A 252,142-nucleotide genomic window follows, 5' to 3' on the forward strand; every position below is an offset into this window, starting at 1 on the left:
TTAGCAATGTGGTTGGCGCATGCGCAGAATGTCTGTGAAATTGGCCGCCTGGCGAGTAGCCTATACTAGCTGCGCCGGCCCACGAGCGAGCTGAGCAGCTGGCACTGCTCGAGCCCAATGGGGCAGCTCTCTAACGGCCTCGGTAGCATATGGCTCAATAACCTGTCCCTTCTTTTGGTAACTTCATTCCATAAACTCCTTTCCTCACCAATTCTTTCTATCACTTAAGAATTTCTTACTGTATCTGACCTCTTAGCATTTCACTTAGTTCCGCGTTTCAGATGCTTCCAGTTCTTTTTCTCTGGACTGTGAATGGTCGACGTTTCATTTCCTTCAAACTGTGCTCCAAGCATACGATTTCAGCAATTTCTGCCTCAGTTTCAGGTATCTTATATCTGTTCTTTTACTGAAGAAAAATTTCTTCACCTGTGCCAGTCTTCCTCTTGTATCTTCCTTCCTTCGGCAGTCCTATTTGTGCTTGACTCATATTCTGTGCTACATATGCTGTCTATTTCCTTCAACAGAATTTGTAAGTCTACCTCACTTCTGACCTTACAAGTTATGTCGTTGGCAAACATTGTCATTAGGATCTTTTCCCTCATCATAATCATCTTCATCATCATCATCAAGGATTGTTCACGTAGTCTCTTTAATGGACGTCCAACGTTTCCCTTTCCTTCTGCGCTGGGGCGCCCGCAGGTTTTTGTCTCAGTAGGGGCAAAAAATTTTCACCGCACAAACATATATATATATACTCGTATATACATTCTCAGATTTTATGTTTCTGAACCGTATTCTGCCAATAAATTGTTTTCTTACCACTAATAATTGTTTAAGCGCTTAAAAACACTCCTCATGCAGTGAACGCAGTTGGATTTAAATTAACAGTCCGGAAAAAAACGGTTCACTACACTCAATTGTGTGAACCTGGTCAAATTCACTTACATTACTGTGAAAGCTTCTTTTATGCACTTAACAATAGTGTTCTGCAGCTGCGTAGTGTACTAACTCTGAACGATTCTTTCATGTGATACAGCTGTATTTTGGAATAGGCCTACGCATTCTAATATGCTTACTGAATTACTATTGTTCTCTGAAGAGCATTTGTCGTTTCATGGTAAGCCATATGTTATCCCCTTATATGCAATTTAGAAATACTGATGCACTTTTAGTACCATGCCAGAGTTATGAACATAAAAAACTAACATTATAACTATACCCCATATTCCACAAGATTTCGGGATTGCAGCCGGATCTCGTCGACTTCTTTCCACGATATTTCGGCTGACAACCTTACAGCCATCTTTAGGCGAGTGTTTGACACTGGAGATTGCTAGTGCATGTCGCTCTATTTACACGTAAAAGTGCCGCAAGACGTGCATGCGCAAGTTACCGTTGCATGCGCGCCACCTGTCGATTCCAAGGCCCTCCACAATATTACTGCATCTATGGAGCGCAAGCGAGTGCGTGGTACAAGTAAAACATGCACGCCCCCTGTTGGCAGACCTTTTAGTTTACATTAAAGAAATCAACGGGTCCCAGGCTTCATTCAATTAAAAGCCGCCATCACTATAGTAAAACCTGTTTTTAATTTTAGTTCGATTCTCCTTTAAAGCTTTTCATTGCTCTAGTTCATCCTGTAATTCTGTTTACATATGTGTTATGTCATTTTACGTCATTTTATCGATATTTTCCGGTTATTTTAGTGGTAATTTTACAGGTATTTTAAATCATACATAACTGAGCCCTGAAGTTACAAGTGTTTTTTATATTCGTAAACTGATTGAATTCTCACTAGTGGCAACTGCCCCCACTGCTTCCCCCCCCCCCCCCCTCCCCGCCCCCCTGCGGGCGCCACTGCTTCTGCGTTATGTAGTATTGCAGTTTTAGTTAGCCTAATGTAGCCTAATGGCGGACATAATTTGGACATGATTTTTCCAGTTAAGTCTCTATTTTTTAGTTGAAATGGGCTCAGCATTTAGTTCTTGTATACTACCGGTGCTTCTTTTAGGTCCAGTAACCAATATCCAATTACCAAGGGGAGGAACTTCATCATAATTGTTCAGATGTTAGGGTCCAACATTCGCTACCATACTGTAGCAAATGCAAGGCTATTACTTTGTAGAGTTTAACTGAAGTTTCTTACCGTGCACCATATTTTAACGTACGTTGTGTGATTCCATATCTTAACGTTTCCAATTTTAGCTCTACATCGACTGACTTGGGAAATTTAAAATTGCACCCTAGATATTTAAACTCTCTTGCTCGTTCAGTTGTATGTCCATCTATAACATTTTTGGCTCTTATGGGTTCCAGGCCCTCAAATGTCATCACTTTTGTTATATCTGTCGATGTTCTCACTCCCTATTTAGAGGCAGTTTGAGTCAACTTGCGTACTGCAATTTGAAACTCATCTTCAGATTCTTGTATTATAAGAGGATCACCATGCAATAGCAGGGTGTTGAAATTAAAATTATCGCTTCTTAATGTGTCGCTTAATGTAACCAACCAATTACGAATGATCTCGGCAATATAAACATTGAAAAGCGCAGGGGACAGTGGGCAACATTATCCAACTAACTTATTAACATCGGCGTATTCTGTCCTGTTTGATACAGTATGGATCCTTACTTTATTATTTTTGTACAACGACTGAATTGCCGTAATCAGACGTGCTTAAACTGTCATTTCCTTTAGTGATTCCCACGGCATTTTCAGTTTTACCTTGTCGGATGCTTCTTCATTATTCATAAAAAAAAAATAAGTTGATACTGTAAATTCTTGCCTTTCCTCAGTAACTTGTGCCAAAGTGAAAAGAAAGTCAGAACAAGATCTATATTTTCTAAAACCATGTTGTTCCTCTAACATATGTGCTTTCACAATTGATATTCATCTCTTAATTATTTGTAATTTTAGCATAAATTTTCTAACAGAAATTTAGCAGATTTAATACTTGGTAATTCACACACTGTGATATCGAAGACTCACTCTATTTGCCCGGCCGTATAGGCTCGGGCAACAAGCGTTCAGCCGCACGGGATTAGCCGAGCGGTCTTGGGCGCTGCAGTCATGGACTGTGCGGCTAGTCCCGGCGGAGGTTCGAGTCCTTCCTTGGGCATAGGTGTGTGTGTTTGTCCTTAGGATAATTTAGGTTAAATAGTGTGTAAGCTTAGCACTTAAGTCCCATAAGATTTCACACACATTTGAACATTTTTTTGAACAAACATTCCTAAATTTCAAATGTCTGTGCCTTAGTTGATCAGATGCATATTCAATCAATTCCATGTTTATTTTATTACTATGGTTGACTTTTTGTTGTTTGTTTCTTGGATCACCCTTTGCAGTTCTTCCATTGTTACAAGATTTATGAGATCTGCAGAGTCATTGGTGCTGGTATTTACTTCTGGTTCTTCTTCATTATCAAACCATAAATATTTAAACTACTTCAGGCATTGCTTTGCGGATATTATATTTAGTTGTAAAGTATCTAGTTCTTGTTTATTCAAATTCTTCGTAATGTTGTGTGTTTTGTGGTGTCTTCCATGAATATCATGTTATATTTCACTTACATATCAAGCCTAACTTTCCTGGTTAATTTTACCTGTTTCTTTCCCTACTAAAACAAGTCTTCTCTGTAATTCGTATTATTACATAATGACAAAGTTTTTAGATACGCCGCCTCTTGTGTCTTTTATTAGTTTGCTGATAGGGTTGTTTCAAATCTTATTCCCTTCTTAGAAAACTTCATTTTCTTTGTTCTTAATGCTTCAGCGGTTGCTTGCGTTATAATTTCTTTAATACTGCTCCATTCTCATTTATGTTGTAATTTACTGCTTTCATCTGACTATTTTTATTTATCCTCTTTTGACGTAATAGTTTGAGACTATGTTGATGTAGTAGATACGCCTTATAAATTCTTACATCGGACTGTGTGTTATGAGTAGTTTCACCTATCTTTTTTTTAAAAAGCAGTATCGCCTCTTACTTAGAAAGTGGTGTCTGCTGATTCATCCAAGCTTCTGTAGACTGTTGTGTCTTTTATTGTTACAGTGACCTTTTATTTACAGACTATAGTCTGTTACTGAAGTTACACCTCAAGCTGCCCTTGCAATGTACTAAAAGTTATGATTTTTAAACAAGCGTTTGTTATACTTAATTCATAATATGTGGAAAACTCTATTAGCTTCATTTCATTATTATTCTGTCTAATTTCACAACCTTTACTAGGGCATTCAAGTCTCCAATGAAAAGTATATCACAATTTTATCTATTTTTTCTGTAGTGTTCTATAACAGGCTTAAAATTCATTAGCATTTTATGTTCTTCCTTTTTCCAGTGCATACCCTCTGAAGTTCTATTCCCGTTCAGGAACTTTGGTTCTCTTTCTTCGTTGCTTCTTCGACGCATACATTGAACAATGGTGGCGATAAGCTGCAAGCTGCAACTTCTTGAGCTTCAATTTTTATTACTCCCACTTGAGTTTTATAGATGGTTTAGGTAACTCATCTGCCTCTGTGAATAATTCCCAACCTTCTAGGCTGCAGTGAAACATTAATTTCCAAGTACAGTTATCCATGTTGCAGTAGAGCCACTACATTAGGTCTGCTTTAGGTTTTAAAGAGGTAATGCAGTTTGTAAAATTTTCACTTCGTTGCACATCTTGCGAACAGTGATTTGGTTCCTGTATAGATGAAGTTTGATGTGTAACTCAACTAGCGAACCTGGTAATGCTTCACAATGGTTAAATATGTACGGAAATTGGATATATATCCTGATCTCCTTCTCCTCCCTCTCCTTTCCTTTCCTCCTCCACCTCTTCCTGTCCACCTCCTCGTACTGCCTCTCTACGTTCATTTCCTCCTACCCTTCTCTGCCCACCTTCTCCTCTTCCTCTCTCTGATCACACAGCCATGCCCGAGGCAGGATTCGAACCTGCAAGCGTAGCGGTCGCTCGGTTCTATACTGTAGCTCTTAGAACCGCTCGGCCACCCTGGCCGACCATTGTGACTGCAAATTCAGTTACTGTAGCAATAGAATCTGATAAGCTATAAATATAACTTTTTTGTTTTCTATGAAAACCGACTGCGTGGAGAACGTGTCAGTGTATTTTGTTGTATTGTAACGACACTGCTCGTCAGGACGCTGCCATTATTTTAGCTTCTTTGTTGTAGATATTTACCTTACGTGCCGTTACATAATAAATGTGGGTATTGTAAACTGAGTGTATTTTAAGAGAGAATTGTAATCAGGATCAGTCCATGTTAACTAGAGCGAAAGCGCGCTTAGTAGCACAACAGAGCACTAGTTGTAATAATATAGAAATGGCAGATACACGGGGTAGTCAAGAAAGTCTATGGGACGAGAAAGGATTAGCTATGTTAGCAGTACAAGGCACTGGTGAGGAGAATACCTATCCAAGGGAATTTTTTGAGGATGATAGACACAGCCAAGCCCATGGCGGGCAATCTGATAGCGAAGATGAGGAACAGCGACACACTGAGGCAATCGTAGAGATGTTGTTGTTGTTGTCTTCAGTCCTGAGACTGGTTTGATGCAGCTCTCCATGCTACTCTATCCTGTGCAAGCTGCTTCATCTCCCAGTACCTACTGCAACCTACATCCTTCTGAATCTGCTTAGTGTACTCATCTCTCGGTCTCCCTCTACGATTTTTACCCTCCACGCTGCCCTCCAATGCTAAATTTGTGATCCCTTGATGCCTCAAAACATGTCCTACCAACCGATCCCATCTTCTAGTCAAGTTGTGCCACAAACTTCTCTTCTCCCCAATCCTATTCAATACCTCCTCATTAGTTACGTGATCTATCCACCTTATCTTCAGTATTCTTCTGTAGCACCACATTTCGAAAGCTTCTATTCTCTTCTTGTCCAAACTATTTCTCGTCCATGTTTCACTTCCATACATGTCTACACTCCAAACAAATACTTTCAGAAACTACTTCCTGATACATAAATCTATATTCGATGTTAACAAATTTCTCTTCTTCAGAAACGCTTTCCTTGCCATTGCCAGTCTACATTTTATATCCTCTCTACTTCGACCATCATCAGTTATTTTACTTCCTAAATAGCAAAACTCCTTTACTACTTTAAGTGTCTCATTTCCTAATCTAATTCCCTCAGCATCACCCGATTTAATTTGACTACATTCCATTATCCTCGTTTTGCTTTTGTTAATGTTCATCTTATATCCTCCTTTCAAGACACTGTCCATTCCGTTCAACTGCTCTTCCAAGTCCTTTGCCGTCTCTGACAGAATTACAATGTCATCGGCGAACCTCAAAGTTTTTACTTCGTCTCCATGAATTTTAATACCTACTCCAAATTTTTCTTTTGTTTCCTTTACTGCTTGCTCAATATACAGATTGAATAACATCGGGGAGAGGCTACAACCCTGTCTCACTCCTTTCCCAACCACTGCTTCCCTTTCATGCCCCTCGACTCTTATAACTGCCATCTGGTTTCTGTACAAATTATAAATAGCCTTTCGCTCCCTGTATTTTACCCCTGCCACCTTGAGAATTTGAAAAAGAGTATTCCAGTCAACATTGTCAAAAGCTTTCTCTAAGTCTACAAATGCTAGAAACGTAGGTTTGCCTTTTCTTAATCTTTCTTCTAAGATAAGTCGTAAGGTCAGTATTGCCTCACGTGTTCCAACATTTCGACGGAATCCAAACTGATCCTCCCCGAGGTCTGCATCTACCAGTTTTTCCATTCGTCTGTAAAGAATTCGCGTTAGTATTTTGCAGCCGTGGCTTATTAAACTGATAGTTCGGTAATTTTCACATCTATCAGCACCTGTTTTCTTTGGGATTGGAATTATTATATTCTTCTTGAAGTCTGAGGGTATTTCGCCTGTCTCATACATCTTGCTCACCAGCTGGTAGAGTTTTGTCATGACTGGCTCTCCCAAGGCCGTCAGTAGTTCTAATGGAATGTTGTCTACTCCGGGGGCCTTGTCTCGACTCAGGTCTTTCAGTGCTCTGTCAAACTCTTCACGCAGTATCGTATCTCCCATTTCGTCTTCATCTACATCCTCTTCTATTTCCATAATATTGTCCTCAAGTACATCGCCCTTGTATAAACCTTCTATATACTCCTTCCACCTTTCTGCCTTCCCTTCTTTGCTTAGAACTGGGCTGCCATCTGAGCTCTTGATATTCATACACGTGGTTCTCTTCTCTCCAAAGGTCTCTTTAATTTTCCTGTAGGCAGTATCTATCTTACCCCTAGTGAGATAAGCTTCTACATCCTTACATTTGTCCTCTAGCCATCCCTGTTTAGCCATTTTACACTTCCTGTCGATCTCATTTTTGAGACGTTTGTATTCCTTTTTGCCTGCTTCATTTACTGCATTTTTATATTTTCTCCTTTCATCAATTAAATTCAATATTTCTTCTGTTACCCAAGGATTTCTAGCAGCCCTCGTCTTTGTACCTACTTTATCCTCTGCTGCCTTCACTACTACATCCCTCAGAGCTACCCATTCTTCTTCTACTGTATTTCTTTCCCCTATTCCTGTCAATTGTTCCCTTATGCTCTCTGAAACTCTGTACAACCTCTGGTTCTTTCAGTTTATCCAGGTCCCATCTCCTTAATTTCTCACATTTTTGCAGTTTCTTCAGTTTTAATCTACAGGTCATAACCAATAGATTGTGGTCAGAGTCCACATCTGCCCCTGGAAATGTCTTACAACTTAAAACCTGGTTCCTAAATCTCTGTCTTACCATTATATAATCTATCTGATACCTTTTAGTATCTCCAGGGTTCTTCCACGTATACAACCTTCTTTCATGATTCTTAAACCAAGTGTTAGCTATGATTAAGTTGTGCTCTGTGCAAAATTCTACTAGGCGGCTTCCTCTTTCATTTCTTAGCCCCAATCCATATTCACCTACTATGTTTCCTTCTCTCCCTTTTCCTACACTCGAATTCCAGTCACCCATTACTATTAAATTTTCGTCTCCCTTCACTCCTCCTGAGTAGTCCCCGCCCGGAGATCCGAATGGGGGACTATTTTACCTCCGGAATATTTTACCCAAGAGGATGCCATCATCATTTAATCATACAGTAAAGCTGCATGTCCTCGGGAAAAATTACGGCTGTAGTTTCCCCTTGCTTTCAGCCGTTCGCAGTACCAGCACAGCAAGGCCGTTTTGGTTAATGTTGCAAGGCCATATCAGTCAATCATCCAGATTGTTGCCCCTGCAACTACTGAAAAGGCTGCTGCCCCTCTTCAGGAACCACACGTTTGTCTGGCCTCTCAACAGATACCCCTCCGTTGTGGTTGCACCTACGGTACGGCCATCTGTATCGCTGAGGCACGCAAGCCTCCCCACCAACGGCAAGGTCCATGGTTCATGGGGGGAGGATCGTAGAGATACGGGAATATAATGTAGGGAGTCCAAGTGAACGCAGAAGAACTAAGAATTGTGGTAGATCGCTGTCAGTAGAATCCTCACGAGACAGCATATCAGGGGCGCTCGGTGATGACTTTTTTGAATACCAAGAAATGGAAAGGAAAACTGGGAGAAGATTACCTAAGAGTAGAGGAATGGAAGTCACAATAGGAGAGAAGATTTAGATAACACACGTGTGTTGGACATCCTTACATACCTAAAAGCAATGGGCAGTGAAATGATAAATAAAATTCAAAACGTTAGTGCTGAAATGCAAAAGGTCAGGTCTGAATTGGGAAAGCAAATAAAAAAGGGGAATTATGAAGTACGCTCTGAAATCGGGAGTAAAATTCAGAACGTTAGTGTCGAAATTCAGTCAATAAAACATGAGACGAGGGAAGTGAAAAATGAGGTAGTGACGCTCCGAACAAAACTAGAACTACAGATTGCGGAGGCCAGAAGAACCGCGAACGTACAAATCCGATTGCTATTGAAACATCAGAGAAAACAGAAAATACGACAAAGATAAGTAGATGTGCATTAACGAAGTTGAAGGGGCGCGAGAAACAAGTGGAAATAACGCAGCTGCAAAAGACGGAAATTGCACCAAATAAGGCATTTACCGTGGATTTCTTCCAGTTTAAACATAACATAGACTGCGAAATTAAGCAATTATCTCAAGAAGTCAGGTCGCAACCAAGATAAAAATCACCTCTCAGAAAAGAAGTAGTAGGCGATTAGGAAACAACAGAAACAGAAAGATCCAGCTCAAACTCTACACGATCATGTCCAAGCCTAGACGATATTAGAATGTGCTCGAATGTAAGAGTTACTCGTCAACTACAGACTATAAGTGTATCTGCAGAGCAACGAAATATCGCTACAGATATGGGCCCCGCGTCTACACAGGGCACGACTCGATCGCAAATTGCGAATACGGAGAACAGCAATGAAATATTTCATATGCATTATTGTTATCGGATAATGCGCACCACGGAACATTTTTCCAGCAAGGAAAACGTAACAGGGAGTAGAAGAGAGGATGCCCAAAGTAATGGTAGATCGGAAACGTTAGCGGCAAGTGAGAATGTGATAGACCGAACTGTAAGAACCTCTAATGAAATTTTCGATTTTAAGCATTTTATCTCTGTACGAAAGTTTGAGCATTACAAAGACGAGGGTAATGTTTTACACCCGAAAACCTTTATTGGTAAATTTAATTTATCATTACCTCCTCACTGGCCTCTGATGTACAAACTGGACTTCGTATGTTCACGTATCTAGGGAATAACGGCCGAATGCATCCGGAACAGTGCAAAAACGTGCATGCCATACAAAGAGTTTCGTGACGCATTTTTAAACAAATACAATACTGGTCCAAGGAGACACAGGACAGGATCAAGCAGGAAATAATGCTGAGCAGAGACTTGGAGAGTTCAGGATTCCATAGTCCTGTGAAGTTTTTCGAAAACTTGACCAAGAAAAATCAGTATTTGGACGATCCAAGCACACTGGCTGTGATTATAAGATTATGTTACCTGAAGTTGCCAATTTCCTACCAGAAAACGCTCGTCGGGCGATGTGGAAGTGATGCAGAAGGTCGAAAGGTCTCCTAAGAGAGTTGGAGTTCGCTTTCAACGAGCAGCAGGCGCGAGAAAAACGTAGGCAGGGAGACGTGCAAGGTGGCCATAATTGGCAAAACAATGTAAATCTTCCGCCTCACCAAAACATGGACCAGAGAGATCGCAGTGGGAATATTGGACAGCGGGGAACTATGGACGAGAATATAGGCAATAAAATGACCGGAGATTAGAGCCACAAAATAATGGCGCATCATGGGGCGACAATAGAGAAACTCGTCAACGGTCGGACCAAGGGTGGAGTGGAACAAACAGGAACAGGAATCGGGAACAATCAGTTGAAATTAAACCACCCTACCCTGGGAGAGCATTGCAAAATAGCGTAGAATAACGAGGAAGAATTAAAGTGAGTTGGTATGGCGACAGTATAGTATTGCAGGCGTATATAGTTAGCAATTAAGTTAAGTATTACACTGAAGATATCTGTAGATTTATCAAATTTTCTATAATATTATCATGTTAAAAGAGGCACTACAGTACATAAAAGGGCAGGATGTCGTGAGTAAGAAAATTAGGGCATGTTTCTTGATTTAGGTTATAACTATGTGCAAAGCAAGCTGAGCGTACAACTTTAGAAGGTGTTTAGAGTCTAAGATGTGCTATCTGTCCATGAAGGAATAAAGTGAAATTGCGAGACGTGTGGTACTGCAAAATGTTATAAAGATGTGTGAACAGATAACAAATCGTTAACCAATTAATGGGGAACGTGTTTGGAGAAAACGTCGGCAATTTTTTTTAAAAAAAAGGAATGTATGTTTTACATGATTAGCAATAGGATCATAAATGAGTAACTTGCTTATAGGGTTTGCTGTGACACACAGGTGTGTCGTCCAAGTATGATTTGTCTTAATTCAGAGAAACGGGAGTTAAATAGGTGGCCAGCTCCACATATCTACACGAGAGGGAGAATATTCCATGGTTTCGCGAATATGATTCGTTTGCGGAATTACGTTGGTGGGGAGCTGAGTCTTCGGAGGCCAGCAGTGGAGAGACAAGGTCTTCCGTTGTGAGCTCCCGTGTGTGACGGTTGCTCGATATCAGCTTTGTCGATACGGACGGACTTACTGTCTTTGCTCTCAGGACAGTTTATAGTTAGAAACAGTGAGGCACTGTACTGTTGCGGACCTATACGATTCTGGACTTCACCTCCGGGTTGGAAGTCGTCGTTGAGTACGCAGCGTTCAGGAATTCAGAGGACTTCCTCTGCCTATACTTACGTTGATACGTTATCTGAACGCCGTCCTTGCGGCTAGGAGTTCGCATTTCTCATCTGTAGGACACAGAGAGGAGAAGACAGCATTAGAGTATATTAGTCAGGGGACCGCCTTCTGCCGTCCTAGTGTTTTAAAGAGTTTATTTGTGGCTGGAGTTCTTCCATCATCGCAGATGAGTACGAAAACCATCACTTCGACGCACCGGACGCCGTACATACGGTGATGTCGCAAATTGCTTCGGCTTATTAGGGCTATAAAAGCTAAACAGCTGTGATCACGTTAGTTTATTTCCACTGAGGTTCCACACCACCGTAGATCATCTTTTAAAGTAGTGTCCTCTAGTGTTTGGTACGTAGATGATGTCAGTCATTTCGTATTATTGATATTAGACTGTGTAGTCATAATAAGGGGCACAGTTGGGCAATTGATTAGTAATCTTCCTTGGGAATGTAAACTTTGTAATATTAAGGTTTTTTTTAATCTACAATAAATATATAAGCAGGAACAACGTTTATCATTTAGTAGGATTAGTTGCCTTTATCATTCATTTATGTTTAGATTGTAATTTATAGAATGAAGAGATCCTAAGATCTGCTTCAAGTCAGACAGGGCCAAATCTTCATTTTAGCTTTTTTTATTCTCTGTTGCACACATTCAAATGGTTCAAATGGCTCTGAGCACTATGCGACTTAACTTCTGAGGTCATCAGTCGCCTAGAACTTAGAACTACTTAAACGTAACTAACCTAAGGACATCACACACATCCATGCCCGAGGCAGGATTCGAACCTGCGACCGTAGCAGTCCCGCGGTTCCGGACTGAGCGCCTGAACCGCTAGACCACCGCGGCCGGCGCACACATTCATTTTACACCCGCCTGGAGTAGCATCTTGGGATATTAAGCTGAAAAAAGTGTACGTGTAATAATTAATGTCAGAGGTTCTCCACTTACCCCTCATGACAAATTTCTTTTTCGGAAACTGAATGGAACGTATAAGCTCCCCAGTAATTATAGTGGACCAAATAGTACAGTTTTTGCTGCTGAATGCCTGAAACTTAACATTTCAGATGTTTTGGTAATGGCTTCTTTCGATATTCTAAATTTGTACACCAGTATCCCAATCGAGGGTACCATTTCCCTAATCAAAAATAACATTTTGCATAATGCTACTATGAGCAGGGGGGTGCTAATTGAGTTTCTTCCGGTTCAGTCTGTCATATAATTACTTAAGATCTACCAACAGCCAGATGGCCTTGCTATGGCAATTGCCTCGCAGACTTATTGGATGACATTTTTATTAATAATTTGGAGAGTAGAATATTTAAACTGAATGAGAATATCCCTGCTGCAATGTTTTTTATGAAAGATATGTTAATGATGTTTTCATGAATGTGAAGGCACTTACGACTAGGTTGCGCCCATTTTTAATTTATTCAGTGAGCAGCATCCGAAAATTAAGTACAAGTTGGAAGTTGGATAGGAATTACTTTTTCTGGATTTGCTTATTATGAGAAGTGATCAGAGCATTGGCTTCTCAATTTTTCGGAAGCCAACGCAGTCTGATGCCATAATATGCATCCCGTTAGACACAAGATAGACTGCTTTCGCACAATGGCAGCACGACTGTTCAATTTACCTGTAGATGAGGACGAAGTTAATAAAGAGTTAAACGTTTTGAAGCAGGTTGTGGTGTCTAATGGCTATAAGCAGTCGCTGGTTCCTGTTTGCACAGGAAGCGTGGGCAGATGAAAACACTATGGACAAATGATATAAGTAGCTAATGTTGCAATGTAGGGGACCAGTCTCTGAAAGGTTGGCCTGCTCCTTCCCAAAAAGACTTAGCATAGGATTCCGTACGAGGGGGCAACTAACGTATAAATTGAAACTTAGGCTCAGCAACCTGAGAGAGGGTCAGGCGGTAGAAAATATAATTCATCCGTCGTATCTGAGTTGCAATGCAGATCCTCTGAATTATTTTATATTGGACAACCGGGTAGAAGTTTTGTCAACCATTTTAAAGAACATGCAGGTCCTTCTAATAGGACCACGTTTGGATAGAATTTAAGAAATCAAGGTCATCAGGTTGGTACTATAGACAACACACTTAGGGTTTTGCATCACGCATCGAAAGGTAAGCAGTTGGATGTTTTGGAGGAACTCAAGATTTTAAAGAGCAAAATAAAGGAGCTAGATAAAGTGCTGAAGCGACAAGTCGATTTTCGGTTTAGTCGGTTCTTTTCTCTGTTCCAAACCGACGTATAGTCTAGTCTCTCCTCCTACCAATAACCCCGTTGTTACTTCCACCAACCCCTGGAGCTTCGGCCGCCGCCCGTTTCCTCTACCCCATTTCCTTCACCCCTTTCTGCCTCCCCCCCCCCCTTCCACTCATTTTCTAATATTCTTTTAGTGACATTCTGGTCCCTGGGTCCATCTTCATGTACTGAGTTCAGTTTCCAGCGTTTTTATGTATCTGGCTACCGACTGTAACTTGTGCTTCCCCCGCCCCCTCGCCCCTTTCACCTGCCTTTCTCATCTCATAAAAAATACATTCCATATTTTACAGTACGTGGTTCGGTTAATGGATCGTCATTATGTTCCATTGCTGATATACCGAGGCGTACAACTCTTGATTTCAGTATGCACTATTGTCTGTGATGCCTATAGGCTGCTGCTGCTTGGATAATAAGGTTTCTGTGTTTGTTGTGCCTTTCCGCTGCATATATGGAATGTTGTTTACAGCAGATTATGAAGCTCGGTTTACTTGTTGATTATGTGGTTCAAAAAATGGTTCAAATGGCTCTGAGCACTATGGGACTTTACTTCCGAGGTCACTAGTCCCATAGAACTTAGAACAAGTTAAACCTAACTAACCTAAGGACATCACACACATCCATGCCCGAGGCAGGATACGAACCTGCGACCGTAGCGGTCTCGCGGTTTCAGACTGCAGCGCCTAGAACCGCACAGCCACTTCAGCCGGCGATTATGTGGTCTTCACCACTAAATAATTAATTGTTTGCATTCATTTTTGTTATCAAATATTATCTGTACGATTACTGCTGAGTAACATATGGTTTCTCTGATGAATATGGTAGTTCTTATGTATTTGATTCTATAAACAAATGACGAATAGTTGTTTCTGGTTGTAGCATTACATGGGTAATCGTCTGAGTTGCCCACGAAATCTTTAAGCAATAATCTTGTTGGGATGTCCAATAAAGTCAGATATACTTTGTGTCACGTGAGAGTAGGAGAGTCAAGAGCAATCTTTCTTGAGCGATAGACACTGTATAAGAATCAATAGGTAATGAGGTTTTTTTGACATAGCAGAATATAATGCTGCGTTGAGCGTGATTTTTTTCTTTGAAAAAGATAATAACTTCTGAGTTGCTCATGTGCATAGACAAGTTGTAATCGAGTGCAGGTCCACTTTAATTTTAAAGAATTGACCTAAAGCTGATAATCCATAATCCAGTGTTGGTCTGGAAAACATTCTAGAGAGCCACGGCCAGAACAAAAATGGCTCTGAGCATTATGGGACCTAACATCTGTGGTCATCAGTCTCCTAGAACTTAGAACTACTTCACCCTAACTAACCTAAGGACATCACACACATCCATGCCCGAGGCAGGATTCGAACCTGCGACCGTAGCGATCACGCGGTTCCAGACTAAAGTGCCTAGAACCGCACGGCCCCACCGGCCGGCGCCACGGCCAGACTTTGTTATAAACAGATTGCGCGCGGACTTTGAAATAACGGTGCGAAGTTTGAGATACGCGGTAGGCTATCGCACGTTATAGTCGTGTGAAGGATTAATCGATAGACCCCGTAATTTCTTGACGTTAACTTGGTAATAATTATTAAAGAATTATTGGAGGTTATAGTAATCGTCCTTGGTGCTTACAGTAGATAGAGTTCTATTGACTGTTTGAATACGACATATATTTAGTGTTAGAATACAACATATATTAATCACGGAATAGTCGATTGATTGATACGTTGGTTAGCAACCAATAAACAGATTGTAATGGAATTACAGGAACGATCTTTTCAATCATTGGTGACCACCACACGCACACCAGAAAACTAGCTACTCTCGTAACGGAACGGATGAGTTTCGCTCCTTGGGATCAATAAACTTGGAATTTCATAAACTGTGTCGTGTTCCTTCGATTTAGTAGATCGCTAAACATTATAGTCTACACTACAATTTTCACCTTTTGAAAAAGAGAGCACTTAACTTTTTAGAGAAATGTTTCAGCTTCAACCATCAATCTTCCAAAAACGGAGATAAGGGTGACACTCACACATAGCGCTACGTCATCGTGATCAATCACATATGTGCCCCCTTCTCCCTCCCTTTTGTCGAAAACCCTATATAGGCGCGGTACGACGAAGGAAGAAGGAAGAGGGTTTGGACAGCCGAGGAGAAAAGAAGAAAATGATGACAACGGAGCAAGATAAAGAAAGAAAGAAAGAGAGGGGAGCTCACATGGTCCAATTTCAATAATTTTCTTTTATTACTACTGGTAATGTACCTACATTCTTGCCATGCTGTCCACTTGACCCCCCCCCCCTTTCTTGACACCTTCATCTTCATGCTCCTCCGCCCTAGCCCCCCATTTCCCAGTCCTCCATCCTCCCCCCTCCCCTTCCCCTTGCAACCGTACTTCCATCCCACCTGCCCATGAGTATGGTTATGCTACATCTTCCTCAGGATGGCAAGTAAATGTTTGATGCTTTATAAAAGACAACTTTGTGGCTTAATGTCTGTTTTTACGTGGGTCATCTTAGAAAAAGTTTTTTATCTTCGCATAATTTGTAAAGCTTGTTGTGGTAAAGTTTTTTATGCTTGTATATTGTGGGAAAAGTAGATTTTTAATCTCCTGTTGTTTTGATTTCTTTTAATACTAATGTTAGTGTTCACATTTAATGTTTTTTTATGTACCAACATGGCATACAACTTTATAATACGTGCTGTAGGTAGTGCTGTGGGGTTTCACTGTTCAGTGATTTCAAATATTTGTTTTAGAAAAGATTTAAGGAAGTATTATTTTTTTGTTAACTTGTACAGTTATTGTAACAATTGTTGTATTCTTGATGGTTGGAGTACATTTTCATAAATAGAAAAAGATTTCCTGTATCCTGATAGGGCGCCCCCTCCCAAGGGACAGCAGAAGGAATAAACTGTTAGTTTTCTCTATGTGCTACAACTGTTCATTTCATGATTTTGACATGGTTGTCACTTCTTTGGAAATGCCATTTTCGACTATGTTATGTAAGTCTTGAAACTACATGTTCTGTATTTTTAACATATGCTTAAAATTTGGTGATACCTGTATTACACGAGTGTAAATTTGATTTTCTGCCCCGTAGGATGATTTGAAAATGGTTCTCTGTCCGAAACTAGTCCTCGAGTGAATAAAAAAGTAAAATTTGCAACTTTGGACTGTTTTTTCTTTCTTCTGATTAACATAAGTTGCTGATCCACAGCTACTCCTAAATGCTGGAAGATCCCAACCAACATATTTGTCAGCACTCCAGCCTAGAGAGAATCCGTGGTTCTTCTCACCCCCCCCCCCTCATTCTACCGTTATGGTGCCACCTCCAGCAGCACCAGAGATGGGTATGCCACCAATACCAGTACCCGCACCACCCCAGGTAGCCGATACCAGCACTAGCAGCAGGAAGGCCAGTGTTGCTCCCAAGGAGATTAGGATAAAGGAAGAAAGTGTTACCGATGCACGGAATAGGTACTGGCGGAATCCAGTGGTTATGGAAGTGTGCCATCTTGCGAAGATCAAAACATGAGTTACTCCATTAAAACCCTATGTGAAAGATGAATTCTCTAACTATTACAACACAACTGACAATTACCCCTGCGTATGTACTTAGATACAACATACCTTCATGGATAACACTGATAGACAGTTGATAACTTAATTTGTTGATAGCAAATTTCATTTGTTGAGGGTGGACTACATCGTGGTAAAAGAGCCTATCACTGTATCTTATGTCTGAGTCTTAGCTATATTATTTCACAGTACAATAGCCTTCCAATGATTTAACCGAGTGAGGTGGCAGAGTGATTAGCACACTGGACTCACATTTGGGAGGACAATGGTTCAATCCCGCTTCCAGCCATCCTGATTTTAGTTTTCCGTGACTTCCCTGAATTGCTCCAGGCAAATGCTAGGATGGTTCCTTTGAAAGGGCATGGCCAACTTCCTTCTCTAATCCGAAAGGACTGATGACCTCGTAGTTTGGTCTCTTCCCACAAAACAAGCCAACCAAAACATTCCACTCATTTGACTAAGAAAATTGACTATTTTCAGCATTGAAATTGTTCACTTTAGTTAGAATAATACAACAATATAGCATTAAAACTGTTTGAATTTAGGGGCACTTAAGCAATCCCATTAAAATGGAAAATGTCACTTAACGTCAGGTAGAGCCTCTGTCTCCTCACTTGTTTTCTTCAATCCTAAGAATGTTTGTGTCATTGTACACTTTACCAATTTCGCTTGACAATTTTGCACAATCAGGAAAACATATATATCGGTTATGATTTACAACTTACTATTACAAACACTACAGCACAAACATTCAGTTATGGTGGGAATTTCAACAACAAAAGGGAATTTCAACAGCAAAACAATTATACTCGTAGACTTAAATAATAGTTTTATTTACAACAGTACTCCAGTGCTTTGTGAAATGAAATCTTTATTTTACTTCTTCAAACAAAACAAACTTGGAACTTGTTAATCAACATACTTCACAGTAAATCTTGCAAAAATAATAAGATTCATGTTTTTCATCTAGCTTTATTTTTCATAGCACAGATTTTCAGCATTCTCACTACATGAGCCATAATAGACTGTAATGGCTTGTATCAGTACTATCACATGATTGTCAAGTGGCTGCTCATATCTCATGTGGCCACTCAAATTCAGAAATAAAGTCTTGTTTACACCCACTACTGCACTAATAATTAAATAAATGGAATTCTGTAGGCATACATATTGCATCACTTGTGAAACCAGGTACTTCACTGCATCTTATTTATAGCCCTGACATAATCACATCTACATCTACGTGATTACTCTGCAATTCACAATAAAGTGCCTGGCAGATGGTCCAATAACCACCTTCAAGCCGTCTCTCTACCGTTACACTCTCGGACGGCGCGCGAGGAAAACGAGCACTTAAATTTTTTCTGTGCGAGCCCTGATTTCTCTTATTTTATCGTGACGATCATTTCTCCCTATGTAAGTGGGTGTCAACAGAATGTTTTCGCAATTGGAGGAGAAAACTGTTGACTGAAATTTCATGAGAAGATCCTGTCGCAACGAAAAACGCCTTCGTTTTAACGATTGCCACTCCAATTCATGTATCATGTCTGTGGCACTGTCTCCCCTATTTGGCGATAATACCAAACGAGCTGCCCTTCTTTGTACTTTTTCGATGTCATCTGTCAGTCCCACCATATGCGGATCCCACAACACACAGCAGTACTCCAGAATAGGGCAGACAAGCATGGTGTAAGCAGTCACTTTAGTAGACCTGTTGCACCTTCTAAGTGTTGTGCCAATGACTCACAATCTTTGGTTTGCTCTACCTACAACATTGTATACGTGATCATTCCAATTTAGGTTATTTGCAATGCTCTTGTAGAATAAAGGTTAAGTGGTGATGTGTAAGATCACAAAGCTGAGCCATATTTCAGAGGTAATACAGAACATGTTGTCTGGGCGAACTAAAATGACAACTCCTCATTTACATCTGACACATTCTTAAGCACTGAAATAATCTCTTCGGTTATGTAGTCCTTCTTCTGCAGGGCTTTTATCACATCAAACAGATTACTATTTCACAGTCTAAGGTGACAGTTTCTCTGCTGAAAAACCACAATTTTCTTCCCCTACTGACTGCTTACTTCATACACAGTGCTCCACTTTCTCTTGATGTGAACAGCATTATCACCAGGCAGTGTGACTTAATTGAAGGAAACGTATTTTGGCAATTCTAGAAAACAAACATATGCATAAAATATTAGCATTACATTTCAAGCTTTTGGTACACAGAAATTGTTACTACTTTCCAGAGCAGCAGTTCCCGAAATTAAAAAAAAAGGTCTCCCAACATAATGACTAGCACAGAGTGTGATATACATACAAAAGAGAAATTCGTATGATGAAAATTTTAATATGAATGACTTGTTACCTAATCACAATATTCACTCACTGAATTATCTCAAACGTAAAAACTGGATTAAAATATACTACCCATGGATAGCTGCTGTGACTTCAGCTGCCAACAGGAGAGGAAAACAAGTCTAACATCAAATTAGTTATGATACACTGAAACATTACAACCATTAGCGCAAATTACATTCTACATGTACGGGAAAATGCTAAGCACTGCGCCAGCTGCGATGTGAACACTTCATGTCGAAGGCCGATTAATGTTAAATTTGCACAAACACTCAGAACACACTGTGCTATTTTCGTTTGTTGCCTATCTTTTCGATACAATGGCTTGGTCCAGAAGCTTTTCCTTGCTGTCTTCTTTATGAAGCTAAATAATTATAAATAAAAGTTTGAAGCCAGTGATTGTGAACAACGAAGCAAACTGGCCACATGTAAGCTAAAAGTATAAATTTAGCTAGCCAGAAAGTAACAGCTAACGTTCTGCTTCCGTTTGTGCACCTGTAGGCGACACAAGTAACTAATTTTTGGTAAATTTACGTTATTATGTCGACAAATGAGACAGCAATATACTTACGCTACTCACAATGTTTTGATCTCCACAATACGGCGGAGTGCATAAGTCTCTGGCTCCTCATTGACAGTGTTAGGATATCTCTGTAAATTTGAACTTCTTTGGTCGCTCCACAGCCCACGCTGTCAACATCTCAGGAGACACAGCTCACAGGGAGCGAGCTTGCTAGGATGATGCACGAACTCAAAGAAATCAGGACTCTGTTCGCTGATTTTAGACTGGTCAATATTGTCAAGAAAATTAGGGAGACCGTGACAGCAGTCTGAGCAGAGTCTGATAAATTCATCAAGGGGATGATAATTACAGGAGTTTCCATGTCACAGCTTGATGCCCCTTACAAACAGAAGCCCCTGCACTTCAAATTGAAATGTCAGTGACATTTCTGATAAGAAAATACAATTTCACTCACTATAGATCAGCAAGCTATAGATATCGGTTGCATTAAGAAGATGCTTCTATCACTGACCAATCCATTCGAGGTGTCCAACTCCTCTGTCCAAAGGGCAAACAGGCTCGATCATCTCCGTTGTGGCGGTGGAGTGGGTGTCCTTGTAAGCCAGAGAATTAGCCATCAAACAATTGATATGTCAAATTTGATTATGGTCAAGGGAAAAACAGGTAACCATGTACTCGCCATAGTTTCACCATTAACCTCCCTCTGCAGCTATGTCAGAGCACAAGCCCTTCAGACACTGACAGGCAATTTCGAGCTTGTAACAGTGCTGAGGAACTTGAATACCAAAGATAGCTATTGGGATTGCAACTCCATAAACGTCAGTGAGAGGAAGTTGAGGAGTTTTGTCAGCAGTGATCACTTCTGAGGAGCCTGCTCACATCCCCTACAAACCCCAGTTAGTTATCCTAGATACCTTCCTGTCCAAGGGCCTGCTGTGAATTGCGGCCACAGCTCATTATTACCTGGACTCAAACCACAGCCATGTTGTCTTGGAATGTGCCAGTGTCGAAGATCCAGACAGAACGATGTCAAATACAACATACATCAAATATGGGACAAACAGTAGTTGAGTATTTTACAACTATTATCCAGACCTGTGTTCAACAGACATCTGGAACCTAGTTGTCACTAAGTGGCATGTGAGGAGGGATTGGCAGCATTAATAAGATCCTTCCGATCGTTGTTTGCTTAGGTGGCTCGAAAGAAAGGTGAAGGATAAACTACGAGAGCACAGAGGCATCTGCTGGAGAGAAAGACTCAGAGATGCAGAACAAAACCCTGAACAGTATATGGAAGATCATGAAAGCACAGAATGCTAAACTCAGGGTATAAAGGTCACTCTGAAGAGAAAATGGACTAGTTTATGTTCAAGAGGATACAACGCAAAATCTTTGATGATATCATTACATTCGCAGTTCCAAACTCAGTTCATTATAGATAACGAGAATGAAAGGTAGGGGAGGAAAACAGTAGGACAAGTGGCTCAGCAGATTAGGCCAGAAACAGAGTTCACACTGGTTTCCAGTCGCCTCATGTGTGCCTACATCAGATGTCTAGGGAACAACAAATCCCCCAGTCCTGACAAAGTCCATGAATTCTACCTAAAACACCTACCTCCTTCCATGATCACCTACATCACCACAACCCACAACCAGCTCTTCTCCCTAACCTACTGTCCAACCTCCTGGAAAACTGCTCAGATTATAACTTACCTAAACTTAATAATTGCATTGAATAATGAAAATTAAAACCAACAGTTGTATTGTAATTCAAATATCGTTAATCCAAAACGTGCTACAAGTTTCGATGCAAAACGACTTCATCTTCAGGCCCCAAGTGTAATCTGCCGTCAACGCATGAACCACAATGACAAGGACCAATGGAGCCTTCAAATCGAAACAGTACAACTTATTAATCAAGTTACACTAGCATGTACAACTAAAAAAGTTGAGCGCAGCAGGGCCAAAATCAACTGGATTCAGTAACTTCCAGTAAAAAGCCCACCAATGGTCTGACCATTATAACTGGAAGTTACAGAATCCAGTTGATTTCTGCACCATTGGTCCCGACTTTGTTGGTTACGCATGCTGCTGTAACGTGTTTAATAATATACACTGTTTCCATTTGACAACTCTGTTGGTCTTTCTCATTGTGGTTCGTATGTTGATGGCAGATTTCTCCTGGGGCCCGAATAATACAGTTTTTGCGTAGAAACTGTAGTATGTTTTGAATGAACGATGTCTGAATTACAATACAGCTGTTGGATTCAATTCTCACTATTCAAGTACTTCATGTCTTGCTGTTGCCCCACTATCCTCGATGTGTTACCAGAGACTTAATAAGAACCTCTCTCTTCCCCCAAGCTACAAACCCATTTGACTCCTGTGCTTTCTAGCGAAAATACTGGAATGTCTTTTCCACAGAACCCTCGCCGAACGTCTCAGACTATAATGTAATCATCCCTGAACAGTTTGGCTTCCGTCCAGAACACAGCACCATCGATCAATCTCTGCATTTGATGGAACCAATATGATGAGCGAGGGATACGGAAATAAGTACAGAAGCAGTGTTTCTCGACATCAAGAAAGCATTTGACGAAGTCTGACATGATAGCTTAATTTACAAATTGTCCCAGTTAGACTTTCCAGGACACATGATCAGTTTGACAGATTCATTTCTTGCCAGGATGCAGTACTCTGCTAGATGTGGCAAACACCCCAGTACGATCAGGAATGCTGTGACCAGGGTCCTCCAGAATCAGTTCTGGGTCCCATTATATACACTCTCTATACCAACGATGTTTGTAAATTTCCACTTTGTGAAATTGCTCTCTGTGTGTCGTGCAAAAGCAGCAGCAGCAATATAAACTTCATAGCCTGAAAACTGAAGCAACATCTTGACTTTATTACCCAATAGTGCATTATTTGGTAAAAGATAAACCCTTGAAAGAGTATCTTAGTCATATTCCCGAATAAGATAGCTCCCACTGATAGACAAATCTTTGTTGCTTGAAGGCTGTTGGAATGGAGTGACTCAGTGATGTACGAGTATCTGAACTTACAGATCGACAGGCGCCTGACGTCTGTAGGACAGATTAATAGGGCGAGAAGCAAGGGTTGTGCTGCTTTCTACCATCTGTATCCGCTGCTAAAAGGTAAGGGGTTATCAACCGATACAAAGCTAAGGTTGTAAAGGAGTGTCATGCCACACAGTCCTGCAGGGATCAGAGCGAGTATATATCTAAGCAGACTGCAGTCTTTCCAAGACAAAGTACGTCCTATAATGACAGATGCCGACCAATACAAGCCAAATGCACACGTTCAGTACCTATTAGAAGAACCATTCATCTTCACACACATAAAGAAAAAGTCTGAAAACCTCTATGAGAAGGTTTCCACGTCGTCCCACCATCCCATTCATCAGTTAGCTACACATTACACCGACACTTCAGATAAGAGACCTATATCCAAACTCAAAAGACAATTTAGGCTATAACATACATAGGCAATAACAACTTAGGCCATAACAGAGTACAGACAACAATTATACATGCACACAATCATTCAGGTTTATGAATACGCTATTTTCATTAATCATTAAAGCAATGCTGGATTGCAGACGGGTATAACACTGTGGTGCTTCTATGAGACAAGAGACAGACACTGAGATTTTGAGTTGTCAGTAGAGCAACAGTAACAGCACAGTGGGTCGATCAGGAGAGCTCAGTGACGTCGAACATGGACTAGTCATTGAATGTCACCTGAGAAACAGATCCATCGGGGACATTTCAATCGTTCTACAGCTACCCAAGGCATGTAATTGTGAGGTGGAAAAGCGAAGGAACAACCACAGATAAACTTAGACCAGACAGACCTCATGTACAGATAGACAGACACCGTCGTGCGATGGGGGGGGGGGGGGGGGGGGTTGTAAAAAATCACCTGAAATCAGCAGGATGAATCATCCATGACTTCCAGAGCGCTACCTGTAGTCCAACTAGTACAATGGCTGTGTGTAGAGAATTAAGAAGAATGGAACATAAGCCACGTATTTCTATTGTCAGTGCCAAGTGACGCTTGCTGTGGTATAAGGAGCAACGCCCCTGCATTGTGAATGACTGGAAATAAGTGATTTGGAGCGATGAATTACGCTATAACTTCTGGAAGTGTTTGGGTTTGTTGAATGCATGGATAACGTTACCTGCCATCGTGTGTAGTGCCGACAATGTGTTACAGTATGGAGGTGTCTTTCGTGCGTAGCACGTGATCCCCTTATTGCTCTTAAGAAACGCTAAATGGGGAAAGATGTGAAAAAAATTTGCAGTACGGTATTGTGTACTGCGTACAGTTGAGAAGCAGTTCGGAGACGATGATTGTATCAGGGCGACAATGCACCCAGTCGTAAAGCAGCATCTGTAAGGCAAAAGCTTGTCGACAGTCACATACCTGAGTTATAATCTTTCTGAGCTAGAATCTTCTCTGGCTTCGACTCTTGAGGAAGAATGGCTTGCCATGTAGACATCCAGACATCTTATTGCAAGTTTCCCGAGAAGAGTTCAGGCCGTCATAAACGCTAATGGTGGACGTACCTTATATTAATGTCCACTAACAAGTGTCTTAGTGCTTTTGATGGATTATTATAGCAGAGAAAGAGCGAGAGCGGGGGGGGAGCGGGGAGGAAGGGGGGGGGAGCCACGTGAAATAGCTGTTCCTTTTTACGTTGTACTGCTAAGTTCACGTCTGTACCTTTACTACAGTTATTCATCAATTATAAAGACTTGCTTTAAGTGATCACGTATAAAAAGATCTTGAGCTAAATTTTTACGAACGAAATTTCCCGCTCTAAAGGCTGACATCTTGTTTAAGATTTAGCAGTTGGCTCCCTTGCTTGTTATGTTCTGCAAAGATCTTTCCTAATTTTGCATTAATTTCTTCGGCATTCATTGTTTTAAGTGTCAAATTTAAATTATCAGACGCAGCGTCCCGGAAAAAAACATTGTATATTGCGACGTCTCTTAGTGCCAGCGATCGGAATTAATTCTGCACAAGAGGTTTGTACGCCACGAACAATTTGGATGCTGTTATATTCAGTTAAACGTAAAAAAATCAGATATACGGCGAGGCATCTGAATTCTCCTGTGGACCCATTTGATTGTGTTTGTGTATGTCGCTGTTTACTACCCATTCTTTTGTCTCAAAATAGCTTTATATTACTGCTGTTGATATGTAGGTAGACACACCCTTAACAGCAAATGTTGATTTCGCTAAGCCCTGTAGCTATCGATATTTTGAGGTACTAGCAGTTTGTAGCTTTCTTGTCCTATTTAACAGTTAGTGTGAAGACATTATGTATAAGGATTTGTCATTAATCGTAGGAAGAACGGATTAAATGATTTTTACTTGTTAAAAAAATATGCACAGTGCGCTGTAGAAGTTGACTGCACCGGCAAACAGTGTAATTCTGCATATTCGCTGTCGAATTTTATCCTACATATTATTCGCTTTTAGCAGAAATACGACTTTCGTTGATCAAAAATAGAAATGCAAGCTACGTGATTGTGTTCGAAAAAACTGGGCCAGGTTAATTTAATATATGAATGAAGAGGCTGGTATATCTGTAATTTTGCACACAGTGTTAGTTCCAGCTGAGATTTCAAACTAGTAATAACTTATTAAGTAGTCTACTAAGCTTTGATTCTCTTTCATCTAGTTCCGGCACGTGTATTCACTGTTTGAAACCAACAAGAAGAATTAAAGTTTTCACCCATCGTCTCTGACTAAAGCACACATCAAAAGCTATTGAGTATTGTTGCTTATCTATATGACCGGCAAATATGGATATGTTGGAGCATCTTAACTGGTTCAAGAATTTTATTTTGACATGACTAATATTAGTACTTTTCAGTACTAGCATATACTAGTTAATTATGTATGATTTTATAATGCACATTTTGAATCAGTTTTTCCTACAATTTGGGAACAAGTGACAAATTCATTTTTTATCTTGGAGTATTTTTCAGTAGCCCTATTGCAAAATACTAGATATTTACAAAAAAAGAAACAACAAGTTCATTTGAGTCATATGATAGACAATCTGCATGTTTTAAGATTGTTTCCATTACACAGTAATTATTTTAGGATCAAAACTCATTACTTTTTAGATGTTCCATTCAAAGCTACTACCTAAGTAACAACTGATTACTGAAATGGAACAAGGGTATATGGATACATCATTGTTGATCCAATTGAAAAAGAGTTGAGTAAATCAATGTGTATACAGTTTTACCTACAGTATCTCAAGTCTTTTACTGTGTCTGTATTTTTTTGTTAATTTTTGGGGGGTAGGTGTAGATAATAGAAGGTGAAAGCACTTCCAGAGAGAGAGAATGTCTGCAAATAAAGTGCAGTGAAATGAAACGTGACATTAACCAATAATTGCTACACAGTGGTGATGCAGACAGTGATGTTTGATTGTTAGGATTAACAATGATGACATGCACTGAATTTTTACATTCCTTCCCAAAAGAGAACTGGAGAGCTGAGGTGCCAAGAATATGTGTGCACTCTGTATATACACTACTGAATAGATATAGTGTCCATTAACACATTGACTGCTGCACACTTAGTGATGGGATGTTTATCCACCAGGTTAGGTACATGGCGTTAGCTCTGCTGTGACTGCCACCGGCCCATGATGTCAATCATGTGATTTTGCAGTGGTTGCAGGTGGCCACACAGCAGTCAGTGTGTTAATACTATTAGTCTTACCTAAAATTTATCCTTGGTCTTCTGAGTAGAAAATTCTTTGCACACCTAAAAGTTGGCTTCTAGTTCATTGGTAACTGTCTGCTGCAGTATTACGGAACACATTTGTAGTTTATATATTCTCCTTTTTGATCAGTACAAACAGCTCACTAATGAAGTGCATCAATTTTGAAAGTGCTTGTTACTAGGGTATAGTGTATTCTCTTCACACAATATCTTATGAAAGGTGTTATTGAATCCTGAAAACCATTTTTTTATTGCTGCACTTTTTCATGATAGAGACAATATATTGTTAGATCTCCAGTTGCACTTGTCTTGGCCCAAGGTAAGTAATTTGCCAATTTAGAAATCAACAAAATTCTCACAAAGACAGAGAAACAATGTCAAATATCACCAGATTAGTGCGATATGTTTTTCTGTATGTTGTTTATAATAATATAACACATGTTGTGAGCCTTTACACAGACAAATCAGATTTTGGAAGATGTTGCTTAGTGCAGACATTGGCAATAGGTTCTGAAGTAAGTCACATATGGCATTACAGAAATGTCTGATTCCACCCATCTGCTTTGACCCATGGCATCAACAATATGGTGGAAACGGCTCCTTCCAACACATACAAAATGACAACAATGATGTCATACATACACAGGTCAACAAACCCTAACAAAAAATAAAAATGACACAAAAATGTCTCACTCCAAAAATAAAATGAAATTAAGAGGATAACTGCAGAAAATTGGGGGTATAGGATGGTGACAAGCTAAATATACAACAGTAAAAAAAAACACCACACCATCCCAAAACAAATAATATAAAAGAAAAAATTTAAATTACAGTGTTCTGATACATTAATAACACACAAGGATCAGACATTTCCCTTGAGCTATGTAGCTGAACTGCAGCTGTCGATACCAGAAAACTAACTAACACCTATAACTCCAAAAAGTGGAATTGGACATTTCTGTTGACCTACATAGCTCAACCAAAGATACTGATACCAAAAAGAACAACACCTATAACCCCAAAAAATGGAATAGGGCATTTCCCTAGACCTATATAGCTCAACCACAGATATCAAAACCAAAAAAACACCTTCTACAACTCCAGAAATGGAGTCAGATATTTCTGTTAACCTATATAGCTCAACTACAGCTATCTATACCAAAAAACCAGCACCTGCAACTCCAAAACGTGGAGCCAAAACCCCTACAACTCAAAAACCCAAATACCCCATATTCACTACATCAGTTAAAATGCAACTGACATACCATAAATATACAATATACAGAACATCACATTTACTATAGAAAAAAACTGAACCAAAAATTACTTACCAACAAAAGCCTCTGGCAATACTACCCAGGTTGTCCACACACACTCTCGTACCAACAACACCACATATACATGTCCATGGTTCGAGCTGCCAGAACTCTCATCAACCTCAAGTTGTTGCCACAAATGTGACACCTAGTATATTCAGCAATAAGACTGAACATCTGCAGAAACTGTATGTCAGACATCATATTATCATCCATCTCGGAATGTAATGATACACTCGTGAACTTCAGTCACATCCATACCTAACAAAAAAGCCATAAAAAATTAGACTTCTTTCTGCACAAGTTACACCAAACTAATCAAACCTAACAAATATGCCAAGCACATGTGCAAAACAAAAACAAAAATTAATAACTCACTGAAAACATTCCACAGCCCATGTTACCGCACAAGTTATCTGAACTCAAAACCACAACTCAAATGAATCCAATACCACATGTTAAACTCGGCATGTCCACATCTACCACTAGAGGGCATGATCACATACAAACACATGACATCTACAAACAAAACCACTCAGAAACTCCATGTCATAGTGATGTCACGCTCAACAACACCATTATGTCATGGGTCAAAGCAGACAGGTGGAATCGGACGCTTCTGTTGACCCATAAGATATTAACAAAACTATTTGTTTTATGATAGTTTGTTGCTTGTGAGGGAACCTGCAAAGGGTCTGATTCATAAGCAGCTACAGTCATTTAGTGCCTTCCAGGATCATAATTTGTGAAAAAAATTTATATATTGTTTGTTTGAGACTTCTAGTACCGCATGGAATGGAAGTAGTAGTGCTTCTGTAGAATGTTGTCACCAGTGATTAAGCCTTCATGCACCACAACACAGCAGTTCAAAAGCTGCAGTATATAGTGTTGGAGGAAATGGAAGTACTGTGCAGTTAAAATAAGAACTTATTTGTCATCAGGGAAACGTTCAAAATAGCTGTTTCTGACTTGAAAGGTGTTTTGTTTCTCGACTTTCTTGAAAGTCCCACTAGAAAGTATGTCCCACTTATTGCTTTTCATTCAGTTCAGTGATTGGTGTTGCCCTCCAAGAAACATGTTTCACTAATGAGCATTTTCAAGCCTTCAGAGGTTGCCATCTCTCTGTACAAACCGTATTGGCCTGATAGAGCATCTGGACAGGTGTGTGCCTTGGTCTGCACAGATGTCGTCAGTGAGTAGATTTCCTTCTATACCACACTGGAGTAGATAGCAGTAAGAGTGTGCACCATCCCAGGGATGATCATTTGCAACATCTATTTACCCCAGGCTAGACAAGACCATCTTAATGCAACAACTCCCAGCCCCCCACCCCACTTTTTCTCCCAACTCTCTCCCTGTGTGGGGGTATCCCTTCATCTGAGTGAGCCCTTTCAATCTTCTCAGTGACAGTACCTGTACCCACTTTTGTACAGCCCATGGAATGTTTCTGATTACTGACCTTACAGTCTCTTCCCTCTGTCTCATATATTCACTATAGTGGTCATCATATGATGATCAGCTTTACTGTATGATTAAATGATGATGGCATCCTCTTGGGTAAAATTTTCCGGAGGTAAAATAGTCCCCCATTTGGATCTCCGGGCAGGGACTACTCAAGAGGATGTCGTTATCAGGAGAAACAAAACTGGCGTTCTACCGATCGGAGTGTGGAATGTCAGATCACTTAATCGGGCAGGTAGTTTAGAAAATTTAAAAAGGGAAATGGATAGGTTAAAGTTAGATATCGTGGGAAAAAGTGAAGTTCGGTGGCAGGAGGAACAAGACTTCTGGTCAGGTGACTACAGGGTTATAAACACAAAAGCAAATAGGGGTAATGCAGGAGTAGGTCTAATAATGAATAGAAAAATAGGAATGCAGATAAGGTACTACAAACAGCATAGTGAACGCATTATTGTGGCCAAGATAGATACGAAGCCCACACCTACTACAGTAGTACAAGTTTATATGCCAACTAGCTCTGCAGGTGATGAAGAAATTGAAGAAATGTATGATGAAATAAAAGAAATTATTCAGATAGTGAAGGGTGATGATAATTTAATAGTCATGGGTGACTGGAATTCGGTAGTAGGAAAAGGGAGAGAAGGAAACGTAGTAGGTGAATATGGACTGGGGCAAAGAAATGAAAGCGGAAGCCGCATGGTATAATTTTGCACAGAGCACAACTTAATCATAGCTAACACTTAGTTCAAGAATCATAAAAGAAGGTTGTATACATGGAAGAAGCCTGGAGATACTGACAGGTTTCAGATAGATTATATAATGGTAAGACAGAGATTTAGGAACCAGGTTTTAAATTGTAAGACATTTCCAGGGGCAGATGTGGACTCTGACCACAATCTATTGACCACAATCTATTGGTTATGACCTGTAGATTAAAACTGAAGAAACTGCAAAAAGGTGGGAATTTAAGGAGATGGGACCTGGATAAACTGAAAGAACCAGAGGTTGTACAGAGTTTCAGGGAGAGCATAAGGGAACAATTGATAGGAATGGGGGAAAGAAATACAGTAGAAGAAGAATGGATAGCTTTGAGGGATGAAGTAGTGAAGGCAGCAGAGGATCAAGTAGGTAAAAAGACGAGGGCTAGTAGAGATCCTTGGGTAACAGAAGAAATATTGAATTTAATTGATGAAAGGAGAAAATATAAAAATGCAGTAAATGAAGCAGGCAAAAAGGAATACAAAAATCTCAAAAATGAGATCGACAGGAAGTGCAAAATGGCTAAGCAGGGATGGCTAGAGGACAAATGTAAGGATGTAGAGGCTTATCTGACTAGGGGTAAGATAGATACTGCCTACAGGAAAATTAAAGAGACCTTTGGAGATAAGAGAACCACTTGTATGAACATCAAGAGCTCAGATGGAAACCCAGTTCTAAGCAAAGAAGGGAAAGCAGAAAGTTGGAAGGAGTATATAGAGGGTCTATACAAAGGCGATGTACTTGAGGACAATATTATGGAAATGGAAGAGGATGTAGGTGAAGATGAAATGGGATATACGATACTGCATGAAGAGTTTGACAGAGCACTGAAAGACCTGAGTCGAAAAAAGGCCCCGGGAGTAGACAACATTCCATTGAAACTACTGCAGCCTTGGGAGAGCTAGTCCTGACAAAACTCTACCATCTGGTGAGCAAGATGTATGAAACAGGCGAAATTCCCTCAGACTTCAAGAAGAATATAATAATTCCAATCACAAAGAAAACAGGTGTTGACAGATGTGAAAATTACCGAACTATCAGTTTAATAAGTCACAGCTGCAAAATACTTACGCGAATTCTTTACAGATGAATGGAAAAACTAGTAGAAGCCGACCTCGGGGAAGATCAGTTTGGATTCCGTAGAAATGTTGGAACACGTGAGGCAATACTGACCCTACGACTTATCTTAGAAGCTAGATTAAGGAAGGGCAAACCTACGTTTCTAGCATTTGTAGACTTAGAGAAAGCTTTTGACAACGTTGACTGGAATACTCTCTTTCAAATTCTAAAGGTGGCAGGGGTAAAATACAGGGAGCGAAAGGCTATTTACAATTTCTACAGAAACCAGATGGCAGTTAATAAGAGTCAAGGGACATGAAAGGGAAGCAGTGGTTGGGAAGGGAGTGAGACAGAGTTGTAGTCTCTCCCCGATGTTGTTCAATCTGTATATTGAGCAAGCAGTGAAGGAAACAAAAGAAAAATTCGGAGTAGGTATTAAAATCTATGGAGAAGAAATAAAAACTTTGAGGTTTGTCGATGACATTGTAATTCTGTCAGAGACAGCAAAGGACTTGGAAGAGCAGTTGAACAGAATGGACAGTGTCTTGAAAGGAGGGTATAAGATGAACATCAACAAAAGCAAAACGAGAATAATGGAATGTAGTCGAATTAAGTCGAGTGATGCTGAGGGAATTAGATTAGGAACTGAGACACTTAAAGTAGTAAAGAAGTTTTGCTATTTTGAGAGCGAAATAACTGATGATGGTCAAAGTAGAGAGGATATAAAATGTAGACTGGCAATGGCAAGGAAGACGTTTCTGAAGAAGAGAAATTTGTTAACATCGAGTATAGATTTATGTATCAGGAAGTCGTTTCTGAAAGTATTTGTTTGGAGTGTAGCCATGTATGGAAGTGAAACATGGACGATAAATAGTTTGGACAAGAAGAGTATAGAAGCTTTCGAAATGTGGTGCTACAGAAGAATGCTGAAGATTAGATGGGTAGATCACATAACTAATGAGGAAGTATTGAATAGGATTGGGGAGAAGAGAAGTCTGTGGCACAACTTGACCAGAAGAAGGGATCGGTTGGTAGGACATGTTCTGAGGCATCAAGGGATCACCAATTTTGCATTGTAGGGCAGCGTGGAGGGTAAAAATCATAGAGGGAGACCAAGAGATGAATACACTAAGCAGATTCAGAAGGATGTAGGTTGCAGTAGGTACTGGGAGATGAAGAAGCTTGCACAGGATAGAGTGGCATGGAGAGCTGCATCAAACCATTCTCAGGACTGAAGACCACAACAACAACAACATGATGATCTCTGTAACAGTGATCACTTTCTAGCAATCCTGTCACTTCCTTTTCGTCACAGCACTCCTCATGACATGCCTGTCCCATATTCATCAGTGCAAAATCATTTGAATGCAAAAGGCAAACATTTACTGCTTCCTCACCCACACTACTTGAGATGCAGATCACACTTCTATACTATGTATTTACCAGACCCTGGCATCATCCAGCTATACTGCAGTTGCCAGATTTTTGATACAGCCATCAATAGAGCACTAAATTTTATCAAACGGACCTTCCCCAACTACATTATAATTTGCAGTAACTTGATGAGTAGTCTCCAGGCCATTGATTGATGTTATGCTCATTACCCTATGATATCTGCTATTCATAATCTTGCCTCTGATCTTAACTACCTTGTGAGTTGTCTTTCCCTGTGTTGCAAGTCATGAGGGTATCCCGGGGAATTAACAGGCAGGCTGTTTGACTAGAGAAGCAATTACTTGTCTAACATTCACTTTGACAATCCCATACACACATTTGTGGCTCCAATTATAAGGCGTCTGTTCACTCATAGGTAGAACGTCACCTGATGGGCAGTTGCCCCCTGTAGTAAACTCCTCCATGTCAAGGAGCTACATGATGTTCCTCCCTCTGTTCTTCCTAGAAGTAATCCATTGCTTTATTACCTTGTGCTTCAGTCATACCAGACTAATGCACAGTTCTATCTAATGTAATGAGTCACCCTCATGTTGTTGTTGTGGGCGAACAGACAGTGTCTTAACATCTTGATGGAATGTGTCTATTCCAGTTCTCCCTTCCAATGCCAAGCATGGTCCTCCAGATTCCTTGCCTCTAACGTTGGCGGATGACATACAGTCAGTTGAAATTGTTCTTAGTTTCCTATGAGAGAGTGGTTTTTTAATCTTGTTGCATTTATTTTAAACTGCTTTCTGGGCGGTGGCAGATTGAGGTGCCTCCCACTACATGCTGGACCTGTAGGCCCTCGACCATATGTCCACTACCAGCTGGCCAAGTCACTCCTTCTTTACTGTTTCTAATTACTTTTAGATGCAGTAGCCCCTTTTTGCCCTCACGGGCCTGCTTAACTCTTTAGGATATGTAAGAATTCATTTAGTATATTGCATCAAAACGTCAGTTCAAAGGAACATGGCAATCACTGACACTAAACAGATTAATATTGATGAGTACACATTACCACACTACAGCAGAGAAATAAAAAGAAAATGGAGGGTGGCAACATACAGGGGAAAAGCTAATTCTTGGGTCCGTAGAGTTAACGAATATTGTGTTAAACAACTCTTTGAATGATCGGCCACAATAGTGGTTTGGGGAAAACATCAGCTAGTGCTGCTGATGGTTTACAGAGCACCAGGTTTCCTCACCGGTGTACCTGCTTTCCTGGTAATTTAGTTAGGTTGCATTTTAGTGTTTAAGCACATGTAGTATTAAGTAGTCTAGTTTTGGAGTATTGTTAATCCAGCATATAGATAAAAGTTTGAAGAATTACTTTTCCTTGGTTTATATTCGCCTCAATTTGTTCCACATGTCTAAAAGTCCTTTTATATAATGGAATCTACAGAATGCACATAATTCCTTAGCCTGTGTTTTAACACAATTCTCGATCTTTCCTTCCCCAGAAGAATGAAATATTTGCACACAGGCATTGATTCTTGGCCATTGGCTCTACAAATGTATAGGATTAGCTCATTTGGTACTTGACACAAAAAATGTCCTGCAAAAGTCATTCAACTAGACTTGGACATACTAGCATTACATGTTGTCCAGTTTTCAGTTAAGTTAAACTAATTAAGTTGAAATAATATTTCTAAATAAGCTAGCTTGAATTTATTCAGCCACTTGTTGCAAAATAATTACGAAGTTAGTTTCTGATTATCAATGCAGCGGTTGCATGTTCTTTGAGGGTGTTGTATCTCGTTGTATCCCTAGTTCTTTGGAACCTCATGGTATTCTGATCAAAAATTTAGTCCAAACAATCTTTTGATTGATTAAAAATCATTATCTCACATATTGGGATTACTCCTAAAACTACTGAACTCAGTATGATCAATAATGTAGTATGCAGAAGCACAGTTACCTCACACATATGTAATGTGTGTGTGTGTGTTGGGGGGGGGGGGGGGGGGGTTGCACTCCGTAAAAGAATAAATATATAAATAAATGCTCATTGATAGTCTGTCGATTTAACTGCACTAAGGGGAAAAGTGTTGCATCTGAAAGGAAGTGATAGAGTATGTATGGAGAAGTTATTGGATGAATATGCAGGGTTATTTAACCCACCTGGACTACTGGCAGCCAAATCTCTGATGACATACCATTCCCATTGATATGAACCTCCTGTATCAGGAAACCATAGCCTGTCCTCACTATTTACCACTGGTGATGGAGAAGTTCATTGACCAACAGCTTCGGGATGGAATTACAGAAGAAAGTACTAGTCCCTAGTCAGCACTGTTAGTAATTGTACCCAAGAAGTTCTTGGATGGAAAAAAAATTACAGGTTCTGAAGTGATTACAGATTTCTAGATCAACAAACAGTCACTGATGCCTACCCCACGCCCAATATCACTGAGACATTAGATAATCTATGGCAATGCCATTACTTCACAACATTAAATTTATGAAGTAGCTGTCACTACTTAGAAGTAGCACCAGAAGATTATTCCCAAAACAGCATTTGTGATCCCATTTGGACACTTCCAGTATTATCAGATGTGGATTTGAAAAATGCGCTAGTGACTTTCCAGCAATTGTTAGACAGGGCTGTATGGGGCCTCTGATCAAAGCAGTGCCTAGTTTACCTAGATGACGTAATAGTACACTCTGAGGGCACCCAAGAGTACTTGTTGCGACTGCGGGAGATATTTGAACATTTGTAAGCAGGACAGCTGGCCCTCAGCTTACAGAAATGTCACTTCATGTTGCAGGAGGAATGCTATTCGGGTCTCATTATTGCCCACGAAGGGGTATATACTGACCCAATACTTGTTCAGGCCATAAAAAATGTTCCGAAGTACAATTACATCTTGCAATGGAAAATCCAGGCTGGAATAATGATAATTTATGAAAGGATAGTTTACTACACACCATATTGTGGAAATGTTGAGTCACAGGCAGGCACTACAAAAAGAATGCTAAACAAGTAAGCTTTTGGCCAAAAACCCTTCTTTCGAATTAGACCTGGCCTCAGCAGCCAGAGGCAATGGACATGTGTGTGAGTGTTGCATTTGCTTGAGTGTGTGTGTGTTTGTGTGTACTAATTCAGAAGCAGGCTTTAGGTCAAAAGCTTATTTGTGTAGCAGTTATTTTATAGTGCCTGTCTATGACTCAACATTTCTGCTATATGGTGAATGGCAGTCTATTCTTTTATAAAATTACAGTTATATTCGGGATCACGAATCCCTATAGAAAACATGTTTGAAACTTTGAATAGGTAGCTAGACCCCCCCCCCCCCCAAAAAAAAAAAAAGGAGTATAATTTAACTGGACTCTGCGGTGTCAGGAAGCATTTCAACCGTTAAAGGAATTAGTGATCATTGGTCCTGTTACCATTGTTACACCTTCGAGCGGGCTCACATATCTTTTGTGAATACCTGCTTGGCCACCAGGGGGCCCCAGCCCTTGCAGCAATACTTCTCTTCCTGTGTGGCAAGACTGTCCTTCTACTATCTTTTTTCCTCTCTACCTATCCTTTGGGTGGTCTTCTCGGTGCCAGTTGTGATTGAATCTGGTCTGTGATATTAGACACTTGTTTTCTTCCCTTCCAGCATCCTAGTTCTTTTCATTTGTGTTGGATTTGACTTGATACTTCTGTTCCTAATTTTACAGAAATGGGGATCATGAAGGGAAGGCCACCTAGCTTATGTTCCACTTTTTATGCCTTTCACTTGTTGCACTTTTTCTTTTCCTGTAAAGGTACTACCCCAAAACCCAGTACAGAAGCCATTCAATTGTGGGGGAGGGAGAGTTGTCAAATACCTGCACGGTGGTAGCCCCTGGACCACTGTTGGTACCTAAGCTGGAAACACCCCATGCAAATCAAGCAGTATGTGCCCATCATGGCTGGGGTACTGGAGCTCCAGGAAACAGTTTACTGGCCAGATGACCACTGCTGCGGCAGGGGGGCAGCGTACAGACTGAGTGGTACCATGGTGGAAGATTCACACATGAAGCAAGTTAAATTTTCTTCTGTTACTGGCCGCAAGATCCTAGCAGTCTCTTCGCATGGGATAGATTATTAAAATGCAGAAAGATATGATCCCATGATGTTTCCTTCCCTGGCTACATCACGGAAAGGTGGACGAGCCAGACTTCTGGGAGTGAAATGCTTCACCCAATATTTGGTCTAATCTTGGATTGTTGGAGATAACTTTACTACAATGAAACTATTATTTTTTATTGAAAACATTGGAGACAAGTTTGGAAAGTTTAGTCTGAATAAAATGCGAAATGATTCATTACTGATTAAAACTTCCCCTGCTGCCCAATCTTCAGATCATCTAGGCGACATATTTGTGACCTTGACCTCTCACAAAACTTTCAAGATGGTCCAAGGAATCATCTTCCACAGAGATGTTATGCTGAAAGCAGGTGAGAATCTCTGAACTAACCTTGCTGCAAGTCATACATTTTATTGGATGTGTACGAAAAGGGCCCAAGGATAATTGTACTCATACAGGTGCCTTTGTTAGCTTTTGGAGAGAATGCCCTCCTGGAGAAGGTTAAGATAATGGTGTACAGGTGTGATTTGAAACAGTATGGCCCACCACCTGGCCTGTGTCATCCCACTGCAAGGTAGACGCAAAAAGCAGCAGCTGTGAACAATCATTCCAACAAGGTAGTCCTTGTGAATATCCATCTTCGTGGAACATCACACCCCAGTCCTGCCAGTTTACCCGGTTTTCAATAAAGAACTGAAGATCCAGGAATACAAATCTGTTGACCGCCTGTCCTACACTGAGGCACAGAAGAAACATGATCCATTATGTCAACATCATCACCATTTCCCACACCCAACCAAAGAAGCATTCCTGTTCTTCAGCTTCTATCAGTGACAGGGCTCCCTCTTGGGATCCCTCTCCCAGGCAACCCTCAGACTAGAGGCCTGACTCCAAACAGTGGCCGAAGAAGCCACAACCTGCGAGTCCTGAGGCTGTCTGCTCACCATATGTCCCTGTGCTCATTGCAGATAGCCTCTTTAATGATCCACACACAGTAGCCTCTTTAATGATCCACACACAGCAAAGGCTACAGAGGAAATGAAGAATAAGAAAAATAGAGACAAGGCTCCTCTGGGAAGTCTCCCCCCTCCCCTCTCCAGATTCACCAAATCCTGCCATGCGGTCGAATTCTGAGTCGATGTTTGTAAATGTAGTTCCATCCCCACTGGTGACAGGCAGTTAATCTGGTGTGACCAGTCCTCCAGGTCGCTTCATGCCTAACCTGGCCACCAGTCACCTGATCATTTAGTGGAATTGTAGCGGGTGCTACTGTCACCTTCCAGAACTACACCACCTTATTTCCTCTCCTTCTGTTGTTGGCATTGCTCTCCAAGGAACTCATTTTATGAACAATTATTCTCTAAACTCTGTGGTTATTTGTGTTCTGTCAGAACTGTGCTGGTAATGAGAGGGCATCTGCAGGGGTCTGTACATTGGTTCGTATAGAAGTCATTAATGAACTGAATCCCCTTTGCACCTCGTTGGAGGCAGTAGCACTGCAGGTGCAAACAATGTCTGCGATTACTATTTGCAACGTTTACCTACTTCCAGGCAGGCCACTTAATTATGTTGAATGGACCAAATTAATCCAACAATTTTCCCCTATTTTTCCCTTGTTGGGTGACTTCAATGCACATGACCCCTTTATGGGGGAGTACCCTTCGTCTGGTAGGGGCCTTGTGACTGACCAGCTTCCGACAGATGATGACCTGTGTCTCGTCAATGATGGTCCTCCAACCTATTTGTACCACCTACTGTACCTTTTCAGCTATTGATCTAACCGTGTTCTCCCTAATTTTGTGGCTTTTCTACATAGGTCACCACATGATGACCTTTGTGACCGTGATGACGTTCCAGTGATCTTGTTATTTCCTTGCCATCTCCAGACCAACTACCACATTGTGCACTTCACAGAGCCAACTGGTCTTTGTGTGCCTCTACTGTTACATTTACCACCTCTCTGTCGGATTGTAGTGATGACATCCTGCAAGGTGAACCAAACACATTTCAGTAGCTATTCAGGATAGCTGACTACCACTGCAACAATTCAAACGACAACCTTTGCAGACCAACCTTATCACTTATAAGCAAATTTGTGCTAAGGTTCGCTATCTAAGGAAGTAAGAAGGAAGACTGGAAGTGCTGTCTCCATATCTTAAGTGCCTCCACATCTTAAGTGTGGACTAAGCAGCATTTCTTTATGGGCAGCCAACAATCCAGCTATTCCCGGTCTAGTTCTGCAGAGTGGTGTTTGTACCAGTTCATCAGTTCTTGCAGAACACCTTGTGACCAACTTTCAGACAGCATCAGCGTGAACTACTCCAGTCTCTTGCCCCATCCCGCAAAACAGCCCCAGGCCACGATGCAGTTCACAATTAGGTAATCCAAAACCTGAATGTTAGCCAAAGGCAACATTTCCTTAAGCTCTTCAACTGCCCTTGGTTCCAAGGTGCCAGGCAAGAACCCAGTATCTCTTGACAGTTGCTGACCAATTAGCCTGACTAACGTACTCTGTGAGATGCTGAAAGTATTTCTGGGTTATTGAATCTCGAGGCCTTTTGTCCACCTATCAATATGGTTTCCAGGAGGGATGATCTACAACTGACCGTCTCTTTAGGTTGGAACAGCAATTCAACAGGCTTTTTCTAAATGCCTACACCTTATCGCGGTTTTTTGTTTTTAGTTGCATAAGACATATAAGGCATACAACAATGATTGGCATCATCATTCTACTCGCTATCTGCGACTGGGGCTTTCGAGGCCCTCTGCTGACTTTTTTTCCATCAGTTTTTATCTCACCGGTTGTGCTACCATCTTTTACACCAGTGGCTCTAAAACTGTGAATCAGATGGGACATGCTTTTACATCTCCCGCCAGTACAAAAAGCCATTCACTGCCGAGAGCATGTAGTGTGTTTATGACACGGCTTACAGCCAATATAAGAGCACTCCATTTTATTAAATGGGCCTCCCTTGATCATTTTTTTGTGTATGTACTGACTCAGTATGCAGTCTCCTGGCTATTGACCAATGCTGTTCTTGCTACCCTTTGGTCTCCGCTATTTGTGGCCTTCTCGTTGGCCTCATTGTGCTGCCTGCTCAGTTGTCTTTCTCTGAGTCTCAAGTCATGTGGGTACTTGGGGAATGAACTGACCAACCGCTCAGCTAGAGGAACATTTACTCACTTTCCAACCCAGGTGCGGATTCGTGGGTGCACGCAAGATCTCTGTACGCATGGAAATGGAACAACCTCTGGTCAGCTACTGCCCCATCTAATACACTCTGCACAATGAAGAGACAACTGCAGCATAGTGTTCTTCCTTCTGCTTCTCCCAGAAAAAATCCACATTGGTCATACCAGCCTAAGACATAGTTTTTTATTTGTGTGTGTGTGTGTGTGTGTGTGTGTGTGTGTGTGTGTGTGTGTGTGTGCCTTAAGAGCAGCTGCAGGATGGTTGGGGATGGGGCATCTCCCGCTGTTATGTGAAGGCCAGGGCATCCCTGACTCTGCCTCCTTGACTAGGCTACTTTTCCATCCCTCTTTTAGTCTGTTGTAATCGCTTTTATATTAGGTTTACCTCCTTTCTGCTGTACCCAATTTGCTATTCTGGTTGTCATACTTTGTTGAATAGTGTGATAATATTATACCAACAGCTGTTATTTCAATATTGTTTTATTAGGCAATCTGTTGTGTTGTTCCAATCAAGTCATCTTCAGGCCTGTTGCATGAATGGCACCAAGTACCACTTGTGCATGTATACGACAAGGCACAAATAATCATGTCTGGTGCCTTGTCTTATACATGCATGAGTGGTACTTGTTAGTGGCACTTGGTGTCATTCATGCAACAGGCCTGAAGATGACATGATGGGAACTTCAAAACTGGTTGCCTAATAAAACAGTATCAAAAATAACAGCTGTTTGTACAGTATTATTATATTTCATCAGCCAGCCACTCTCCAATGCTTCACTAACATAGTGTTAACACTTGTTGAATAGTGGGCACTCTGGACTATAATGGATAAGAGGTGGGAAGCTGTGGTTGAGCCCCAGGGACACCCACTTTCTGACTTCACTATTTCTTACATCTTGGTTTTATTATTAACAGTATGAAAGATGCCCATTACCTTTTAGCCTTCTCACTTTTACTATTATGAATCTCCTGACTAGATCAGAAAACATTCCCATTGGATGTCTCTGCTTCCAGATGCACTACTTGTGAGTCAAGGGACTGATGGCCTCATTGTTTGGTCCATTACCTCTCCCTGTGAACCAAACATCCATCATTTTTCGAGACTATCAAAAACAGTTGTGATCGATCAGCTGTGTTCTGAGTCAAGGTGGATGGGAAACAGCCTCGCCTCCTTTTGCTTCCAGGCAAGCCATTGAAGCAAAAAAGCTATTGAACTACAGAAAAAGAAATGCTGGTGCTAATTTTTGGCATTACATATTTTCTTTATTATCTGTACGGGAGTCATTTTAAGATCATAATGGACCACACCATACTAAAACGGCTTCTGGAATTAAGGGATCCAACCAGTAGTCTAACATACTTGGTCTTAAGATATAGTGAATTTGGTTTTGAGGAGCTCCAGCCCCATGGTAATGTTCATGGGTTAAGTCACAAAGCACACACTGTAAAATCCATTGGAATACACAGAACAGTGGTGCAGGGCTCAGGCTTCCAATCTTGATTGTCAGTGGTATCCAAAACAAGCACTTGTCAGCTCTGATGACAGACCCTTTGCCAGCCAGTTTAGGCCCGAAGTATTGAGGTGAGCCCTTGATTCTACTTTAGCTGGGCATAGCGGACGACAAGCCAAGTAACATTGCACTGAGGAAAATTAACTAGTGGCCACAGAGAAAACAATGTGTTGAATGCTGTGTAAAGAAATGTATTCCGTTCTCTCAAAGAGCCGAGTTGAGTTGGCAGAAGTTCCGATTACAAAGACTGCCTGAGGCAGAGAAACCATTTCAAATGGTAGGATTTGACGTCCTTGGACCATTTGCAGCAACACCAGTGGGAATTCCTTATGTATTAACCGTAACTGATCATTCCTCACATTACTTTGCCATGGTTGCCATAGCAAACCAACAACACAGTGGCGAACACTTTAGTTAACCAGTGGCAACCAAATTCCAACTTCATGTATGAATTATTTAAGTAGCTATGTCAACTATTGCACATAAAGAAGTTACAAACTAATGACTTTCACCTACAAGCGAATGGTAGAACAGAGAGAGTTCATAGGGCATGGAGTAAAAAGCCAAATTATTATGCAAATAGTAGACGTGATAATTAAGACACACTACTACAGTGTGCCCTAAGTGCATACGATTCAAAACTCCATGAAAACACGAGTACAAGGTTGTTTTTAGTCGGAAAATGCCCTCTCCTTTCAAATTATGCCAACCTACCTGGGAGAGGATTCATTCTCTGATCAGGACTTCAGTAAAAGACTAAAAGGTATCTGATGTCAGGTAGGAAAAATGAATATGAAGGCTCTGGAGTGACAGGGAAACACCCACAATAAAAAAAGCAAAATTATGTAAGTGCCACATTGAGCAGTTATGTTATTAAACCCTCACATTCCAAATGGAAAAATTAAAAGTGCATTGCACATTACTAAGAGCCCTGTCAGGTATTCAATGTGACATCCCCAGTTAATGTTGAAATCCAACTTCTGACCTGAATCACAGTTATTCATATAAGTAGAATTCACCTCTTTCAAGGTGAACCAGAAGCATTGCTTCGATTGCTAGCAGCTTCTTCTGAAGAGGGAAGGAGGTTTGGTTGAGAAACAGAAGAAAGAAAGGTAGAAATAAGCCAGTGACACAGAGTGTACTTAATGTTGTTCTGGCACATCCCTACACCTTAAGATCATGAGGTGGTCATACGAGCTGAATGTTTGTATGTACTTATTAGTTATTAGGTATTATGATTATGCTTATATTTGTGCTGTTCCTATGAGGGAAGTTCACGGGGAACATTTGCTTATAGGTAGTAGGTTAGAGATTTATTAGTAGAACATTTCTGTGTCTAATTAAAATGAAAACATCAAATGTTTTGTTTTATATGTAGTTGGTATAGAAGTAAATAAGCAAACTGGAAATAAGTTGGTAGTAAGTGAGAACGAGTGAGTATACATGTGATGCAGTTTTGCATCCAGCAGTCATCCGCCATCATGCTGTGGTAGTCACGCCAACATTTTGATCCACAAGGAATGTTTGCATCAGCACATGCCGGAGATCACCTGCTATCATATGCAGTCTGTCTATTTGGGTTGAAGATGTAACACGTTTTGTAGAGCTGTAAAGATGTTGCATTTGGGGACGTTTTTCTAACATGCAAGGAACAGTTTCTGGAGGGGCTATGCAGAATTAAAGCAAAGTTACTGGGTCCATTAGAACTATTAGGGCCAGTGGAGAAGGAATCCTTACCATTCTACCACCATATGACCAGCATAACCAGTATGCAAGCAGGAACAAGGTCGAGGGTAAGAATGAAGACACCATTAACCTGTCCTGTAAAGAAAGTTTATTTCGGTGCTTCCACCATCCATGCCTGCCCAGTAGCCTGGAAACCCTACAGAAATTTGTGTGTTTACTGGTACATGAACTACTTCTAATATCATCTGATAGAACGTTTGATGCTCTACTCACGTCTGCAGAACTACTACGGTGCAGAAGTGGGCAAGTCACTGTTTGCTCCACAAAATGAATACACACTGTACCTGAGTCACACAAGCATACTCTGTTTTGCTCCAAGAAGTCTGCCGCCAAAAGCCTCAGGGAGGTCACTAGAGCTGAAACCAGATTTTTCCAGAACATAGGGGCATGCTGGCTATACTCAGTACCTGAAGCAATATTAATCATTGCCTCCTGCCACCGAGGATGTTTCACACTATCACCATAGTGTTCACTTTGGGAATGATATGGTCATTTTGGCATGTTGATGAAGCTAAGAAAATGAACTTTCATGAATGAAAAATATGAAAGTTCATTATCTTACCTTTCTATTTTTCGCTGTGCCCCTCCCACCTCTGTTACATACAGTGCACTTGGCTTTTCACTCTTATTAAATCGTACACAATGTTTTAGCAGTAATCTCTGTCTTGCATACTATCCTGTCTTCCACCTTTAAGCTCTCAGATTTACAAATCTTGTTCATTGCAGTCCCCAACAATTAGTTTTTCTTTCTCATCCTGTCCGGTAAGTCTCACCTGATCTGTGGTTCTGGGTACTTTTCTGAAATCTTCCCCTTTTCCTAGACCTTTCCAGTCTTTTTCCTTCACCCTTCTTCGTTCCCCTTCAACTCTTCTGCCAGAAGAGCGAGCCACTGGCTCCGAAAGCTTGCCTAATTATAACCTCCTTTTATGTATGTGTTCTGCCGCCGCTTGGTGAGTGGATTTTTTATCTGTCCCATTACATTATATTGTCAAAAATTGATTATTTTTGTTGTTATAAATTTATTAAAGGATGCCCTACTAATTATCGATTTTTTGTAATACTGTGTGAATAAATGGCAAATACTTAAAAGCTTTTTTTGACACACATGGAAGTTGGGTGGTTATTTTGTGACAGAGCTGTTCTCATTTTGTGTGAAGTTTATCTTTTTCTTGCAGATAAACCTTTCCAAGGAAAAATGTGGCTTCAGACTGGCTGTTTGGCAGGCATTTTACTAAAAATCAGTATCTGCAACCTGTGTAAAATTTTGCAATACAATGCTTTCTCCTGATTTCTTCAGATGAGTGTCGCTTCCCTCCTCCAACTACAGGGAAACTTCTGTTTCCTCTTCTACACTTTTTCAAATCCTTGCCATTGGAAGGACCTTTGCTGTTCGATATTTATGTCTGACATATTAATAATAAGCGGATGTTAGGGATGGGCCACGGGTATTTCTGATGGATTCTGGAACATCTGCAGTCTCAGCCCATGAATTAATGGAGACAGATTCTTGAGATCCATGAGTTTTCCTGCAGTTTTCACATGACAGCAAATTCTACTTACTTACAGTATGGTGAAGGAATGAACCACTGATCAGATAAAAAAATCTTATAAAAGTGTACTGTAAAAGACTTTGTGGAGAACAACCCAGGAACAATACAAAAAGAAGAATATAAAATGTGGGATGAAACATTTCTAGACAACGTTCCATCTGTGGACCTAATTTTAATAAAACCTTAGCTACAAAATTTGAGATCAAGTTTCATAAAAGGGCTTACAAAGGTGTAGGCTATAGAAAGAAACAAAAGAAGAAAAGAATGGAGTGTATAAACTAATACAAAGTTGCTTGTACTATTTTCATGATAGTATTATGCATTGCTAGTACTTTATATTATGAGTTACTTTCCCTTACAAAGGATCAAGAATGCTCTGTTCCTAGTGATTTGGAAAGCAGAGAGCAAATCTGCTTGTGTTTGGTCAGTCATTTGTACCTTCCAGGTGCTGCCTGTTTCCCTATTGCACTGAGCCCTGTCGGCTCAATACTCGGTCGGGTACCCAAACAAGCCACGGCCTCAGTGGCACATTGTGACCTGTGCACACTGTTCCCAGTGCAGTGTATCTCAATTACCCATGATACAGGCAATGGAACAGAATGGACTGGTTGGTTGCAGGCTGGTAAATGTGGTGCGAGGCACAGCTCTGTTCACGACGACACAAAACATTGCTCTGACCACAACTGACACTTGCAACATGTAGATGACCTTGCACGTGTTCATTTCACGGTCAGATACAGCAGCACAACCCGCAGGCTTCCCTAGCATCTGTACTTACATTCAGGCTTGCATTTTTTGTGATGTTTCCATATTTTTTGTCCAATACATGTACTTAGTACCAATTGGTGACATTCATTTAAAGGGAGGAGCACTTATGTCCCATGTTCGGAACTGAATGCACTTTGTTTGCTAGTAATGAGGCAGTTCTTTATTCATTTATAGCCTGCCTGTTATTTTTGGGAAGAGGTCAAGTATACAATTCAAAAGTGTATACAGTGAGTTTTATCGCTGAAATGCTGGAGTGTCTTCTTGCCATTACTGAAGAACTGATATTCAGATTTCATTTGTAAGTTGAGTAAAATGGTTGTGGATGGGGCAGAGGGACATCAGGAAACAAGGAGGCAATGTGTTTTTGCATTTTTATAGCTTCAGAGAGGTCCAAAAAATGAAATCACTCTTTGGTATATATTTGTAAAAAGCTGCCTTGCAGTTAATATTTTTGACACTGATTGCTGTGTTCGGATGAGGGCTGACTTGGCATCCCTTCGCTCACAGCTGCAATCGGCGCTGACTTCGGTCGTGCAGCTTGAGGCTGTTGCCAATGGGCACCACTGTGGGGAGCCGGACTTGGGTATCATGGGGATGTCAACCTCGTCCCGTCTGTCCCCAGATCGGTCTGCCGCTGTGGTTGCCCCGGTTGCTGCCCGCAGTGGGGCTGAGCCCTCGCCTGTGGTTGATTGGGAGGTCGTTCCAAGGCGTGGCAGGCAGCGAAAGGCGTCCCCAGAGGCTGATCAGAAAGCCTCCCCGGTGCGTCTGACAAACCGGTTTCAGGCACTGTCTCTGGCTGAGCCAGATGCAGCTGCCTGCCTGTTTCAGAGGATCATTCTCAGCCTTCAAGGTCCGGGCAATCGCAGAGGGTGGGCTTACTGGTAGTTGGGAGCTCCAATGTTAGGTGCGTAATGGGGCCCCTTGGGGATACGGCGGCTAAGGAGGGGAAGAAATCCAGTGTGCACTCTGTGTGCATTCCGGGAGGAGTCATTCCTGATGTGGAAAGGGTCCTTCCGGATGCCATGAAGAGCACAGGGTGCAGCCAGCTGCAGGTGGTGGCACATGTCGGCACTAATGACGTGTGTCGCTTTGGATCTGAGGAAATTCTCTCTGATTCCGGCGGCTATCTGATTTGGTGAAGGCTGCCGGTCTTGCTTACGAGATGAAGGCAGAGCTCACCATCTGCAGCATCGTTGACAGAACCGACTGCGGACCTTTGGTGCAGAGCCAGGTGGAGGGTCTGAATCAGAGGCTCAGACGGTTTTTCGACCATATTGGCTGCAGATTCCTTGACTTGCGCCATAGGGTGGTGGGGTTTCGGGTTCCGCTGAATAGGTCAGGAGTTCACTACACTCAGCTGGCGGCTACACGGGTAGCGGAGGCTGTGTGGCGTGGACTGGGCGGTTTTTTAGGTTAGAAGGCCTCGGGAAAGTGTGGGATGGGCTGCAATGTCAAAGGGTGCTTGGCAATTACAGGACGTGCTTGGATCAAGGAACAGTCGGAATTATAGTTGTAAATTGTTGTAGTTGCGCTGGAAAAGTCCCTGAGCTTCAAGCGCTAATAGAAAGCACAGAAGCTGATATCGTTATAGGTACAGAAAGCTGGCTAAAGCCTGAAATAAGTTCTGCAGAAATTTTTACGAAGTCTCAGACGGTGTTCAGGAAAGATAGATTAGGCAGAATTGGTGGTGGAGTGTTTGTGTCTGTCAGTAGTGGTTTATCTTGTAGTGAAGTCGAAGTAGATACTCCGTGCGAATTGGTATGGGTGGAGGTTATACTTAACAGCCGAATTAAGTTAATAATTGGCTCCTTCTACCGACCCCCAGACTCCGATGATACAGTTGCGGAACAGTTCAGAGAAAGTTTGAGTCTCGTAACAAATAAATACCCCACTCATACGGTTATAGTTGGTGGCGACTTCAACCTACCCTCGGTATGTTGGCAAAAATACTTGTTCAAAACCGGTGGTAGGCAGAAAATGTCTTCCGAGATTGTCCTAAATGCATTCTCCGAAAATTATTTCAAGCAGTTAGTCCACGAACCCACGCGAATTGTAAATGGTTGCGAAAACACACTTGACCTCTTGGCCACAAACAATCCAGAGCTGATAGAGAGCATCATGACTGATACAGGGATTAGTGATCACAAGGTCATTGTAGCTAGGCTCAATACCATTTCTTCCAAATCCATCAGAAACAAACGCAAAATAATTTTATTTAAAAAAGCGGATAAAGTGCCACTAGAAGCCTTCCTAAAAGACAATTTCCATTCCGTCCGAACTGACTATGCGAATGTAGACGAGATGTGGCTCAAATTCAAAGATATAATAGCAACAGCAATTGAGATATTCATACCTCATAAATTGGTAAGAGATGGAACGGATCCCCCGTGGTACACAAAAACGGTCCGAACGCTGTTGCAGAGGCAACGGAAAAAGCATGCGAAGTTCAGAAGAACGCGAAATCCCGAAGATGGGCTAAAATTTACAGACGCGCGAAATTTGGCACATACTTCGATGCAAGATGCCTTTAATAGGTTCCACAACGAAACATTGTCTCGAAATTTGGTAGAAAATCCGAAGAAATTCTGGTCGTATGTAAAGTACACAAGCGGCAAGACGCAGTCAATACCTTCGCTGCGCAGTGCCGATGGTACTGTTATCGACGACTGTGCCGCTAAAGCGGAGTTATTGAACGCAGTTTTCCGAAATTCCTTCACCAGGGAAGACGAATGGAATATTCCAGAATTTGAAACACGAACATCTGCTAGCATGAGTTTCTTAGAAGTAGATACCTTAGGGGTTGCGAAGCAACTCAAATCGCTTGATACGGGCAAGTCTTCAGGTCCAGATTGTATACCGATTAGGTTCCTTTCAGATTACGCTGATACTATAGCTCCCTACTTAGCACTCATATACAACCGCTCACTCACCGATAGATCTGTACCTACAGATTAGAAAATTGCGCAGGTCGCACCAGTGTTCAAGAAGGGTAGTAGGAGTAATCCATTTAACTACAGACCTATATCATTGACGTCGGTTTGCAGTAGGGTTTTGGAGCATATACTGTATTCAGACATTATGAATCACCTCGAAGGGAACGATCTATTGACACGTAATCAGCATGGCTTCAGAAAACATCGCTCTTGTGCAACGCAGCTAGCTCTTTATTCGCACGAAGTAATGGCCGCTATCGACAGGGGATCTCAAGTTGATTCCGTATTTCTAGATTTCCGGAAAGCTTTTGACACCGTTCCTCACAAGCGACTTCTAATCAAGCTGCGGAGCTATGGGGTATCGTCTCAGTTGTGCAACTGGATTCGTGATTTCCTGTCAGGAAGGTCGCAGTTCGTAGTAATAGACGGCAAATCATCGAGTAAAACTGAAGTGATATCAGGTGTTCCCCAGGGAAGCGTCCTGGGACCTCTACTGTTCCTGATCTATATAAATGACCTGGGTGACAATCTGAGCAGTTCTCTTAGACTGTTCGCAGATGATGCTGTAATTTACCGTCTAGTAAGGTCATCCGAAGACCAGTATCAGCTGCAAACCGATTTAGAAAAGATTGCTGTATGGTGTTTCAGGTGGCAGTTGACGCTAAATAACGAAAAGTGTGAGATGATCCACATGAGTTCCAAAAGAAATCAGTTGGAATTTGATTACTCGATAAATAGTACAATTCTCAAGGCTGTCAATTCAACTAAGTACCTGGGTGTTAAAATTACGAACAACTTCAGTTGGAAGGACCACATAGATAATATTGTCGGGAAGGCGAGCCAAAGGTTGCGTTTCATTGGCAGGACACTTAGAAGATGCAACAAGTCCACTAAAGAGACAGCTTACACCACACTCGTTCGTCCTCTGTTAGAATATTGCTGCGCGGTGTGGGATCCTTACCAGGTGGGATTGACGGAGGACATCGAAAGGGTGCAAAAAAGGGCAGCTCGTTTTGTATTATCGCGTTATAGGGGAGAGAGTGTGACAGATATGATACACGAGTTGGGATGGAAGTCATTACAGCATAGACGTTTTTCGTCGCGGCGAGACCTTTTTACGAAATTTCAGTCACCAACTTTCTCTTCCGAATGCGAAAATATTTTGTTGAGCCCAACCTACATAGGTAGGAATGATCATCAAAATAAAATAAGAGAAATCAGAGCTCGAACAGAAAGGTTTAGGTGTTCGTTTTTCCCGCTCGCTGTTCGGGAGTGGAATAGTAGAGAGATAGTATGATTGTGGTTCGATGAACCCTCTGCCAAGCACTTAAATGTGAATTGCAGAGTAGTCATGTAGATGTAGATGTAGATAACGTCTTCTAAAAAATGCCAAACTGCAGACCAAGTTATAGCTGTGACTGTATCTGGCTTAATGGCATCACATGATACTCAGATTTTTTCACATAGTTTGCTGATTGTAGATGGTTTCGTCAATACACAAAATCTTTGATGGCACCCACATGCAGATGCCCATAAATGTCAAATTAGAACAGTGAGGTGAGTATTCAATAGAACCTCTTCGACTTACACGTTATACTGGTAGAGTGTCATCCAGGTACAAACTGACAGTTCAGTGGTGTGTACTTGAGACTTCATTTTGTTGAGTATAAAGCATTTTATGTCCATAAATGATTTCTATTGCTAGCAGAAACATTGTCTGAAGTAGTTATGCCTGACTAGTTACAGTACTCTGAAAAAAGAAAGGAGCATCAAACGTTTCAATTACAGACAACACACACGTATTTCCAAATAGATTCACTGTCTTGTGCGCATGAACTTCAGGATATTCATGAGCTCAATAGACAGAATTGTGGCAGCTCACCTTACCAGTACCGTTGAGTTTAAATTGTGTGTCAACAGATCACACACGAATCCTTGTAAATTCCACACATAGCAAACTGTGAGCTCAAACTACTCTCAGTATTTAATCCGACTTATTCTCATCCACTTTATGTAGCAGGCTTAGAATGTGCATTCTCCACTTTTCAGTCCTATGAAGGTGTCGTGTACTTGACCGTTTTATCTCACTTTCATGCACTCCCTGGTCCACTGAGAGGATGAAGTATGGCATCAGTGGACACTGGACTTGAAACTGTTTATGGTCAACTGGATCTTGCTTTCTGTACATCTTTAATAGTTCTGTCAGCTTCAAACTTATCACAAACACAAGTAATTGAGTGATCTGTTTTTGGCTGTGTTTCAAACCCTTTCTGCCACTGCAGTTGTACCTCACTAATGTTCTCATTCTTCTGGCAAGATTTCAATACAGTCTTTTGTTCCATAAGTGATAATGCCACCTCAGCCATCTAGCTATAATAAATTTAATGGTCATACTACATTTACACATGAGATTATTTACTGTAAGTCATTAGTTTTGAAATGGTTGAATTACAGGCATTTTCTTGAACCATCATCTTGAGTTGTGAACAAACACAAATCTTACATTCTGTCCTCTCTCACTCGCCCATTGCATCCTGCAAAGTTTCAAATGAGAGCTGTCATTTCAGTACATTGTGCTCTTCATATCTGCTTTTTTTAGTACGTTCTGTGGTTTTGTCAGAATGTTATAACAGGTTGCTCACAGTTGCTCCATTCTTTACTTACAGCATTTGACAAACTGCTCAAAGGTGTCTGACAATGGCAGATAGCCAAGAATTCTGCCTGCGTTGGAGCAGTTATCATCAGAAACTGACTGAAGCTCTGCGGACACTTCTGGACCGAGAATTATTCGTTGATGTTACTCTTTCTTGTGAAGGCCAGTCAATCCGTGCCCATAGAGCTATTTTGTCTGCATGCTCGAACTATTTTCAGGTAAGTCATTCGTTTTAATAGATAATTTGCTACATCTGTTTATTTCCAGTAATTACAGTTTATAGTGATCTTAAATTTCTTAATTTTAAAATATGAATCTATTTATATTCAAAGAAAGATATTTTTGGTTTAATCATGTTATTATTATTATTATTATTATTATTATTATTAATTTGGTGGATGCGGCATTCAAATTCCTACAAGTGGCTGCCTTGCAGCTTCCAGACTAGGATTAGTAGTATTAAGTATTTAGCCATCTTGACTGAGAAATTTATAATGTTGGGCAAAATGTGTGTAATGTAATGAATGAGAACATAACAAGAATGTAATATCAGTCTTTCGAGACAAATAATAAATAAGTTAGTCAGTTTTCACTTTAAATACATTTGTCAATGAAATTGTGTATTTACACATTTTTATTGCATTTAATACTCACTGTTTTTGTTTGTCTTTAAGCCTGGCACAGACACAGTCTACTCAAAGTAATGTGACCACCTCACAAAGCACTCAATAATCACCCTTTGCAGGGTAGACGTGCAGAATAAGTCAATTAAGTTCTGGAAGCTACCAACAGGGATGTGTAACCATGCTGACTCCAGTGCCATGACTAGTGTCACTAGGTTTCACAGTTGAGGATCCATTATGTGAACAACCTGATCAAAGTTGTTCCACAGATTCTTGATTGGGTTTATGTCTGGGAAGTCGATGACCAGGGGAGTAAAGTAAACTCATCCTGGTGTTCTTCAAACCATGCACAAACACTGCAAGCTGTGTAACATGTAGCATTGTTACTCTGGTTGATGCCACCATGCTGAGGAAAAACAAACTGCCTGTAAAAATATAACAATGAAAACAATCAATTTTGACAAACTAATTTAATTGGATGGATAAAAAATTTACTCACATAGCAGCAGCAGAACACACTTGTAAAAGAAAGTTATAATTGAGCAAGCTTTCGGAGCCAGTGACTCCTTCTTTAGGATATGGGTTGAGGGGGAAGGAAGGAGGTGAAGCCAAACAACTGGAGAGGTCTAGGAAAAAGGGTAGATTTCAGGAAAGTCACCCAGAACCCTGGAGACATTAGTGAGGTACAACTGCAGATGGGATGAGAAGGAAAGACTGATTGCTGGAGACTGCATTGGATCAGATTTGAAAAAATGAGAGCTTAAAGATGGAAGAAAGAATAATATGCGGGACAGAGATGAGTTGATAAGAATGAAAAGAAAAGCGCATTGTACGTAACAGAGGTGGGAGGCGGCGGTGAAAAATAGACAGGTAAGACAATGGAAGATGTAAAAAACTAAAACATAGTGAAGAAAACAGTAGTCACTGTGAGCAAATGCTGACACAGACAAAATTAATGTAAATTAAGGCCAGGTGGATGGCGAGAACCGAGGACATGTTGTAGCGCTAGTTCCCACATGTGGAGTTCTGAGAAACTGGTGTCTGTTGGAAGACTTCATATGGTGTGTGTGGTGCAACAGACACTGAGATCATGATTGTCATGTTGTAGAGCATGCTCTGCAACAGGATATTGCGTGTTGCCAGTATACATCCTCTGCCTATGCCCATTCATCCTAATTGATAATCTGGTGGTAGTCATGCTGATATAAAAGACTGAGCAGTGTTTACGTAACAGCTGGTATATGGAACACCTGAGGCAATACTGACCCTACAACTTATCTTAGAAGAAAGATTAAGGAAAGGCAAATCTACATTTCTAGCATTTGTAGACTTAGAGAAAGCTTTTGACAATGTTGACTGGAATACTCTCTTTCAAATTCTAAAGGTGGCAGGGGTAAAATACAGGGAGCGAAAGGCTATTTACAATTTGTAAAGAAATAAGATGGCACTTATAAGAGTCGAGGGACATGATAATGAAGCAGTGGTTGGGAAGGGAGTGAGACAGGGTTGTAGCCTCTCCCTGTTGCTATTCAATATGCATATTGAGCAAGCAGTGAAGGAAATTAAAGAAAAATTTGGAGTAGGTATTAAAATCCATGGAGAAGAAATAAAAACTTTGAGGTTCGCCGATGACATTGTAATTCTGTCATAGACAGCAAAGGACTTAGAAGAGCAGTTGAACAGAATGGACAGTGTCTTGAAAGGAGGGTATAAGATGAACATCAACAAAATCAAAACAAGGATAATGGAATATAGTCGAATTAAGTCGGATGATGCTGCGGGAACTAGATTAGGAAATGAGACACTTCAATCAGTAAAGGAGTTTTGCTATTTGGGGAGCAAAATAACTGATGATGGTCGAATTAGAGAGGATATAAAATGTAGACTGGCAATGGCAAGAAAAGCTTTTCTGAAGAAGAGAAATTTGTTAACTTCGAGTATAGATTTAAGTGTCAAGAAGTCGTTTCTGAAAGTATTTGTATGGAGTGTAGACATGTATGGAAGTGAAACATGGACGAGAAATAGTTTGGACAAGAAGAGAATAGAAGCTTTCGAAATGTGGTGCTATAGAAGAATGCTGAAGATTAGATGGGTAAATCACATAACTAATGTGGAGGTATTGAATTGAATTGGGGAGAAGAGGAGTTTGTGGCACAACTCGACTAGAAGAAGGTATCGGTTGGTAGGACATGTTCCGAGGCATCAAGGGATCACCAATTTAGTATTGGAGGGCAGCGTGGAGGGTAAAAATCGTAGAGGGAGACCGAGAGATGAATACACTAAGCAGATTCAGAAGGATGTAGGTTGCAGTAGGTACTGGGAGATGAAGAGGCTTGCACAGGATAGAGTAGCATGGGGAGCTGCATCAAACCATTCTCAGGACTGAAGACCACAACAACGACAACATTTTGCAGGTGGCTCTCCCTTGGATAATACATGTTTTGCTAGTTACTGGGCTGGAATAGGGGGTAGTAGGAGGTGTGTAGGGCAAGTCTTCCAGTGGGGAAGGTCTCAGGAGTAGGTGCCTTTTGAGTAAGGGGATGGGTGCAGAAGAGACTGGGAGGGGAACGAAATGCTGTTCTAGGTGTGGTGACCAAAACCTCAGACAGAATGATCCCACCTCAGGGCATGATTTAGGAAGTCATGGCCTTGTCGAAGTAGCTGATTAATACATTTCAGACCACACCAGTGGCGTGATCCGAAGTTTTTTTTTGGAGGCATCAGCAGTACCAGGATTGGATGTGATGATCTGGGAAATCTGCTTGTGAACTAGTCTGGTGGGGTAATTACATCCAGTGATGGCTGAGGTGAGAATGCTTTTGTATTGCTGTAGAGAGTCTGAATCTGAACAAATATTTTTTCCTCAAACACTGATACTGTACGGGAGGGACTGCTTGACATGGAATGGATGGCAACTGTCAAAATGGAAGTACTGTTATTTGTTAGTTGTTTAATGTGGACAGAATTGTGTAGCTGGCCTTTGGTAAGGACGAGATCAACATCAAGGAAAATGGCACCATGAGTCTATATGGTTAATATATCATCAATGTATTGAAACCAAACCAGGGGCTGAAGACTTATGGATCCCAGGAAATGCCCTTCCAAGTGACCCATGAAAAGCTTGCATAGGAATGAGCCATCCTGTTTCTCATGACCATACTCCTGATTTGTTTTTATGTCTGCCCTTCAAAGGTGAAGCAGATGTTTGTAAGTATAGAGTTGATTAAGGTGAGTGAAGTTTGCCATAAGTTTGGAATCAGGTGGACACTGACTGAGGAAATGTTCAGCAGTAGACAGACCGTGTTCATGGGGGATGTTGGTATAGAGGGAGGTGGCATCAGTGGTGACAAGGAAGGTGTGTGGTGGGAGTGGGGCAGGTACAGATTGGTATCTTTGATATAGGATGGAAGTCTTTGTATTTGGGTTGCAGGTGGTGATCAACTTAGGCAGATATACATTCGGTGGTTACTTTGAAGCCAACTAAAGGATAGCCAGGATGATTGGGCTTGTGGATCTTAGGAAGAAGATAAAAGGTTGGTGTGCATGTTTGGGTGGGGTGAGAAGTTTTATTGATTGAGGTGTAAGTCCTTGTGAGGGGCCGGAGGTTTTAAGGAGGGACCTCAGGTCAGTTTGAACTATAGCGATGGGATCCTGATGTATGTAGAGTAGTCAGACAGCTGGTGTAGACTTTCAATAAAATACTCCTCTCGATCAATTACCACAGTGGTAGATCCTTTGTCTGCTGGGAGGATAATGATGGAGTCATCAGCTTTTAGAGAATGTAGAGCCTGAATTCTGCAGAGGAATGTTTAGGTTCTTGTTGTAGGGACCTAAGGAAGGGTTGTGAAGCAATGCTGAATGTTAGGATATCTTGGAAGGCTTGCAAGGGATAATTTTAGGAACTGGTGGTGGATCAAGTTGAGATCATGGACAGAGTTATGCCTTTGGGAGTAACTCCAAGGACAAGCAGGTTTCAAGAACCAGGATGTGGGACCTTAGTTTTGACAGTACAGAAGCACATTTTCAAAAAGAATGGATGTATTATGAGATGGGATTCATCATGGGAAGATAGGACAGTTTGGAGTATTAGAAATCATGGAAATCGCAAAAAAGATGGGCAGAGGCTGGATAAAAGATAGAAAAACTAAAGAAAACCTAGGAAAAATCAGGAAATTCATACGAAAATCATGAGAACAGATAATGGTTGATAACAGGTAACGAATGGGTGACTGTATGATATAAAAGAAAGGATTGGGGGGAAAAAAATCAATTGGGAATATTGTGAAAAGAGTTTACCACACACGCCATCTGGATTCTTCCGCCAGATACCAGTTTCTCAGAACTCCGCAAGTGGGAACTAGCACTCCAACATGTCCTTGGTTCTTGCCACCCACCTGGCCTTAATTTATGTTAATTTTGTCCATCTCAGCATTTCTTCACAGAAAACTATTGTTCCCTTCACTCCGTTACAGTTTTCTTCATCTTACATTATCTTACCTGTCTATTTTTCACTGCCTCCTCCCACCTTGGTTACGTACAATTAACTTAGCTTTTCAATCTTATTAACTCATGCGCAATATTTAAGCAGTAATCTCTGTCCTACATCTTACCGTGTCTTCCACCATTAAGCTCTCAGGTTTTCAAATCTCATCCGATGCAGTCCCCAACAATCAGTCTTTTCTTCTCACCCCATCCAGTAAGTCTCCCATGACCCATGGTTCTGGATGACTTTCCCGAAATCTATCTCTTTTCCTAGACCTCTCCAGTTCTTTTCCTTCGCCCTTCTTCCTTCCCCTTCAATGCTTCTACCTGAAGAAGAAGCCACTGGCTCTGAAAGACGCCCTAATATAATAGTCTTTTATGTGTGTGTTCTGGCACCACTTGGTGAGTAGATTTTTTATCTATCCAATTAAATTAAACTGCATGTAGAGGTGGACATGTCCCCAAGGATAGATGCATACTTGCATTGATCCACTGTGCCTTCCAGAATGATGAAACACTCAGGGAATGCCATGAAAACATAGCCCAGACCATACAGCTCCATCCTCTGCCCTGGACCCTTCCAATGATCCAACGGCCATCTTTCTGATACAGCATAAAATGAAGTTCATCTGAAAAGGCCACCTGTGGCCACTCAGTGGATATCCAGTTGTGGTATTGGCTTGCAAATTCAGCCTTTGTTGCCAATTAGCAGCAGTCAGTATGGGTACATGAACCAGTCGCCTGCTGCAGAGGCCCATTTGGAACAACATTCACTGAACGGTCAGTAAGAAGACATTGTTGGTAAAACCTTGGTTCATCTGGATGGTCAGTTGCTCAACAATTGCATGTCTATTTGCCTATATACATCTCCATGGCCAAAGCATCATTCACCCCTGTCATCTATGGGCCCACAGTGCCCCACAGTTGCCTCACGTAGGTTTTGGATAGCGCCATTTTGTCATACATGATATACTTCAAACACAGTAGCACACGAAGACTTTATGAACTTAGTTGTTCCAGAAATGCTTCCACCCTTGGCCTGCAAGCCAATGATCATGTGCTTTTAGACATCAGACAAAATTGCTCTGTTTCTGTGTTTCAAGAAAGACTGCATGGTTTTCCTCATCCCCTAAGCATGCTTTGTATACTCTCCACTGCTAGTGTTGCCACATCTGTGAGTGGTTATTGCAGACTGATGTCAAACATAGGCACTGGTGACATTAATGTAACTGGGCCACATATGTATCCAGTTATAGGTTATTCCTTGTTCTTAGGCCTGCTCCTGTTCATATATATGCCTGCTGAATACAATTAGGAATACAATTAGGAAAAATTTACAGTAACACTCCTTGTTGCCAATAGTGTTCTTCCATCACAGCAATACCTGTATATAAGAAAATCTTCTTCTTTCATTATGTTTGAATTTATTCCAGCAATATAGAGACAATTGCATAAAAGTTCAAGTACGCATTGTTCATTGTTTGGTGGTGTGTGTCAGTGCTTTCTAAACTTTTAGATGCTGGAACACACAAACACACCCATGGACACATGCGCGCGCGCACACACACACACACACACACACAAATGTACTGTTTTAATTCTCTGGTTCTTACTACCTGAGATTAAAAAAATAATAATAATTTTAAAAAATCCCTGGGAGGTCCTGGAATTATGTTCCGGTTAAAATTAAGTCCAGGTGTGTGTGTTTCCAGCAGAGAAACCATAGCATTTTTTCTTTTAATTATGGTGAGACCATTTTTTAATAGATCTTACTAATCTTTGTACAATTTTATCAGGCTTGTTATAGTTTAGATAGTGCCCTGACATCTGTCTGCCATAATATACTTTGAAGTTCAGGCAGAGTATAACAAGTTTTATTATCATTGAGGAATAGGTCTTTAGCCTGCAGTATCATAACCCCCTTACAATGCAGGAAATGCACTGTTGATGCAAGTTTTGAAAAAGCCCCATTCATGCGGAGTATCAGCCTGTCAAATGCCGTGCTTGAGGACTCTGGGCAGCAGTTTCTGCAGTCCAATGGTGCAAAAGAGGACAGCCCAAGATCAGTGTGTGCGACATCTTGGTGGATGATATTTGCTGAAGAGTCTCAGACATTCTCATGCTAAAAGTCCCAAGACACCAGTAGTCTCATTCAAGACAGTATACTGATTCCATGCAGAAAGGCATGATACCAATAATTTCCCTTCACTGGCTACATGATACAAAGAAAGTAGGCTCAAAAAGATTGTGAGAAATGTTCCTCTAACCAGCTACTTTGTTCCCTACCTGATGGTGAGTCCTTCCTGATCACAAAACTGATTCTTTTGTCAAACATATTTGAGTGTAAATTTGAAATAACATTAGTTAGTAGAAGGTGAAATGGTTCTGTCCTAATTAAAATGACATTGCCTATTAGATTGCCTAACTTGTACCTATACATGGTTCAGGGTGTAATTTTGTATTGCGACTTCACAAAAAAAACAACTGTGTGCAAACCAGGAGTTACAGGGATGTCCATTTTACATCCCCTATCCAGTCGAGGCCAAAAAGATAAGAGTGTATACTGATGCTTTTATTTTGGCTTTCCAGGGGAGTGTATAACCCGAAAAGGTAAAAGTAATAGTGAGTTGCTGTGATAAAAAGCTGTAACTCCCACCTTCCCTTCCACCCCAAACCTGCAGTTAAGTGATTTAAATGGTTGTTTTTGGGCACAAATGACCCCAGCTGAGGACAGTGTGGGCAGCTACTGCATGGGAAGAGTGCAGAGGGCAACAGTCCCCTCAGTGTTAAGAGATACTCCATTTTGAGGAAGGAAAGAAAGAAAGGCAAAACAGCATGAAATCTTTGACCATCTTTTTTGCTTTGAATCAAAGAAGAAATTTGAATGCCTTCATCCAGTTCTAATTGAGTGAAAATGTACGTGACGACTAGGTTCCTGTTTACAGTAAGGGTGAAGGAAGACTCCCACAATTGCAGGCCCTGATGGCAGTTCGAATAAATCTGTTTGTGAGGGGAATAGTATCACCTGATCACCTTGTTTCCACTACATCTGCAGTGGGGACCTGAGCTCTTCAAATGCAGCCATAAAATATTCCTACTCATGCCTGAGAAAAGGGCTACCTTCCTCTAGACCCACTTGTTAGGCTGGCTCTTTCTTGAAGCCTGCTGCCAGCCAGTGGATGAAGGAAACACAATCTGTGGCAACAGAATGGTCTGCTCATCCTCCCAACCAGAAGGAAAATAAAAGAAGAAAGGAGACAAGAAAAAATCAAATGTGATACATGTTGCTTTTCAGGAAACATACCCCTGCTTTGCCTGCTTCAAAAACAGAGTTGGTTCCAAAAGAGTATCAGCTGCTGTATGTACACTGGTACGTAGACAATTTTAGTGAACAAGTACCACCCACTACAGCATTAGAGGGTGAGTAACACTGGGCAACTGTGGATTTTACCCTGTAATATCCCTTTACTGATAGGGAGCTAACAGTGACAGCTAATTAAACTGATCTTACAGTACAGGCTTTTATGGCCAGTACTTGCATCCTCAGTTATTTTTTATTTTATAGGCCTTAGGTCATGGTCCATGGGATATTTATTTGCATAATGATTGGTCTTCCAATACTGGAAGAGGCTATAGTGCATGGTTGCCATCTATAATGGATTGTCTGTAATTGTTACGGATTTATCACCTTAATTATGCCTTTATGTTAAGTTACTAAAAAATTATGCAAACAGACATTTTACAGTCTGATGTTTTAAAAATATGAAAAATGTGCTGTTTACATTTTTCTTACCATGTGCTACTAAAGTGTTTTATATAATAATGAAAACAATCAATTTTTGACAAAATAATTTAATTGGATAGATAGAAAATCTACTCACCAGGTGGCGGCAGACCACACACATAAAAGAAGGTTGTAATTGGGCAAACTTTCAGAGCCAGTGGCTTCTTCTTCAGGCAGAAGGGATGAAGGAGAAGGAAGATGGTTGAAGGAAAAGGACTGTAGAGGTCTAGTGAAAGGCATACATTTCAGGAAAGTCACCCAGAATCAAGGGAAGGTGAGACTTACCACACGGGATGAGAAGGAAAGAGTGATTGTTGGCACAATAGACAGATTTACTTCGTACTCATGAAGGAAATCATTACAATCTATAAAACATTTAATTTAATTGGATACATAAAAGATCTACTCACCAAGCAGCGGCAGAAAACACCCATAAAAGACAGTTGTAATTAGGCAAGGTTTCGGAGCCAGTGGCTCCTTCTTCAGGCAGAACGGTTGAAGGGGGAGGAAGAGGGATGAAGGAAAAGGACTGACGAGGTCTAGGAAAATGGATATATTCCAGGAAAGTCATCCTGAACTGCCAGTGAGGGGAGACTTACTACACAGGATGAGAAGGAAAGATCGATCGTTGGCAGTCCCCAAAAATCAGTTTTTCCTTCTTATCCTGTGCAGTAAGTGTCCCCTGACCCGCAGTTCTGGGTGACCTGTCCATTTTTCACTGCCCCCTACCACCTCTGTTATGTACAATGAACTTAGCTTTTCAATCTTGTTAACTCACGCGCAATATTTAAGCAGTAATCTCTATCAAACATATTACCTTGTCTTCCACCATTAAGCTCTCAGGTTTTCAAATCTTATGCGACGCAGTCCCCAGCAATCAGTCTTTTCTTTTCATCCCTTCCGGTAAGTCTCCCCTTACCAATGGTTCTGGATGACTTTCCCGAAATCTACCCCTTTTCCTATACCTCTCCAGTCCTTTTCCTTCATCCATCTTCCTTCCCCTTCAACCCTTCTGCCTGAAGAAGGAGCCACTGCCTCCAAAAGCTTGCCTAATTACAACCTTCTTTTATGGGTGTGTTCTGTCACTGCATGGTGAGTAGATTTTTTTACCTCTCCAATTAAATTTAATGTTTTATAGATTGTAATGTTTCCTTCATGAGTATGAAGTAAATCTGTCTATGAATTATTTCACTACCACGGCTTACTAAGAAAAATTCTGACAACTGCTTCCAAACCAGACACTTATATTAAAGGTTATGGTCATTTTGTGAAAAATTAAAATTCTTATTGTGCCCAAGTGATATGGTAAGTTTTGATGTTTTATCGCTATTCACCACAGTTCCTCTTAATGAGGTGATGTCACAGTTGAGAAGTATCTTCACAAAGGATCTCTTTAAACATTATCTCTCATCACATTGCTTTCAGTGGGACAACAAATTCAGTATGCAAAAAAATGGTTCAAATGGCTCTGAGCACTATGGAACTTAACTTCTGAGGTCATCAGACCGCTAGAACTTAGAACTACTTTAAACTAACTAACCTAAGGACATTACACACATCCATGCCCGAGGCAGGATTCAAACCTGCGACTGTAGCGGTCACACGGTTCCAGGCTGAAGTGCCTAGAACTGCTCGGTCACAGCGGCCGGCTCAGCGTGCAAACTGATTGGCTTGGCTATGGTGATTGCACTCAGTGCAGTTGTTGCAAATTTTAGATGGAAAAATTTGATGAAGCAACCTCTCAGGCAGTGAAGAAGAAACCCTTATGTTGGTTTTGATATATTAATGATACTTTTGTTATATGACCTCATGGAGAAAAGTAAGTCACAGATTTACAAAATTTTCTGGGTGATATTAATTCTAATGTCAAGTTGTCTGTGGAAAAATAGAAAAAATCAGATTTCATTTTTAGTTATACAGTTACTTTGAAAACCCAACAGAGCTGTATGGCATGAAGTCTATGGAGTATGGAAAGCCCATTTTCATGGGTAGATAATTTCACATAACTTCCAATCACCTTCCTAAGTAGAAAAGGGAACTGATACGAACATTTGTGTACCATGCTAAAATGATCTGTGAAGTAAAGTACTTGTAGGATGAGCTCCATCACTTAAGAACTGCTTTTGCAAAAAATGGCTTCCCATAACAAAGGGATAAAAATAGTGCACTAAACTCAAAAAAGTCTGGAGCTTCTAGTGAAAAAGAACCAACTGAACATAGATTTTTTCTCTCGTTCATAAAAACATTCACAGTTCATTTCAGCAGAGTATTCAGAAGACATGGTATTCATATAGTGCCCAAAATACAAGAAAGGTGGGTAAATATTTGAACACTTGCCATGGCTGGAATACATAAAATCCCTTGCACATGCTGTCAAGTGTATACAGAAATTGCAGGAAGCAGCACAAGAGAAATTGCCTGATAAGCACATTGATAAATCAACAGTAGCAGATCATGCACAGGAACCAGGGAACTACCAAATCCATTTCTCCAGTACCACAGTGTTACCAAGATCAAATTATTGTGCCATGATGTACAGAGAGGCCATAGATGTTCAAAAGCACAAAAACAACTTTAACAGGAAAGAAGAAAGATTGAAATTAGACAAGTAAGTGGCCTTAGTGCTAAACAAAGCAAAAAGCACCAACTATGCCACATTAAAATCTCCATAACATGTTGGTGCGGTTCTGCAGTCTTCGGCAATCATCTGATCTCACGAACTGTGTGTTGGGGTGGGGGATACATATAAACAAGTCAGCTTACCAAGTATATTTGAGATTGTAGCTGCTGATGATGCCTCCAGCATTGGAATATGGAATATTAGGCAGAGAAATGTGCCTTAGGCCACAGCCTAATGCCCATAAAACAAAAAATAAATTGACCTGTCAGCTTTCTTGTTCTCTCCAGGCCCTCAAACCATTGTGGAGTGATGTTAGAACATCAGACTGAGACACAGTAATGAAAGAAGGTATAACACCAATCTTGAGCTATGTTTGTTAAAGAGCAACATCACTGTAATAACTTCAAGTTGAACAAATATATTTCAAGGAAGACACAATACATGAAAGTCACAGATCAAGTAAACAGAGTAAGATGTGTGTACACTTTAACAGTCAAATCATAACTGAGTCCAAGTCTAGCGGCCGTTGGCTGGCTGGTCGCTTGGTGGCGCTGCTGCTGCATGGCTGGCAGACAGCGCTACATGTAGAGGACGCGTAACTGCGCGGCAGCACTTTGAAAGATCAGCGAGTCACAACAGTTTTCCCCCCTTTGAATTTTTTGCGCAGGTCTTGATGGAAGTGACCTGTAGACTGCTAACGTCCATAGGTGTTGTTTGACTGGCCGTAAAGTCTCGAGGAGGAGGCTTCCCGTACGGACGGAAGTGTCCCCGATGATAACGGGTCGAGATGACAGGAGACGTGAGGGTCGCATCTGCTGGGGCCCCGTGCACCAATCTGCCCATTGTGGCAAGTTCCATTGTTATAACAGGAGACATGGGCAATGTGTCCGTAGGAGAAGGAGGCGAGTAGAGTTGCTCCGACAGATGATGGTCATCTGGTTCCTGCATGGGCACATCTCCTGGTGGCATCAATTCTTGTGCTGGCACCGATATCATGGTGAGAGGACTGCATTGTAAGTAATGAGAGATTTCAGTATCCCGAGTGTCAGGTAGAGCCGAAGGTGGTGTAGTGACATCCGGAACAGGCATTGAAGGCACATGAGGCGAAAGCTTGTCCGAATGACACACTGCAACACCCGTGTCCGTCTGGATTTCATACAGGCATCGACCACGGTGTTGTAAGATGCGGCCAGGACTTCATTTTGGCCGCCTGCCATATCCCCGTACCTATACAAGGTCGTCGGCGGTGAACCGGCCAAGCGAAGGCACCTGTGGCCGTGAAGTGGAAGGCCGCAGAAGATGAAGCAGCTTGCGGGGCTGTCAGCCATGTAAGATCTCAGCCAGGCTGTGGTCACCCATGGGGGTGAAACGGTAAGCAGCCAGAAATTGGAGAAGCGTATCATCAGCAGCAGAAGAAGTTAGGAGTTTCCTCATCTGAGCCTTAAATGTGCGAACCAGTCATTCAGCCTCATTGTTTGACTGTGGATGGAACAGAGGGGCTGTGACATGCATGACGCCATGACAGACACAAAAATCCGCAAAATCAGAAGAGGCAAATTGTGTACCATTATCAGTAACAAGAGTAGAGGGAAGGCCTTCCAAAGAGAAAATGCGAGCTAGAGCATTGGTGGTTGCCGCGTTGGTAGGTGACGTGCAACGGACAATGAAAGGAAAGTTAGAGTAGCCATCAATAATGAGAAGCCAATAAGTACCTAAAAAAGGCCCCATGAAGTCAGCATGAATATGCTCCCAGGGCTTCTCAGGCGAAGGCCACGGTGACAAAGATGACTTCGGGGCAGCGGGCTGTTACACACAAGGGCCGCAGGCACCGAACGTGTGTGCGATTTCAGAGTCAATGCCGGGCCAGTACACATGACGGCACGCCAGAGATTTTGTGCGAGAGACACCCCAGTGCCCTTGATGTAAAGGAGGCACAAGACCAAAGCACGCAAAAACACAGGTACCACAACACGCGGCAAATCATTTTCAGTGGAAAGGAAGATAACACCATCCCTAGCCGTGAGGCGGTAACGCAAAGCGTAGTAGTTCCGCAACAGATCAGAAGTCTTAGCAGGTGGACGATCTGGCCAAACCTTCTGAATACAGAGTAAAGCCCCGGAGAGGGTAGGGTCAGAACCTGTAGCAGCCGCCAGCCGGTCCCTGGTTATGGGGAATCCATCCATAATCCGCTGCTCGGCAACATCCAGGTGGAAACACAATAGTTCGTCCCTATCAAATGCCAGATCAGGACCCGGGGGAAGGCGAGACAGTGCATCAGCATTCGCATGTTGAGCCGTCGGCCGGAAATGAATCTCATAATTGAAACAAGACAAGTAAAGAGCCCAATGCTGGAGGCGGTGTGCAGCCTTGTCGGGAAGGGGCGTTGATGTATGAAACAAGGAAACAAGTGGCTTGTGATCCGTAACAAGGTGAAATTTGAGAATACTTTTGTTGGGCATCCGTGAGCGTTTTGGAGGCATAAGCAATGGGTTGTTCAGAACTGTTAGAAAAACGGTGCGCAAGGACTGTACCAACCCTGTATTGAGAGGCGTCCTTGGCAAGAACAAGATGTTGGCCAGGTCGATAAGTAGTCAGGCATGGGGCCTGTTTCAGTATAGTGTTCAATTTCTGGAAAGCCGCATCACATGACGTGGACCAATGAAAAGCTATGTTTGTATGCAACAGGCGATGCAACGGCTGAGCCACTGAAGCAGCAGATGGTAAAAACTTGTGATAGTATGCTATGTTTCCCAAGAAGGCCTGCAGTTCCTTAACAGATGTAGGCGAGGAATGGCATCGATTGCAGCAAAAGTTTGCTGAAGTGGACGAATAGCATCCCGAGAGAGTTGAAGCCCCAAGTACGTGATAGATGCCTGAAAAAATTTTGATGTCTGAAGATTACACTTAAGACTGGAAGTCTGTAAGACATGAAAACGTGTGCGGAGATTTTGAAGATGTTCGTCAGTGGTGGAGCCAGTGACAACAATGTCGTCCATATAATTTATACACCCAGGGACAGTGAGCAATAATTGTTCCAAGAATCACTGAAAGAGAGCAGGGGTGCTGACAACCCTGAACGGCAATCATTGGTATTGATAGAGGCCGAAACTGCCGGGAAGCAGCGTCGAGAGGAAGTTGATGGTAAGTTTCTGACAGGTCAAGTTTAGAAAAATACTGGCCTCCAGCAAGTTTAGCGAACAATTCTTCAGGTTGAGGCATAGGGTAAGTGTCGATAAAGCATTGAGCATTTACAGTGGCTTTGAAATCGCCACAGAGACGAATATCACCATTTGGCTTAGCAACGACAGCGACAGGAGAGGACCACTCTCTGGAAGTGATAGGAAGCAATACCCCTGAAGCAGTGAGACGATCCAGCTCCCATTTGACCTGATCACGAAGGGCCACAGGAATGGGCCGAGCCCGAAAAAACTTAGGCCGAGCAGTGGGTTTGAGCGTGATATGAGCCTCAAAGTTGTTTGCACGGCCTAACCCAGGAGAAGAAAGGGACGAAAATGTCGTCGACAAGGAATCCAATTGAGCATAAGGAATAGCATCAGAGGACGATATTGACACAGTCATCTATGGAGAACCCAAAAACGCGAAAGGCATCGAAACCCAAAAGATTCTCCACATTACTATGGTCGACCACAAATATGAGAACAGTGCGAATGACAGATTTGTAAGATACCTCAGCATCAAATTGTCCCAAGAGAGAAATCTTCTGTTTATTGTAAGTCCTTAATTGCCTAGTGACAGGTGACAGGAGTGGAGAACCCAACTGAAGATAGGTCTGAGAATGGATGATAGTGGCAGCAGAACCAGTATCCACCTGCATGCGAACATCTCGACCAAGTATTTGGATAGTGAGGAATAACTTCCCTGAAAGGAAAGAAGTATAATTGACAGACAACACAGAATCAGAATCAGCATCATGTTCATGAACATCATGTATGCGGTTGGATTTGCAAACGGATAACACATGACTCTCTCTCTCTCCCTCTCTTCTCCTTTTTTTTTTTTTTTTTTTTTTTCCCCCCCCCCCCCCCCCCCCCCCCCCACATCGCACAGAGATTGTATTTCCCCGACGCCGCCCCATACCTCTATTTGCACCCCAGCGGCGCAAGATATTTCAAAAGACTGAGCAATGGATAGGACTTCATCTAGAGTCGGATTTGCCAACTGAAGGGCACGTTGCCTAACTTCTTTGTTGGGCACCGATCGGATAATAGCATCCCGTACCACGGAATCGGCGTAGGATTCTTTGTGAACTTCATTAACAAATTGACACTTTCTACTGAGGCTGTGAAGTTAAGCAGCCCAAGCGTGATAGGATTGCTTCTGTTGTTTTTGACAACGATAAACATGAGAGGCTACCACATGCGTTTACTTTTGAAAATAGATAGACAGAAGTGAGCACATTTCAGCAAAGGACAAAGATGCAGGATCTTTCAAAGGAGCCAATTGCGACAACAACTGATACATTTGAGGTGAAATCCATGGAAGGAACAGAGACTTACATGTTTGTTCGTCCACAGCATGAAATTCCAAGAAGTGCTATCGAAGACGTTTTTCGTAATCAGACCAGTCTTCCGCCGTCTCGTTGTAAGGAGGAAAAGGAGGTAGAGACAATGACGAGAGACGCCCCGCATTTGACGCCACGACGAAATCTCGAATCACAGTTGTGAGAAGCATTTGCTGTTCTATGAGACCTTGCAATAGTTGCTCTAAAGTAGCCATGGCAACATGTGGGTCAACGATGGAAAACAAAAATCACTACCTCGTCACCAATTGTATTAACTTCAAGTTGAACAAATATATTTTGAGGAAGACACAATACATGAAAGTCAAAGATCAAGTAAACAGAGTTAAGACGTGTGTACACTTTAACAGTCAAATCATAACTGAGTCCAAGTCTAGAGGCCGCTGGCTGGCTGGCCACTTAGGTGGCGCTGCTGCTGCATGGCTGGCAGACAGTGCCACGTGTAGAGGACACGCGTAACTGTGCGGCGGCACTTTGAAAGATCGGCGAGTCACAACAATCACATTCTTGTGGTCTTGAAGTGCTTCTACTGTGAGGTTGAGTTCCCAACTCAGGAAAGGGAAAGCACTATTGTCTGTCCTGAAACCAGGTAAAAACCCATATAAGATTGACAGATGTAGACCATAAGCCTCATAAATGTTCTTTGTAAGTTATTCGAAAAATGGTGAACTAGTAGCTGTGTTGGTATCTTGCCCAACTGTCACTGCAAGTTTTGGAAGACCTGTCCCCAACTGACCACTTAATTCACCTGGAGCCCCATAAGTTTGGCTTTTTCCAGTTGCCAACATCTCATTGATGTCTTCTTTGACTTAAGAGAAGCCAATGACACCACATGGCACTACCACAGCCTTACCATACTGTACAAGCTGTACAACAAGTGGGAGTTTTAGAGCCCTCCCCCCCCCCCCCCCCCCTATTTTTCTTTCGGTGTGTGTGTTGTGTGTGTGTCACTAGCTGTTCACTAGTTGTTTTGTGTTAGAGTTGACATATTACAAGTACCCTCCGTACACTGTAAAATAGTCCCACATGTACCAACACTGAGTGTTATTCTTTTTCTGACAACAATCAGCGGGTTCAACCCCCTTAAGGGGGCTTGCATCTCCCTTGTGAGTATGTACTTGGCCACCACAGGCCCCATCCCTTGCAGCGCTACTTCCCCCCCCCCCCCCCCCCCCCAATACCTTTCTGTTGGATGGTTTTCTTGGTACCAGTTGTGTTTGGATCTGGTTTGTGGTTTTGTACACTTTTTTTCTTCACTTTTACAACTTTTCATTCTTAACTGTATGGTACCCTTGCTGGGTTTGACTTGAAACTCCTTTTCCAAATTTTACTGAAGTGTGGATCATGCAGGGAAGGTCACCTGCGTGGCCACTAGTAAAGTGATCATTCAGTGGAATTGTAAAGGGTACTACTGTCACCTTTCAGAACTAAAACACCTTTTTTCTTCTTCTCCTGCAGTTTGCATTATTCTCCAAGAACAGCATTCACTGATGATCATTCTCCAGCATTCTGTGGTTATCGTGTGTACTGTTGGAACTGTGGGTTCCAAGAGGGCATCTTGAGGTGTGTGTAGTTTGGTTTGCTCAGATGTCATTGGTGAATGAAGTCCCTTTGTAGGTCATTGGAGGCAATAGTGGTGCAGGTGTAAACAACCTCATTGCAAGTGTTTACTTAGCAGGCCAACTGTTTACCAGGCCACTTACTTATGTTGAATTGACGTCATTAATCCAACTACTTTTCCCCTTTTCTCCTGCTTGGGATGTCAGTGTACACAATCCTCTGTGGGGGAGTACAGCTGGTGACATGGTGCACCAAAGACATTGCAATAGCTATTCAAGACCGCTGATTAGTCATGCAACAGTTTAAAGGACTTCCTTCGCAGACCAATCATATCACTTTTAAGTGACGTTGTGATTAGGCTTGTATTTAATTAAAAGCAATAAGAAGGAATGCTGGGAGTGCAATGTCTCCTCTCTGGGGACATATGCCTCCTCATCTCAGGTGTGGGCCAAGCCCCTTGGTCTTACAGGCCACCAGTGTTCAACAGCTGTCCCAGGTCTTGTCCTACAGTGTGGTATTTGTACCAATTCATCAGTTCTTGCAGACCACTTTGCAACAGCATCAGTGTGCTTCCTTTCCAATGACCTTTCCACTGCTGAAACAACAAGTTGAAAACATCTGCTTATGTTTCACTCCTCATCAGGCTGAATCCTATAATGAATGCTTCACTGGCTGAAACTACTTCAGTCCATGATTCAGTTCACAATCAGATGATCCAACACCTGAATGTTCGTCAAAGCCAAAATCTCTTCAGGCTCCTCACCTGGCTTTGGATCCAAGGTACCTTACCCTCGCAATGGTGAGATAGTAATCCTTAAGCCAGGTAAGAATCCAGTATCCCTCAACAGTTGCCAGAAAATTAGCCTGACCAAAGTACTCTGTAAGCTGCTTAAAAGGATTGCTGGGTAGTTGAAACTCGGGGGCCCTCTGTCCCCTTATCAGTGTAGTTTCGTGGAGGACGAACTGCATCTGACCATCTGCTTCAATTAAAATAGCAATTCAGTAGGCTTTTTCTTAATGCCAACACCCTGTCACACTCTTCTTTAACCTACATAAGGTGTACACCACCACTTGGCATTTCATTTTATTCACCCTCTGTGACTAGGGCTCTTGTGGCCCCCTGTTAATCTTTATTCATCAGTTTTTATCACACCGGTTTTCCAAGGTAGACGGTTCTTCGCTCAACTCCCCATGGGTCCAAAAGAATTGCGCCCCACAGGACTCTGTGTTGAGTGTCAACCTTTTCCTTACTGCCATTAATAGGTTTGTGTCATCTGTTCGATGAAGCGTTGTATGTTGACATCTTTTACATTTGATACAGCTTCCCTCAATATGCTCTGTTGAATGCGAGTTCCGAGGAGCCATCCAGTGGACCTCAGCATGAGCTCTCTCCCATGGTTTCAAATTCTCTCCTACAAAAATGCGGGTCATGCATCTTTGCCATTGTACCATCGTCCGTGCTGACCTGGAATTCTATTTAGATACCCAGCACCTGGACTTTCTTAGCACAGTCCCATTTCGCTGCCCCATATTCATCACTTGAAGACTAGCTTCATGTCAAGCTTAATGCTCTTGCCCATGCATCTTTGGCTGAAGATTGTGGTGCTGTTATCCGTATTTGCCGGAACCTGGGAACCCGGTTTCATCTTGACAAGACTATGGTTGGAAGTTTATGGCTCGGCACCTCCTTCAGCTTTAAAAAACTGTTAGATCCAATCCACCATCGTGGTGTGTGTCTGGCCATTCGTGCCTTTGAGACTAATTCCGCAGACAGTCTCGATACTGAAGTGTGGATCTTCCCCCTTCAGATTCAATGGTACCAGCTATTGGTCTCCTATGTGATTATCAGTCGACAATTCCCTGATCATCCCATTCATCCCAGTCTTCATACACATGAGGAGTGTTGTCATCCTGATAATCTTCCTTGGGTCGGACTACCAGTTGGAATGTGCTTTGCTTCCCTCTGCCAAAGTCTCCATCTCCCATTCCCTAGTAGGCTGATGGTAATTAGGTCCTTCTGTCGCCCACCAGACTCATCTCCTGATGTAACCAAAAACTTCAGAGAAAACCTCAGTTCACTAGTACACAAGTTCCAAGTTCTTAACTCCATTTTCAGATGTCCCTTTTCAAAGGAAAACCCATCAGAATGGCCCCAATTTCAACCTTTTACCACTGAAAAGGTGAGTAAAATCAGTATTAGTGTCAGTGGTGTTGAGAAACAGCTAAAATCATTAAAATTGAATAAAGCATCAGGCCCCGATGGAATTCCTGTCAGATTCTATACTGAATTTGCGACTGATTTAGCCCCTCTTCTAACTATAATCTATTGTAGATCCCTCGAAAAAGAATCATGCCCAGTTCTTCAAAAAAAGCACATGTCACACCCTTCTGCAAGAAGTAATCCGTAAAACTACTGGCTAGTGTCCAGTTTCATACTGGCCGGTGTATTTGACGTCAATTAGTTGTAGAATTTTAGAACATATTCTGAGCTCAATCATAATGAGGTATCTTGAACAAATAACCACTTCAATGCCAACCAGCATGGAATTCTGAAAACATCAATCATGTGAAACCTAACTCACCTTTTTCTCGCATGACATACTGGAAGCTCAGGATCAAGGCAGTCAGATAGATGTAGTAGTTCTTGATTTCCAAAAAGCATTTGACTTAATACCACACCTATGCTTATTATGAAAACTTTGATCATATGGGGTATCAAGTGAAATATGTGAGTGGATTGAGGAATTTCAGGTAGGGAGGACACAACATGTTATCTTGGATGGAGAGTCATCATCAAATATACCCCATGGAAGAGTCTTGTATATTAATGACCTTGCAGACAATATTAATAGTAACCTCAGACTTACTGCAGATTTTGCAGTTACCTACAGTGAAGTACTGTCTACAAGAAGCTGCATAAATTTTTAGCTAGATCTTGGTAAGATTTCAATGTGTTGCAAAGATTGGCAAGTTGCCATAAATGTTCAGAAATGTAAAACTGTGCACTTTACAAAATGAAAAAAACGTAGTATCCTGTGACTATAATGTCAGTGAGTCGCTGTTGGAACCGGCCAACTCATACAAGCACCTGGGTGTAACACTTTGTAGGGATGTGAAATGGAATGATTACATAGGTACAGTTGTCAGTAAAGCAGGTGGTCAACTGTGGTTTATTGGCAGCATACTGGGGAAGTGCTATCAGTCTACAAAGGAGATCGCTTACAAATCTCATGTGCAACTGGTTGTAGAATATTGCTCAAGTGTATGGGACCCTCATCAAACAGGACTAACAGGGGATACTGAATGTATACAGAAAAGGTCAGCACAAATGGTCACAGGTTTGTTTAAGCCATGGCAGTGTGTAAGAGAGATGCTGAAGGAACTGTATTGGAAAACTTTTGAAAATAGACATACTCTTTTTCAAGAGAGTCTAGTAATAAAGTTCCAAGAACCGACTTTAAAACATTACTGTAGGAATATACTACAGCCCCCTATGTATCGCTCACATAGGCATTGTGAGGATAAGATTAGAATAATTACAGCATGTGCAGAAGCATCTACATGAATGAAACAGGAAGAAAGCGTAATAAGTGGTACAGTTCGATGTACCCTCTTCCATGCACCTCACAGTGCTTTGCAGAGTATAGATGTAGATTGTGCACCCCACATTTTCTTGTGCTCCCCCCTCTTGGATTGTCCCAGGCCACAGGTTAGATTGACTTCTGCAAGGGTCCTAAAGTCTCAGTTGCCCCCATGTCCTTTCAGCATCTGTTACGTCCAATTCTTCAAGAGCTCCAGGGTGTTAGTATCTTTTACACCGACAGCATTCTGGGTAAAAGTGCTTGTTTTAATCTACCTCTGGTGCATGGCTAGGGTGATTGGAGATGGGGCGTCGTTCACTGTGTACTAGATCTTCAGAATCCCCAATCCTACCTCATTGACCAGGCTACTCTTTCACCCCTCTTTTAGTCTGTTTTATTTGCTTTGATTTGGGCTGCTTCCTTTCTGCTTGGCCCAATTTTCTATTTTGAGTGTTGCACTTTGTTGAATGGTGCATGCTCTTGCCTTCGGACAGCTATTGGTGGGACATTTCTTGTCAGTTTCAGAGCCGTGCAGGCACACCCATCGGCTGAATTCTCTGTCTCTTTAATCTTTTATTACTGACTATGTCCATTGCATTTTAAGCCTTCTCGGACTTACTGTTATGAATCTCCCAACTAAATCAGAAAACATTCTCAATGAACGTCTCTGCATCCAGATGCCCCACTCTTGGATCAAGGTACTGATGACCTCATTGGTTGGTCATTTAACTAAACCACCACCCCAACTACGAGCCTCACACCCTCTCTACCCCCCAAATCAGCCAACCAGCATTTGGAAGCTAGGGAATGTCATCACACTGTCCACATTCATTTGTGACTCTCATACAAGGGTGAGTCAAATATGAACAGTAATTGCATTGTATAGATTTATTGATTAATTATTTACACACCTGAGACCCTTCAGCTTTTCTCTACATGTCCTGCTGCACGCTCCACACACTTTTTCCAGTCATTTGAAAGCCTGAACATTCTGTGTTCGTAAAAAATCCGAGGGCACATCATCAACAAATTGCGCACATGCTCCTTGACGTCTTCATTGTTTGTGAATCGTTCCCCTCCAAGTGATTTTTTTATGTACATAAACAAAAAATAATGGTTGGAGCAGAGGGGAGGGGTTAGGGGGTGGGGGGACAAATTTGGACTTTAAAGTGGTGAAGTGTTTCCCAGTGCATGTCTTCCAATTTGTCCCTTGTCCAATTCGTGGTGTGAGGCTTAGCGTTGTCATGGAGAAGAATGGCATCTCTTGTGTGCATTCCTTGATTTTGTTTTGGTAGGCAGCTTTTGCTGACATTAGCAACTGGCAGTTATAACCTGCATGCACCATATGTCGATCATGAAGAAAGTCACTGAGTAACTCTCTTTTGTAGTCAAAAAACAGAGTTGCATGAATTTATCCAGATGTGAGTTTGGTCTTCACTGGATAGGCTTTATCCATTCTTCTCCACTCCTTGACATTTTTAGTTCTGTAGCGTAATGATGGACTCAGGTCTCATCATATGTGATTATTCACTCCAGAAAATCTCCCTCTTCTTGCCTTCATCGATTCAGAAGTCTCTCACAGATTTCCAACTTCACCTGTTTTTGCTATTCTGTTAACTTCGGAACCCATCAAGCACTAATTTTTCAAAAGCCAATCTATCCACTGATAATGGTAAGAATGCTCCCAATGATGATATTTCTGCTGTGATTTCTTTTACAGCACACTTTCAATCACCTTCAGTAAGCTCTCGGACTGCACAGGTGTTGCCATCTGTGAAACTTGACATTAGGCGTTGAGTATGACCTTCATCTTCTACACTTTCTCAGTCACCTTTAAATTGTCTGGCCCAAGTAAACACTCGGTTCTGGGACAGTGTAACCTTCCCAAACTGTGCTTTCAAGCAAGTTAACACCTCTGGGCTTATGCCCGTAGGTTAAAAACTTTATGATATTATGTTGCACAACAACTGAAGGAACATCTTGTTCACTCATGGCAGTACTGAGGCCATAAAAGGGTAGAGCAGCAAACCTAGCTGGTTCTCCCTCCCTAAAACGCCAACCTCCAATCCTCCACTCCACCTACCATTCAGAACTGCTTGTAAGTACACTGGTGCAACTACTCCTCGTATTTAAATCACCCTCTTGCTTACTACTCTTCCTTAACCATGAGTATTGTGGAAACTTAGCCACAGAGTGCCATAAGAATCTTGCAGTCTAGAGCCTTCCCCCATGGCTTCCAATTTCCCATTGCCAAAACATGTTTTATGGGATTCTGCTGATGTAGAAGTTTGGTAGAGTTGTCTGATTTATTGGGACATTTTTGTGATGCCTCAGTGACATGGCCAGCACATTTGTCAGTTTAAAAAGGAGTGTCAGTCGAAACTAAACACTCTCTGCTTCCTCAGTAACATCTCCTGAGTTGCAGACTGCTTTACACCCTTTACAAAGCCCTAGTTGTTATTCACCATATAGTAGAGATGCTGAACTGTCAAACAAAGCTTTCAACAAACCTAGCCTTCACCGGAATTAGAGGAGGAGGGGGGGGGGGGGGGGGGGGGGGTTAAAAAACATACACTCGCGCGCACACACACTCACTCACTCATGCAGACACAACTCACGCACTCATGCTCACAGTCTCTGGCCGCCTAGGCCAGACTTTGAGTGTGTGTGTGTGTGTGTGTGTGTGTGTGTGTGTGTGTGTGTGTGTGTTGTCTTAATTCCGATTGAGGTCTGTTTGACTGAAAGCTATGTTTGACAATCTTTTTGTTGCGCCCATATGCGATTCAGCATCTTCACTATATTTGAGCAGCAACCGTCCCTTTTGTAATATTGTCACTGTTTTCCTTCTGATCTCTGTGGTTCCAAGAGGTTGTATTTATTTGGACCCCAATACATATTGGGATTCTGGTGAATGAGCTTGTTGGTCAGTTAACAAAGGGAGCTGTCAAGACAGAAACCTTGTAGATGGGATGCTGAGGAGCTTTTTGAGGCTTTGAATAGTAAATGGCTTGTAATCTCTGCTAAGAAAAAGTACAAGCTATAAAAAGTTTAATGGCTATGTGGTTTCTTCGTTTTGCCAATCCCAAAGATGATCTATCACCCTCTGTCAACTCAGTATTAACTGTTCTTGCCTGACTCATGGTCACCTTTAAGTTGCCCATATCTTGTTAGTGCCCCAACTTCATTGCTCTGTAGTAAACACTGAAGCTTGTGGACTTGTAGCATATTCTGTATGTTGTTAGATGACTGCACCCAAGTGGTAGATCTGGTTTCAAGTTTTATTCCCGAGATCAGTTTATGTGTCATCATTTGAAGTTTATCACTGTGGTCTCATCACTTACTTTTACCATTCAATGACATAAGCATTCAGTCAGTCTTCTACAGAGAAAAGGAGGGGTTTCTGGTTGGATGCGGAAGCTGACCTCTCATCACAAGATTTCCCTTTGGGTGGCCTGTATTTGTTTTCAAGGCTGTACTTCCCCCACATCAAGGTATTTTATTGCTTTTTAATGCCTGCTTTATTTTTACTCTTCATCTTACCTGGTTTTTCTCTTCAGATGAAATCGTAAAAGATCATATTGGTTGTCAGCCCTTTCATTCTTGTGGAATTCATTTGGCTTTTGTAATTTAAGGAAGTTTGCCTGCCTGAAATGCCTCACTTCCCTTGTAAACAGTGGTTTATTGGAACACATGTGAAGGATGTTAAAAGTAAAAAAGGCTCAGATATGACAATGATATGTACATGTTGGAGGATTTCTGGAGTTACACGTGTGTCAAACCACAGTCTTTTTGTAGTGCACCACTTGATAATGGCCTTAAGGCCAAAGTTGCAATAGTAAAAATAATTTCTGCTGTCATATAGTGTTAAAAGAAGTACTACATGACTATGAAGCCCATCCATGAGAAGTTAATAATTTGCCATAGAATTGTTAGTTCTGAGGTCAGGTATGATGGATGCTATAGTTTTTCCATTGGAGTCACAGTAGTGGCTTGGGAATTGGGGAAGTAAATAACTCTCGAGTGGTTGTGTAGGCTGGGTAGTAGGGATAGAAACATAGTGAAACAGTAAGGGAAAATAATTGCTTTTCAGGCAGAATTATATAAGGCTGGGAATGATCTGGACGAGTTAAAGAGGGACAACAGGTAACAGAAGAAACTGGTTTAGAACTTCATCTAATCACATTTTGGTGAATGTGAAACATAAGTTTGACCTGTTGCTTCAGTTAGAAACTGAGTCTCAGGGAGGTGTAGCTGTAGGCAGGACACAACAGACTTTCAGTAATGAATTGAAAAGTAAGAATGAAGGGTAGTCAGTAAAGAGAAATTTCTGTTTAGTTAGTTCTCATCTCTAGAGATGGGGACCAACTTTTTGAGGGTGAACAAAGATCAGAATACCAGGTCACAAATTGTTTTAAATCTAGTGCTGGTCTTGGTCAGGTGACAGAGGATTTAGGATCATGTTTTAAAGACTTCATCAATGATGACACCGTGATTACAGTAGGTAGGCCAGACAATAATACTGGCAGAGATACAGAGAATAATCTAGTGTGTGACCTGGTAAAGACTACATCAGTATCGAGACATATTAATGTTGTGTTTGTGTCTGTTTTGAGACACCATGACCAACCTCATTTGCACTCTGTCAGGAGATTTAATTTGGTCTTTGAATGGCTGCTTATGTCATGTGCAGGATCCCATTTTAGTATGATTCCTGTTGATTGCATCAGTAGATGGCATTATGCTGCGTATTACCTTCACATCAGCAAGAAATGAAAAAGTGAATAAGTTGAGCCAATAGCAAATAACTTAAGGATGGAGACACTGTCAAGAAAATACCAGTTATTACAAGTGCGGGATAGGAAGGACAGAAGGAAATAAAATTTTAAAAGAAGTTAAGATTGAAGTGAATCTTCAGATGGAGAGAGAAAATAAATATAATCCTGGAATACTGCACCTGTGCAAAGAGCTGTTGGTTGAAATTTTTCAGCAATCGGTAGAAATTTAGTTCTACCCTTCACCCTTTATTATCAAAGAAATGTGAAAGGCCGGCTGTCATTGTATCAAAATACTAAATTAATGAATTTCTTACCTGCATTGCTGTAGTCATCAAATCTAGTTGATGTAACCTGCCTCTCTGAAAATCATGTAACCTCTGGTACAGATGTGTTAAGTGTCGTAGAATTTAGGTTAACATCTCACTTTTGTAAAGCATAGATGGAGAAGAAGAAGGTGCCATATTCTTCGAGAATTGTCATAAATTTAAGAACATAAACATTCAGAGCAGCATATTGAAGCATATGCGACAGAAGACTTCATAATAAATCCTTCATCCTCAAAAACAATGTGTCCTACATGTAATGTGGAAGGCATGCTGGTGCCACATTACAATCCCATTCCATTGCTTCCTCTCCCTCCCAGCTGTCAGCTTCCTGTCCATTAAATACATATTATGGTTGTCTATGCCCTCAGTCATTGTCAGAGATTTGATGACCATTAAAGTTAGGAATGCAGCTCTGTTGTGTCATTGTGAAGACTGTGGAATATTCAGCTTTCAAGACATTATTAATTCATATCTGTTGGAAATGTTATCTATTCATTTCAATTTTGTCAAACAATGGGAAGTCCAGGATGGAATTTAGACTACCTCTTGTCATGCCCCGAAATAAGAAATGTCCTACCCACTATCCTTCCCAACCTTCCCACAGCAGTATTCTGCCACCCAATGAACCTACACAATATCCTTGCCCATCCCTACTCAATCCCTGCTCCCAAACCCTTGCCTCAGGGATCATGGCGCATACCCCTGTAACAGACCTAGATGCAAGACCTGTCCCATGCAACCTCCACCACACAACCACATACTTCAGTCCAGCCACAAGCATAACCTATCCCATCAAAGGTAAGGCTACCTGTGAAAGCAGTCATGTGGTTTACAAGCTAAGTTGCAACCACTGCACTGTGTTCTGTGTAGACATGACAACAACCAACTGTATACCCACATGAATATCCACTGACAAGCTGTGGCCAAGAACCAGCTGGACCACCAAGTTGCTGAGAACACTGCCCAACACAAAGTTCTTCACTTCAATGACCACACATCATAGCCTGAGCCATCTGTATCCTTCCTATTAACACTAGCTTTTCTGAATTGTGCAGGGTTGCCCCCCCCCCCCCCCCCCCACACACACACACAGTATATTCTATGTTTCAGTAACCTCCCGTGCCTCAAAACATAGCCACTGTGCTCCACCCACCTATCCCCTTCCCTGCTCCCAGCCCAGTACTACACATCCTTCTATTCCACCGACACACTCAAATTCATTTAACTACTCTCCTTTTCTGCCCCTCCCTCGCCCTCCATCTAACCTCCTGACTGCACCTACCTCCCCCTTCCTCTTTCCACCTCATCTCTATTACGCTCCCACAAGCAGGACTTTACCATCCCCCACCCTTACCCTGCCATCTCTTCTGCTCCCCACCTCAGTGTCTACCTCACCCCCCCCCCCCCCCCCCCCTCCGGATTGCTTCCCCCATCATGCACTGTTGCTCACAGTCTAGCCTCAGCAGTCAGAAACACTCATCCTGTGTGTGTGTGTGTGTGTGTGTGTGTGTGTGTGTGTGTGTGAGAGAGAGAGAGAGAGAGAGAGAGAGAGAGAGAGAGAGAGAGAGTTGTGTTTGTGTGAATCTGTGTATATATCGTGTCTTATTCAGAAGCAGTCCTTCTGGCCGAAAGCTTAGTTATAGCAGTCTTTTTGTTGTGCCTGTCTGTGATTCATCATCTCCACCATATGATGAATAGCAATCTATCCTTTTCATAATATTGTCATTTTTAATATATCATTTTTTTCAGGACCTATTTGAAGAAAACAAGCATCCACACCCAATAATTATACTTACAAATGTGAGATATGATGATCTTGAAGCGTTAATTCATTTTATGTATCATGGTGAAGTTACCATAAACACAGAAGCAATGCAAGGATTTTTGAGGATAGCAGAAACCCTTAAAATTCAAGGTCTGACGTGTAGTACTCCTGCATCACCTGAACCTGCACTGTCCTCACAGGTAAGGAAATAAATGTGAACAAGAAATGTAACAAGTCAATATATAGTGATGCCACAAAAATGAACAATTCTTACAGTTGATAATAAATTGAGGAAAAGAAAGAGCTTTGTATATTGTTTATAATGTACCAGGTGTACAGGTATGAAATGAGCGTTTCTTTTGTGAAAATGAAACACTAATTTTGAATTGAAAAGTAAAAACATTTTATTCAAAGTACTGACCGTTGCTTTCTATACATTTTGACCACCATTCTGGCAATTTGTGGGCGCCACGCCAATAGAAATGTTCATCTTTTGAATCAAACCAATCAGACACCCAATTTTCGACTTCTTCGTAGGAATCGAAGTGTTCCTCAGCCAATCAGCCAATGCGTGTCCCTTTGATGAAAACAAATGGTAGTCGGAAGGGCCAAGTCTGAAGAATATGGCGGGTGGGGTAGCAGCTCCCAGCCAAGTGTTTTGATTGTATCCTGAACAAGTTTTGCTTTGTGTGCAGGTGCATTGTCATGTAAAAAAATTACTTTGCTATGTCTTCTAGCCCATTCTGGTCTTTTTTTCGATCAATGCATAGTTCAAATGGATCATTAGTTGTCTGTAGCGATTAGTATTCACATTTTCACCAGGTTTTAGAAGCTCATGATACACCACATCTTTCTGATCCCACCAGACACAGAGCATTGTCTTCTTGCCGAATCGATCTGGTTTTGCAGTCGATGTTGATGGTTCTCCCAGATTAACCCATGATTTTTCCCATTTAGGATTCTTAAAATAAATCCAGTTTTCGTCGCCAGTAACAATTCTATGCAAAATTGATTTTCTTTCATGCCTTTGAAGCAAAATTTGACAAATGATTTTTCGCTTTTCCATCTGTCTTTCATTCAATTCATGTGGCACCCATTTTCCACACTTTTCGATCTTTCCCATAGCTTTCAAACAGTCAGAAATTGTTTGTTTTGCAACATTTAGCATTGCTGCCATTTGCTTCTGACTCAAAGTATCATCTTCACCGAATATTGCTTGAAATTCAGCATCTTCGAACTGTTTTGGTGGTCTTCCACATTCTTCATTTCTTACATCAAAATCATTATTTTTGAACCATTGAAATCATCTTTCGCATGTTGCTTCCGATAGAGCATGATCACCATGTGCCTCGACAAGCATTCAATGCGACTCTGCAGCACTTGTTTTCAAATGAAAACAAAAAATTAACGCTTTCCACTAATCATCACTTTCTGGTACAAAATTCGACATTGTTAACACGATGAAAACATATGATATTGTTTGTTCCATGACTTGATGTATACTAAATATCTTTGACAGATGTCATACCAACCAAACAAACAAAAATTAAGGCTCGTTCACAACAAATGTTCTCTATTGGCACATTTGTATCTTAACGCTCATTTCATACCGGTACACCTGGTAAATGGATTGATTAAAAAATCCCTCAAGCGACAGGAACACACACACAAATGGGTTCAACTTTTACAAACTTTTTTCATTTGTATGTTGTTTGTCATATCAGACTAAAGTTTTGTTCCTGCTGTTAACCTGCTCTTGCAGATACATCATTGTCTAATTCTATTTTATGGCATCTTTTAGACCAAATTTTAATTTTTGAGTCATTAATGGACCTAGAACCACATAAAATTTGGAATTCACAAAAACCCCCAAAACAGAACCCTGAGGTCTCATATTTTATAGTGGTGAAAGGATTTGTTTGCTACTTCAAAAAAAATTATCAGAAGGGGTTCAAGATCTTAGAGTTTTACAGACAGCACTTTTCCCTCTTTTTTTTTCTCCTCCTCTTCAGTTCTGGAATATCTAGCTGGTCAGTTTATTCCTCAGGATCCCCATTGTCACTGACTTGACGTTCTGGTTCAGGTTCTGACTCTACTTCAGGATACAGATTGTCTTTGTATTCATCACTGCAATAGGGGTCCAGCTGTTTTTAAAAAGACAAAATCATTTTCTTGTCATCTCTGTTCGAATTACTGCTCCAAAAAATGCAACAGATCCATTATCTTCAGGAAAGATGAGGTGCACAACTTCATTTCCATCAGTGTCCATTTTGCAGTGTATGTTACCTTCGTAACTTATGTAGAACTCCAAGTGGTTTCATTTAGTTATATGAGATACTCTGATAACACTACTATTTGTCAAGAAATGTAGTCAGTCATTATGTGTTCCCAACTACTTCACCATTTTCACATGCAGTAGCAACAGCAGAGTTAACATTTGTTGTGTATAGACTTCTCAACTCCTGTTTGGAAGAGAGGTAAGTGACCCTAAATTTTGTGTCTAAAGTCCAAATGACCAGTCACTTGCAAATTTAATGTGCCGTACTGGCATGAATAACAAAACAGTTCTCTCGCTCTCCCTACCTCTCTCTTGTATATATTATTATTTTTATTTGGTTTGCCAGATAATTGTGGAAAAGACTAGTAACGACACTAGATCACTTTCTGGGAGTAGACAGTTAAATCGTTTGTTCACAGTCTCACACATGACCTAGAATATTCCAGTTCTGAATGGAACCAAGAAATAAATATGCCCATGCTGCAATGAGTTACTTTATTGATGTTAACTTGCTGGTCCATGTGAAAACTGTTGTGAATAAGTTTTATCACCATCTTCAAAATTTTCTTTAGTATTTTTGATAATCCACTAATAAACCTCCCTTTATTTTGCAACAAATTGCAGACCGGACCTTGCTTTTTTAATAGTTTCTGTATTAGCGTCTTCTTGCTCTAAAGGCATCACAGTTCCAGATGTGAAATGCATATGTAGCTGCGAGATTTAGGAGGAAGGGGACCTCTTGTCGGGCCAATGTTATTTCCATGTAACAACAAGAGAAAAATTTTCAGAAGACTAACTTCAGTTTCTTTTAATGATTTTATTGACTCCTGTGGGATTCAGACAACTTTCAGATATATACCTATGTGTACAGAATGAAATAAATTGCTTTACTGTACAAGAACACAAAAGTAGATATTTTACACATTACCAAATGTTTCTACACATTACCAAATGTTTCGCCTTGTACTGGAAAGTTTACTTTCCGACCAGAGGTCCCTTGTCACTCTTGTCTCACATATTCACTCACTGAGATGCAAAGCATATATGGTATGTACAATTGTAGTATCACAGCCATCATCTGGCGTGAGTTGTGTTACTGTGAGTGTGTCAACCCGAGCGTCAGTGTCAATTTTCGCACATGCACAAAATAGTTCTACGCATTCCAGTAGAGATGCTATGTTTTGCTCTCATTGTGTGCAGAACTTTTATTCCTTGTTTTGTTACTTTTTGTATGTTGGTTATTCTATGCCTTCTTTTTGTTCTTTTTATGGGTTACTATCTACAATGCATCTAGTAATGCAAGCAAACAACGAGCTCACTAAGTGCAACTGATCTGTTCTTGCGTTCCTAGTCTTGCGAGCCCAGTATTTAGCATTCATGAATGTGAGCTCTGTATTTAACGTTCTACATCAAATTTCCACTATTGTATTGAAGATATTCGGGTATGTGTTATTCCTGTAGCAGGCATAGTAGAGGCTCACAAATAAGAGCCAAACTGACGATCGCCTGTGCGCACGTAACTCAAGTAAACAAAACAATGGATGAAAGTCCAGAGACTGTGAACCCAACCATGCCCAGACCAGCCGTGAGGTTACCACCATTCTGTCTGCACAACCCAGCCTTGTGGTTTGCCCAGGTAGAGGCAAATTTTTTTCTATTCTGGTGTGACTGCAGGTGCTTCTAAATTCACATTGGTGGTGAGCCAATTGGAACAGCAATACGTGGCAGAAGTTAAGGACATCATTGTCGCACCACCTGAAGGGAATGCATACAACCACTTGAAGTCTCAACTGATCTTCCATGTTTTTGCATCTCAAATGGAGCACGTTTGACAGGTACTGACCCAAGAGTATATTGGTGACTGAAGACCGTCCCAGTACCTGCAGTATTTTAGAAGCAGAATTGATGCAGGTACTGAATATCATCAGCTGTTGCATATGATCTGGAGCAGTTGCTTGCCTCCCTGTATCAAAGCAATTATTGCAATAGAGTCAGAGATGTCAGTAGATGCTGTGGCAGAACTGGCCAAGAAAGTACTGGACGCCATATCACCTGCACCCATTACAGTACAAACTGGGCTGTGCACGAGTACTACCACCATAGTAGCACATGTGTAGTACAAGGCACTAGTAGTGAAAGTCAATTAGCTGACACGACGGATTAGTCAGCTGGTAGCATGTTGCTGTGCTGGTGGAGATCACAGCCAGCAAAGGGATAGTAGGTGCTCTCGCAGCAGAGCTGCATCTCTCTCACTCACACTGACATCTTATACACAGAAGACATCTGCCGCTACCATTGGCACTTCAGGGAATGTGCGCAATGCAGCACCAAGCTGTACATGTACCCAAATGCTGGTGGGAATTTATCATAGGCTCTTCATATCATTTCCAGCCAACATCACAGCGCCAGTTCTTCAGCAGTCAGTGCACGGACTGTAAGCACCTGATGTGCACTGGCTCCCATTTATGTAACTATCTATGCACACTGCTACATTGGTGCCGAACACATACAACATTTTGCCTGACGGCTGCGAGTTATTCACCTATCTCGTGTACAGCCTGCACAGAATAGAGCTGGATTTCAACCTCTGACATGCCTTCCCATGGGTGAACCAATTATATGTGCGAATTTCTTGGCTTACTGTAACCTTTTGCCAGACATATCCAATGCCTGCCTTGTAGACCAGGCCATCGGGCTGATGGCCACTGGCTTCCTGCACCAGACATCCATCCAATCAGACCAGCTGATAACTGCTGCTGACAACAAATATGCCACACTACTGAAAGACATTCTGGCATTAACAAAGCCACCAGGCTTACCAAAGGATGTCTGACACAACATTGTCTGTCAAATCAAGACAACTGAGGGGCCACTTATCTGCCGACACTGAAGACTAGCGTCAGACTAATTGAAGATAGCAAAGGCCGAGTTAAATTACATGATTAAAGAGGACATTATGCATCCATCTGATAGCCCCTGGTCTTCGCCTCTGCACCTCATACCTAATAAATATGGTGCATGATGGTTTTGTGGAGACAAGAGAGTTTGTAACACCTGCATGATTCCTGACAGATAACCGGTATGCCTGCTTCACAACTACAACTGTGTGTTGAGTGGCTCTTGTGTACACAGTATACTAGTTGGCACCAAGGTCTACACACAGATACTGGTGGCAAACTAAGGACATCCCAAAGACAGCCATTATCACACCATTTGGTTTATTTGAGAGCAAGTTCATGACTTTTGTCCTGAGGAACGCGGTGCAGGCATGGCAGAAGTTCATCAATTCAGTGCTTTTCTGACTGTTGTTTTGCTTTGCATACTTGGATGACCTCTTAGTGTTCTCCGCATCACCAGAACATCACTGCCAGCATCTTGTCCAGATTTTCCAACTACTGAGTGGACATGGAATCATATTGAATGTGGCAAAGCATATCTGCGGACAGCTACAGGTAGACTTTCTAGGCCACTGCATTACCCCCCCCCCCCCCCCCCTCGACTTGCTACCATTGCCGACAAAGGTTGAAGCAATCTGCCAGCTGGCCTGGATGGCCTCATAAAAACATTAAGGCACTGTTTACGCATGCTGAACTTTCATCGACGGTACCTGTTAAAAGACACATGGTCATCATAAAAACTACAACTTGTGGATATTCCTGGCCCAGTGAAAAAGTGTATTGTGACATGTCCACAGCCAAACCACATCCATACCTGCCTCCAAACTTCCATCAGTAAGTGTTCAAATCTCTGCACAACCTGAACCACCCAGGTACAAGGTCTATGCTACATCTATTTCTGGTTCGTTTCATGTGCTCAGGGTGAAGAATGGGTGCAGAGAGTAGGTGAAGTTCTGTCTATGGAACCAACACAGCAAGATTTGCAGGCATGTTCATGCGCCAGTATGTAATTTCCCTGACATAACACTTTTCACATGTCCATGCTGATGTTGCTGGACTGCTGCTGCCCCTAAACAGCAAGCGTTACATGCTCATCATTGTCAACAGCATCACCGTTTTCCTGAGACAATTCTGATTGAAAATATCTCAGCTGAAACCTTGGCACAGGCCTTCATAACACACTGAATATCATGGTTTGGCTGCCCTCTCTGTCATAACCAATGGAGACAGACAAATTAAGTTAAATTGTTCACAAAACTGGCAGCACTTTGTAGCACGAGCCATCATCGGACGACCAGCTACAACTCAGCCAACAACAGAGTGGTAGATCAATGGCACTGCATCCTAAAAGCGGCCCTTATGTGCCATGTGACTTTGTAGACGAGGCTCTGCCAGTTGTCCTCTTCGGGCTTCGGAACATCTACAGACCAAGCCTGGGTGATTCCTTGGCAAAGCTAGTATATGGGGAAACACTGAGACCACCCCGCAATTTCCTAGAAGCCACTCCGTGACAAGAGATCGACCCATCTGTGCTCATTTGGTATCTCAGAGAGCACATAGAGCTGTTCGCACACAAGGACCTCAGGCTATTCTCACATGTGATGTAGTGGACAGCATCAGACAGGCTCTCCAGCCGCCCTACAATGGTCAGCGGGGAGACCGCACCAGGGACATTCTCTTCAATGGGAAACATTTTCCATGAGCCGCCACCACCCGTGGACTGATAACCACCGCCTCCTCCTCCAGCTCGTCCAGTGCCCACCTATGTCCCACAAGTGACTCTGACAACTGCACCACCTTCACCAGCAGCTTCTGTACCACACTGCATCATGAGATCTGACTGTCATGTGCACTTCCCTGCACACTTTCAAGATGGTTCTTCACTCCCACCGAGGGGGCTATTGTCGCGACATCAACCATTATCTGGCGTTGTAGTGATTCGAGAATTTCTGTGTAAATTGTAGAACCACTCAGGCTTCTACCATCTTGAACACACAATATTCTGGATATGAATGTGGGATGGTAGAATCCTACCTACTATGCATCACATTTTAGTGTGTGCATGTTTAAAATCAGTCGGGAGAAGAAAGTAGAAAGTAGATGTGGCAGTCGGACGGCTCCGGCAGGTACCTGTCGGGCAAGCCATAGATGTTTTAGGGAGTTTGTAAGAAAGAACCATGGAGTATATAAGCAGCTCTGTGCTTATTGTGTAATTGACTATTGTTATTAAAACAAGAATAATTGAAAAAGTACTCTTGTAGACTCTTGACACAACCTCATTAGAGGCAAGACTCATTTTATGATTCATGTTAAGAAAGGTCATGGTATCCAAGCCAACTTTCTTTTAACTGTAACTCAAATTGTTTCTAATGTCAGACTGTAGAGAGACTTGCAGGAAGTTACATATTCATGTGGAAAGTGAGATTTTTATTGTGTATGGAGGTCAAATACATCGTTAGTTGACAAAAAGTGGAGTTTGTATGTCTACTTATTTCATAAGTAGAAAGAGTCTAAAAATTCCTGCACCTAGCGTTATTCGATGGAGAAGAAGTAAAGAGGGTTTCCAGCAGCTGGCTATTCAGTAGAGAAGAGTGGCTGCAAATTCCAGGTAAGTCACCTCGTAAAGAAGTGGAAGGTGATTTGGAGGAATAAGTCGATATAACCCAGATCCACACTCACACTGTAAGTCAACAGAACATTAGAGCTTGTGTTGTGTTAGTGCGTGGTTGTCAACCTAAGTGCAAGTGTCAGTTTTTACGCATACACCAAATAGAGTGTGCCCACACCAAAGAAGGAAGAGTCGCGATAGGCACAATAAAAAGATTCACACAATTAAAGCTTTCAGCCATTAAGGCCTTTGTCAGCAGTAGACACACACACACACACACACACACACACACACACACACACACACACACAACAGCAATCTCAAAGAGCTGAGACCACACTGCGAACAGCAGCACCAGTGCATGATGGGAATGGCGACTGGTGGGGGTAGGGAGGAGGCAGGGGTGGGGAGGGGGAGGGATAGTATGGTGGGAGTGGCGGACAGCCAAGTGTTGCAGTTTAGATGGAGGGCAGGAGAGAAGGTGCAGAGGGGGGAGGGGGTAAGTAGCGGAAAGGAGAGAAATAAAAGAAATTAAAAGACTGGGTGTGGCGGTGAAATGACGGCTGTATAGTGCTGGAATGGGAACAAGGAGGGGGCTGGATGGGTGAGGACAGTGACTAACGAAGGTTGAGGCCAGGAGGATTATGGGAACGTAGGATGTATTGCAGGGAAAGTTCCCACATGTGCAATTCTGAAAAGCTGGTGTTGGTCGGAAGGATCCATATGGCACAGGCTGTGAAGCAGTGATGAAAATGAGGGATGTTTGGCAGCATGTTCAGCAACAGGGTGGTCCACTTGTTTCTTGGCCACAGTTTGTTGGTGGGCATTCGTGCGGACAGACAGCTTGTTGGTTGTCATGCCTACATAGAATGAAGCACAGAGGTTGCAGCTTAGCCTGTAAATCATATGACTTGTTTCACAGGTAGCCCTGCCTTTGGTGGGATAGGTGATATTAGTGACCAGACTGGAGTAGTTGGTGGTAGGAAAATGTATGGGACAGGTCTTGCATTTAGGTCTATTGCAGGGGTATGAGCCATGAGGTAAGAGATTGGGGGTTGTGTAAGGATGGACGAGTATATTGTTAGGTTCGGTGGATGGCGGAATACCATGGTAGGAGGGATGGGAAGGATAGTGGGCAGGACATTTCTCAAAAAAATGGTTCTGAGCACTATAGGACTTAACTGCATTGGTCATCAGTCGCCTAGAACTTAGAACTACTTAAACCTAACTAACCTAAGGACATCACACACATCCATGCCCGAGGCAGGATTCGAACCTATGACCGTAGCGGTCGCACGGTTCCAGACTGTAGCGCCTAGAACCGCTCGGCCGCTCCGGCCAGCGACATTTCTCATTTCAGGGCATGACGAGAGGTAATCGAAACCTTGGCGGAGAATGTAATTCAGTTGCTCCAGTCCCGGATAGTACTGAGTTACGAGGGAACACTCCTCTATGGTCGGACTTTGGGAGGTGTGGGAGACTGGAAAGATAATGCACGGGAGATTTGTTTTTGTGCAAGGATGGGAGGATAATTATGGTCAGTGAGACCCTCGGTATATTTTGAGAGGGACTGCTCGCCACTGCAGATACAACGACCATGGGTGGCTATGCTGTACGGAAGGGACTTCTTGGTATGGAATGGTTCTGGAGGAATGTGAATAAGGTGTCTCCCCCTCCCTCCCCCCTGCCCCGCCCCCCTTCAATCCAGATATCAAAGATGTCATCAATGAATCTGAACCAGGTGAGGGGTTTAGGATTCTGGGTTTTTAGGAAGGATTCCTCTATGTGGCCCATGAACAGGTTAGCATAGGATGGTGCCATGCGGGTGCCCATAGCCATACCACAGATTTGTTTGTAGGTAATGCCTTCAAAGGAGAATTAATTGTGGGTGAGGATATAGTTGGTCATGGGTACTAGGAAGGAGGATGTTGGTTTGGAATCCATAGGGTGTCTGGAAAGGTAGCATTCAACAGCAGTAAGGCCATGGACATTAGGAATGTTAGTGTACAGGGAGGTGGCTTCAATAGTGACGAGCAGGACACTGTGTGGTAAAGGGACAGGAACTGTGGAGAGTTGGTCGAGGAAATGGTTGGTATCTTTTATATAGGAGGATAGGTTCCGGATAATAGGTTGAAGGTGTTGGTCTACGAGAGCAGAGATTCTCTCAGTGAGGGCACAGTAACTGGCCACAATGGGGTGTCCTGGGTGGTTGGGTTTATGGACTTTAGAAAGCATGTAGAAGGTGGAGTGCGGGGAGTAGTAGGGGTAAGTAGAGAGATGGACTCTGGGGAGAGGTTCTGGGATGGGCCTAAGGATTTGAGTAGTGACTGGAGATCCTGCTGGATTACTGGAATGGGATCACTGTGGCATGGTTTGTAGGTGGAAGTATCTGACAGCTGATGAAAGTCCTTCTGCCATGAAATCCTTGCAGTTCAAAACAATGGTGGTGGAGCCTTTGTCAGCAGGTAGGATTACAAGGTTGGGATCAGTTTTTAGATGGTGGACTGCGGTTCTTTCTGCAGATGTAAGGTTAGTTTGCATGTTGAGGGATTTGGGGAATGATGCTGAGGCAAGGTTCGAGTTTAAAAAATTCTGGAAAGTTAACAGGGGGTGGTTTGGAGGCAGTGGGGGTGGATCATGATTGGATGGAGGAGTGAACTGAGTTAGGCAAGGTTCAGTATTGGTCTTTGGTTCTCTGCTGCCCTCCATCTAAACTGCAACACTTGACTGTCCGCCACTCCCACCATACTATCCATCTCCCTCCCCACCCCAGCCTTCTCCTTACCCCCACCCAGTCGCCACTCCCATCATGCGCTGGTGCTGCTGTTCGCAGTGTGGTCTGCAGTGTGGTCTCAGCTCTCTGAAACTGCTGATGTGTGTGCAAGTTGCGTTTATGTGTGTGTGTGTGTGTGTGTGCGTGTGTGTGTGTGTGTGTGTGTGTGTGTGTGTACTGCTGACAAAGGCCTTAATGGCCAAAAGCTTTAATGTCTTAAATATTTGCTTTACTCATGCAAGCAAGAAAAGTTGTAGGAAAGGTTTGAAGTTATGGTTAAAGTTTGCTAGAAATTGCTAAGTGCTCTCTTTATGAAATGCTGGATGAATGTAATCTGAGTAATGTGTGATGCTTTTCAAGCAAAAGCTAGTTTATTGTGCATATCAATGTTTATGATGTCTTATCTCTTGAACTGTGTATTGTACAACGATAAAGTTGTGCAGGTACGTTCAGTTGTCTTAGTGAATACTGTTTGCAAACTGTGTTGTGAATAGTGTTACTAGTAAAGAAGTAATAAATTAAAATGTCACACCTGATGCTGCTGTTTTACTGCAAGAACAGCAGAAAGGTAATAAGCAATAAACTTGTATTCTTACATTGTTTTGTGGAGGGTGCCAGGCAGAAAGTTTCAAAAAGGTTTGATATTAGGTGTAAAGTTTGTTGGAAGGCACTAAGTGCTCTCATTCACAGACACTGTATGAGTAAAGTCTGGGCCTTTGCACACTATCAGTTACATTGTCTCCAGACACACACTCAGTTTCTCACTGTTTAATACTTGTGTTATTGGTTGGTTTGTGGGAGTTGAAAGGACCAGACTACAAAGGCCATCACTCCCTACTTGTGTTATTGTGTTAGACTTTCAACATAAGATTATACTTGTTAATGAGTAGATTAGGACAATATTTTAAATTCAGTCAATAATTATGCGAAATATTGAAAATTATATTTTTGTTGTGTTGGAAGCAGTTAGAAAAACAGCCTGCAAATGGCTTTGAGTACAGTGTTCCTGGTCCCAGGATAGTCATAGAGCAATATGGATTACATTAGAGAAGTTACCAAATTTTGTTACTTGTAACTCCTATTGCTCATCTTCCTCTTAGTATCACTTTTGTGTATTCATCCTCACCAATGGGCAGTGAACATTTGAAAAAGGAGAAAATGCTAAAATGAAAATGAGATTTCCCTTGAACTTTTCAGGTGTAATATCTCATTTAAGTTACATTGCCAGTGATGACTGCACTGTCAAACCACTGAATTATAAAACAGAATACAGGTTAGTAGTTGTAATTTACATACAGCTTTGTGTTGTTAAGTACGAATATTGAAGTAGTACCTAACGAAGTAAAATACTTACTTGGTGCAATAACGACACAGTCTGGAATTAACTGTTACCAGAGTAGCGCCATAGTCATTAGTACTAAACAGATATTAAAGTCATACAGAAATAAAGACGAACAGTTGTACGATAGCTGGACAAGTCTAGACTGTTGTTAAGTAGTGCTGCAGCAGTTGTTGAAAAATGTGCCTCTTTGTCTTGTCATGTCACCTACAATGTTCAATCTGTGATAAAGTTTCTTAAAGCACTAAGCATAGTGCCTATCTAAATTAATCATCAGATATAAGGTCCAAAGTTCATTAGGAAAAGGGTGATGCAGTACTGGAGGAGATAATTTACTGAAGGTCATAGAAGTGTTCATACTGGAGAGGTTTGAGGCAACCATTTCTCATCAGTGATGATCTAGTAGAGCTGATGCAGCAGTGCATTATGAAGAACAGTCACTCCATGACTATTGATATAGCAACCATTTTTCACGGGTATGATCATCATTGCACAAAATAATTGTTAAAGAACCTGTTGATCAATAAATGAGTGCTGTAAAACTTGCAGGCGAACAGAAAATGAATCACTTACAAGCCACATTGTCACTTCTGCAGCAGTAAAATGATGACAGTGATGAGTTCCTCGACAGTATCGTCACAGCCAAAGAGATGTAGGTTGCTCAGTTTACTCTGGAAACCAAGCAGCAGTCTATGCATTAGCATGACACTGGATCTATGATAAAGCAGATTGTCTCTATGTGGAAGGTGATGTTCTCTATGTTGTGGAACAGGAAGAGCGTTCTGGTCATTCACTTCTACCCAGAGGTGGAGCAGTGAATGCTGACCATTAGCAGTAAATGCTGACCATTAGCAGTGAACACTGACCAGTGCTGTGAAACACTGCAGAAATTTCAAAGGGCCATTCAAAACAAGAGGTGTAGAACACTCAGTGCAGGCATTGTGGTGATCCATGCCAATGCTTGCCCTCATGCATCTTGGTGCACATCTACTATTCTGAAGGACTTCAGCTGGGAGCTGTTCGATGATCATCCGCTGTACAGTCTCTTCCCCGCCCCCCCCCCCCCCTCCGCCCCCCCCCCCCACCCCCTCACCCCAGCGCCCACCTCAGGAAATCCCAGTCTTCCAACCAGCATTTTTGTAATTATCAAGAACTGAAGAAGACTGTTGTATGCTAATTCCATTCTCAGGCAGCAGGCTTCTGTGACATAAGAATATAAAAGTTGATCTCACAACATGATATGTGTATAATTCTTGTGATGATTATGTCAAAAAACTGCTCAAACATTGCTGCGCCTGTTGCCAATAAAGTTTTTCTTGGGAAAAATGGTGTGAAGGTTCTTAATTTCTGGATAACCCTCATAGTATTCTGCACAGGCAACAGAAAGCACAAAGCTATGCTAAGTACAACAATGATTTCGTGGTAAGGTGAGAAAATCCATCTAGATGCACAACAAATCACACATATTGCTGCAATTTGTAGCTGCCCTGTGGTTACAATACTTAGTAGTATCCTATTGCAAATGATCGTAGCTAGTAAGTTTTACAGTAACTGGGGAAAAGAGAGAATTTTGCTTATTACACTATGTTTTCAGTGTAGATACTGCCTGCATTGCATCACTCTTGTGCTTGTTGCAAAGAAAAATACTGAATATAAAAGATCAGTTTTTCCTAGGCACTAGTGGGAGCAATTTTCTGCAGTTTTCTTATCTCAGCATTGCAGTATAGCAAGACAGAGACCAGCATATACTGCATGTTTTTCTCAGCAATTTGTTTGCACAAAATTTGTTACTACCAATCAGTGCTGGTCAAAAACATGAAGTGCCACACAATATCACCTGTAATATCTTTCAAAGAATTTTAAACTGGAGACCTATTGAAGTACAGCTTCCCAGTGTTATTCCAGGAAGTGGAAAGTGGCTGTTCCTCCTGCATTAATACAGTTAGGTATAAGACTTATAAGTAAGGTACTGCTCGAGTGATGGAGTTCCAGAAGTCATCAGCACTTGGTGCTTGTGTCCTTTAAAGATATGAATACAAGTAAGAAATTTGGTAAATGTAATGACAAGTATCTGTGGCCGTAGTTTAATTCTATCTTATGTAATTTGTTTAATGAAGGTAATTTTTATTTACTTAATTTACCCTATAATTTTACAACTGTGAACTTGTTTTTTAACTCCCCCCGCCCTCTCTCTCTCTCTCTCTCTCTCTCTCTCTCTCTCTCTCTCTCTCTTTCTCTCTCTGTCTGTGTGTGTGTGTTTTTTTTAATAACAGTGGCTGACAACTTTCGGAGTTATTTAAAAGCTGGTATTTACATAATGTCATATCTTGACTGACCAACTTACTGTTTTGGCTAGTGTGGCTTCCATAGAAGTTACTGAAGATAAAGAAAACTGAAGAGAATAAGTAACAAAAAAAACATATTATGAGAACCAAGTAAATCTATAGCTATGTATTATGCACAACTGAATAAGAAGGCCTTTTTCCTTCCTACTTTCTACTTTTTTCTTTCTGTCTCGGTTTTGTTGAAAATGCGACTACTGCTTGCTTGCTCTCTTTTTCCTCATTTTTTCATTTCTGAGTGTTTCTCCTGTAACTATCGCCTTCCAGAAGTGCAACTACTGTATGGACCCCTGGAGAGCATCTGGAGAGGTCTGTACATTTGTTCTCAAGAATTGCATTAGTAAATGAATTCCCCTCTGTACCCTTTTGGAAGCTACAGCAGTGTGAGTTGACACGCCACCAGTCATCACCATTTGTAACAGTTGTTTGCATACAGGCAAACTTACTTGCCTTGAGGTGAACACTTTAATGCAACAACTCTCCCCCAATTTTCTCTTACTTTGGGATCTCAGCATCCCTCCAACATACTCCTGTCCACTTCACTGCAGCTCATGGCTCCTTTTCGGCAGTAATCAACCTTACCATCTCCCCCTGCAATCTCATGGCTTTGCTGAAATGACTGATGAATGATCTTTGCGACAGTGACCACTTTCTGGTGATCCTATCACTTCTTTGTCACTGCAAAATGGACCAGTTACATATTGAGCTCTGCAAAGAGCCAACTGGTGGCTGTATATCTCTGTTGTCACCCTCACTGCTTCTCTTTCAGCTTGCATTGATGAAGTTACGGACGACATCTCAGACGCAATCACCCACACTGCTGGAACTGCTATTCCCCTTTTCTGCAAGACCCCCCTCTGCTGCCAGCAGGTGCCAAGGTGGACTAAAAGACATTGCAACAGCTACTCAGGATTATCAGAGTCCCGGCACTGACTAAGGTGGCTTACTTCAGATCACCAGTCTCAATTTTAAGAGACTTGTTATCATAAAAATACAGCAGGAAGGGATGCTGGGAGTGCTACATCTCCTCCTGGGAATGTATGGTTCTTCATGCCAGATACGGACAAAGCTCATAGTTTACTGCACCACCAGGATCGACAACTGTTTTGAGTCTCCCTTCAGGGTGGTATTTGTACGAACACATCGGCTCCTTCCTGTACATCTTGCAATTTACTTGGCGACAGCATCAGCATTCTTTTCATACCAGAATGAATCAATGACAATTCTTCATCCTCCCCAACCCCCTTCTTGCCACACGGAATTATATAGTGAGCATTTCACTGACTCAAAGTTGCTTCAGGCTCTTACCTCATCACACAGTACAGCACCTGTGCCTGGTTTGATTTGTAATCAGGTGGTTCAACATCTGTATGTGACCCAAAGACTCCATCTACTCAGTGATTTCAGCTGTATTTGGCTAGAAAGTATTTACTTTCACAGGCGTGACAGCAACAGTATCGTCATCCCTATCTTTAAGCCATGCAAAAACTGGCCACCCATTGACAGGTACAAACAGACTAGCCTCGCCAACAAGCTCTGCAAACTGGTTGAAAAGATGGTATTCTGACAATTATGCTGGGTTCTTGAATCATAGGGTCTTTTGTCCCCATATTAGTGTGAGTTCCATCAAGGGCGATAAACAACAGACCCTCATATTAGGTTAGAAATAGTAATCCAGCAGACTTTTTTCTAAACTCCCACACCTCATTGCAGTCTTTTTATTAAACGTGGATAAAGCAAATGATGCCACTTGGCACCATCACATTTTACTTACCTCTGCGAAAGAAGATCCCTGACAGTTGCAGTTGGCTTGGCACATCCTCTTTGTTCATAAACCTCAACCAGTCATATAACCTGATTTTTTTATATGACTATGTCATAGCTCTGTAGATGACTTGTTTTGAGCTCCACAGTGAAAGCTGGCAACAGTGCTTCCTGCTGTCAGTGTTTTGTGTTTTCCGGCTCTGTGATAGTGACCTCCATTGGATCTCCTATCAGCCCTGCACTGTAAGTCAATGACGTCGGCTTTTGGTACATATCCCAATCGGTAACTTTGTCGGAGTGCCAGCTCCAAGGTACCATGCAAAGTACCTCTGCCTGGACCCTTTCCTGTGGCTTCCATTTCTGTCTGTCCCCCCTCCCCCATCCCCAAGGAACTCACAACTCTTCTGTGAGTACATGGTTAGCTAACACGGGGCCCCAGCCTCTGCAGCATTACTTCCTTTGTGTGGTGCAAGCTTATACTTCCCTATCCCTTTACCTCTCCATTGGATGGTTTTCTTGATACAGACCCTTATGTGCACCTGGTTTGTGATTGGGACTCGACTTTCCATTTCCGGCATTTACTACAACTTTTCATTAAATAAACACCTGGTCCTCATTGTTGGTTTGACCTGCCACCAATTTTCAAAATTCTCCAAAAGTGCATGTCGTTGAGGCAAGGTCGCCCAATACAGTGTGTGCTACACCTATGTACCCCTCTATCTTTGGACCCTTCACTTTAATAAGGTAATACACCCAAAACTCAGCATGTTAGCCACCGCAGTCGCATTGTTGGTGACTGAACTGAAAACTCCCAATTTATGTCAATTAGTCTGTGCCTATAGTGACTGGAGCATGGGGACTCCAAGCAGTGGATTACTGGCCAGGTGGCTGTTGGTGAGACTGGGTAGCATCTATGGGGAGACTTCCTGTTGGGAGTGGGTGGCACCATGGTGGATGAGCCGCAAATGAAGTGGATGAAGTTATCTCCCACTGATGGCCATATGGCCCCAGCAGTCTCTATAAAAGGACATCCTCTTTCAGTGCAGAGAGATATGACCCTAAATTGTGCCCTTACCTGACTATGCCATGGAAGGAATGTAGGCCTAAGCAGCCAGCAGAGAAATATTTACCCCAATACTTAGTTTGCGCAGGGACTGATGGAGATTCCTTCTTCACCACAAAGCCTTTGTTCTTTGTAGAAACTGTAGAGGACAAGTTTGGGAAAGTTGCAGCTATCTCCAAAGTGAAGAGTGGGTCAATTTTGATCAAAACAACATCCTCTGCCCAGTCACGGGCACTGCTCAGTGCTCACTTGTAACAAGCTGGGTGACATACCAGTGACTGTCACTCCCCAAAAAAGTCTTAATATGGTTCAGGCCATCATTTTCCACAGAGATCTGCTCTTACAATCTGATGACAAGTTTTGTATACTTTGTCTGTCATGTACATAGGGGGCCAAAGGACAATAGGTTTGCTACCAGTGTCTTCATTGTGGCCTTCGGGAGTGATACATTGCCAGGAAGGTCGATATGGTGGTATACCGATGCAATGTGAAACCAATGTGATGTGAGACCATATGTTCTGCCTCCCATGCGGTGTTTCAAGTGCTTGAAATCTGGGAACATGTCTTCGCACTGCATTCTTCCTGCTCACCCGTGCACTGTTTTCTGGAGAGAGATAAGAAGACACAAGAAGACAAGATTCTCGACCAATTAACTTACCAAGTAGCCAAGAAGTAGTATGACCGGTTGCACCCAGCATGTACAACAGTGTCATATGCTAGAGCCACGACTACACCCCCTTTGGCGATGGTACTCCCGCCTGTTACTCCTCCTGCAGTGGGTCCTCAGAGCAGCTCAAACAATTCCTGCCCCTCTGATGGCTGGGGGCTCCCCTCTTGCTGCTTCCCCCACACTTACTTTGGAATCAGTGGCTTTCCACTCACCAGGGACATTGGTCTCCACCTCCCAGCCAGAGATGAATCACCTTCCTCTGGCTTCTCTTGCCAGAAAGAGGACCCTCGGATCACTTCCTTCCAAGGATTCCATAAGTCTTCATCCTGACACCAGCCAGTGGCTGAAGGAGCCACAGGCTGCTAGTCGCAGGACTTCGAGATCATCATCTTTAACTGAAACTGATTCAGAGAAGCCCTCTAAGCAAAGACAAGAAAAGAAAATCCGCCAAGAAGGAGGGCATTCCAGTGGCTCCCACGCCACCAGGTCGCGGCTGTTCCATTCCCCTGGCTGAGGTGCGGATTCTGGCAGCCCCTGAGGCTCTGGTTCGCACCACACAATAGAACCCAGAACCTATGTATATGGATAATATAAACCCTTAACCAGTGGCAGCAGCTGATCTTAGAGCATAACCTACCTCCTTGGTCCCTTCGTGGCATCACAGTACATCAACAACATTATTCTGTAGTGGATTTGTAGCAGTTTTTTCCATCACCTGACTGGGCTACAACATCTTTTAAGTGTTTTTCATTGCCCTTCAGGAGGCCTCGTTTCCCATTTTCCCATGGACCCCAGCACATTGTGGATACCAGGGATATTGTAAGAATCTTACTGGACATGACAGGGTGTCAGGTGGAGTCTGCACTTATTTTATGGACACTCTATATAGCAAACGTGCCTCTTAAGACAGCTTTGGATGCTGTGGCTGTTCGAGTGCAGTGTTAATCTCCCTCCCAGTGGTGCCATATCTCAGAACCTTTTCTAATCTTGGGTGATTTCAACACCTATAACCCTTTGTGGCATGGAACAATGATCACTGGCTACGGTAAGGACCTTGAAAACTTACTGGCACAACTTGACCTTCACCTCTTGAATACTGGTACCCCCAGACACTTCAGTGTGGCACACAGAACTTTCTCAGCCATTTCCCTTTCCATTTGCAGCCCTTGCCTTCTCCCGTTCATCCACTGGAGAATCCACGATGGCCTGTGTGGTAGTCACTGCTTCCCTCCCTGAGCATCACTCCCTGAATGCCTGCCCAGATGGGCTCTCAATAGTGCTCACTGCGGTGCTTTTGCCTCTGCTGTCACTCTTGGCTCTCGCAACACATTGAGATTTCAATGAGGTGGTCGAGTATACAACTGCAGCCATTATTTTGGTAGCTGATTCAGTGATCCCCTGTTCCTTGTGCCCTCCCCAACAGAAGACAGTACCTTGATGGTCATCAAAAATTGCAGAGGCCATTAGAGATTGTAGGCGGACTCTCCACTGCCATAAGTAGCACCCGTCGATGGAGCACCTCATTTCCTTTAAGTGGCTCCGTGCCAGGGTCTGCCACCTCCTAAAACAATGGAAGCAGAAATGCAGGGAACAGTAAATTTCAGCCATCGGACTATGTTCCTCTCTTTCTCAGCTTTGGGGTAAGATCAGACATCTCTATGGATACCAGACACGTGCAGGTGTACCAGGTATTACCTTGAATGGCACTGTATACACTGACCCAGACACCATTGCTGAACATTTTGCTCTGCATTATACTTGAGCCTCAGAATCTGAGAATTATCAACCTGCCTTTCATGTTCTAAAACAGTGGGTGGAGTGAGAACAGTTATCTTTACCACCTGGAGCCATGTAACACTCCATTCTGCGAGTGGAAATTCATCAGTATCTTAGCCCACTGCCCTGATACAGCCTCAGGGCCAGACACATCCACAACAAAAAGACCAAGCATCTACCAGTGGAGTGGCAGCATCATATCCTTGCCATCTTTAACTGCATTGGGAGCAAGGGTGAGTTCCCACCACAGTGGTGAGAAAGCATCATTGTCCCAGTGCTGAAACTGGGCAAGCACCCTGCGGAGAAACAATGGGTGGGGCAAAAGCAATTATCTTTTACTACACACCACCTGCAGCCATACAGTGCTCCATTCAGCAATTGGAAATTCGTCGGTGTCCTAGGCATTGCCCTGATGCAGCCCCAGGGCTGACTGCATCCACAATCAAATGATCAAGCCACTACCAGTGGACTGCCAGCATCATGTCCTAGCCATTACTGATGATTTTATTTACCTGGAGTCTGCCATCCAAACAGCTTTTGGCCAACGGCACCACCTTGTAGATGTCTTCTTCGACCTGCAAAAGGGTTACAACAGCACATGGCGACACCACATCCTTGCTACCTTACACAAGTGGGGTCTCCAGGCTCTGCTCCTGATTTTTATCCACAACTTCCTGTCATACTGTATATTGGAGGTTGAGTTCAAGGGACTCTGCAGAGTGTCCCTCTCTGAGTAGCCATCAGTGGTCTGGCAGTAGCTGTGGGATCTTCAGTATCACCCTCCTTGTACGCTGATGACTTTTGCCTCTACTGTTGACCCTCTAGTGTGCGTGTTGCTGAACATTGACTGCAGGGCGCCACGCGAAAGGTGAAGGCATGGGTCCTCACCAATGGCTTTCAGTTTTCAGCCACCACAACTTGCATCACGAACCATTGCATCGTACCATTCACCCACAACCAAAACTTTACCTCAACATCCAACTACTCAATGTGGTGGAGACTTATCCTTATCACTTTTTATGACTGGTCTTCGATTCTCTGTTGATGTGGATTCCTTATCTTCACCAGCTTAAGTGAAAGTGCTGGCTGCACCTTAATACACTTTGCTGCCTAAGTAACACCAGCTGGGGTGTAGATCATACTACCCTTCTGCAGCTTTACAAAAATTACTGATACAGTCCTGTCATGATTATGGGAGTCTGGCATATGGTTCAGAATTCCCCTTAGCATTTCAGATACTGGATCCGAAAAACCACTTTGGGGCTCGACTTGCAATGAGAGCCTTTCAAATTAGCCCTGTGAACAGCTTACTTGTTGATGCTGGGGTCTTCCCATTGCGGATCAGGTGCCAACAACAGCTTGTCAGTTATGCTAGTCACATTCACAACTCCCCTAAACGCCCAAACTACCATCTTATCTTTCCAAACAAGGAAATCCATCTCCCACAACAGTGGCTCGGATTAGGGATTATGATCGCAATCCGCACCCAGTTCGTCCTCTCTGACCTCCAGTTGTTTCCACCTCTCCTCTAGATCCATACATATAACACCTCTGTGGTGCATCCCTCAGCCACATACCACAGGTTTCAGAAGTAGTCTATACTGATGGTTCAGTGGTTGCTTCTCGTATGCACTTTGATTACACTCACATGGGACATACTGAACTGCATTCCTTGTCAGATGGCTGTAATGTATACACTGCGGAGTTCATAGCCACCTCTCATGCTCTTGAGCATATCTGTTCCTGTGCCAGTGGACCCTTCCTCATCTGCAGTGACTCCTTAAGCAGTTTGCAAGGTCTTGAACAGTTATCCTCACCATCCCTTGGTCATTGCTATGCAGGATTTCCTCTTTCCCCTTGAACAGTGCTGATGATCTATGAGCATCTGGACCTCAGGCCATGTCGGGGTACTGGGGAATGAACTCGCTGATAGCCTGCCCAAACTGGCTACCAGTAAACCATCTCTTCACATTGGTATTCTGGATACAGACCTCCAGTCGGTATTGCAACATCAAGTTTCAGGAATTTGGACAATGGAATGGCTTACTGTCAAGCAAAGTACAGGTGATAAAAGAGTCTACTAGTCTGTGGAGGTCGTCCATGCAGGCCTCTGGCAATGACTGCACTGTCCTTTGCCAGTTCTGCATCGGCTGTACCTGGTTGACTCATGGTCATCTTCTCCATTGCGAGGACCCACCCCACTGTTGTTGTGGTTCCAGTGTGACATTTTGCTGGGCTGTCCCAATCTAGCCACCCTTCGGCAGACTCTTTAATCTCCCTGACTCGCTACCCCTGGCGTTAAGAGGTGATGCGTCAGCAACTGACTAAGGGGGCTTTTGCCACACTGTTTAATGGGGACCACTTAACCTTATCAGCCCATTGAGGGTTTGGCAGAACGTTGTGTTGCCTCCACTGCTCAGACCAGGCTGTGACTGTCTGGGCTTGGTGGTCCAGCCCATCCTCACCCAACCTGCTCTTCTTCCCCCCTCTAGCATGCAATGTTAAACTTGTTCATCTTTTGTCTCTGTGTGCTTTTCTTGCACTGCCCATGTTGATAGTCTTTCGTAGGAAATTTCTGAGTGGAGTACAACTGGTAATTGGTGAGGGCTGGGGATGTATGTCCAATCATTGCATTCTGCTTTCAGGGGCTTCTGGCTGCTCCCTAGATGGGACACCTTGCCTGCCTTTCTTCCTCTGTCTTCCTTTCTTGTTTTTGTCCCTTATCTCTGCTTCATTGATCGTTGGTAGACCTTGGGATTTTCTTCCCCTGAGTTTTGCGCACTAGGCTCTGTGATCTACAGTCATATACACCTGTCTGTTGGAGAAAAATGGGCTGATGGCCTAGTAGTTTGGTCCCTTTTATCATCCAGCCAGCCAACCAACCAACCAACCATTTCTGTCCTGCGAGAAACACGAGCCATGCATTCCTGCCATTGTACTGTATTCTATTCTGACCCAGAACTCCACTTGGGTACCCAGCACTTGGACATTGTCGCAGTCCCAGTTTTTGGAAGTTCTTTTTTATAAAAAGCTGACATAGATGCCTCGTCTTTGTGAACTAAAGACTAGCAGCATGTGAAAGCTTAATGTTTCTGCTTTCTTGCCCGCACCTCTTGGGGTGCAGATCACACTGCTTTCCTCCATATTCAAGAGGCCGTAGTCTTATCCTAAGGGACTGTGGTTGCCAAGTGCTTAGTGGCATCTTCAGCTCTGAAATTCTTGAACCCAGTCTGTCATCATGGAGTAAGACTGAACACTTGCTCCACTCTAGTCCTGAAGTGGGAGATTTTCTCTGCTCAGTTTCAATGACACCAACTCTTCCTCACTTATGTAGTCACTATCCACCAATTGGCTGATAAACTTGTCAATTCTTTTTGCATACCTGGGGCGCCGACTCCCTGCTGTTCACCTTCAGATAGAATTACTTGAAATGTGCCTTGACTCCCTTTGCCAGGCAGTATCTCCCCTGAATCTCATCAAAATGGGCTCCATATGTTTTCCAGTAAAAACACCACCTTTCTTATAATCAAACCACGAAGTAGGACCAATCTATTTCATGGTTGTAACATTTTGAATCCACAGTTTTCTTGTAGCCTTCATGAAGTTGATGAAACACACACACACACACACACACACACACACACACACACACACACACACACACAAGCATACGCCATCTGTGTGTGTGTGTTTGTGTGTGTGTGTGTGTGTGTGTGTGTGTGTGTGTGTGTGTGTGTCGTTCATCAAGATCCTGAAGTTTGTTGCCTCTTAACCTTGGACATCTGTTTGTTGGGAGTATCAAGTAGCTACCATCATTTTCACTGACAGCTCTAGAGCCACGGATATGATTGGATATGCTTCTACATCTCCGCCTGTCAGAATCAATATTTGTTTGTGGGAACATTTATTGTTTTAGAAAATTAAAGAGTTTTGCTAATAAGATAGATGCCCTTCAACCATGTTTTAATTTGTAAGCTGGCCACGGTGGCTGAGCGGTTCTAGGCGCTCCAGTCTGGAACCGTGTGACTGCTACGGTCACAGGTTCGAACCCTACCTCAGATATGGATGTGTGTGATGTCCTTAGGTTAGTTAGGTTTAAGTAGTTCTAAGTTCTAAGGGACTGATGACCTCTGATGTTAAGTCCCATAGTGCTCAGAGCCATTTGAACCATTTTTAATTTGTAGTGACCTATGTAAGCAGTCTCCATACTACTGATCAGTGTTACTATTGCCACCCTGCGATATCTGCTGTTCATGGCCTTTCTCTCTGACGTTATTTATACAGCCTGCTCAGTTGTCTTTTCTGGGTCACAAGTCGTATGGGTATTCCAGGTGTTAGAACTGACAAATCTGGCTAGAGAAATGATTACTCACTCAAAATTTGCTATGAGGTCCCAAATGGATGCAAATAAGACCTTTCCTCATTCAGAGATGGAACAAAGTATGGTGGGCGATTACCCTCTCAGATAATTTGTACATTATCAAGGGGATACTGGCACGTGGTCTTTTTCTACAGTTACTCCTAGAAGGAATCCACCATCCTGTGTCACTTCCACATTGATCATACCAGTTTAGCCCACAGTTTTATCTTATGCAACAAGCAGCTCTCATGTTTTGGTTGCAGAACTTTACAATGCAGCTCACGTCCTGGCATAATGCTGTCTCCTCCTGGCTCTCGATGCTGATCATGGTCTACAGGATTCTTTGTCTCTAGTATCAACAGATGACTCGTACATGGTTGAACTGATTCTCAGTGGAAGTATATTTTATTTTCATGTATATGATTTTCAGCTACTTTTGGGGCATGACTTGGGTGGTTTGGCGTTTGGATTGGGATGTGTCTTACCACATGCCTGGTCTGGGAGATCTTATCCCCACCTTCATTTCCAACTGTCCCAGTCATCCCTTTTTCTTTGTTTTAATTGCTTTTAGATGCGGATAGCCCCTTTTTGTGCCACGTCTATTTTCCATTTTAGGGATAGTACCATTGACTAAAACAGATCCAAGGTGGGATGGGTGTGGAAGTACGGTCCCTGTCGGATGCAGAGCCCCACCCACCTGTTCACCTATTTTCTCTCAAAATGTTTTATTTTTGTTGGTCCAGCTGATGCCCATTACATTTTTAGCTTTCTCACTTTCACTGTTGTGAATCTCCTAGCTAGAAGGCGTCCTTTACCCCGTAACTGTCTTAATCCTTAATCAGGCTAGTGGGTGGAGTTTCTTCTGCTACAAATGAGCCCTGGAAAATCCCTCATCTGCTCTGACCCACTTACTAGCCTGATCCATATACTAACACTTCTTCATAAGCTATTTCTCAGTCTGGTGTCAATATTGCTTCTAATACCTTGGTTTTACCACTCTTACCTACTTTCGTGATCTGATAAAATTTCAGGTAGCTGTCAGAAACTCCAGATGAACTACCTCTTGAAAGAGGGATTTGACTTTGATTTTTAGTCCATTAATCCCTATCCAAACATTGTTTCTCCCCCCCCCCCCCTCTCTCTCTCTCTCTCTCTCTCTTCCCAAATGAAAATTATCTATTGTTCATTCTATTGTCCACATCTCCTGAGCAGTCATCATGTATGTACCATTCGTAACAGCAGATGTTTACATTATTTTCATTCATATGTAGCTTTTGCCATTAAAAAACATAATCAGAGTCATTGCTGATAGTGGATTGTATACACATGTTTAAAATAACATTGAGAGTCAATGTCTAGAAGATTACTTTCTGAAAAATTCTAATAAAATTTGTTTTCCTCATTATTTACAAGGATACAGATGATGCACCAATATCACCAGAGGATACAAGTACCAATGATAATGCAGATTCTGAATCTAATACAGAAACACAAAAAGAAGGTGCTTCTGCTCCCAAGAAAATAAAAACAGAGTGTGCAAGTCCCCAACCACAGCCAGAATCACAAAAACAGCAAGAAATAAGTAACATTGTAAGTATTAAATGTTAAGATTTTTTAGAATGCTAACATATTTAGAAGTAACAGTTTTCAAAGACAGTGTTTTAGCCTTCTTAATGTGTACTGTCAAGTGTAAACTAACATGCAATTTTACAGTTAATTGTAAAACTAGGTAAAATACAACTTTCAATAAAATCTAAATTATTAGTGCAGGAAATAATTTTTATTTGTAGAAAATATATTTTGCTACAGCAGTACGTGCAGACTGCTTTATTAAACACATATTTTCAGAAGGGAGTATTTCTGTAGATTTTAGAAGAAAGAAATTAAAACACTGATTTCAGTTTATGTTAACACTTTTTATTTGCGTGCTCTTAAAAATCTTACTTACATTAGAAAACAAATTTCAGTAAATTTTCTAAGCAGTCTTTTCCATTTTTCTGTTGGCCTTGTACTTTAGGCATTCTCCACATTAACTAAATTACTTAAAAATTAATGAGATAGTTACACTCATGCAGGAGGTGAGTTAGTCAACTCACTTGACGAAGCTTGAACTTCGCAAAATTCTTTGCTGATGGAAACAGAACAATGGTGAAATCCTGCAAACCAATTGTAAATTGCCTTTTTTATTTTATTTTTAAGGGTGTTGGTTTGTTACCACAGGTTGAACAAAATGATTAAAGGCATTGGTGTTCACTTAGGCCTTTATGTGAACTGTTATAAGGCTCCAGTGAAAACTTCAAAGAGAAGTTTCCATTTTTTCACCCCACTGTTTTTTAAATGCTCTCTGCAAACAAACTACTTGGTCAGATTCTAAGCATCCATTATTTTAACAACAACAAATGACAAATTGTAAAAGACTGTTATTGTCATGTCTTAATAATGCCAGCTTGTGGTGCTTTGTAAACTTAAAAGAGGTGACCTTCACAATTGTTGTATCAGGACATTACTACCTGTATTACATTCAGCTTCCTCTCAGATTTCATCGTAGAAATGACATTTTTACAAGATACACTATGTGATCAAAAGTTCCGGACACCTGGCTGAAAATGAAAAAGTTCGTGGCACCCTCCATCGGTAATGCTGGAATTCAATATGGTGTTGGCCCAACCCTTAGCCTTGATGACAGCTTCCAATCTTGCAGGCATACGTTCAGTCAGGTGCTGGAAGGTTTCTTGGGGAATAGCAGCCTATTCCTCATGGAGTGCTGCACTGAGAAGAGGTATCAGTGTTGGCTGTTGAGGCCTGGCATGAAGTCAGCATTTCAAAACATCCCAAAGATGTTCTCTAGGATTCCGGTCAGGACTCTGTGCAGGCCAGTCCACTACAGGGATGTTATTGTCATGTAATCACTCCGCTACAGGCTGTGCATTATGAACAGTGCTCCATCATGTTGAAAAATGCAGTCACTATCCCCAAATTACTCTTCAAAGTTGGGAAGCAAGAAGGTGCTTAAAACATCCATGTAGGCTTGGATTTAAATGGCGTCCTCTGCCCAGCCACGGGCATTACTCACTTGTGATAAGCTGGGGGTTGTTTCCGTTACCATGACACACCTCATAAGAGCTTAAATATGGTCCAGGGTATTATATTCCACAGGGACTTTCTTTTGCAGTCTGATGGTGAGCTACACGCTGACTTAGAGCAATGAGGAGTTCATTTCATCCCACGCATCCATCAGGGTCCAAGGAATATCAGTTGCCACCAGTGCTCTCAGAGCCGGAAGACTACACCTGCCCCCTTGATAGTGAAGACACTTCCCTCCCAGTTGCTCTCGCACCACCTACTTCGTGAGCACTGTCCCCTCCAACCATCTGGGACACCAGTCCCCCAGTTCTCAGCCGGAGAAGCACAATTCTTCTTCGACTCCTCTCCCTAGGAAGGAGTCCCTTGGGTCACTCTTCTCCCAGCTTTCTGCTAATGGGAAAGATGACACCCATCAGTGGCTGAAGTGCCCAAAAGAAGCTGTTTGTAGGGTTTCACGATCATCCTCAGACTCGGAAACTGAATCTGTGAAGCCCTCCCAGCCAGAGAAACCCAAGGATCAGCGAGAGAAATCCAGAAAGAGGACCCCCCCCCCCCAAGACCAAGGGAATTGCGGTGGCACCCACACCACCACTGCCTACAAGCTCTGCGTCTGAGGATGAGGTGAAAAATTCTGGCATCCACTGAGAACCTAGATCTCGCCAGACCCTCAGACGCAATGGATATAGCCTGTTCAGGAAATAAGTCAGTGGCAGCAGGTGATCCTGAGGTGTAGACTGCCTCATTGTTTCATGCATTCCCAGTGTCACGATCACATCATCCTCCTGTGGAATTGCGGTGGTTTTTTCCACCGCCTGGCTGAGCTATGGCAACTGTTAAGCTTCACATCTGCTTTGCCCTCCAGGAAACATGGTTCCCGGCTATGCGGACCTCTGCCCTTCATGGCTATAGGGGATATTACAAGAACCGCAGTGAATATAATAGAGTGTCAGGTGAAGTTTGCGTTTATGTCCTGAACTCAGTATGTAATGAACCTGTGCCCTTTCAAACTCCTCTTGAAGCTGTGGCTGCCATGATATGAATGACACAGGAAACAACTGTCAGCAACTTATATCTCCCTCCAGATGGTGCGGTACCCCTGAACATATTGGCTGCACCGATTGATCAACTCCTTCAACCTTTCCTACTTTTGGGAGATTTTAACGCCTTGTGGGGTAGCACAATGCTTACTGGCCGTGGCAGAGATGTCGAAAATTTACTGTCCCAACTCGACCTCCACCTCTTAAATACTGGGGCCGCCACACATTTCAGTATAGCTCATGGTAGTTACTTGGCCATTGATTTATCAATTTGCAGCCCAAGACTTCTCTAATCTATCCACTGGAGAGCACATGACAGTCTGTGCGGTGGTGACCACTTCCCCATCTTCCTGTCACTGCCCTGATGTCATGTCCATGGACGCCTACCCAGATGGCCTTGAAACAAGGCAGACTGGATAGCCTTCAACTATGCTGTCACTGTTGAATCTCCCTCACTTGGTTCCATCTATGTTGTGATTGAGCAGTTCACTACAATGATACTTTCTGCGGTGGAAAACGCAATCCCTCTTTCTCTAGGGTGCCCCCGGAGAAAGATAGTCCCTTGGCGGTAGCTGGAAGTCGCTGAGGCAGTGAAAGAGCGTCGGCGAGCTCTACAGTGACATAAGCGGCACCCTTCCCTAGAGCACCTAATAGCCTTTAAGCGTCTCTGTGCTCGCATTCACCTGCTTATAAAACGATGAAAACAGGAGTGTTGGGAGAGGTATGTGTCAACCATTGAGTGTCATATGTCACTTTCCCAAGTCTGGAGGAAGATTAGACATCTTTTTGGGTACCAGGCCCCAACGGGTGTCCCTGGCATTAACATCAGTGGCACACTTTCTAACGATACAAACGCGTTTGCTGAGCACTACACTCTTGCCTCTGTGTCGGGGAACTACCCCCCAGCCTTTCACACCCTCAAACAGCGGATGGAAAGGAAAGTCCTCTCGTTCACTACACGTCACAGTGAACCGAGTAATGCCCCATTTACATTGCCCTGACACAGCTCCTGGGCCGGATCGGATCCACAGTCAGATGATTAAACACCTGTCGTCTGACTACAAGCGATATCTCCTCATCATTTTCAACCAGATCTGGTGCAACAGCGTCTATCCATCACAATGGCTGGAGAGCACCATCATTCCGGTGCTAAAACCTGGTAAAAATCCGCTTGATGTGGATAACTATTGGCGAGTCAGCCTTACCAGCAGTCTCTGTAAACTGCTGGAACTTATGGTGTGTCGGCAGTTGGATTGGGTACTGGAGTTAGGTGGCCTACTGGCTCTATGTCAGGGCGGCTTCTACCAGGTTCGCTCTACCACTGATAATCTAGTGTCCCCCGAGTCTGCCATCCGAACAGCCTTTTCCAGGCACCAGCATCTGGTTGCCGTCTTTTTTGACTTACATAAGGCATACGACATGACCTGGTACATCATATCCTTGCCACATTGTATGAGTGGGGTCTCCTGGGCCCACTCCTGATTTTTATCCAAAACTTCCTGTCACTCCATACTTTCCATGTCCAAGTTGGTGCCTCCCGTATCCAGGAGAATAGAGTCCTGCAGGGCTCTGTATTGGGTGTCTCTATTTTTAGTGGCCATTAATGGCCTAACAGCAGCTGTAGAGCTGTAAGTCTCCCCTTATTTGAATGCAGATGACTTCTGCATTTCGAATTTCTCCTCCAGTACTGGAGTTGCTGAGCAGGGTGTATACGACCCGGGAGATCCGGGACAAACCCAATAAATTTTTCATCCGGGAGAAAACTGGGGAAAACCCGGGAATTGTTTAGAATTCCGGGAATTTTTCAGTTAAATTTTTGTGATTTTGACTGGTAAGAACCAATACTCTAGCAAAGGATGTTACTGTATTCGCTACTGCAGAATAATACTGCAGCAACAAAACATGAACGAGAGGGAAAAGAAATGAAAATAAAACTTAAGTGCGCCAAATACAACAACAAAACAGTGCTCATATAAGCATCTGCCAATAGCAAAGTGTGTCAAAGGCTTTAGGAAGACTAGGCAATGCTTTATAACAACAAATTGCCCCCCCCCCATAAGTGAGATGTCATAACTGTTTAAATTAGATTCGTTTGAGCAGTTGCGGTTGCGATCTTGCGCATGCACTGTTGAGTCGTGTATGAGTAGTACCTTCTCCCGCTTCTGGTTACAGAAGTGTAGCTGGGCACCACTACCTAATATTGCCCCGGTTCGGAAATATCGTAGATCTGGGGCTGATGCACAGAGCAGTCTGAGTTGTGGAGTGGAGGTGGGTCCTCTCCACGTGACCTGTGTTTACGTTCAGTGATTTTGTTGTTTCCTCTTCGTTTGTTGCTCTCACGTTAAATGAGAACAAAACAGATTTTTGTGTATTTTGTTAAAATACGTTCGCATAGTTACGGATGGCCAAAGTATGTTATTAGTTTCAGACATTATTTTCACCTTTCTGACAGTCAAGCATTAATCGCCTTGTGGAACAATGAAATTATTTTTGCCGGTTTGCTAAAGAGATTTGGCTTCCATTTATCTTTTCTGCTGTGGCAGTCAATTTATTTGAAACGAAGTATTTAATTTCACAGTATTGGCTAGTTTCAACTGTTCGCTTCATTTCAAGTGCACTTATGGCATTATGCCATAATAAAGAACTAAACATGAGAAAATATGGTACTGGTACTCCAAGAAAATTTACATACGAGTGTGCATTTTAAGCCAATTTATGCATTTTAGTATGGTTCACAAAATTCTGACACTTTTTAAGTATCCTCTGATGTCTTGTTTCTTTTATGACATAATGTAAGATCTTTTATTGTTTTACACGTACGAACGTATATATGGGCTTCCTGCGTCATCGTAGCTGCGCAAGCGCGGTGACGCCTGATATCTGGTGTTCTCTCGCAACTGCTGAAATGAACCTATTTCTAACAGGTAGCAGGAAAATATTGCGGATGGTGGTTTGAAAAGCATTATATTCAAAGCAAATTTACTTTTGCGCAAGGTGAACTATGTGCGAGAATGTATGATGAATTTTTTAAATCACAAAGTGTTTGACTCTGATTTAAAAATCAACTCTTTGAGGATGACCATATAGAAGCATTTCGAGCCCAGAAATCAGTAATTTACGTCGTTATTAAAAATTTTTCTTGCACATTTGTGTGATGTATCTTAAAGTGTAACACGCGCAAAAAAGATCGACATTATATATGGAAGCTTAACTTTTCTTCCAGCTTATTAATGTTCTAGACCAATATTATCTGTGAATGCTATGTATATTAATTTAAACTATTAACTTTTCTTATTTGTGTGTTCGCACTACTTAAGAGTGATCTTGTTATTGGCTGACTATATCACGTGCCCTATGCTGTCATCAGCTGGCAAGATCACGTGACATGAACTATGACTGGCTTACAAAAGCCCATCATAATCTTGATTTCAATGCTTTGGAAAGTGACATGCGTTGTTTGGCAGGATTGAAATTTATACCTTCGTAATTCGAAAATATGCAGCGTACATCTTGCTGCATATCAAAGGTTTTTCAAAACGTGCCTCCCCCCCCCCCCCCCCCCCCATCTTGTTTTCTAGAGTGCAGGGAAATTCTACATCGGTATATAAAACCATAAATGTTCAAAGGATTGATGAGTTTTGCAGTGCCGAGGAAGAGTATACTGTCGCTTAATACGGAAAAAAGTGCATTTTCACCCGGGAGAAAGTGTATTTTTAACTGGGAAATACGGGAATTGTTTTTTCCTTGTCCATGTATACACCCTGTGAGAGGTGCCTACAGGGAGCCATTCACAAGGCGCAGTCATGGGCCCTAGCCCACGACTTCCAGTTTTCAGCTGCGAAGTCGTGTGTCATGCATTTCTGTCAGCGTTGTACCATTCATCCAGAACCTGAACTTTATCTTAATGTCAATCCAGTCACTGTAGTGGAGACATATCAATTCTTAGAACTGGTTTTTGATGCCCGATTGACTTGGCCACCTCACCTTCATTAGCTTAAGCAGGAGTGGTGGTAGCACATGAATGCTCTCCACTGCCTGAGCAACACCAACTGGTGTGCAGATCGCTCTACACTGCTGCAGTTGTACAGAACCCTTGTTCAATCCCGCCTTGACTATGGGAGTCTGGTTTACATTTCGGCAGTGCCCTCAGAGTTGCGTTTACCCGACCCAGTGCACCACTGTGGTGTTTACCTAGCGACGTGAGCTTTTAGAACAAGTCCGATGACCAGTGTCCTGGTGCTGGCCTTAGTTCCTCCATTGTGGATCCGACATGCACAATTACTCACCAGTTATGTTGCACACATTCGTAGTTCTCCTGAGCTTCTGAATTACCATCTTCTTTTCCCACCCGCAGCAGTTCATCTCCCGCCTCGGCGGCGCAGGTCAGGGCTGTCGATTGCAGTTTGCGTGCAGTCTCTTCTCTCCGAACTGGAGTCCTTCCCTTTAACACCTCTACTTGAGGTCCATTCACATACACCTCCATGGTGTACACCTCGGCTGAAGCTTCGTCTGGACCTTTTGCATGGCCCTAAGGACTCCGATAACCCTGCCGCTCTCCGCTGTCACTTCCTCTTGATTCTTGATGTGTTCTGGGTCTATGAAGTTGTTTACACCGAAGGCTCGATGGCAATGTTGGCTTCACCTATGTCCGCAGAGGCCATATTGACCTGCATTCCTTGCCTGCTGGCTGCAGTGTATTCACTGCAGAGCTTGTGGCAATATCTCGTGCACTACAGTACATCCATTCCTGTTCTGGTGAGTCGTTTCCCCTCTGTTCTGACTCCCTGAGCAACTTAAACCTATCGACCAGTGCTACTCTCACCATCCTTTGGTAGTGATCATGCAGGAGTCTGTCTCTGCCCTGGAACGTTCAGTCGTTCAATGGTGTTTGTGTGGACCCCAGGACACATCGGATTCCCAGGCAACGAACTTGCTGACAGGCTGGCCAAACAGGTTATGCGGAAACTGCTCCTGGAGATGAGCGTCTCTGAAACTGACGTGCGTTCTGCCTTACGCTGCAAGGTGTTTTGGCTTTGGGAGACAGAGTGGCATAACAGTATGCACAAGAAACTGCATGTCATTAAGGAAACTGCAAATGTGTGAAAGTCTTCACTGTGGGCTTCTCGCAGGGAATCAGTTGTCCTTTGTCGGCCCCGCATTGGCCGTATGTGGCTCACACATGGTTACCTCCTCCGTCGCAAGGACCCACCTCAGTGTCGCTGTGGCTCCCAAATGACAGTTGCCCACCGCTTGCTGGACTGCCCTCTTTTGGCCACTCTGCAACGGACTTTTAACTTTCCCAGCACCGTACCTTCGGTGTTGGGTGACAATGCCTCTACAGCAGCTTTAGTTTTATGTTTTATTTGTGAGGATGGGTTCTATCATTTGATCTAAGCTTTAGCACATGTTCTTTGTTTCTCTGACTCCTCCACCCTAAGGCTTTTAGGGTGGAGATTTTAGTGTGTTGCAGAGTGGCTGGCGGCTCCTTTTTTATTCTCATGGTCAGCCAGCCATGGTCATCTGCTTTCTTGTTTTTAATCTCTTCTCCCTATTTCTTGCATCTCTCTGTGGTTTTCTTGTCCTGTTTTGTCCATGGTAGTGTGTGTTGTCCTTCTGTCATTCTTCTGGTTCTTCCTTTCTCCTATTATTGAGCCGTACGTATTCTTTGTTTTCTTCTTTCCCTTGGATAATTGTTCTACTGGGAACATGGAACCAATGACCTCACAGTTTGTTCCCTCCCCTCCCCCCCTCCCCTTTTAAACCAATCAACCAACACCTGTTCAGTCATCCAATGTTTACACTCCTTACAACAAGAGAGGCGTCGTTTGGCATTTACCGGCATGATGTGTGGCTTATGAGCAGCGGCTCGACCATAAAATCTGAGTTTTCTTTGTCATAGTATTTGCAGTGGATCATGAAGCAGTTTGAAATTTATGTGTGATGTTCTGGATAGATGTCTGCTTATTACACTTTACGACCTTCTTCAACTGTCAGCCGTCTCTGTCAGTCAACAGACGAGGTCGGCCTGTACGCTTTTGTGTTGTACAGTGGACCTAGGAATGTTTAGGAGTGTGTAAATCTCGTGCACAGACATAAGACACAAGTGGCACCCAATCACCTGACCATGTTCAAAGTCCGTGAGTTCCGTGGAGCATTCTGTTCTGCTCTCTCAAGATGTCTAATGACTATTGAGTTTGCTGATATGGAGTACCTGGCAGTAGGTGGGAGCGCAATGCACGTAATATGAAAAATGTATGTTTTTGGGCGATGTCTGGATACTTTTGATCACATAGTGTATTACTTACAATTTTTTTAACATGTGTTTGTTCCTGCGTATTATGTCTAACTTTACAATAATTTTTATCTTCATCCCACATTTTTAGATGAATTCTCTAAAAGGAATTGGCGAGCTCATAACATCTTTACCTCAAAGCAAGTTGAACTCTCCTGGTTGTTTCCTGTACAATCAAGGTATGATATAATCTGCACTAGTGCTTTCCACATCACTGTGAAATGTGTGGTAAATAATGGTTGATAGCCGAACATGTAATGGACATGTAATAAATGTCTTCTTACATACTGTGGTATGTTTTTAATTAATCTGTACTTCATGATTACTCTACAATCATTTCACAAGCATTGCAAAATATTCCTCACTGAAATATGGTTGTTGAAATTTTGTATTGGCTTTTTGTGAGTGTGTTTTCTAGTGAGTTTGGTTCATATGGTTCAGCATTATGTATGTGCAAATCTTACATATGCTCCAATCAGATTGTTCTTAGTATCAACATGTCTCCTCATTAAGTCAAGTAGTATCCAGTCAACAACAATTTCAAGAAACTTTGATAGCAGTAATGGAAGGAATGGGATGGCTGTGGTCTGGCTGGCAAAATTGTGTGTGCACAGTAAATAAGACCATGTAACTTCCCACTAAATTATAGGAGGATTAGTATTCTTTAAAAAACAAATGGGGGAAATACTCTCTTTTTACATAATTACCAAGAGATCAGGTCTTCAATGTGGATGATCCACTTATTTAATGATATTCATGGAGAATTATCTTCAACCTTCCACTAACAGAATTTTATTTTTCTTCAAATTCCTCTTGTGTATCCTATTCATCTCTGATATTTAGGTTGTAAATGATTTCTTCCTCCACCTTCTATCTACACCTTTCTGTTTGATCCTTTCCCTCCTCTTATGTTGTCTTTTTAACATTAGAAGAAAGGAACCCTAAGGGAGGTACTCGCACGTTCCTATTAAGAACAGTCAGTGGCCTTTGTTTCCAAGGTACAACTTGCCAGCGCATTCTCTTCATTTCTATCAACCATGTGACATGCATGGATAATGTAATTTGGAGGTCACTGTCCACAAAAGGCAGGTGTCCAGTGTGAATTCTTGACATGCGACATAAGTTTTTTAACTATCAAATAAATCAGCACTATGTATAGTATGCCAACAGTAAAAGAATTTTTTCACAACTATTGTAATTATTTCATGGTTATTTGTTCTTGGGTCATATTTACAAACTTTTCCTCAGAATTCTGTATGGTAGGATTACGCAAGACGCAGAACAAAAATTTGTTATTTAGTTAGGTGTTCAATAGGTCATAATCGCTGTATATATCATGAAAAAATGTGTATAAGACTACTGCTGGTCATTGGTCATTTGCAGGTTTTTCTGTGTAATTGACTTATTATTTCTATTCAATAATTTCTCTGTTGCATAGAAAGAGCTGTTATGGAGCAACATCTTTAATCTTCATTTGAAAACGCTCCTGCATATTTTGTCCCTTTCTGTCCCAAAGCTACCTTCATTAAAGAGTTATGCAGAACATTGTTCCTTCTAGTGTTGCACTTGTGATTATCTTTGTTACTCTTATACTCGGCTGAATTATTTATATCAAATTTCATAAGTTAATAAATGTACTGGGAGGCTGTGGTTAATATTCGCAGCCAATACCTGCAGGATGTATGTCTGTGAACCTCACTCATAATTTTAAGTAAATGAATACCAGGGAAGCTTCAGACTGTAGAAAAATTGTGCAAAACAAAGTCTAATTTTAAAATTAGCCATGAAATATTAAAGGACACAAAACAAGTTTCTTGTAATAAACTTTGTAAATTTTCATTTTAAAATTAGTCATGGAATATTGTAGGAAACAATACAGGTCATCTGTACTAACCTTTGTAAGTTTTGAGAAGTCATATGACTATTCATAGACCTTCAGTATTGAAAAATCTTCAGAAATTTTGCACTTGACCAAAGTAATTAGTTAAATTGATTGAACACACATGAACAACAAGAAAACTAAACTAAAATTCAGAGTAGAATTGTTAGTATTTTGTCCTAAAAACAGCTTTTGACAGACACTGCTTGCACCACTGGTGTTAAACTGCACACTGTACTGGATTGTGAGAGACTTCTACAATGCTATCCCAAAGATCATCAAAATTGGAACATCCAAAGTTAACATATATTTATAAACTTCCCAAAATTCACTGATGACCTTGCTCACCTGTCCAACAATTCAGGAAACCTGAGAAGATGTTTGTTCACTATAGAAAATAGGTCTCAGAATGTTCTTACGAAAACTGGAATTATGTTAACTGTCAACCTACCACTAGTAAACAAAATCACAGTAGAAGAGGAAGTCAAAATCATTGAAAAAATGGAATGTGACCTCAACAAAATACTTACATGGCACAATAGAATAATCAAACTGACAAAGCATATTACCAAGAGTACATAAAATAACAACAGAATCTGAAATAGACACAAAATTAAAACTGTTACACAGCCAAAAACTACATGTGCCAGTGAAACCATTCTGAAAAAAATTAATACTGCAAAAATAGACATAATAGTCAAAATATAAAGAAAAATAATCAGAACAGACATAAACAAAAACTGTCAAGAAAACTAATGCTGAAGACTAGCAAGTAATAAGTCTGCAAGAAAACTGAACTGTTAATGAGCACAATCAGAAAGAATCTTGGCATCAGAACAATTGTAATTAGTGGTGTTTGCAAGAAACTTTACTAAAAATACCTATGTTGGCAAAAGGCATGAACTTCTGTGGTGTTGTAAGTTAGGGCTTTTATGATGCTGTTCTTTCAGTTTTTCATAGAAAGTAAGGACTTAATTCAGCTACAGCCAATTAAGTTTGACCACTAAATGGCTAGTATGTTTTGCAGTGATCAAAGGAAATGTAGCTCAGTTGCAGAAGGAAACAAATTTTTAATAGTTGTATATCTTGGCAACAGTGCAATAAACTAACAATTGATAGTGCGTCCATGGTTAAACTACACATAGACTACACAAGTAAATAAAAATTAAATTTGCAGCAGAAATGAGACACACTGCATTCACATGTCTAAGTGAATCACTTTTTGCATGACCTGATACTAAAACATTAAGTTTTTATTAAATTTCATTGTTTAATAGATACCAGGAATGCATATAATAAAAGATTGGTGGGTAGCATAAGTGAATCTAAACTTGTCACTCCATTAGAACTGTCTCTGTCTGTAGTCACAGAACTTTTATGTTAAACATATTTCATTGTGCAGAGTATGTGTAATGGCTTTTTTTTTCATCAAGTGTTGGTTTTTAGTGAGGTCTTTGTTATTCACTCATTCTTTATTTAAGTTTAATACTTACCTCATAAAAGTAGTTGTCACTCCATTTCATTTATGTTGTCTACTTTTAACATGTCTACATGATCTAATGGTTGACCGTTTCTACAATTCCAATATTTTTTTAAACTCTTTAACTGATGGCACTGTTGACCGTAGTATTACTCAAAACTGAAAATCATGAAAAGGTGTTTATGGAATAGTAAATATAATTATGTGGGATTGTGTCTGTGTAAGGTGGAGAGCTGTGTGGACTAGTCCCTAGGTAAAGGAAGAGTGGGAGAAATAGTTGGATCCACAAACTGACGTGAAGCTAAAGATAAGAAATCATACTGCGAATATAATAGAGGGAAACATTCCACATGGGAAAAATATATCTAAAAACAAAGATGATGTGACTTACCAAACAAAAGCGCTGGCAGGTCGATAGACACACAAACAAACACAAACATATACACAAAATTCTGGCTTTCACAACCAACGGTTGCTTCTTCAGGTAAGAGGGAAGGAGAGGGAAAGACAAAAGGATGTGGGTTTTAAGGGAGAGGGTAAGGAGTCATTCCAATCCCGGGAGCGGAAAGACTTACCCTAGGGGGAAAAAAGGACAGGTGTGCACTCGCACACACACATATATCCATCCGCACATACACAGACACAAGCAGACATTTTATCTGCTTTGGGATTGGAATGACTCCTTACCCTCTCCCTTAAAACCCACATCCTTTCGTCTTTCCCTCCCCTTCCCTCTTTCCTGAAAAAGCAACTGTTGGTTGCGAAAGCTAGAATTTTGTGTGTATGTTTGTGTTTGTTTGTGTGTCTATCGACCTGCCAGCACTTTTGTTTGGTAAGTCACAGAAATCATACTGTAACGTATTTCCAAAAAGTGGAATGCTGACCATAATGAACATGTATATTCTAAAAGATATATTGCTTGTTAAGACTATACCCTAATGTATGTTCTGATTTGCATCAGTACAATACTAGAAATAAAGAAAAAAGTACAGCAGCAGCTGGAGAACAGCGCTGCATGAAGAGAGTCCACAGTGTGTGGGACCTAAATCAGTCATTGCATGCCAGTATAAACTATTGCTTCAACAAAACACTTTCTAGGCATTCGTTGAGTATCATAGCGACAGGCAGAACAAGAGATGTTTTCAAAACAATATATTAATAGTAGCAGACCTTCTATTGTAATCTTATCAGTCCAGTAAATCTCTCTCTCTCTCCACCACAGTGTAGTGCAGAAATATTGTGTGTGTGTGTGTGTGTGTGTGTGTGTGTGTGTGTGTGTGTGTGCACATGCTCAGCCTTTGCTGTTTTGTACATATGTAATTAATCATTCGATGATGAATAAAGTATTATTATTATTTTCAAAATGCTTTAATTTCTAATGGAGTCAGTGCATTGTTTGTAACTGTTTATCTGTATGCAAATTTTAACTTTTCAGGCAACAGTCAAAGTTCACCATTACTTCAGACTCCAAGTGCTTCCTTTAGTCTCACTGGTCGTCCATTTCGTCACCGTGTTATGTGGAATCCTGATCAATTACGGAAACTTGAAGAGTGGTATAATGCAGAACGCTATCCCAGTGGTCAAACTATGATAGAATATGCAAACTTTCTAGCTTCTATGAACCCCAGTGAAGCAGTTCCTTGTCGACAGAATGTTGACTATTGGTTTCAAAACAGAAGACGAAGAGACACACATCCAGAAGTCGTTCAGCAAAGAGAGAAAAAGAAACTGTCCAAAAACATGTGGATGGTACGCGAACTGGGAGGTCAGAATGGTATGTCATAGAAGGGATGTTGCTCATAGGCCATTTGTGTCACTCACATATCGAGGAAGTGGAGCACATTGACTGTATGTATTCCAGACATTGCAGCCTAAAATTATGAGACTTCCATGAGAGTAACAGAGAAAGATATTCTTATGGTACACATACTAGTTTTAGAAATGGTTATACTGCTTAAATAATTTTGTGCATGTTTTAGCAGTTACCAGATTAAAGTTAATAGCAATTAAGGTAAATGAAAACTGCCATAATCTTTTACATTTTATAAAAAAATTTATAGTTTGGACAAGAGCCACATTATTGATGGAACTGTGGGTATACTTACGTGTAACAAAATTGCTTAAAATCAGTGATTTCACTATTAACTACTGTAAAGTGTGTGTGTGTGTGTGTGTGTGTGTGTGTGTGTGTGTGTGTATGAAGCACGCAGACAAAACAGAATGTGTGCTAGTTTCTTAGGCATCACTCAATGGTTAGTTATGCTATTGATAGGAGTAGCAACTACAGTCGTCAGTGACATTAAAAGAAATTTATTTTATTTATGCAAATACATTGTTAATGAACCCAGGTTGGTCCAGAAATCAAGCCAGTTAAATAATGAGGAATGTCCTTTCTTGACTGTTCTCTAGTTCTCATTTAGTGCTTAACAGCACAAAACCATCTGAAGGAATCTCAGTTCAGTAAGCATGTAAGGAAATTTATTTCAATAGGTCTAGTCCATTTTCAGTTACTCATCTCTGTCATCAGCTCATTGAAGAATTCAAAGCTATCAGTATCACTGCTATATTTATAAAATGCCTATTCAGAACTGACTGCAGTCAGAATTTTAACAAACACACACACTCAGAACTTAGACATTCATTTACTTATTACTTGCGACATTACATCTTTTTTACTTAAATCATCAGTGTCTAAAGGCATATCACTCCATATAATGATAGAGCAAATTATCTTAAAAGATACTGTTTGTTACAATTAACACGAATTTTGTGTTTGTGTTTGTTTGTGTGTCTATCGACCTGCCAGCACTTTTGTTTGGTAAGTCATATCATCTTTGTTTTTAGATATATTTTTCCCACATGGAATGTTTCCCTCTATTATATTCATGTTTTAATTAACTATGTTTGGTTTCACTCCTTCTCTCTTCTTCTTATAGTAATAAAATTCCGTATATTAGTGACTACTGCACTACTTCTTCTTCTCTGGTTTTTCATTGTATCATTATTTCACAAAATTATCTTTACAACTGATATGTGAATCTCAATCAGGGTTGCACTTATCTTGTATGTAGTATATATCAGTCTCCTTTATCTTCTTTTCTTCCCCAACCCCCTCCCCACCCCACCTCATTGCCACTTCTTACATTTTATTTTTTTACTGCTCATTAATGTTCTTTATTCTACTCCTGTCTTACTGTAATTGTTTCTTCCATCTAGGCTTTGGTGGAAATATTTTTGTTGGTTTACACAGTCAAGCTGTTGTGAAAGTGCTTAGATGCAGTTTTCCAAACTTTGCACATCACCAGTAACCGATATGACTGTGATAGTGTTTTTTCTGCTATTTTACCAGAAATGAAAGAAATAAAACACACATGGCAGTCTTAAATATCTTTTTATTCAGTTGCAGAGATTGTCCCATTGAAAAAGATGTTACATAGTACTAGTCCTGACAGAAATGACACAAGCACAGCTTTTCTGCTCTTTGTGCAGAATTTCTAAGTTAGTACTCATAAACTGTTTTGTTTGATAAGGCACATCCAGCAAGCAAAGTGTGTGTTTTAATGTGATTTGATGTTGGTGATGCAAGTTGACGGCCATTGATTTTATTGCTTTAGAAAATTGTGTCTCATACTGAAAAATGAATAATTAAATGAACAGAAGTTATTCAATCTCAGTTTCTGGACTTCAAAATCTTGATATATTTGGAAGAGTCCTGATTTTGGATTAATTAATATTTTGGACATGACATCAAGTACTAAGAAAGGGTAATGCAGCAAAGAGTACATTTTGACCCTTCACTATTAAAAGTTGTAAATTCAGAATATCAAGTGTGGTGTCCAGTTAAGAAAAAGTTATGTGCTAGTCAGTACACCTGTGGTTACATGTCATTATTAATAATGTAAAAAACCTAGATTCAGGAAGTTAGCATTGTCAGAATTTCTGAAGTTGTTTACTGAAAAATTAATGTGCTCAGGAAAAGATTATACAAACATGAGATGGCCACTTCTGAATTACCCTCAGAAAAGTTGTTAATGCTCAGAGAAGTAAACAGCAATCACCGTAAGTTTCAATTCAGGTTTTTTGTATAATGAACCACTAAAAGAGAGACTTTTACTGTTTTATTTATTTGCTTGTTCCAGGAATAATAATTGTGACTTCTTGCTATGATGTAGAAAGAGTCAGTTTTACAATTATCATACATTTTCTCAGTGAAAAATTACAGCAACTTGCTGAGTACTTGAATTACCGGAAGCTGCTGCCTCCATCCATCCATATCTCTCTCTCTCTCTCTCTCTCTCTCTCTCTCTCTCTCTCACACACACACACACACACACACACACACACACACACACACACATACATACACACACACACCATATATTATCACTCATATAGAAATTATTGTGTGGAATAGGATTTGTCAAGCATATGTGATTGCAGGTTGTGTTTAAAGTTGCCCCCTTTTTCTTAGTGGCAGCTGTTAATGATACTGAATGTTATTGCTTTGACATTTAAGTTTATAAAACTGTCCCATTTAATTTTATGTCTTTTGTAAAGAATATGGCAGTGTAACGCGTCCATTGATGTATCTTATACACAGTTGTGTAGTCCTTCGAGACATCAGTGGTAATTGGGACAAACAACAATGGGTAAAAGTGTCAATCACTCATTCAGAAAACATGCCGTTATTATAATGCCATCCAGCAAAAAGATAATACAATGTCCATAAAGTGAGGAGCAATGAATGGATTTGAAGAAATAGTGTGCATAGCTCCTTTAAGATTGTGAAATTTTACACTGCATACTTAATTTGCTATTTAGTGTTCATAACAGGTCGATGTCTTTGGATAAGTTATATTCTACAGATATATTAGATAGGGATCCTCATTGTGCCAAAAATAGCAAGAATATTAAGGATATTATGTGATAATGAATGGCTGGAGAAACTGGGTTCTTCCCGCGCTAACTGTCTGTAGATGATATACTGGTTAAATTTTCAAATATTTCACATTTTTTCTATTGGAATGTTACACAAAAATAAATTCTTAGACACTAGGATGTCAATTTTTTTCCAAGGTGTCAGTATTCTGTAATTTCCAACAGTTGTTAAAGCATTTCCATCAGTAATAAATATTCACTATGCAGTGGTAGCCAATGTTATAAGAATACAGTGCACATATTCAGAAATCCATATTAAAAGTGAAGAATTAATAAACCATAAATTTTGGTATTTTGTTGCTAGGAAACGTGCATTGTAAAAATGAATTACTGCACTATCCAGATGTTATCAGAACAGAATAATCATTCATAGTTGATATACTGTATGAAATTCAAAGTTGAGTGTTTCTTCAAGTGTGGGATCTTGAATATTTAAAAATATAAGTTGATTCCACTATGTGAAGTGTAACAGAAGATTATACTCCTATCTGATGCACTCTTGAATTTTTCAGTGTGAGGAAAGTGATATGCCAGAGCTATTATTAAAATTTTCTTGCAGTGCAGTTACAAAGACTGATTCATATCTAATACTCAAATTATCATTTTCTACCAAGTGAGAGTCTCTAGAGACAGAATGTTTGAAGGTAGGGTTTCAACAGTAAGGTATCTTTGTTAGTATAATATACATTAAATGATAGGTTCTGTGCTCACAGTACCAAGATGTGGCTCTATGTTCATAAACATTGCTCCTACAAAAGAAGTAACTAAAAGTATTGTTAATATGGGGTCTTGAGTATTATGTGTACAGAGAAAAAGTGTACAGTAGTTTTGTAGATGAATGTGTGACACAAAAAACCTTGCAGTTGAGTTTTAAAACTGTGTAATTCCTTTATTCTCAGGAATCAGTATAAAAACATTAACTATTCAAATTATTGCAAAAAGTGGAATGACAACTCTTACACGTGTACTCCTTGATACTCTTGAGTTCATTTTTACTGTTGCTAAACATATTTTTCCAGTGAAAAGTATGTATGTATAATTTGTAAAAAAAATGAATGATGTATTGTGAAATAACTCTTCCATGTCTAATATCAGAACACATTTCCATCAATAAGGAATTATTTTTATGAACAGTAAACTATAGAGTAATAGTTACAGAATCTCGCCTTCTGGCACATGTTTTGTTGTGTCTGTAGGACTTTTTGTTGTTTGAAGTTTATGTGAAAAAATAAATAGGTCCACACGACTTCATATGCGCTACTGTGAAATTCATTAATGTCTTGAAAGTGGGCAAATTCTTGTCATAAATGAACAGGATTGTTTTCCTTTCTTGTGAGAAATTAAATATAGTGTATTTTCAGCATTACTCAAAGTACAATGGGAAGTCGCCATCCCATCTTTAGTGAAAAATCAGATGCTGGACAGCCAGTTGTGCTGAAATTGGGTAATAGCTCTTCTTCAGTGAAAGTGTTAAAAGGTGAATAATATTTGCCAGTGGACATATTTTGTTACCAAATTTCAGAGTGCAAGATTATACAGTTTATTGTTGTCACGGAAGAAGACCCCCCTTGCTTCCCATCTGCAATAATAATAATAAAGCAGTTATGTGAAAACTTTGTGATGTCCCTGAAATTCAGCATCATCACAGCCAAACTTCAGTGGAATCAGTATATTTTCCTGTTGATCTTTTATGATGTGCTAATTTGTAGTGTAATTACAGTCTGATTTATTTTCATATTATCAGAAAATTCCTTTTGATTGTGCATAAATTTCCAGATTACTGTGTGTAATGGCAATCTAACATTGCAGTTTTTCCTCCTCCTCCTCCTCCTCCTCCTCCTCCTCCTCCTCCTGGTTCATTCTTTATTTGTGGTTTTTCCCCAATGTCTTGATGAATTGAGACTCATTTGTTGAAACATTTGCTTTTTACTTGACTTCTGTAGCTAATGAGTGTAAACTCACACCAGCAGTTACATACAGTGGAGTTCTTATCATGTACCAACATATTGGAAAAATTTAAAACACTTTTTTTCTTGTCAAATCCCTTTTAAGTTATTGATAAACATGACCACCTTATGTGAATGAACAAGAACAAAAGCCTCCATATATAATGCAGCAAAAGTGTGCGTTCACCCTGAAATTACAAATGTTTGCTGAAGCTGTAGATGAGCTCTGAACTTAATTTTCCTAGTCTGCTTTAGTTAAATTCTTTGTGGTGCATTGGAGTTACATTTATGTTCTCTCTAGTAGCCTGCTGAAAAGTTGTACATCACATTTCCTTATTCTTATGATTCTGTAGTATGCATACACCAAAACATTTTCCTTTTACATTACTTTTTATTTTACATACTATAATTCGACTTTGAATAAGTTGTTTTCTCATTCATAGTGTCTGATGTGCACTTACTTTTATACTATGTTTGTATTTGATACTACGTTTGTGTGATAGTCTTAAGTAATAATGGAAGAATGAGTGAAAGAGTGTTTCCCAGTGTCGCATATGTTAAAATACTGCTCAGTATTTGCATAGTGTTGTATGATGTGTGCACCAAAAAATTAATACTGCTGACAGTGTATTGACATAAACCAACAAAGTACCTGATACATTCTGGAATGACTGTGTGGTTGCATTTTGAAGTAAATGTTTGTGTGTACAAAATGAAGATTTCAAAGAATTTGCATGTTTGTTTTTACATTTGTGTGCTTTTTATAGTTATTTCCAGTGAAGCAAATTATGTATTTTCGATTACAGAGTAGATGAACTCACAGACAATATGTATTTTATACCAAGCCGAAAAACGAGAGAATAAAATTTCTACTTTTCACCTTCTAAAGGTGGTGATCCTGAATGTTACACAACATTGCTCGTGGCACTATTTTATTATTTCCTTAAGGAGTAGTACAAAAGCTACCAGTATTTAAGTGATTAAATAGTATAAATGTATTACATTAATAATACTGATTCAGCTGTCAACTTGAGCTTATGAGTTATAAATGGTTAAATGTGAAAGAAGTTGGGTCGCCATGCCTTGATCAAAACCTACAGTAGGAAGGAAGAATGTCATTTATTTCTTGTGATGTAGTTGTGGATGTATCCTTGTGTCACAAATATTCCATAACTACAATTACAGTTTAAACAATTTAAGTTGGTGATAACTTAGTCCTCTTCCTCACTTTAATAAGGAAATGAAACAGGATTCCTGCCTCAGTTTTTTATTCTATCAGCAAATTGACCCATCACATACTATAAGTACACGAAAACACATGTAGCTAAAGTAAAAGCCTCAGCTTGAAATATTTGAAATGTAAGGAAAATGATTTATGTATAGTTGTATCATTCATTTGTAATGTTAAATTTTATACCTAAGAATAATAATTCAATGCTGCTACATAATGTCAGTGTTGATAGAAGTGAGACTCAAGTTTCTAAACTGTAGATATGATTAGTAAAATATTTTCTTTTTGTAGTTGTGTTGTATTTATTTTTGTGTTTGGACTGACTTCATGTATCAGATCCAGAAACACTTGTGTTTTTAAGGAACTGAACTGCTAGTATACGACATTTGTATATCCTAAAGAAATACAAGAAAATATAAAAATATTGTGTTTCTGTATGCAGTCTTATTTTTCTTGTAGCTAGTTGTTTCAAAAACAAAAATGTCTTCTACACTTCCTGACGTTTCCCATTGCACATTGTTAGTCTACCATAACACGTGGTCACTTGTAAGAAAGGAGACTATTTAATTAGTTACAAGCAATTGTAAAAAGGTGCTGTGCTGTCACACTTCATGTCAAGTCAGTGATGATAGATGATTTGACATTTATAAAAAGAGCTGTAAAAATTATCAAGAGTCAATGTCAGGTAAAACATATTATCAAGAACATTCATGACAAAATATTTCTTATGTTTGTCCAGCTGGTGACCCAGTAGAGCCTGTCACACAGGAAATTCAGTCAAAATGTTTCAATTGCACTGGATGTATTACGAGGTGTTTGTATTATTTAATAGCGAGATGAACAAATAAATTTTAACAGTAAAATACCCACAAACACAGCAGACTGGTGCCAAACAGTTTGGACAGGTCTGTTGCTCCATTACGTATGTAACTAAAGCTGTGCTCATTGCACTCGTCAGATTTCTGGGCTACGCACTTACACTCAGGTGACAAAAGTCATTGCAATAGTGATACGCCCAACTACAGATGTGTGGTAGTATCACATACACAAGATATAAAAGGCAATGCACTGACAGAGCTGCCATTTTTACTCGTGATTTGCATGAAAAGGTTTCCGATGTGATTATCTCCAGACGATGGTAATTAACAGACTTTGAATGTGGAATGGCAGTTGGAGTTAGATGCATGGGAATATTCCATTTCAGAAGTCATTAGGGAATTCAATATTCCGAGGTCCATGGGGTCAAGATTGTACCAACAATACCACATTTCAGGCAATACTTCTCACCACGGACAAAGCAGCGGCATTTGCGTTGAGTTGTCAGTGTTAACAGACAAGCAATGTTGCATAAAATAATTGCAGAAATCACTAAGGGATGTACAGTGAATGTATCCTTCAGGACAGTGTGGCAAAATTTGGCTTCAGATGACACACAAATGCCATTGCCAACAGCACAAAATCACCTGCAGCACCTCTCCTGGGCCCGTGGCAGTATTGGATGGACCCTATACAACTGTAAAAGTGTGGTCTGGTCAGATGAGACTAGATTTCAGCCAGTAGTAGCTGATGGTAGGGTTCAAGCATGGCACAGAGCCCATGAAGCCATGGACCCAAGTTGTCAACAAGGCACAATGCAGGCTGATGGTGGCCCCATAATGGTGTGGGCTGTGTTTACATCAAATGGACTGGGCCCGCTGGATGTTCATCTACTTGTAGACCATTTGCAGCCATTCAAGGATGTCATGTTCCCAGACAATGATGGAATTTTTATGGATGACTATGTACCATGTCACTGAGCCACAATCGTTCACAATTGGTTTGAAGAACATTTTGAACAGTTCAAGTGAATGGTGTGGCCACCCAGTTCACCCAACATGAATCCCATCAGACATTAATGGAAAATAATTGAGAGGTGATTTGTGCATAAAATCATGCTCTGGCCACACTTTTGCAATTATGGACACTTGTAGAAGCACCATGGCCAATACTTCTGCAGGAGACTTAACGACAACTTGTTGAGTCCATGCCACGTCCAGTTGCTGCACTATGCCAAGTAAAAGGAGCTTCAACACAATATTATTTACCAGCCAGTAAGAAAACAGTCATCAAACTTCTTCCAGTGAACATTTTCCGAAGTGCTGCTGGTGCTCCTCTGTGTTGTTCCATAGTGTGCCCTATTTGGCTGGTGTTTGGTTATCTGCACACACAGAGTATTTTGTGAACTTAAAGTATTTTTAACCCAACCGCTCTTGTTCTGGTTTCAGAAGTATCCACATTTTAAGGGCAGTCCAGAAGACTGTTTCCATGTTGTCTCTTATCAGAAGCCAGTCATACCAGACACAGAATGAAAGAAATGCTTCTCATCTTTCTTTTTATCCTCCTCTTCATTTTTATTGTATTTTCTACTTGATATCAGTTTTTTATTTGGTGACGGTTGTAGCCATTCTTTCTGAACATCTTGCATTAGTGGCTCTGTTCATGAGGAATTTGTCATCGTTTCTACCTCCATAGTCAAATAGAGGTGGTTGTTGAGATGTTCCAGGAAGTTTTCAAGTTATTTATGGTCACAGGGTCATATGACAAACATGTTGTCAGTGTATCAAAACAAACAAGAGTTTGATGGGGCTTTGTCGAGGGATGTCTTCGAACTTCACCCAAGAATCAGAATATGAGGTAAACAGCACCACATCAGAGTTGACCATAATCTTACTCTCATTCAGCTGAAGACGCTTAATTTTTCTGAATTCTTAATATGACGAACACAGACATGAAGTGTGAGAAGAGTGACCAAGTACTTTGCCAGTTTGCGCCTGAGCAAACTGATAGTAGCCACAACTGATAGTAACCACAATAAGACGGAAGGGTGTCCAGTACTTGTGGATCTCAGGTAGATTATAATCTGTTGGTAGACAGTTTAATCATTGATGGAGGTAGAAGCCCACACTTTCTTCCAGTGGGTGTCCTTGTCCAGTAGTGCATGGACCTTTATCATATCATAGTTGTCATTGGGACAGCTCATTTTGAGACATATTTTATTTGCCATCTCACTTTGCATTTTGCTTTGTTCAGTTCCACTTATCATTTCACATACAGTGGTGATTGTGCACAGTCAAGTCATAAGTGCCGACATGGCACCCATTATTTATATTGAAGTCAAGTGGATGATAGCCCTCCCAGGGGACACTTTCAATGCTAGGCAGAAGGGTTTGCGTGCCTCAGTGAAGTCAAGAGCCTCACTGGCAGTAGCGTAGCTACTGGCAGGGTCACCCAAGCCAGACTGGTTTCAACTGAAGAGCCAGACAAAGTGTGTCCCACAACACAGAGCAGGGCTCTGTAATTGTAGGGAAGCCAACCTCCCTAGGGGAGTAATCCCTAAAGAAATCCAGGTCCTTGAAGATGGCAGTTGGGCTAGGGGGCGATAGCCCCGACCTGTAAAAATGACATATCACGGAACCTCAACAAGAGCCTCGGATGATGGGCAAGACACAAAAAACATGACCTCAGCAAAGAAAAAGGGCAAAAGATTTGGCAATAGTAACATGGAGTGTATGAACAATGTTGAAAGCTGGAAAAACGAAAGAAACAGCTGATGAATCATGAAGTTCAAGTACAACATTGTAGAGCTAGAAGAAATAAGATGGCAAAGACAAGGAGAGATAGATATGTCCCAGTATTCTCTGCTGTATAGTGGACAAGGCAGAAGAAGAGGACAAGCCGGAACAGGATTCATAATAACAAAGGAGGTTGGTAAAAGTGTTTTGGAATTTGAATCCATAAATGAACTCTTAGCAGACTGAGAGTGAAAGGGAAATACAGAAATATAATGATTATAACAGTATAAGCACCAACAGAGGAAGCAGAAGAAAAACCAAGGAAAAGTTTTATGAAGATCTAGAAAAGGCATGCAGTAAAGTACAAAAGTATGATCTGTTTTTAGTTATGGGAGATTTTAATCCACAGGTTGGGCGAAGTGAATATGGAAGAGTATCTGGGAGATACACATTATATGAAGAAAGTAACAAGAATGGAGAAATGTTATGTCAGTTTGCTGCTAGAAATAATCTAATCATCAGGAGCACATGTTCCCCACATAAAAGAATACATCTTGGAACATCGAAATCAAGTGTAAGTGGAATAGTCAATCAGATAGACTATGTATTAGTAAAGGCATGACATGCCACATAAATTATCGATGTGAGGAGCTGCAGTGGCCCTAACTGTGACCCAGACCACTATGCTGTAAAAGCTGTAGTGAGAGGGAAACTATCTGTAACACCTAAACCTGGAATGGAGAAAAATACAAACTGGGACATAGAAAAACTGAATGACCCAGAAGTTGTGAAAGCGTATCAAGCAAAAGTTAGATACACTGACTCTCAGCAAAGAAATTATGGGAATCCAAGAGAGATGGACTAAGATCCAGAAAGCGCTGAAAGAGGCAGCAGAAGACGTAGTCGGGATGAGAAGAAATGCACGAAATGTGTGGTTTGAAGACGAATGCAGGGTAGTAATAGAACTCAAAAATGCAGCAAGACTGAGAATGTTACAGATAGAAACAAGAAGAAACATGGAGGTGTACAAAGAATTAAGATCCAATGTCCAAAGAATATGCAATAAAAAGAAAAAGGAATGGCTGCACTCAAAGTTTAAAGAGGTAGAAGAATTAAAGGAACAGAATGAAGCAAAGAAAATCTATCATGCCATGGGAAAGATGAGAAAAATTTTCAACCCAAACAAAATGCATGCAAAAACAAAAACGATGAGATAATAAGAGATGAACAAGAAATGTTGCAGAGGTGGGCAGAATACTTTGAAGATATGCTCAACAAAAACTCAGATCAGGCCCCAAGAGGTACACAGGAACAGGAAGAGAACACAGTGGCAAGAGAAATTGAAAGGTATGAGGCACAAAACCCAATAATGCTGGAAGTGGAAACAGTGATAAATAAACTAAACAGTGTACCCAGTAAAGATAGGATTGTGTCAGAACTAATAAAATCAAGGGGGAAACCTCTAAGACATGAAATATTTAAACTAATAAAGAACATATGGGTAAATGAAAGCCTGCTGGAGGAGTGGCATACTGGAATAATATGCCAAATATATAAGAAAGGAGAAAAGCTCAGTTGTGAAAACTATAGAGGCAGAACCCTACTGAATACAGTATATAAGATTTTCTCTGGAGTGCTGAACGAAAGAATAAAGAAGTGTGCCAAAAAGATACTCGGAGAATATCAATGTGGATTCCAACCAAAGGTATATCTGACCAGTTGTTTGTCCTGTTAATTGACTTTAAACAAGCTTTTGATAGTATTAATAGACCAGCATTGTATTAAGAGCTGAAAGAATTGGGCATCTGTGATAAACTGATAAGGTTAATTGAGCTAAGAATGAAGGATTCAAAAGTGAAAGTTAATAACAGAATGACCAGGTAGTTCGACTTTAAGGATGAAGTGCAAGAAGGTGATGGCCTCTCTGCAGTCCTGTTTAACTTAGCACTGAATAGTACCATACAAAAAGTAGATAAAAGAGGAACAATAATGATGATATTGCGATCGTGGCAAGGGATGTAACATCACTTAAAGAAATATATGTACAAATGGAAGCAAAAGAAACAAGAATTGGACTTACTGTAAATGAAAGCAAGACAAAATATATGGTTATGTCCAATTCTGAAGCTAGAAGAACACCACAGGACCTGAAGATCTCTGATAAATGTTCAAAGCTGTTAGATGGTTCCATTATGTAGGTGTCCTCCTAACCAATAATAATAGTATGAAAAAATGTATTAAAGAAAGGATACAAGCAGAGAACAAAGCCTATTATGCAAACCTAAAGATATTCAAGAACTATGTAATTACAAGAACAACTAAATAGAGTGTATGCTATTCCCTTGTGCGACCTGTTGCCATATATGAATCAGAAACATGGTCACTGACAGAAGCAGACAGTAACAGCCTAAGGGCATTTGAAAGGAAAATCTTACGAAAAATCCATGGGCCTGGAGAGAGGCATAAGGATGGAGAGTGAGATACAATGATGAAGTACGGGAGCTTATGCAAGGGAAAGACACAGTGAAATTTATCAAATCTCAAAGAATACATTGGTTAGGACACGTGGAGAGGATGACAGAAGACAGGACAGGACGCCCAAAACGAATCATGAATGCCAGACTGTATTCCACCAGAAGGAAGGGCAGACCAAAAGCTAGATCAGGGATTCTCAAAGTGGTCGATATCGACCCCTTGGGGTTGATATGGGTTTCCTAGGAGTCGACATAAACGAAAACTGATTTTGGGGGTCGACGAGGTCTAAAAATCGACCCCTATTAAATTAACACAAGTTCTTATTTAAAACTTTCAAGATAGGTAGGTACTGTATTGTTTATGTTGTGTTACGTGTACTAAGAATAATTAATATTTTTGTAGGAAATAGCATTGTTGTAGTAATGTAAAGTCTCAAGTTCGTACAAGATTGAAAACTCGGCAAGTCTGTGTGGACAAGTTTGTGTAAGATAATGAGTTCGAGCGTATGTCTTTCAGGCGCGTTTTGACGACTTCCTCTCTATTTGATGCTTACGCGATTTAACACGAATGAATTCATGATCAAGTCCTAACGTGTTCCTGATATTTTAGTATTTTACTATTTTGGTGAGAAAATGAAGTCAACTTTACTCACTTAACCAAGTGCAAAGTTTTCCAATTGGTACCTTAGTAGCTAGGTATTTTGTATCAATAGGGAAAAACTAAAGATAGGCCCCCTTATTCATAATAGTCTGCTAACTTAAAGCATTACTAATTCTCACTCTGTCTTCTTCTATTGACCTAAGTCAGAATGAAAAATAACACTCTGTAGCAGCTGTTTTAAGTTAGCGGACCATTATGAATAAGGGGGTTGATCTTAAAAGTAGGTAATTTGGCCATAGGGGTCTGAGTTAACATTTCGTTTTGGAAAATGGGTCACTTGTCCAAAATAGTTTGGGGATCCCTGAGCTAGATGGATGGACAATGTGTTGGCTGACCTTGCCAAGATGGGGATCTGTGGATGGAAGAAAACAGGTGAGAACAGAGAGATGTGGAGGAAGATTGTTGAGGAGGCCAAGGCTGTAGCGCCGAAGAAGAAGAAGAAGAGGAAGAAGAAGTTGATGAAAGTGTGTTTGAAAGATAGTAAGCACCGCGTTCCTGTTGTGGAAGTTATCTAAACTCCCCATTCCCACAATTTGTTTCTGTAATTATGTTTGCTGGGAAATCGTGGCCGTGCCTACCTGATCCCAGTTCAGGGCCATACTTCAGCAGATGGTGTGTCATAAGAACTCATCTGTTTACATCAAATAAGTGAAGCTGGTTTGACAAAAAGTCTTTCTGGAGGCAGCAGTATTGATATAATGGGATATTATAGCAAATTGTGAAATTCTTTCCACATCATAACAGCATACCACTTCTTGATATGTATGCCATGGCACATATCCTCCCCACAGAAGTATGTAATATAAGAACACAAACTCTTATGGTGACAACATTCAATAAAATTTTCTCAAGCTGGCAGACTTGTCAAGTGACAATGACTGGGCAGCTGGCATGCCATTACACACACAGGCTGCTACCCGTAACATCATAAAATGCAGTACCAACAAGAAGAAGGGTAAGATACTGATGATGAGCAGAAAAAGTGTGTGCACCATTTTGTGTTGGATAAGATAAACCACCTACTGAAGAGAGAGAAAATTAAATGAATCTGTCAAAACTACACTAACCGCCTGGTAGTTAAAGATGAGAGGTTCAGGCTGCCTGCAGTTTACAACATACCCAGTGAATTCAGACTATCTTATAATGGAAAAACATTGAATACTGTGAAATAATGCAGGAAAGAGTGCAGGAGGAGCACTACCTTGAAAAATCTGCTATGTGATGACAGCTGTCTCAGCTTGAACTAATGGTTTTATGGACAACATCTGTGATATATATGGTGCTCTATAACTTAGCACCACAGGAGAGACAGTGTTCTCTTGGTTGAAGTGGTCACAGCGAATGTGGATTCAACATACACTGAAATATGGCGAAACTGTTGGCACCAGTGACGTCTTACTTGAGTAGTACCTGGTCAAAAGATAGTGGCAATTTAATCACTGATAGAGCTAGAAGCCCAAAAACATCATATTGAATGTTAGGACCATGTTCTCATACTTGTCACAACAATATGGAATAAAAGCCAGCCACACGTCTTATACCAGAAAAACTTATCCAACACCATTCTTAAGATTCCGTGTATGCTGATAGGGTAAGTGAATGACTAACTTGCACTACATACTGTCATGAGTATTGAAAATAAAATGGCTACTGTGATTACAGATGTGCCGTACATATGCACTGACTGTTTGCAATAAATTTAGGGCAGCTGTTAAAGTACCACATAGCTCCAAATCTGACTTGAATCTATCTTACTTGTGTAACATTGTTATTCTGATGGTACACCTTTCATATATGAAAAAAAAAGAAACCTCCGTCTACAGGCCACAAGTGGCCCATCGGAACCATCCGACCACCATGTCATCCTCAGAGGAGTATGCAGATAGGAGGGGCGTGCGGTCAGCACACCACTCTCCCGGTCGTTATGATGGTATTCGTGAGCGAAGCCACTACTATTCAGTCGAGCAGCTCCTCAATTGGCATCACAAGGCTGAATGCACCCCAAAAAATAACAGCGCATCCAAGTGCCGACCATGCCCGAGAGTGCTTAACTTCGGTGATCTCACGGGAATTTTTTTTTTTTTTTGTAACCATATATATTTATTTAAATATATTAACAATAATACATTAAAAAAAGACATTTTATTCTCTTAACCTATTATATTCCTAGTGTTGGTTAATATTACTGTCATTTTATAGGTTTTCGTTTTTATATTTTTTCCTTTTTCGTTTTTCCCTTATTGTTGTTCCTTAAGCCCTTTTACGTGGCCATTTGTCATGTTTTTTTGGGGGGGGGGGGGGGGTAGACATTGCAGGACAGGCATAACAGTTGATATTTTGCATTGATACATTGATTTTGAGTTCATGTTTCTGTATGTGATGCTCTTGTGATGCCACCGACACATTGTGTATTCTGGTTTGATCTCTTCCTCTAGTTTACACTGTTAGGTGGGACAGTATCGGTGTATCCACTGGGGCAAGGCCGTTGCCCTTTCATATATGCAACTGATTTAAAGTAGGAATTACGTTTATAGTTACTTCAATAACCCTAAGATATTTATGTAGTAGTTTAAGGAAAATAATGTCTTGTAAGTGTATTGCAAGTTACACAGAAGAAATTTATTGATACACAGGTATCTACCATTTATGTAGCAATTTATAACCTAATTACAACCCACCTACATAGTCAAATGTTAGTGATTTATGCCAGTCTAATAACCTAGTGAGAGTCTCTCCATATCCTAGTAATGTAAGAACTTCTTATTGCCACAATTTGATTAGTAAAGAGAGGATAGGTTGTGGCAAACAGTTCCTTATCATCAGATTGTATTTCAATATCCTGGGTTAAGTTCAGTATTTCTCAAATATTTGTATGAAGTGACTGCGAGTAAAAAGTCATCCCATTGGTCAAGAGAGGACAGGATAGGATGGAAATCAATAATGAAGGCCTGTAGTTCACTAGATGAAGTATCAAATTTGAAGTTGATTTGAAATGGAAAAATTAACAACAAGTTAATCACAAGTTCTTTTAGTATGAACTATAAGCTTGGTTTAATTAAATGCACTCAGTTAATTTTTTTAACATGAATCAAAATATTTGCTGTAGGCAAATTATTATTGTTCAGTCCAGTTATTATTTCAAATGTCTATTTTCATTAGCTTTACACTGTAAAAGGGTGTTATGACATCAGCTAACATCCATTCTTTATTGTTCAATGCATTGTTTGGGATGCCTTGGTTTAGGGGTAGCATCTTTGACTAGTATATAAAACAGCCTGAGTCTTGGGTTCAGTCCCAGCCATTGCTTACATTTTTAATAAAAATCATCAGCAATAGTAGCCAAAGAGTTGTAGCACGATGAGTCATCCTTGCTGTTTCGGTGGCCTGTCACAGAGGGCAAAGAAGCAAAAAAAAAAGTTCAGGGCACCCTGTTGTCCTTGGGGTGGGAAACTACCCCTGAAAGGCAGAATTATCAGCAATGCTCAACAGCATGTGGATACAGTGGACAGTGGAAACCACTGAACTAAAGACAATGTGTATCTACAGGACATATGGCCTGTAAGTGAAAAAGTGTCATCATTATCTCTCCATTGGCAAAAGATTCCATATTAGATTCCATTCAAATCTCCAGGAAGCAACTTCCATGTGGAGAATTACCACAAGAAAAACATTGAATAATCAATGAAAGGGTAACATTCATGAGTCAGAGCATGGAATGTCAGAAGTCTGAATGTGGTAGGAAACAGAAATGAAAAGGCTTAGTCTAAATGCATAGTAGAGGGGTGGGGAATTGGGTCAGTGAAGGGAAATGAAAAGGAAGTAAGGATTTCTGGTCAGACGAATATAGGATAAGAGCAATAGAAAATGGTATAACAGGAGTAGGATTTGTTATGAATAGAAAGGTGGGTCAGAGAGTATGTTACTTTGAACAATTCAGTGACAGGATTATTCTCATCAGAATGAACAGCAAACCAATGCCAAGACAACAATTCAGATATACATGCTGACACCACAAACAGAAGATGAAGAGGTAGAGAGGATACAGGCACTAAACAGTTAACACAAGTAAGGGGTGGTGGTAATCTAATAATCATGGGAAATGTTTCAGGGGAGGAATTGTAACAGATGTTATGGGAGAATATAGGCACAGTAGTAGAAATGAGAGGAGTAAGATTAATAGAGTTTTGCAGTCAACTTCAGCTGGTAATAATGAATACATTGTTCAAAAATCACAGAGATGGTATACTTGGAAAAGGTCTGGAGGCACAGGAAGATACTAGCCGAATTACAAAAGACATTCAATAAGTCAAGCAACACTTCTTTTTTTTCTCAGCCAGTTTCAGTTGAAAAAAAAATGCGGAATTTGTTGTGGGATATTGTGGAATATTTCCACTTCAGTCCTTATAGTTTCATGAAGCTCCAATAGGTGGCAATATTATATGCAGCCTTGAGGATGGCGTCTGTAATGGAGGTGCATTCCAAGCAGAGAGCTGGCATTGAGTTTCTTTTGGTGGAAAATCAGTGCACTGCAGATATTCAGAGGCACTTGCTGAATTTTTATGGCGACCTGGCCGTGAACAAAAGCACAGTTAGCCATTGGGCAAGTTGCACATCATCATTGCAACAAGATTGCGCAGACCTGTTCCATCTTCTGCTTGCCGCCTGGCCGCACAAAGCTGTGACTCCAGCAATGTTGGAACATGCGGACATTCTCATTCAAGGTGGTCTATGAATTACAAACAAACACCTCACTGCCCAGTTGGATATTTCCATCAGTAGTGCTGATACACTTGTCTGCCAGTTGGGATAGTCAAAGAGGTGTGCCCACTAAGTTTCTCACTGCCTAAAATAAGGCCATACAAAGTAACAAAGGATTAACTGTGTGGAATTTCTTGCATGGTATGAGGCTAATCATGACAATCACAGGCGATGCACCAGGGGTTCATCACTTCAAACCTGAAGCAAAATGGCACTCCACCTCTCCTCCGAAGAAAAAGTTAATAGCCGCATGCTCAGCCAGTAAAGGCATAGTGATGGTCTTTTTGGATTCGTAGGGGGCTATTCTGTTTGATGTTCTCCCTCATGGTGCAATGGTCAACTCTGAAGCATATTGTGCTACCACCAGGAGCTTGAAGAAACAACTTAGTGTGTTCATTGCCACAAAATACAAATGAACTTCTCCACCTCCACGACAACACGAAGCCCCACACAAGAGTGCACACCTGAGAGGAGCTTACAAAACCTCATTGGACTGTTCGTCATCTACCATATAGCTCAGATCTAGCACCTTTCGACTTTCATCTGTTTGGTCCAATGAAGAGTGTGATCCACAGAAAGCAGTGATGGAGCAAGATGTTGGCTCTAACATAGACCACTAGGGTGGTACCATGCGGACATACAGACCCTCCCAGCAAGATGGTGTAAGGCTGTCGCATTGAGCAGAGATTATGTTGAAAAAGAGGTTTTTGTAGCCAAAAGAGAGGAATAATATGTTGTATTGAGATACTGAATAAAACTAACTTGCTTTCAGAGAAAAAGTGCTGCATTATCTATTGAAATGCCCTCATATATCATGGTGAGACAGAGATTCAGAAATCGGGTACTATATTGAAGGTGAACCTATGAGCAGATATAGCCACAGACCACAATTTAGTAATGGTGAATAGCAGGCAAAAGTTTTGAAGAATTGTCTCGAAGAATCAACACAGCAAGAAGTGGGATACTGAAGTAGTATGGTATGATGATGGGCACTTAAGTTCTCTGAGACATTAATACAGCAATAACAAATACAACATAGGAAATTCAATTGAAGAGGAATGGTGATCTCTAAAATGCATATCATAGAAGTTAGATAGACAAAAACAGGTACAAAGAAGGTAACTGTGAAGGAAACCTGGATAAAACAAGAAATACTTCAATTAATTGATGAAAGAAATAAGTACACAGAAGCTCAGAAAAAGGCAGTAACACAGCAATGTAAGTCATTTATGAATAAAATAAACAGAAAGCTAAGGTGAAATGATTGCAAGAAAATATGAAGGAATGGTCATCAGAACACCAGATTCAGCATATAGAAAAGTCAAAACAGCACTCAGTGAAATTATAAGCAGTGGTCTCAACATTAAGAGCAGCCGAGGAATTGTCCAGTTAAACATACAGGAGAGGTTGGACACATGGAAATGGACTAGTGCCTCTATGAGGGGGAGGAACTGTCTGCTGCCATGGTAGAAGAAAGGGAAGTCGATTTGGAAGACAAAAGGGGGATTCGGTATTACAGTTGGAGTTTAAAAGAGTGTTGAAAGACTTGCAATCAAATAAGACAGAAGAAATACCTGTAGACAACATTCCTCCAGAATTTCTACAGTAATTGGGGGAAATGCCAACTATACAACTATTGAGTTTGGTGTGTAGTATCTGCGAGAATAGAGACGTACCATCAGATTTTCAGAAAAATATCATTCGCACAATTCAGAAGATAGGAAATGAGGTTAAGTGTGGTAATTACTGCACAGTCAGCATAACAGCCCTTGCATCTAAGTTGCTGACAAGAGTAATAAACAGAAGAAATGAAAAAAAAATTGTGGTTCTCTTGCAGAACTGTCATTCTAGCTTTAGGAAAAGTAAAGTTTCCAGAGAGGAAGTTTGGGCATTGAACTTATAATAGAAGTAGGAGTTAGAAAAATCAAGAAATTTTGGATTTGTCAGCCAGAAAAAGCATTCAGCAATGGAAAATTGTGTAAGATGTTCGAAATTCTCAGACAGACAGTTCTGATCTTGTGTTTGATAATGGAAACAAGTGTTATGAATAATCAAGAAATTTACATAGGATCTGTCGACCTAGAAAAAGCATTCAGCTGTTAAAAACTGTGCAAGATGTTCAGAAATCTCAGAAAAATAGGTGTAAGTTGGAAAGAGAGATAGGTAATACACAATATGGACAAGAACCAAGAGATAACAATAAGAATGGAAGACTAAGAATGAAGTTTTCGCATGAAAAAGAATGTAAGTCAGGGATACAGCCTTTCTCCCCTACTATTGAGTGTCCGCATTGAAGAAGCTATGATGGAAATAAAATGTAGGTTTAGGAGTGGGATTAAAATTCAAGGTGAAGGAATAACAATGGTGAGACTCACTGATGGTATTGCTATCCTGAATGAAGTCAAGGAAGAATTAATGGAAGTACTTAATGGAATGAGCAATCTACTGAACACAGAATAAGGATTGAGAGTAAATCCAGGAAAGATGAAAGTAATTACAGCAGTCAGCACACTGTAGCTGTACATGCATGGAGGTAAAAATATGGGGAGTTCTCATTACATCAAAAACTTTAAGCCTATATCTGTCATCTTAGTTACTCCAAAACATTACCTTCAGGTTTTCTTATTCTGTCCAGGGCAGGAATCACAGAATATACTGAGTCAGGCAAGATTTCCAAACAGAAATGCCACAACATTGAACTTCATCAGGTCCTTTGTTGGAAGGTTTTTGGCGTGTGTGCAGAGTTCTCAAAAGAAACAAAATGAATATTGAATGAATAAGATGATAGCTGCCTGCAGTAATATGCTTCATTAGTTGACAAATTACGAAGCAGAAGATTCTTCTCATACGCAGTCCTTATAGACTGCTTTCTTAATCAGTGATTTACTGGGCTTCAAAACTCATCAAACTTGTCTGCTTTCTTCTTATGTAAATTAAGTCATTAGATGATGTGTGTACTTATTCACAGTTTGCACCTGAGTTGCAGCTTTCTCATTGTTTATCTGTAAATCAAGTTTAGGACAGCCGGCTCTATATTTGTCACATGATGAACATGTGTTAGTTCTGGGATACCTATAATTTACGTTGTAGTAAGTTACAAAAGTCAGTCGATATTGTTCATATGACACAGGATTTTTGTTTGAGTATAATAGGTGTAACTATCAATTGCAAATTCATCTGGTAAACATAAGATTTGCTATCATGAATGCTATAGTGAGATTTTTCAACCTCTCAGTGACTGTATATGTTGATTCACTTTAGATGTATTTTCTCCTTAAGTTTGTGTAGTCTGATGTTATGTTCTCCTTTGATCTCCAAATGTGCTTTTTCCTGTAGTAGCCAATGTCTTTTTAAGAGTCATAAGATGCCTGCTGTTGACACCATGCAATGGCAATAATGCTGGTTGACATACCTGAACATTCTATATTTGTTCATCTCTGTTAATATGCACCTTACAGACATGAAGCTTCATCTGGTCATTTGTTTGGTCTTCTTCACATAACAGGATTTACATTACTAAGTCCAGTCAGCTGAGTTGTGTATCATATGAAGCCATTAGATCGAATGCCTTCATTAATCTATTCTTTTCTATAAATGGGATATTCTGAAAATATCTCTGTCATAAGCATTTAGAGTTGTCACCTGTAACGTGACTCATTGTCCATAATCTTTTTGGAGAATCAAGAATATGCCCCAAAACTTTTCTTTTCCATGTACTTGTATTCTGCACAGTAATGGAAAGTTCATCTTCATTTTCCAAGTTTCTGATGCTTTCATTTCACTTAAGAAATAACTTCATGTACAATCTCGGTAAGAGTAACAAATGTGTTTCTGCTAAACTTACCAAGAAAACCTCTTTTCTTTCCAGCCTGCTTTGGATGAGCAATGTGGTGCTGTTTTACATCGGTCTTTGCTTTATCAGTAAACACTGTAACAGTTCAAACTTCATTTACAATTTGTGAATGACTGGCAAGTATTATTTGAAAGCCCATAATATAACACTATAGTATTATAAGATAAAACATAAAATGAGAAGAATAAAAAGCTCTAAGTAGAAAATGGTTCTTGATTATTCTTCCTCAGAACTGAGAGGCCATGATAGTTTTCCTCAAGTACATCAAAATTTTAAAACAGATTTTAAGCACCTTGTTTGTTTTTACAAAGAACAAACTAACACCACATTATATACTTCAGTTCCTCTACGAGACGGGAGTATGAATTAAGTTTTAAATTTTCATGGACCTTGATTGTTATTCCCGTGTACCCATCATATATACATAACATTTATTACTATGCACATTTGTGTTCAGCGCTGTATCTGATGAGCAGATGTAACAGATTTGAATTCCTGCATGAAGAATGGATGAATAAATGAAAGCAATAGCTGCGTGGTATCCTAATATTATTATTGGTTTATTACAAAGCTTGGTATAGATTTATATACACTTTGAAAATCTCAAAATGAAATTCAAAAATAAAATCATGCAGATTATTCCTGAAAAAAGGCACAAGAGAGGTCTGGGCAAGAAAAATTCAGGGAAATGTAGCAAACAGACTACAGTTAAAAAGATAACAATAATTTAGTGTGAAACAACATCCTATTATATACATATACATTTGAGTAGTGTCTGTTCTGTCGGACAATTCCTTTATTTGCAATGCAGTCTTTTGCACTAACATATAGGAGGTATTAGTTTAAATGCTCTTTTATACCATCTGAACTGCCTAATGGTGACATTGATTGTATTGCAAATAAATGGAACATGCTTTCAAAAATTAATTTATTGTTCTTGCTATTATTTGTCACTTACTGAATAACATTTGTACGTAAGATTTCAAAGTGAGATGATGCGCAAACTGCAATGATACAGAAGCAGCGACAGTTTAATGAAACCTCCATGAAATTCTATTCCTTTGAGATTTCAAGAATCTTTCACTTTGTTGACATTCACCGGTCAAGATAGTATGCCCCACTTATTTCTGTCCTCATTGCACACATTTGTGGACTGACAAAGTTAACATAGGTAAGTTTTTTTGCAAATGTGAAGGTTGTACATGTGCACATGACATGAAAGCTGAAAATGCAATGAATAAGAATCACTAACAGTAAGCAAGCAAACAGGCAATGTTTTCGTAGTTATAGCTTCATCAGCTACAGAGTAAAAGAGGATTTAAATGGATTACAAAATCATCCTCTTCACATCAGCTGCTTCTGTTCTTGGTTATTTGAAGTGCATAAACAAAAAGGAAGTTACATTTATGAGGGCAAATGTGTCATGTTATAGGATAAAATATAGATTTAAGACCAAAAAGAATCTTAAAATGCCTTTTTCACACAATGTTATTATCATATGCTCTGTAATGTTTCCTATTTGAAATAACTTTAGCATGCACATGACAGAAATTATGAATAAAAAGCAATTGTAAGCAATCTCCATATAAACAATAGAGTGTTAAAATTTTGCACACATTTGTGGACTGACAAAGTTAACATAGGTAAGTTTTTTGCAAATGTGAAGGTTGTACATGTGCACATGACTTGAAAGCTGAAAATGCAATGAATAAGAATCACTAACAGTAAGCAAGCAAACAAGCAATGTTTTCGTAGTTATAGCTTCATCAGCTATAGAGTAAAAGAGGATTTAAATGGATTACAAAATCATCCTCTTCACATCAGGTGCTTCTGTTCTTGGTTATTTGAAGTGCATAAACAAAAAGGAAGTTACATTTATGAGGGCAAATGTGTCATGTTATTGGATCAAATATAGATTTAAGACCAAAAAGAATCTTAAAATGTCTTTTTCACACAATGTTATTATCATATGCTCTGTAATGTTTCCTATTTGAAATAACTTTAGCATGCACATGACAGAAATTATGAATAAAAAGCAATTGTAAGCAATCTCCATATAAACAATAGAGTGTTAAAATTTTGGGACAGCTAATATGGCAGCTGCAGCTTGAAAATAATGTACAGCATACGTCTGTAGCGCCATCTCCACTTACTTTTACATCCATGTATACAAGTGTGTGTGTGTGTGTGTGTGTGTGTGTGTGTGTGTGTGTGTGTGTGTGTGTGTGAGTATTGTTTAACCTGCCCCCTTCCCCCAGTCGATTGTATGCCTGTCATCGACCTTACCTTTACTATTTACTCCCACTCTTAAATTCTGCCCATTAACATAGACATTGATAAGGAGATGTGGCTTTGCATGCCTCAACAATACACATTGGCATAACATAACATAATAATCACGTAAATTCAGTCATGGGTAAAGCAGGTGGTATACTTTGATTTGTTGTTGTTGTTGTTGTGGTCTTCAGTCCTGAGACTGGTTTGATGCAGCTCTCCATGCTACTCTATCCTGTGCAAGCTTCATCTCCCAGTACCTACCGTGACCTACATCCTTCTGAATCTGCTTAGTGTATTCATCTCTCGGTCTCCCTCTACGATTTTTACCCTCCACGCTGCCCTCTAATGCTAAATTTGTGATCCCTTGATACCTTAGAACAGGTCCAGAACAGGTCCTACCAACCGGTCCCTTCTTCTTGTCAAGTTGTACCACAAACTCCTCTTCTCCCCAATTCTATTCAATACCTCCTCATTAGTTATGTGATCTACCCATCTAATCTTCAGCATTATTCTGTAGCACCACATTTCGAAAGCTTCTATTCTCTTCTTGTCCAAACTATTTATTGTCCATGTTTCACTTCCATACATGGCTACACTCCACACAAATACTTTCAGAAACGACTTCCTGACACTTAAATCTATACTCAATGTTAACAAATTTCTTTTCTTCAGAAATGCTTTCCTTGCCATTGACAGTTTACATTTTATATCCTCTCTACTTTGATCATCATCAGTTATTTTGCTCCCCAAATAGCAAAACTCCTTTACTATTTTAAGTGTCTCATTTCCTAATCTAATTCCGTCAACACCACCTGACTTAATTCGACTACATTCCATTATCCTCGTTTAGCTTTTGTTGATGTTCATCTTATATCCTCCTTTCAAGACACTGTCCATTCCGTTCAACTGCGCTGCCAAGTCCTTTACTGTCTCTGACAGAATTACAATGTCATCGGCGAACCTCAAAGTTTTTATTTCTTCTCCATGGATTTTAATACCTATGCCGAATTTTTCTTTTGTTTCCTTTACTGCTTGATAAATATACAGATTGAATAACATCGAGGAGAGGCTACAACCCTGTCTCACACCCTTCTCAACCACTGCTTCCCTTTCATGCCCCTCGACTCTTATAACTGCCATCTGGTTTCTGTACAAATTGTAAATAGCCTTTCACTCCCTGTATTTTACCCCTGCCACCTTTATAATTTGAAAGAGAGTATTCCAGTCAACATTGTCAAAAGCTTTCTCTAAGTCTACAAATGCTAGAAATGTAGGTTTGCCCTTCCTTAATCTAGCTTCGAAGATAAGTCGTAGGGTCAGTATTGCCTCACGTGTTCCAACATTTCTACAGAATCCAAACTGATCTTCCCCGTGGTCGGCTTCTACCAGTTTTTCCATTCATCTGTAAAGAATTCACGTTAGTATTTTGCAGCTGTGACTTAGTAAACTGACAGTTCAGTAATTTTCACATCTGTCAACACCTGCTTTCTTTGCGATTGGAATTATTATATTCTTCTTGAAGTCTGAGAGTATTTCGTCTGTCTCATACATCTTCCTCACAAGATGGTAGAGTTTTGTTAGGACTGGCTCTTCCTAGGCCGTCAGTAGTTCTAATGGAATGTTGTCTACTCCCAGGGCCTTGTTTTGACTCAGGTCTTTCAGTGCTCTATCAAATTCTTCGCACAGTATCGTACCTCCCATTTCATCTTCATCTATATCCTCTTCCACTTCCATAATATTGTCCTCCAGTACATCGCCCTTGTATAGACCCTCTATATACTCCTTCCACCTTTCTGCTTTCCCTTCTTTGCGTAGAACTGGGTTTCCATCTGAGCTCTTGAAATTCATACAAGTGGCTCTCTTTTCTCCAAGGGTCTCTTTAATTTTCCTGTAGGCAGTAATCTATCTTACCCCTAGTGAGATAATCCTCTACATCCTTACATTTGTCCTCTAGCCATCCCTGCTTAACCATGTTGCACTTCCTTTCAATCTCATTTTTGAGATGTTTCTTTTCATTTTTGCCTGCTTCATTTACTGCATTTTTATATTTTCTCCTTTCATCAATTAAATTCAATATTTCTTCTGTTACCCAAGGATTTCTACTAGCCCTCGTCTTTTTACGTACTTGATCCTCTGCTGCCTTTACTACTTCATCCCTCAGAGCTACCCATTCTTCTTCTACTGTATTTCTTTCCCCTATTCCTGTCAATTGTTCCCTTATGCTCTCCCTGAAACTCTGTACAACCTCTGGTTTAGTCAGTTTATCCAGGTCCCATCTCCTTAAATTCCCACCTTTTTGCAGTTTCTTCAGTTTTAATCTACAGTTCATAACCAGTAGATTGTGGTCAGAGTCCACATATGCACCTGGAAATGTCTTACAGTTTAAAACCTGGTTCCTAAATCTCTGTCTTACCATTATGTAATCTATATGATACCTTCTAGTATCTCCAGGCTTCTTGCTTGTATACAAACTTCTTTCATGATTCTTGAACCAAGTGTTAACTATGATTAAGTTATGCTCTGTGCAAAATTCTACCAGATGGCTTCCTCTTTCATTTCTTACCCCCAATCCATATTCACCTACTATGTTTCCTTCCCTCCCTTTTCCTACTCTCCAATTCCAGTCACCCATGACTATTAAACTTTCGTCTCCCTTCACTACCTGAATAATTTCTTTTATCTCATCATACATTTAATCAATTTCTTCATCATCTGCAGAACTAGTTGGCATATAAACTTGTACTACTGTAGTAGGCATGGGTTTCGTGTCTATCCTGGCCACAACAATGTGTTCACTATGCTGTTTATAGTAGCTTACCAGTACTCCTATTTTTTTTATTCATTATTAAACCTACTCCTGCATTACCCCTATTTGATTTTGTATTTATAACCCTGTATTCACCTGACCAAAAGTCTTGTTCCTCCTGCCACAGAACTTCACTAATTCCCACTATATATAACTTTAACCTATCCGTTTCCCTTTTTAAATTTTCTAACCTACTTGCCCAATTAAGGGATCTGACATTCCACGCTCCGATCGGTAGAACGTCAGTTTTGTTTCTCCTGATAACAACATCCTCTTGAGTAGTCCCCACCCGGAGATCCGAATGGGGGATTATTTTACCTCCAGAATATTTTACCCAAGAGGACGCCATCATCATTTAACCATCAAGTAAAGCTGCATGCCCTCGGGAAATATTACGGCTGTCGTTTTCCCTTGCTTTCAGCCGTTCGCAGTACCAGCACAGCAAGGCCGTTTTGGTTAGTGTTCCAAGGCTAGATCAGTCAATCATTCAGACTGTTGCCCCTGCAACTACTGAAAAGGCTGCTGCCCCTCTTCAGGAACCACACGTTTGTCTGGCCTCTCAACAGATACGCTCCGTTGTGGTTGCACCTATGATACGGCCATCTGTATTGCTGAGGCACGCAACACTCCCCACCAACGGCAAGGTCCACGGTTCATGGGGGGGACTGGTAGCATGTCTCCACCAAAATTTTTACTGCTGTGCAACAAACCCTGAAACTAACTAATTCATTTATTGGTAGAATACTGGGGAAGTGCAATCACTCTACAAAGGATATTGGTTACAAATCACTTGTGCAACCAATTCTAGAATACTGCTCATTTGTGTGGGACCTGCAGCAAACAGGATTGAGAGGGGATTTGAATGTATACTTCTAAGTGCAGCACAAATGGTCACAGATTTGTTTAATCTGTGGGAGAGTGTCACAGAGATACTGAAGGAACTGAATTGGAAGATTCTTGAAGATAGACATAAACTATCCTGAGAAAGTCTGTTAACAAAGTTTCAAGAACTCGCTTTAAGTGATTACTTAAGGAATATGTTACAACCACCTTTATATCACTCACATAGGGATTGTGAGGGTAAGATTAGAATCATTACTGCATGCACAGAGGCATTCAAACAATCATTCTTCTTGTGCTGCATGCATGATAGAAACCCTAATAACTGTTACAGTGGGATGTACCATTTGCCATACACCTCATAGCGGTTTGCAGAGCATAGTTGTCGTTGTGGATGTAGATGCATCCGCAATGGAGGGGTAGCTGTGGAGAGACCAGACGGTATGGTTCCTGAAGCAGGGCAGTAGCATTTTCAGTAGTCGCAGGGGCAAAAGTCTGCCTGACTGACTGATCTGGCCTTGAAACATCAGTCACCATGGGCTTGCATTGCTGATATTGCGAATGGCTGAAAGCAAGGAGAAGCTACAGGTTTTACTTTTTCCGTGGACATACAGCTCTACTCTATGATGGCATCTTATTGGGTAAGATAATCTAGATGTACAATGGTGTCCTGTTTGGATCTCTGAGCAGGGCCTACTCAGGAGGATGTTGTCAACAGGAAAAACAACACAGACATTCTATGGACTGAAGTGCAGAATGTTAGATCCCTTTATTGGGTTGGTAGGTTAGAAAATTTAAAAAGGGACATGGATAGATTGTAGTGGGAAATAGTGAATTCAGTGGCAGGATGAACGGAACTTCCAGTCATGCTTGTACGGGTTTACAAATACAAAATCAAATAGAGGTAATACAGGATTAGGTATAATAATGAATAAGAAAATAGGAATGTGGGTAAGTTAGTATGAGCAGCACAGTAAACGCATTATCATAACCAAGATAGACGCAAAGCCAACCCCTATCATAGTAGTACATGTTTATATGCAGTTAGCTCCACAGGTGGTGATGAAATTGAAAAAATGTATGATGAGAAAAAAAGAATTATTCACACATTTAAGGGAGAGGAAACTGTAATTGTGATAGGTGATTGGAATTCAGCAGCAGGACGAGGAGAGTGGGAAAAATAGTAGAAGGATTGGACTGGGGTAAGAAAGAGGTAGCCGCCTGGTAGAAATTTGATAAAACATAATTTAATCATTGCTGAAACTTGTTTTAAGAATCTTGAAAGCAGGTAGTATACATGGAAGGACCTGGAGACATTGGAAGGCTTCACACTGATTATGTAATGGCAAGATGGAGATTTCAGAATCAGATTTTAAACTGTAAGACATTTCCAGGGGCTGATGTGGACTCTGCCCACAATTTCTTACTTATGAACAGTCTAAACTTCTTTCTCTGAGTTTCTACACCATATCGTCTCTCCCAAATCCAAGTTTCCATCTACTTGTGTCCTTCAAGTTCTCTCCCAGCATGGCCCTCTCCTGCATCACACACCTCACTCCATCACTCCAATGTAGCCAAAGTCTTCCTAATTTTCTGTACCATAGAGGTCTCCAGCACCATATTTTTGAGGGCCTTCTTTCCTCTGGCACTCTTCTAAGATGTCCATACAATGTTAGGCATTTATTTTTAATTGTGTCTACAATATCTTTTGCAGTTTCCATCTGCTCTTGAAGCACTTCATTTCTTATTTTCTCTCTTGTTACTACTCAACTTTGTCTCTAAAACCCCATTTCCATCACTTTTTCTTCTTATTGATCCTGGATACTTCCCACATTTCAGCAATATACAGAGCAATGCTCTCAAGTATAGTGTCATATATCCTCTTTTGCAAATTTTTTTGACATCATTTTATTCCAAACAATGGAGAGTAACTGCTTAGTTGCCACCTTCCCTTTCATATTCTGTGTTTTATTTCCTCGTTGATTCCACCTTTATCTGAAATGAGTATCACTAAATATTTATATGAACAGTTGCATTTTACTGTGCATAGATCATCCATAAAAAGATCCCTTCCTGTACCTACGACAACCAAGTATTCAGTATTTGAAGAGTTAGTTTTAATGTTCTGCCATTCATATACTTCTTTAAGCTTTCTTAACAATAAGACACATCCTCTTCTTCCTCAGTGAAGATGACCTGATTATCGGTGAAATTCAGAGAGAAGAGGCTGTCATCATCTACTCCAATTCCCATGTTTTTGCACTTCCTTTTCCAATTTTTCAGTGTTTCATTTAAAAATATGAATGAAAAATATAATATATTTCATGAACAATGTCAGTATCATGTTTGAAAACTGTTTTCCTCTAAAAGTTACTCAAATTAAACAGAAGTCTATAATAAAAACATGGATTATACAAGGAACAAAGATTTCCTGTAAGACAAAAAGGAAAATGTATCTGTCGACCAAGAATAGGTCCAGTACTGATGATTTAGCTAAATACAAGGAATACTGTAAAATATTTAAAAAAGTAATTCAGATATCTAAACAAATGCACTGCGAGAAGATAGCAATGTCAGGGAACAAAATAAAAACAATATGGGATATAGTGAAAGAGGAGACTGGTAGAACCAGAAAGGAACAGGAGCAAATAGCACTAAGGGTAGATGACACATTAGTAACCGATGGGCATAGTGTGGCAAATCTATTTAACAAGTACTTTATATCTGTTACTGATAGAATGGGATTGTCAGCAGTAAATAATGCCCTTGAATATGTGGAACTAGCCTTTACAAACAGCTTCAGCTACATGAATATGTCACTCACTTCACCAAAAGAAATAACTTCCATAATAAAATCTTTGAAAACAAAGCATTCTAGTGGTTACAATGAAATATAAACAAAATTAATTACGGCATGTTCTTATGAGTTTAGTACAATTCAAAGTTACTTGTGTAACCAGTCAATTGTAACTGGGACATTTCCTGACTGGCTAAATATGCAGATGTTAAGCCTCTATTCAAGAAAGGGGATAAAGAGATACCATCAAACTACAGACCGATTTCACTTTTGCCAGCATTCTCAAAAATTTTAGAAAAAGTAATGTACAGGCAGCTTCTCAACCATCTGACCACAAATAACATATTTTCAAGAACACAGTTTGGATTTCTGAAGGGTACTGATATTGAGAAGGCTATTTACACCTACAGTGAAAATGTACTTAATTCATTAAATAACAAATTACAAGCAGCAGGTATTTTCTGTGATTTGTCAAAGGCATTTGATTGTGTGAACCACAACATCCTTTTAAATAAATTAGAATTCTATGGTGCCATGGGCAGTGTTGCAAAATGGTTCAAGTCATACCTAGCTAACAGGAAAAAAGGGTGTAAGTACAAGGGACTAGTGAATTAAGTCATCAGTCATCATCAGAATGGGAAGAAATTACATGTGGTGTCCCACAAGGATCCATCTTAGGGCCATTGCTTTTTCTTGTGTACATTAATGATCTCTCATCAGTTACACTGCCAGAAGCACAGTTCGTTTTGTTTGCAGATGACACAAGTATTGCAATAAATAGTATGTCATGTGTAGTTCTAGAAAGATTTGCTAATGATGTTTTCATGGATATTAATAAATGGTTTAAAGCCAACTCATTGACATTAAACTTTGAAAAGACTCACTACATGCAATTCAGAACCTGTAAGAGGTTTCCACCCAGCATATGCATAAAGTATGAATAAGAGCAGATAGAAGAGATTGACAGTCTTAAATTCCTGGGATTACAACTTGATAACAAATTCAGTTGGGAGGAGCACACCACAGAACTGCAGAAACGCCTTAACAAATCTGTATTTGCAATTCGAGTGTTAGCAGACATAGGCGACATAAAAATGAAAAAACTTGCATACTTTCATTCCATAATGTCATATGGTATAATATTTTGGGGTAACTCTTCAAGTCAAACAAAAGTTTTCAGAGTCCAAAAGCGTGTAATACGTATTATTTGTGGAGTAAATTCACGGACATCATGTAGAAACCTCTTCAAAGAACTGGGTATACTAACCACTGCCTCTCAGTATATTTACTCCTTAATTAAATTTGTCCTAAATAATATATCTCTTTTTCCAACAAACAGCTCAGTTCATACATACAATACCAGGAACAAAAATGATCTGCACAAAGACTTAAAAGAACTTACTTTAGTTCAAAAAGTGGTCCACTACTCAGGAACACTCATCTTCAATAATTTGCCAGCAAACATAAAAAATTTAGTTACAAATAAAGATCAATTTAAAAGGAGCCTGAAAGACTTACTAGTGGCCAACTCCTTCTACTCCATTGACGAATTTTTTAATAGAAACAAACGATGTATATATTCATACTATTAGTATTGTTATTTCAGCTAAAAAAAAATTGACCTGTTCCACATCCATGAGCATCTCCTCAGCATGGATCTAATGAACGAAAAACTAATCTAATATAATATAATCATTAAAGAAATAATTCTTCTCAGCATCAGTGCATATGCAGGAGTGATCATTACATCATATCCTTTTAGCTTCATATCCACACACATGAGATATTCATTCACACAGTCCCATTTCTTAATGCAGCATTTCCACTTTTTATGTACTGTGATGGATGTCTCCTTCTCTGCCCACCACTCTCTGTTCACTCCATTGTAAATAGGAACATAATCATCAATTTCTTTTTTGAACTGTGGGTTAAAACTGAAGAATTTGCAAAACGGGAGGAAATTAAGGTGATGGGACGTGGATAAGTTGAAAGAACCAGAGTTTGTTAAGAGTTTCAGAGAAAGAAACAGGCAATTATCAACTAGACCATGGCAAAGGAATGCCGTAGGAGATGAATTGGTAGCTTAAGAGATGAAATAGTAAAGGCAGCAGAGGGTCGAAGTAGTAAAAAGACAGGGCCTAGTAGAAATCATTTGATACTGCATTTAACTGATGAAAAGAGAAAATATAAAAATGAAGCAGACAAAAGAGAATACAATCACCTAAAAGATGACATTGACAAAGCGCAAAGTGGCTGAGTTGGAATGGCTAGAGGACAAATGCAAGTCTTATAGAACCACATATAACTAGGAGAAATATAGATACTACCTACAGGAAAATTAAGGAAGCTTTGCTAGAAAAGAGAAGGAGCTGTTTGAGTATCAAGAGCTAAGATGGAAAACTAGTGCTTGGCAAAGACGGGAAAGATGAAAGGAAGTAAATGAAGATAAGATGGCAGACATAACACTACAAGGAGAATTTGACAGAGCCCTGAAAAACCTAAGCTGAGACAAGATCCCTGGAGTAAATAGTGTTCCCACAGAACTGCTGAGAGTCTTACAAAGAGGCAACCATAACAAAACTATTCCATCTGTGGTGCAAAATATACGAGACAATGGAAATACCCTCAAACTTTAATAACAATAATGTCATAATTTCAATTACACAGAAAGTAGGTGTTGACAGATGTGAATGTTACCAGACCATCAGTTTAATAAATCACAGTTGCAAAACACTGACAGGAATTATTTGCAGAAGAATGGAAAAACTGGCAGAAGCCGACCTCGAGTAACATCAGTTTGGGTGATGGAGAAATATTAGAACACACAAAGCAATACTGACCCTATGTCATACCTTAGAAGCTACATCTATAGCTTTTCTAGACTTAAATAAACCTGTTGATGAAACTGACTGGAATGCACTCCTTGAAAGTCTAAAGTCAGCGAGGGTAAAATATTGGGAATGGAAGGTTATCTACAACTTATACAGAAACCAGATGGCAGTTATAAGTGTCAAAGGGCAAAGTACTTGAAAGTGCAGTTGAACAGAATAGGCCACATCCTGAAAGGAGGATGTAACTGATTATGGCTGACTTAGAGGGGATATAAAATGCGGACTGACAACGGTAAGAAAAGCTTTTCTGAAGAAGAGAATTTTGTTAACATTGATTATAAATTTAAGTCTTAGGAAGCCTTTTCTGAAGTCATTTGTCTGGAGTGTAGTGCTGTGAAATGTGGATGATAAGCAGTTCTGGCAGGAAGAGAATAAAAGCTTCTGAAAAGGTGCACTGCAGAATAAAATTCTGAAGATTACAAGGGTAGACTGTATAACTAATAAGGAGGTACTGAAGGGAATCGGGGAGAAAAGAAATTTGTGGCCTAATTTGACTGAAAAAAGGAATTGGTTGATAGGACACATTCTGAGATATCAAATAATTGCCAATTTAGCATTGGAGGAAAGTGTGTGTGTGTGGGGGGGGAGGGGGGGGAAGCGAAGAGGTGAGTACAGTAAGCAGGTTCAATAGTTGTTCAGAGACAGAGGCTTGTAAAGGATAGAATAGCACGGAGAGCTGTATCAAACCTGTTTTCGGACTGAAGGAAACAACAACTACTACTTTGCCAGAACTTCCCATTCCATACATCTCTCAAGAATTAATTTGCATTATTTCTGTGTTGTCATATTCAGAATATGCTTATACTGCAACACTGATTTCAAAATGGCTGTAAACCACAGCTGAAACAAGTGAATATTGTAATGAATAATAAAAGAAGAGAAAAAACATCCCAATGATGTTCTGCAAAATTGCATTTATTTGTCACAAACTAGCTTTCGGCTTCTTAGGCCATCTTCAGGTAACAAATGAATGCTGCAGTCACAGGTACAATGACAGGTGACTTACACAAATATTATTCAGAGAGATGATAAAAAGGATGACACACAGTGTGTTAACATAGGGACATATATTTTTCTTGTGTAATGTTACTCTGTTATGTATAACTAAAACTTAATTTTTTTTTTAAAAAAAAAAAAAAAGGGGGGGGGGGAAAGAAAATTGAGTCTGGTCATTTAATACAAAATTGGCATTGTGTCTCATATGCTCAATGGTTTCCAGCAGGGTCATCTCCCTACTTTTCTTTACAAAATACAGAACTTCACATTCTGCATCATATGAGTGGTTTTCTGTTAAAAGATGATTAGTGAAAGTTGGATCTTACTTTCTTAATCTTCATCTTTTCCCATGTTCAGATACCCCAACTGCTGCAGCTCTGCTTGATTGACCAATATATTTACATACCCTAAAAAAAAAAAGTTTACCCATTGAGTGGACTGATATATTACCTGGCTGGTCATGGCCAACACTCCAAGTATCTATACAAAATCAAAGACAAGTGAATGAAAGTTGCTCCCGTGGTAGTATGGGCACACCAGAATACACATTTGTTGGACTGCATGCCGTATGAAGATGCAGCAGGCAATGGCTGTCAGGCATTAACGATGTTGGATCCCAAAGCAGCACTCAGGAGTGAGTCAACATGATGCATCTTGGATAATACTACAACCACAGTCTCCAAGAAGATCAAGGAACACTTCATGAGCCATTCAACCATATGTCAGCATGCTGTCATCCCGGCTAGACAAGACACTCTGTAGAAGGAGAGAAGACAATTGAGGCTGTCGACTACTGCATGAAAGGTTTCTCAATTTATGTTGCATTGGTGCAAGTGATCATGGAAGTGTTAACTTTATGATGTAACAAGGATTAGTGGAATTTCTTGTTGACATGCTAACAGTAGTGTAAACAGTTGGATAACTGGTTAAAGGTTTTATTATAGTTTAGTAGTAGTAGTAGTAGTAAACAAATTAATTATCAGAAATAAATGGTTTGTATGTAAAACTTATTATTATCCAAGAAAATATGATTTGAATGGATGGCCTATTTTAGTTTTTCAGGTAATGGGCTGCAACTGTGAATATAAAATAAATGAAAATATAATTTCTCACAATGCTTTAACATGATTTTATAAGGTATAGAACAGTGAAACCAAGCCTGCCATCACTAATTGTACCTCTAGTTTTTATCTCTGTAGAAAAAAATACACGAGCTAATGAAAAAACCTAACAGTACTCCTTAGTGGCCAACTCTGCTTTATCAATGTGAATCTTGTCCATCCATTCAAGTCCTCTGATACAGTTTGCTCCAGGATTAATTCCCATATGCTGTAGCACTTTCACTGTACCAATGTTGCCATCATTAAAAGCAGTAACAGCATCACTGTCCCCCACTTTAGTGTATTCACTCTGAGAAAAACATTTTTTGATAAGCGAGTCCATATAAGATTACTGAATGACTCATTGGGATTTCGAGTCTGACCATGCAGACACTTCTCGAGTCATTCAGGATTTGCCAGGTCTCTGTAAATATGTTTTATGATATCCAGGACTGCTGCTGGGATGGAATGTTTATGGCTGTATCAACCATGAATCAGGTCCAGGAGGGCAAAGGTGGTGTACTGGTTTTTCATCAATTGACAGTGGACTAAGGTAGCCCATACTGCCTGCTTCATTTTCAACAAATCCTCAGTATTATTTCTAATGGCCATGCTGCAGTTCATCAATCATTTTGTCTGTCAGCCTGCCTCTTACAGTTTTACCATCCGAAAGTTTCTTGTCTGTCAAACTTTGTTTCAACTTCCTCAACCTGGTACCCATGCTCTTCTGGACATGACATGACATATAACCTTTATAACACAGAAATCCACAGCCTTCTATATACAAAAATTATTGATTGTAGTAGATCTTGAAGTAATGCATGTAAAAATTTTTAACATTTTCAACTGATGTAGATTATATTAAAAATAATAATAAAATAAAATACTTCCCATGTGAGTTTATAAGTGATATATACATCATTTTATTTGGAAAACTGCAAATTTTATAACGAGATAAAAACCTGAAAACGTGAAGAAAAAAAAAAAACACTTTTCCATTCTAATTCCCCTCAAGTTGTCTAAGTAATCTAGAAAAAGAAGTAGTTGCTCTGGAAACCAACAAAGTTACTTTTTATATTCTAACTTTTTTATGTATATGCTGCTTTTAGTATCTTCAATTTGTGATAGTGGCATGTGTGGTTTTAGTAATTTTATTTGTGAATGAAGTTCATGTACTGCTGAGTTTGTAATTTTCGATTTACATTTTTCTCCATCTGTAAATGAAAAATTGCAGTTTTCAATCTTTCTTTTTATTCCTAACTAGGTTCATTTTTTCCTCTGCTGTAATTATTTTCCACAGAAAAATTATAACAGTAATTTTTGTTTCATTTTACCAAATCTGATGATATCCAAAAGCTGAAACTAGTTACTGGTGAAATGTAGAAAACAAATATTCATGAATTAGTCAAAAGAGCACAAGGCCCACACACAAAGCAATTGCTAGCAGGGAAGAAAGGGAGACAGGTCTGCTACATTTTCTATTTATGTCATGAGCCTTAATCAAATTACCAGAATTGAGAGGGGCCAGCTTGTGCCTATGAAGGAAATATTAACAATATTTTCAGAAGTTACCCACCTCAATAGAATGGACATGACTTTTGGCTACTGGAAGGAGCTTTTAGAGTCTGTCCATACATCAAATAGAAAATTAAAAAGAGTACCAATTTTGTATACTGCCTTTCAGACTGATTATAAAGTGTGTTCATTTATACACTAAGTCCTTGGAGAAGAGTTGCTCCAGAAACTAAGACTTATGTCAATAACATTTTGATAGTTACAGAAGCATTCTTTTTAAACTGTCAATTGGTGCATTAAGTACTAACAAAGAGACGGGAATAACTATCAAAATCTCATTAAAAAAATGTTTTTTTAGATCACATAAATGATTTTTGTGGAATAACATTAATTTGGAAGTATATAAAACAACATGACTTAGTTCAGAATCGAGAGATTAAAACAAATTAACTGTACAATTTGTTAGTTTTCATATAAAGCTTTTCCATGACCAGCTATAAATACACTTGAGCTAATAAAACTATTTAAATGCTGAAGCATGTGGAAGTATAAGAACAACTGTGCTAAGGCCTTTTAAAATAGTCACATATGGTATGGCTGACACAGGTATGCTCCATCACATTAATTTTGCACAATTTCTGTCTACCTGTAGGTGCCTTTAAATAAGGGGTGGAATAAGAATTAATTCACGAGTAAAAATTCTCTGATAAAAGGGCACTGCTAAAAGTTACCATACAATTCATTTTACAAGTAGAGCACTGAAAGGAGGTGTTAGCTATAGTGTGATATGTGATAACAATAGCAAATCAAGTGGCACATCAGTTCCACCACTTGCAAAACATAAGTAATCAAAGACAGTTTACAAGAAATGTATCAGTTTACCTCTTTTCCTGTATTTTATATTGACACAACCACCATCATGTTAAAATGAATGGCTACAAGTGAAGTTACTACCCTTGCAGTACCCAGTGTCCTGTCACTTAGCAAAATCGCAGAAATTTTTGCACCTTTCTTATGTGCTGCTCCTGCCACAGATTGTAACACCTGATCGTACACTTGGCCTTTTATTATCCATGTCGCTTTACATATCTTTCTTAGTCTCTTTATCCTCATTCTCAACATTCATTCCTTCCTCTTTCTGCTCACATTATAAATAGTTGTTGTGACCCAGTATTTATGACCGTAATCTTTCCTGCCTCACTTTTCTTCCTGCTCTTTTTTTCCCCTATTTCTTTCCATTCATTTTTACATTCTTTGTTGAATCTCTCTATACCTACTGTTACAAAAACTCTTTTGCAGTAGCACGTTTTGTTACTTCTCTATGGACTGTGCAGAGAAACAAATGACAAATTTACATATTTGTTAAGTACACGGATAGCACACTCGCCACTGAACGGTAGGCAGCAGAGTACACATTACTATCCAACAAAAAATTTAATTTGCCGCAAATATTGATCACATTGCATAATGCACTAAAGAGTAGAAAAATGTCATTCCCAAAATAATCAGAGATTTTTCAAAGATATTTTAATTTACTGCTCACTGAGTTCTTTAACTGACAGTGGCCACCAAGAACTCTTGCCAATATGACATCACAGTCTCAACTCCAACAGTTATGACTAGGTATGCAATCTCACAGCACAGCCTATGGGGTAGTTTTCATCTCTTTCTTTCCTCTCCGTTCTGGAGAGAGGAGCATTTGGTTGTAAATGATCTAGAGGTTACAATCATATCTATATGGGAATGCCATTGCCACCTTCCGTGCCAGTAAATAGATCTTTACAGTTCTCCTTAATTCATTATTAACATGTGGAAAAAATTTTAGTGGTATACACTGAAGTATGAATGGCTTTTCTCCAGTGAAATTAGCTAGTTTATGCCTTGGAAATTGTATTACTGCAAGTGTCTACAGACACTTCACATCTGGTTCTTCATCCAGTTAAATACCTCTTCTTTGGCAATAAACTTTCACTGCAGGTATGAGAAGATAAAGTGCCAACAATAACAATAAAAACATTTTATTATGAAACATGAATTACATCAAGTAACAACATACAATATTTTTGGTCACTGCTTTTGAAAGACTAATCATCAATACTAAATTAATAATGCAGATCACAAGAATGTTAATACAGTCTGTATGTAGAAGACAGTAGCAGGTTGCTGGATCAATTGTCCACAAGATGACAGGGTTTTCAAAGAAACCTGTTTGAATGGTATTTTATTTCTGTTAAATGATTCAATGACTACTTTGAGCACTGACTAGTATAAATTCCTGAGTATCTGCCTCTTATCCCAGATGCAGATAACAATAACACAGAACAATGCATTAATATTTGAAGGAGAACACAACAATGATTAAATATGAAAATGAGGAACATTTAAATCTGTCTCTTACTCCATGTACATTATTCATCCTGCACAATATAGTATAATAAACTTGTCTAAAAGCCCTTTACAACAATAAGAGCTATCTTATGATATACAGATGAGAAATAATCACTTTGCACTTCACTTAGACTACTTAAACAGTTGAGAGAATCTCTTGCTTTACAGTTCTAATAAGCATCAAACATCCCAATTTCAATTGTATCAAAAAGTGGAAGTCTTGTTACAACAAGATACAAACAATGTGCTGATAATGCAGAGCCTAAATTAAATTAAATTTGTTTGAATGGCATATAATGGTTCTGAACAACATGCACTGTGATTTTTGGCAACTGAGACATGTGGATAACAGTGTTCCTTATACTTTACATGGAAATATGACTTATTTCAATAAATAATTACTAAGCAATGTTATTAAAGATTATTTGTTAATAAATATGCCGTTGTGAGAACTTCATTGATCCAACCTTGCTGCTCCATCAAAGTATTAATTCAAAGAATGGGTTCCAGTCATTCATTCTTAACAAGTTGTGATACAAGTTTTCAAATGATCTGCTTACTGTCTTCTTACATTTTGCTGTAAGATTTGTCATATTTGACACAGCCATATATTGGTGCAACAGTCTTATCTGAAGAAGTCTACATGTCTATAAATAACACATGTTGACATTCATTTTATACTATAACATACAGAACACACACATAACAACAATGAAATAACTTTTCCACACTTACATTATAACAACCTACATTGAAAGTAAATTTTTAAACAGTTGTTAGACATAATCCATCAGAATATCAGTCCCATAAATAATACAGATCTTTGCCTAAAACACCTGAAAAGCTGTTCAAAGTGAAACTTTGAAAATATTTCTTTGGTTAGTAATAGCTAATAAATTAAATTAAACTGAGAATTAAAGTAATTACCTCAGTATGTATTTTATGGGAGATTAAGCTTTTGATTGAATCACCAATGCAACTAAATATGCCCATCATCTCTACTAGCTACGAGGTATTTACATGTGACCATTAGTTTATGAAGGTTATCACAATATATACAGACAAATAAAAGTAACTGCAGTGGCACATTTGGGCTGGCAAAAGTAAATACTTGAAATTCAGCAGTCCAAATTATTTTCACAACATTTGAGACACTGTTTCTTGTAGCAACAAATTCCTAAAACTGAAACAAAAAATATAAGAATATTTAAAATACTGCCTGCCATTTCTCATGTTTATACACAGAGAAGTGAGATTAAATAAAAATCCAGATACACTCGTGCACTGAGGGTTCCATACAAACTTCATTATATGTATAAATGGTTCATTCATCCTAGAAATCTAGAATCTCTTAAGATTTTTGCCTGTTATCAGTATCAATGCTGGCAAGATATTGGTCCTGGAAATTCTAAGGCTTTCAAGAAAGCCTTAGAATTCACGCCTTTCTTATAAGAGTGTCTTATCTTTAGACCTGACCTCAATGTTACCACAAATATTTTTAATTTTTTTGTGTAAATTTATGTTTTACATGATACACAATACAGCCCAAAAGTTTTCAGAACTAGATGTTCTGGGAATCAAGGTATATGGTTCCAACAGTACAGAACCAAACTGAAGATCAATTACCAGCATTAATACCAGGTATGCCAGCACAAGTGATGGACAGTACTGCAGAGAGAACCTAATCTCGTGAGACACAGTGTTCTAAGTAGGACTCACAGCATATACATAAAGCTTCAGAGAAAAATGAACAGTGTTTACAATTAATTTAATACTCTTCACTACTCCTGTGCCATCAACCATATAATTAACATTTCATACATACTTTTTTTTTTTTTTACTTATAATATTGAAACTTTTGTCCCAACAATTCAAAATTTGATACTTTTTCCTCCCATTTTTGTGAAAAGTGTTGCAATTTTACAAATTTTAACACTAATTAAACTTAACATTCATGCTATTTAAAAATCATGCCAACATAATAGCAATTTTTCAATTGTATTTCACCAATAATTACAACCCGAAACTAGAGAGAGACATAGAAATCACAACATTTCTGATAAATTTTTGATTTGCAGTGCTAGCACCTGAAGTATGATTTTGCTAGCTTTCAAGTGACATATACTTAATCTGTTAAGCTATTTCAGACAAGTTTCTTAATTGTATGAAATATAGGTCTGAACACTGAACACTTAAGCCAAATGTGCAGATACATTAAATTAAACAAACCCACAAAGCATGTATGAATTCAATACAACAACGTTAAAGGGATTAAGAATAAATACCCTTATAGGGAAGAGTGGGTTTACTGTGGATGTGGGGGGAAGAGTGGACACAGAATTATTTCAGTGAAATACTCTTTGGAATTTTTGCCTGTTCATGTTGGTAGTTCTGTAGGATGTAGTAAACAATACAAAGAAAATTTGGTGCCAGTCAGGTTATTGTTGCAAGCAAGATAAGTGAAAATTCGTTTTCCGGCCACTATTCGATTTTTGTCATAAATTTCAAGATTATTCCAAATGGTTAGTACTGAACAGATTATCAGTTGTGGTTTATAAATTTATAAAGATTTCCATAACTTTTGCTTGTGTAATGTTTCATCTAAATACAACACATTTGCGACAATTTGATTTCATATCCAAAATGGCCCTTTGGGGCAAGTGTGGACAGTAACCACCGTTAACCCAGCCCTGATTTAGAACAGAGGCCAACATTTAGTTTCATAGTTTTATGTTTATAAATTATTTTATTAAATTATCTATATTGTAGATGGGGAGGACATATATCCAGAAAACTAACAGGGCTAATATTAACGAAGAAAAAGTTCATAAATTTGGTTAAAAAAGGGGAGTATTCAACGAACTGCAGAGAAATTTGGATTAAAGAAGTCTATGCTACAGAAACACATCACCACAGCTAAGAAATATGCTGCTGAAAGCATTCAGATCTGTCCAGGTGAGTTTCCACACAATTATGCCACCATGTAATAATTCTACTGTTCTTTGTGAACCAACTGTCTTAGACAAATAACAGATACAGTTGTGTAACTGCAAAAATCCATTTCTATTCCGTACACTGTGGCTGACTATGTTATATACTTTTTCAGATCCATGTGATGGAAATGATTCTGGAAATTCACACGGATAAATCCAAAGCACTTAATATGACAAAGTCCAAATACAGAGTTCACAAGGTTTTTACAGATCCTAAAGAGAAATTACTAGCTCAATACTTCATGAAGGCATCAAATTTACTTTATGGACTGCCATACAACCAAGCATGTTAACTGGCATATATGTATGGGGAAAAAAAATATCCTAGGAGCTGGAATGTAGGGTGTATGGCAGGAAAGGACTGGTTGTTTGGATTTTTACACAGCCAACAGAAGCTATCTCATCGTAGACCTGAAAATACGAGCTTCACAAGGGATGCAGCACTTAAAGTAAATATTAACCTTTTCTTTGACAATTTTTTGACTATTGTACAAATTTAAGTTCAATCGAGACAGGATAATGAACTAAAGATATTGCAGAATGTGGTAAAAAGCAAGTAGGAATGGTAGCATCACAACAGAGAGGGGAAAATGTCACCATGTGTGCTTTCTATTCAGCCTTAGGGATGACCATACCACCAGTGTTCATTTTTCCACGAGTCCATACAAAAGACATTTCTGGATGGTGCGCCATGTGGTAGTATTGGATTTGCCAACAAATCTGGTTTCATGAGAACCGAATTGTTCCTCAAAGTTTTAAAGCATGTCGATAACAAGATGAGCTGTTCGAAAGACAATCATCTACTCATACTTCTGGACAATCGTGCAAGTCACACCAGTATTGATGTTATCAATATGGCCAGAGATGCTGGAATCACTCTGCTGACATTCCCAGCACATTGTTCCCCAGTATGCAGCCACTAGATATCACTGTGTTTGGGCCATTCAAGGATATCTAAGAATAGCAATGGCTGGCTTGATGAAAACGCATCCTGGTCACCAAGTCACTATTTCAGAGATGGCTATGTTTTGTGAGATAGCATTTCCAGCTTCATTTACCCAAAAAGATATTGTATCCTGCTTCAAGGTGCCTGGATTGTGGCCACTTAATAGGTTGGCATTCACTGAAGACAATTTTAGGCCATCTGAAGTAACTGAGCAGCCTATGTCAAGTTGTGGAACCTCCAATTTTGTATGATGCTTCACCTTCCACTTCAGGTGCAGTACTAACTGAAATTCCAATTCCTGAAGACTTTTTCACCTTCCCAAAAAGTCGCAAGGCAAGAAAGAAAATCGGGGCAAAAGAAATCCGCAGTTTATGCTAGTACTCCAATCAAAGACAAATTGGAAGCAGCAGTAATGAGTAAAATGAGATCAGCTTTGAAGAAGACTGATCCAGTGCAAGAAGGACCTGAAGATCTCTGCAAAAAATAAAATCACTGATGATTAAGATAGTGAATTGGAAACCCTTTCATCCCCTATGCTGGAATCTGAGAATTAGGGATGCTGTGAAAGACAACAATGAAGCCCACAAACTTTACAAATGTTGATAGATGTTGATGAAGTGAGGTATAGTGATTTTGTATTGGTTCATTTTGCCACCAAGAAGACTTTTAAATATTATGTTGGGCAAGTTGTGAATACCATTGGTGAAGAGAAAGTGTGTTTCCTACCTGTGGAAAAAAGGATCTGGATTTGTATTCTCTTTTGTCCCAGTTGAGTCAACAGTGGAGAGGTCAGATAATATTTGTCTCCTGCCTTCTGCAAAAACAACTGGGACACAAAGGCATGGGAGGATGCTCCAGTTTAATGTTAATTTTGAAAAGTACAATATTTGTTTAAAAAAAAAAAGCAAAAAAATTCTTTAGGTTAATACCGATGTTTCATATTTATATAAACTTTTTTTTGCAAACTTGGCTTTACATATATAAAAAACATACTGTCCACTTTTACCCCATGCAATTTCAGTCAATGAACACATTTGCCCCACCATTGGGCAAATGTGGGCAGATTGCAGACATCTTGTGTTTTTAACTCATGGTCAAAATGTTGAAGATACAAAGAATTGCTGTAATGATTCTGGTAGTGTGAATCCAAAGATACTGAATTTAAAAAAAAATGCTTCAAATGGTCTTATTACAAAGTATGAAACAAATATCCACACTAGCCCCACTCTCTTCTAGAAAACTCAAAACTTGTTTTATCTACCAACAATTCTTCACCACGCCAATGAATAGAATAGTCAATTCTTCTTTGAAGATTGCAGTTACTCCTAATACAATGGAATGCAAACATTAACAACATACTTAACCTAACCATTTCAAAATAATTGTGGTGTTGTTGAAAACTGTCATTGCCTAATAAGTTTGATGACCTTCTAATAATTTCCGGGTATGCAGCCGGATCCCGTCGACATTCTGCCACGATATTTCGGCCCAGAGACGTCTGGCCATCATCAGGTGAGTACACAACTACTGAAGAGCCCAGGTGCAGTCGCGGTATTTATACCGATTCTCGTGCACGTGTTGACATGCGCGGCATAGCCCAGTAGTACGTGCTGCCCTCGGTGGTGAAAGTAAAAGATCATCTAGTCATTGAGTATCGAATGACGCTGTCTATTCCGCTGTGAATGTATAATTTTAATAACAGGATTCCAAGTTTTATCCAGTTGAAAGCCGTTGTCACGATTTATAAGATTATCGGCAAGACGTATTTCCACTGACTCCTTGATTACGGAATCCCAAAATCCGGAAACCGGAGCTAAAATTTTTGTTCCATTGTATTCCATTGAATGTCCCATTGAAATACAGTGCTCTGCTACTGCCGATTTTGACGGTTGCCGCAGACGGGTGTATCTTTCATGTTCTGTACATCGTTCATGGACAGTTCTTGTCGTCTGGCCAATATATGCAGAGCCACATTCACAGGGAATTTTGTAGACCCCTGCTTTCTTCAGTTGTAAATCGTCTTTAACGGATCCAACCAGGGCCCGGTTCTTTGCTGGTGGACAGAAGATAACCTTGATTTTATTCTTCTTCAGTAGCCGGCCTATTTTCGACGACACATTCCCGGCGTATGGAAGAAACGCAGTTGATTTAAAGTCGTCATCAGCGTCCTCAGTGCGCTGCTTCTTGTTATGACAGTTGCGCATGGCCTTTCTTATTTGGCGTGAAGTGTAGCCATTCTCTTTAAAAACCTTCTCCAAGTGTTCTAATTCTGCGTGGAGGTTTTCATCGTCCGATATTACATGCGCTCGATGTATTAAGGTACTGAGAACACCGGCTGTTTGTGCTGGGTGGTGGCAGCTTGACGCTTGGAGATACAGATCTGTGTGAGTCGGTTTCCTGTACACAGAATGTCCTAATGACCCATCATTTTTACGGCATACTAGCACGTCTAGAAATGGTAAAGTGCCATCTTTTTCAATCTCCATCGTGAATTTGATGTTCTCATGTAAAGAGTTTAAATGATGAAGGAATTTCTCCAGTTCCTGTCTGCCATGAGGCCATACAACAAAAGTATCATCTACGTACCGTCAGAAGACCGTAGGCTTTAAGACAGCAGACTCAAGTGCTTTCTCCTCAAAGTCCTCCATAAAGAGATTAGCTACCACAGGGGACAAAGGGCTCCCCATGGCGACGCCATCTGTTTGTTCAAAGAATTCGTCATTGAATAGAAAGTACGTTGAGGAGAGTATATGTTCAAACAAGGCCGTCATTTCTGCACTGAATAAGTTACCAATAAGATGTAACGATTCCATTAAAGGCAGAATGTCGACGGGATCCGGCTGCATACCCGGAAATTATTAGAAGAACAAATACGCCGGGAAAATTTCAGAAGTCACAAGTTTGATGACAATTATTCTAAATATACAAAAGTTTCCCTACTTATTTTCTCACATAAAATCTCTTTCCACATTAAGTTTCATTGTATCATGGAAACATACTATAATATTTCTGACACATACTTAAAAATCATTAAGGCCTATAGAAATACACATTTCTTAATTTCTGTGTTGACATAGGAATTTTCCTCAATTACAAGACACTAACACAACCATTTTCAATGGTAAATAGCTTTCAATAGATGAAAATGCAACTACTTTCTCTTCATGACATCTAAATCAATTGTGCCTTCTCCACACTCCCTTATCAGTACAAAACTCTGGCATCAAAATACAACACAGCACAATAATATAGTACACTTCTCCACTGACAATCAGATACAAGCAGATGAATGACATGTTTAATGTTTCCAGCTACAAAATTCTATCATTTGGTATATTTTAATCATGAATAACAACATAAATGCACAGACCATTTAGTTTCTCAGTTGCCTTCCTGTTTCAATTCTTTTGAACAACTCATAATCTTCATTGTCAGTTGGCATTTCATGTCGACACAATGGGCAAGTATTTGTCTGTAAATAGTCAGGAAAAATTTACAACCTTGTTACAGAATATTTACAATATCATACTAAACTGTGACAGTGAGAAAACAAATACCTTTTCTAACCATGGCAGAATGCACTCATTATGAAATGCATGAGTACAAGGAAGCAATTTTAAAGTCTCGCCGATTTCACAAATTCCTAAGCACACTGGACACTGGTACCCTGTGGAAGAATACTGGTGATTATTGAAATATCCACAATAATGAGCAGATGCATGCTGGTAGCTACATTTATAATGCTTAATTTTTGTAATTTTACTTGAGACCTACCTTTGAATTTTAGAAATAAAAGGAGAAAACATGCAATATTGATACCATGAAAGCAAAATAAAAGGAAGATCAAAGTCTAACAGACAATCACAATCAAAATTATGAATGAAGGGACACAGCTAGATAACAATAGAAGAGAGATGAAATTACAATGAAATTCAGACCATTAGCTGCTTACAGGTGTTGATCAATATCAATGAGACAGGTGAAAATGTGTGCCCCAACTGAGACAAACCCGAGATCTCCTGCTTACATGGCTGATGTTCTAGCCGACAGTCATCGTGGACACAGAGGAGAGTGTGACTGCAAGGACTTATTTCTGGCACGCTCCTCACGAGACCCACATTTACAACTTACTGTCCACACACTCAGATTCCCAAAAGAGTTTGAGCAATGTGAGTGTATCCACAATGAACATCATTGGCCAGTAAGCCTTATCTATATGAAGACGGTAGGTGTTCTTTTGGACATGTCTGAAAGAACAGAATCTAAATATAGGTAGTCATATATGGATTTCAAACATAATGTCTTCAATTGTGGGGTCAATGTTATGTAAAATACGACATTTGTGCATCTTGTAGAAAGATGAACCAATGGAGAATCCAGGATGAAATATTGACAAAACTGGTTAGTTTCATGTTTCACGAATAAATTTGCACGATAGATTGTAATGATGTAGAATAAGTCATTTTACCGTCACATTGCAAATTAATTTATGCAAATGGTTGCATTCTGAATATTTCTAAATTGTTTACTTTTTATGTTTTTAAATAAACATGATATTCAGATGATGTGAGTTAGTGAGTCCTGTGCACCACCTTTTACACCTTACAGTAATAGAAATTCTTCTTTGAAATAGGACGAGTTGTCAAGGAGAAACTTTCTCAGTTTGCCTTCAAATTTTACTTTGCTGTCTGTCAGACATTTTATATCAATGGGTAAATGATAATTTCTGTTGCAGTACTATACACCCCTTTTTGTGCTACAGACAACCTTTATAGGCAGTACTGTCATTTTTCCTCTTGGTGTTGTAATTATGTACATCATTGTTCCTTTTGAATTGTAGTGGATTATTTACAATGAACTTCATAAGGGAATAAATACACTGAAGAAGTAGTCAAAATGTCCAACTCAAACAGATGACTACAAGATGATCGTGGGCGAGCACCACTATTATTACAGCACTTTTTTTCACAATAAAAACCTCCTTTCTTAAAGAAGAGTTACCCCAGAACATTATTTCAGTGGCCATGTGTGTGAGGGTTGTGTTTCATAAACCCGTGTGTGTGTGTGTGTTTTCTACTTCAGAAGATGACCTTTTTGCCAAAAAGGCTCAAATGTATAGCAGTCTTTTTGTTGTGCCAGTCTGTGACTCAACTCTTTATGGTGGGTAGCAATCTTCCATAATACTGTTGTCGAGAAATGAGAGTCCCACATACATTAAGCTAACTTCTCTTACCGCGCGAGCGCGCCCACACACACACACACACACACACACACACACACACACACACACACACACACACACTTTTTTTAATGTTCGCCAGCCACTGAGCCTAACAACAGGATCATAAATGCAGGTAATCACTGCAGGAGGGCGAGGAGCAAAGTTATGTACTACATTGTGGTATAGCACAAGGGCACAACAGGACAAGGGTACAATGTGTTCCTTTCCTTCCTAAGGCAGGATCCCTCGAAGTGTTAAGAGGGATGGTGGATGGGGAGACAGGTTGGTTGCACATTAAGCAACACCATGTCCAACACGGTACAGAACTTTTTCATAGAACTTTTTTCCTCCTCAATAATATGGATAAGACAGAAGGCTATTCATCACATGCAGGAGGCATGAAGCCACAGACAGGCACAATGAAAAAGAATACTAGAAATATTTCAGCTTTCTGACAAGAAGTAGAAAAAACACACATTCCAAAAATCACATTTCACACAGGTGGACACTTTTGTCCCTGGGCACTAAGGCCTCACTGCAATTGCATCTGACATTAGAAGCAATCTAGCTGCAGTGGGCAATGGGGTAAGGAAGAGGCATGGGTGGTAAGTTTGAGGGTTAGCAGGGTATGTATGGGGGCAAGATATTAGTGTTGGCTGTAGGAGTGTGCAGGGTCATGGTAGTGATTGGAAAGGGCTGCAAGATGCAACATCACAAGGTTGTGCAGGGAGCATGGTTAGGGGAGAGAAGTAGAAAAGAGGAAAGGATTATGTAGATGCATTGGTGAGAGAGAGAACCTGCAGTACTGAGGCTAAGAGGCCAGTGGGGTTATGAGAATGAAGGATATGTTATAGGGAGAGTTCCCATCTGCACAGTTCTGGAAAACTGGTGTTGGTGGGAAGAACCCAGATTACACAGATTGTGAAGCAGTCATTAAAGTTAAGCACACCATGTTAGGCCTATTCTACATGGTGAGTATCTGGAAATAACGAGCTCACTCACCAACAATTAGGGTATACTTTAAAACAAAAAGTGCCCTTTCATTCAAATATATTTACTTAAGGATTAAAGCACTAAACTTTTCACTTAGTGATACTTTTTCAAAGACATCAAGGTGGTCAGTTTCCGTCATTTCACTCTAATTGTTTACAAATGAATCAGTGTCATCATCAAAATCATTGTCATTCTTGTTTTTGCTTAAGATATCATGCCAAAAGCTCTACAGTCTCTTCCATAGGAAGAACTGTGGATAGAGAACTGGCCATTTCGCACCTACTAGCTTAAACATACTAATTACAACCTCTCTCTTAACACAAGTGCTACAGTTTGACAATTAATTAACAGAGGCTTTCCTAGATGGCAGTACTGTGCAGCATTGCTGCCTAGTACAGATTCAGGAATGGAGCATGTGATAGCTATGAAAAATTGTTTCTAATGAGGCACGACATTGGAGTGGAAAGGGTTGATGCTGTGATTTTGTATTTGTTAGAACTACTAATTTCCTTAATCTCATACAGGCTTATTAACAGTGTTTTAAGTAATCCTATCCATTCTACAGGGTGGTCCAAAAGTCCAGAAACACCCTGATAAAATTCAAATGGAGTAGCAAACAAGGAAACAGAGTCCCTACACACGAGGAATGGGAAGGGGAAACTTTATAGGCTATTCCACCAACATGGTGGCCATCTTGAAAGCCGCCATCTTGGATTCAACTCCAAAATTTCAAATGGGAATGTGGTCATGTGACATATCTAACAGAGAGAGACCTGCACCAGGAAAACAATACCATTGTTATTTTAAACATAGCTTTATTCATTCTAGGGTTATAGCCAATTACTTGCGGCAGCAGTGGGACGCTCGGCAGTGTGAGTATTACATACTGAGAAGTCATAAAATGGAGTCTGAAACGGTGCAAAGTGACTATACCATGCCTGATATGTTACATGTGTTTAACTGTTAGCTGTCATTTACTCATGCTAACGTTTTAATCATTGTTTCCTTATTTACAGGTTACAAAATGTCCTTAACACATGAAGAACACATTGAAATCATCTTGATGTCAGGAGAAAGAAGTGCACCAGTCACTGCTGAGGATTTCAACAGCCAACACCCAACGAGGCAGCCCATCACTCACAGCACAGTTGCCAAGCTATTGGCCAAGTACTGAGCAACAGGTTCTGTCGCAGATAAACCTAAGCCTGGAAGAACAAAATCTGCCACCAATGAAGCAACAACAGTGAGCGTGTTGGCATCATTTAGCAAGAGTCCGCAACGGAGTACTCGTTGCCTGTCACAAGAATGTGGGGTTAGCCGTACCTCCATACTGCGAATTTTATCGCAGCACAAATGGCAACCATACAAAATTCAGCTGCTCCAAAACCTGAACAAGGATGGCCCAGACCGTCGGGTACAGTTCGCAGAATGGGTGACAGCAGCTGCAGATAAACCCATGTTTCCCTGTTCAGTGATGAAGCCAATTTCTTTATCAATGGTGAAGTGAACAAGCAGCATCACTGATACCGGTCCGACACAAATCCACACTGGATTGATGCTTCAAAAACTGTCGACTCACAAAACTTGATGGTCTGGTGTGGTGTGGTGTGTGGGGGTACTAAAGATGTTGGACCGTTTTTTTTTTTTTTTTTTTTTTTTGAGCCCCACCACATTATGGGCACAATGTGTGAGCATACCTGGATGTGCAGTTCCCTCAAAAGTGGATTGGTCGTAGGGGTGCTGTGGAGTGGCCACCACGTTCACCAGACTTGACTCCTTTGGATTTTTATCTTTGGGGCCATGTCAAAGTACTGGTTTATTCTGTGAAAATACGGGATTTGCATCATCAAAAGCACCGCATTGTTGATGCATGTGGTCAAATTCAGCCAGATGTGTTGATCAAAGCTCTTCAGGACTGGGTTCGGATGATAGCATTAACAATCCAACATAATGGACAACATATCGAGCCATTCCTATGACTGTTGGTGGTCTCTCGGGACTGTGTAACATTGGCGTAATGTCTCTTCGGCACATAACACACATGCTGCCGAGCATCACACTGCTGCCACATGTAACTGGCTATAACCCGAGAATGAATAAAGCTATGTTTAAAATAACAATGGCATTGCTTTTCTGGTGAAATTCTCTATCTGTCTGATATGTCACATGACCACATTCCCATTTGAAGTTTTGGAGTTGAATCCAAGATGGTGGATTTCAAGATGGCATAGCCTATAAAGTTTCCCCCTTCCCGTTCCTCGTATGTAGGGACTCTGTTTCCTTGTTTCCTATTCCATTTGCATTTTATGAGGGTGTTTCTGGACTTTTGGACCACCCTGTACTTATCATTATTTGAATTATCTTGGGAGTCAATCAATGTTCAATTTCCACAATCTAACAAAGAAATTTCAAAAGAAAACATTTACTTAATCACATAAGATAAAGCAATAAAGAATATGATCACACAGTGCTTAAATATTACAGGAACAAATGCCACAAACAAACTGTGTAAATAACAATTTACAGTACTGTGCTTGCAAATAATCAGACGAAAGCCTAATAGAGGAAAAAGTGCCCATGCAGCTAATGGTTCAAAACAGAAGTCAAAGTAGTTGTCACTCAGCACAATGAACTGGTTCAGACTCCTTACAAAGAACACTGTACTTTCCTGTACTTGTGCTGCTATTGCTACTACTATCCATATCCATGACAACATGACAAATGAAAATCAAATTAATGCAGAAGTAATACTGTTTTTTGAAACTAACTAAAAAATTACCACAATATATGCATATTTATGGAAAGAAATTGTGTGTGTGTGAGAGAGAGAGAGAGAGAGAGAGAGAGAGAGAGAGAGAGAGAGAGAGAAAGGGGTGGTGGGTATAATATATTTTGTGCTAACCTGTTATTAAATAACAAAGATATCTTAACAGAATATTGATACAATTTAAAATTATGTACAGGGTATCATTACTGATCGTAAGTTTTGAGATTATCAGAAAACTGCTGATGAAGAAGGTAGATGGTGCAACCACTAAAATTTACAAAGAACAAAGCTTCCAAAGAATATGTTCGTCTGCATTTGCTGATATGAAATATACCACAAACAGGGCTCAAAGGTATGTTAATCGTGTTTAAGTAGTTTGTGGGTCCTCAATATGTACCATGCAAGACTATTTTCCCAATGGTACAGAAATTATCTTCAAATTTTAACCCCTAATAAAAATTTTAATTTATCAGATTTTACAATAACAGATTGGAATGAGTACACAATACCAATTGTAAAAAGTAATTCTCTGTTAGCTGATCACTGTTTTAACAGTTTAATGCTATGTTCCTACACAGACAGAAGGAAACGTGAGAACTCGTTGACTTGGTTATTTTCACCAATGTTTTATGGTACCACCTAATCACCGCCACTCATTACATTCCTGCATGATATTCTTATGGAATAAAATTGCTAAAAGAATAATTTCTCCAGTTTGTTGCAGAATTCATGTTGGCTGCTGTTCAAAAATCTAACTTGAAACTGGCAATACAATGGAATATGTAGCTAGTATCATGCACTGCCCTAAGTAGTACATTACACACACTCTCACCCATTCATTCAGTCACTCTGAAACTAACTTCAAGTAATATGTGACAACTTCAAACCTACACTGAAAAGTTTCATTGTGATATTAATATTTTATTTGTTACAAGACTTCTTTTGACCCTTTTACAGTAATGTACTCACCTGAAAGAATAGTAAACAACAAAATGTTACTTACCATGAGTATAAAGTACAGTAAGAAGAATATATGATTACATTTGTAGGTGACTTTGGAACATACAGTGAGCAAAATTTAGTATACAGAGCTTTCATGCCTGGCAGCAACAACAGCTCTGACTTGGCTGGACATTGATTCGAACTGAGCTTGCATGACAGGTCTGTGTATGTCATTCCACACTGCTTCAACTTTATGCCAGAGTTAATCAGTCTTAGTGGCTGGCAACTGGTGGCATATATAGCATTACTTCTACCTACTTTGTGTAGTTTTGCTACAATGTTAGTAATTTGAATATTCAAGATGTAATACAGTATGCCAATTTGGTGTGCATTGAAAGCAATTTTAATGGTCAACAGAGTAGTTGTGATATGAATGAATGATGTCAAATCTCTCCTTTTTGTAAACAAAAATAGAAACATGAGAAAATAAAAGAACACACATTCCCCTTGTTTATGAACACTTTGTTTGCTTAATGCTGCCTATGGCATATAAAGTCTGAAGCTGGTCAATGTATGGCTGAAACTAACTATGGCTGTTATCACATTACGCCATTGTGTCTAAAATAAAAAGTGACTAATATGTTAATCACTCTGTCACAGACAGAATATTGTTTTTTTCTATGACATGTTCCCTATCTTTGATCCTCATTTAAATTCTACATTATAATTATATGGTATCCCTGGATGCTAAACATGGCAGTGATTGCTGCTCTTCAAAGTTAGTGAGTGCAGTTTGCTGTTAAGAATACACAACTTATCAGGCTTGTTGGACTCCACCTGAGTAAGACACCAGGGAGTAAGTATAAGAATATATGTAAGAATCATTTCAATTTACTTAAAAGTTTAAAAAAATTCTCCACAACTTGCATATGAAAGAGTGGTGCACGCACAAAGGAAGGGCAATACACAGAAGCAAAATGAAGCATTCCTTGAGATACATAAGCCAATAGTATAATTCTGTTACTTGTGAATCTTAAGCATTTTCTTGTGCACACTGATCATTCATAATTTATTTTATTTATGCACATTTAGTAATAACTATACTGTTATCAAGATTCTTATGTTGGACGACAGTCTTAACATGCATACAAAGAAGGGCTGCACAAATGGTGACAAGTTTGTGCGACTCACAGGAGAGTCACTGAAATGTTGGAAACTATGAACCAGAAGACACTTGAGATAAACACCAAACATCCTACAGAAGTCTAGTGACAAAGTTTCAAGAAAAAGTAACTCCTTTAATGACTGAAGACAAGATTACACTAATGACAGTGTTCACAGAGGCACTTAAGCTATCGTCCTTCCTGTGCTCCATATATGAATGGAATGAGAAGAAACCTTAGTACGATGGGAAATATCCTCTGTCATGCACTTCACAGCAGTTTGTGGAGTATAAATGAAGATTTAGACAAATATCACAGAAAAAAGCAACTGAAAATATTAGAGAGAACCAGTAGCAGAAAATATCTCCAGTGTTGCAACTGTTAGCTGAAGTGAAGTGTTTGGATTGTGGAATAAGAGAGGAACAGACAGAGCAAACTGGCAACATCCTATTGTCCAGGCACTGAAGTTCACAATTCGGATTGCTCTGCTTTGAACAGCAACAATGTCAATATGACATTGTTATTTGTTGCACAGCCCAAGGTCTAGCTTGGGCCAGAATCTGGTAGTATGATTGCCAGTTCATAGGGCCAATTAAAGTGTCGTTTTTTATTTCTCATTTCCTAGATATATTTATGCTCCTATTCAAAACCCACATACTCATGGCAATAATTCTCTGGTTTTTAAAATACATGTGAGTGCTGATGCCATAAATATTACACAGTGGTGGTAAACAGTTGCCTAGGTGATATCAGTAGTTCAAGCTGATGGGTTGTACTGCATTCTTCACTGTACTGCATTCTTCACTACTTTTCTTCTTTGTCTCTCTCAGTTCAGAACGCATTACAAACCCATCATCTGTCATACATATGAATCAACACAGCACACTAAAGATATCAGTGGATGTTATCAATTTTGGGTGAAAAATTGCTCTGTTATGAAACAGATGCAATATTGTTGTTACTCTCCATATAATGGAGATGCTGAGTCACAGGTATGCATAACAAAAAAACTATCAAAAAGTTAGCTTTTGGCCAAAAACAGTGGCCATTTGTGCGAGTCGCACACGTGCGTGCCTGCGTGCGTGCATGTGTGTTTTATCTATTTTCAACGAGTAGCAACTATTCTTTTTATAATACTGTTACATTCCACCCTAGATTTACTAAACAGATATACTCATTGGCCAGGGTATATACCTCACCGTTAAAATTAAACTTACTCCAAGATCAGGCCTAGTGTATTGCACTTTCCTGGGCATACTCTACCACAGGGCAGCAAACAGATATAGTATGGAGGGGCATGGGACCAGCACACTGCTCTCCCAGGTATCAATTTCCAGATCCTCGAGCTGCTACTTGTCATTCAAGTGGCTCTACAATTAGCATCACAAGGAAAGGAAAAATTCCTGGCAGACTGGTAACTGAACTCGGTTCCTCCACATGGCAGTCAGAGTTGTTGACCACTTAGCTACAGAGGTGGGCGACATACTTTGTCATATCGAAAAGAAAAAACTTTTTCCTAAACACAAATTCCAAATATCAGGATGTCACCTCTTCCATTGTACACATACTTGAAGAATGGAGGTCAGTATAAAGTATTCATGCACAAAAGTAGCAGTTTCAGACGTATGTAAGGCAAGAAAACAAATGTAGAGCACAATGGCCATACCAGCTCCTATTGGTAATTTTATTGTGAAACTTAGAGATTTTGTATGTTAATTGCTTGAATTCTTACTTGCCTTTTTCTGTTATTGACAAATTTTCCAGACTCTGTATCACTTCTTTTGCTGCTGGTGGTGGTGGCTTCTCAAATTGCTCCATTTCTGCCCAAACACTGAAGGCCCTTATTATTGTTGCAAAGCCTGTAGAAGGACGAGTTTCTAGAAACTCTTCAGAGTTACATTCAATAATGTACAAAGGACGTGTGCTGTCATCTGCTTCCTCCTCCTCCTCATCATCATCATCATCACCATCACCATCACCGTCATCATCATTTTCAGCCTCACTGTTATAATACAGTGATTCATCTTCTGAAAGGTCCGTTGTGTATGTACTCCTGTAGGACTGATTGTCGTCATCAATTTGACTATCTGCATGAGATTCATTACATTCACAGGAATCGTCTCTTACAGTCTGATTTGATTCTGACAGACAATTGCCAGTCTCACAATTATTAAGTTCTTCAGTGTTATGTACTGCTGGTTGGCTGTTCTCATAGTTCTCTTTATATTCACTACATCCATCTTGTTTTCTTCTCACATGAGACACTCTGCTTACAGAATTATCACTTCTGCACAGCTCTTCAATTTCATATGATTGACTACCCTCATCGTGTATTTCACTAAACAGATATGGGTGACCATCATGATAAGAATCATCACACTCATAATTACTTTCACAGTTGGATGTATTATGTCTGTGTAAACTGTCACTGCCTGTCACTAGAGTGTGTTCCACATTCTCAGTTTCTGCTAACGAATTCCTTCTGTCCAGCTGACAGGATTCTTTTGACCAACAGCTTCCATTCAAACGATTTCCTTCTTCAGATTTCTTATCTTCATCAAACATGTTACAGCTCTGAAATAAAAGACTTGGATTAGTATAATGAATTTTGTTATGCACTATGAAAAGTAGTATTGAAATAATGTTTTTCACTACCAACATGATTTCTGTTCATTTTCTTATAAAAGTAGTATGTTTTCTCACATGAAAGTGCACATTATTTCTTACCACCACTCGTCAGATTAACTAGTCCTGCCAGGCTAAGGTACCACATGGCGACACCGTCAAAGAGGATCTTCAAGTTAGCATAGGAGAAGACTGTTTGCCTTTGGTGGATTGTTCGAGCATTTCCGGTTAGAGGAAGACTCTGTAGTCGTTTGGTTGGAGGGACGGAGGAAGTCTTCATGCGAATATTCCTTTATCCTTTACGCCCTACTGGTTTTGTAGCTGGTGGCTTCACCCCTTGAGGTGAGAGTTTGACGGCTTGTTGCACAGCTGGATGGGGAGACAACAATGCTACCTTGACACAGGGCAACTTCACAACCTCAGAGCTGAATTGGAGGTCATAAGTCTGTGGGGCCATGTTCTTCATGTGGCGAGGGGTAACAAGAACAGAACTATAGGTGCCAGAAGGGAGAACACAGGGTTTGCGACTAGACAGTCACTTGCAAGCGACTGGGTAAGGCACTTTTTCCTTTACCCTGATCTCTTTGACAACCCGCTCATCAAGATACATGGGACAATCCCAAGAGGTGGTAGCATGGCTGCCACTGTAGTTGGTACAGTGGGGAGGAGGGGGACCATCACTCTTTTGCGCTACCACAGGTTACACATTTGGCTGGTTGTCATCAAGACGTTGTAGTGTGGTTGAAACGATGACACTGGTAGCAGTGCATCAGGTTCGGTATGTGCGGCTGGACTGTGATAATTTCATAGCCTGCTTTGATCTTTGACGGAAGCACCACTCTTTCAAAGGTGAGAAAAAGAGTGAGGGGGGACACTAAGGAGGAATCTACCCTTTTCATTTCCCTATGGACAGCAATGACACCCAGATCAAAGAGGTAAGATTGGATTTTGGCCTCTGTTAGACCATTGAGCAGTGTGCTGTAAATTACACCATGGGAAGAATTCATAGTTCTATGAGCCTCGACATGAACGAGGTAGCTGTGGAGAAGTGAGGCAGCAAGCAGTTGTGCTTGAGAATAAGAAGTAGTCTCTAAAAGCAAAGTGCCACTCTGTAAACAAAGCAGGATTTCACAGGTCTGGCAATTGCATCAACACCTTTATGAATAATGCAATTGCATCAACACCTTTATGAATAATGCAATTGCATCAACACCTTTATGAATAATAAACAGATTTAGCCATGGTTAAGGGCTGACCGTCTTCAGTAGATGAGACTATGAGGAACCGTGGTGCAGCGGGAAGGGTCTTTGAATCATTAGCCTCATTATGTTTACGTTTCACAGATATTGATTATGAAGTTGACTGACTCATTGCAAGAAAATCCCACATGATTGCCAGCATCTCCGACGGCACACTCCTTCCAACTGAGGGCCCCCTTCACAAGGGGGCACACCTGCCTTTGGTGATTGTTCAGACCTCAGGTCACTCCTCCTGAACACCTAACGAAAGGACCAATCAACAATTTGGGAAGGTTGCAGCTCAGGCAATTCCCCTTCCCTGTGCCTGGCCTGTACCTGGGGGTACGTGAGAACCCAACCTGTTGACCCAGGGCTGGGAATTACGCATTACCCAGTCAGCTGTTACGCGTCAGATGGGTGGGCTGGCCTTCGGGAGTGCACAGGGAGGAAGAAGAAAAAGAGGAACCTCAAATGATAAATTGGAGGAACAAGAGGAGAAGGGAAACAAAGGAAGGAGAAGGGAGTGAAAAAACAAAGGTGAGACATTTCTTACGTCAGCGACAGCCAATGCAGAACATTCCCAGTAGCATCCCAGACACTTTCCCCAAGGGAGGCAAAAAAGAATAGCAATAGGATAGACCTGCAGCACGGCGGGAAAAAATGCTGCAAAGGCTGGACCCCGTGGTAGCCAAGGACGAACCTATCAGAGTGGCTAGGCCCCCCTGGGGGGGACCATCCAGGTTGGAGGAGGTCAGAAAGGAGATCCTGGATAGTCACAACCAACAGCTGAGGGTAGGTCAGCAGCCTGAAGACTATTCAAGAAGAACAACTTGCTGGTGCAAGAACAACGGTGGCTGAGGGTTCAAGTGATGGACATCTCTTCTGCAGTGCATACATTGCATCTGTTCAGCAGGGGGCTCAGTTCACTGCACCTTGAATGTGTCTAGGGACATTTGGTTTGTCCTTCAACCATAGAGCCCTCAGTGTGTACTACTCCTGAACCAAGAAATGCTTTGAAAACTACCAGGAATAGGTGGCAAAAAATCTCATGGTCAACAGAATATTTCAGTCCATGGGATGGGTCAAGGTAGATACGAGAACGGGGTAAACACCATGAGGGTGTATGCGATTGGTCCTTGACCAGAGGTGACAGTGAGGGAAGTTGGGAGTTCAGAGTGGAGATACTGTATGCGAACTGCATTTGTGATGCCAGTCCTGGACCTCTGTTGTGGGAGGTGGCTCCCCTTACCAGAAAAAAAAAAGGGAGTGGCAAATGTGCATCGCACAGCTGAGCAGCAGTTGTTGGCACCTGTTCTGTGGTGGAGGGACCCCAGCCTCTGTGAGTAGGCTACCTGACAAGGCTGGTCTGAAAGGCACCTGCCGGGAATTGGACCCCACAATGACGCATTGGTTCCAGCATCCACAATGCTGAAAGCAACGTCAAACTATATGCTAGATTTCCATAATCAAGACAGGACAGGTTCAAAGCTCTGTAAAGCTGCAAAAGTGTAGAGCAGTCTGCAATAGTGCCAATGAGACATAACTGTTGTTACTGAGGCAGCAAAGAGTATTTAGGTGGGACCAGCATGTTAGCTTAACCTGGTAAAGATGGTGAAACCAAGTCAAACAAGCATTAAAGATCAGTCCCAAAAATCAGTAAGACTCCATCACAATGAGTAGTTGGTCATTGAGGTAGAGTTCTGGTTGTGGATGGACATTATGACAATGACATATGTGCACAATGCATATTTTTGTGGCTGAAAACCACAAGCAATGTTTAAGAGCCCAGTACTGTACCTTTTGTATAGCACCCTGCAATCAGCGTTCAGCAACACCCACAGTCAAGGAGCAATAGTGAATGCAGAAATTGTCTGCGTACAAGGAGGTTGACAGTAGACCACTGACAGCTACTAGAAAGAGGCACACACAATATAGAGCACTGTTGGACCCCATTCTCTTGTGTATGGGGGGGGGGGGGGGAGGGGGGGCTGTACTGTGGGGAGCATCAAATTGAACCTGGGAATTCCGGTGTGGCAACAAGTTAACAAGTTCTGAACAAACATCGAGAGCATGCTCCAAAGTCATAAGCATTTTGCAAGTCAAAAAAGACATTGATAAAGCACAAACACTGAGAAAAACTGACTGGATACCAGACTCATGACAGACCAAACTGTCAGCAATAGAACAACTTGGTGAAAATGGCCCCAGGTCAGAGTCAAAAGATCCTGAGACTTCCAACACAGCTGCTGACACACCATACATTCCAGAAACTTTTAGAGAACATTAGTGAGACTAATTGGGCAATAGCTGCCCATCTCACAGAAGTGTTTACCCTCTTCCAGTATTGGGACAATCACACCTTCTCGCCACTGAGGTGGGAACTCGCCATCCCTCCAGATACAATTTAAAACAGCAACAACACGACATTGGCAATCTCTGATTAGTGTTTGTGCATTTGATTGTGGATGTGGTCTGCTTCTAGAGCCATGTCAGGGCAAAGGGCTAGGGCACTCAGGAATTCTCATGCACTGAATAGAGCATTACGTGGCTCCAGATGATGTTTGGTGGAAGATAAAGTGCATTCACTCCACCTGCTGCCTGAGGACACTAGATGCATGCTCACAATTCTTACATGCAGAGGCATGAGCATAATGTTTGGCAACAGCATCTGGGCCAGTGTAGACACCTTTCAAGGAGACACCAGATATACCTGTAGGGGGCTGGTGTCCATAGAGGCTTCAAACCTTGTCCCAAACTTGCACAGGAGTATTACACAGTCGCATTACACAGTCTGATTGTAGTAATCTACTGTTCCCAGCATTCTTGTTTCTGTCATTTTATTAGGTGGTGGTCATGAAGACAGAACCGTTCAAAGGCAATAAGGCTCTCCTACAATGAAGGTAACTTAGAGCATTCAATAACCAATCTACAATGGTCATGGCAATTTTTGAAGTCTACAATGGTCTCCCAAAAAGGGATCCCATGGAATAGGGGATCACAAAGTCTGGTGCAGATACAATGGCTGTGGTTGTGCTCTGGACACACACATCAATAACTCCATGTGGTAAGGTGATAATGCCAATGGCAGAGGCAGAGGTAAAGGCATTCCAGTCAGCACTGTTGCGGCCCATTCCGGTGAACACATAAGCAACTGATGCTGAGAGAGGGACAGGACGATCTGAAAATGATCAGTGTCACTCACGTCAATCATGGACTCTCCAAAAGATGGAAGGAAAAAAAGAAGGGCTGCAGATGGATAGGTCAATGGCCAAAAAACAGCCATATGCCACACTGAAGTGCATGGGGACACCAGTATTCATGGGACAAAGATTGAGCTCTGCAATCAAAGTTTCCATAGCTACTGCAGCCTGTGGCCGTAGATCCACCCTACAAAGGGATGCAATCACTGAAGTTGCCCAAAATGAAGAAGGGTGGGGGAGTTGAAAAATCAGATCAGACAACACAGACATTTAACCATCGGAAGGGAGAAACACATTACATATGATAGTTATTCAGAATGATGAATAAGTGTCCAACATCTTAAAAAAATGTGCACAACACAAAGTACAGTACATTCAGAATAAAGAGCATTCAATCACCTCTAACACAATTTCAGCTTGTATTAATGAGTTGGGACAAAAAGAACTGCTGGTTAATATTGCCAGTCCCAATCAAAGGGTTATAATTTATACAAAATGCATTCTGACAACTGGACGCATCAGAATGGAATGCAAAAATAAACCACATGGTTTACGACTATTGCAAGGAAAGAGCATTGAGAAATTTGGGAAAAAACCCATCTCTGTAAACTTTCAAAAATCGGTAATTCAACATACTTACACATACATAAAGACAGTGCCAACATTAAACAAATTACTTATTGCTGTAAAACAAAAAATCCATTTTCCTTGGCAGAAAGATATTTTACAGAACACATTGTATGAAATGGGATTTGCCTGAAAGATCTCTCCAAGTAGAAGGAACATTCTACTGAAGAGAACTAATGTAATTGACTGACGATGCAAATACTTGATACAAATAAGGAAATTAGGAGAGCAAACAGTAAATTCTTTTGTATCAATGAAACTTAGGTGGACAACAAACAACATTACCCTTAGAGAATGTTGGCAGGGTTATAGCATTGACACCAACGTGGATAATACTTGCGGAAGCAGCAATGGTGAACAAGTATTGTGCTGGCTTATTAATCTACATCAAAGTTATCCTCATCAAATTTTTCCCATTACATATTATAGATATTCCAGTGCTTTTTTCTAGTCCTGAAACACTTCTAGATCTCCAACAATTCACATCAGTGAACTTTGAATCAAAGGCTTCAGTACAGTATTGTTTTGGGAAGTTAATGAAGTGTCAGCAGGTGCAGGTGCATTATTATAGTACAGAAACCACGAAATATTCTGCCACAAATCTGGACTTTTTCCTTTCTTTTTTTTTCTCTCTCTCTCCCCTTTGGACTGTTTCATGCATAATGTGTTGAATTTTTAAGTAGTACTCCTTATTGATTGTTTCACCTTTTGGCAAGAAGTCTTGGTGCACTATACTGTTAAAATTGAAGAACACTGTGACAAGCATAGCATTCACATTTGACTGCTCTTGCGGAGACTTTATTGGTCTTTGCAATCCAGACTGTGATGACTAAGCTTTAGTTTCAACAACATATCCATTAACTCACACTTCATCTCCTATTATGACCCATTTTGTGGCCTTCACCTTTGATATACTTTTGTAAACCCTTGCTTTACTCATAGTAGACTCACCAAAAGTAATATTTGACATTTCTAAGAGTCTGATTCACTTTATTTTTCTTACAGCAAAATTTAATACAAATGCCCTGATCCATTTTTATACAAAATAAATGATCACCGATACTACTAAAACATGTGTAATCTTTTTAACAGGTAGCAGCAGACTAAACATCCAAGAAGCCTAATGTTCTACCAAAAATTTCAGAAATTTTTATCAACACAATGTCAAAAAAAACTCATGCAAATTATTCTACTAAGAAATTGTGTATCCCCATCACTTTTGATCACTCCTTGTGTCGAAACAATTATGGTTTTCAACAACTATGTCAAAAATATACTTCTTATGAAAGTAAAAAGAATAGACAACTAAAACAAGCAGAGGGAAATGTATGTATGTTCAGTACACTAGATAAAAAAATCAGTAGTGTCATATCTCGATGAGGAAATTTAAACTTTCAGCACACGGCAGGAGCTCACAGAAGAACCCCAGCACAAGTTTAAAAGAATAGTTAACCATGCACTGGATAGAGATGTACCCAGTAGAAAAGTTCATAATGGCAGGTAACCTCCATGGTATACAGTCACTGCAATGAAACTTCTACAAAAATAGAATTTACTGTATAACAGGTATAAAATAAAGCATTGGGCTATAGATAGATGCTGAATGAAATGAATCTGGCTGTCAAGGCAGCAATGTGTGATGCTTTCAATGACTACAAATAGCAGAATATTGTCAAGTGATCTTTCACAGAACCCAAAGAAATTCTGGTCATATGCAAATGCTGTTAGTGGCACCAAAGTTAGTGTCCAATCCATAGCAAATGAGACAGAAACTGCAATTAAAGGTAGCAAAGCTAAAGCTGAAATGCTCAAATGCTCAAATGCATTTGCAAATGTTCCTTTACAATGGAAAACCAGGAGAATTGCCCAAATTTAATCCTTGTACCACTGAAAAGATGAATGGAATAAGAGATGTTAAGTCCCATAGTGATCAGAGCCATGAATGAAATAAGTATTAGTCACAGTACAAAGCATAACAAACAAGTAGGAAGATTTATATGTTCAGTGAACTAGATAAGAAAGTACTAGTGTGATATCTCACTGAGGAACTTGAAACTTTTAGCTCAGGACAGGAGTATGTAGAGGAACTATCTTCAAGTATAGAAGAATAGCTGACCATGTACTGTACATGTATGCACCCAGTGGAATACTTTGTAATGGGAAGGACTCTTTATAGTATACAGTCAGTGTAAAGCAACTTTTAAAGAAACAGAGACTACTATATGATAGGTGTAAAATAAAGTAGAGAGACAGAGATGCTGAATGAAATGTGTTTGGCTGCCAAGACAGCAGCATGTGAAGTCTTCAATGACTAACATAGCAGAATATTGTCGAAAGATCATTCACAACACCCAAACTGCCCATAGCTCATGGTCTAGTGGCAAGCATTTCTGCCTCTGGATCATGGGAACCCGGAATCGATTCCCAGCCGGGTTGGCGATTTTCTATGCCCGGGGACTGGGTGTTTGTGTTATTGTTATCACCATCATCTGTGACAGTGGGTAGATAGGATTGTGTAAAAACTGGACTTCATAAAAATTGGGACTTTGTACGGGGGCTGATGACCGCGCAGTTGAGTGCCGCACAAACATCACAAAACCCAAATAAATTCTGGTCATATGTAAAAGCTGTTGGTGACACAAAATTAGTGTCAAATCACCCAAGGATGAGACAGAAACGAACTTATGGTAGCAAAGCAAAAGCTGAAATGCTTAAGTCCATTTTCAAATGAACCTTTACAAAGAAAAACCCATGAGTATTGACCCAATTTAATTCTTGTACCACTGAAAAGATAAGTGACATAGATATTAGTCTCAGTGTTGCTGAGAAACAGCTGAAATCGTTAAAACTGAAGTCTGGGGCCCAATGAAATCCCTGTCAGACTATACTGAATTTGTGACTGTGTTAGCCTCTGTTTTAACTATAATCTACTTAAGACCCCTTGAGCAAAAAAGTATGCCCAATTCCAAAAAAATATAATGGGTGGGGGGCACAGGTCACACCCATCTATAAGAAGGGGAGTAGAAGTAATCCACGAAACTACCGTTCAATACCCTTGACATCAATTTGTCATAGAACCTTTGAACATATTCTGAGCTCAAGCATAATGAGGTATCTTGAACAGAACGACCTCCTCAAAGCCAACCAGCATGGATTTTGAAAACAATCATGTGAAACCCAACTCATTTTTATCACATGGCACACTGAAAGCTTTGGATCAAGCAAACCAAGTAGAAGCTCTATTTCTCGATTTCCAAAAAGCATCTGACTCAGGACAGCACCTACATTTATTGTCAAAAGTACGAGCATATACGATGTCAAATGAAATTTGTGACTGTATGTGGAACTTTTTGGTAGGGAGGAAGCAACATGTTATCTTTGATGGAGAGTTAACACCAGATGTAGAAGTAACTCTGGGTGTGCCCCAGGGAAGTGTGTTGGGACCCCTGCTGTTCGTGTTTTATAATAATGATCTTGCAGACAATATTAATAATAAAATCAGGCTTTTTGCAGATGATGCTATTATCTATAACGAAGTACTATCTGAAAGAAGTTACAGAAATATTTAGTCATATCTTGATAAGATTTCAACGTGGTGCAGAGATCGGAAACTTGCTTTAAATGTTCAGAAATATAAAATTTTGCACTTCACAAAATGGGAAAAAACAGTCTCCCATGGCTACTCATACAAATACCTGGGTGAAACACTTTGGAGGGATATGAAATGGGATAATCACATAAGTTCAGTCATGGGTGAAGCAGGTGGTAGACTTCGGTTTATTGGTGTAATACTGGGGAATGCAACCAATCTACACAGAAGACAACCTGCAAATCATTCGTGGGATTAAAGGATATTGCTCAAGTGTGTGGGACCCATACCAGATAGGATTAACGGGATGTACTGAATGTATACAGACAAGGGCAGCACAAATGGTCACAGGTTTGTTTAATCCATAGGGGTGTGTCACAGAGATACTGAAGGAACTGAACTGGAATACTCTTGAAGATAGACGAAAATTATTCTGAGAAAGTCTATTAACGAAGTTTCAAGAAATGGCTTTCAATGATCACTCTAGGAATATACAACAACACCCTAAGTATTTCTCCCATAGGCATCGTGGAGATCAGAATAATTTCTGCATGCACAGAGGCAGTCAAATAATCATTCTTCCCACACTCCTTACGTGAATGGAACAGGAAGAAACCCTCATAACTGGTACAATGGAACATACACCTGCCATGCACCTCATGTTGGATTGCAGAGTACAGATGTAGATGTAGATAAACAATGCAAGAATAAGCTTTAATTTGTATAGTATAATTACACTATACTGTGTTAAAATCCTATTGGAATATACCCATCAATGTGGGAGATAGTAGATGAACATGCATTCAGATAAACAGACATTCAGTTCTGTATTTGTAATAGATATTGGAACCCTGACCTATGACTTCTGCTACTGCATTAATGTAATTAATTTGCTCTATAATGTTGTGTTTGGGAAGAGGGCTATCTTCTTCTGTATTTGAATAGTGTTAATGCATTTATCTGAAAATAAACTCTGCCGTGATATACCTGCACCCATGCCACCACTGATTTAAAGTATTCACTGGGGAAGGGCTAGTACTACTTTGTGGAGCAGCCTGTAGAAGCACCTTGTGAAGTAGCTGGGTACGCAGAGTGTGGACTCCCTCCCTCCCTAGTTTACTGGCAGACTATAGCCACAGAGGGTTGGGGTCAACGTTGCTGGGAACAAAGTTTCCTGGAGTGCAATGCAGAAATCAGAGGAAATGTGCAAGAAACACCTTAGCTTAGACAAGCATGCAGGCTGTGCTGCAGAGTCACCTACTGCCACTGGTTGTGAGGATATGGTATCAATATGCATTGGTTCTGAATCAGGTTGTGTAGGAGGATCCAATGCCACAAGCGCCACCAGGGACTCTACCCTGAATACAGATCCAGAACATACAGGCTCCAGTGACATTAGGATCATCAGAACCTCCACCATCTTGGAGGTCTTCTTTCTGTGCATCTTCTTCTTGGAGGATTTCAGTGCCCCTGGCATCTTATTTGCTCGTTACAGGGACAAGAAGAAATTCAAAGTCCTAAGACCAGCAACCTGTAGCTCCTTCATCCCTGATTCGTATCTGGTTGCAGATCAGCAGAATGCTGGGAGAGAAACATCCTGAGGGATCCCGTCCTGGTGAGAGGTAGTGGAGGAGGGTATGGCTTCTCTGGCTGGGGGTTTGGGATTGACATCCTCTGTGGATGGAGAATCAATGCTCCTAAAGTGGGAGTGGGGGAAACAGTAGGAATAGGGCCAGCAACCAGCAGGGGAGTGAGTGTAATCGAGCAGCCTTGAGGGTGCAACGTAGAAGGCATGAAGGCAAGGGTGTAGTCACCAGATAGAATGAAATCTTCACAGCCACAGAAATCTTCGTACACGATACAGATATTCATATTTCTTTTTGTCTCATGGTAACTGAGTTGGTCAACAGTATCTTTTCTCTTAGGAAGATGGTGCAGTCTGGTGAACAGAGCGAAAGGCACTCGCTGCAGTTGACTCAAAAAGTGAAGGGGCACAAGGAGCATTAGTGTGCAACTGCCATCCACAATCCCTACAGATAAGACTGACGTTGCAATGCAACAGCAGGTGCCCAAATCTCATGCACTTTAAACACCGCATGGGAGGAGGAACATACAGTTTCACATCACATCGATACGTTATCAACTTTACCTTTTCACACAGGAATTGTCTTCAAAGACCAATATGACGGCACCAATATCAACCCTATTGTCCCCACTGGATACAATGGACAAAATGCACACCCCCACTGGTATGACCTGGCATGTAACTTGTCATCGGTCTGTAACAGGATGTCGCGGAGAAATAAGATATCCTGTACCGTATTAAGACTGTTACGGGTTTGATAGTTACAGGAATGTCACCCAGCTTGTCACATGTGAACAGTGTTGTGATTGAGTAAGAGGTGCCTTTTAATCAGATCTGGACCACTTTCCATTTTCGGAATCATTGCTACTTCCCGAACCTGTCCTCAGGGTGTTGGACAAAGAATAATGACTTCGTGACCAAAAAGGAGTCCTGCAAGTCCTAGAGAAAATTCAGTATTGTGGGGAGTATTTCTGCCTTTGTTTCTTAGTTCTACATTCCTCCCATGACATAGCCCAGAGTCCCCGGGCCCCAAACATGATGGGCACATACTTATTGTCATACACAGGAAGTTCCCAGCACAGGCACCAATAACGGGGTCCATGCTTGGTCAGGATACCACCATTGTGCAGGTAACAAGTGACCCCCTCACACAATCGACGATCAGACGACTACTGTGTTGGGTTTGGGTATATACTACTTTTGCCAGAAAGGAAGGGTGCAAAGTCAGAAAGGCGCGAAAGGTGGAATGTACACCATGCTGGGCAACATGCCCTGCATGATCCGCACTTCTGTTTGGAATATGAGCAGCTGCTCGAGCATCATCATCTAAAATTTCCTGTCAAGTAGATGGCAGAGACAGGACAACACGACATTGATTAAAATGGGGGCACGACAATAAAACATGGCGCACTGTCAATGCATGACCACAAGGGCACTGCAGGGCGGGGTCGCCGGATAGCAGGTAGCAGTGGCTAAACCGGCAAAGCCCAAACAGCAACCTGGACAAAATGATCTCCTCTCGCCGAGATGGTCGGGAGGAGGTTGTCCAAGCTGTTGGGAATGGTTTTATGGCCCAGAGTTTATTTTCTTGAATTGATGACCAAGTATCTCACCATAATGACACAAGCCTCTTACAAACAACCCCACTAATGTCAGACGATGTGAGACAAAGGGAGGCTGGCCGAGGCAGGACGACTGCAGCCTTGGCCGCACCATCAGCAGCCTCATTTCCAGGCACTCCTACATGGCCTGGAACCCACATAAAGCTAACAGGAGAGCCATCACCAGCAAAAGAATGGAGGGATTGCTGGATCTGTTGCACCAAGGGATGGACCGGATATGTGGCTCCAAGGCTCTGAAGAGCAGAGTACATACAGAGAATGGCGGTGGCGGCAGACATACTGAACGGCCTGATTGAGAGCAAAAAGCTCGGCCATAAATTTGGAACACTGGTCGAGGAGCCGGTATTCAAAGGTGACGTCCCCAACGACAAAGGCACAGCGGACACCATTGTCAGTTTTGGAGCCATCAGTGTAAATAAAGGTGTTACTGGCAAGTAGCGCATGAAGTTTGACAAACCGTGAGCAATACACTGCACCCGGAGGACCCTCCTTCGGGAGCAAGCTGAGGTCAAGATGAATGTGAACCGAAGCCTGGAGCCAAGGTGGTGTCGGGCTCTTACCCTCTCTGAAGATGGCAGGGAGGGGAAAACCAATTGTCGAAGCAGGCGACGAAAGCGGACTCCAGGGGGCAGCAAGGCAGACACATACAACCCATACTGACAGCCGAGAGAATTAGCAAAGAAGGAATGATAAGACGGGTGGTCGGGCATTGACAACAGCCGGCAGGCATACTGACAAAGCACGACGTCGCGCTAGTAGGTCAATGGTAATTCGGCACCTTCAGCATAAAGACTCTCGACGGGACTAGTATAGAATGCTCTGGTCGCAAGACGTAACCCAAAATGATGGATGGAGTTGAGACGGCGTAAGAGGGATGGCCGAGCAGACGAGGCTCCCATAATCCAGCTTTGATCGGACTATAGACCGATATAAGCAAAGCAGGACAGTGCGATATGCTCCCCAAGATGAACCACTAAGAACACGGAGGACATTAAGGGAACATGTACAACAGGCAGCCAAATAAGAGACATGCGGAGACCAACAATGTTTCCTGTCCAGTGTGAGCCCTAAAAACTTCATGAGAGAACAATGGGACCGAGATGTAAGGATGGTGGAAGGAATGCTTTATAGTGCCAAAAGTTGATGCAAACCGTCTTCTCTTCAGAGAACCGGAAGCCATTAGCCACACTCCATGAGTATAGGCGTTCAAGATAACGCTGAAGGCAGCACTGCAGGAGGCACGTTCTCTGGGCACTGCAGTAGATCACGAAGTCATCAACGAAAAGAGAGCCTGCGACGTTAGGTGGAATGCAATCCATAATTGGATTGATCTCTATGGCAAAAGGGCTGCGCTCAAAACGGAGCCCTGAGGCACTCCGTTCTCCTGGAGGAAGACGTCGGACAATACGAAACCCACACATACCCTAAACATTCGATCTGTTAAAAATGAATCAATAAAAAGGGGCAGGTGACCACGTAGGCCCCACCTGTGCATAGTGCGGAGGATACCTCCTCTCCAACAGGTATCGTAAGCCTTCTCCAAATCAAAGAGCACAGTTACTGTTTGGCGATTTCGCAAAAAGTTGTTAATGATGAATGTCGACAAGGTCACAAGGTGGTCAACAGCAGAGCGGTGTCGACGAAAGTCACATTGAACACTGGTAAGTAGCCGTCGAGATTCAAAAAACCAAACCAACCGACCATTAACCATGCGCTCCATCACCTTACAGACACAGCTTGTAAGGGAAATGGGGCGGTAACTAGAAGGAAGGTGTCTATCCTTCCCAGGTTTGGGTATGAGGACAACAACGGCCTCACGTCAACGCATGGGGACCTGACCTTCGGTCCAGACGTGCTTATAGGTATGAAGAAGAAAGCATTTGCCTGCCGAAGAAAGGTGTGTCAGCATCTGAACGTGAATGGCATCTGGCCCCGGAGCAGAGGACCAGGACGGTGCAAGTGCACAATCGAGTTCCCGCATGGTAAAGGGGGCAATAATCTTCCAGATTCAGTGAGTGGAAGGAAGGTCGCCGAGCCTCTTCTGCCTCTTTTCTGGGAAGGAAGGCAGGGTGGTAATGGGCAGAGCTTGAAACCTCTGCTAAAAAGTGGCCGAAGGCATTTGAGACATCCACAGGGTCCACAAGTACCTCATTACCTGAAGTCAGGCCAGGTATTGAGGAGTGGGCCTTAATGCCCAACAGCCAGCTCAGGCCACCCCAGACGACAGAAGAGGGAGTAAAACTGGTAAATGAGCTTGTGAAAGAGGCCCAACAAGCTTTTTTGCTGTCTTTGATGACTCGACAACATTGCGCTCTGAGTCGTTTGTAATCATTACAATTCGCCAGCATAGGATGGCGGCGAAAGGTGCGTAAAGCACGTTGTCAAGCACAGATAGCGTCTCTGCAAGCCTCATTCCACCAGGGGACTGAAATGTGACGTGAAGAAGAGGTAGTACGAGGAATGGAGCGTTCGGCAGCATTGATAACAGCCATGAGGTATTCGACCTGTGTCACAGCTGAGAAAATCTTGGTCCGGAAAGGTCACCAGGGAGGAGTCAAGTCCCCAGTCAGCATTCGGTGTGTTCCAGCTTGAGGGACATGGGGATGGGGTGTAGTGCAGGAGACTAACGACACAGAGGAAATGGTCACTCGAATAGGTGTCAGAAAGGACATACCACTCGAACCGACGGGCAAGAGTGGTAGAACAGATCGAGAGGTCCAAGGGGGAGTAGGTATGAGTAGAGTCCAAGAGGAAAGTCGGGGGCACCAGTATTGAGGCAGACAAGATTGAGATGGTCGAAAAAATCCACCAAAGGGAGCCTCTCTGACAGTATGCAGGAGAACCCCAAAGGGGATGATGGGCATTGAAGTTGCCTAACAATAAAAACGGCGGAGGAAGCTGAGCAATCAGGTGCATCCTGTCAGCTCAACCAACTGCGGATGACGGAGTGTAGACAGTACAAAACGAAAAAGTAAAGGCAGAAAGAGTAATACGGACAACAATTGCTTGGAGTGGGGTGGTCAATGGGATGGGATGGTAATAGACATCATCCCGAACAAGCAACATGATCCCACCATGAGCTGGAATACCGTCCACAGGGGTTAGGTCAGATTGCTTGAAGGCATAGTAGCTAAAATCAATACGGTCTGTTGGGCATAACTTAGTTTCCTGGAGACCAATGATGAGTGGACAGTGCAGGCGGAGGAGCAGTTTAATTCCTCCTGATTAGATCAAATAGCTCTTATGTTCCAATGTAACAGAGCCATCGGGAATCAGAGAAAGGGGGAATGAAATGGGTGAAGAGCTGGTCACCTCGATGGCCGCGGAGGGCAAGGTTTCAAGGCAACATCACTACAATCTTTGGGAGGCGGATCCTGTTCCATCGAGTTGTCGCCAGCTGTGGCCACATTCCTGGGTTGCGTAGGAGGGACAGCATCGTCCGCTGACGACAAGCCAGCTGAGCACCTGGCAGGAGGGCCACCCTCTGGGTCCTTTTTGGAATGCTGGACCTCTGAAGCTGGGGTCTGTAATGTTTCCCCGATGGACGAGGGGGAGCGGGAGGGGGAGCGGGAGGGGAAGCGGGAGGGGTGGCCCCTGGGGCAAAGGGGGCAGGGGCTGTGAGGGAGGAGGATTTGGAAGGGAGAGATTTGGGAGATGGAGGCATAGACCTCGGATGGGGTAAGGAGGTGGAAGGGGGACAGGATAGGGGTGAGGATACTGCGGAAGGAGTGGACATGACCAAAGTAAACGACGACGTCAACATCACGGGTTGGAGGCGGTCATATTTCTTCCTGGCCTCAGAAAAAGAAAGATGGTCTAAGGTTTTCAATTCTTGTATGCAGGGCAGCCGAAAGTTCTATGCGAGTGGAGGCCAAGACAATTGACACACCAAGGTGGCAGGATGCACGTATGTCCCTCACGAAGACGACGTCCACAATCGCCACAAAGGGGCTCAGATTCACACCGTGACGACATGTGCATCGCATAGGAGGCGGGTCGTAAGGTCACATGTCGCAATGGTAGCACATCACCTTTACCTTCTCAGGGAGAACATCCCCCTCGAAGGCAAGGATAATGGCCCCAGAGTCGACGCAACGGTCTTTGGGGCTGCACTGGACTCGCTGGACAAAATGCATGCCACAGCGCTCCTGGTTGGCCCTGAGCTCCTCATCAGATTACAGCAAGAGGTCCCGATGGAAAATAATCCCCTGCAACCTATTGAGTGCCAGATGTGGGACAATGGACACTGGAATGCCCTCTAATCGGCCGCATGCCTGGAGCGCCGCCAACTGTGTAGCGGAGGTGGTCTTTATGAGAATGGACCCCGAACACATTTTACTAAGAGCCTCGATTTCTCCGAAGATATCCTTAATATGCTGTACAAAGAACATGGGCTTGGAGGTGGCGAACGGCCCCCCAACGTCCGAGAACAGACTAAATAGCGGGGGAAATATTTCGCCTCAAGCCGGCAGGCCTGCCCTTCCTCCCAGGGAGTGGCCATGGAGGAAAAGGCAGAAGTACCAGAACCAGAGACAGAGACAGAACCTTTCCTCTTAGAAGACGCGGCCGCAGAGCGACCTGATGCATGTTGACATTTCATCTGCGAAACATACACCCAAATACCACCCACTCCGACCAGGGGCTCTCCCCACGGGTGTCACCCAGCCTCAGCAGGGACCACCTGGCAGGATGACCATTGCCAGGAGTCCCTTTGCCCCAGGTAGACAGGCAATTACTCCTTGCTGGTGTGGGGAGGGTGAAGCTCAGGTATTGGCAGTACAATCCCTGTGTTGTCAGGGGGCTACAACCTAGAGGGTACATTATGACCCCACCACAACGGGCTGGCTACCGTGCTGGATTTCGAGTGCCATGGAAAGTCCATCATGATCGAAGGTGCAGATGGGGACGCACTATGGGCGTAACATGTGCAGCCCATCAGGTGTTTAGGCCCAAATTGATGAACAGTGGGTGCAGTTACGACGCCGTTACGATGATGAGTGCCAACATCTTAGTGCACTGAGGACCAATGATACACCACGTAGAGTGTCCTTCCCCAAAAGGCTCGTACTTCTGTAGAAGTTTGGTCAAACCCCAATGGGGACCACCACATGGAAGGCTGAAATTGTTGAAACTCCTTTTAGTTGCTTCTTACAACAGGCAGGAATACCTCGGGCCTATTCTTATCCCGGACCCGCAGGGGGTCGAGAGAGTGGGGGGGGGGGGGGGGGGAAATATATATATATATATATAAGAGAGAGAGAGAGAGAGAGAGAGAGAGAGAGAGAGAGAGAGAGAGAGAGAGAGAGAGAGAGAGAGAGAGAGAGAGAGAGAGACTCAGCAGCATTAGTGGCAGAACAACTGAGAGAAAATTTGGACTACATTTCACATAAATTTTCTCAGCATGTTATAGTCTTAGGTGGAGATTTCAATTTACCAGTTATAGACTGGGACACTCAGATGTTTAGGACGGGTGGTAGGGACAGAGCATCGAGTGACATTATACTGAGTGCACTATCCGAAAATTACCTCGAGTAATTAAACAGAGAACCGACTCGTGGAGATAACATCTTGGACCTACTGATAACAAACAGACCCGAACTTTTCGACTCTGTATGTGCAGAAAAGGGAATCAGTGATCATAAGTCCATTGCAGCATCCCTGAATATGGAAGTTAATAGGAATATAAAAAAAAGGGAGGAAGGTTTATCTGTTTAGCAAGAGTAATAGAAGGCAGATTTCAGACTACCCAACAGATCAAAACGAAAATTTCTGTTTCGACACTGACAATGTTGAGTGTTTATGGAAAAAGTTCAAGGCAATCGTAAAATGCATTTTAGAAAGGTACATGCCGAGTAAAACTGTGAGGGACGGGAAAAACCCACCGTGGTACAACAACAAAGTTGCCAAACTACTGCGAAAGCAAAGAGAGCTTCACTCCAAGTTTAAACGCAGCCAAAACCTCTCAGACAAACAGAAGCTAAACGATGTCTAAGTTAGCATAAGGAGGGCTATGCGTGGAGCATTCAGTGAATTCGAAAGTAAAATTCTAGGTACTGACTTGACAGAAAATCCTAGGAAGTTCTGGTCTTACGTTAAATCAGTAAGTGGCTCGAAACAGCATATCCTGACACTCGGGGATGATGATGGCATTGAAACAGAGGATGACACGTGTAAAGCTGAAATACTAAACACCTTTTTCCAAAGCTGTTTCACAGAGGAAGACCGCACTGCAGTTCCTTCTCTAAATCCTCACCAAACGAAAAAATGGCTGACATCAAAATAGGTGTCCAAGGAATAGAAAAGCAACTGGAATCACTCAACAGGAAAGTCCATTGGACCTGACGGGATACGAATTCGATTCTACACAGAGTACGCGAAAGAACTTGGCCCCCTTTCCAACAGCCATGTACCGCAAGTCTCTAGAGGAACGGAAGGTTCCAAATGACTGGAAAAGAGCACAGGTAGTCCCAGTCTTCAAGAAGGGTCGTCGAGCAGATGCGCAAAACTATAGACCTATATCTCTGACGTCAATCTGTTGTAGAATTTTAGAACATGTTTTTTGCTCGCGTATCGTGTCGTTTTTGGAAACCCAGAATCTACTCTGTAGGAATCAACATGGATTCCGCAAACAGCGATTGTGAGAGACCCAACTCGCTTTATTTGTTCATGAGACCCAGAAAATATTAGATACAGGCTCCCAAGTAGATGCTATTTTTCTTGACTTCCGGAAGGCATTCGATACAGTTCCGCACTGTCGCCTGATAAAGTAAGAGCCTACGGAATATCAGACCAGCTGTGTAGCTGGACTGAAGAGTTTTTAGCAAACAGAACACAGCATGTTGTTATCAATGGAGAGACGTCTACAGACAAAGTAACCTCTCGTGTGCCACAGGTGAGTGTTATGGGACCATTGCTTTTCACAATATATATAAATGACCCAGTAGATTGTGTCTGAAGTTCCATGCAGAGTTTTTCGAATGATGCTGTAGTATACAGAGAAGTTGCAGCATTAGAAAATTGTAGCGAAATGCAGGAAGATCTGCAGCGGATAGGCACTTGGTGCAGGGAGTGGCAACTGACCCTTAACATAGACAAATGTAATGTACTGTGAATACATAGAAAGAAGGATCCTTTATTGTATGATTATATGATAGCAGAACAAACACTGGTAGCAGTTACTTCTGTAAATTATCTAGGAGTATGCGTGCGGAACGATTTGAAGTGGAATGATCATATAAAATTAATTTTTGGTAAGGCAGGTACCAGGTTGAGATTCATTGGGAGAGTCCTTAGGAAATATAGTCCATCAACAAAGGAGGTGGCTTACAAAACACTTGTTCGACCTATACTTGAGTATTGCTCATCAGTGTGGGATCCGTACCAGATCGGGTTAACGGAGGAGATAGAGAAGATCCAAAGAAGAGAAGCGCGTTTCGGCACAGGGATATTTGGAAACCATGATAGCGTTATGGATATGTTTATCAAACTCAAGTGGCAGAGTCTGCAAGAGAGGTGCTCTGCATCACAGTGTAGCTTGCTCGCCAGGTTTCGAGAGGGTGCGTTTCTGGATGAGGTATCGAATATATTGCTTCCCCCTACTTATACCTCCCGAGGAGGTCACGAATGTAAAATCGGAGAGATTAGAGGCTTTCAGACAGACGTTCTTCCTGCGAACCATACACGACTGGAACAGGAAAGGGAGGTAGTGACAGTGGCACATAAAGTGCCCTCTGCCACACACCGTTGGGTGGCTTGCGGAGTATAAATGTAAATGTAGATGGAGAGAGAGAGAGAGAGAGAGAGAGAGAGAGAGAGAGAGAGAGAGAGAGAGAGAGAGAGAGAGAGCACTGTTGGTTTGGGGGAAAAAAGATTTTTATGACAAATTTAATTAATGGATTAATATATTGCGAAGAATTAAGTTAGTACCCCTAGTTCTCCAAACACGCTTCTAGAGCTCGCAGTACCAATAATTTATTATACATGTTTCACCCTGAAAACTTTAGCTTGGGTTGGGTTGAGTTAGCCCCCCCCAAAAAAAATATCCTTTATTACATTTTGGAATGACAGAGTGGTTGAGAATATAATCCTCAAATCCCTAGTCTTTTTTCAATTAAGTGGATGAATTTTCTTAATCACAGTGACATCAAAAATTGATAGAAAGAAATCACTGACTTAAGTCATAAGGGCCCCCCCCCCCCCCCCCCCCCCATGAGCCATGGACCATGCCGTTGGTGGGGAGGCTTGCGTGCCTCAGCGATACAGATAGCCGTACCGTAGGTGCAACCACAACGGAGCGTATCTGTTGAGAGGCCAGACAAATGTGTGGTTCCTGAAGAGGGGCAGCAGCCCTTTTCAGTAGTTGCAGGGGCAACAGTCTGGATGATTGACTGATCTGGCATTGTAACAATAACCAAAACAGCCTTGCTGTACTGGTACTGTGAACGGCTGAAAGCAAGGGGAAACTACAGCCGTAATTTTTCCCGAGGGCATGCAGCTTTACTGTATGATTAAATGATGATGGCATCCTCTTGGGTAAAATATTCCGGAGGTAAAATAGTCCCCCATTCGGATCTCCGGGCGGGGACTACTCAAGAGGATGTCATTATCAGGAGAAATAAAACTGGCGTTCTACGGGTCGGAGCGTGGAATGTCAGATCCCTTAATCGGGCAGGTAGGTTAGAAAATTTAAAAAGGGAAACGGATAGGTTAAAGTTATATATAGTGGGAATTAGTGAAGTTCTGTGGCAGAAGGAACAAGACTTTTGGTCAGGTGAATAAAGGGTTATAAATACAAAATCAAATAGGGGTAATGCAGGAGTAGGTTTAATAATGAATACAAAAAATAGGAGTACTGGTAAGCTACTATAAACAGCATAGTGAACACATTATTGTGGCCAGGATAGACACGAAACCCATGCCTACTACAGTAGTACAAGTTTATATGTCAACTAGCTCTGCAGATGACGAAGAAATTGAAGAAATGTATGATCAAATAAAAGAAATTATTCAGATAGTGAAGGGTGCCAAAAATTTAATAGTCATGGGTGACTAGAATGCGGTAGTAGGAAAAGGGAGAGAAGGAAACGTAGTAGGTGAATATGGACTGGGGCAAAGAAATGAAAGAGGAAGCCGCCTTGTAGAATTTTGCACAGAGCACAACTTAATCATAGCTAACACTTGGTTGAAGAATCATAAAAGAAGGCTGTATACATGGAAGAAGCCTGGAGATACTGACAGGTTTCAGATAGATTATATAATGGTACGACAGAGATTTAGGAATCAGGTTTTAAATTGTAAGACATTTCCAGGGGCAGATGTGGACTCTGACCACAATCTGTTGGTTATGACCTGTAGATTAAAACTGAAGAAACTGCAAGGTAGCTTTGAGGGATGAAGTAGTGAAGGCAGCAGAGGATCAAGTAGGTAAAAAGACGAGGGCTAGTAGAAATCCTTGGGTAACAGAAGAAATATTGAATTTAATTGATGAGAGGAGAAAATATAAAAATGCAGTAAATGAAGCAGGCAAAAAGGAATACAAACGTCTTAAAAATGACATCGACAGAAAGTGCAAAATGGCTAAGCCGGGATGGCTAGAGGACAAATGTAAGGATGTAGAGGATTATTTCACTAGGGGGTAAGATAGATTACTGCCTACAGGAAAATTAAAGAGACCTTTGGAGAAAAGAGGACCACTTGTATGAATATTAAGAGCTCAGATGGAAACCCAGTTCTAACCAAAGAAGGGAAAGCAGAAAGGTGGAAGAAGTATATAGAGGGTCTATACAAGGGTGATGTACTTAAGGACAATATTATGGAAATGGAAGAGTATGTAGATGAAGATGAAATGGGAGATATGATATTGCATGAAGAGTTTGACAGAGCACTGAAAGACTTGAGTCGAAACAAGGCCCCTGGAGTAGACAACATTCCATTGGAACTACTGACGGCCTTGGGAAAGCCAGTCCTGACAAAACTCTACCATCTGGTGAGCAAGATGTATGAGACAGGCGAAATACCCTCAGACTTCAAGAAGAATATAATAATGCCAATCCCAAAGAAAGCAGGTGTTGACAGATGTGAAAATTACCGAACTATCAGTTTAATAAGTCACAGCTGCAAAATACTAACTCGAGTTCTTTACAGACGAATGGAAAAACTAATAGAAGCCAACCTCGGGGAAGATCAGTTTGGATTCCATAGAAATGTTGGAACACGTGAGGCAATACTGACCCTACAACTTATCTTAGAAGCTAGATTAAGGAAGGGCAAACCTACGTTTCTAGTATTTGTAGACTTAGAGAAAGCTTTTGACAATGTTGACTGGAATACTCTTTCAAATTCTGAAGGTGGCAGGGGTAAAATACAGGGAGTGAAAGGCTATTTACAATTTGTACAGAAACCAGATGGCAGTTATAAGAGTCGAGGGACATGAAAGGGAAGCAGTGGTTGGGAAGGGAGTGAGACAGGGTTGTAGTCTATCCCCGATGTTATTCAATCTGTATATTGAGCAAGCGGTAAAGGAAACAAAAAAAATTCGGAGTAGGTATTAAAGTCCATGGAGAAGAAATAAAAAGTTTTAGGCTCGCCGATGACATCGTAATTCTGTCAGAGACAGCAAAGGACTTGGAAGAGCAGTTGAATGGAATGGATAGTGTCTTGAGAGGAGTATATAAGATGAACATCAACAAAAGCAAAACGAGGATAATGGAATGTAGTCTAAGTCGGGTGATGCTGAGGGAATTAGATTAGGAAATGAGACACTTTACTATTTGGGGAGCAAAATAACTGATGATGGTCGAAGTAGAGAGGATAAAAAATGTAGACTGTCAATGGCAAGGAAAGCGTTTCTGAAGAAGAGAAATTTGTTAACATCGAGTATAGATTTAAGTGTCAGGAAGTCATTTCTGAAAGTATTTGTATGGAGTGTAGCCATGTATGGAAGTGAATCATGGACGATAAATAGTTTGGACAAGAAGAGAATAGAAGCTTTCAAAATGTGGTGCTACAGAAGAATGCTGAAGATTAGATGGGTAGATCACATAACTAATGAGGAAGTATTGAATCGGATTGGGGAGAAGAGAAGTTTGTGGCACAACTTGACCAGAAGAAGGGATTGGTTGGTAGGACATGTTCTGAGGCATCAAGGGATCACCAATTTGGTATTGGAGGGCAGTGTGGAGGGTAAAAATTGTAGAGGGAGACCAAGAGATGACTACACTAAGCAGATTCAGAAGGATGTAGGTTGCAGTAGGTACTGGGAGATGAAGAAGCTTGCACAGGATAGAGTAGCATGGAGAGCTGCATCAAACCAGTTTTAGGACTTAAGACCACAACAACAACAACAACAACAACAACAACAACATCAAGTCGTAAGGGCAATACTAGGAGTTATAAAAGACAATCAAGTCCAGACAGACTTGACAAGGCTGAAACAGATGGTAGGAACCATGTCAGCAATCTGATGCCCATGACCACGTAACAAAAATTCAGTTTCACAATGCTGGTAGTTTGAGTCTTAGCATGCTATCCAGTGACATTAATATACATGTTTATGACCTAAATTTTGAGATGTCTTGTGAGATTCTACAAGATAAATAGAAGAGAGATAAGGTTTGGATTTGTCAGTGTGACCTAATTGAAGGCTGATGTAGTGGGTGATAAACTCAAATGGCTTTGCATCTGTAAACTACAAAAGGCAAAAGTGTAATCATTCTATAATTTCACACTTAAGGATATGAAGTAAGATAAAAATTCTGGTAACAAGTGCAAATAAGGCTGCCTCTGTTAAAAAGTTCTACTGAAACTTTTGATACCCAGCTCATGAATGCTACAAAATAGATGTAATGTAAATACACTTTTCAAGTTTCAGGTTTACATACATACATACATACATACATACATACACATGTACAACAATCATTACACTTCACAAAATGCATTGTACAAAGTATCAATTCAAAAATACGTATTTTAACACATTCAACTTTAAGAATCATTGCACGCATCACATTACATTATGGCCATTGTGCAGTTAACAACAAATGTTCAAGTATCCTACCACCAACTCCAATGCATTTGTGTATTCTTGGAATAATATTCTGTGTTGATAATCTGAGTGCCTCCACTGTTCCCTAGTAAGGGCATCTATGATGCGACCATACAGTTCATCTACATATTCACGATTTGTTTGTACACTTTAAGAGTTCATCTAATTGCATAAACAAAAACATAATGGTGTAACATTCTGTGACTTTGGTGGCCAGTTAACTGTACTATCATGACCAGTCCAGTGATTAGAGTGAATGCCATAGAGATGTTCCCTCACACATCTGGTAAAATGTGGAGGGGCTTCATCATTCTGGAAGTGCATTGCAGTCTGTGTGGCCAAATGAATGCCCTCAAGGTACTCAACAAACGAATTTGCCAAAAACTGGGTGCGTAAGAAGCACATGTGCCACTAGCCCAAAAACAAATGTACATTAAATGTGTTCTACCTTACCACTTGAAATAGGGCTTGTGTCTGTGTGATTATTTTTGCTTCAAATGCGTGTTTCTGTCATATTCCTGAATACTACGCAATCCTCCCGAGACTCCTTGTATGAAGCACATGTCTCAGGGTAATGCCTTAGTACTACAAAGTCCTTTAAGATCTTTTGGGATAGTCTCAAAATATTCCTTAAAACTGTACAAACATGCCGTTTTAAAGCACTCTCGTAGTTTTCTTTTGAAGATTGGAAGTGCTTTTACATTTTTGAAACTGGCTGGTAATCTGTTGTATAATAAGCACCCTTTGCACTATCTTCATCATTCAGTGGTAGGTGGGTACTATTGATTTAAAAATTATCTTATGTTCTTGGCTGGAAGTGTGCAGTTCTCTAACATTATGCACAATTTAAGATACATGATAGTTTCATTTGCATACTGAGTGGAGTTTAATATTATCTATTAAAGACACGAGGTAACAATTGTTATAAAAGAATCTGAAGCCATTCTGACTATTTTTTGATCATGAGTGTCTGTTTCTTGGGCCAGAAATCTGAATTAGAAACAAGTTTGACTCTAACCATTTTGTCTGTCACTGCTGATAAGAATAAAATTTAGAGTAGCCAATAAATTACATTTTATTTTGGAAAGCTTCAAAGTTTGTATCTATGAACTACACTCCAATGAGAAAGAACTATGATTGGCTAGCAGTTGACCCCTACCACTTGGCATGCTGAGATGTCAATCACAACGTACTTTTAATCTGAGTATACACATAGTAACCTTAGTATCAGAATTTAGCTTCCATGGTTGACTGCCTTCTAGAGAAACAGGCTATTATTTCTTCTTTCTTGTTATAATCAAATAGCAAAATGACTATCTTTCGAACAAGCTGCTATAAAAGTTTGAGTGATATTTAGTGACATTTATGAGCATTTTGCCTCATTTCCTTCCAGTCACTATAAATTCTGATAATGGTCCCTCCATGCCTTTACTCTGACATATTTCCATGCTGCCAACAAATAACATTAAAAGTAATTACAGCACAATCCAAGAAGTGTCATACAAGAAAAACAATTTAATGTAGATTATATATTCAAGCAGATTTCACAATGATGGTTTAATGAGGATTGCAGTACCAGTACGATGTCTGCCAAACAACTGGATCCTTCCTGAGCAGTCTAAAGCAAGCAGTCAGCATCACACTAAAGCCAGCCTTAAAACTATTTGTCATAGTATAATCTCATTAAACATAGTGTACACCAAGAATTGGGCATCTGTTTCTTTTGTCCATTAAAGATCCATGTTTAAATGTGGATGCTCATGTAACCATCTTATATTCAAATGACAATTCTATTAATAAAGGGGGGGGGGGGGTAAGAAAGAATGACAGCAATCGGTGAATATTGTCACGGAACTACTCAGCACTGAATAATCAGCTTTTAATTATTATAAAAAACTTACACTAAAATTTCACAGTGCCTAGAATGAGGATATGTACATGTACATCCCACTTCTATCAATGATTAAGCAGTTGGTAACTGTACAGAAACAGTTTTTTTTATTATGGGTGCAAAGCAATGTAAAATGGAATAACCATGTATTTTATTTTATTTTATTTATTTATTACAATATCTTGATGCAAAATTGAACAAGACCTGTCACCTTCTTTGCTCACTAAAATCATGCTGCACAGAGAAAATAGTAAAGACTGCATATCACACCTACTTTCATTCTCATCTGAAAGGGTCACATTTTGGGAAAACTCTAAAGCATCTATCAGCACAGTCAACCTGCAAGAAAGGGCTATTAGAATCACATTTGGACACAACCCTACAGACCCTTGTAAATCTCTATTTAAAATTTTGATAACTCTTTCACCATGTATCTGTATTCTGGAAACCCTTATTGTTTTTAAAAGAAATGTGATGAGTAAGGACATCAGATTGTACAAAGAAAGACTGGTATTTATGACCACTTTACCAGGCACCTTCAAATGACCCACTAAAACAATAGTTTCATTTTGAAAGTTAAAGTTTGTCATAAACTTCCCAAAAACATAAAAGCAAATACTAAAGCCCAAATCCTTGGAAAATCTTTAAAATCATATTTACATTAGCAGTAATTTTAAATATGAATGCACATAAATCACTTTTGCCTTTATACATACAACATGACTTCCTCAATGTCTTCTGCTACTTTTGTAAGTGACAGGATCAATTAAAAAATACTACATCTCAGGAGTGTTATATAAATTCATACAATTCTCTTCGTGAAAAATCTTAATGCAGTGCTTTAGATATTAGCAATGTCAAGTATTTAGAAAACAACTTTGATATTCTGAAATGGCAGCTCATGTATAAAAAATTTACCATTTAAGTCTTACTGTGTAAGAAAATCTTTTAAAATATCTTGATAAATTGCCTTTTATTCTGTAACTTTACCTTCTAAAAGTAAGGTTTCTGTATGGATGATACTTACCATGGTGCTGGTGATAATGCACTGCTTGTCAATGACCTAATTTCATATCAACTAGTCTATACTTCCTTGTTATTGGATGTACCGCTGGAACTTATCCCCACCACAGGTAGGTGAAATTATATGAATAAATAGTACATGGCCTTGCCCCTTTATACATAAATAAAGGCGTTCACTATTAATGATGTCTTTTCTTCGTTTTTTCCGACAAAACAAATTTTATACGCTATTATCTTCACGCCACTGACGTAAGAAGTGCCGACGGAAAAGAATATTATATGTACACGAGGATGACATATTTAAAGATAGTAAAAGCTCTATAACAATCCCAACATTAACACCTCAATCCTAGTATCTTCTGTTAAAATATTTTGTAAATTACTCCTGTGATGCACGTCGAAACATCAATCATTTAATATAACGAATCTATGCCCAAGTCAAATTAAAAGGCAAGCCATGAAATCGTGAAGTATTGTATATGTAAAAATATTGTTACAGTTACTTCCTACCTGCTAATCAACAGTACTACTTGTTTTCTTCTTTGATTAGTGGAATGACAGATGACCCCAAAATAAGCGTCTTTCAGGCATGCCAACATGAGAGTCTTCCTTCATTTCTTTCCGGTGCTTTAAGTAGATAAGGTACTCCGCTTTTGTCGCTTGTTATTCTGATGCTCCTAAAATAACTACATTTTCACTGTGAAAATTATTTTCTTATGCTTTTTACAAGTTACAAACTACTTATTAATACACATCTGAGTCGATTTGGATATGATTCCCAGACTGATAACAATACAATTAATTTTTATCTCAGTTGCACCACGTGACCTCTATTATGCTTCAGGTAGCAGAAGTTACTTCATTCGGGAGCCTTCAATTCAGATACTTGTGTCTGTTGTTCCCAGGCTCTTGTGTGAACCAAAACGTAGCCGATATATTTGTTACTATGAAACCTTAGATGGTGAAACTATGAGCGGTACTTATCATAAATTGAAACGAATCCGATTAATGTCGCAAATAGGTCTATAAAGATTGTCCTACAACGGAAGACCACAATACTCTGTTCAGAACAAAGTGTGTATGTAGCTTTCGGGGTATAGTACAGGAAAAGCTGTTATTAACCAATTTGAGAATTGGCATTTATTAATAGGTAAATATATAACGATGTTAAAGCGTTCATTCTGTTCCTAACTTATCCATAAGTAAATGTGGTGGCTTTCAAACTGTACGATGTTGCTCTTTCCTGCCCTACCGCCAACTTTGATCTTAGGTGTGCTCATTAGGAAGCTGGCCCGTCATTAGTTATCGCAGGCGCTGGTGATAAGTATCACGAGTTTGTTTACTTGGTCTCGCCTATTGGCCATGGAGTAAGAGTTCGTCACAAGGACGTTTCTCGGTTTTTCGCTTAGTAATTTTTCTTCGAAAATTCTAGCTGTAACCTCTTACTCACACCCTTTCTTAATATATAACCTGTTTGTTGCCGTTTCTGGTAATCATAATTGTATTTAATTGCACTATATATTTCTGTGGCGTCCAATGTGGACAGTTGTGTAGAAGCGTTGCGCATGTTTTTATCTATCAGGTCAATGACAAATACTATTTTAAAATTTGTAAAGCGACTGGACCAGGGAAACATTGTAGGCTACTGTAGTACTCTCAGGATTAAAATATTGATGAGAACATGAATGTGGATAGTACTTTTTTTTTTAATATGCCACCAATTTTTTTTTCTCCACAGTTGTAGGAAGACATGCATGTAAAACCTGCATCAGGTGTAATGTATTTTGAATTTAACAAGTGGTTATCGTATAAATGCCATTACTATATAGTGAAGATGATGATATAGATCTGATGCTTGGGTGGAGGCATGGAGCATGTCCAGGCGACATAGGTTGTGAAATGGACATTGCAGTCTATGTGCTGAATGAGCTGCTTACTTTGTTGCTTGGTAGCCAGACACATCTAAAATTTAGCAGCAGTAATTCATACACGTAGATAGCAAGTTAGTGATGATGCCTTCATAAAAAAGCAAAGCTGTCTGTTTCTGCAAATAGTCCTTAATCAAATGTGATAGGCTGTGCCAGTAACAGGACTGGAGTAAGATGTTCTGGATGGTTACATGGGCCATTGTTACCTCTTGGTCTTTCACTCAGATATGATCCACATGATCAGGATTGATGGTAAGAGTGGCATTAGAATGGAGTAGCAGTCCAAAAATGGAATCAGTGCTTCCGATTGACACTTTTGGCTGCATCTTCTGGAACTTTGCTTTGGTCTCTGGATGGTGGATTTGTTTTGTGCCTCCTTAACTTACTTTTCACGAAAGTTTTCTGAATGTTGGCAAAACTGACACATCAAATGTATTGGTTGTGTAAATACACTCTGCTTTAATATGTAGCCCATTTTTTCCCCTCAGTTAATTGAGGGTCATACTTACAAAAAGTAAACTACCTTCAATAAAGTTGCATCATTTTTTTGAAAGTCCTTTAACTTGTTTCCCTTTTTTGTATATGAAATTCCATTAACCTTCTGCTTGGACTCCAAAAACCTGTACTTGGTTTCGGATTGTGACAGTTTGCTGTGCTTCACTGTTTTACTATAGGTTGCCTTATCCTTTTAGAAACTCAGACTTAGAACTAAAATCATCTTGAATAAGTGCAGGCAGTAGAAGAAATAACTTTCACAATTGACAACACTTCCACTTTTTAAAGCTCAATAAAATCAACTAAAATACATAACCCAAAAATAATGTCCACTTACTTCAAGTACATATAATACAGTTATTTAAATCACTTCAAAAGAACATCATTAAAGTAACAGCCATTGCTCATGAGACACTGTTGAGACAATTTGAGGAAGCAGCCCATGACTTTTGCCTCATCTCAGATTGAATGATGTTAACTTCCCATAAATTACTTCATTAGTTCCAAAACTGACATGTCTATATCCCAGATTATCTCTGTAGAAGATAATTGCATTTGATGAAATGAGGTGACTAGGTTGATCAACAAGTCTTTCCACACACAGAGAGAGGAGATGGGTAGAGGACATCAATTGTAGACGTCACCTGCACAGTGGCACCATTTAAAGTGAGTTTGATGCTTATCGTTCTTCAGACTCTGGGAACTACCATTCTAAGGAATGGATTGGTGCGAGGGAAGCAATTCTTTTGCACCTTGTACTTATCCAGAAAAATTACTGTTGCTTCTAAACACACTTGAATGCACCTTAATGCAGTTGAAATTCTGTGTATTAAAAGATGATATGATATTTCTTTAATTTCAATATCCAGTGGTGTGTAGACCTGAACACTCTTCTGCTGTACCAGTAACAGGAATAGGTAATGAAGAAACACAAAGAGAATGAATTCCTCCATATCAACCAGAATAGATTCAAAAACTATTCGTTCTGTTAAGCTCAACCCACCTTTGTGTCACATGACTTTCTGAAAGCTGTCAATTAAGCAGGGAGGATGCAACATTTACTTCTTATTTTATTTTATTTATTAATTTATTTTTACACCCAAAGAGCATTTTGTTCAGTACCATACCTACAATTATTAATGAAAGTGATCATATGAGGTATTAAACAGAATTTGTTGGTGAACTGAAATTACTTGGTGGGGAGGATAATTCCTTATTCACTGGAGGGAGAGTCATTCACAGTTGTACGGGGCCCTCGAGAGACATGAGCCCTGCAATGAATTTGTGATATCACTCTAGCTGGCTTGTCTGCCACACTTTGCAAACACTTGGCTCTCTGTAGGGCCCATTGTAAGTCAATATGTAACTGAAAATGTACACACTACAGAACTTAATTTTGTCGTGTGCTATTGAAAACTTACATGCATTTAAACATTCAGTCAAGAATTATTAAACATGTCTGAAACAGCTATTCCCTCTCTGCCAGATGTGGATGTTGGCACTCTTAAGACCTGCAGTGTCACTGTCTGTGGCATATGCGGCATGGCCTGTCTTTCTCGTGGACCTCACAGATGTAGAATTAAATCAGGCATGTCCCAGCGAAGTGTGTGAGGACCCCTACCACTAATGTCATTACAAACAATAGCACATTGCCCATCATGGTTTTGAAGAAAGTGTGTTACTGTCTAAATCTGGTTGATCTCTAAAGGGATTCTTGTCACATCTATCTGTCATTGTTGCATGTTTTTCTCCTTTAACAGAAGTCATGGGAATAAAACATGTTTAAGCAAAAGACTGCATGTGGTAGCAACAGCTGGAATAGGTGTAGAGCGTGGTAGTAGGATGGTCTTTGGATATTTTTGATACTTCCTGCATTGCATAGATCACACAGAGCAGCATAAGTGTGATGATGGAAGCAGTGAATAAAAGAAATACACTCACTAGTGTCAGCAAAAGTTTGTAATAGTATTGTGTAGTGATGCCATGGACAGCAAAAAGTTGGTAGGGCTAAATTTTACAAAGGGCCATCCATGCATTGCACTTTCTGTGCTATAAGGTAGATGTTGGCAGTGTCCTTGTGTTTTTTAATTTAGAGGTATTAATAAACTACTGTTAATCAAACATACCTTTATATGTAACATATGAATTAATCACATTTTGTTACTGGCCTTTCCTTCACATTTTGATTTTGCCACATATCGACTTTTCTGAATAGCACATTTGTTCTTTTTGTGTTGAAATGTTGTTAATTTTTTGTCTTAAGCGTGTACCCTAGGTTATGGTGACAGACTGATCTGTAGTGTACACACAGGTCTAGTTTTAGTTAGATGGCTACAGTTCAGTTGTGAGTTTATGAAGCCAAGAAATGTAGATTTGAAATCTTGGATGCAGTGACAGACTGATCTGTAGTATAGCCAGAAGTCTTATGTTAGCTTAGAAGCTGGCTGAAAACAGAAAGAAAAAATTCATTTTTTTCTCCTGCAAATGAATTGTCTTTGTCTTCTTTTTCTTTATTTTATGCTGTCCCCCTTGAAGTTCAATTCCATCGCTCTGTAACACCTAGTATGTTAAAGTTGATGGCACATTAAGTACTAATATTTCTTCTGTGATCATAAACAAAACATATAATTACTTCATTGGACATACAAATCAACCGTACTGCCACTACAACTTCCCATGATCTCTTGTAACAAGTGTTACCAGCATACACTTAAAGATTGGAGCTTGGATAAGCACTGGGGAAAGTTGTATCACTGGTAACCCTGCATGTATCTAGGACAAAATGACCAGTTAATCCATCTAAAGAGTTCTCTAGGCCAGAATCAAATACAGTTTATTTTAGAGTATAATAATACTCAAAGGGGCGGTATCATAGTGTGACAGTACAGTTTCCCATAGCATCGAATCACGGCTTGTATTTATTCCATTGATATTAAGAGCATGGTCCTATGTTGAAGAAATCTCACAACCAGTTGCCATCGCGGTTCTAGGCGCGCAGTCTGGAACCGTGAGACTGCTACGGTCGCAGGTTCGAATCCTGCCTCGGGCATGGATGTGTGTGATGTCCTTAGGTTAGTTAGGTTTAAGTAGTTCTAAGTTCTAGGGGACTGATGACCACAGCAGTTGAGTCCCATAGTGCTTAGAGCCATTTGAACCAGTTGCCATACCACTCATGAGTGTGCTGTCTGGGTCAAGGTCTATAAAATTGCCACTCCAGTTTTTATGTTCAACATCTACCACTCTCTTCCCACAGCATCATCTGAAGTTTCACCAATATAAAATATATGGAATGAAGTTCGGTTTATCCCACAGTATACACGTATAAATTTCAGTAGTCAGGAACTGTGTAGGATAAATAAACCTGTTGCTGTTATGATAAGATGTCTTTGGGCTACTGACCAGTTGTTTTGAAAATGGAAGAGCTGTAACTACATACTTAGATTGTTATCATCAGTAACTTGAATATTAAATATTGTGGGTTGCTTGCTGAAATTGTTTCATATTATGAATACCTTGTCCTCCTTCCTAAACATCATTCCTTTTTTGGCTGTTGTGTGGCGTTCATGCTGAAAGCTAGCAAAGGTTTCAATTCTTTTGTATTTATTTCACAGTTAGCAGATAATTCCTTGTTGCTGTATTTACACTCATTAAGCAGATAGCTGTTCTGGAGTTGTTTTCCTAGGTTAATAATATTAGCTTTCTTGTGAAGCATATAGTTTTACTAATTGTCTTCTGAAAAGCGAACTGTCTTCTTATCTTTCTCAGCATGGTTCCAGTCAGTTCACTGAGTCAGCAACTTTCATTTTCTTCTAACACAGTGTCAGGCGTAAGCACCATTGACCATTAAAATTGCAACACCATAAAGATGGTGTGCACCAAATATCAAACAGGCATGAAGGGTATTACATGCTTGGATATGCAAATGATTAGCATTTCTGCATAATGACACAAAGTAGGTAGAAATAATTCCATCTACATTCTGTATACAAGGAAAGATTATGCAGCAAATATCTCATTAAGAAAGTTGGTTGCTTGTGAGCTAGTGATAGGTCCCATGTAAGAAGGAGAAACATCAACTAACAACTGTTGGAATTCAACAGTGACAGAATTATCGCCGGCCGGTGTGGCCGAGCGGTTCTAGGCGCTTCAGTCTGGAACCGCTACGGTCGCAGGTTCAAATCCTGCCTCGAGCATGGATGTGTGTCATATCCTTAGGTTAGTTAGGTTTAAGTAGTTCTAAGTTCTAGGGGACTGATGCCCTCAGATGTTAAGTCCCATAGTGCTCAGAGCCATTTGAACAGAATTATCACCAATCAGGACTGTTATTTGTCATTCTGTGAGATTGCTGCTCACATTGGTTGGGATAACATGGGTGCCACGCGAATGTCAGTAGGCGAAGGAGGACCATACTCCATATCAGGCAAGATCTCAATGGTCCTGTGCATATAATGTCTGAGCAGACAGACACATTGTTTGCTCCACTGTGCAGTACCTCAAATCAGGAAATGGGCTTGTTTGCAGCAAGAAAAGCATTGACACAAAATACAAAGACATCTAAAGCACCACAACTGTCAGCATGTCAGTCATTGTTGCAGCTTTTCTTGATGTAACACTAGAGGGAGAGGCGCTCCAACAGTGGTGTGTCTGAAAACAATACTGGATACAAAGGTGTCACCATGTCATCTTTTTTATAAGAGTTCTGCGTGCGGGGTAGAAATGGATGCATCTATTTGTGGAGACTCCGAGAAGGTCAAATATTGCCAAATAGCATTTGTCGTCATACTACGGGCCCTGCACCTTGAGTGATGGTGTGGTGTGCCATTGGGTACACAGCACAATCACTCATGGTTTAAATAGCCAGTAGTTTGGAACAGCAGCCATTACATTTTTGATGGGTAGCGTTGCCCCATTTTTGAGAGCTTCCTGATGGTATTTCCCAATAAGATAACATAATATATGTTGTTCATACAGTTCTAGACTACCTTGGTAGAGTGTGTGTTCAACTGTTGCCCTGATGAGCATGTTCTCCAATTTACTCACCCACTGAAAACATCAGGTCATGGGTTGTCAAGAAATGGAATGCCACCATGTGTCAGCCACACTAAAAAGGATGAACTGTGGCATACAGTGGAAGCAGTGTGCAACAGTGTAACTGTGTCTGCCATCCAAGCTCACTTTGACTCACTTCCGAACTGGATTAGAACCATTGTTGCTGCCAGAGAGACAGCTCTGTGTACTAAATTTTCACTACCAACTGATTCATATAAACTAACAACTATAGTGTATCTGCACAATAATTAAAATTTCATTATTTACTATCATTCCTGGTGTAGCAATTTTAACAGCCACAATACGTACGCATCCTTGCTTGCAACGATCTCTGAAAAGATAATATTCCTTGTTCCAAATATTAAGATATTTTAAAACTTGTTTGCCGTGCACGAGTGCTAGACTAAAAATAAAGTGACTTCTTGATGTTGCAAATTTATTACGAGGGATATAATTTCAGGTCATAATGCTATTAAGCCTGACAGAACCTGCCCAAGCACACACTCATCTGCCCTATTTGTCTCTCAGATTATGTCCTAATGTAAGTAGTATTTGTATAGAGAAGGCACACATTTTAAATGCCAAAAAACCACATATAAGCAGAGATGATGCAGCACCAGGTGGGAACAAATGTGGCAAAGTTGGACAATCCAGATTTTTGTATAACTGGTAGCAATGGCCCTACTAAAACCTAGTAATGAAGGGCCTTGTTCTCAAGGAGAATGAAATGGTGATGCTTTCAATCATTTTTTATGGTTGCTGTTGGGTGTGAAAACAAGCCTCCTCATGGCACTAAATGTCCTTACGAACTTTACTCTATGGTGAAAATAATTTCTATTTATTTCCTTTTCTAAGTCCAAGTGGCTGCATTTATTGCTTTCCACTTTAATTACAACAGATTCTGAAGCCACAAATCTACATCTACACACATACTCTGCAAGTACATTGTACCACTGCTTGTCATTTCATATCTTATACCACTGACAAATAGAGTGAGGGGAAAAACTGTCTATATGCTTCCATTTGAGTTGTAATTACTCCTATTTTGTCTTGAAATATATGTTAATGGCAGTAAAATTGCTCTGCAGTCAGCCACAAATGTTTGATCGCTAAATTTTTTTAATTGTGTTTCGTGAAAAGAACATCATCTTCCCTCCAAGGATTTTAGTTCATTGAGCATTTCCTACTGCTTACAAATATGGCAGCATGCCTCTGGATTTCTTCAATATTTTTCTTTCATCCGACTTGGTGGGGATCCCAAACACATAAGCAGTGTTCGAGAATGGGTCGATCTAGTACTATGCGTGTGATCTCTTTCATAGATGGGCCACACTTTCCTCGAATTCTCCCAATAAACCAAAGTTGACTGTTTGCCTAACCTTACACTGGCCTTACATGCTCATTCCATTTCATGTCATTCTGAAACATTATATTTAGATATTTATTGATATGACTCTGTGAAGCAGCATATCACTAATACTTATTCAAACATTGCAGGATTGTTTTTCCCACCCATTGTTCTAAATTGCATTTGGCTTCATTTAGAGCAATCTGCCATTCATCACACCCAATAGAAATTTTATCTAAGTCATTGTGTATCCTCCTTCAGCCAATCAACGATGAAACTGTTCCGTGCACAACAACATCATCAACAAACATTTGCAAATTGTTGCTCACAACATCCGTCAGGTCTTTTAGACATATAGAGAACAAGAGTCATCCTGTCACACTTATATGGGGCACTCCTGATGATACCCTTTTTTCCAATGGACATTTGTCACCTAGGACAGCATAATGGGTTCTATTACTTAAGAAGTCCTTGAGCCTCTCACATATCTGAGAACCTATTCTGTATGCTCTGATCTTTGTTAACAGTCTGCAGTGCAGCTCTGTGTCACACAATTTCTGGAAATCTAGGGGTATGGAATCTACCTGCTTCCTTTCATCTATGACTTTCAGGGTATTGTTTGAATATTGTTGAATTTCACAAAAGCAATGCTTTATAAATCCATACTGATTTGTGGACAGAATTATATTCGAACATAGAATATGGTCATAATTTGGCAGCAAACTAATAACAAGAAAATCGGTCTGTAATTTTTTGGATCCATTCTTTTAACCTTAATGACAGGAGTCACCTACATTTTTTCCCACTTCCTTGGAACTTTGTGCTGTTTGAGAGAGTCATGATAAATGCTAAGTAAATACGTAGCCAGTGCCAAATAATATTCTATGTAAAACCAAATTGGGATTCCATCCAGATCTGGGATCTTATTTATTTTTTCTTTACATAGGGGTGCCTGTTTGTATATATTCTGTATGGGAGTCTCTGTGATGGTCAAAGTATGGTACGTATAAACAGCTTTTTGACAGAGTAATAGTGTACTGAAAAGGAAAAAGTTAACTTGTTCCTCAGATTTATTTAATGACCCTGTCTTCTGTTTCAGTTGTCTTTGGGCTTTTCAGAATATTTTTGCACTCTTATTTTGTACCATTTTAATAGTTTATTACATTTTGTTCTCTTCAGATATTTTTTCTACTCTGACTGTTCCGTGGCTCATAGCAGACACTAGTGACTACATCATGGGATGCCCTACATTCGGAACAGTAATAACAGCAGCAGCAGCAGCAGCAATTCAGCCTCCTAATTGTTATCTGAAACTGACAAAATGCTATCGGAGGAGAAGTTAAATGTGGTGAAATCATCTGTTTATAATGGACAAGGCCAAAATTGGCCATTAATGTAATTTATATGCATGCTGCATTAAAGGAATAAAATTGACAGCCTGTGGTGGTTAAAATGGCCCCATCATTTAGACAAGCAATGAGAGTAATGCTGAGGCACTGCCTTGATGAACAACATTCTCCTTTTCAAAGAGTCTGACAGTACTTCTCAAAGCAACAACATGAGAAAAGCAGTGGTATGAATATAGGTAGATATCCTCAGAATCCTCATCTGGAAAGATATAATTGACGTGGTGCTTGTGTATGAAACCCTATTGTATCCAGTTATCAATATCGGAATGTTATCTCCCGCCCATATGAAAGCAACTGTAAGCTAATTCTGGTTTGATACTGCAGGCAAGACAGTAGATTGTAATATGTTCCAATGTCTTTCCTGTGCATCTGATGAAAGTAACACCATGGTAATGCAACAGACATGTATTGTCCTCCCTGTGATTGAGTTGAGATACTAGTATTGGAGGCTCCTGTGAATCACAGAGAATCATTGTCTTCGAAATAAGTTTCTTGAAGACAAAGACACAAGGACCTTGCCTATGCCAAGACTCAGTTACTCCATGTGACTACTGAACACATCAATGTGCCACTTGAATACATGAGTCATCTTAGTAATGAGGTAATTCTTTTTCTTGCACACCATTTTTAGATTGAGATGAGGTGTCTGCAATTGATGGAGCTTTATGTATTGGACTTGCTTTTTTTCTAAGGCCAAATGAAAATACTTATTTTAAGGAAAAATCGTCATCAGACTTTTCTTGCTAAATGACTGTTCTATGTTCTCATGTTCTTGGATCCCTTTTTCAGGAAATTAACTTCATAATGTGAGGGCTCACTGAATACGGTATCATGTTTTAACAGGTCTAATTACTAGCTTCTTTGTTTTATGTTCTTTTCCTTTGTTGTTGCAGTGATTGAATATAATTAAGTGCTGTATTCATAGTTACTTTGAGAACAATTCTAGATGTTGTTGTGATCTTCAGTCCTGAGACTGGTTTGATGCAGCTCTCCATGCTACTCTATCCTGTGCAAGCTTCTTCATCTCCCAGTACTTAATGCAACCTACATCCTTCTGAATCTGCTTAGTGTATTCATCTCTTGGTCTCCCCCTACGATTTTTACCCTCCACACTGCCCTCCAGTGCTAAATTTGTGATCCCTTGAAGCCTCAGAACATTCCTACCAACTGGCCCCTTCTTCTTGTCAAGTTGTGCCACAAACTCCTTTTCTCCCCAATTCTATTCAATACCTCCTTATTAGTTATGTGATTTACCCATCTAATCTTCAGCATTCTTCTGTAGCACCACATTTCGAAAGCTTCTATTCTCTTCTTGTCCAAACTTGTTATCGTCCCTGTTTCACTTCCATACATGGCTACACTCCATACAAATACTTTCAGAAAGGACTTCCTGACACTTAATTCTATACTCGATGTTAACAAATTTCTCTTCTTCAGAAACGCTTTCCTTACCATTGACAGTCTACATTTTATATTCTCTCTACTTCGACCATCATCAGTTATTTTGCTCCCCAAATAGTAAAGTGTCTCATTTCCTAATCTAATTCCCTCAGCATCACCCAACTTAATTCGACTACATTCCATTATCCTCGTTTTGCTTTTGTTGATGTTCATCTTATATCCTCCTCTCAAGACACTGTCCATTCCATTCAACTGCTCTTCCAAGTCCTTTGCTGTCTCTGACGGAATTACAATGTCACCGGTGAACCTCAATGTTCTTATTTCTTCTCCATGGATTTTAATACCTACGCCTAATTTTTCTTTTGTTTCCTTTACTGCTTGCTCAATATACAGATTGAATAACACCGGGGAGAGGCTACAACCCTGTCTCACTCCCTTCCCAACCACTGCTTCCCTTTCATGCCCCTCGACTCTTATTACTGCCATCTGGTTTCTGTACAAATTGTAAATAGCCTTTCGCTTCCTGTATTTTACCCCTGCAACCTTTAGAATTTGAAAGAGAGTATTCCAGTCAACATTGTCAAAAGCTTTCTCTAAGTCTACAATTGCTAGAAACATAGGTTTGCCTTTCCTTAATCTTTTTTCTAAAATAAGTCATAAGGTCAATATTGCCTCACGTGCTCCAACATTTCTGTGGAATCCAAACAGATCTTCCCCAAGACCGGCTTCTACCAGTTTTTTCATTCATCTATAAGAATTCAAGTTAGTATTTTGCAGCAGTGACTTATTAAACTGATAGTTCGGTAATTTTCACATCTGTCATCACCTGCTTTCTTTGGGATTGGAATTATTTTATTGTTCTTGAAGTCTGAGGGTATTTCACCTGTCTCATACATCTTGCTCACCAGATGGTAGAGTTTTGTCAGGTCTGGCTCTCCCAAGGCTAGCAGTAGTTCTAATGGATGTTGTCTAATCCCGGGGCCTTGTTTCGACTCAGGTCTTTCAGTGCTCTGTCAAACTCTTCACTCAGTATTGTATCTCCCATTTCATCTTCATCTACATTCTCTTCCATTTCCATAATATTGCCCTTCCACCTTTCTGCTTTCCCTTCTTTGTTTGGAACTGGGTTTCCATATGAGCTCTTGATATTCATACAAGTGGCTCTCTTTTCTCCAAAGGTCTCTTTAATTTTCCTGTAGGCAGTATCTATCTTACCCCTAGTGAGATAAGCCTCTACATTCTTACATTTGTCCTTTAGCGATCCCTGCTTAGCCATGTTGCACTTCCTTTCAATCTCATTTTTGAGACGTTTGTATTCCTTTTTGCCTGCTTCATTTACTGCATTTTTATATATTCTTCTTTCATCAATTAAATTCAATATTTCCTCTGTTACCCAAGGATTTCTACTAGCCCTCGTCTTTTTACCTACTTGATCTCCTGCTGCCTTCACCATTTCATTCCTCAAAACTACCCATTCTTATTCTACTGTATTTCTTTCCCCCATTCCTGTCAAATGTTCCCTTATGCTGTCCCTGAAACTCTGTACAACCTCTGGTTCTTTCAATTTATCCAGGTTCCATCTCCTTAAATTCCCACCTTTTTGCAGTTTCTTCAGTTTTTATCTACAGTTCATAATCAATAGATTGTGTCAGAGTCCCCATCTGCCCCTGGAAATGTCTTACAATTTAAAACCTGGCTCCTAAATCTCTGCCTTACCATTATATAATCTATCTGATACCTTCTAGTATCTCCAGGATTCTTCCATGTATGGAACCTTCTTTTATGATTCTTGAACCAAGTGCTAGCTATGATTAAGTTATGCTCTGTGCAAAATTCTACCAGACAGCTTCCTCTTTTATTTCTTACCCTCAATCCATATTCACCTACTTCTCTCCCTATTCCTACTGTCGAATTCCAGTCACCCATGACTATTAAATTTTCGTCTCCCTTCACTACCTGAATAATTTCTTTTATCTCATCATACATTTCATTGATTTCTTCATCATCTGCAGAAGTAGTTGGCATATAAACTTGTACTACTGTAGTAGGCATGGGCTTCATGTCTATCTTGGCCACAATAATGCGTTCACTATGCTGTATGTAGTAGCTTACCCGCACTCCTATTTTTTATTCATTATTAAACCTACTCCTGCATTCCCCCTATTTGATTTTGTATTTATAACCCTGTATTCACCTGACCAGAAGTCTTGTTCCTCCTGACACCAAACTTCACAATTTCCACTATATCTAACTTTAACCTATCCATTTCCCATTTTAAATTTTCTTACCTACCTGCTCGATTAAGGGATCTGACATGCCACGCTCCGATCCGTAGAACGCCAGTTTTCTTTCTCCTGATAACGGCGTCCTCTTGAGTAGTCCCCACCCAGAGTTCCAAATGGGGGGCTATTTTACCTCCGGAATATTTTACCCAAGAGGACGCCATCATCATTTAACCAAACAGTAAAGGTGCATGCCATCGGGAAAAATTACAGCTGTCGTTTCCCCTTGCTTTCAGCCATTCGCAGTACCAGCACAGCAAGGCCGTTTTGGTTAGCGTTCCAAGGCCAGATCAGTCAATCATCCAGACTGTTGCCCCTGCAACTACTGAAAAAGCTGCTGCCCCTCTTCAGGAACCACACGTTTGGATGGCCTCTCAACAAATACCCCTTCGTTGTGGTTGCACCTACAGTACAGCCATCCGTATTGCTGAGGCACGCAAGCCTCCCCACCAATGGCCAGGTCCATGGTTCATGGGGGGGGGGGGCAATTCTAAATACATGACCATTTTCCTCCTTGTTAACTCGTACCTTTACATAAATATGTATTCTTATCTTTCTTGGTGGTCTGTGTTTAGGTTGCTGTGTTAGCTTGAGATACCTTTTTTGTCTTTGAAAGCATTTTACTTCATCATATGGCATCATCCTTCTTTCCATTCCTCACATGACTACCCGAACAGTAAACAGACTTAGTGACATATCAACAATGTAGGAAAAGGCAGATTGGCACTTGCTGTAGTGAAGTCACGTGGTGTTGCAGGCAGGCACAATTAAAATACATTCACATAAATATTTTGGCTACAGCCTTTGTCAGTAGGTAAAAAACAAGAAACAAACACACACACACACGCACGTAAAAGCACAACCACTGATACCAGCATCTTGGGCCAGAATGTGCGTCAGTGTCTTTTAATTGTGCCTGTCTACTACATGACATGTCTTCTTTGTGGTAAGTAGCAGTCTGTGTTTTCTTACATTATTGATATTCCTATGTAGAGTTTCCATTGTTTGATTAGACAGTGATATACATTCTTTTATCATTCCATGACTTAGCAGCTGATTCTGAGGTTGCTCACTAATAATTGTTACACCTGAACAGTCATCCACACTATTTTCATACATCATGGGTTGACGGTGAAATTTTGTGCTGTAGAGGTTTGTACCATGCTCATTCCCATTTGGTAAGGTAGATTCTTGCTTTTCAATAGATGCACATTCCATTTTCTTCCCTAAGGCTAAATGCTATAAAACACCCAGATTTCATGGCGACCAAGTGCCAGTGACCTTGACAGACCTCTATCTTGAGAATCCCAGCTGTGCCATATTGCATCCAGATATCACTGGTCAAAGTTCCTGAAGGATGCGATGTTTTTCATTGTAGTTTCTAATTTTCATCAGATCCAATAAGTGTGCTCTAAAATGAATACAATATTTGTGTTCTGTAAATGAACTGTCAAGGAATAAAAGATCACAAAATCTTCTACAGATGCTCTTAAAGGTAAAAGAGGTGGTAACATTCGGGGAAACTCCCCTGAAGAATACCATTTTTCATATTCAAAATTCCTAATGGAACTTCCGCAAAATACCTGATGTAGTAGGAGGACCATATAAACATATGTGGTCATCCCCAGAACCCCCATTGGCAGAGCAGTCAAAGGATATTGTGCCCTTAAATAGTACTGTAGGCCTTGAGGAGGACAGCTGGAGTAGAACCATCTGAACTTTGTAAAGATCGTTGTTCCCTATTCACTCTAAGGTCTTTTCTACATAGCTAGTGAGGGCAACACTCTCTGACCAGTTTTGCAAGTATGGTCATTTCCTGGCTTATGGAGGAGCATTTGAATTGTATCCTTCCATAAGTCTGAGAATTGTCCTGTCTCATAGAAATGGTTGAACAAGAGGAAGAGGCCTTCTTTAGCTCTCCCCCATAAGGCACCGCAAAATGGTGTAATGCAGTATCATGACCTAGTACACTGTCACAAACAGCAGACAATGCTGTGTCCAGGTCCCATGTAGAGAAGGGGTTGTTGACTCATTTCATATAGTTCAATAGAAATACTAGCCACCCCTTGAACAGATCACTCTGTGCTGCTGGAAAAGTGGGACCTGGCACATGGTGACAGTAATGTTGGCAAAATGTTCTTCCATTGTTTATCTGGATACCATGATTTTGCATTATGCCAATTACTGAGCACCTAGTACTCACTGGACACAAGGCTACAAGTCACTCTGCTGTTGATAAGTATTACTCATCAACAGTTCCATCATACAGCTAACAATGGTACATCTTAAGGAAATAGCTGCAAAGGATGGGAAGGAGCACCATGTGCACTCAGTATGTTTGACCGATGGCATCATTCAACATGTTGAAGAGGCTATTCCACCAGCCTTTGAGCGAACAGAGTGTAACGAGCTGCAGATTGTGGCACATTCTGGGCCTGTCGTCTGGGCTCAGAGGTCATACTTGGATCATTCCAGTGACTGGCAGAGAAGGTTGAGGATACTGGTCTTTCTCATGTATTTTCAGTGAAGCTCTTAATCTGCAGTACTGTCCCGAGAACAGATGTGGTTCCCTTGTTCTGAGTCTGGTGGAAGGCTTGAACAAGTTCTGTGACTTCCGGACTTGAGCTATAGGGCTGAGTACTGTAGGGTCCCTCTGATAGGTCAAATGCCTGCATGTGAGATTGTTTGGGTAAGCCTCAGTATCAGGGGCAAATAAAAATTATAACTGGATCCTTCTATAGGCCACCAGACTTGCCTCCAGATGTGACCAGAAACTTTAGAGAAAAACTTAGTTCATTAGTGTGTAAGTTCCCTGATCGTACTGTTATCATCAGAGGAGACTTCAATCATCCACCAGTCAGTTGGCATAGTTAGGGTTTTGTTAGTGATGGGCATGGCAAGACATTCTTTGAAACATTATTAAATGCCTTCTCTGAACACTACCTAAACAAATTGTTCAGGGCCCCACTCACAGTGGAAATATATTAGGTGTACTGGCAACAGATAGACTGGACCTCTTCATAAACACCCACATCAAAACTGTTATCAGCGACAATGAGGCAGTTATAGCAAATATGATAAACAAAGGATAACAAACAGGTAGAAAGATTTATATGTTTAGTGAACTATATAAGAAAGTACTAGCATCATATCTCACTCGGGAACTTGAAACTTGTAGCTCAGGACAGGAGTATGTAGAGCAACATCTTCAAGTATAAAAGAATACTTGACCGTGTACTGTACAGGTATGTACCTGGTGGAACACTTTGTAATGGAACATACTCTTTATGGTATACAGTCAATGTAAGAAACTCTTAAAGAAACAGACTACTGCATGATGGGTGTAAAACAAAGTAGAGGGCTATAGCTACAGATGTTGGATGAAATGTGTTTGGCTGCCAAGAGTGCAACACGTGATATCTTCAATGACTAAAATAGCAGAATATTGTTGAAAGATCATTCACAAAACCTAAAGAAATTCTGATCATATGTAAAGGCTGTTAGTGACACAAAATTAGTGTCCAGTCACCCAAGGTTGAGACAGAAAATGAAACTGAGGGTAGCAAAGCAAAAGTTGAAATGCTGAACTCCATTTTCAAATGTTCCTTTACAAAGGAAAACCCAGGAGTATTGACCCAATTTAATTCTTGTACCACTGATAAGATAATTGAAATAGATATTAGTGTCAATGATGTGGAAGTAAAGCTGAAATCATTAAAATTGGACAAATCTCCAGAGCCTGGTGGAGTTCCTATCTGATTCTATACTGAATTTGCAGCTGAGTTAGATCCTGTTTTAACTATAATCTGCTGTAGATAAAAAAAAAAAAAAAACAACTGTTCCCTATGGTTGGAAGAAAGCACGGGTCACATCTGTCTACAAGAAGGGTGGCAGAAGTGATCCACAAAATTACCATCCCATATCGTTGGCATTCATTTGTTACAGAATCTTCAAACACATTCTGAGCTACATAATCAAGTATCTTGAACAGAATGACTTTTGCGAGCCAACCTGCACAATGCTTTGTGAGCCCCAATTTGCAGTTTTCTCACATGATATACTGAAAGCCTTGGGTAAAGGCAGTGAGATATAGAGTATTCCACAATTTCTGTAAAGCATTCGACTTGATACCACAAATCTGCTTATCATCAATGGCATTATCATATTGGGTATCAAGTGAAATTTGTAACTGGATTGAGGATTATGTTGGTGGGAGAATGCAGCAAGTTATCATGAATGGGGTGTCATGGCAGACATAAAGTAACATCAGTTGAGCCCCCTGTTAATGTTGTACATCTTGCAGACAGTATTAATAGTAACCTCAGATGGTGCAGTTATCTACAGTGAAGCACTGTCTGAAACAAGCTGGTCAATGATTTCAAAGTGGTTCAGAGACTGGCAACTTGCTTTAAATGTTCAGAGGTGTAAAAATTGTGCACCAAACACAATGAAACACATAGTATCCAATGACTTTAATATAAGTAAGTCACAGTAAGAATCAGCCAACTCATACAAATACCTGAGTGTAACAGTTTATAGGAATATGAAATGGAAAAATCACGTAGTCACCATTGTAGGTAAAGTGGATGGCAGACTGCGGTCCATAGGTAGAATCCTAGAAAATGCAGTCAGTTTACAAAGGAGACTGCATACCCCAAAAGACTCATGTCATTCATTCGAGAATACTGCTCAAATGTGTGGGACCCATATCAAATAGGAGTATCAAGGAGTACTGAACAGTTACAAGGAAGGGAAGCACAAATGGTCACCAATTTGTTCTACTCATAGGAGAGTGTTATGAAGATGCTGACAGATGATTGAAGATAGATGCAAACTGTGCTACGGAAATCTACTTAGAAAGTTTCTAGAACCAACTTTAAGTAACAAATTTAGTAATATATTACAGCTGCCTTTGTATTGCTCCTGTATGGGTTGCGAACACGAGCTTATACTAATTACAGTGTGCACAGAGGTATTTACGCAAGCATTCTTGTCATGATACATATGTGAATGAAATGGGGAAAAAACCCTAATGACTCATACAGTGGGACGTACCCTTTGTCAGGCCTTCACAATGGTTTGTAGAGGTAGCTGTAGGTATTAGAATTATCATGTAACTGCATGGCTCTCCTTGACTGCAGAATGGCATAGCTCATTCCACAAGAAGATGGTAATCATCATAGATGGTCAAAACATTGGAACCAATGCATCAGTGACCTTGTGGATTGCAATTGTAATGTGGTTTCTCATTTCTATTCACTGTTACAGTGTCTAAACATAGCCTTCGACTGTGCAGCACCCCATCAACTTAACCAGCCGTCCATTCAGGTGGTTTCTGTTCAGGACTTGTTTTACCTGTTAGATGTACCAAACTGGGAAGCAGTCACTTAGGTGAACTTTCCACTAAGCAGTACCTGCAAGAGCAGGGGAATGTATAAAGAGATTTTGTAGCAGAGAACAACCCCACAGCAGTGGTGAAGTGTAAGTGTTGTACCCTATGTTCAGAAGGCGTAAAACTTCTAAATGCTGAAAGCTCTCAGCCCTTGTGGCAGCTGGTCTTATAGCCCCAAAGCAAGTTGTGTGTATTAAAATCCTCACAAAAGAGGGAGAGTTGTGTAATAATGTCAGTGAGAACTGGTCAAGATCTTAATTAGGGGACAAGGGAAGGGACCATATTATCAGTCTATACAACAGTAACTGCTTGCTAGTTGTTGTAGAAGAAGAGAAGGATTTGCATTAATTACTGATGAATATGGCCACTACATCCTTAGCCTTCTTCCCACTCAGGTCGTCATTTCTATATAGTCTGTAACAGCTTAGGAGAGCCATCAGCGTTTTTAAAGTATGTGTCTTGCAGATGTAGACTCATGGGAATCTCCTATATCAAGAGCCAGCAGTTCTCAAATTTAATCATAAACCCATTGAAGTTCCACTGGAGCATATGAGCATCTTAATGATTAGATTTTTCTTCATCTACATCCACATCCATATTCTATTACTTTCCCATTTTCTCAACAGTTACTTGGAGATTTTATGTCATTAGTAAATGGGGGGACAAAGAGACTTGCTGAATCCCCAAGGCAGACTGCATAACCATAAATTCACCTAATGCTTTCTCATTATACTCACTTTTAGTTTTGGAATCTTTCCCATAATTTCTTTGAATTATGACTGATCACTTAACTTCTGACAACATAGTAGAGTATGTATGTTTGTCTTTCTGTTTTGACGTGCTGATACATTTTGTTTGTGATCTATCTGGAGGATAGGGTTTGTTTTGGATTTGATGCACTTGTGCACGTAAAGAAGCAATGATGCAAGAATTGGCACTTTTGTCAGTTGCCTTGTTTCTGCAACTAATTAACTGAGCCCCTGTAATATCATTGGTGGCCAGTTCTTTACAGATGAAGCAAATAGTGTTCTGAAGACAGATGGATGATGTGGTTTTTCGTATATCATCTGTGGCTCACTGTTAACCCTCTTCATGACATTTTTTTGACATTTCTCTCTCATTCTTTGTCACATTCACTTGTTTACATATCCATTATATCTTTGCATGGCACAATTCCTTTGCTGTAGTTAAGGGTTGTGTGTTGCTCTGTCACAGTTGGATACTTGTCAAGATGCTTTTCATTCAAAAGAGCCATTACTGAATATAGGGTATATGTCTGAACTACGAGGGTCATTCAGTGATTAGAGAGACAAATTGGTCTGGGGAAAAAACTGTTAGTAGGGCAAGTTTGGTACTTTTATGGCTTTAAGTTGGCATCACTGGGATGAGCCCTGAACAGCTTATGTATCAACATTGTTTTGTTTATAACCTCAAAAATACATTTCAAGATGACGAATCTATTGGGAATGTCCACATTAGTTGAACAACGTTCTGTTGTTCACTTTTTGCTTGCTGAAGGCAAGAAACCAGTGAATATGTACTGTAGAATGTCTAAAGTTTATGGTGAAGGTTGTATGAATCGTGCACATTTTTACAAGTGGGTAGAGCAGTTCAAAAATGGTCATGACTCGGTGACTGATGAACACCATTCTGGCTGACTGGTTGCAGTTTCAAGTCCCTCGCTTGAAAGTTGAATTGATGACATTATTCATGCTGACTGCCATGTGAGTGTGGAATGATAATTGATAAGGTTCAAGTTCTGTGAATCATAGTAAATTGTTAAAGAAAGTGTATGACTTTACTAAGGACTACCAACTAACATCCCTTATTAGTATCTTCCTTCAGAACAGTAGATTCCAAGTTTTGTTACAGGATAAGAGGAGCAGATGTTGAACACAGAAGAATGGTCTTCCCCAAGGAAGTGTGCTCACTCTAGCACTGTACAATATCTACACAAATGATCAGCCAAGACCAGCAAGTACTAGGCTCTTCATTATACTGATGACACAGCAGTATTGTTCAGGGGCCAAACTTTAAAGAAGTAGAGGGAAAACTGTCTCTAGCAATGGATGAATCCTCCAAGTACTGTGATGCCAGCCACCTGAAGCCCAATCCCTGTAAAACTCAAGTGAGCGCCTTCCACTTACAAAACAGGGACGTGCAGCAAAAGCTAGACATCACATGGCAAGGAGAGCAACTGAAACATTGTCCAACACCAATATACCTAGGTGTCACACTTGACAGGGCTCTAACATACAGGCAGCAATGCCTAAACTTGAAACAGAAAGTCATTGCTTGCAATGTGATACTTAAGAAGCTGATAGGCAGCAGCTGGGGAGCTAATCTGCACCTCCTAAGGACTTCTGCACTTGCGCTTTGTGTCTCAGCCACTGAGTATGCTGCTCCTGTGTGGAACACTTCAGCTCACGCTAAGCAAGTCGATATTGTGGTCAACGATACTGCAAGGATCATCTCAGGACGCTTGAAGCCAACACCAGTGCAGAAATTGTATCCGATTGTTGGAATAGCCCCACCCAACATCCGGAGGGCCATTGCTGCAGACAATGAGAGAACAAAGCAGGAGAATGACCACTGGCATTCTCTGTATGATCATCAGGCAACAAGTTCCCACCTTAAATCCTGCAAGAGATCCCTTGCTAGAACTGTGCCACTGGAGGGAGCACCAGAGGCAATTCATCTTGCAACATGGAAGAGCTCACTACCCGTAGATGTCTCATCAAAAGAAGAACTAGCTCCTGGCACAAACCTACAATACCCTGTATGGAGGTCCCTCAACCGCCTCAGAGCAGGTGTCCCCCAATACAAGACTAACCTGAAGAAATGGGAAATCCGTCCAGTGAGTGCTGACATCTTTTGCGACTGCGGGGCTGAAGAAGATCCAAGCCACCTACTTGTATGGCCCCTCCTTGACAACCTGTACACAATATAAGATGTTTATGAAGGATATGTCAGTTATCGCAGCTTCTATTTTTGGAAATGCTGACCGGACACAAAACTGAATGAATGAGGTTCAAGTTTGTATTGGTACAGTTCATATCATCATCATCATCTGTAACAAGCTGAAGTACCAGAAAACATGTGAAAGATGGTTCCCAAAGGAGTTGATGCAGCTATACAAGGAAACAAGGTTGAGACTGTGCACAGAGCTAAAGGAACGTTATGGAAGAGAAAGTGAGTACTTCCTTAACAAAATTTTGATTTATGGTGAAATTTGGGTTCACTATTATGAGCCAGAATCAAAAAGACAAAACAGGGAGTGGAAGCACACCAAGTTACCTGTCAAGGAAAAAGTCAAAACCTAAGCATGAGCAGGAAAAGCCATGTTGACGGTGTTTTGGAATGCTGAAGGTCCAGTTTTTTTGTGATTATCTTGAATAGTAGCACACAGTGAACAGCCAAGAGTACTTGGATTTGCTTTTAAACAAGGGGAAGCCAGCTGTGAGAGAGAGACATCATAGATCTCAGAGGAGAGGTGTGATTCTCCAGCAAGACAATGCACATTTTCATATTATTCAATTAACCTGTGAAACCATTGACAAAATGGGCTAGGAAGTACTGCCTCATCCCCTTTACATTCCTGGTTTAGCACCTAGTGATTTCCATTTGTTTGGTGCACTGAAGAAGACATTATGTGGGAAGAGGTTCCAGGACAATGAGAATGTGAAAAGTTTGTGGGACATTGGGTCAAACATCAAGATAAAGAGTTCTTTGCAGCCGGAATAAAAAAGCTTGTAGCCCGCTGGAAAAATTGCATAAATGTTCAAGGGGATTATGTTGAAAAGTAGAAAAAGTATTGTTTTGTAAAAATAAATGCTTTTTTTCCAAACCAATTTATCTCTTTAATTATTGAATGACCCTCATAGCTTTTTATCCTGTGACTTCCACGAGTGTGCGTATGTCATACATACGTTGAAGCAACAAACAAACTGGTATAGGCATCCGTTTTCAAATACAGAGACATATAAACAGGCAGAATAAGCACTGTGATCAGCATCACCTGTATAACACAACAAATGTCTGGCGCAGTTGTTAGATATGTTACTGCTGCTACAATGGCAGGTTATCAAGATCTAAGCAAATTTGAACATACTGTTATAGTCGGCAGACGAGCAACGAGACACAGCATCTCTGAGGTAGCAATGAAGTCAGAATTTTCCCGGACAACCATTTCCATGAATATTAAGAATGTGACAAAACATCAAATCTCTGACATTGCTGCGGCCAGAAAAAGATCCTGCAAGAATCAGGCCAACAGTGACTGAAGAGAACCATTCAATGTGATAAATTTGCAGATTTTCTGCAATTGCTGCAGATTTCAATGTGTTAGCATATGAAGCAAAATGGCCTTGCTGTGCTGGTACTGCGCGAATGGCTGAAAGCAAGGGGAAACTACGGCCGTAATTTTTCCCGAGGGCATGCAGCTTTACTGTATGATTACATGATGATAGTGTCCTCTTGGGTAAAATATTCCGGAGGTAAAATAGTCCCCCATTTGGATCTCCAGACGGGGACTACTCAAGAGGATGTCGTTATCAGGAGAAAGAAAACTGGTGTTCTACGGATCAGAGCGTGGAATGTCAGATCCCTTAATCGGGCAGGTAGGTTAGAAAATTTAAAAAGGGAAATGGATAGGTTAAAGTTAGATATAGTGAGAATTAGTGAAGTTCAGTGGCAAGAGGAACAAGACTTTTGGTCAGGTGACTACAGGGTTGTAAACACAGAATCAAATAGGGGTAATGCAGGAGTAGGTTTAATAATAAATAGGAAAATAGGAATGCGGGTAAGCTACTACAAACAGCATAGTGAACGCATTATTGTGGCCAAGATAGATACGAAGCCCACACCTACTACAGTAGTACAAGTTTATATGCCAAATAGCTCTGCAGATGACGAAGAAATTGATGAAATGTATGATGAGATAAAAGAAATTATTCAGGTAGAGAATGGAGACGAAAATTTAATAGTCATGGGTGACTGAAATTCGACAGTAGGAAAAGGAAGAGAAGGAAACATAGTAGATGAATATGGATTGGGGCTAAGGAATGAAAGAGGAAGCCGCCTGGTAGAATTTTGCACAGAGCATAACTTAATCATAGCTAACTCTTGGTTCAAGACTGATGAAAGAAGGTTGTATACATGGAAGAACCCTGGAGATACTAAAAGGTTTCAGATAGATTATATAATGATAAGACAGAGATTTAGGAACCAGATTTTAAATTGTAAGACATTTCCAGGGGCAGGTGGGGACTCTGACCACAATCTATTGATTATGAACTGTAGATTAAAACTGAGAAACTGCAAAAAGGTGGGAATTTAAGGAGATGGGACCTGGATAAACTGACTAAACCAGAGGTTGTACAGAGTTTCAGGGACAGCATAAGGGAACATTTGACAGGAATGGGGGAAAGAAATACAGTAGAAGAAGAATGGGTAGCTCTGAGGAATGAAGTAGTGAAGGCAGCAGAAGATCAATTAGGTAAAAAGACGAAAGCTAGTAGAAATCCTTGGGTAACAGAAGAGATACTGAATTCACTTGATGAAAGGATAAAATACAAAAATGCAGTAAGTGAAGCAGGCAAAATGGAATACAAACGTCTCAAAAATGAGGTCGACAGGAAGTCCAAAATGGCTAAGCAGGGATGGCTAGAGGACAAATGCAAGGATGTAGAGGCTTATCTCACTAGGGGTGGATCACACTACCAGTGGGATCTCAATAATATAGATACATGACTTTGGAAAGGTTCAAGCATGTAGTGTCCAATAAGGACCTCACAGCCTTTTGGGTTGTGAAGGCAAAGGCAAGAAGAACAGTCAAATACGAAAATGTTTCTGGACTCAGTAAATCATTCTGCTGGCTCTATAAATGTGTAGATAGCTGTAAGCGGATATCTGTCAAAAGCGTCATGTCACCAATAATTTATGTCCTCACTTGGTGACATCTTGCAGCAATGGTGGACTATTTTGATCACTACTTCAGATTTCTGTTTCAATGGCAATGATGAATACAACTGCCCCTTTCTACGACAGTTAGAATGAGCATTGTTTGAGACCAAGGAGACTGCATCAGGTAAAGACTGAATACAGTACAGCATGTTATGGGATTCTAGGGACCTGAAGGAAATCCTCTTGGTTCTTTTAATAAAATCTGGGTAACTGCTGACATTCTCTACTTGTGAGAGTAGATAATTTTAGTACCTTTCCTGAAACGAAGGAAAGAACACACAATGCCCAGTAGTAATTGTATTGTCCCTAGCTGTGTACGTGGGAATCCAGAGCACAAGGTCAAATGGTGTCTGATTTCCTTGAATCATAAGAGGTACTTATTCAGTTCCAATCAGGATTCAGCAAGTATCATTCATCTCTCTACAAACTCACCCTCCTGGAGGCAGCAATACATCTAAATTTGTTGTCAAGACAACATCTCACAGCTATATTTTTCAATTTAGAGTGAGCCTATGTTGCCTCTAGCTGGAGCCATAGAACTCTCTGACAGTTCTATAAATGGAGTTTCCAGTGATATGAACCTATATTCATTCGGTCTTTCATTTCCATCCAGTTTTTAGGTATCATGTTAATGTTCTGTCAGAGTGATCTGAGGAGGAGAATGATGTGTCTGAGGAATTTGCTTTAATCATGACTCTGCCATAGCAAGCAGTAATATTACATTTAGAGGCCTGCATCAGACTTTTTGCTCACTCAAACTGTCCAGTCCATGTAGTTCCACATTAGTTCATCAGATGTCAATACAACCACTCCATACATGGCAATCAACTGAATTCAACTTCTTTGATGCTCATTCTCACACAAAAATACCCAGAGGCATATTTTAAATTTTCTTTTGAATTGTCGAGAATTCCATTCTTGCTTTATGTTAGATGGGAGCTTACCGAATCTTTGAATATCTTACCATCAGGGTATTTAACCCCATTCAGAACCACAGACAAGACGGCAAGATCTACATACAACTATTTTTGTGTCTTGTAAGAGAGGTGGCAAAGAGTTTGTATCTAGGGAGTAACATTTTATGAAATGGCTCTTGAATAAAGTGGACTGCAGGGCTCTGTACTTTATCCACTGCTAATTTTAATATTTGCCAATGACAAGTTGTGATGGTCATACCCTGTTCTTTTCAGACTGTATGATTACATGATGATAGTGTCCTCTTGGGTAAAATATTCCGGAGGTAAAATAGTCCCCCATTTGGATCTCCAGACGGGGACTACTCAAGAGGATGTCGTTATCAGGAGAAAGAAAACTGGTGTTCTACGGATCAGAGCGTGGAATGTCAGATCCCTTAATCGGGCAGGTAGGTTAGAAAATTTAAAAAGGGAAATGGATAGGTTAAAGTTAGATATAGTGAGAATTAGTGAAGTTCAGTGGCAAGAGGAACAAGACTTTTGGTCAGGTGACTACAGGGTTGTAAACACAGAATCAAATAGGGGTAATGCAGGAGTAGGTTTAATAATAAATAGGAAAATAGGAATGCGGGTAAGCTACTACAAACAGCATAGTGAACGCATTATTGTGGCCAAGATAGATACGAAGCCCACACCTACTACAGTAGTTCAAGTTTATATGCCAAATAGCTCTGCAGATGACGAAGAAATTGAAGAAATGTATGATGAAATAAAAGAAATTATTCAGATAGTGAAGGGAGGTGAAAATTTAATAGTCATGGGTGACTGGAATTCGGTAGTAGGAAAAGGCAGAGAAGGAAACATAGTAGGTGAATATGGATTGGGGAAAAGAAATGAAAGAGCAAGCCACATGGTAGAATTTTGCACAGAGCACAACTTAATCATAGCTAACACTTGGTTTAAGAATCATGAAAGAAGATTGTATACATGGAAGAACCCTGGAGATACTAAAAGATATCAGATAAATTATATAATGGTAAGACAGATATTTAGGAACCAGGTTTTAAATTGTAAGACATTTTCAGGGGCAGATGTGGACTCTGACCACAATCTATTGGTTATGAACTGTAGATTAAAACTGAGAAACTGCAAAAAGGTGGGAATTTAAGGAGATGGGACCTGGATAAACTGAAAGAACCAGAGGTTGTACAGAATTTCAGGGAGATCATAAGGGAACAATTGACAGGAATGGGGGAAAGAAATACAGTAGAAGAAGAATGGATAGCTTTGAGGGATGAAGTAGTGAAGGCAGCAGAGGATAAAGTAGGTAAAAAGACGAGGGCTAGTAGAAATCCGTGGGTAACAGAAGAAATATTGAATTTAATTGATGAAAGGAGAAATTATAAAAATGCAGTAAATTAAGCAGGCAAAAAGGAATACAAACGTCTCAAAAATAAGATCGACAGGAAGCGCAAAATGGCTAAGCAGGGATGGCTAGAGGACAAATGTAAGGATTTAGAGGCTATCTCACTAGGGGTAAGATAGACACTGCCTACAGGAAAATTAAAGAGACCTTTGGAGAAAAGAGAACCACTTGCATGAATATCAAAAGCTCAGATGGAAACCCAGTTCTAAGCAAAGTAGAGAAAGCAGAAAGGTGGAAGGAGTATATAGAGGGTCTATACAAGGGCGATGTACTTGAGGACAATATTATGGAAATGGAAGAGGATGTAGAGGAAGATGAAATGGGAGATACGATACTGTGTGAAGAGTTTGACAGAGCACTGAAAGACCTGAGTCGAAACAAGGCCCTTGGAGTAGACAACATTCCATTAGAACTACTGACGGCCTTGGGAGAGCAAGTTCTGACAAAACTCTACCATGTGGTGAGCAAGATGTATGAAACAGGCAAAATACCCTCAGACTTGAAGAAGAATGTAATAATTCCAATCACAAAGAAAGCAGGTGTTGACAGATGTGAAAATTACCGAACTATCAGTTTAATAAGCCACAGCTGCAAAATACTAATGCGAATTCTTTACAGACGAATGAAAAAACTAAGCCCACCTTGGGGAAGATCAGTTTGGATTTCTTAGAAATACTGGAACACGTGAGGCAATACTGACCTTACGACCTATCTTAGAAGAAAGATTAAGGAAAGGCAAACCTATGTTTCTAGCAATTGTAGACTTAGAGAAAGCTTTTGACAATGTTGACTGGAATACTCTCTTTCAAATTCTAAAGGTGGCAGGGGCAAAAAACAGGAAGCGAAAGGCTATTTACAATTTGTACAGAAACCAGATGGCAGTAATAAGAGTCGAGGGGCATGAAAGGGAAGCAGTGGTTGGGAAGGGAGTGAGACAGGGTTGTAGCCTCTCCCCGGTGTTATTCAATCTGTATATTGAGCAAGCAGTAAAGGAAACAAAAGAAAAATTAGGCGTAGGTATTAAAATCCATGGAGAAGAAATAAGAACATTGAGGTTCACCGGTGACATTGTAATTCCGTCAGAGACAGCAAAGGACTTGGAAGAGCAGTTGAATGGAATGGACAGTGTCTTGAGAGGAGGATATAAGATGAACATCAACAAAAGCAAAACGAGGATAATGGAATGTAGTCGAATTAAGTTGGGTGATGCTGAGGGAATTAGATTAGGAAATGAAACACTTTACTATTTGGGGAGCAAAATAACTGATGATGGTCGAAGTAGAGAGGATATAAAATGTTGACTGTCAATGGCAAGGAAAGCGTTTCTGAAGAAGAGAAATTTGTTAACATCGAGTATAGATTTAAGTGTCAGGAAGTCTTTTCTGAAAGTATTTGTATGGAGTGTAGCCATGCGTGGAACTGAAACATGGACGATAAATAGTTTAGACAAGAAGAGAATAGATGCTTTCGAAATGTGGTGCTACAAAAGAATGCTGAATATTAGATGGGTAGATCACATAACTAATGAGGAGGTATTGAATAGAATTGGGGAGAAGAGGAGTTTGTGGCACAACTTGACTAGAAGAAGGGATCGGTTGGTAGGACATGTTCTGAGGCATCAAGGGATCACCAATTTGGTACCGGAGGGCAGTGTGGAGGGTAAAAATCGTAGAGGGAGACCAAGAGATGAATACACTAGACAGATTCAGAAGGATTTAGGCTGCAGTAGGTACTGGGAGATGAAGAAGCTTGCACAGGATAGAGTAGCACGGAGAGCTGCATCAAACCAGTCCCAGGACTGAAGACCATAGCGAAACACATATGACAAATCTTATTACTGTACAAACAACCCTTGGAACGAGAAATTATTGTACTATACTATAATAAACATATCTCATTTAGAGCTTCAATTTATAACAATACAGAGAAATGTTTATGTAGAATAGCAATATAATGCCAAACTACTCAGTTTACTAACAATATTAACTGTCCTTATGGTAAACAATCAAACTTCTCAGTTGATTTGTAATGTCTACTCCGTATACTGACAATGAGAACTCATTTAAGAACTGGAACATTAGCGCTATAACATTAGTAAATGATCGTCCTGCAGACCTGAGCACGTAGTGTTCCCTTTCCTATCTCTCTGCTTCATAAAATGGCAAAAAGTGCGCTTCTGAGGGTCGCTAATACAGCTGGCTATTCTAATCGCACAATAAGAATGGGGGCTAAGACATAGCTGCAAATACTTCCCAAGGCTACACTACTCCTGAAAACTCGTAGAAGAAGGAGAAGAAAATTTCATATTTAGGTAGTATTAGCGAACAGATTGTGAGGGACTGACGCATGGATAATTTACATTGCCAGTAAGCGGCGTTGTCTGCTAAGCTACATTCTGCTTGTGTCTGTGTATGTGCGAATGGATATGTGTGTGTGTGTGTGTGCGAGTGTACACCTGTCCTTTTTTTCCCCTAAGGGAAGTCTTTCCGCTCCCGGGATTGGAATGACTCCTTACCCTCTCCCTTAAAACCCACATCCTTTCGTCTTTCCCCCTCCTTCCTGAAGAAGCAACCATCGGTTGCGAAAGCTAGTAATTCTGTGTGTGTGTTTGTGTGTTTTGTTCATGTGCCTGTCTGCCGGCGCTTTCCCGCTTGGTAAGTCTTGGAATCTTTGTTTTTAATATACAACAACAACAACAGTTAGACAGATCGTGTCACATCTTAGCAATTATATATTAAAACCACTACCACAACAAAGATAACAAGACAAGATGATTTACACAATACTGATGTTATAAACAATGGTTATAAACAACAGTTTGCAGCTCTTAAATGTTTCCAATTTATGGCTTCACATGTGATGGTATCACACTGGACTCGCATTTGGGAGGACAACGGCTCAAACTTGCATCCGGCCATCTAGATTCAGGTTTTCCATGATTTCCTTAAATTGCTCCAGGTAAATGCCCATATGGTTCCTTTGAATGGGCACTGCTGGTTACCTTTCCCATCCTTGATACAATCCGAGCTTATGCTTCATCTTTAATGACCTCCTTACCGAAGGATTTTACTCAGTCTTCCTTCCTTCAACATTCAAAGTAGCAATATTGAAACATTTGGTGGCAGGTGATTGGACATCTTTAGGGCTGCTGTTGGAAAGCAGTCCAGAGTTGTACTTAGGTGACAGCTTGGAATATCAATGTCAGCCTTATTTCATGTGTCATAGTTGCGACTCTCTTGTCTCTTGCAGAAGGATCCTTGATTTTCTTTTATATAGACAAGAGAGTTAAAAACATACTGGCTTCATATTGTCATTATCCCCAACTGCTTGAAAATGGGTATACAGTGGTCAAATTTCTTGCTGGAAGATATTATTCACATAGCCTTCTTTTGTAGGAGCATTTTGTTTTTACTTCTGGTAAAGTGTCCCCACAGCAACTATCCATAAGTAACATGGCTGTGGAACAGTGCATAATTATTGTGATTAAATGCTGATTTCATAATTATTGTGATTAAATGCTGATTTCATAATTATTGTGATTAAATGCTGATTTAGTGTCACACATTTGAGCTTCCTGGGGAGCTAAATTACTCATGAGAGCTTAAAAGAAAGACATGTGATTTGTGTTTGATCCATTTCAGCTTACTGTCAACTGTGATTCCTAATGTTTGATACTATCAACATTCACTATGGGTCTACAGCCACCAAGGCTCCATAATATTTTCTGGGTTTTATCTTCATTTAATTCTTTTTATATGCTTTGAATGACTTTTTGGCTACTTCAAATATATTAGCATCCTTTACTGCCTCAGATGAATCTCTACCCCTAGTCATTAATGATGCATTATCTGAAAAGAACAGGGTATGACCATCACAACTTGTCATTGGCAAATATTAAAATTAGCAGTGGATAAAGTACAGAGCCCTGCAGTCCACTTTATTCAAGTGCCATTTCATAAAATGTTACTCCCTAGATACAAACTCTTTGCCACCTCTCTTACAAGACACAAAAATAGTTGTATGTAGATCTTGCCGTCTTGTCTGTGGTTCTGAATGGGGTTAAATACCCTGATGGTAAGATATTCAAAGATTCGGTAAGCTCCCATCTAACATAAAGCAAGAATGGAATTCTCGACAATTCAAAAGAAAATTTAAAATATGCCTCTGGGTATTTTTGTGTGAGAATGAGCATCAAAGAAGTTGAATTCAGTTGATTGCCATGTATGGAGTGGTTGTATTGACATCTGATGAACTAATGTGGAACTACATGGACTGGACAGTTTGAGTGAGCAAAAAGTCTGATGCAGGCCTCTAAATGTAATATTACTGCTTGCTATGGCAGAGTCATGATTAAAGCAAATTCCTCAGACACATCATTCTCCTCCTCAGATCACTCTGACAGAACATTAACATGATACCTAAAAACTGGATGGAAATGAAAGACCGAATGAATATAGGTTCATATCACTGGAAACTCCATTTATAGAACTGTCAGAGAGTTCTATGGCTCCAGCTAGAGGCAACATAGGCTCACTCTAAATTGAAAAATATAGCTGTGAGATGTTGTCTTGACAACAAATTTAGATGTATTGCTGCCTCCAGGAGGGTGAGTTTGTAGAGAGATGAATGATACTTGCTGAATCCTGATTGGAACTGAATAAGTACCTCTTATGATTCAAGGAAATCAGACACCATTTGACCTTGTGCTCTGGATTCCCACGTACACAGCTAGGGACAATACAATTACTACTGGGCATTGTGTGTTCTTTCCTTCGTTTCAGGAAAGGTACTAAAATTATCTACTCTCACAAGTAGAGAATGTCAGCAGTTACCCAGATTTTATTAAAAGAACCAAGAGGATTTCCTTCAGGTCCCTAGAATCCCATAACATGCTGTACTGTATTCAGTCTTTACCTGATGCAGTCTCCTTGGTCTCAAACAATGCTCATTCTAACTGTCGTAGAAAGGGGCAGTTGTATTCATCATTGCCATTGAAACAGAAATCTGAAGTAGTGATCAAAATAGTCCACCATTGCTGCAAGATGTCACCAAGTGAGGACATAAATTATTGGTGACATGACGCTTTTGACAGATATCCGCTTACAGCTATCTACACATTTATAGAGCCAGCAGAATGATTTACTGAGTCCAGAAACATTTTCGTATTTGACTGTTCTTCTTGCCTTTGCCTTCACAACCCAAAAGGCTGTGAGGTCCTTATTGGACACTACATGCTTGAACCTTTCCAAAGTCATGTATCTATATTATTGAGATCCCACTGGTAGTGTGATCCACCCCTAGTGAGATAAGCCTCTACATCCTTGCATTTGTCCTCTAGCCATCCCTGCTTAGCCATTTTGGACTTCCTGTCGACCTCATTTTTGAGACGTTTGTATTCCATTTTGCCTGCTTCACTTACTGCATTTTTGTATTTTATCCTTTCATCAAGTGAATTCAGTATCTCTTCTGTTACCCAAGGATTTCTACTAGCTTTCGTCTTTTTACCTAATTGATCTTCTGCTGCCTTCACTACTTCATTCCTCAGAGCTACCCATTCTTCTTCTACTGTATTTCTTTCCCCCATTCCTGTCAAATGTTCCCTTATGCTGTCCCTGAAACTCTGTACAACCTCTGGTTTAGTCAGTTTATCCAGGTCCCATCTCCTTAAATTCCCACCTTTTTGCAGTTTCTCAGTTTTAATCTACAGTTCATAATCAATAGATTGTGGTCAGAGTCCCCACCTGCCCCTGGAAATGTCTTACAATTTAAAATCTGGTTCCTAAATCTCTGTCTTATCATTATATAATCTATCTGAAACCTTTTAGTATCTCCAGGGTTCTTCCATGTATACAACCTTCTTTCATCAGTCTTGAACCAAGAGTTAGCTATGATTAAGTTATGCTCTGTGCAAAATTCTACCAGGCGGCTTCCTCTTTCATTCCTTAGCCCCAATCCATATTCATCTACTATGTTTCCTTCTCTTCCTTTTCCTACTGTCGAATTTCAGTCACCCATGACTATTAAATTTTCGTCTCCATTCTCTACCTGAATAATTTCTTTTATCTCATCATACATTTCATCAATTTCTTCGTCATCTGCAGAGCTATTTGGCATATAAACTTGTACTACTGTAGTAGGTGTGGGCTTCGTGTCTCTCTTGGCCACAATAATGCGTTCACTATGCTGTTTGTAGTAGCTTACTTGCATTCCTATTTTTTATTCATTATTAAACCTACTCCCGCATTACCCCTATTTGATTCTGTATTTATAACCCTGTATTCACCTGACCACAAGTCTTGTTCCTCCTGCCACCGAACTTCACTAATTCTCACTATATCTAACTTTCAGCTATCCATTTCCCTTTTTAAATTTTCTAACCTACCTGCCCGATTAAGGGATCTGACATTCCACGCTCCGATCCGTAGAATGCCAGTTTTGTTTCTCCTGATAACGACATCCTCTTGAGTAGTCCCCGCCTGGAGATCCGAATGGGGACTATTTTACCTCCAGAATATTTTACCCAAGAGGACGCCATCATCATTTAACCATACAGTAAAGCTGCATGCTCTCGGAAAAAATTAAGGTTGTCGTTTTCCCTTGATTTCAGCCGTTCACAGTACCATAACAGCAAGGCCGTTATGGTTAGTGTTCCAGGGCCAGATCAGTCAATCATCCAGACTGTTGCCCCTGCAACTACTGAAAAGTCTGCTGCCCTTCTTCAGGAACCACACGTTTGTCTGGCCTCTCAACAGGTACCCCTCCATTGTGGTTGTACCTATGGTACGGCTATCTGTATCATTGAGGCACGCAAGCCTCCCCACCAATGGCAAGGTCCATGGTTCATGGGGGGATCTGTCTAACTATGGCCAGTTAATGATGCCTACTTAGTAGTAATAGCGATATGTTCTAGTATTGGCTGTTCTATTATTTTTTGTTTTGTGGTATACTTTTCAATATGATAGTTAAAACTGCAATATTGCATTCACTTTATATATTATTGTCTTTCCCACCATGGCTCATGAATGACATAGAATTGGTAATAAAGGTAACTGGGAGGATGAATGTGAGAATTGCAAGATTCTTAAATAGGCTTCTGCAAGATGTATAGTTGCCTGCTTTATACAGTATTCTTGTTACTTGCTTTTACAGATCAAACACTTACTTTAGGTGCACTTCCCCAGAAGATAACTCCATAGGAGAATAGGGAGTGAATATATGCTAAATAAGCCAACAGTTTTCTCTTTAGGTCAACACAGTGAGAGAGATTTCTAAGGACATAACATGGTGACTGAGGTTCATATATATGTTGACTCCATTTCAACTTGTCATCCAGATAGACTCCGAGGAGTTTTACACACTGTACTTCATTCACTGAATGACTGTTAATGTCTACTTCAGGTGCTAGGAGGTTGTTATGGCCTGTTTGAAACTGCGTAATGTGAGTCTTTGTGGTATTAATACTCAAACTGTTAGCTTTGACCACATGTAGGCGTGTTCAGCCATCATCTACCCCCCCCCCCCCCCCCCTACAGATCTGGGGGTAATAATAGGCCTGTGGTATTCCTGCCCGTCGTAAGAGGTGACGAAAAGGAGTTTCACACATTTTGGCCTTTATGTGTTGGTCCCCTCTCAGGTAGGTTTAACCTCCATCTTTTCCAGATTTCTGTTGTTAGTGTGTACCATTTGGGGAAGGATGCCTTAAGTGGTGTTTTTTGTTTGTCCATCATGCACCGAGATCTTGCATGCTACTTATTGTCGTGTAGCGGGCTTTTGCACCTAACGTATTATGGGTTGCCTACTTCTTGTCTCCAGTGCCGTATCATTCTTCAGGCCCACAACAATTCTGGACCATTTTGACACCCGAAATCCAATGGGCTAGCCAGTCTGTCATGGTGGGTTTGTCGTGTACCCTCTTGGTGGTAGTCCCCTGACAACACAGGGATCACACTGCTGATGCCAGAGCTGAGACCTCTTCGCTTATGCCAAAAAGTAGGTGCCCATCCTTCTGGAGCACCAGGAGTCCCGACAATGGCCATCCCGCCAGGTGGCCCTAGCTGAGGCTGGGTGGTGCTCATGGGGAGAGCCCCTGTTCGAAGTGGGTGGTATCAGGACGAATGACCCACAATGAAACAGGTTAAATCCAGTCAAGCTCGTGGTCGCTTGGCCCCAGCAGTCTCAAAGCTTGTCAGGAATGATTTTGATGGTGTGCTTTATGATTCCCAATCATTCACTCCCTGGCTACACCTTGGGAGGACCGTTGGGCAACCAGATCTCGAGAGATGTATTCACCTCAGTACCTCGTTTGCAGCAGGACTGATGAAGAGACCTTTCAGGCAACAAAGCCCCAGTTTTTTGTCGACCATCTTGAAGATAGGTATGAGGAAGTGGCAGCGTTGTCCAAACTGCGTAGTGGGTTGATTTTGATCCAGGCAGCCTCCCCAGCCCAGTTGAAGACGCTGCTCACCTGTGACAAGCTGGGTGACATCACTATCTCGATTACACTGCTCCTTCTGGTGCTCCCAAGGTACCTTCCTTGGGAGAACAATCCCCCAAATTGACGTGGCTATCGCCCCTCAGCCCCCCTCCCGTCGCCCCACTGGAGGTACTCCAGCCTCCTCCAGCTTCTCTCATGCAGAATGCTTGTAAGACTACCTTCTCAGGCACCCTCCAGTGTGACAGCTGATCAGCGGCTCAAGGAGCCACCAGCGGCAGATTGAAGAGTTTTCCACTCTTCATCTGCCCCTGCCCCTCCTTCTGCGACTCCCTCCTAACGAGCGGCGGGTGGGGGAGGGGGAGGAGGAGAAGCAGAAGACAAAGCTAAAGCTGGGTAAGAAGAAAGAGGTTCTGGTTGCCACTGTGCTACATGTCCTTCCAGCTCTGCATCTGAGGATGATTTGCTGATTTTGGCATCCCCCCCCCCCCCCCCCCCATGACCTCAATCTCACCTCTGCCTCAGAGGCAATGGTTCTTGAATCAGGCTCTCCTTCAGTGACAGTAGATGACCTGGCGGCGTAATCTGCCTCCTCAGTCCCTTCACGCCTTTTTAGGCTGCGCGCAATGTCATTCTTTAGTGGAATTGCAGAACATTTTTCCACCACCTTGCTGAGCTCAGACAACTTCTCAGCCTTCACCCTTTCTTTTGCTTTCTCTCCAGGAAACTTGGTTTCTGGTGGGTGTTGCGAACCCCCGCCCTCCGTGGCTATCAGGGTTATTATAAGAATTGGGCAGCTTATGAGAGGTTATCTGGTGGAGTCTATGTCTACATCCTTAACTCTCTTTACAGTGAGCATGTGCTTCTTCAAACACTTTTAGAGGCTGTTGCTGTTAGGGTGTGGATGTCACAGGCTGTTACCACCTGCAGTATCTGTCTTACACTGGATGGTGATGTCCCACAGAATGTATTGGCTGACAGCTCAACTGCCGCCACTGGATGACTTCAACACCCATAACCTTTTATAGGGTTGATTGGTGGCAACTGGCCGAGGCACTGTTGTTGAGCAAGTGTTGGCATGGCTTGGCCTTTCTCTTTTAAATAATGGTGCCTCCACACGTTTCAGTGTAGAGCATGGCACATACTCAGCCATTGACCTTTCAGTCTGCAGCCCTGGCTATCTACCATTTGTCCAGTGGAGTGTGCATGACGACTTGTTCGGCACCACTTTCCGATCTTTGTGTCACTGGCACAGCATCCCTCTTCTGCGCACCTCCCCAGATGGGTTCTGAATAAGGCTGACTGGGACTCGCCACTATTGAGCCTCTTTCTCATGATGCCATTGATGTGATGGTTCACACGATAACCAACAGCATCATTTCTGCAGTGGAATCTGCAATTCCCTGTTATTCTGGGTCCCCTTGGTGGAGGACTGTGGTCACCGGAGATCGCTGAGGTGATTAGAGATCACAGGCGGGCCCTCCAATGTCATAAGAGGCACCCAACACTGGAACACCTCCTTACCTTTAAGCGACTCCATGCCCGAGCCCGACGCATTGTCCGCCAATGGAAGCAGGAGTGCTGGGAAAGGTATGTCTACACCATTGGCATCCATACCTTTCCATTGCAAGTTTGGGCCAAGATTAGGCGACTCTATGGATATCATACCCCCGTGGTTGGCTGTGGAATGGACAAGGACAGATGGCCAGTCCCCACACTGGCCTTCCAACTCAAGTGATGTGAATGCATTACCTCCTGCCAGTCATCCTCCTGTGAGTGATCACCACATCAGATACATATACATGTAAAAAAAAAAAAAAAATAGGTAGCAGAGAAGTTTTTTAGACCATCAGTTAGACTTCAACTGCAATATTTTTAGGAAGTATGTCCTCATCTGTAAATGATTGAAGGACGGATTTTCCAAGTGGTTGTGATGCCTAAGAGCTACAGAAGAAAGGTGTCATGTTTGCGTTGTGAAGATACCAATTCTGTTGCCAATCTAGGTTTTCACAGTAATGAATATTTGATTGTTGTAGGTTCCTCATCTTTACATTCCAAATTTTCTTACACCCAAGGCATGGCATATTTTTAGCTTGGATTGTGGTTAACTTGTCTCAGAGGTCATTATTAACAATGCCAGAAGATTTCTTAATTCACTCAGTATAAGTGAAGTGGTGATTTTTTCCCTCAATGTAGACATATTTGAACATAAATATCTTGTGTGAGCACTTTTGGGCACACATTTTTATAGCTAGCGCACAGAAAGAAAATCTTATTTTGCAAACTAATTGTTTACTGCAACCTTGTTTTCTTTTAACTGCTATATGCACATTTTAGTGAACACGTAATAATGATGTTTCAGGTAAATGTCCATCAAGTATAGAACAATGGCTTTCTCATCTGAAGAACCCTTGAGTGAAGAACACTGGAAAGAAGAAGCATCAAGTGTTATAAATGATATAAAGGATCATGTTAAGGACGTACACGTCTCACAGAAATTGAAATCAAACAATAAATTTATTTATCTGAATTTGACCACTGAGGAGGAAGAAAATTTCTGTATTGAGTTGAGCGGTGCAGGTTTCAGAATCGTTGGAAACACTTTTGATGATGATTCTCAACCAAGAACTAAAATTTATGAGACTCCTTATTCACTGTTGGATGAAATAAGCCCTAAATATCGAGAGTCATTTGGAACATCACTTGTAAATAAACTGAAAGCCTTACAGAACACTTAAACTAAGTGGTGCAATCAGTCATTTGTATACCATTATGTACTACAAAACTTATATGCTTGCATAAACAAAGGTTTTAGAACACATCTTTGTTTGTCGAAGCTTTTGTTTGAGCTTTCGTGTTAGTTTGCCCAATGTAAACATTCATAGTTGTGATTCTTGCAGGCATTGTATGTTATAAACTAGTCATTAAAGACGGGCCCATGTGGACTTGCAGTATGAAACATGCCATCTCAGACTAAAAGATTTCTTAAACAGAGTAAATCATTATTATTCAAAATATGTATGTCTAAATTGTGTACTGGTGTATAATCCGGAGAGCTGAATATTTGCTTGGACTATAACGTATTAACTTTTTCATGAAAATAATAATTTATTGCTTTCTTTCCAATGTTACCATCAGTGATGAAGTAATTGTCTTTATGAGGTAAATCTCTTTTCATGTGTCAGTATTACATATCTCTAAAATCAGGGTAGAATACATTTAATTTTGTGGTCTCTGCAGTCCGGGGGTGCCCAATGAGGAAAGTGAAGCAAGAGTCCCTTAACAGAAATACGCAGAAGGCATACTTAATGGTGGCAATGTCACCTGTTCCGATTGTGTAGGTATATTTCGTTTATCACTTAGTACAATGTTTATTACAATGAGTGCGCCATATTAGGTTATATTACATATCTTATCCTTCTGACAGGCTTTTAATGTCCTTCAGTTTCCAATACTGCCTCCCCATAATCATCAGAAACAGTTCTCCTCCCACCTGCTCTGATAAACTAGAAAACTGTACTGCTCTAGAAAACTGTACTGCTGTACAACATAAGCCTGGATGGTATGGAATATCATGAACTTTTGTTTAACACTTCATATAGTAAAATTGTAATTTTATTCATCACAGTTTTTCTGCCATAAAACAGAGAAATGTTACTGATACCTGACCTCCAAAATTGTTAAGTTGTTGTTTCCTTCATAGCTGTGTTATTGTGTATAAAAACTGGCAGTATGTATAAGAACAGTTCCAGACCACCATTTGAAGTTTCAGTACTGAGTTAATGAAGGTTATAATCATTCTCTGGTGACATGTACTTATTGAACTACTATTTTACTATTTTTGTTGTTTGTGGTAGCTTCTGAGAGGACAAGCCAGATCACTTGTTCTGTATGGTGGCCTTGCATTATGTGAATGTTAAAAAGTTTCATCATTTTAGTTATTTACCAGATCCAGATTGTGACTGGTCAGTTACAGAGTCATCCTCGCTAAAATACTAATTAGTACCAACAGCAAGTAGGCTCTCTCAGTTAAAAATGATTTCTGTCAAATTACTGCAGGTATCATTTCTCAATGTAATCTGTCTCGTGTGTCAGACACCTCACTCTGTCTCTGTGCAGATTTCAATATCTGAGAGCCATAGATATTATCTGATTTTGTCTCCTCCTTCTTCAATATATTAACATCTACTAGGACTATATACAGGGTGGTCAGAAAATGTCTGAAATGCTTGTAGTGATGTTGTAGGGAAAGCTGTACTGAGACATAAATGTTAAGAAAAAAATTTGATACGTTGCGCCGTTTCTGAGTTAAATAGCTTAGAAGCTAGCCAATCAGGTCGTTTCGCGCTCAGATTCAAACAGTTTGGAAGGGTCAGTCGGGAATCATATGAATGCAGTCGATCTTTGTCGGAAGACTTAGCTGCGAAGGTACACGGAAGCAGGTGTGACAGAACAACAACAGAGGTAGGCTTGACACACACATAGTGGTCACATGGCGCAACATCGGTACTCCTTTGTGGAATACGCCGATATCCATTTAGCATATGGCGCTGCGGGTCAAAATGGACCAGAGGCCCACAACATTTACAGCGCAAGATTTACCAACCGCGTTATTCCGTGTGCGAATACCTTCGTAGCGGTTGATAGACGGTTAAGGGAGACCAGAAGTTTTTCTGTAACAAATGTTGACACTGGACGAGAACGCTATATATGGAACGTTCAATTAGAAGAAAACGTTCTCAATACGATTGCTGGAAAACCTAGTACCAGCTCGAGGGCCATTGGTAATGCTTTGGGGGTAAGTAAAGTTATTGCGATGTTCTTAATGTATGCCTGCAAACCACTCATGGTAAAATTTACCAGTCTGTTTGTCGCTACAGGTTTCGCACACTTTAGTATTGGACATCCTACACGACAAAGACCTATTTCCGTACCACCTACAGAAGGTGCACGATGTGTTGGAATGGGACTATCCCTCTCGTTACCAATATTCCGTGTGGTATTTAAATAAATGTAAACAATATCTGCATTTTGAAAGGATGGTGTTGTGGGCAGATGAGGCATGTTTCACCAGAGAAGGACCATTCAACTCCCAAAACAGCCACATTTGGACGGACGCAAACCCGCATGGTACTTACATTAAATCATATCAGCAGAGGTTTAGCATAGACTTTTGGGGGGCAGGTATCGTGGGCGACTGTTTGGTGGGTTCCGTCTACTTCCCCCCCCCCCCCCCCCCATTTAAATAGACAGACTTATTTAGCATTCCATCAAAATGTCCTTCCAATGTATGTAGAAGACGTTCCACTGGCGGTCCGGCAAGGAATGTGGTTCCAACATGACAGTGCACCGCCGCACTTCGCTGCTGCGGTACGTGAGCATTTAAATACCTTGTATCCGCGAAGGTGGATTGGCCGAGGTGGTCCAGTTCCCTGGTAAGCTCGTTCACCAGATCTGATGCTGTTAGATTTTTATCTGTGGGGCATGTGAAACAAATCGTCTATGCAATCCCGGTAGACACAATCGAAGAGCTTCTTGCGAGGATAATTTTAGCCTTTGAAGAAATCGGGGAAACCTTTGATTTCGGAAAGCTTGCGGACTCCATAACGCAACGTTGCAATGCGTGCTGTCAGGTTGGAAGAGGACACTTTGAGCAGCTACTGTGAAGATTAATTGTTATGTTTTGCTCCTGGAAATTATGTTGTTACATTAAAGACCTGACAAAACATCAGTTGTATTCTTTTATTTTTCATAATTATTTTCTCTGTATTTGTTACATGTAAGGCTATTGACTACGTATGAGTTTTACTGCTTTTCTATAATTAGGTCCAAAGAGTTACATATTGTTAGACCTTTGTCCAATGCAATCATAAGCAACTATTGAACGTTACGGATGTAGCTGTTGGAATAAATGTGCGCACTTGTGCCCATCGTCAATGGGTTTTATGTGAATGAAAGTTGTACAAATCCTTTACTAACCTGAAATTCATACATAAATGTTCAAACAACGACAAATTGGTTAAATAAAAATAAAATAATGATCCTGCTGGGGGTCGAACCTGGGACCTTGCATTTCTCAAGTCTAGCCTTCTACACCCAGACCATGCCACCAGATAAGGCAACAGCCTTTAATACGTAACCTTATAGCCATATGCTTACAACTGGAAACATATGTTTGGCAACATCACCCCTCGCAGGCCATTTGAATCTGAGTGCGAAACAACCTGATTGGCTAGCTTCTAAGATACATATCTCAGAAACGGCGCAATGTATCACATTTTTTTCTTAACATTTATGTCTCAGTACAATCTGCCCTACATCACGACAAATCGTTTCAGACATTTTCTGACCACCTTGTATATACTCCAGCACCCACTGTAAATTGCAGGGTACCTCATACTAGATACTGGTTTTGTACATAATCTGTTCTGCAATACTCATCTACAGTGGATTGTTTCTTGTCAGAATCAGATAGACATTATTTGTTGTGATGGCTGTGGAAGAAGAGGACTAACTGTTGTCATCAATGCTTGTGACTTGTCATGTTTGCCATCAATTCAGAAAGTTGTTTTATTCATTCATTCATCATGTACCATAGATGCTATCATGAAAGAGAACTCAGCTATGAAATACCACTGCTTACTCAGACTAAATTTAATAAATTTAACTTATAATCTACTGCATTGTTCATTAAGGAAAATGGTGCCTGCAAGAATATTTAATACCAGAGTTTATAGAAGTGCATAATGTGTGAAAGTGGCAGTGGCAATTAAGGTAGGCTTTTGACTTTGTTCTTTCTCTTATTTTAATCTCTCTCTCTCTCTCTCTCTCTCTCTCTCTCTCTCTCTCTCTCTCTCACACACACACACACACACACACACACACACACACACACACACACACTCTCTCTCACACTCTCTCTCTCACACACTCTCTCTCTCTCTCTCTGGTGGCAGCAGCTTGTTGAAAACCTTAGCTCTCTAACATACAGAACCTCACTATGAACCCTATACAAAGGAACAAAGTGAAGATGGAAATTATTATTGTCTTTTATTGTGGTAGTATAAATTATAGTTTAACTGAACTGATTTTTATTACTAGAAACAAGTATCAAAGAATATGTGTACTGGCAAGCGAGTGTAAGATTCCCAGGTCTTTGAAGAGTCCTTTGTAATATTATGATGTGCAGGTACCTACTTTACACATTGTTATAAACTACTTGATTTTGTTGGGCAATGACTTATTTACTTTAGTTGCATTTTCCCAAATGGTCGTGCTAAAATACAACAAAAAGCGAAAGTGTACCAGTACTCCCCTACAAGTTAATGTAATGGAAGATGCCTGCGAATATAAAGCATGACAATTATTTAGTTTGACCACTATCTGACTCTTATTTTACCACAACTAAACTGAAAGGTAACTGTGATTTTGTTTAATATGTGACAGTTGATGTCAATTACTGATAACACCAAGTAATATTTTCAAAACTACATATTATTAATCTGTGCAAGATTAAGACTCAAAGTGTTTGCTTTGAACCAGTTATACACCTGCTCAATAATTATATGGATTGTATGTGACAGTTGAATTTATTTATTATTTATTTTTTTTTTGGGGGGGGGGGGGGAGGGGGAGGGGGGTGATTCATATAGTTTAAGAACAGGAGTGGAGCTGCCATCAAACACTGTCAAATTACCTATTTTATGTGACCCTCTGATTTTGATTATGAAGTTAAAAAGTCATTTGTACAAGACTGGTGTTATTAATACTATAACATTTTGGTGTCACCAACTAAAATGAAGGCATTGACAAGATTATGCAATGAAGCAATAGGTTAGTGTTTAGATGCCAGAACTTAAGATGAGTCCCCCTGTATGGAATCCTTTACATAACATAACACAAACTAAGAGGCAGTTAAGAAATTCTGTTCCGAAAAGTGAGTCCATACTCTACAGTTATCTCTCTCTCTCTCTCTCTCTCTCTCTCTCTCTCTCTCTCTCTCTCTCTTTCTCTCTCTGTGTGTGTGTGTGTGTGTGTGTGTGTGTGTAGAGTTGTTACCACTTCTTATTTAACTATGAAAGTGATCAACGAATTGAAAATAATTATGATAGGGACAGTTCTACATAACCATCAGCAGAATATGAAAATAAGCAAAACTCTGAAAAAGTACTATGTTTTGGGATTACTGGCTCTTCTATCCAAAAGAAGGGATGTAAGGGTTGAGGAAAAAAATATTGGTAAGGTTAAAGGGGCCACAAAAAGCTCTGCTGAACATGTGTTGAGGGAGACTTATCAGAAAGGATATTACATAATGTGACTTCTGTGTAATATTCATACTTTGTATATTCTAAGTGCAATTTCGGTATTAACTAAACACTGTAATATAATATATTTGTTTATATTTTACAACTAATAGTCTCATTACATTATTTGTGTGAGGAACAAGAAATTAAGCTAAAAGACAACCACTAAAAAATGCACCAAATGGTAAATTAATTATTTTTAAAAAAATCTAATCCCTTTTATCTCCAAAAAGAAGCTAGAGCAAGAGTGAATTTATAGTGAACTACGAAATCCAGAACCAAAATATTAGAATTAATTATCATTTTCATATGCACTATGCCTTTCTGTCTAGAATTCAGAATGGAGAGTTAGACTATATTGAAATGGTCATTAAAATGTTGCCAATATAAGACATTAAAAAAAAAAGTAAAAGAGTACCTTATTAGCCACTCTTCCTGCAACTTATTAAGATATTTTGAATGAGGAAAGTACATTCTTATTAACACTAATGTTCATATACATGTTTTAACCGGTATATAGACAGCTGTTAGCATTCTCTGAAATTGGTGAAGGTCCGTAAATGGTTTGTATGAAGTAGCAGATAAAGAAAGTAGCTGAGTTGTGTAAGAGAAAGAGCTGTGACTTTTTAAAGTAGCTGCAATCTCCTAGTAATTAGCATAATTATCAACATGAGTAGACTAGTACTACTTATAATTGATGGTTGTTATACATCAGTGAGGGAGCCTGCACCGACTGTTTCTATTTGTTAGTATGAAATGAAACACAATGTGATAGAATGCTGCTCCTTTGTTCAAAACACAATAGTACTTAGGTAGTATCTGCAAAGCTCACTGTGGACTGCTTCCTTGTTTTCAAGGAGCTGATGTGTCTGATGTGTGCTAACTGTCCAGAATTATTAAATTGCAACACTGTCATTGTGAGGCTGCAGATAACATTTACATTTATCACAAAAATTTAGCTTTTTGCCCATTTGGTGTCCATTATGTCATTAAAGATAGCTGAAGGTTTATAGCTAGTTATGTAGCAGTGCTCTCATTCAGGGTCTACAGACTAGTTTATGGCATACAATGTTGGTATCACAGCCACTTATAACGGGAATTCAAATGAAACCCGGTCACTAGTGTAAAGTAACTGTAACAGTTTTATTACCTCAAAAATGGAGTTATAAACAGTACACATACTCAAAAATAATCACCAAAGCTCTTGTCACATTTATCCCATTTCGTTACTAGTCAGTCGATTCCATCCTTGAAGTTAGAAGGCTGCTGTCGGATCCAGGCCTGGACCCAGTCACACACTTCATCATCCATTGCGAATCGATATCCGCGAATATTTTGTTTTAGAGGTCCAAACACTGATGCAGTTCGTCCACGGTGATTCTGCGGTTGTCCAAGACTAAAGCACTCCCAACCGTTTCTGGTGTGATGACATGATGAGCCTGTCTAGGATGAGCATTGTTTTCCAGTGACTCGCACCCCTCAAGGAATCGTTTGCGCCATTCCACAACACTTGAATGACTCAGACTGTATTCACTGTACACAGCCTTCATCCACTGATACATTTCACGGCCCCCCTACGCCACCAAAAATCGTATCACTCCTCATTGTTCCTGCTTTTTCGCCTGCAAGTTTTTCGGCGTGAAACCACACTGGCACTATGCAACGTCAAACAGTGCACACACGTCAGTCTCTGTCAATAGATGGTGACACCATACCCCCAGTTACGTGGTGCCACTTTACGTGCAAGGCAAAGATAGACACACTGACCAGGTTTCATTTGAATGAACCTCATATTTACAACCCTCCTCCTGGGAATGTTATGGTGTGGCATTAAACAGATTGTGCTTGTAAGGGGCACACAGGTGCATACTGCTGAAATCTCATAACAAGCTTACAGGAGGCCATCAAGCTGTACTGTCACGGGAAGCTGTCCAAAGGGGCGTTTTTGCTCCACAACCCGACATATTACCTATTCTAGGTATGTGTGTTCCATGAACCATCTGTTTTGTTTAACATTTGTCACTTATTCACTACAAACTGTGAATATGAAGTGCATAGGTGTGACACTGAACACTCAAATGACATAAGCATAACTAATTGACTAATGCCTATATGAAGTGCACATCATCAATAAGACAAAAGTGCGTGTGTGAAAATTGCCCCAGAAAAGCTTAACAATCCAAAACTTTCAGGATAAAGATAAAAATACTGCTGCAGAAAACACTGCTCCTGAAGTAGAAATCTTCATATACCGTAATAGGTGTGTAATTATTGTATCATCATACACACAGATGTGCTGCTTATTTTATGATAGTCATTCTGTTGCCAGCCTCACATGATTTCTGTGTTTCAGTAAATCAGGAGTGTGCCCAGTTCCCCAAAACTTTACAATCAAGTGGTAGTTATTTACAGTAAGACCAAAAGTAATCTTCACAGTGGTAACTTTTGGGGTAGGTCCAATAAAAATGTATGTACCTGAAGAATGAATGATCTCAGTCCTCCATACTCAAAGACCCTTTGCTGGAAAGTAAATGCAAGGCAATTGAAGGGGGAAAGATTATATTAATACTACAGGTGTGATGAATAAAGAAAGATTCAAATCAGTAGTAAGATAACATGACACAGGACAAATGTTTCAGAAAATGTAATTACCTTTTAATTTTATTAAATTATTTGCAGATTACGCTGAGGTGACAAGTCATGGGAAACCTCCTAATATCGTATCAAACCTCCCTTTGCTCAGCAGAGTGCAGCAACTCGATGTAGCATGACTCGACAAGTGATCGGAAGTTTCCTGCAGAAATACTGAGCCATGCTTTTTCTGTAGCTTGTCCATAATTGCGAAAGTGTTGCCGTCAGGATTTTGTGCAAGAACTGACCTCTCAATTATATCCTACAAATGTTCATGGGATTCATGTAGGGCAATGTGGTGGCCAAATCATTCACCTGAATTGTGAAGAATGTTCTCGTGAACAATTGTGACCCAGTGACATGGTTGGGAACATGAAGTCCATGAATGGATGAAAATGGTCTCCAAGTAGCTGAATATAAACATTTCCAGCCAATGATCAGTCCAGTTGGACTAAGCAGTCAGCTATAGGTGGAATGCAAGAAATGGGGGAGGAAAGGACTTAAGGCTGTGGCTTTAAATGCTGATTAGCACCATACAAGGTGCATTCAAGTTCTAAGGCCTCAGATTTTTTTTCTCCAGACTGGAAAGAGATAGAAACATGCGCATTGTTTTAAAATGAGGCCGTGTTCATTGTCAATATGTCCCAGAGATGGCAGCACTGTATGGCAGATGGAATTTTACCGCCAGCGGCGAGAATGAGAACTGTTCTAAATACTTAAAATGGCGACGTTTTCCTTACTTGAACAGCGTGCAATCATTTGTTTTCTGAATTTGCTTGGTGTGAAACCAATTGAAATTCATCGACAGTTGGAGACATGTGGTGATGGAGTTATGGATGTGTCGAAAGTGGGTCTGTGGGTGCGACAGTTTAATGAAGGCAGAACATTGTGTGACAACAAACCGAAATAACCTCGGGCTCGCACAAGCCGGTCTGACGACATGATCGAGAAAGTGGAAAGAATTGTTTTGGGGGATCGCCGAATGACTGTTGAACAGATCGCTTCCAGAGTTGGCATTTCTATGGGTTCTGTGCACACAATCCTGCATGACTACCTGAAAATGCGAAAAGTCTCATCCAGGTGGGTGCCACGAATGCTGATGGACGACCACATGGCTGTCCGTGTGGCATGTTGCCAAGCAATGTTGACGCGCAACGACAGCATGAATGGGACTTTCTTTTCATCGGTTGTGACTATGGATGAGGCGTGGATGCCATTTTTCAATCCAGAAACAAAGCGCCAGTCAGCTCAATGGAAGCACACAGATTCACCGCCACCAAAAAAATTTCGGGTAACCGCCAGTGCTGAAAAAATTATGGTGTCCATGTTCTGGGACAGCGAGGGCATAATTCTTACCCATTGCATTCCAAAGGGCACTACGGTAACAGGTGCATCCTACGAAAATGTTTTGAAGAACAAATTCCTTCCTGCACTGCAACAAAAACGTCCAGGAAGGGCTGCGCATGTGCTGTTTCACCAAGACAACGTACCCGCACATCGAGTTAAAGTTATGCAACAGTTTCTTCGTGATAAGAACTTTGAAGGGATTCCTCACATGCTCCCTACTCACCTGACCTGGCTCCTAGTGACTTTTTCCAACAATGAAAGACACTCTCCGTGACCACACATTCGCCAGCCGTGATGCTATTGCCTCAGCGATTTTCCAGTGGTCAAAACAGACTCCTAAAGAAGCCTTCACCGCTGCCATGGAATCATGGCGTCAGCGTTGTGAAAAATGTGTACGTCTGCAGGGCGATTACGTCGAGAAGTAATGCCAGTTTCATCGATTTCGGGTGAGTAGTTAATCAGAAAAAAAATCGGAGGCCTTTGAACTTGAATGCACCTCGTATAGCAGAGGTTTGGAGGTGTAGCTTCAATGACGTATAGTTCTTTATGTGCTTTCAGAAGGCTGAAGAAGCTGAGCATATGGCAGTGGTACCAATCTCCACATGATTTTCACATTCCACCACTTACAATGAAGTGGAATCAACATAGTGGCTGAACTTTCACGCTCAATTTCCTCAGTGGTAACGGCATGGTAAATTTGGAAATGTCATGCTACAGTGCATTAGAATGCAGTAATATGAGATTCACCACCTAGCAAGAGCTACACAAATGAGTAGATGAAATAAGGTTGCAAAACATGCATCAGTACTTTCTGTTTCTAATAAGAATGTTGCTCTCTGATGACATTTGCTTAATAGATTGTGTTATTTCCAAGTATCTTTTCGTAACAGAACTGGTAAAAACATAAGTTTTAGTTATAAGTGAAGGGGACAAGGGACAAAAGAGTTGGTAAGACTCTGGACACTTGAGAATTTGACCATGTTGATAACAGATTAACAGCTTTCTCTATTATTGATATCCCGAGTCACCTCTGATATAAAACATACATTTTTGTGAAGAAGAAGATATTGCCTTGCCTGGTGATGTAGAAGAGTATTCACGGTCCACCCTGTTGCTAATGAACTCCATCTACAGCAACAGGGTGGACTGTGAATACGTCAGTGGCTGAAGCAAGTCGGCCATATGCTATAAGAAACAAAATATGTTTGAAACATGCCTACTGAAGAATCAAAATATGTACTGTTAGTTGCCTTTGTGATCAGGTCTCTTATCGGATGAATAATTTAGCAAATAAACTAGTTTAAAACTATGAGTTTAAATCACCTTAATACACGGATGCACAGGTGAAATGCAATTCACAATATTTCTCTATTGCTTTTGTTCTGTTAAGTTCAGGACACAGGCA

The 252,142-nt window shown here is 40.6% G+C and overlaps 3 protein-coding genes across 5 annotated transcripts; 2 read left to right on the forward strand and 1 right to left on the reverse strand.

The window, feature by feature from the left end:
• Positions 1-24,918: 24,918 nt before the first annotated feature.
• Positions 24,919-241,275, forward strand: LOC126267377 (broad-complex core protein isoforms 1/2/3/4/5-like). The gene is made up of 8 exons (XM_049972561.1): positions 24,919-25,063; positions 51,240-51,444; positions 79,267-79,482; positions 104,566-104,742; positions 113,657-113,744; positions 118,360-118,698; positions 171,063-171,218; positions 240,819-241,275. Exons 2-7 carry the CDS (start codon positions 51,271-51,273, stop codon positions 171,074-171,076), a joined length of 1,008 nt encoding a protein of 335 aa, XP_049828518.1. The 5' UTR covers positions 24,919-25,063; positions 51,240-51,270; the 3' UTR covers positions 171,077-171,218; positions 240,819-241,275.
• Positions 157,561-203,021, reverse strand: LOC126267376 (uncharacterized). Of its 3 annotated transcripts, none has more exons than XM_049972559.1 (4): positions 202,928-203,021; positions 174,708-175,545; positions 165,443-165,552; positions 157,561-165,357 (listed from the first exon to the last, which is right to left on the reverse strand). In XM_049972559.1, the coding sequence occupies exons 2-4, from the start codon at positions 175,534-175,536 to the stop codon at positions 165,259-165,261; spliced, it is 1,038 nt and encodes a 345-aa protein (XP_049828516.1). In that variant the 5' UTR covers positions 175,537-175,545; positions 202,928-203,021; the 3' UTR covers positions 157,561-165,258. The 3 variants fall into 3 exon arrangements, with proteins under 3 accessions (XP_049828516.1, XP_049828515.1, XP_049828517.1); XM_049972558.1 differs by having other exon boundaries at positions 202,422-202,973; XM_049972560.1 differs by lacking the exon at positions 202,928-203,021 and adding an exon at positions 200,724-201,231.
• LOC126267680 (GSK3-beta interaction protein-like) lies at positions 240,844-241,194 on the forward strand. The gene has a single exon (XM_049972982.1). It carries the CDS (start codon positions 240,844-240,846, stop codon positions 241,192-241,194), a length of 351 nt encoding a protein of 116 aa, XP_049828939.1.
• Positions 241,276-252,142: the final 10,867 nt, after the last annotated feature.

Source organism: Schistocerca gregaria, chromosome 4 (assembly GCF_023897955.1).
Source record: "Schistocerca gregaria isolate iqSchGreg1 chromosome 4, iqSchGreg1.2, whole genome shotgun sequence".
NCBI lineage: Eukaryota > Metazoa > Arthropoda > Insecta > Orthoptera > Acrididae > Schistocerca > Schistocerca gregaria.

What these genes read in the sequence shown, in the direction of transcription:
- LOC126267377 (XM_049972561.1), top strand. Translation starts at nt 51,271, where the DNA reads ATGGCAGATAGCCAAGAATTCTGCCTGCGTTGGAGCAGTTATCATCAG. An exon ending in CATGCTCGAACTATTTTCAG is followed by an intron (nt 51,445 to 79,266) that starts GTAAGTCATTCG and finishes CATTTTTTTCAG; the next exon opens with GACCTATTTGAAGAAAACAA. An exon ending in AGCAAGAAATAAGTAACATT is followed by an intron (nt 104,743 to 113,656) that starts GTAAGTATTAAA and finishes CCACATTTTTAG; the next exon opens with ATGAATTCTCTAAAAGGAAT.
- LOC126267680 (XM_049972982.1), top strand. Translation starts at nt 240,844, where the DNA reads ATGGCTTTCTCATCTGAAGAACCCTTGAGTGAAGAACACTGGAAAGAA.
- LOC126267376 (XM_049972558.1), bottom strand. An exon ending in TTTGTCAATAACAGAAAAAG is followed by an intron (nt 165,553 to 174,707) that starts GCAAGTAAGAAT and finishes ATTCTTCCACAG; the next exon opens with GGTACCAGTGTCCAGTGTGC. An exon ending in TTCTGCCATGGTTAGAAAAG is followed by an intron (nt 165,358 to 165,442) that starts GTATTTGTTTTC and finishes GACTATTTACAG; the next exon opens with ACAAATACTTGCCCATTGTG.